This window comes from Fistularia commersonii, chromosome 17 (assembly GCF_037954325.1).
Source record: "Fistularia commersonii isolate RoL2024-O1a breed Wild chromosome 17, RoL_Fcom_v1.0, whole genome shotgun sequence".
Taxonomy (NCBI): Eukaryota; Metazoa; Chordata; class Actinopteri; order Syngnathiformes; family Fistulariidae; genus Fistularia; species Fistularia commersonii.
The window spans coordinates 12,462,432-12,719,469 of record NC_141300.1 but is presented as its reverse complement, the minus strand read 5'-3'; the positions used below and the strand labels follow the sequence as shown (position 1 = coordinate 12,719,469).

Genomic DNA, 257,038 nt, shown 5'->3' with positions numbered 1-257,038 from the left:
ACAACAACAGCGGCGGCGTTCGAGCGTTATTGTTGTGTTTAAGCACCCGGGGTGATGCATTTGAGTGTTTACAGATTCCATTCGACATCTGGCTGTGCAGTGACATGCGAGATACAAATCCCGAGCAGTAAAACTTTAAACAATGACTCTGGATGGTGTGTTTTAATTTACTGCTGTTTTCATTATAATAATTAACACTATCTTTATCATTATTATCATTATTGTAATTGTAATTGTAATTCCATAAATAGGTAGATGCGCTCACACGTGTGTGTGTGTATTTGTATGCATATAGGTGTACACCTGCCGACACACACACATCTATGTATGTTCAATTTATTATTCTTACATGCATATTCAATAGTGTCAATGTAGTGTGTGTTTAATATTTGGCACACTATATGAGCCTTGTTTCAATGTTTCCAGTCAAATGTTATATAAGATAATAGTTTGCTTTATTTCCCCTTTGAGGAAATTCAAAATGAATGTGTGTGTGTGTGTGTGTGTGTGTGTGTGTGTGTGCGTGTGTGCGTGTGTGTGTGTGTGTGTGTGTTTTCTTCAGCTTGTAGTTTAAAGGACCGTGTCGATGGTTATTAGCATTATTATGATAATAATAATAATAAAAAGAAGAATTAGAATTGAATAAAACAAACAAAGTAATAATCATGGCAATAATAATAATAATAATAATAATAATAATGATAAAATATGATAAGATTAGTAATCATTATTATTCTTCACATTATTATCACTGAAATATAATTTTTACATTTTCTTTAAATGTTAAATATCATTATTCATTTATTATTAATCACATTTTTATGATGATGATGATGAGGGGAGGGGAGGATGATCATTATTATTATTCTTTTAATAATTATCTCCATTTTTATAAAGATCAACAGCAGAGGAGGTCCAGCGTGTCAGAGCTGAATCTCATTGAGTAAATCATCAGATTTCTCTGACAGCCTGCTTGTATCTCAGTGTGGAGGCAGCAGAGTGAGTGATATCATCCAGTCTGCAGTGCACTATTTTTAGATGCAAGACACCTTACGGCCCCGGAGAGTGATTCACTTCTGAATGTATAAACCAGGTCCTCTGCGGCCGGGCAGGATCCACCGGGGGGCGCTGTTCGGGCACCAGTCGGGATCCTTCCCGACGCATGAAAACACCCCACGGTGGAGCGTCCGTCCGTCCGTCAGCGAGACCCTCATGTGAATATCACGTGAACGTACATCGTAAAATGACCTCGCAAAGTAAAAGGCTCTAAATATCGCCAGATATTGAAGCCTTGCTTTGTTTTCCGATCCATCCAAAATATCTGCTCCAAGCAGAATTTTAGATTTATCTCGATGTATTTACACCTAAAGGTGTTTGAGGTGTCTGTCTGGGTTCTTCGGTTTCCTTCCATGCAGGAGGTTCATTGGGGAACCCGATTTGGGATTCGAGGATTTTTATTGTCGTTCCACTCTGAGAGAATGGAACGATATGAGTTGTGTATGAGATATGCAAAGTTGATGGAAAACGAAAAAAAAAAAAGAATATGACGGAACTCTATGAGCAAATATGCAAATATAAAGGAAATACCCAGAGGTGGATAAGAGGGTGACTGTTTGTATGTCTCTATTTGGGACGGACAGGTCTAGAAAATAGAAAAGGTATCTTGAAAGAAAGAATGTCTGAATGATTGTATGTATGAAAGCTGTTGTGCGATACGGTTAAATAAAAAGGGATGGGCTGTGTCATGCTCTCTATGAATCCAACTATGTTGGTCTTAAAAACACCTTTTTGCCTTCTTGAGTTGCCGGAATAAAGACATGATTTGAAAACTCGTAACTTTATTTCTGCTGTTTAACCCTTTTGTTTTTCAGGTGATTCCCGTTCAAGGGTTTTTCTTCATTTGACCCCTGGATATCCGACACCAGTGGTCATCAGGTGAACTTTCAGTTCTAACGCTTTCCGTCTGACTGCAAGAAGGAAAAACATCCACGCTAGAATCCAATCCTTTTTAAGAGATCTTGCTTGATTAATTTAAGTAAACAAATGGAGGTATTGCAAAAGTATTCATCAAGTTACAACGTGACTCTGGGTTCTTCTCAATGCGCGAGTGTCCCGATATCGCCGTGGTGAAGTTGTAGCCAAGTGACGGACTGAAAAAGTATCCTAAACAAATTTGAGGGAAATAAATCCCCCATACAGATTTGTGGAGCGCAGAATGCTGCGGCCATTAAAACATGAAGTAAATCCATCGAGCTTGCTGACTTTGGCTGGAGTCCTTGTTGGCAAGTGATGCTCTGGACCAGGGGTCTCCAACGCGTCGCTCGCCAGCTAGCAGTAGCCAAAAGAGCCTCGACAACCTCCACCTTACTTCCAATCAGATCCACAGGTGTCCCTGCCTCGTCCTTATACAAAATACTATTGGCCAATTAGTTGTCACATTAGGGACAGCGCGTGTTAGATGTTCAAGAGATAAAGTCAGGCTGAGAAGGCTTAGACAGAGACAGAGGAAGGATGGCTGGAACTGCCAGACAGGAGATTTAGAAGAAGACCAGAGAGGAGGTTTATGGATGAAGGGAAAGAGGACAGGAAGTTAGTTGGTGTGAGAAAGAGTATGCACAACAGAGGGTTAGATGGAAGAAGGCGATTGGCTGCGGTGATCACTTAAGGGATTCTGGTACAAGGCCACCAGTGGTAACCAAGGTCACTAGTTTGACCTAAGGACACCAATCGGAGTCAAGGACACCAGTCTTAGCCGGAAACACTCGTCTGACAGAAGTACACCGGTGTGACTCAAGGATACCAGTCTGAGCGAAAGGACATCAGTCTTACCAGGGGACACTCGCCTGACAGAAGTACACTCATCTGACGCAGGGATACCAGTCCGGGGACACTTGTCTGACCCAAGGACTCCAGTGTGAGCGAAAGGACAACAGTCTGAACCCAGAACACTAGTCTTACAAGGGGGCACTAGTTTGACAGAAGTACACTAGTATGACGCAAGGATACCAGTCCAACAGAGGGACACTTGTCTGACCCAAGGACTCCAGTCTGAGTGAAAGGACACCAATATGAGCCCAGCACACCAGTCTTACCAGGAGACACTAGTCTGACATAAGTACACTAGTCTGACTCAAGTATGCTTGTCTCAACCAAGGACACTTGAATGACCCAAGGACACCTGTCTGGACCAAGGATATCAGTCTGACCCAAGATCACTAGTTTGAACCAAGGTCATTAATTTGACCCAAGGTCACCAGTCTGAGCCCAGAACACCAGTCTGACAAAGGGACAGTGATCCGACCCAAGAACACCGATCTGACCAAGGACGCCAGTCTTACCAGGGGACACAAGTCTGACAGAAGTACACTAGTGCGACCCAAGTACGCTTGTCTCAAACAAGGACACTTGTATGACCCAGGGACCCCCAGTCTGAGCCAAGGATACGAGTCCATTATTGGTCATACATGGGCCATCTACGGCTTCCTTAAAACTCTCGCGATGTGGCTCTGTAGCAGCTGTCACCAGAATGGCCACGGGGCTGCTTTGTGAGGCTCCCGGGGTCGGCGAAGAACGAAGGAGAACGGTCAGTGATGATTTTGCATCCTAAAAATGTATTTGTGCCAATAAACCTTTCTTGGCGTCGTTGCCAGTTCTGTCACGTCTCGGCGAATTAAGTCACCACGGGGCTCCTGGAAAGTTACCAGATCTAACCACAAAGACGAGTTGGCAACGGGAGCTGTGAAGAGAGCGAGGGGGGAATCGTGGGGGCTCGGTGGGAGACAAAAGAGGGAGGTGGGAAATGAAACAGAGGAGGAATCAGCACAGAGGTGAGAAAAAGAAAAGCGGGCTGCGAAAAGAGAGCAGAGGACAAATAGAAAGCTGGTCTTGAGGCAGTTGGAAACCACAGCTTATTTCAGACTGTCTGTCGGCCGGGCCAATGGAACATGAAATTGAATTATCTTCTCTATAACTTACAAAGTCAACGGAGCCGAGACGGGTTCAAGATGGGATGCGGGGAGACGGATGGGGGGGGAGCATCAGAGGAGAGGGGATGGTGTGAATTGAGGAAGCTCCTCTTCTTTCTCTGTCAGACAATATTGGCTAAATTCTGCCGCACAAGTTGAATCGGAGGAACGTGATCGCCACGAGTCGTACATCATGTGGACAGACCATCGGGCCTAACTCAGCTTGAAATTACATCATTACGACGGAGGCGAGCGAATGGACTGCATGAAGAGCCCAAAACGTGAAAACCCGACGCGCGGTGGAGGCTAAGTAGCCGCGGAAACCGGGGACCAACCGCTGGACGTTTAAGATCGCGCTTTGAGTTCTGGATCAACCTCGGTTTGGACCGGGTTGATCTAGAACCAGACCGGGAGAGCAGATTCCAAGCTCAGGGAAAGTAAAAAACAAAAAAAAAAAAAACAGAATCCAACAAATTAGCATTTTATCACTGCCGTTTCAGTTCAAAAACAGCAAAACAACCTCTGTTATCTGCCTTAGTCTCGCAGGAGCACAATTACCGATCCCAGTCCAAATGAGTAATACTCGTCATCCATCTCCATGACAGTGGGGCACTTTAAGGATGAAGTAATGACTCGAGTGGCGTGCTGGTTTTAATCAGTGCAGAAACCTGAACTGTATTTTTACAAACTTTTCTTTGTGAGGAGGATAATTAGCGCGGAATGTCGACCGCGTATTTTTGTGATCCAAATCTTTGCCGATAAATACATTGGTATGACGAGTACCACTCAGTATGCATACGCGCCACTATCTGTACAAACTAGAAGTGCCAACTACCATTTGAATATCAAAATGTGCAGCTCTATAAGCACATTCTTACCCGTGGTGTCATTCTATTGCGCTTTTGCTCATCAGCATTCTCGCTACTATGTCCAGCTTCTCACAACAGATAAACATACAGCGGCTATTTTGGATCCACAGGGAGGACGTGCTAGAGAGCTGAAGGCAACGGAGGATGCTCCAACTGTGGACGGTCCGACAGCGCGTTCGCTTTTGGATCTTATCGTTGACGCCTGACGCGTTTTTGCATAGGGTTTATCTTTCAAGGTGTACTCGGACTGAGCTCATTCATTCATTCATTCATTCATTCATTCATTCATTCTCTATGAGGCTTATCCTGCAATTGTGGGGTTGCTGGAGATTATCCCAGCTGTCATTGGGCGAGAGATTGGGTTCAACCCGGACTGGTCAATCGCATACAGAGACGTAAAACCATTCATCCTCTCATTCACAGGACATTTAGAGAAAACCATTCACACTTTCATAACTCTCTCTTTAAGTGTACATTATGTAGAGTCGAGATGCACAACCATTCACTCCCTCATAGTGAGGCCTACAACAATTCACCTGGTCATTCACAGGTTATATATAGACAACCATTCACCCTCTCATTCACACATTACATAGAGACATGCAACCAATCACATGTCATGTTTACACAATGATTCACCCTCTCATTCAGGCATCATATAAAGATATAAGACATTCATCCTCTCATCCTCACAACATTTAGACGCGACCACTTTGTCATCCACAAGTCATAAAGAGACATACAACCAGTGAGGTGCAGTCAGTAGAGGCAGGGGAGGCCGGGCCTCACCTGTCATCAGGGAAAGAAAAAATGCAAAATGAAAAAAATAAATTAAATGGTTATATCTATTCAGTGATTTGTACTATGAAGTTATTTTCCACGTAGCTACACCATTTTTTTTTTTTTCAAAATCGCTAAAAAATCACATTTATTGTTCGTACATGAAGAAGAGACGTGCAGTGACGCGGCAACCGGCTGAGCCCACTATGGATTGCGGAATGATACTGCTAACTGTGCTAGCATGCTACGCACTGAGACCATAGTGCTGTTTCTGTGGATGTCACTATTAAAAAAACACTTTTAATATATGATCTAAATTTCCATAGTTTAGCTGATTTGTCTAACGTCATTCGTCAAAAGATGCATCCTTTCATTCAGACGTTACATAGAGACATACAATCATTCACCCTGTCATTCACATGTCATATAAAGATATACGGCATTCACTCTCACATTTGTACGTCATATAGAGGTACTTATTCACTCTGCCATCCATGAATCACGAAGATATACAAGTATTCACACATTTAGAGAACAGTCATCCTCTCATCCATGCATCATATGGCGACATACAACCATTCACCCTCTCATTAACACATCGTATAAAAATGTCTCAGTCATCCACAGGTCATAAAGAGACGTACAAGCAGTCAAGTCATGGACGGGAGAAACACACAACCATTCATCCCCTCAATCACTCTCTCATTCGCATGTCACGCACAGACAACTATTCACCCTTTCATTCGCGCGTCATAAAGAGACATGCAACCATTCGCCTGTTATATAAAGGTATATCACATTCACTCTGTCATATACACACAAACACGGCCGTCCTCTGCAGTGACTAAATGTGTGGGAGAAAGAAGACCAACCCTGCCCTCTCCGAGCAAAATGTTTGAGATGAAAAAGGCAAAACAGAATGTTTCTCCGAGGAAAAGGGGTATCTTCCCGTCCGCCGTCCAGCCCTCCTGTTTTGGACAGGATGAGAATCCCATGGCGTGTGTTCCCTCAACTTAAGAGATTTCACATTGAACATTGGCCGGATTAAGCCGTTCTGGGGGAGCTGCTAAACCTAATACAGTCTTCAGCCACTTGTGGATTTAAGACTAATTTGCTGCCGGCCGGGCATCACTAAGTAAAGTCATGGTTCGGAGGCAGGGACAGCGGAGCGCACACTCACAAGGCACCGGAGGTATTTGTAAAGTTACGCTAAAATAGCTTAAAACTTAGCCGATGAGTTAACATTTCCTATCCGAGTCATAAACCCACACATATCGGTTAAGGGAACGCTTCCAGAATCTCCTCCCGCGCTCCGACGGCGGCATCGGGCACGGCTTGCCGTGACTCCGATGCCCTTCAGCCCGTCCGAAGAGGATTCATCGGTGGATTCGGTTCCCTGGCACTACTCGTGCACCGGCGAGGCGTCCTTGAACGAGACGCGCGACGCCTAATTGCCCCTGATCAGTGAGGCTGGCACCATGATGAATGTGTGTGCATGCATGCATGTATGTGTGTGTGTGTTCTGTGCTACGCTATGCTACGTAAACAGCAACAATAAATGAATGTAATAACCAGGCCAATACAGATGCCTCACATATTCATCCAGACTTTTGGCGTCTGCGTTGGTAGAACGGGCGTCCCTCTGATTTGGAGGTCGGCGGTTCGATCGCCGACCCGCGCGCACGTTTGCCGACGTGCCCTTGAAAGATGCACCGGATGCTCCAGTTGCCGCCGATGTTCTGGTTTGGCGTCCGCCGTTATCGGTACGGAGCGAATGGACGGAGGAGATCGGTGAAAGGTGATTAACAATTCATATTAATACCAGGCAATTGAGGGTCTCCTTTCCGGCTGTGAGGCTTCACCCTCTCATCTACACCAATCCAGAGGTCAAACGTGGATGAAATGTGAAGAGAGATGTCTTTTTTTCTCCCCAAACTCCCCGAAGTAAGCCCGATCATTATGGGATTATGGGACCATTTGCCCGAAGTCTCTGAATCCAATCTCATCTCCCTCTCCTCTTCTCACAGCGGTTCGCATCGCCGCAAATTCTTCTGCTTCTTTCACAATTTCAACCCCTCCCTCTTTCATTTTTTTGAAGAGGTGGCTGCAAAAGGAATGGAAAAAGAGCAAAAAAAAAAAAAAATGGATTTGTATCTCTGTCTATTTCCTTCTTAGTTTTGTTTGTTGGCTTATTTGTTTTGGTTCTGGCCCCGGATCATTTAGGTAATGTTGTGTTTAATCGAAGCGCTGGATATTGTTGTGCCTTCCCGTGTATCTGGGGAACCCTCGCTTCTTTAACTATTCATGAACTGTGCTGCGCCTGTGAACCTACAATCCCCCCCCAACACACACACACACACACACACACACACACACACACACACATATACGCTGGAGCTGTAAAAACAAAATCTCAAAGTCTTTTCCGCAAAGCATTAGATCCAGCTCGAAGCTCCTCCTCGTCTTAATCTCCCTAATTCCATGTTGAAATATGAGGGGATTATACGTACATTAGCACACCGCCATTCACGCGTTATTACCACGTCAAAGGTGTTCGCGTGTGTGACGTTACGACACACACACACACTCACACACACTTATGTAATTTCAACGCACCCTCATGGTCGGTTGATTGTCTCCCGAATGTGACACCCTATTCGGAAGGGTCTTTTAACCAACAGGCTCTTTGGGAGGCAGATCTTTGTGAAGGTTCCAGGTTCAGATTGAGGTTCCTCCTCCCTCTTTTTCCCATCTCCCCATGAAGCTGCTGCAGACGTGAGGTGTTTCCGGTGAACGTGTGAAAAGGCGGACTTATCTCCGCTCCCTCTGTGGCTCACTCAATTATATGTCGTTTCTTGTCCAGTCAATGAAAAACAAAGGAGCGCAGGAGTGTGATTTGTGTGTTTGTGTGTGTTTGGGGCGGGTGGGTTGTTATGTGCCAGACGATGCCCCGGCCGTCTCGTTGCCCGGCAACCTCAGAGTGATGTCAGTTTGCTGTATCAGTGTTGAGCAAGCCCGGCTGTTTCCTTTCAGATAGGAGTTCATTGTCACGAATCCAAACTGCAAAGAAGAAGAGGCCCTTTCCTCCCCGCTGGGGGGGGGGGGGGGGGGGAGTCAAGGCTGCGACAAACACTCGGAGATTCACACACGAGACAAAAAGACGGTGAAAAGGGGAGGAGTCAAATCGGTCGGGAGAAGTGAAGACCAATATTCATTGGTTCAACTTCTGTGCCGCTTCTCCTGCGGACATACAAGTACTCATCCTCTCATTCCAAAGGCTGGGAATGTGGGAGTTCCAACCAGACACCTTCTGGCTGGGAGAAGGTGTCTGGTATCTGTCTGGTATCTGCTGTTATTTCAACCTGTAACCTCCCCGCAGCTCGAACCTCGGCAAAGGTAAAAGTCAGGGCCGAGAAATCCTGTGAACCGGACCCAGAAGACCACATATCATCCTTCCTGCCGTCTGCTGGGTATCAGGCAAACATGATAAGCAATGTAAGACAGCGGTAAAAATGATAGAACAGTAACGCAGTGCTACTTCCACCCGCCATCAAGGAACGCAAACATAAAGTACGGTTCAAACCGCGGAGTGGAACCGGAGCAGGGAAGTCCTTGGTTGGATTCTTACAAAGTTACTTTTCTGCGCAGAGTTTCATGCAGGAGGTACATGAAAGATCCTAAATTGCCCAAAAGTGTGAATAAAAAGATGACTTGTATGTTTTACAGGAGCAGAAAGAGAGAACAGTGAACGGTTGTTGTTTCTATAATCATCTGAAAATGAGAGGGTGAATGGCTAAATTTCTATATGACATGAATGGAGTGAAAGGTTGAATTTCTTTATATGATGTGATTAAGGGTGTGAATATGATGTATATATTACCCCCCCTTCCTTTTCTGCATGTTTTTTTTTTTTTTTGCATCTTTGTATTTTTGTATTGTATATTTCTTCCTATAACTTATTTCTGCTTTCTTCAAAATGTCCTACCACAAGGAGCCTGACATACCACATCAAATTCCTGTGTACATTGCAAATTTGACAATTAAAGCAATTTCTGATTCTGATTTCTGATTCTGAATATATATATTTTATGTGTAAATGATTGAATGTCTCTGTGACATGTGACTAAAAGGGTGAATAATAGCATGCAATTGCAAAGGTCAGTCCTTCTCGAATAGGGGGGCGCTAGCAGTGGCGCTCATCGTCAGACACTGAGCAGGGAGTATTAGCTCTATGGTGTAGGGCTTTTTTTTGCACCGATACGAAACGCAGTAAACAAACCCTCAAGAGACGACATGAACATTTTTTTAACAGGGATGAAAAGAAAGGCGGAGAGAGACGAAGATAATGAGACAAAAGAAAGTCACCCGAAAGCAAAGACGCGGAAATATGACGAAGAGTTCGTAGCGCTCGGCTTCACTGTGACTACGGTGGGAGACGAGGAAACTTAACACTTAAAATCTTGTCTGTTACAGACTAAAAACAATGTTAATAAAGTTATTCTTTGTTGTAAGTTGAACTATACCTCTTTCTTTTTTGTTTTCTTTATTGTTAGTAAGGTTATAATTTTATGCAGAGGTGTACTTATAACAGTTTTATAGACAAATGATATTATTTATAGTCGCGGCAGAGAGACGGGGGGGTGCGAATTGTTTTCTTCTTGCTAGGTGGGAGCGTAACAGAAAATAATTGAGAAGCACTGGCAGAGGTGAATAATCGCGGCCCTGTTACTGATCCGGGGATGAACCCCACCTCTCAGCCAATGACAGCTGGAACTGGCTCAGGATGAATGGTGTAAATAATGAATGAATGAATTAAAAAGAAAATCTGCCTTTTGTCTCCAACCCTGTCAAGGTCTTGGTCTTGACATGTATATTAGTATGTATAGGAAATCTTAATATATTAATAGTTTGAAGCAGGAGTGTCAAACTCAAGTACACAGGGGGCCAAAATTCAAAACTGGGACAAAGTCACGGGCCAACATTGATATTTATTCAAAAAATTTTTCCTCCAGATATAACAATGTACCTTTTCATATGGACCCAAACAGCTTTTGCTTAAAAACAAAATATGGAACAAGCATAGCTTGATACTATACAATACATAACTTAATATTGCACACATGCAAAATCCTGTTTTCTGCCTCAGTAGCAGGGTGCCAGTATCAGCATAAGGTCGCTATGACTACTGTACGCAGAGGAGAGGGCGTTTATGGGTCCTGTTGTGATTTTCGTGCCAAAACACCAGCAGAAAATTCTGGGATTTGTAGAATTAGCGATACATGAACTGTAGACTACCGGCGGGCCAGAACTAATCGTCATTTGGTATGACTTTAAGGGCCAAATATTATTACAGTGCGGGCCAAATTTGGCCCGCGGGCCAGAGTTTGACACCTATGGTTTAAAGAAACCCACTTTGTGTTGAAATCTTCTTGTCGTGGCAACTGGACTTGAATTTCTTCCCTTGAAGAAGGTTCAGACCCTCATCCCAGAGGCTTCTTCAGTTCTATTGACCTGTGGGGGGGTTTGGACGGGAATAGCTTATGGTGGCTCATTCCGTAAATAGATGAGTTGATTGGCAGAAACTAGTTCTAAGGGGGTTGCTATGGGGGCTGTTGTTCGTTGGAGACAAAGGAGCACATTTTGGGGATTACCTGGATTGGAATGTGACAATGTAAAGCCAAACAAAGGAGAGAAACCTGTTGGATCTCATGGACGGAGGCTCAGGTGGAAGTTTCCAGAGGCTGGTTCTGGATCTTTCCTGGTTGTAGGGAGTGTGCGGATGGTCCCGCTCCTTGTGTGCAAACCCATCTTGGTATTGATCCCAGTAGGGAGTTATAGGTTTGTGAAAGGATGGAAACTCCCCAGGGGTCATCAGAACTAAAGAGGGCTTTGGGATGAGGGGTGAAACGTCTTCAAGTGAGGAAATTCAAGTCCAGTTGCCACGACCAGAAGATTTTGGCAAGAATTCACCGTGACCTGGATGACTGAGTTCCTCCGCAGACAAAGTCACTTCCTAATAGGCGAATGGGTTGCTCTGCAGGCTAACAGAAAAAGCTAAATCAGGTGTCAATTATGAACAAGCATGTAACAAAACAAACAAAAACAAGTGCTTTCACATCATTCAGCGGGTGTCTCCAGGGTGACGGATTTCTAATCAGCTTTAAAATTCACCTCCTCTGCACCCAAACGTCCTTTTCCACCCCAAACGCCCGGGATACAAAATGAGCATTCTGGCAATTCTAGGATAGAGTGCAGAGGTGGGATCAACGACTACCGCCGCTGATCCCCATGTAAAGCGGGCCTCGGAGCAGTACAAGGCGCGGGCGGGGGCAAGAGCAAAAAAGTAATCTCTTCGAAACTCATGCGTCGAGTACAGATAACCACTTCCAAGGCCTCATGACTGCCGATTTCTCATTTGGTGGGGCGGCGAACCGCTTGGTTTTCTTCATCCCGCAGATTCAGCTCCTTTTCGCGATGCATGATATCGTGGCCGAGCCGCTTTCTCACCGTAGGAACTGTTCGGCTATTTGTCGGTGCATTCGGACAGCAGAGGAACCAGTCGGGTCTCGATGAATCAGCTCCTACTTCGGCTCCTGCTTCCAGGCAGGGTCTTTTTCTGGTTCCGGAGGGACTCATGTGACGTAGGTGTTTAGTGGAAGTCATAAGCCAGATGTTCTCGCAGACTGCAGGGCGCGTTCTTAAAAACTATTGCAATCACCGGACAGATGTTTTTCTTGGATAAAATGGACAGGTGTAGCAAGAAATTGAGCCACAACGTCCATGCGCCCACATAGGGGTTTCCAGAGGAACGTCTACATTTTGGACCAGAATAAGTCCGGAGTTAGCTAACGGCCAATGGGGTTCTCCACACGGTGAAGCATCGCGGGGAGAAGATAAAAACACTCCAACAATCTGATCGTCAATGGTTGGGATGCTTGGGAATGCAAAACTGAAGGGTTCCCCTGGAGGAGGCAACATCCTGGAACCCAACTCCAGCTGGACACTTCCTAGAACTGAACTTTCCAAAAGTGGTTGTTGTTCCTGACATTGCAGTATGGTTTCTGAAGCAGCGGCTAAAACGAAGGCACCGATCCGAGGAGGCGATTTAGCTTTTGCTGTGGTGACGTGTTACTACCTGCAGCCGGTTCGAGTCGCACTTCGACGCATCGCAGGGGCTTATGGACGGAGAGGGGAGGCACCGACGCTAGTACGTCCTCAAACTTTGCACAAGCAAGGATGGAAAGTACAAGGTACTGCAGGTCCTTCTGAAGCTTTCTGTTGTGAGCGATTACAAGGTTCTGAATGGCCAAATGGAAAAGGAGGTTTATTCCGAGCTTTCTATAGAAACAATAAACAGTGGGTAATCGGTGCCTGCATGTAAGTGAGTTTATGGACTTTTATTAATGCCGTTACATTAAGGGATTTACTTCCTGAATATGTCACATGTGTATAAATATGCACATCATCATCATAATCTTACGAAATTATGACTGCAAAGCTTTGATTGTGTCATAAAGAACGAAAAAAAAAAAAAAAATCCATTTAAATACCGGAACAACAAGACAAAAAATAAAGAGAGAAACTCTTGACAGATGGCATTTAACGGCCCAGGTGATGGTTTTGTTATATGAGTCATTTTCCGACATTCCATTATTTCGTGCAGCTCATCTGTGCTTCGCAGTAAACCGCTGCGCATCGAAGTGCAATAAAGCGTTTGCGCTATCGTGCCTCGGCACAATTAAAAACCAGTCGCGTCTTGCTTATTAATCACTTGCTTAATAACGCGCCGCCGCCGGTTGCAGCCGTCAGAGGGGCCTCTGCAGGGGAAGGCCACAACAGGCTTATCAGGAGTCCCTGCCTTTGCAATAATGGCAAAGCGGGTGCGAACCTTCATCATTAGCGGGAACTGATTTCGAACAACAGATCAGCTGAGACCGCTGACCAGAAGGGCAGCGGACACAACAACGGGTCATTACACTGAGATGTTTTTTTTTTTTTTTTTTTTGCGCCACATACATAAATAAAACAGTCTTACCATAATTTTACGGACTATTAAATATAAGCTGCACTGGCTAAGAACTGAATGAATATATGTGTACATATATAGGCCACATTTTTTAATAAGCCGCAGGAGTCCATAATATGAGATATTTACACAGAATTTTTAAATTTTATCATTTATTTATTTTTTATTAAATACATTACGGCAACATCCACAAATACATACTGGAAATGCTTTTTTTCCGAACAGTGCCTGTACTATGGCTGATGAGAAAGATTGATAATAAATAACACAAGGAAAAGTTCATCCATTTTCTATATTATCTATCAACGTTTGTCCTACTCCAGCTGATCGCAATCTTTGTCTTCCTCCTGCGCACTAACACCGTTGAAGTCGTCTTTTTCCGTGTCGGAATTGAGCAGCCTCAGAATTTCACGGTCAATTCAGTGATCAGTGAAGTTCGTAAGCCCAAAAAAAAAAAAAAAATTCAAAAAATTAACCGCATCATTGTTTAAGCTGCAGTGTTCCAATCGTGTGAAAAAAGTAACGGCTTATAGTCTGGAAATTACGGTAATCATCATTTTATATTTGGCCTTCCAGTAATTTCACCTTGTGTTTCCACAGGTTAGAATAACATCTTATTTTGTGGGGCTCCTAGCGGATGCTGATAAAATGTCGTGGGGAACGTCATTCAAAAATGTCATTTACTCATTTCATCGACATACAGCTATTCACTCACTCATTCACACATTACGTGCGGACGAATTCAACCAGCAGGTTCTTCACGTGCACCTGTTCAAGGTGCCGATAAACACCGTCGTCATCGGCGTCGTGCACCTCAATATCCCGCGCCTTATTTTAAACAAGCGATTCCACATCCCACAAAGGCTGGTTTTGCAGCAGCTGCGAGGGGAAGCGCTTGATAAACATCGCTTGATTGCCATTTGACCTGAAGAGCACGACATGAAAGCTCCCCGCTCCCAAAAGTGAACAAACCCAGTCCACGCTTGTGACTCGTGCGCTCTGCAAGAATGCTGAAATAAGAATTGCGGCGGGGAGGCGGGGGAGGGCTATCAAGCTGTGTTTATTTTTTTTTTTGAACATTTATTAGAACAGGTTCCTTAACAGAGTTTTACACATTCTTACAAAACCTCATAAAAAGATATACATTATACAATAATCTTTATAGGTCACTTATTTCCTCAATAGCACGTGAAAAATAAAATAGAACTAAAAAAAAACAGAAAAAAAAAAAAACACAAAGAAAAGCATCTAACTCAGTCAAATAGAGATAATATCTTCAACTCTCCAAATATTTTTTAATGGGTGCCCATTTGTCAAGATATAGGTCTGTCTGAAGTCGTAAGTTTGCTGTTATGCGTTCCATGCAGTTTACATCCTTAAGCCTCTGACGCCACTAGTCCAGGGTAGGTGGGTGGGGTTTGAGCCAGTTTACTGTGCAATTAATAGAAGAACTCTAAGCGTAAACACCTGATTTTTCCTTAGGCCACTTGTTGATGCTGTACCCATAATAAATTGCTGTGGATCAATTGGTCTGTTTAATTTTAAAATCTCACTTTTTTTTTTTTTTTTTACCTCTTCCCAGAATTTCATCAGTTTAGGGCAGTCCCAAAAGATGTGGGAGAAGTCCCCCGTTATGCCACAGCCCCTCCAACACAGGGGAGAACAGTTATTATCATAAGAAGCTATTATCAAGGGAGTTTTAAAATACCTTATCAAGCTGTGTTTAAATGAGAAATCAATGCTGGAGTACATGTATGTGTAGGGCAGGGTGCATCGTCACACCTGAACATCCCCCGTATAGTTTAATACCGAACGCTCTCCAGCGAGAAGAGGGATCTCCGTCAGCTTCGGGTAAGAATCAGACGGATTTCCCGTTGCTTTGACATCATAATGTGTTCTCGAGCGGCTGACGTGAATCGATTCCACCTCCGTGGAAATCGCAGCGTCTTCTTGGGAATAGACGCGTTCTCGGAATTTCACGCGAAATCCGCAGCGGGAGGAGGCCTCCGGGAACGCTGAGAAAACCAGCCGTGGGTCGGATCGCAAGCTTTCCCCGGATGGACACGCAAGGCGTCGCTCTCTGTTTCTGCAGTTTCCCAGGACCCGTGGCTTGATCTCGCCGGGTGTCCACTGTTGCTATTTCTTCATGGCTATTAAAGCTATTCTTTTCAGCTGTTAGCATGTAACTGTTAGCACTACTATTATTATAAGTGAGAGATCACTGAGCCTCCGAGCTCTCAAACCTCACTTGGCCTTTTAACCGTCTTGCTCTCTGTGTCCGTCCTTCCTGCCCTGACCGGTCGAGGCAGAAGGTTGCCCACATTAAGCTGGAATTGTCCAAGGTTTCCGCACCGGTAAATGGTAGTGTTCCATCGCCAGGTGCTCATTAGGAGGATTGTGGGGTTTCTTTAAATCCTCTTAAAGAGCGTGGTCCAGACCTGCTCTACGTGGACACCCTCAGACAACTGTGTCGTGGTGTCATTTAAATAACATCTAACTGGGCTTGATGGATCCGGTGGAAATGTCCTCCAGTGCACATACAGTCTCTTCTTCTTTTCCGTCTCCTCAATCCGTCTCCTGCATCAAACACTCTTCTCTGTATCCTCTCTCTCATACTAACCTCATGTCCATCCATAAATCCGCTCTCTGGTCTTCCTTCAGATTTCCATCTCAGCCTTGGTTTTCTGACCTTCTCTCTTCCAAAACATCTAACATGTGCAGTCACTCTGATGGACTCATTCCCGATCCTTTTCATTCTCGTCACTCCCAAAGAAAACCTCAACGTCTTCATCTCTACGACCTCCAGCTGTGCTTCCTGTCTGGCCTCACCGCTGTCTTGTCCACCTTTCCTTTCCTTCTGGCTGATATTTTCTATCATCTCTGACCCTTTTCTCCACCCATTCAAACCTGCTTGATAACATTTCTCCACCTCTTCTCAACACTCTCCATTGCTCTGGACTGATGACCCTAAGTACTTAAAATCCTCCACCATCTGTATTTCCACTCCCTGGAGCCTCGCCACTCTACTTGAGCCCGTTTAATTGACCTCCATATATTCTGTCTTGCCACAGCTAACCTTCATCCCTCTCCTTTCCCGAGCATTCCTCCGTCTCTCTGGACGTTCCCCCACCTGCTCCCTGCTCCCCTATGATGTCATCTGCAAAAATCATGATCCACTGAGATGCCTCTTTAACCTGTCCATCGCCACTGTCCAAACAAGAAAGGGCTCAGAGCAGTTGACGTAGTCCCACCTCCACCCTAAACCTCTCAGTCCCACCTACAGCACAGCTCAGTGCTGCCTCACAGCGAGCATACATGTCCAGCACCAGTCTAACACACTCCTCTGCCACTCTATACTTCCACATGTAAAATACCCTAGTTATAGTCTGGTGGCTGAAAGCAATTTCCTGAACGCGTTGTCTGAGCGCAAAGGTTTACCCCCAATGTAGGAGGCGACCGAGTGATAGAAGCAGACGAAGTTCAGCCCACATTTCTTGTGGGCTGAACAAAATCTATCGATCTCCTGATATACAGACAAAAATGAATACATGAGAGAAAGAGTTGCGAGATAAAATCGATGTGTTGTTGGTCAATCTTGAATATTTAGCTGCACGTGGGGATCATTTAGTTACGAAACGACGCCCTGAATCTGCCTCGGCTTTCAGTTGGTACCCGGGCGAGGGGCGTTGCACTCCGAATCAATACCTATTACGCTGACTGATGAAACGCTCACCCTGCACTTCCCGCGCACCTGCGGTTTGTTCGGGGTATCTGCGCTGTCACCATCTCCGCTATATCCACACCGGCTGACGGCGAATCTACATCTGGTCGTCGGGGCTTTAAGGCGCGACATATGCAAGGGCAATAATAAACGCACTTATCCAAGGTTAATTTTTGTATTGACAGGTTAATCCCGAATAGCAAATAGCACATCTTTGGCAATTTGATGCGGTGATTTGAGCGGGATGTAGGACGGCAGCCGTTATATTAAGCTGTCGCGATCACAATAAAGTGATAATTGCACGGCCTAACCATAATGATACATCAAACCGAATACACTTCTCTGTGTCTAATAGAGATGCACAGTCATCTGTAAAGAACGAGGCTGACACTGATAACAACGGCATATCCCTGATTAATAGCCGGAGGCTACAAACAGGCATCGCCATGTACACAAACCCCCCTCGAAACACTCGTGAAAGTGTCACAGCGGCTCCGGAGGGGCTTTTTGCCAGGCTTGCTACACAGTTGGATGGATGTCAAACCAGCCATGAAATTTTCCTGGAGTGGTGTGGTCTATTGCCGAGGAGGAGGGGGTCTATTGCAGGGGGAGCTGAATACGGGTTAAAAGGGTCTGTAAACAGGTCGGATATACAACATCCCCCGGGGGAGAGGGACTCTCGCTCCGCGAATAAAGACACGAGTGCTCTGTTTCTTGTCCATTTCTAATGAGTGGCTGAGAGTTTTGCACAATTTCACATGAAGGAAATAACATATGTTTGATGTCTGCCATCAAAAGCTGACTACGTGGAGGGAAGGGTGCTCCTGCGAGAGCCGTCTGACCCGCTGAGCGGCAGCAGATGCAGCCGCCACGCGTCCTAGAGTGACGGCCGGTCGGCGTTTGTTTACCCGCCGGGTGTTTCCACCGTTATCTTTACTTCGCCTTTGGCATCCAGGGCACCGGCGCATCGACGCCTACGGCAAGAAAATAGATCCTCCGAAGGAAGAGCGAGACTCGGGGGTCCTCTTTCTCTGCGCAAGCACAAACACGGGGCGCAGAAGTTGACTTTTGGTCACGGAGCACATGCTTGGGTCAGTAAAACAAAACGGATCGGTTAACTCAAAAGATCCTTGAGAATAATCATTCATTCATAGAGACAAACAATCAGGATCGGAAATGACTTTTTCGCCAAGTAGTATTCACCTATTAGGATTTTGTGGGGTAGCGGTGCCTAGTGGACTAACTAGGAGGCAAAATAAAAGTAAGGATTGTAAAAAAAAGACAAACATGAATTAAAAATTAAAAACCCAACTATTCATCCTCTTATTCAACACAATTCAGGGTCTCCAAAGAATCTCCTGCATGTGACTTTCTTCCTGCGAGGCGGAAATGCTAACCAAAGCCTCACCCTGCCTCCTCTTTTAAACAACTTAAGGGATTTGAACCACGTCAAACACAGGACGGCATGTAGAAACGCTCTTATTATTAAATCATGTTCACGCTGCACGGCTCGCCGAGCCGCTTTTAGTGACACAACGTTTCCAGTTTATATTACACAGCTTCAAATGCCAGCCCTCGCGGGATTCGAACCTTTTTTTTTTCATTTTCACGAATCACGACTCGGTTGCTCTATCAACCCTGGTTCTAGATGAAGCTGTCGACTCCAGGGCAGAGATTAGCATCCCTGGGGCCGCTGTCTCAATCCGAACACAAACACACCGAGTCATGTTTACTCTGCAATTACGTACGAAGAGACCGAAATGTCAGATAGAAAAGGACAAACCTAATTCGGTTGATTGGACTACAATATTATTCGCCCGATTGACGACGTGTGCAGACGTACGAGGAAGACGAAACAAAAGCCCGTCACCTTTGTGAGCGATACCGGCGACACAAACTCCGGCCGTCGACGGACGGCGGGGAGAAGATCGAGGGTCGGGGAACGCTATTGTTCCCCGCTCGGAGTCGATGCTCCGTCTCGTCACACTTTGTGAAACATGAACCGTGTCAAGAAAATGTACGAGGGGGCGGTTTAAGTTGACAAATGCGATACGGGACGTTCTCGTTGCCCGGTGTTTACCGTGGGTGGCGTTTTGGCCGAAGAGGATTCGATACCGCAGACGCGTCAAACAGATTGAGTGTTTGTTGAAAGGGCGGTTTCCTGCGTTCTGATTAAAGTCCTCCCATCACCCTTCTCATCAGACAGCAAAGATGCGCTTTTGATGGAGGTTCCCTCCCCTTCTCATCGGACGTGGAGCTCCGAGCCGGGGACGGGGTCTCCTTAAAAAACCATCGGATTTCCTCCGAGCACAATGTGGACACAAACGGTTGACGGCGTCGGTGATCGATGGCTCACGATGTTCTGATAATCTCAAAAATAAGATTTAGACATCAAAGTCATTGATTTGTTCATAATCTATACCGATATATTCATAACACGGTAGGTAGGGCTGGAGCCAATACCATCCCTCAATGGGGAACAGGTGGGGTTCACCCTGGACCAATCACAGGGCCCCATATAGACACTTACAATTATTCACACTCTTATTCACACTTCATATTCAACCAATCACTGTCTCATTTACACATATTAATGTATTTAATATTCACTTACTCGCTCATTCACATGTCAAATAGAAATTCAGCCATTCACCCTCTCATTTTCAGATGATATACAGGACTGTCTCAGAAAATTAGAATATTGTGATGAAGTTATTTATCTTCTGTAATGCAATTAAAAAACAAAAATTACTTTTTCATCATATTCTATTATTTTGAGATAGGATTTTTGAGTTTTCTTAAGATGTAAGCCATAATCAGCAATATTAAAATAATAAAAGGCTTGCAAAATTTCAGTTGATTTGTAATGAATCCAGAATGTATGATATTTTTGTTTTTGTAATTGCATTACAGAAGATAAAAAACTTTATCACAATATTCTAATATTCTATTCTAATATTCTATTCCTGTAGAGGCGTATGACTCTTCACTCTCCCGTTCAAACCTCATACACAGACAAACAAACATTCACTCTCTCATTGAAAAACCTCGAACGCAGACGAACGCTGGAAAAATGCCGCGCTCCAGCTCAGAGCTGCGGTAGTTAGGGATCTTTCCTCCCAGCAACAAGGTTCCTGGTCTGGTTCCAGGTTGCCCTTCATCCTGGAGCTTGGATTGACTCCACGTCGTGCCTGCACAGATTCACCGGCGGTCCGCGTTTGCAGTCCAAGAAAAAAACACGACAATAGACGATTGAAAGACTGGATTGTGTGTCGAATAGGATGAGAAAGTGAGCAGTCGTCGTTCTCAAAACGCGGGCCGAGGATTCACCCGAAGCCTCGGTAGATACGAGCAGTAAAGATACTGAATGGATGTTCGGCGGCCGCTCTTGAACCCACAGCGTTTCCCAAAAAACTCCCAGCCACAACTAGCCCATCTTTATCATCTTCCGGAAAGATCAATGAGCTGTATCAGACGGCGCAGCGGGCATTCAAGGACAAAGAAATAGACTTTTCTTTTGTAACATTGTAAATACTGGTCCTTGGACTATTCCAGAGTTTATATTTTTGCAAGTGGGATGAGCGCGAATCAAACTTGAACTGTCCTGTAACTCGAGTCATTATCAGAACTAATTGGGGAGATGAGCCGGCGAGAACGCGTTAGCTCGCTGAGATGTACTGTAATTGTGTTTAAATATTCCCACGCTCCGTGGTTATTATCTCGTTTTTGAAGTGAGTGGTCGTTGCCGCCGGCCCCTCGCAAATGACCGCTCGCAAACAAAGATGGCAGTAAATCAGCCACTTTGTGGACTAAACGAGAGCTGGGAGAGCGGTGGTGGAGATGCGTGCTAAGCTGCAATGCTAACACAGGAAATGAGACGTGTCTTTGTTTTTTTCTCCAGAATTGTACAGTTGGGGATTTTGATCATGGAAATGAACGCTGTTCAGAGTCATTCATTCATTCATTCTTTTGTTCTGTAAATCGCTTACGCTGCAACCGGCAGGATTCAGATACAGACACACAACCATTCGTCCACTCATTCACACGATGTAGCGATACATGCAAACGTTAACCTTCTCATACGCAAGTCATCCAGAGATATATAACCATTCGCTCTTTCATTCACACGTCATATGGACGCACAGCAGAACCTCGGCTTTAAACGCCGGAATTCACGAACAAATTGGCCAACAAACGGCGTTTTCCATGAAATTTGCGATTGAGCTGTGAAAATGAACACACAAACAAACAAACTCACTGGTTTTCCGCTCTCTGGGCTTATAGCGTAGCGCAACCGTGCGTGATGCATAATTGTGCTATTATACCGTATAATTGTAATTCAACTGTTATAATGTGTTTTTGTGCTATTTCTAGTAAGCTCGCCATCAGAATGGCTCCAGAAAAAGTCAAAAATGCTCGTGATTGTGGTGTTGGGGAGAAGTTAAGAATTACAGTTGATCTGAAGAAGGAAATAATAGTGTGAGAGCGGTGTTGGTGTTACAGATTCTGCATATTGCTACCATCTGTACGATCCTGAGGAACAAAGATGCGTTAAAGAGACAAGACAAGGTTATTGTTCGTTTGGGTTAATGACAGACAGCTTGCTGAAGATAACATTAGCGTTAGCATTAGCATTTGGGGGGGTCTCATATGCCAGAAGGCTTCCCGTTTACTGATTTAGCGAAGGAAATGCAGATGTGCCGGCAAGAAGTGAAAAAACATGAGAAACAGAGCAGTATTAGCGTATCATGAATTTTAGCCCCAAATAAACCCATATAAAAGTTTCAAAAGAGTGCAGCATGTTTTTGATGCCGGCGAATGGATCATCGGGATTTACACCGATTTCAACGGGAAGCTGAGGCTCTACTGTACAGCTATTTGTTTGTCACTCATTCATTCAGAGAGACAAAGAAGTCATCCTTTCATGCAAGCGTCTGCAGGAGACATCACACTATTCATTCGTTCGCACTCCACATAGAGACATACATTCACCTTCTCATCCAAACAGAATGGCTTTCTGTCGGAATCCAACCAGGGACCTTGTTGCCGCACCATACCTCCCTCTCTCTCCTGAGTCATTTCCCTTTTTCCAAATCAAGACTGACGAGCGTCGCCTCTTTCCATTCCTGCCGTTAACATCTGCCCCGCGTTCGTCTGCAAACCCCCTCCGGCACCTCGCACCTCCGTCACGTTCTATCGCACCGTTTGGGCTCACGTGAGTTGCTGTTCTCTAAAAAACACGCCGGCTCGGCGTTGACAGAAGACATTTTTACTTTTGTAAGCAGCGAGGCTGTCACACACACACACACACACAAACAAACAAACACACACACACACTCAAAAGGCACACACAGCCACTTAATGCGCCCTGGAACAGGACTGTATTCTGGGAGCCAACTTGCCAGCCACAGACATCAATAACACTGGACAAGCAGTTCAATTATTCATGCAATGAATTATAGATTGCTCTATTGTGCATGTGTGTTTGTGTGTGTGTGTGTGTACGTGCACACTGGCGGTTGCATGTGCAGTGGAGTCCTTAAGAAGTCTGCATCTGAGGATCATGAGAATTCGGCGTTAATGAGTGACTGTGTGTTTATTTACAGAGGAAAGGCATTTGTGAAATAGAGGCTAACACTGCTAGCACGGTGATTTTGTTACATATTTATTAAAATTAATAATTGTGATTGATGCTTGTATATAGGATGTGGTTTGGGCAGGACTACCAGGGGATTTCTACATTCAGCATTGAATGCTCTTTAGCTAATGTGTACATTCACTGTTATGAATAGGTTGTCTAATAGGTTGTCTGTTATTTTGTAGGTTTTGTGAGAAATGCTTTGAAATGTATTGAATCCATACGTGTGATAAAGCACTATGATCACCGCATAGCAAACATGACAGACTGTCATGCACGCTTATTGTCTGATTGATTAGGGTCTCAATGATTGATTGCTAGCGACACTCACCGCGCCTAAAGTAGACGTTTCTTTCCTTCATTCTTTGCAAATTACACAGCTCAAAATTATGATTCGCACAAAATAAACGCATGTGAGGTAATGTTTTGTGATTTGTCTGGTGCCGAGCATCACCATTCTTCTTACTCATTTTGAACAAGTTAGTTTATGCTAACTCCGTGTGCTCCCGTAGCCACGTGTACGCAGGGACCCCTCGGTCTGCAGGAGCCTTGTTTGCGGCCGAGGCCCTCCATCTCGTCCCAGAAGGAGACAATTTCTGCCACTCCTCCTCATATATTCAGAGACCCGCACCGCGACTTTTCATTCACCCGGCTCTCACCTCGCTCCATTGCCGAACCCTCCGTGCCGCATACGTACGTATCAGTGGCGCCAAAAATCCCAGTGGTTTGAATGAAGATTACTTCCAATATGCACGGTCAAAACAATGCAGGGAGTTTACTGGAGGCCTTCAAGTTGCCCAGATGTGTGAATGAGAGGGTGAACGGTTGCATGTCTCCATACGTTGTGAGAAAGAGAGAGTGAATAGTCTGTGGAGGTTCTCAGTCATCCAGGTCATGGGGAATTCTTGTCCAAATCTTCTTGTCGTGGCAACCGGACTTGAATTTCTTCACTCGAAATTGCCTGTGGGGAGTTTCTGAGTAAACTTCCGAGAGGGTGAATGGCTGTACGTCTCAACCTCCACGTTCTCGCTCCTAAACCTGCGTCAGATACAGACGTGTTCGAACCCCTTATTCGTCATTCTTCGACAAACCCGGAGAAGTGTCTATTTTTTGAGTGCTGTGTCATGGAGGAACCTGATTTCTCATTTAGCACAGAAAGATGTGGAAGATACAAACTTTTATTGAGGTTAGGGTTTAGATACAGATATTGATTCAGACCTAACGCTCCGGGTTTGTCGGAGAAAAAAAAACAAGAAAGGGGTTGTACTTCATGAAGATGTGACGCTGAGGGAACTTTCCTCCTTTGTCAGGCTGCAGATGCATTGAGATTGAGAACATGTGGCCTCTATAATCAACCGAATTTTGTTATCGGTGCGATATTTTCCGCGTTTTATTTACACCGTTCGGGAAAAAAAATCCGCTGCCTCCACGCTCTGCAGAAGATCGTCCGAAAACTCTTTTCCCATCTGATCGTCTTCACTCAGCGGTTTACGATGGCGGTGCAATGACCCGGCGGTCTCGCGCAGATGCTACAAATGTATCGCCGAGACTCGAATTAGCAGAAGATCACGTTATCTTTAATTATCAAAGAAGCTGTTTTTTTTACTCCGCTTTGTGAAATAAACCAAACGTGCATAATTGAAACATTGATCCATGAAGCTTCCTTTGAAAGCCTCCTCCCACCCAGCGTGGCTTTCCTTGAACTACACAGTAAACATGCCCAGAGTTGTAACAGCTCTCTTGTTACAGTAGCAGTTAATTAGCTCGGTCAGAAGGGAGCGTTATTGATCGCCTCGGCTAATTGGTCATTTAACTGTCCGATCCCACGGGCCTTCCACCACGCGGCTATTGTTTCAGATTGTGTGTGTGCGAGTGTGTATTCTCGAAAAAAGTGCGAGAGCGGAAAAACCGCAGAGCCCCCGTGATGCATTGATGAACCAACACAGCGGTGCCTTTGAGCCGGAGCTATTGTATTTCACCACCGGGGAAATGAGTTGTGGGATCACATTAGCTTCCCCTCTCACAACATCATCAACACCTTCATTCCGGTGACTCGAAGGGAAAAAAAAACACGCCTTTTACGGATTCTCTGTTTTGGCAGTTGACAGGGAGGGAACGGCGCTGCTGTTCTGCCCCGGAGCAGGGCACGCAGTCGATTCGCCGCGGCCTGATCTCGCCCGGAGGAAGTGGAAGCCGGTACAACGCACGTGCTGCTCGGAATTAAAAACACAGGCGATAACAGCAGCTTGACATTTCGGGGGGAAAAAGAAACAGAATATATAGTAGGGCGGTTAGCCTTCCACCGGCTAACCGCCGTCCACTCCCACAGTGGGAGGTCCATATGGAGACCCAAGTGTCCCAAGACATGTGAACGAGAGGCTGAATGCTTGTTGAAATCTTCTTGTCGTGGCAACTGGACTTAAATTTCTTCACTTAAAGACATTTTACCCTTCATGCCAGAGGCTTCTTCAGTTCCGATGAAGATTTCAACAAGAATTCACCACGACCTGGATGACTGAGAACCTCCAAAGAGGCTGAAGTTTGTGTATGTCTTTGTTATGTTTGTGTATGTCTTTGTCAAAAAAAACAAAAAACAAAAAAAAAAAACTCATTAACCCAAGCTTACTGTTCTGTATATTTCCTGTGCATCTTGTATTTGCAAATGCTATTTGCAGTCCCTATGTCCTCTATTGTAAGTCGCTTTGGATAAAAGCGTCTGCCAAATGTAATGTAATGTAATGTAATGATGAATGGTTGTATGTCTACTTGTGACCGGTCCGGGGTGAACCCCACCTCTCGCCCAATGACGGCTGGGATCGGCTCCAGCCCTGACCCCCGAGTGCAGGATAAGCGATATAGATAATGAACGGATGAAGGGACGAATTGTTCGGTTGAGTTCGATGAAGGTAATTTAATTCCAGAAGGTCCTCGACTTACTCATTTATTCCCCGTGGCGTAATTTAATGCAATTTTCACAGTGAGTCGGAACTCAAATCCAGCACTAGACAGAAGAAGCTACGTCATTCACCTACGCTAACACAGCGGGGTCTTGTGAGGTGGATTGTACACGGGTACATCGCCCATGTTCCTCCAGACAGTCGTACGATTTAGGCCGAGCAACCGGTCGATGTTCATGTCCCTGTTTCGCCCTTTTTCCGAGCGTTGTATTATATCTCATTTCACTTCCAAGGGGACGGCTTTCCCTCTCTTCAAAGCGCTGCCATCAGAGGAGTCTGATTACGCTTTGGAGCCGTCATGAAGGGCAAAAAGTTTCCGAAAAGACAACACAAACGAAAGAAAAGTACAACCGGTGAATGTGAATGTGAACAAGGCCGACTTCCTCGCGTCGCGCAAAACTTGTCGCAAACGGCGTACGTCGGAACGATTGAAAACGACTTTCCCAATAAATTCATGGGAGATTGCGATGTCAGAGCTACTGTATCATTAAAACCTTGCGTTTTCGAAGCGCTTCACATTAGCAATGCTCGAATCATTCCAACGGGAGCAGCTTGGGGTTCAGCGTCCCGCCCAAGGACATTTTGAGCCGAGGATCGAAACGGCAATCCTACTGATGGGAAAGCCGCCCGACCTACAGAGCCATTTATTTGACAAGGTCCAACGAAAAAAACGAATATAATCACATCTGTAAAACCACCAGCGTGGCATGGATGACGGGTCATTTCGCAACCGAACCGGAAAGAGTTCACTGATTGGTCGCGAAATAATTTGGTGGATCTGCAGCTCAGACTCTCGGCGGGCGGCGAGTCCGTCATGAGACCAGACCTTTAACTGAAGCGTTTTTCAATCTCTGAATTCTGAGAGGGAGCTTTACCGCACAGCGAACACTCAGACCACTGCCGGCGACACAAAATCCAAGAGGCCCACATGCTGGGCCAATTCCCCGCATCACGTCACCGCCGCCCGCCAAACGTGCGCCTGCTGAAAAAGGACAGACAGGGTTGAAGAGGCGTCTCCTCGGGGGACCCGGTATCACCTGTATCGGGTTTTTAGCAAAACAAAAAATATGAAACCGGAGCGCCCGGCATGAAATCTGTGCCATGATTTGCGATGAGTGAATTATTTAGTAGTCTGAAAGCCCCTCCACCTACGGTAAGACCTATTACCAAGGGGCTCGGTGAGTCATACGAGCGAAACACTGCCCAACCCCGATCCCGATCACGATAACACAACCGTCCCCAATCACGTCGCCTTTTAATCCCTGCAACAATTCCGCCCATCGGCTGACGGGTGTACGGAGTGGTGTAAATATACACGTCCTATGAAACAGCCGCCCCACAAGTGTCACGGCGGCGGCGTCGGGACGCTTTCATGCCGCGGAACTCGGCGCCGCCAACGAACGATGACACATTAGATTAGCCGTAATTGATGAAAGAGTGGCGCTCTGTCTTGTAGCGCCACGGCAAGTAATTACATTAGATGTTTAACCAGGGCAGGGGGTGGGTGTCGGCGAGGACATTTTCAGCAGATTCGAGGAGGAGGAGATGTGCCGAAATATACCGACGAGGAACGTCGGAGGCAGTCTCGTGATTTTCTGTTTTAGGAAATAAGGGAAAGGACTTTTGATGCAGCGTGTGGATGAAGAAGCAACGTTCTCAACTGATCTGGGTTCTTTCATCAAAAAAAAAAAAAAAAATTGCATTTGCTTGGACGTTGATGGCGGTGTCCCACTGGGGTCGATTTCGGGCCCTCCTCTGTTCATTGTGTATATTACTTGTCTATGCAGATCATCAAAAATGTTTTTTAATGATTTAAATTAGTTTTATTTGGAGACAAAACAAATATCTTTTGTTCTCGGAGGTAATTTCAAGAAGTAATTAATGCTGCATTTGTGGGAATATACACATTGAAAAAGGCGGCTGGGTGTGAACAAATAGATAATGAATTAAAAGTAAAAATACTGTTTTTAAAAAATATTTTTCATTCGGAAACGGCGTCAAGAATGAGAAGTTGAATATATCGTGGTACCCACAAGACATTTCTTAACACTGAAGTAAACAATGAAGTGCACGGCAGAGAAGAACACGTACTTATACTAAAAGTAAACAGTAAAAAAATCTAAATATATATATAATAGTATACTTTGTACAGTGTATGTAGAAAAAATAGCTAAAGAGCAGATTTAATCATGAATGCAGGAAAAGCATGAATAAGGAAATAAATACAAAGATGGATGGCATGGACACTGACAATATGCAAAACTATTGTAATTATATATATACATATATATATATATGTATATATAGTCACCCCTTGCCATATTGCCTTTTTTAATATTGCCTTTTTTCCTCTGCATCATGGGTTTTTGCAGAATGACTTATTTATTCAATTCAACTTATGGTCAAATCTGCATTTCCAGAGGTAGTGACCAACCGGAGCATGTTTTTTTGGATCCTGGGCCGTGATTGGCTCAGCGACTGTGGCGTCATTCTCGGCATCTCCTGCACATAGCACGCGTTCAGCGTCCGGCCTCGTCCGTTTCACTTTCTCACCCTTCTGAGATAGAAAAAAATGAGACTCGGGACACGGTGGCGTGCGATGAGGCGCTGACTTTCTTTGGAACGATATTTAAAATTGTAAGAACTCGAAAGAGTTTCTAATTCCCGAGAGTCTCATCTAATTTTTTATAAAAACTGAAAACATTTTGTGTTTTTCTCTTTATTTCTTTCTGAAGTCCACACGCATCTACTTCTCCACAAAAGCTGTTACTTTGTTGTGAAATCCTCCAGTGTTTTGCTTTATCTATCTTATTTATTTTATCCTACATTGCTTTCAGAGCAACAACACCTGCCAACTCACAAGCGCCCCCTTCAGGTGAGGCACAGTATTGCCTGCCTCACCTCACGACTTTTCATTGCGGTATATTTTCCAATCAGTGAGAATGATTGTATCACTCACTTACGCTAAAGACATCGCGTAGCTTGTAAAAGGTTATTGTGTATATAATAACATTCTATTGGCGACATACTGAAAAAAAGATATTATCATGCAGCGGGAAATAAGAGAATTGGTCTTGAGAACAATTAAAACATAATTGAATAATACAGACATCAGAATCAGATAATCAGGAAAAAATTTCATATTTATCTTGCTTTATCATTGTTTTTTTTTTCATTATGACAGCCGCCCATCACTGCTGCAGTTCTTGGAACAAGAATGCAAAGAGGGCGCAAACGTCCAGCGAGGAGGCCAACACAAGGATGGAAGAAGGTGAATGAGAGAGTGCGGAGGGTCATAAAGCTTTAAAATATATATGAATTATCATTTTTAAAAATGCTCGCTACTTCCTGGGTATTCCTTTAGCGTTGTTTCTGGAACGCGACCCCCGTGATAAACGACGGACTACTAATTTCATCTTCCGGTGGCGGTGAGGGGAACGTACGGGTGCACTTGTAAACACGCCGTGTTCATTCATTTGCACGTAAATTTAAACCGTCAGGAGGCAAAACGATACTTGTGGATGGAAAGGGCGGGAACGGACGAGCCCACGTTTCTTCCCCGCCCTTAAATCGTCGCTATTTACGCCATTGTAAATATCTTGTTTTAAGCAGGGTTTGACAACAACATTACAGGGAGGAAAAACATACGGGAAAAATATCAAATAAATTCGCGAGGCCTGTCCCGGCACCTCGATGCCACCAATTACGTAATTATATATCCTCTGCCTTGTCAGTCGACTTAATCTCCCCGTCTTTCTCCCTTTCATCGCGCCGTCTCCCGGGAGCCTTGCATCAGCGACACACAATCTGCCGGCAAATCCTCCGACCACCTCACCGACACACACACACACACACACACACACACAAGGTAGGAAAATCGGGTAATAGATGAGAAGATAAATGAGGTGAATAGATTCGGCTGTGGGAGGGTGAGATAAAGAGTGCGGGGGAGGAAGGGGGGGGGGAAGACAAAGACAACTAATTAAGGATGAGTGACAGAAAAACAGAGTGCGGAGACAATGGAGCCGGGGAAACGTCTCCCAGCGCAGGTTTATTAGAAACGCTCGGTCGCTAACAAAGAGATCCCTGCAAAAAGAGAGCGAGACGTGGGATCTCTCCGAGTGGAGCTTCGCCGCCGGATTAAAGGAAAACATCCGAGAGCCGCGGCGTCCCGGCGCTCCCTTCACGGAAATTTGTCTTTCCGCAAGGGGGGGGGTCTAATTCCGATCCTCCCCTCCCCCCCCGGGATCAATAACGATTAAAGCTAGATTATCTGCCGCGCCGGCATTTCAAGGTTGAGTCGTACCGGCGTCCTGAAAGTCGCTGAACGGTGAGAACGTTTCGGGTTTGGGGGTTCCTCAGGATGATGTCAGTTCAATTCGGAAAGTCATTTATCCGCAGATGGAAGTCTTCGACCTCAAGCATGTTATTCGGTTCGCGCTTCCGCCTCACAGTTAGAATCTCGATGGTTGGATTCCCGCAGGAGGCCCTTGTTTATTGTTTAGAAGTTTATTAGGACAGTGTACAAATACATTAAGCACAGAGGCAGAGATGTTTGTACCAGATTATAGCTCATAGCTAATTTCCATCTGTAGTCCTGGACAATAGATATAGTAGTCCTGGACAATATTCCTTCTGTGTGGAATCTCCATGTGAAATCTCCACGTGTCTGCATGGGAATCCTCCGGGTTCTCCAGGTTCCTCCCACAGCCCAGACGCTCGTGAGAAGATGAATGGCTGGATGACTGTAGATGCCATGAATGAGCAACCTCCTCCGTCCAACCCTCTTCTCTGTATCCTCTTCTCTCACAGCCACAAACTTCATGTCCTCTCTCACTACATCCACGAATCTCCTCTCTGGCCTTCCTCCAGACCTGCTGCCCGGCAACTCCAAACTCAACATCCTTCTCAACATCCTAAAACATTCCCCCCACAACCACCTCAGTCTGATCGTCTCTCCAGAAGAATGTGCTCCTGATCCTCTCCGTCCAACATACTGATACCACCAAAGAGCTCCACTGAACGCCACAGGAGGTCTTTCCTACCTGAGGCTATCAGACTTTTTAATTCCTCTTCCCTCAGCCGCAGGGAATCTTCAATCTTTGCAGTTACTGCTAACAGTTAAGACAATTCATATTTCATCATATTTCTTAGTCTTCCTCCTTTCTACTATTATCTAGTACTGTTATGTTCTTTAAGTGGAACTCCGGCACAACAATTTCCCTCGGGATTAATAAAGTTGTTCTCATCTCATTCTCATCTCATCTCATGTTCATCTCTGCTACCTCCAGCTCTCCTTCCTGTCTTCTCTTCAATGCCGCTGCCTCCAAACCTCACAGCATGGCTGGTCTCACCGCCATCTTGTCCACCTTTCCTTTCCTTCCGGCTGATATTCTTCTATCACACATCACCCCGACCCTTTCCTCTACCCATCCCGACCTGCTCGAACCCATTTCTCCACCCTCTCCATTGCTCTGGACTGTTGACCCAAATTACTTGAAACGCCGCACCTTCCTTCATCTCCACTCCCCGTAGCCTCACCGTTCCACTCGGGTTCCTCTCATTAACGCGCATATTCTGTTTTGCAGCAGCTAACCTTCATCCCTCACCCTTTCAGAGCGGGAGAAGGTGGCGGGGCGGTCCAGGGTGAACCACCGCCTCTCGTCCGATGACGGCAAGGACAGGAACCCCCAAGCGTTAGAGATAATGAACGAATAAACATAGAGGAGGAACACGCACGAACACTACCCATCGAAAATGAAGAAAAATTTACATTACGTTGAAGATCCAAAGCTGTCGTCGTCAGTGAAGGTTAAAAATGTCGAACCCGATTGACCTCCGACCCTCCGCGGACACAACATCATGGAGCGTGGATGACATGTGAACGAGAGAGCGAATGGCTGTTTGTTGCTAAATGAGGTGAGAATGAAAGAGTGCATGGTGGCATGTCTTGATATGACTTGTGAATGACAGGGTGAAGGGTGACATTGCTCAAAATGATGTGTGAATGGCTGTACGTTGCTAAATTACTAAAACGAACGAGTGAATCGTTAGATTTAGTCCTCCCAGTCGAGGATGAACTCTCGCCCACTGACAGCTGGGAAAGACTCCACTACCCTGTCACTTATCCATAGGGGTGCACATAATGTATGAATGAATGAAGAATAATTACTTTGCGTCTTAACAATGTAATAATTAGCATTTATATCAATTATCACTGATTAGCATTTACCATTAATATCTTTCTTTGTCACGACATTAGCGTTCGCGTGATTCATGAGACGAACGTATCTCCGCATCGATCCACTCACGGCAACATCGGTCTAAGTCGAGTTTACGATTTCCAAATCTAAACCGCGCATAAACAGATGGATGGATAGGAAAACAAGCAAATGGCGCAAAGACGAAAATGTCACGTTGTAAATGTGATAATGGTGCATGAAGACAGCGTGCCTGTCCGACATCTCAGATTGGATGGTAACAAACCACCTGAAGCTCAACCCAGACAAGACTGAGCTGCTCTTTCTCCCGGGGAAAGGTTGTCTGCATAGAGACCCGGCCATCACCATCGATGACGCCTGGTAAGGCCAACCACAACTGTGAGAAACCTGGGTGTGGTCCTAGACAACCGACTGTCGTTCTCAGTGAACGTCGCAGCGGTCGCACCTTCCTGCAGATTCCTCCTTCACAACATCAGGAAGATTCGCAGACTCCTCATGGAGGATACGGAGCAGATACTCATCTGGACAACTGCAACTCCCTCCTTGCCGGTGCCCCAGCGGTGACCATCAGGCCTCTGGAGCTTCTTCAGAAAGCGGCAGCCCGCCTGGTGTTCAACCGTCCCAAATTCTCCCACACAACTCCCCTTCCTATGTCCCTTCACCGGCTCCCCGTAGCCGCCCGCATCAAGTTCAAGACCCTGGTGCTCGCCTACCGGGGGTTGAATGGGACGGCCCCGTCTTATCTCCAGAATATGGTCAAGCCACATGTCCCTACCCGTCCCCTCTGATCCTCCTCGCCACCTCTCGGCGACCTGTTCACCCCGTCGCTCTGAGCCCCCGGCTGCCGATCGAACCGTTCTCGGCTCTTCTCGGTCTCGGCTCCTCGGTGGTGGAACGAACTCCCGGAAAAGGTCAGAACAGCGGGGTAACGCTGCTCATCTTCCGCCGTGAGCTGAAAACGTACCTCTTCACCAAGCACTACCCCAATAAACTCACTTAGCCCCACCCCCAAAAAAAAAACAAAACAAAAAAAAAACATAACGAAGAAATGACTGTATGTATGTACTGTATACGGTTTTGAGATGGCTATTTGGTAGAGTGGTGACTTCTGAATAACAACTACCGGTACTTTGGAGCTTCGATTTTTGTAAGTCGCTTTGGATAAAAGCGTCTGCTCAATGACTGTAATGTAATGTTATGTAATGAAGAACGCAGTGATATGAGCGCTGGATCAGATCGGTAGAGACGATGTTAAACAGAGAAAAGGCGCGATTGGCTAAAGGGTGAGGTCTGCAAAGCAGGCAAGGTAAACGCTACACTGGAACACATTCACGTACTCTCAGCGTGCTGGTACAGCTGCCGTGCAAGGCGCTAACCAGGCCTTCGGGAGCAAATTGACATTCGGCGTCTTGCCAAAGGACACGTCGGTCTGCTCCCGGAGCTGAGTACCTTCAGGAAGGGGGGTCGGCTGTGTTTCCGGGGGTCGTCCTGTTGTGTCCATGATGCAATCGTGCCGCCGAATGTTCATCATTGTCAAAATCACGGGGGAAAAGTAGGCAGTTTCGAGCGAACGAGCGAAACCGCCCGCCCGCTACGCTAGCATTTTCATCAACGATCAACACCGTCCATCTCGAGGAGCAGCGTTGCGCTACCGCCTGCTGCCATGGTTACATACAAGCGACGGAGAGAGAGAAGGTCAAACACCGATCCATTAAGACGGAGGCTGCATTTCCACTTTGAGCATGTCTGCAGGTGGAAATAATCACAGCGGGCGTTATTGTCGTGCCGGTTTGTGGAAAAGATCCTCTGATGGAAAGACTCTCGTTGGGAATGTGCTCGCAGATATGGTAATACGTCATAATAACCTAACCTTTACTTCAGAAATTACACTGATTATTCCAAAAGTCGCAGCCCGTCTCCGCCTCCTCCCCATTTCCTGTTCCCGCCAGTGCCGCCATTATCGCGGCAACACGAATGTCAGGGAATCGAAGATAATGCGGGACCCGCACAATGGGGCCGGCTGGAAAGGACGGCGGGGTAATTGACGGCCAATTAGTTTCGCACGGCGTCCACGCATCCGCGCACACAGACGGCACTCCTCCGACACCCACGTACACACTAATTACGACCGACGGCTCGAACCAAGAGAAACATGTTGAACGTCTTGAGGAATCCATCCCGCCGGCAGCGGATCGGTCGGGGTGAACATGTGGATGTGTAGAATTAGGTTATATTATGCTGCCGCGGCGCGGTCCGAACAAGAGCGGCAGAGGTCGATTTGATCAGTGCTTGGAGAAACGATTAGAGATCAACTCCACGACGTGTAAGATGAGGGTTTGGAACGACACGGTGATGCGGCGATTGGAGCTTCAGTCTCACAACCAGAAGGTACCTGGTCGGATTCCCAAAAGAGGCTTTTCGGTAGATTCTCCATGTTCTGCACGTGTCACTATGGGGTTTCTTAGGGTCCAAACACATGCAGGAGGTGTCCAGATGTGCGGATGAATGACTGGATGTCTATGGATGCCATGAATGAGAGTTGGGAATGCTTCTCCACTGACGGTTCTCCTTCCTTCTTCTTCTCCCTTCTTCTTTTCCCTTCAGAGGTCTCCTCAGCGATTCAACCTCCTCCGTCTCCGACTTCATGCCCTTCTCGCTAAGTCCGTGAATCTCCTCTTTGGTCTTCCCCCAGACGTCTTTTCCTGCCAGCTCCAACCTCCGCATCCTTCTTCCAATATATTCCCCATATCCCTCCTCTGTACATGACCCAACCATCTCAGCCTGACTTTATCTCCAAAACATCTACCATGTGTTGGACTCCTTTCTGATCTTCTACGTCCTCGTCGCTCCCAAAGAGAACCTAAATATCTTCATCTCCGCTACCTTCAGCTCTGCTTCCTGTCTACTCTGCAATGTCCAAACACATGCAGGATGTTGCCAAATGTGAATGAGAGGGTGAATGGCTGAATGTCTCTTTCTGATTTTAGTATGAGAGGGTGAATGTTATTTTTCTCCATATGACTTATAAATGAGAGGGTGAGTGGCTGTGAGGTGTGAATGAAGGAGTGAGCGGTTGTACGTGACAGGGTGAATGAATGAACGTCTCCATGTAAGACAAGAGTGAGTGAATGTTTGCGTCAAAATGAATAATTGAGTGAGTGAATGCTTATATGTCTTTGACATGAGACTAAAAGATAAAAATGAAAGGGTGAATTATGGTATGTGTCTACATGAGTGAGTGAGTGAATGGTCTCAATATGTTCCCGGGATTTATGAGCGACTAGTTGGATGTTGCCACTCAACCAATGACAGCCGGGATGGGCTTTGTAACCCTGAGTGCCGGTGAAGCTAATAAACGAATGAATGAATGAATGCTAAGATGCATCCCTGGGTAGTGGAGGCATTCCCTCCTTTCAAAACATCTTGTATCAGCAAACCCGTTTGGTTGCAGGGCGAAGACGAGCAGCGGGGGAGATCTCAGGGAAAAAAGGGAGAAAAGGCTGATCTCGGGACGATTCCGCCCAAAACCCCCGAGGCGATGGAATCTTATGGCGGTCGTAATTAACCCAACCAACCCAAACATCTCGCTCCTCCGCTGATAAAAAAACACACCGACCTCTGGCGCTGGAATATGTTTGCACTGCAAGTTTGAGGTGAGGTTTACCATCATCTGAGCTCTACATTTTCTACTATGTGGAAATGCATGAGAGGGCGAATGGTTGCTTATTACTGTGAATAAAATACATGCCTGTGAATAAAAGGGTGAATGGCTGCAAATGACGAGTGAATGAAGGTCTCTGCCTTTTAATGATAGAGTGAATATTTGTGTCTCCATATGACGTGTGGATGAACAAGTGAATGCGTCTGTATTCGTGAAGGAGAAGGCGAATGTCTCTCAATGACACATAAATGAATGAGTGAATGTCTATACACGTGGATCTGTGATGGGTGAACCCCGTCTCTCGGCCAATCACGGCTGGGATAGGCTCCAGCCCTCCCGAGATAAGGGAGTTAAAAATGATGAATAAATGAATGCATTAAACCTCATTTGAACATTTCCCCTCCGCCTTCGTGGTAGACGTGGATTCACAGACGTCTCAGCAAGGAGAGCGGTGTCATATCATCCTCTCACACACTCTTGCAAAACACACACACACACACACACACTCCTGATGGTGCTCCCCGTGACCCTTCCGGATAGAGTTGCATGATAAACGCCGATCCGTTTGCCAGCCACGTGGTCACGGAGCGCCTCAACTGGCAGTTAAGGGACGGCTCAGGTTTGGTTTCATTAATATTTAAAGCAGGAGAATCAGGGCTGCCGATGGGATCCAGATCCTCGTCCGGATTTAGAGCCGTGCCTCCGCGTCTGCCGGACCAGATCTCCTCCTCGTCGTCCCAATGAAGAAATAGCAGAAATTGCGCGGGCCGCCCCGGAGCCAAGCCGTCCACTTCCGGCCGCCCACTCGTCCCTGATTGCACGGGCAGCGCTCGGCGGTGACGTCTCCAAGTAGCAGGTGTTGAAGGATGTCGCGGAGGATGGTTCTCACCTCGAGGAGAGCCAATCAGGTGCTTGTGAACGCTGATTATGTTTGATTGCATTCGGTGTGGATGCTTCGGAGCGGTTCTGCTGCGGCGCCTGAAACCGAACTGTGTCTTGAAACCCACAACTGGCTCTCGTTGTTTAGCGACGTGAAGAGCGAACCCCTTTCCGCTCCTCTTCATCCTCGTCCTCCCCCGAAGCCCAGAAGCAGAGCTCCTCATTGTGACTCGTCAGAGTCTTTGTGGATAATTGTCTCACGCATGCGCACACACACACACACACACACAGAAACACACACAAGCACACGCATGCACAGTCACAAGATGAAGGTGTTGTTTCCCCAATCAACTCCTGTAGGTAGCATTGACAGAACGGCTGCAATAATAAGTCTGCAGATACAAGCGCGCACACACACACACACACACACACATGCATAAGCACACACACACGCACGAACACACACACGCACGCACACACAGTCACAAGATGCAGGTGTCGTTTCCTACTCAACTCCTGAAGGTAGCATTAACAGAATGGCTGCAATAGTAAGTCTGCAGATGCAAGCGCGCACACACACACACACACACACACACACACACACACATACACATACACATGCACACACACGTGCGCGCACGCAAATGCACACATACACACACACACGTAAATACAGTCACAAGATGAAAGTGTCGTTTCCTACTCAACTCCTGAAGGTAGCATTGACAGAATGACTGCAAGAGTAAGTCTGTAGATGCAAGCGTTCACACACACACACACACACACACACACACACACACACACACACAGAAGCACATGCACATGTACACATACGCACACGCACGCACCCCCCCCACACACACACACGCACGAACAGTCACAAGATGAAGGTGTTTTTTCCCACTCAACTCCAAAAGGCAAAAGGTAGCATCAACAGAATGACTGGCTACAATAGTAAGTCTGCACGCACACGTTCACACACACACACACACACACACACACACACACACACGCACACACACACACACACACACGCACACACACACACACACACACACACACACACACACACACACACACACATATGCTTAGAGAATTGTGATGTTTTTCGACTTTTCTGCCAAAAAGCTTGTCTTTCACGAGTTAAAAACTGAATTTTAGGTTATAAAAATGTCTTCCTGGTCAGACGGGGTGTCACGAAAAAGACCTCCGGAACATCTTGGCCACCCTGAGAGTGATGTAGGCAAACACCTCCACCCCCGGCAGGGCCGCGGACATCTGGGGAAGGGTTGCGGGAAAAGTGACAAACGATTGAACTCCAACACAAGGAAAGGTGTGTTTGATGGAGAGCCGCCCGCCGCGGCGGTTTTGAGGTGAAGCATCAAGGAGATGAAGAAGACCTCTGGAGGGTTCTGTGTCACAATGTGAAAATAGAAGATAAAATACAGACGCTTTGGACAGACAGGCTGGTTTTCCCTCGACCGCTGCCATTAAAAAAACATGTCCATTTTAGGTATCAATTTTTGCCAACACTTTTCTTGAAATCATTCATTCATTCATCGGTTTATTATCTATTTTACTTATCTTGCTTTATTGGCTGTGATTCACTAGTTCATTTACAAGTCATAAAAAGAAAAAACATCTATCTGCTGTCTATTTATTTGTGGATTTTTTGTCTTGCTATCGCCTGTCCCCTGCTTTTCTATGTACACTCATATTTATATTCATATTTATTTCCTTTTTTTTGACATAAAATATACTGCTGTGACAAAGGAATCCCCCTTTAAGTTTATCTTAAAAAACTATTCACCCTTTCATTCACAAGTCATATAGAGATACACAACAATTCACGCATTCATTCACAAGCCATAAAGTGATACGCAAACGTTCATCCTCAGATTAAAACATCATATGGCGACACACAACCGTTCACTCATTCACTCACAAGTCATAAAAACACACACACCCATTCACCCTTTCATTCAGCGTTCATCCAGGAAGCTAAAACAGGCGTCAAACGGGAAAACAAGCCCAGGTATCGTCTGATTTAACTCCGGATTTGCATTGATTTACGCCGATAAAGACACAAACACAACATCTGAACTCCGTCGCGCCAGAATTAAGCCTGTGCCGATTTTATTGAGCCTGCGTGACAAGCCCTTTGATTTATTCTGTCATTTCTGGGGGAATGTGTGTTACACAGGTGCTTCAGGAGCTGTGCCGAAATCTGTAATCCAGCATTTTTTGAATAATATCCATTGGGGGGGGGACTTTGCTTTTGCAATAAATACATGGTTTAGGAAAAAGAAAAATAGAACTCAGTGTGTTATCCATGCAGCAATACATTCACAGCAGCAGAGCTCATGGCAAGGCTGGTGGTTCGGTGTTTTGCACGAGGCCAGTTGTGAGGAAAAGCCCGGAATCGAATCGCCAACCTGCAAGTCGGGAGTGAAGCCAGAATTCTGTTTCTTAATCAGATTAATTTACAGTTTGAATTTTACATACATGTTGATGCTGGTGCTAATATGCACGGACGCATGCACCCGCAGACAGGACTGCCAAGGTACCCACATTTTAAAGTTTTATTTTTACATTTATTTCATAATAAGGCCTTTCAAATTTACAAAATTAACTCTTTTATGCCCTTTTGATTTGACTGATCCATTTGCACCATTTACTACTTTTAAAGCAACTCGGTGGGTGCAAAAATAACATGACACATATTTTGCGCTATTTCCCTTGCGATAGCTTTATATTCCCAATATATTTAGAAATTCAACTTTGTCTTGTAGTGGGCTAGCGTGGTTAGCTTGTTGATTTTATTTTATTATTCCTAATAACCGCCTTTTTCTTATCTCTTTTTCAGAGTGTGTATTAATCCTTACAATAAACAGTTGTTGGATTTGCTTTGTTTGGTGTCAAGCTTCATGTCCTGCGAGGATTTTCAAAAAGATCTTCTCTTTGGCCCAGACCTGCTGATTCGATCAGTCCCCGATATTTGTGCTTTTTTATCTTGAATGAAAATCTTAATTTGGTTCTAATAGTATGTTGTTGAGTGTAATGTCGGTTAATGACGTCACTGGCGACGTGCCCTGCGGGCAGGGCTAATGCTAATGCAGGGCTAATGCTGTGAGCCCACTTCCAACCTGCGTTGGCTTAGGACCTCTGACATCTCCTTCCACTCTCCATCCCATAATATTCAGATGTCACTGTCATCTATGTCTGTAATACGTGAACTTCGTGTACTTCGGAGTAACTTATTAATATTATTCCGTATATATATATCTATATCTCTAGATATCTATATATCTATAGATATAGATATATAGATATCTAGAGATATCTAGATATATTTGGCAGAACCTCGGCTTATGGATTTTATTTGCTCTTTGAGTCCAATTCTTTTTTACTGGTTCATTTGGGGCTAAAAGACAGAAAGGAATTTAAGATACCCTTAATTATTGCTGTGTTTCTGTTCTTCTTGCCAGCACTTGTTACTCCGTGTTTGCTTCACTAAATCAACAAAAGTTAAGCCTTTCCTTGCTAACGCTAATGCTATCTCCAGCAAGTTGGCTTACATTCATCCAAACCAAACTAACATTCTCTTTCTACTTTTGAGACTTGAGACCTTTGCTTTGTCGACTTCAGCCACATCAGCCGTTTTTAGCCAATCTTTGTTCTTTGGTTGACTTATCCGTGTCATATATGTGACATCCTCGCTAACACTAATGCAAACGCTAACGCTAACATTATCTCTAGCAATCTGTGTCATTAAGGCCAAACTGATAATAACCTTGCATCGTTGACATAGTTGCCCCTTTAGCTATATCTGCCATCTTTAGCGCATTCTTGCTTTTAAGGATCGTATGGATGGTTGTTTTATCCGTGTCGTCGTGCTTGGTGAGATCTGTAGCATCAACCCCTCGCACGTTTAGCTCCTATTTCCTTTCCTCAATGTAATGCTGAACTTCTTCTTGACACCTCTGTCACACCCTTAACCTTTATGGGAGCCATAATGAGGCTAACTTACTGAAAAAAGAAGCAGAAAAGCACATTATAACAGTAGAACACAACAATTAACAATGTAAACCATGTGAAGTAGCATGCATGGCTATGCTACGCTACAACGCACAAAGCTTGTGAATCTGTCTGTTTATGAGGATTCAGATTTGATGGAAAACTCTGTTCTTGGGCCGATTTGTTTGTAACCAGGGACGTTATTAAGCCGAGGTTCTGCTGCATAAATATATACATTTTTTATTAATATTTTTATAATAATCCGCTAAAGACAGCCATTCACTGTGGCATCCAAACGTCATGTGGAAGCTCATTCTCACTGGGTCTCCAATAAACCTCCTGGGAGCGCTTGAAAAATATTTAACACTTGGATAAATCACTGAAAACGCTTTGGAACACAAATATACTGTCTCTCTCTCTCTCTCTCTCTCTCTCACACACACACACACACACACAAACACACACTTTTATCAGGATGAATTAGCTGTTGAATATTTCCCAGTGTGCTAAAGCGAGATAATCTGGAAACCCGGCGAAGATTCCTGCGAGGAGACATTACCGTTGTGTTTTCGGTGCTTTGAGGCCGTGGAGATAAATACCCCCGTTCTGGAGCCGCGGATCGGGTTGGGGACGTGTCTCTGATACACACCGGTTATCTAAACATTACTGCAGACCATGTACACCCCCCAACCCCCCACTGGTGGAGACGGCGTTCCCTCTTTCAGCAGGATAATGTGTCCTGCAGCGCCGCAATCTCAGTGGTAGAAGGGTCTGGCCGAGCACACACAACATTTCCCTTCGCTTTGTCCGCCGGTCCAGTTTTCCTTTTTTATTTACCTGGGGAATCATGTTTAAAGCCCCGCAAGTCCTCCACACACACACTCAGGGAGCGGCTTGGCTCCTGTGGAAGCCACCAGATTGCATCCTCGCGCCGCAGAAGATACAAAGCAAACACTTCTGTTGCAACGCTGTAACTCCTCATCCTGTTTGTTCTTTTCCTGGCAGCTCCATCTTTCAGTGGCACTTTGGGGGTGAACACATGAAAAACCCAGCGGATAGGAAACATCCATCCATCCATCCTCTGCCGATTATCCTACGCTCAGGGTCGCACTCACTCATTGGGTACGATTTTCCAATTTTTTTTTTTTCTAATTAACCTGCTGCATTTTTTTTTTTATGTGGGATGAAACTGCGGAAAACCAACATGCAAACTCCACATAGAAAGATCCCCTTGTCGGAATCGAATAACCGCGGGCGACACGGTCCTTCGTGCTGTGAGGCTGAAGCATTAATCACTGCGCCGCCGTTTCGCCTGCTGTTATATTAATGTTGATTCATTCATTCATTATCTACACCGCCTGGCTGCTAAGCTGTGATTGGACGAGAGGCGGGGTTCACCCTGGACCAATCACGGGGCCACATATAGAGACATTCATTCATTCACCCTATACTTATGCCTCGTATGTAGGCGTTCACCCTCTCATTCTGGTCATATAAAACATACCATTCACCCTTTCATTTACACAATTTAGGATCTCCCGTGTACCTTCTGCACAGGAAGGAATCCAGCCAGGGATCTTCTAGTTGTGACTCACAACAATAGCACTTTCAACTTGCAAAATACATATTTTATTGCCTGTTTATATATTGTATAGTTATTTTATTTCCTATCTGTATATCTTATATAGTGTCTATTTTGTAAAGTTTTATATTTGTATTGTCCAGGACTACAGATGGAAATTAGCTACGAGCTACAATCTGGTACAAACATCTCTGCCTCAGTGCTTAATGTAATTGTACACTGTCCTAATGAACTTCTAAACAAACAAAACAGAAGCGCCACGTACAAACGTACACGCCGTGTTGGTACTTTATGAAACACAAAGTCATTCATTCACTGATTCACACTTTATATAGAGACATAAACCGTTCACTCTCTCATTCAAGTCGTATAGAAACATCCAGAATTCAGTGTTATCTTATACGACCATTCAGTCTCTCGTTCATGCTAGAAATACAACAGCAAACATTCACTCTCTTCCAATCGTCATATTGAAACATACAACCATTCACTCGCTCATCCACACCTCATATCGAGACTTACAGTCTCTCATTCGAGTGTTCCACAGACATAAAATTATAAATTCTCTTCCACAAACTCAACCATTCACATATCTGGACAAGTCTGGGTCCCCGAGGAACCTCCAGCTTGTTTGTGGTCCATTGGAGGTACCTGAGGAACCCTGAGAAGACACAGGGGAGAACCTGGTAACTCCACCAAGCAGGGATCTTCTTGCTTGGAGTCAGAACCACTAACTGCTGCACATGGAGTTTAACTTCTACGCTCACCTACTTGTAGTTTTGTCATTGTAGACATGCTACGATAACAGCTTTAACCCTCTCAGGCTCAAATTAAGTTGTAGTTGCAGGAAAAATCTGATATTTGGCTGTCGCAAATCTGCAACATCTGCCTGGAGAAGGTTAAAATCTCCACCAGAGTAGATCCAGAGGTCTCGTCCGGGGGATTCAATCCCTCTAAACCGCCGGTGATCGGATTTTGGGCACTTGTTTGAGAACAACAGCGCAGAACCTTTGCAGTACAAGGGCCTTTCGAGGTGGGATCGCTTTTAAAATCGGGTGTTGGTGTGAGACGTTTAAATTCCTGACCCGTTGCCACGGCGGCGAGGACACGGCGTGAGAGCAGAGGAGAAACAACGTCCCGAGAGAGAGAGGGGAGAGGAAGGAGAGGGATGTCAATCATTTGTTTGTTTATAGGTAAGGGTCCTAAAATCGCTGGCCAACAAAAAGGCGAGCAGAAGACAGAAAAACACACACGATTCAAAGATGAAGTACTTTTTAATGAGTCTGAATCATACACAGCGCCGCTCTAGATTTCAATACATGTCAGGTATTTTTTTTTTTTTAATCCTTTTTTTTTTTTTTTTTTTTCAAAAAAAGTCAATATATAAGTTATCAAATTCTTCTAATAGACAGAGTTATAAATGATAGCATGGAAACAGATACACAACACTTTACCAAGAGAGAAAGAGAGGAAGCGTGTAGAAGATAAAGACTTATAATGTTATTACGTTATGATGTTTTAAACATATTCAGCTTACATACTTTTATGGGACACAGAAAAACACCAGGTGGAAAGAGGGGTCGGGGACGGGTCGGGGTCCACGTAGTACATGAGCGATTCACATTGAATAAATAGCATGGCAGAAAGAAGGACAGATCCCAGGTGAGTGTATCATAACCTTTGTTAAGAAAGAAACGAATCAAACCGGGCACGTACTGGAAACGCCGCCAGCGCCACCTATGCCCTGACCGGAAATGGACGCTTTGAAATCCCTTCCAGGAAGTTCTCCTGGTGCTCCGGGGGGGAAGGAGGAGGCGGGGATGAAGACTGAGAGCCAGAACGAGTTCCAAGTCTGCGGTAAACCACCCGTGTACATGTTAACTACCCCCGGCTGCAGAGGGCCAGGCCACCGTGGAAAACTGCGCGCCGATCGATAGACGGCGAGTACCCGGAGTTTCGCGAGAGGTCGATAGTACGATCGCGATGTGGAAAAAAAAAAAAGACGGTCTTACGAGCAACCGAGGACGCGGCTGCTTCCTGTTTTTGGAAGCAGGTTTATGTAATTCTTGTTTGTGGTGTTTCCTTCAGGGCTGAATATCCCTGCAGCTACAGAGATGGAGGACCAAAGCAGGCTGACAAGCTTCTTCCATCTATATCTATTCCACTTCCAAGAGTGTAACAAATTCCAATCCGGAGTTTTGGATGATTTATGCCGTTGAGAATTGAGAGGGAGGGCCGACACAGGAATCATCAGATATACAAGCGGGTTAGCAGGAGACGTGGTTTGTGGAATTTGAACCCGAGCTTGGCCGTGAACTCCCGGCACAAGTGCAACTCCTGCCGCTCCCTGAACGTAAACACCGTTAAATCTGAAGAAATCCTTCGGTTTGAGACACGAGGGAACCGAACCATCGGAGAAGCAGCGGCGTAACGGACCGACTGCTGCGTCAAACAGATGTTTCTCCTAGATCCTGGTGGAAGTTCAGCTTCTCAAACACGGCGTCAGACAGACATCTGCACCTTTTTGGTCGCTCTTGCTCACGTCCTGTGGCAGCCATGTTGGGTTACCAATGACTATTACCGGCACGTGGCCTGTTGAGCATCATGTAGGGTTTCTAAGACCTACGGTCAGCAGAAATCTACTTTCCGTAACCTAATGTTCTCAAGATTCTGACACAGTTTAGAATTAGGCGGGACAATGGCGTCGACCTGTGACTACTTATAAGTGACCCACTATCCCTCCAGAGCTTGTAGAGAACATCGTTCTCTCCACAGGCATTCCCCGGGCTCACAGAATCCCATCACCAATATCTGCATCTTCCTCAAAAATTCAGAGCGCGGCGTCACGACACGCAACACGCCTTGTTGTAAATTGAAAAAAAAAAAAAAAGAATTGGACCATCGACAGGGTCCGGAAAATGCTCTTCAATTGATAGGTAGATAATCGCCATCTTGTCCATGTCGTTTACTTCCTGTAGCTTCTCGCACCGAACCTATATGATCATCTAGTATGTTTACAGTAAAGCCTAACAGCCACTAATAGTCACAGAGGTGGTTACAAGGTAGTTTATCGGAAGGGCCGGGAGAGAGAGAGAGAGCCTGGAAGTCCAAAAGTCTGGGAGATATTTCACAAAAGCACCTTCACACCGAGATGTCTTTGGTCCTACTTGACCTGGAGAGCAATGGGATGTTGGTCCTGACCTCCTCTAGACGTCTCAGGAAGTGACCGAAAAAGCGGTGCTTTTGGGAAACGTGTTATTTGACGACAACATCAAATACATGACATCCAAATATTAGTACACTCAGTTATATGATGGTTGCTTATATATATGGCGCGGCTATAAGTTCTCGCTAACCTTCTGTCAAACCTTCCTCCTTTGGAATCATAATTACGTCCTAATCTTTAGATGGAAGTTCCTGCAATGTGGACGGGATATCGAAGGGTGTGGTCAGAAAAAAAAAAAAAAAAAAACGGAAAAAAAAAATGAGCAGGTGAACATTTATACATTGAGGTTCCTGTCCTGGTAAAGAAAATTCAAGAAAAAAAAAAAAAAGAAAAAAAAAAAAAGGGCGCTTTCCTGAACGTTCGCCCGATTCGGCTCCGACGACATCCAAACCAGACAGCGGTCTCCGAGAAGACAAGGTAACCGCACACTACGGACTGAACACAAGTGGCTCGTTCCGTTGGAAATCAGTAACTTTTGAGTGTTTGGCCTTTTCTGGGCCAAGACTTCCCCTTGACACGATTGTTGAGGTAGTCAACATCTATTTCTTCTACAGTATTCCACTAACGGGTGGAAGGTCCTCTTGCCTTCTGAGGCCTGCTGACAATCTGCTATCTAACACCTCACTACTACATAAACAGAATGAATTCATGTTTTTGTTTTTTTTTTTCCCCAAAAACAAACATCCAACTTCAGTAGCGGGAACACATTTGGAATGACATTTAAAATCAGAACTTTTTTTTTTTAAGCAAATAAAATAAAAATGACAGGAAATGACAGTAAATTATATTAAAATAAATTGATAAACAATCGAATAATCAATAATAAAAAATGATAATAAGAGTTCAGGCTAAATTCACTGGATCCAGTATTTGCATGACAGGCCGGTCGGTTATTTAAATACCACCCCGATGTGCTGATCTGACTTTCCGGTAAATCTGAATCGCAGGTCACCTGCAGAAGATCCGCGAGCGAGCAGCGGAAACAATAACGCAAGTGTTCTGTTTTTTTTTTTTTTGTTTGTTTTTTCCCTGGAAAAACAGTTGAAAACTTGGTGTTAAGAAAACTTTCCTCAGGAAACCGGAGTTTACTAATACTCTGACACACACGTCTCAGATAGAACCAGCCGTTCCTTTACGATCACCCGATCACACCTAGCCACAAACCTACATAATGGAAAAAAAAGAGATTATATGAGTAAGAAAATCAAATGTCCAAGAAATGGGAGAAAAATACCCAAATATCTATCGGCTCTGACTTAACCATATAACACCACGGATCGGGAGGCTAAAATAATAAACTTTGGGGAATGGGACAAAGTTAAAATACTTCAACGTGTATAGATTTACAGTATATACATTCTTTTTTATATATATTTTTATGAATCCGTCTTTTCTTGGTTTACCAGATTTCCCGTTGCCTTAAAGCTATTTCTGCCGGAATGAGTCGGCCCGAGTGGATCCTGTCCAATCGGACGTCACGAAAAAAAAGGGCTTCCTTTCCACCTCGGAGCCTGGGCCCACTCACAACCACTCCATGGCTTACGAGCACGAGGTTGTGTGTGTGTGTGTGTGTGTGTGTGTGTGTGTGGCGGTCTCGACTTGTGTAGCGCTTTTCATTGGATTACATTCACCCGTTCACACACACACACGCAAACACATTTACACACCGATGGCGTGTAAGGCGCTTTACAGACCATCGGGGTGTGTGTGTGTGTGTGTGTGTGTGTGTGTGTGTGTGCATGTGCATGTGTGTGTGTTACCTTGATTTACAAAAAGAACTTTTACTTTATTACGGGTAGAACATTCTTGTGGAGCTGTAAATTGTACAAAACCCTTTTTTTTTTTTTTTATATATATTTTTCCCCACCTTTTCTGTTTTTTTTTCATCTCTGGGTGTTTTTTATTTCTGTGTTGTCTGACGCACCGGGTCATTTGTAAGAAATAAGAGGGACATTTACAGCGTGTGTACAATTTTAACCAGGTAAATAAAATGCAAAAGTGCTCTTATTTTGAAATATATTCCTTTTTTTTTTTTTTTTCTTTCTTTTTTTTTTTTTTTTAGTTCCCAGTGTTTAGAAAGAAGTTGGAGGCACTTAGGTCCTTCTCTATGGCAACTGACCGTCATCCAGGCCGGACGTCTTAGGCCCTGGATTGGAAGGCCGGGTCAGGATCTTGCAAAAAAGTAAATGCCTGCCTTTCGGGAACCGAAACGGTGCTTCGGCTATGAGCTCGCGGACGGAGCTGAAACCTTTTCGGTTTCAAACAGAATTTTTGCGAGGCGGCGTCCCGTCTTTCGGGAACCCCCGTACTGTCCAAGTAGAAAAAAAAAAAAAAAAGAGGCGTTTATGTTTAGTACTGTGATAAACTGTATCGGCGATTGCACATTTCAACCCCAAAAGGGACATGAAACTCCCGAACAGCCGCAAGAACAGGTCTGATCTCGGGGGGGGGGTTTCACAATAAACACCATTCCCAGGTTAGGATCGAGTACTTTGAAAGCGGGTATATAGACAAATACATTCTTATAGGATAACATCGATATAACAATGGCCGCCGGTCGCGCTCGTGTCGGGTTGGCGTTTTTTTAAAATGCAACTGGTAGAAACATCAGCGGAAAACACTTTACGGGAACGTGCGGCGAACAGTTTCCGGGTGGTCGGGTGTGAGTGTGCGGGGCTCCGGCTAAAACACACTCACACACACACACACACACACACACACACACCGTGGTAAGCGATCAAACTGAAGTTGAATCCTACGGCACCATCTTGGTTAGCGGAATAGGTTAAAAACAAAACAAAAAAAAACATGTGTTTTGGCGGATGCAGGGTGGACACAGACGTGAAGGAGGATCACTGGTGGACTTCCTGGTGCCTCATCTGCTGTTATTTATGAAATTATTTCCCATTCCCGTGTCGATGAATAGACTTCCGGTCGAGTGTTTGGGCTTTTTCTGTCCAACCTCGCTCAAATGGCTCCGTCATCACCGACTGGAAAGGTATATATTTTGGTAATTTAGGTGGCGTTCCGTGTGGCGGCGGCCCAGATGGACCTGCAGTCCACGAGTCTAAACGTCCGCTGACGTACGATCGACACCCTGGATTTCAAGAGTAGGCTTGAGAAGGATCAAGGAGGCCCTCAAAAAAAAAAAAAAAAACCCGGATAATCTACGATGGCTAATCTGGAATAGCGATGAATCCAAAAGTAAAGGGGATAAAAACAGATGGAAGGGGCGGATCAATACAATCTAGAACAGGAAACCTGCGTACATCGGCGGGCTCGTGGCGATGCAGTCGCTAGGGGGCCCGATGGTACAGACCAATCCGGCCCCGGTTTGATCCGGTCCGCTTGCCACGTACATTTCATTGTCAAGATTAAAGAGTTAACTCGAGAGAGAGAGAGAGCGGGGCCAGAGCTTTCCCGCGATCACCATGCGATCCGGATCGGCTGATCCCGCTTACACGAGTCCGCGTTCGGCTCCTCTCCAGGCAAACAGATGAGCGGTACGGTCCCATCTATCCCAGGCCAATCCGGCTTTCCGTCCACTCCTCCCGGGCCCTTCCGCCTCTTCTGAAAGGATATCCTTACCACCGCCGCCACAACCTCCCTCCCTTTCCCCCCGCGCCCCGTCAAATCCGGTAAATTTCACTATCCCAGAATGTCCAGATACACTGGCGTGGCTTTCATCAGCGTAAAGAGCATCTTTTGAATGTCCTTAACATTGAGGCGCTGCTGCGGCTCCCTCTGCCAGCAGCCCAGCATCATATCATACACCTCCTTGGGGCAGAGCCTCGGACGCTCCAGGACCCTCCCCTGAGTTATACACTCTATAACCTGCAGAAACAGAGACACACATGACTCCACGGTCCGCGCACGTGCACGGAGGCCGGGCTTGTTGTTATTGGACGTAGCGGTTGCGTGATTTTAAGCACAAAGGCGTCGGATTGCGAAAGACATGCAGACGAGCACGTGCATGGGTGAGCAAACACACACACACACGATGCAAAACGAAATAAAAGCAAAGCTCCTTTCATCCTTTCATTCTCGCTATGTGTTGCCAAGCAACGTGAACTAAAATGCAACAATGACATAGAAATGACAAAGGACCAGCGCGGGTTTGCATTCACATTGTCCCGTGCTATGCTACAGCGATGCGGGTAATACCGCTAGTATGTGGCATTCAAGGGGAAGGAAAGAATATCAGCGTACAGGAAAACAGATGGTAGGAATTTACCCAAGAAACGTTTCTTTAAAATGACTTCTAATTGCAAAGTCTAAATTTAATACACACTCTCATGATGTACGAGAAGGATATCGATCTTTCGCGCACGGGCAGACGAGGACAAATGACGGGGATTCCTCAGTCCGCGTCCCAACCGACGCTTCACAAGAATTCAAATTCTTCGCTTTCCCGAAATAAACGAATACCAAACGGATGTAGAAGCAAAAAAAAAAAAGCCCCGTCTGCTGACTCGCTCACACAGTTCGGCGGGAGTCGAGTTCAATGCCTTTCAAAGGTGGCGCGTCGGTTCAGAAAAAACGCCGAGATGTGACGGGAGACGGCCGGCGGCGATTAAGACTTCGCCCGGAAAACAACGCACTCACGGGCAATTGGAGCCCTCCCGTCGCTTTTGTTGATACTGCTGTCGGTTTTAATTTTCATTTTTTTCCGGGTTTATTTTAATATCTGCCATGCTGACGCTGAGTTTTTCCTTCACACGGCTGACACATAAACTGCACGAAAACACAGGCGTGTAAGCGGACGGCGTGCACGAGCGAGCGTCGGCGTACCTCATTGTTAGCCAGCTGGAACCAAGGTTGCTTCCCGTAAGTGAAGATCTCCCACAGGATGACCCCGAAGCTCCACACGTCGCTCTCCGTGGTGAACTTCCTGTACATGATGCTCTCGGGAGGCATCCAGCGAATGGGCAGCATGGTGTGACCCCCCACCTGGAAGGGAGCGAAACCTTAATCACGCGTGTGAAGGGACGAGTAGGCGTGCAGGACGACCGTCCGCCGTCACAGCGATGGTCACGCGATGAGCTTCCACACTCCGTCTTCGTCTTCCTCCTCACCTTTTGCCGCCTTCCTTTACCATCGGTGAATAATTCATGTCTCCCACAGCTAAATAAGCCAGATTTGGATGTAATCGCCCACCAACGCGTTGTCCCGGCGTCCCCCCGGCGTGACCCTTCTGATCATTAACATGCAAAATCATGAATGCATTTAAAAATAGCTCCGGGCACTCGTGAATCAACAGAGGCTGCTTTTGGCAAAACAACAGGAAACCGATCGCACCCGTGTAGCTTGTTTAAGGCAACTCGCTCGCGCAAATAGCTGAAGAATGGCCGCTAGATTGCGACGGACACAAGGACGAAAACCTCAAATAATGTCCGCGCAATACTCGACTTTAAATCGTTGCCAGCGGCATTCTCTTCATGGCTGAGGCGTAGCCAAACGCAGCACCGCTGGAAGTGTTAGGGGGCCAACGTTGTATGCTCGAGTGGGACCGGCAAAAGGAACGGAGAAGAAGAGCGGTGTTGGTACCATCCATATGGTCGCCTCTTTCTTTGAACGTACATCATCAACCAGCTCCTCCATGCTTGTTACTGTCTGGGAGTCAGAAGTGAACTCCGTAGTGGACTCTCTAAAATCTTCGCAATGGACGTACCCGTTTACGTACGTCACCTGAGCGTAAATGTACCCAAGAGGAACTTATAAGCTGACGACTTCTTCTTTTTCAACAAATATGGCGGTCAATGTTTGGAGGTAGAGACGCTCAGCGGAAATGAAAATGTCAGCTGCTCTCTACATATGTTTGGATGACACTTGGAAAAAGTCACTCCGGCCTCTGGGAAATAAGAAGGGCGATAAGCGTAAACTCAACTGCAGCTGTCGGGTACTTTATTTTTTTTTTTTTTTCAAAAAAAAAAAAAAAAATTCGGGAAATCCTGAGGCAAACAGCCTTGAGCGTACAGGATGGGCCGGCACACCGTCTGACCCCCGAAATGCTGGATGATTTAGATAATTCACACAATCTTCTCAGTCTGAGCTGCAGAATTTTCCAGACTTCTGTGTGTGTGTGTGTGTGTGTGTGTGTGTGTGTGAGTGTGTGTGAGTGACTGATAGCAAACAGTCAGAACAGAGAGAATAACTGAGGGGAAAATCAAATACTCCATCAGTTTTGGCTGTTTGGGCTTGAACCGCAGACGGGACCTGCATGCCGATGAGCCCGTCAGTCTGAGATCTCCAGCGAGGCGAAGCCGGGAGGATGTGTTTGGACGGGGTCTTCTCAAGAGCGTGTGTTTCTATTAAGACACGAACATGTTGAAGTCGATCAGGCGCCTCGACAGCAGGGAGCCTCAGACGGGCTACGGTGTTTTTTTTTTTGTTGTTTTTAATGCAGATAACGTCAGCTGCTTTGGACCGAACGGATCCCAGAACTGTACAGCTCGAATTTGGCCCCAGGAAGTAGCCTCCTCCGCGGGTACCGCTTTTTTTGCATTTCCATGGGTTTTGCATTTCCAAAAGCAGTGAGCTACCACGGTCCGGACCTGTACGATGTGCAACTCAATCTCCACGCTCAAGAACAAACCATTGAAGAAGAAGAAAAGGACGAAAACATGGACGCCATGGAGGTGGAACCTGCCGTAGCGCCCATGGAATAATAACCGTGGACTACAAGATGGTTGGAGTGTTTTTATCTTCTCCCTGCGCTCCGTCGTCAGGTGAAGAACCCCGTTAGCCGTAATTTTTTTCTGGCTAAAATGGTGCTGTTCCTCTTCAAGCCCTGGAAACCTCTCCGAGGCGTAGTAGGACAGAAGAGCTTGGACCTCTTTATCGCTTAATTCCTCACTACTTCTGTCCATTTTAATGAAGAGAAAAGAGCTGGCCAGCGACCAACATCGTTTTTAAAATAGCACCACATAAGTATCTGCTGATGGGTGCCAATCGTCAACATCACTTGGTTCCTATGGAGCCATAAAAAGACCCCACCTTGGTGTCGGAGCTATAATGGCTCTCGGAGATGAGGTCCCGGGTCCCTGGTTCCTGCTGTCCTAGTTTCTGAAAAGCATCTAGAGACCGCTAAAGGTTCTGTGGACAAACGCCAGGGTAGAATGAACGCAACGCAGGAAATGTTGCTTTTGTGGAACAGCCAACAGGTTGCGGATGGCATGGCGAGGGTTAAAAGGAAAACCTGGTTTGTCAGCCTTTTCTGCGTGGTGTTTTTCACAGCGGCCCTGCTGGGACATCAGATGAGCCATTAAAAACCAAACAGTCCGCAGCAGCTACTTAGGAGGATGGGGCTCAATAGACTCATTGACATTTACTGCCAAATACATATGATTTCCCACAATGCCAATTACTGTGGTAAAAGCTTGCTCTGAGAATCCCTCCGAGCCGCTCCTGCCAGCGCTCGAAGACCAACTTTTTTTCTACGCGGACAAGAAAAGCCGAGCCGGGATTCATATCTTTGCCCATCTGGGACCCGGGTGAGAATCTTTACATTCTGTTATGGTTCCAACAAAAAAAAAAAAAACTTAGAAATTCTGAATAATTAAATCCTTGTGACACCCCAGATGGCTTTCTGTGCAGCTGGCTTGCTAGTGTAACATTGCTGCGCATAGCGGTTAGCTAAACAGGTGTTCTGTAATTAAAACTCTTCATATCCTTTTTTTTTTTTTTTTTTTTGTTAACATGGTGTGGGAAAGGCAGGGCACATAAATGAGAGGCTTGTGAATATGTTACATTTAATTATGTGGAAAAGGTACATTGCTATTGTGGTGCTAATGCTAATGCTAAAACACATCCTGTCAACAAGTTTTCAACAAGTGAATTCCCTTGAGATCCTGATGAGACGTACGGTCACACAACCTGAGAACATAATAGCTCCGGCGATGGCTGTTTCTGGCCGGACGCCACAAGGAGGGTATGTTTTTTATCGACCCTGCGGTTTGGGAGCTTCTCTGCCAAAAGGTACTTGGCGGATCGAGGCGTAAACACACCTTGTATCAGATTTACATTACCCCAGGAACGGAGGTCAGACTCGACGGGTATAAAGCGACCTATAACCTATGGCTCGCGTTTTTGCATCTCCGGAAAAGAGGATTCACATCGGCCCATGAAACAAAGACTCATACGTACCCTGTAATAATCTGTGCTGTAAATATCTCTTGACATGCCGAAGTCTCCTATCTTCACCAGCAGGCCGTTCCCCACCAGACAGTTCCTGGTCGCCAAGTCGCGGTGCACAAAGTGTTGGGATGCCAGGTAAATCATCCCGGCGGCGATCTGATTGGCTATGTGGAGCATCTGGGACAGACCCAGTTCCCCGTTGGTCTGGAGGGGCTGCCCGTCCACCAGGATCATGGCGTCTGGCCCGTGGGCTCTGCGGAGAGAGAGAGAGATTCCCAACAAGCTGATATTACCAAACACGAAAACAGCAAGTAGGACATTTCTCTGCACTGTTTCCAAGTCAACCAATTCAGCAGAAGACATCAGCAAAACCTATTTCTGTTTCTATTTCCAAAAAACGTTGATTCACTTGTGCGTTACTGGCTACACTGCGATGGTAGAGGAGGCTCTAGAGGTCTTGGCTTCGGAGGCACCAAAAGTGCAGATACATCGTTGCCACGGAGGCATCCTACGCTCTAACTGCTGCTAGCCAGAGCACCGATTCATGGTGAGAAGATTCCAGTTGCTCACTTCTTTTGCAGCACCGGAGGGCTGTTGCCGCAAAACAGACAAAAACAATTCTTCAGAATTGCATCCCATCATGCAAACTCCATGATGTGGTGGGTGTCCTCTGACCTTGTGGTGGGTGTGCCTCTGCACCCGAAGCCCCCTCCCCCCCCGGCAGTCGTCACTGGAGCGGTCCGAGGTCTCAACAGCGCTTTCACTCCTTGTAGCTCAAAGGGCTTCACACTGGGTCGCGTACACTCTTTCACTAAATTCCGCCAAACCCAACCACCGGGAGATAATTTGGGATTTGGTGTCTTGCCCGAGTGTACTTCAAGGAGGAGCCAGGAATCAAATTGGAAACCTTCTGATTGGAGGGACGCCCGTTCCACCAACTGATGGAGTGTGAAGTACACACGCTTTGTGATAGCTGTTGCTATAGGAGCATACAAGTGTACAAGTTTACCCAAACTGTGCAAGGAAGTGGTGAAAAGTCACGGCAGTCATTCTTGCTAACTAGTTAAATGGGTTCATGTTCTGATCTTTTTTCTCCTCAAGGGTGCGGCGTGAGCTGTGTGGCTTCATTTTGTGTGTTAGCCTCTCTGACTTTCATGTGTGTAATGGAGTAGGTGGCGGCGCGGTGTGGGCATCTTTTGGAGGAGCGCCTGCTAAATTACCATTGTGTCCTGTATGAATTGATTCCAGGACTTTAATGGAAACACAATTACCGGGCTAAATTTAGCAACCGAGGGATAGAAGCTCCCAGAACTGCTGTCCCGTAAGAGCGCGCACACAAACAGAAGCGCTGTCGGTGTTGTATTCTGCAGGCATCCTTGGACCGCATTACATCCTATTAGAGTCGGCATAACGCAGCTCATTAGCCCCCCAACCGGAGTTTAAAATGCAACCATTTAGCTCGTCTCTTCATCCAGAGCGAATGCAATGACGCAGGCAGACGAGTACCATTAAGCTGAACTTGGCACCTTTGTGGCAACATGTCACAATGTAGATCAGGGAATGCACAGCGCGTACCTCGGCAGGTCCTACGGTTCCGTGTCTCGCGGGTTTTGACTGTGTGCGCCACCAAGGCTGCTACTCTGAAAGGTTCGACGACCTCGGACCAATCCAAGGTCAAAAATGTTTGACGTTTACCTGAGACGCCTCGATAGAAAGAGACTCGTATCTTTGTTCTGTAGTTTTCAGTACAGCTGTATTTTCTCGAGTAAGGTTACGAAAGAGACCTCGTCGGACAAACGGACAAGTATTCCAGGATCTGACACTTACAGCGCAATAACAAAACAAATACAAACCTGCTGTTCCTCGACGATAATGTTTAAATTTCATAAATATGGCATTATCTGGTATTAATACGAGACGAGACGGCTGCGCTCTGATGCTCCGACAGGCGTGAGACTGAAACGTACGTTGGCTTGTGTCAGCCAGGGGCCGATATGAGAAACCAGCAGGGTCTTGTTTCATTTTCCTCTCATGTCTTTTCATTTCAGCTCTCGTCAATATTTCTGTCCCCCTGTTGTGTCCAGAGAATTGCATCTGATACCTGGAAAACAGCGCTAAAGAGAAGCGAGAGTTCTGAGCTCAGCCAGCGGAAGTCGCACAGGAGCTCCGCAGACGATCCCAGCTCTTGGGAAGAATAAAAGATAAACTGCTGCAAGTGTCATCGGTGCGAGTGTCTTTTAAATAATCCTTAAACTGATTTGGATCAGAGCGTGTGTGCCGTGTGGCGTTGCTTTAGTTTATCCGTTCGCTTTTCCTCTGGTTTGTGCATCGCAGTTAAAAGGATAATGGTGCGTAATTTGAACATTTTGATTCACAGAAGACACATCGGATGTTCTTTTCAAGGGTTGTAATTGTAAATGATCAAATCCATGAATCTCTTGGTTGGTAATTTTCTGAACGACAACTAGAACCCTGTATATTTCCTGAATTAATTGGGGATATACCATCCCATCTGGTAGGTACTGTGTCTCCAGAGGCCTGAGAGCTTGAGGGTTCTCTACAAGATGTTCAAGGATAGCGCTCCTCTGGACAGAGACCTTAGATGTTCTTCCTGCGATCTTCTGGAAGTGTTCTCCAAGTGACCCCATCACTACTAGGACCACCTTCAAGCCTGACATCTCCTAAAACTCCCCCTTGAGATCCCGGTATTTCTCCAGCTTCTCTTTCTCCCTGATGTTGCCATCATCTGGCACTGTTGCGTCCACGGCGATGGCTGTTTTCTGCTTCTTACCCACCGCTAGGTATGCTTGTTCCAAACCACCAGTTTGGGACTTCAAGTCCAACAGGACCCAGACTCAGTCATTCTGGATGACCACCTTGACTCTGGGACCTCCAGTCCATACTCAGTGCAAACGGTACAATGCCTTGTACATGTACCCTGCATATGATGGTAGCTGGTTTTTGGCACCCTATGTATGCCTAATTCTATCACCACTCTGCTGTTCTGTGCCGGATTATCTCAGGAGCTTCTTTGCTAAGCCTGTACCTGCCCTCTTTGTCTGGCAGTGTGGTAGATCCCAGCCTTGAGGCTTGCTATACAATAGCCTGCATGCTAATGAACATTGTTCCTAATCACGGTCATGTTGCAGACACACATTCTGAGCCCCGTCAGCTGAATGCTCCCTGAAGATTTCAAACCCTCCCTCCCTTTGTGAGTCCTGACATGCCTCATCAGAATAAAGTGCAGGTTCTGTTCCGAGGTAGGCACCGCCTGAGTCAACCATGATCCATCCGAAGGCACGATGCTGAGTGTTGACACCTATCCTTCAAGGCCCAGCTCCATGCTGAAAGAAAATAGTAATTTTAATTGAAAATGATTAATCCCTGTCGGTTGAATCAAAGGGTATTTCTATATTTCTCCATCACCCGTTGGTCTTCAGTCATCTACTCTGTTGATTCGAGCAACACGAGCACCCTCTGTGATGTCAAGGACTCCCTTTGAATGAACCCGCTGTTGCGATGCCCCTGTTGTATCACCTGTGCGAAGAGGAAGGATGAGGAAAAAGCAAGGGTGCCTTTAGGTGATCCACGGTATGCTTGAGATAGCACAGGAGGCCCGTCAGGCAGTCCTTATCCTCCTGAATCTACAGGGTATTATATTGGAACCAGTGTGGAGCCTGGAGTAACACACTTTGACAAATTGTACAAGACACAACGTCTTACTCAGTGTTTGGGAGAGATTGACATATACCCAAATAAAATGAGTTCATTCTTATCGCCCCTTTCCTTCCTCTTCACTTTCTGTAACTAAGCAACTGGCCACACAGGACTCTATTTCGGGCCCGGAATAAGAGGCCGACTGGGAGACAAGAGTATTATTGCTTGTTTGACCCGCCGCTCTGCTGTGGACATTTATTTCTGTATTTTTGTCCTATTGCCAAGGAAACAAAGACCGCTAATCCCAAACAGCTGGACGAGTTAATCTGAAACCGAAGTGCGTTTCAGGAAAACCCCCGATGTTACGCTGAACTTTGCTCATCTATAGTGTTTTAGCAGCATCGTTAAGGGGCACCTGCAAGTTCTGTTGGACCTCTTTTTATACCGGACTTCAGTCGATCTAAAGATCCCACAGATTAATTCATTAATTCATTCATCTATTATTTAGACCACTTATTGTGCAGTGAGGGATCTTTAGTCCATTGAAAGCCACCCGTACATCAGAAGACTTTGAAAAGACTCGTGGAAAACTATCATCTCAGCTTCTCACTACAATTTGAGTTTTTAGTCGCAGCCTCGAGATTTTTAGAAAGACTGTGAATCTCACAGGGTCGCTATTTACAAGAGTACAACCAGGTTCTTTCAGCAGTCCTTCCCCCCCACATGCAATGTTTTCCCGGGTATCTGCAGCGCCTCTGCTATTTCAGCCCATTGCTTTTCCTTCTCCACTCGGTGGAGATCCGTCAGAGAGTCCGAGCCGGGCTGTTCTGCCCGCAGTTCCAGCTCTTTCTGGACTCTCCACACCGATTGGGACGTCCCTCTCTGCTCCCGTTCATCCATACCTCTGACAGATGCCGTCTCGGTCGACAATACCGCTCCGGGAGTTGTTTATCTTTCTTTGTTAAAGCTCATCTATTGGTTGTTGATTGTGTTACATCACCATAACGACTGTAAGACTTGTGATCATTTCAAACACGTTTGATATTGCGGTAAAACCGAGATTCGAAAAAATTGATCGGATTACCAAACGATACCGAACAATCGAGGTGACAGGAGCTCACCGCGACTCCAGTAACACGCCAAACTTTCCTTCTGTTTTTAGTCTGCGTCACCAAAATATTTTAGTGAGAGCCCAGCATCGAGACCTCAGAGATATTTAAGCTGAGGTTGTGGTTGATTCTTTTGGTTCATTTATTTATTCATACATTCACTATGTACACGCATCTTGCAGTGAGTTGTAGTGCTGCTGGTTGCCAGGCGATCACAGGCACATACAGACCCTCCAGTTCTTACATCTGGATAATTTGAGGAACCTCCTGCATGTGTTTAGACTGTGGGAGGAACTGAAAGAACCTTGAGGAACCCCACGTGGACACGATGGAGGACATGGAGACTCCATAAAGAGAAGTCATGGTAAGGACTGACCGGCGTACCGCCCGATGATGCCATTTTTAAAACTAGAAATATACGGTTGAGGAATTTCCTGTCTCCGGCGGGGCTACACAGCGGTGTTTTTGTTGTCTGCCGCAAATTTACACAATTTTTGCCAACCGGTCATCACGTGATAACTTCTTTTATTTTGATTGAGATTAAATGGCATGGAAACTTGGATTTTTTTTTTTCGGAGAGGAAACCATTGTTGTGTAAATAATAGATTGATGCCCTGGGTGGGACAGCTCCCTGCACCCCTCTGTCAGACGGGCTTATTCATCAGTCACCGCCGAAGACGTTTGTCTGGCACTTGACGCGTCTCTAACAAGTCTCTCACGGCGCGGCGCGGCGCGTCTGCATTGACAATGCTCGACGCCGGAACACTTTCTGCCATCTCTATTTATAACTTTAAAATCAAGACAGCGCACACCTTCAATTTATTAGCTGCTTGCCAAAACATTTTTCTTGCACGGGCTGTCAGCCATTCACCTCTGCAGACGGAGCGTAAGGGCATAAAGGAAGGGAGAGCGGATCGTAAAATGTGAGTAGACGCATTCTGCTGACAAAATATATTAAAAGAAAAAAAAAAAAACAACAACAAAATAGAAATCCCTTCAGCCTTATATATTTTGCAAAGACAAGCTATTCCATCACTCAGCCGACAAGATAATGCATTTTTCCGTGTGTCGAGCTCCAGGCCCGGCCCTCGACCTCCAACCTCTTTTTTTTTAGCTAACGCCGTAATGAGGTCAACTTGAAACAGTTCGGGTTTCTGGACGGGGCGGACGAAGGGCCGCCGCGTCTCGGGACTATCTTGGAAATGTAAACACTGGACTCAAAGAATCTCCAGCTCCTCATTTCAAAGTGTCTCTCTTCATTTAAGATGCCCCCCCCCCCAAAAAAAAAAAAAAAAAAAAAGGGCCGAAGGGTTTAGCTGCCATGGCAGGAGCAGTTAAACACACACACATGCAGGAAAAAAAATTGCTCTTTACTTTACTGGCGCTCTGGACGTTTGACTGGAGAGCAGAGGATGACAGCTTGTTTGACCACAACATGCAAATCTGCCCTGAAGAAGAAGAACATCTAGAACGAGGATGAGCTCAGGACTGATGGGGTTGCTGGTAAAATCCCCAAAATGCACCAGCTACTCTATATTAGCTGCGATTCTATACAGATTATTTATGCACTTTTTGAAAAGCTGGGGTATCTCACTGGTCTGCAGCTTTAGCACAACGTCAGCTAACCTGCGTTTAGATGCTCTCCTGCTGATAACAAGGCATTGCAAAAATCACTTGAATCCATAACTGCCGTGTTCGAAAGGTTCCCCTTGAACCCCCCCCCCCCCCCAAAAAAAAAAAAAAAAAAAAGAAGAAATTATAGTATGTATGTACAGGACTGTCTCAGAAAATTGGAATATTGTAATAAAGTTCTTTATCTTCTGTAATGCAATTACAAAAACAGAAATGCCATACATTCTGGATTCATTACAAATCAGCTGAAATATTGCAAGACTTTTATTATTTTAATATTGCTGAATATGACTTACATCTTAAGAAAACTCAAAAATCCTATTTCAAAACATTAGAATATCACGAAAAAGTAATTTTTGTTTTCTTTAATTGCATCACAGAAGATAAAGAACTTTATCGCAATATTCTAATTTTCAGAGACAGCCCTGTATATAGATTTGAGATGGCTATTTGGTAGAGTTGTCACTTCTGACTTCCGACTACTTTGGCTCGTCTGTGACTAAAATTCTACTTTTTGTAAGTCGCTTTGGATAAAAGCATCTGCCAAATGACTGTAATGTAATGTAACGTCACATAACTCTCCACTCACCTGAGAAACTTATTGAGATCGCCGTGCTTCATGTACTCGAAGACCATGATGAGAGGGTCCCCGTCGACGCACACGCCGTAAAACTTAACAATGTGCTCGTGCTGGAGGTTAGTCAGCAGCTCGGCCTCTCGCTGGAAGTCCTTCCTGGCGGCGAGCGTGGGGTCCTTCAGCGTCTGGGGGGAAAGACGACAGGGTTCGTGAAAGCGGTGAGGATGCGAGGAAGCGAAAGGCAGCGGAAGCTTCGTCGGAGCCGACGAGAGCGCAAGGCCCGGCGACGCCTTTACTATCACGTGAAACAACACGTCGTCGGAACCGATTGCCCGCGAGTTTAAATATTTGTTTGTTTTTTTTTCTCCTCCTTTTCTTGAAAGACAATCGCTCTGAGACGATGAGGGAGGGGTCCCTGCTGGGTCGGTGGAAGGAGCAGCGAACGAAACGTTTAGGGACCGAGAATATGAGCAGTTTAGTTGTCTGCGCGTGATAATGAGGCCCCTAAACGCTGACATTACTGGTAATGGCTATAATAGCAGGACAGCTGTCATGGCTACTTCATTTCTCATTTCTCTCCAGAATCATTTCCCCCTTTGCATTTCTTCCTTTCCACCGCCGTTGTAGAGATGCAGGTCTTTCCGTGGTAGAACATTTATTTCCGAAGCTCCTCGAGGAAGAAGCCTTCCTACACTTGCACACTATTGGGGCTAATGTCACATTTACAACCACAGTAACCTTCAGCTGGCAGACTTTGTCCTTTCCTCTGCTTGGCATCTGCAAGACTGGCGTTGCAGCGACTGGTGAGACATCGGAGGCCGGGGACGTATCCTGACCATCAGGTCGTGGAACGGAAAATACAGGAAGTACGTCAAAAAAAAAACAAAAAAAAAAAACCATCACTCAGGGGAGTGTTAACCGGCAGAGTACAAAAGGATAAGTCACAGAAACAAAGGTAATGGAATGATCGAATTAAGAATGGCGTAAAAGAGAAAATGGAGGATTAAACAGAAAAAACACGCAAGGAAACGGAGCGCAGAAATTAAACAGGGAATCTGAGAATACGGCTTAAAGGTCCAAACATGGGAAACGGCTAATACGCGAAAAGCCGCATGAGCCGATTGGTACTTTGTATCCAGGACAGTGATAATGTATCGCTAACACACTCATTATGGAAAGAGACACTTATTTTATAACATTCAAGAATACTAGTCTCATACTTGAGCTGGACGGCGCAGAGGAGGACAACGTCACTTATCCGATGCGAGCCCGACGGGATTCGGAGCACGACCGCCAAACAATCCGCAGTCCATTTGTTGTTGAAAGGCGACGCGTGCCGTTCAATAACCGAACCTGCCAGAATCGTCCGTCGTCTGAAACCCGAGCGGTCCGAGGAGATGGCCTGCGGGCAGTGGCTACTCCGTGCACTACAGCGACAAAATATGCTAAAACGTCATTTGTTAGTGCAGTACGGCTGTTAGCGCTACTGGTATTAGCAAGAGCAGATCATTTGTGCCCGTTCCCTCCCCGATGCTAATATCACTATCTTTCTGCCGCTCTTTCTTTGTATCCCGACCGGTCGAGATTGAAGGACGCTCAAATTGAGCCGAGACCTTTCTGCATCGGGGGAGGCGGCGTTTCCTCACCACGGTCTCCGAGTGCTTACTCCTGGGGGGCAAAGTTGGGTCCACCGTGACTATTTCTTTGATGAATATAAAGCTGCTATTGTACCATGCCAGCTATTAGCATCTAACTGTTAGCGCTTCTGGTATTAGGAGTAAATCATTTGTTCCTGACCCTCCTGACCCTGACGCCCCCTCCGTCTCGAACGCACTCCTGGTCGAGGCAGAAGGCCGCCCGCATCCAGGTTGTGCAGCTGGTAAAAGGCCATGTTTCCTGGTTGGTCCCTTCAATAAACCTTGGCTTTCTGGAGCTCCGACACGGTCTAAAGAACCCGGAGAAGTATCTATTTTCCGGCTCCAGCGTCAGTGGAGGAACACAATTTTTCATTTAACCCTGCTTTTATTTACGTCGAGATTTATTTAGGTTATTTCGGCTCAGACATAGAAACAGATCCAGGTTTGTCGAAAATGACGATAAAGGGCTTCTAATGCGTGGGTGTGTGGTGCTAAAGGAACTTTCCAAATACGGCAGGTCGTCAAAAGTGAGAATGGGGGTCTGGACCACAGTTTTCAAGTGTATCTACGGGTCCTCTCCAATCCTGAAACTAATCCAGACCTGCTCGAAGTGGAAAATGTCATCCGACGCCTCGGCTGTGATTCGACGCCTCATGATTAAAATCTGACCGGAACAGTAACAAGGCCGCCGTCGCCGCTAATGTTTGCTGACATCTGTGGATGTGGGTGGTCCTAAAAGTCTGCAGATGATATCAGACGGAAGTCAATCTATAAAAATGCCACGACTATTCACAATTTATTATTTAGCTCTCACACTTAAGAAAAATACACTGCCTAGACGAAAATTTCCAATTATTGTGCACATGATAATGATATGTGACTAGATATAATTTATTGATCCCAGGATTGGGAAATTATTTGTCAAAGCGCAGACAAAGACAAGCTAAAATAAAGAAATAAAACGAAATGAAATAAAATAAAATATAATAAATAAATAAAATAAAGTTTGATAAAATAAAATAAAATTAACTAAAATAAAATAAAATAAAATTAAATTAAAATAAAATAAAGTTTGATAAAATAAAATAATATTAACTAAAATGAAATAAAATAAAATAAAATAGAATAAAATAAAATTAAATCAAAATTAAAATAAAATAAAATTAAAATAAAATGAAATATGAGGCTTTAAAAATAGTTTAGAGTATTATCTCAAAGTGTCTATGCATATTTACCTCATATACAGCAGGAAATAAGCCAATGCGGCAATGTAAAGTCACCCTGACGTGCCATGCAAGGTGCTAACAAGACCATCGGGGTCGGGGAATCGAACCCCCAACCCCAGACGCCTCATCATCGAGTCATACGGACGTGAGGTGCCTATTTATGTGCACGACCCTGCGGAAAGCTAATCCTGACGGGCACAGGAGACACAATCACACTGAGCATTATGTACCTCACATATGGCTGGTTATGGAGAAGAGAGAAAAAGAACCTGCAGAGCTGTGTAATTGAGCAAAAAGGTAACACATCCTGCGAGATTAAAATAGGCTGCATCTCTAATCCCTCTTCATCCGCGCTAAGACTAACACCTGTCTGCCGCAGATCAACATATCAGCCATGTTTCCATTAATAACTGCAGCTTTGCAGGGAATGTATCTTCGTGTCCCGCTAAAGACCCGGACTTGGAATACACAAGTAAGACGTATTAGCTCCTGGTCCAGGGAACCTCGTGATTCCCTTTGCAGCGATCGCAGTTTGTTTGCAGATGCCAGCAGACGGGTTGTGTGCAGTGAGACAGGTGACACTCTTAGGTGTGAATTCGCATCTGGAATCTCTGCTGCACTGGCGAGACGGGATTTTCTTCTCCACAGCTGCAGACACCCAGTGATGATGATTATTATCATTATTATTGATATTAATTCATTCATTGCGGCTTATCCTGCGATGATGGTCGGCGGTTGGGTGGAGGTCTGGAGCAAGAGGCGGGGTTTCCTCTGGACCAATCACAGGGCAACATATTGAGACGTCCAACCATTCGCTCTTTCATTAGCACGTCACATGGAGGCAAACAACCATTCACCCTCTTATTCACACATACGGACATTTCAGGGTCTCCGGTGAACCTCCTAAATGTTTTTGGACCGCAAGAGGAACCTGAAGAACATTAAGGAACCCCACGCAGACCAAGGACCTTCTTGCTGTGAGGACCTTCTTGCATGCCACATTATTAGAATTATTATTATTATTATTATTATTATTCATAGTAGTAGTAGAAATAGTAGTAGTGCACTCAGAATGGCAACATCATCATTGCTCCCTCCCCTGAAAGACCAGGAGATGGATCCTTTCCACGACTGTAGACCTTCTCGCTACTCTGCGTGGACGTTGATGTGCAGCTGCATCTTCTCCCGCTCAAGGATTACAAACCAATTTCGGGTGCGATCAATTCGAAAACAGAAATAAACAAGATACTTCAGGAACCGCTCTGCCGATACAACGCGTGCTTTCTCATCGGCGAGCCGCTCCGGTCGGCTGGACGCGAGGAGCGAGCCGCGGCTGCCGCGTCGCCTGCCAAACTCGGTCACGCCAAGCGAATCTCGGCCGCCAGCCTCGGCCTGCTCTGACCGCCATTTGGCAGACACTCTGACGGCGGAGTGAAGCGCTTCATCTCGCCGTCTCACTCTGCTTTTACAGTGTGTGTGTGTGTGTTAAACTGCTTCTTCCTCTTACCTTTACAGCAACCAGCATCTTGTCCTTGGTGGGGCTCAGATTATAACATTCGGCGAGGAAGACCTTGCCGAAGGCTCCCTCTCCGAGCTCCCTCTTCAGAATAATGTCCCTCCTCTTGATGTGCTGAACATCTGAGGGAAAGAAAGGGTGCGCGCTCATTACTAAAAAATTTTTTTAGAGTCGGACAAAACACACACACACACACACACACATACACAAAAGTGTCTTTGTTTGAAAGTGAGGGATGGATATGGCTCTCCTCTGGGGTGTACCTGACCCAGTATACATCTGTGTGTGTGTGTGTGTGTGTGTGTGTGTGTGTGTGTGTGTGTGTGTGTGTGTGTGTGTGTTGATACCGCTGACTGGAAGATGACCCCTCTTTCTCAGTGTTAATGACAACATTAACCCAAGCTATTTGTAACTGCATTAATTAGCGGGCACGGCACACAAACACAAGCGTGCACGCACACACACGCGCACACACACACACACACACACACGCACAAACACACTAGCATGCACATGCACATCCAGAGGCGCGCTTGAATGTATGTAAACACTCCACAATGTGAATAGTGTTTCCCCATAGGGCCAGCTGTGTTGTTTTAACACCAGTGTTGCCATGACAACCCTCCTCCAGGTCAGCTCATGCACGTATATTTTTGGCCAATGTTATGCAATTAATCTGCTGTCACTTCACGTCCTCCGATCGATACTCTGCTCCAGACTCGCAGGTCGCGCGCAAACGCCACCGATATTTACATGATCGCCGCCTCCACTGTGCTTTAAAAGGGTCTCGGCGCAATAAATAAGTCACAGATAGTGTGAAAGCGTGATATAAGTGTGTGTTGATACGAATTTTGAATGACCTCCACATCCCGCCGCTATGCTAACGGCAGACATTCATTCATTCATTATTGATACCGTTCATCCTTCACTCACACACACTCTTATGGAGGCGCTGGAGTGGATCAGTCAAACCAGCCGCAGGGCCTCGTATAGAGACGTGGAACAATTCACCCTCTCATCTTCAGCCATAAGAGCCCATACAACCATTCACCCTTTCAAACATCTTATAAATTATTCACTCTAAATCCCATATCATCAAAACTTTCTGATGTTGTTGTTGTTGTTGTCTATGTAACTGCTGTCTATTTATTTGACAGCAGATTATTTTTATTCATTTTTGTATTCATTTTTTTTAATCATTTTTATTAATTAATTAACCAATTAATTCATTAATTTATTTGTCTTGCTATACCCTGTCGTCTCCCTTTTATATATTTAAATTTTATATAGAGTATTTATATTCATAATTATATTCATATTTATTTATTTATTTTTTTTTTTACATTATAACTGTTACGCTGTTGTGACAAAGGAGTTTCCCCTATGGGGATCAATAAAGTTTATCTTATCTTATCTTATCTTATCTTATCTTATCTTATCTTATCTTAACTTATCATTCAAGTATTCATACATTACACAGACCATTCATTCACTCATTTACATGCTATATAGAGACAAATCATTCACCCTCCCATTTAAACATCATATAGAGATATATAACCATTAACCCTCTCATTTAAACATCATATTCCCTCTCTCAAACACCTGGACTATCCATTATTCATTCACACGCAACCGATAACGGTCCGCACAGAAAATCTTTCTTGGTACAAATGAGTTTTTTCATTAGACCTTCTAGATCTTTTTTTGAAAAACGACAGTTTCCACCTTCACCTTACTGTCACACTTAATATTGCAACTGACTAATATAAAGTGTAATCGCTGTATTCAGAATAAATACTTTGAACTGACAAAAGTTTCTATTATTTGAACCCCTACGCCTCTAACTGGTCCGTGGAAACATCTTCATGCATAAAACCGGTTTAAATCCGGTATAAAAAAGGTCGGGGGCCGCTGATATAGATCATTCATTCTCACAACAAACACGTCGTATAGAGACAAAAAAAAAACAACAACTTTTAATATAGACGCATCGAACCGTTTTAAATGTAATATTCGCACATCTAGATATCAAGTAGACACATAAATCCATTTAAATGTAAAAGATGATTCATTCACACGTTATATAGACCATTCACACAAGAAATAGGCCATTCATTCACTCATTCACCCATTTTATTGATATGAAACATTCACCCTCTCATTTAAATAATTCACTCTCTCATCAACACATCACATGGAGACAAACAGCCATTCACACTCTCACTCGCCGCTCAGTTTCGGGTCTCCGACTTACAAATCCGTCGTTTTGATGTCGGACGAGTTGATCTCCAAGCACGCGCGTGTTGGCGTCGCTCGCCGTTAACAAAGCCGCGTTCTCCAGACGGAGGTTCAGCCGAGTTCACTGTTTTTTTTCATGTCGACGGGTATAATTATTCCTCCGCCACTTCAATATACACCTTGCAGGCGGAGGTTAATTAGCGCTGATAGTGGTCCCCTCTGTGTTGAGTTTGCACGACCCAGAACTATTTTAATAAGACATTAGCATAACATAATGTTCAACCAAAGGTGAGGGGGCCGCGCTATCGCTGCGGTGTAGTTAGACGACGGATAGTTTTCGGGATGACCGAGGGAACTATTCTCAACTTATCGCCGGGCTTTCTTCGATGTATTAAAAAAAAAAAAACATATATTCCATATCGCGCTGGAAAATGAAGAGGACGACCTCTGCATCCTTGTCTCGTCGCGATCGGCGAAAAAACGCCGCGCGGCAAAACGAGCGCCGCTTAATGCGTTTTGTTGATGAAAGATTTCTATCGCGGAATTGGTTGCGGAGGAGAAACGAAGAGAGGCTGCGACAAAGAAACGAGCCGGACAAAAAAAAAGTTGCGGGGTTGTCGGAACAGCGGATATCGCATTGCGCACGTCTAGTCACACGTAATCATCATTATGGTCTGGTTTGCTGAATACTTGACCTGATTATATCCTTTTATGAATAAAAATGAAATAAAAGGGTAGCACCACCGGGGGGTTGTGATATAAAGAGAGGAACTGTGTGAAATGTTTGTTTTCTTGTCGAGCGAAAAAAAAAATATCCCCAAAATGATACTGTATTTATTCATAATTATCCACCATAATTTCCAGACTATAAGCCACTACTTTTTTCACACTTAAACAATAATGCGGCTAATTTATGGATTTATTTTTGGGCTCGCGAGCTTCATGCAGCCAAAACAATTAGCTTCATTGCATCAGTCCAATGAAATTTCCACGAAATTCTGAGGTTGTTCAATTCCGACAATGACGAAGACCAAGATAGCGATCAGCAAAAAGCGGGGATAAAAATCTGCAAGAAACTTCTTAGAATCACCAGAAATGATATTTGTTATGTTTGCAAACCGCTTTGCACCGAATCACATTCACACACACTAAAAGTACATTTTAAATCAAATTAATTACTTTTTTCCTTTTTTAATTTATTTGACATAAATAATTCCATAAATACTTTTTTTATCTGAAATGAAAATAAATGTATGTATATGTATAATGTATATATATATTCATATATATATATATATATGTGTGTATGGACCAAATAAAATTGATATATTTATTTTATTCTTTATGTTAAATAAAAAATAAAAAAAACAAAATAAAAAATAAAACGATTACTTTTAATTACATTTGAAACTGGATTTTCTATTAAAAAAAATGAATTAGAAAATGCATCATTATTGATATTTTTTACAAACTTGCAGGGGAAAATTAGAGAGACTGATTACCACAGAAGGCAACTTGTAGCAAATGGGCATCACCACTGGTAGTGGCTTCGACGTGTGTTTGCACGTCTGCCGAGAGGGGGAGGTTCGGGGGGGGTCGCTCGTGTTTGCACAAGCATGTCTGAGCGAACATTGTCTCCCACAGGATTCGCAGAGATTTATGTCGCCGTACTGGCAATAAGTGATTTTCCCTGCTGTCGCCTGTTCATTGCAGACAGGAAGCGGGCGGAGGGGCTGCTGGAAGAACAATCTCGGCCGAGGAGGAACATTCCTATTCCAAGAGGATTAGAAACAGAGGGAGGCGCTTCCAGCAGAGATACGTGGCGAATCTTTTTGTCTCTGGCTGCAGACAAAAGTTTCATTTTGGTCTTCCTCGCAAGGTCAATTTCTGTTTTGCGAGAGGTCGCGTGTCCGATTTAGACGCGTTCATTTGCACGTCCATGTCGGAGGAGGCTGAAGGGTTGGACGTCTCTAGATGACGTGCGAATGGCAGAGTGAATGGTTTAATGTCCATTTATGACATGTGAAGGAAAGAGGGAATGTTTGTATCACTTTATATGTCGTGTGAATGAGAGGGTGAATGGGTTATTTAAGTATCTACACAAGGGTGAATTCATATAACTTGTGAATGAAAGAGTGACTGGTTGTGTGTCTCTTGAGGAGTCCTTGTGAGGAACATCTGAGTCCAGGGTGAAACCCGCCTCTCGTCCAATCACAGCGGGGACAGGCTCCTCCGCAACCCCAAACGCCAGATAAGTGGACCGGCTATTTTATGATTTAATGAATTTAGTTATGAGAGAACATCTCTCCGCCGCCCGCCCTCATGGTCGTTTCCATCATCCGAATCCGCGGTGAATTCCAGGACCTCGGTGAAACCCGGGGTAACTGTTGATGGACATCAAACTCCGGACGGCGGCCTCCTTCGCGTGAAAAGCACTCCGCTTTTGGAAAACACTGGACGCGCTGCCTTTTCGGCGGGCGCGTCCGGTCAATGTAGACAGCGAGGCGAGAAAAAGCCCCCGGTCAGCTCAGTCATCGGGAAAATATCCAATATCAAAGTTTTTCACCCAAAAATATATTCCAGTCAGCCTCGTAGGCAGGCCGGGGTGATGGATAGGACCGTCTGGACGGCCTCGCTGCTGGAGCCCGGGATGTAATAGCGGTTTGACTTTTATGCAAACAGATGAGGAGCCTGTACCTGGCATCTAATCTCAGCTTGTGGACTTTTATCCCCTCTAAAAAAATTATTTTCTCGCTTTATTCTCGCGGCCCATTATCCATCATCACGTATTCTGTTTATCTGCTCCGATATATATACTTTCTTATTCAGCGCGTGGTTCCCGGTGCGCTCGCCATCGACCTCCGGAACCCAAACAATGGCGCCGGATTTGCGTTCACTTACAGGTGGCGGGTTTGTTGCAGTTGTGCCCGTGCCTGAAGTACTGCGGGTTCTCGATGATCGGGATCCTGGTCATGCCGATCACCACGGTGTCGGAACCCGTGTCCAGCGTGCAGGGGCTGATGATCCCGTGGTTGACGTGATGCAGGGGGCTGGCCGAGTCCTCCTCGCCGCTTATCACCGCCACCGGACCTGGAGAAGGAGAACAAGGACGGGATTTGTTTTTTCCGCTCCGAACCTGATGATTTTACAGCTATAAATACAGCCAGCTTCGGAGTCGGGCCTTAGTTTACGCCTCAGAATCGATCAACATTAACAGGATCTGTCAGGAAGCCGGCACCCAATCATTCAAACAGCCAGGGCCCCTCAGCTAGTAAATCACTATTTCACCACAGAAGTGAATTCTCCGGTAAGTGATTCAGCAAAGCCAGCAACTAATTAGTCATGCCATCAATCCATCAACTTAACATGACAATTGTGGATGTACTATTATGGATTATAATGACGCAACAACAAATGTAAAATGCGGATACACAGCGACGCACACAATAATTTATCACCCACTTCTAAAGGATTTATTCAGCATCAGAAACGAAAGGGAGTGCATGTGCGAATCCCAAATTATCACAGAAGTCGACAAGGCTACAGGCAGACGGCACTGCTCTGTTCGACCACCGCATTGATGCCGATCAAGACCGAGCGGATCGAGGCAGCGGTTCCTTCCCTTCCAATTCATCCGAAACCAAACGCATGGGTACGAATGTTGGATCCGCTCATCATCTGACCTCTTTGGGTGACCTTGTTTGAGTGTCTGGGTTTGTTCAGTGACGCGTACGACGCCATCGAGCAACCCTGTGTTGGGGAAGGTGTGGAGACCACTTACAACAAGGTTTTATATGGCTGCTGTGGAACCCCATCCTCAAGAGTAGCTCAGACTCATCAAGGAGTCAACAGCACTTGCGCCAGAGCAAGAAATCTTTTGGAGTAGCCCCCCGCCAAATTGTGTTCTTGACAGAATGCCGTCTGAAGTCATCAAAGTCATCTTCACAACATATGGAAACTTCTGGAAAGGTACCCTTGTGGTCACCAAAGACCCAGAGTAGTTTGTCCCATGGGTACCCTAAATTCCATGGGCAATACAGTGGCGCAGTAGTCGGCAGCAAGAAGGTACAAGTGAAGAAATTCAAGTCCAGTTGCCACGCCGAAAAGATTTTGACAAAAAGGTACAAGGTACGTTGGTTCCTCCCGCAGTCTAAAAGCAAGCAGATGGTTCAGTGAAGACTCCGAATGGCCCACAAGAGTGAGAAGGTCAATCACCAGCACTCATGGAACTCTGAGCGCAGGAGAAACGGTAAAAATACCCAACAAATGAATGAATCCATTCCATCAAGACCCCGATCTGTCTGATTCTGCCGTTTGTGGAAACAAGGGACGGTGCATTCTGGCGGAGAAACTATATCTGTTGTGCTTCAACATTCGGATGATGAGAGTGACGGAGAGCTGACGTGCCCAGAAGCCTCAAAGAATGACAAGGATTTTAGAGGGAATGTTAAGGAACAACATCATATGCAGCGCAGCAGAGATATTGACATAGACGGGAGAAAATTCATCCATCAAAGGGTATTAAGTGGAAATTACAGGCTTGGATGTGGGAGGACTTCAGTATTTCTGAATTATTTCACGTGCCCAACCAGATCTGTCAAAACAGTCGCAGAACTTACAGACTAACGCACCCGGAAACGGTACAACATTGTAGATCGTCTGGTCCTGAACGCATCTAGAAACCTTTACGTTGGCTCTCCTCCTTTTCCACGTGCCCTTCACCTTGATTCCAGTGCATGCTTTTCCATTTTGGTGATTATATAAGCTAATTAATTAAAGGATGACGGACCACATCGGATGCCCATGATGTGATACGAGGCCTCTGGAGGGATTTTAGACGGTATTGATACGAAGGCCAGCTGGTGGCTTTATCTTTCAACACCACCTACACACTTACGGTGGATAAGGCATACCGGACTAATAAACACCGGGCTGTATAAGTACACCTGTTCAGCTGGACTGATTTCAAGAAGGAGGACGGAGATGTGTGTTTTTAAAGTCGGCAGAAGGGCGTTAGCTCCAAGAGCCTTTAGATAATCACTTCATTTGATGAAGATCCGGTGTTTCATCTTCACATGATGACACTTTGAAGCCCAGATACATCCAGCAGGTTCGCTGAAGACCCTAAATTGGTAGACTAGCCTACCGTAGCCTAAACATCAACCTACTGTCTGAAAAGTTACAAGTTCGCTCAGCCTAATGTTGACAATAGAGTTGGTGTTATTACTATTGTCTTTTATGATACCATTATCTTCCAATTCAAACTGGTATACCTTTTCCTTTCTTATACCCGCAGTGTACTGGTTGCCGTTCTTTTTTCTGACATTTTCGGGGGATACGAAGTATCGAAATTACTGTAGAAAACTGGAGGTAACTAATTAAACTACAATACAGTAATGGTGACCGAGTTAGACTTGATGACTGAGGGAGAGAAGATGCTAGCTGTAGCTTAGCACTGGCAGTTGCCTAAGCCCAACTTCTTGTACCCAGCTATGTTTGGGTACACTTACACTCTCAACTGTGCTGCCACTGTACTCGGTGCATTCACATTGACGTCGCAACTTTGAGATATTTTCATTGAATGAATATTGGTCAAAGTCATAACGCCTGTCGTAACTCTGAGCTGACGCTAACCGAGGACGTCGTCAAGTGAGGGGTAACTATATTCACGATTCCTCCTCTGGACATCACCCAACCATCTCAGCCCCTGACCTTCCCTCAAAAACATCGAATAATGTGCGTCCCTCTGATGGACTCATTCCTGATCCCATCCGTCCTGGTCACTCCCAAAGAGAACCTCAATATCTTCATCTCTGCGACCTCCACTTCTGCCTCCTGTTTTTTCGTCATTGTCTCTGTTTCTAGAGCATACAGCATTGCTTGTCTCACCACTGTCTTGTACACCTTTCCTTTCCCCTCAGACTGATAGTCTTCTATCTCATAGTACCACCCCTGACACTTTTCTCCGCCCATTCCGACCTTCTTGAACCTGTCTTTACCTTTTCCACACTTTACCTTTTCCACACTGTCCATTGCTCGGGACTGTTTACCCTAAGTATTTAATATCCACCAACTTCTTTATCTCCAATCCCTGTAGCCTCACCGTTCCACCCAATTGACTCTCATTTACGTACATATATTCCGCCTTGCTGCGACTAACCTTCATCGCTCTCCTTTCAAGAGCATACCTCCTTCTGAAAAGCTCATTGTGTTTGTTGATTCTACAGATCTCCATCGCGTCTGTGAGACCAACTGTGTTTGAGAAGGCCCATTTCAATCATCGTTCACAGCAGTTTTCCGGTTTCGCCCCTTCGGTTCCAGGTCCCGTTCAATAAGACGCTCGATAAGGCCGCTTTGTGTTCAGTCCACTCCACTTCAGATTATATTTTCCCCATCGGACCGGATGTCAGGCTTTTAACACTAATTAAACCTGGGGAAGGAGCTGATCTGTTGCTTTTTTTTTTGTTATTTTCTCCATACAGTGCGTGGCAGTGGCTCCATTTGGGTTTTTCGGTTTCTAATGGGAGCAACTCTGGAGCTTATTTCGCAGCATATTTTTTAATGAGATAAATAAAACATCTGGCTTGACGCCTCGCCGGGTTCCGGCGAAGACACAGAAAAGTCGCTCCGGGAAGCAACGAGACATTACGATTCACTCAAATGTGAAATATAAAACCGATTCCAAAACAACATACTTGAAAGTAGAATGCAATGACTTGCAAGTACTTCTCTTATGGATTTACCACCGACTCATACATCGTATGGAAATCCGATCTACGGGACAAAGCACAGCAATTTCCATTTTTCAAGCTTCTGCCACCTCATTGTTCTGGTATGAAAACATATATTAGTACTTCTGTCAGTTTCCAACACTAAAAAGTTTTACATTGCAATGCATGGGAATGCTTAGATTTTTCTCAATATGTCTGGCACCTCTGGGGAAGCCTTGGCAGATACAGACGCAAGTCCTTCAAAACATCTGTGTGCAGAAGGTAGCCTTTAGGTGACCATGCGTTATGTACGATATGTACGTTAACCGCTGGTCAGTGACATATGTAAAGAATTCCGGAAGGAACGTCTGCTGCTGTTTGTACGTTTCCGTCTTTAAAAAACGGATTTTTACACATTCCTGGCTCAACACCTCCAATTAGTGTATAAGCTAAGAGGAAGCTAAAATATATATATACCGTATATATATATATATATGTGTGTATGTCAATGTGGGCGACCTTCTGCCTCGACCAGGATAGCCAGACAGAACGCGAGAGCGAATAAATCCATTCTGACGTTTATCATCATTTAGCAGTTGCGCACATTTTAACCCTCCGCATCACACCATCCGTGCACCAAATATATAAGTATATGCACTTAGTTTTTAACGCTCTTTCCCCACCAGTGAAGTGCGGCGAGGTTTGTGGCTGGTGGGGAACTGTTTTCTTTCGCCGAGGAGTCACAAGAAGAATGGCGAGCGGCCCCCCGCCATGCGCGCCCCGCTTAGTGGCTCTTAGCAGCCGTTCAGCACAAGAAACTAGTAACACACATACGGTTGTTGACAAAAAAACACTATACATTGGAAATGTAGTTGATGTAGCAAGAATGTTTAAACATTTTAACAGGGATATATTGAGACACAGGGGGCAGAGAATGCAAGCAGTCAGAAGTCATAGAACAATCTAAGTTAAATAAAAAACAATTACGTTGAATAAAAAACATGTAAAAGTGTAAAACAGAAAAGAAAAATACCTTTATAGTGCAAATCCCTGATAAATATAACCATTAAATTTTTTTTTTCATTTTACATGTTTTTCTTCTCAAGATTGACGGCCTCTCCCGCCTCCCCGCGACTGCACGTCGCTGCTCCCGACAGGTGATCGACTTGTCGATTAAAGTTTTGATTAAACATTCATTCCTGCCGTGGACACTCACTTGTGAGGTTTCCAAACACATCCTTGCAGCACGAATCCATAACCTGTTAAACGTGTAAAGTGCGTGGATTATCCCCCCCCCCCCCCCCCCCCCCCCCCCCCGAGAGCCAGGGCAGCTTCACTGCACAAGTTTTTATCTCAGCATTACTTATAAATTGCAGAGCGAGGGCCCTATTCAGTCACTTCCCCGGTTATAATCTGTTATCGTTTTTTTTTTTTTTTTTTCACCACGGTAATTGAATTCTCTCGGCGGGACCGAGCAGACGGCGTGCTGTGCACTTCCAGGCTGCCTCCAGGGTGAAGGAGATCATTAAGTGTCTATGCGCTTTGGAGATCGGGCACATTTGGGTTCTTCTACAACACACCTCGCGAAGACTTTGATTTCATGGGGCGGCAGGAGGTCCAGGGTGAAGCCCTCAAAACGCAAAACACATCTGCTGAAAGCAGCCTGTTCCATCTGACACCAACTGCTCTGTCACTTTTATTTATTCATTTATTTATCCATTTATTTATTTTATATTCGATCTTCTTTTTTTACTCTAACCACTTTGTCTCTTTTATTGTTTTTCTTCTCTACTCTTTGAAATCTATATATTGCGTTTATTTTGAATTATCATTATTATTATTAAGAGCAAAGAGGAGGTTTATGGAAGGACAGATTGTGAGTTGATGCAGGTTAGATAAAGGACTGTTTCAGAAAATTAGAATATTGTGATAAAGTTATCTATCTTCTGTAATGCAATTAAAAAAAAAAAAAAAAAAAAAAAACTTTTTCATGATATTCTAATATTTGGAGGATTTTTGAGTTTTCTTAAAATGTAAGCCATAATCAGCAATATTTACCCTCATATTATATTAAGGGTCAATTGACCCAATGGGTTAAGATAATAAAGATAATGAAGATAATAATAAGATAATAAGATGATAAAAGGCTTGCAATATTTCAGTTGATTTGTAATGAATCCAGAATGTTTGACATTTTTGTTTTTGTAATTGCATCACAGAAGATAAAGAACCTTATCACAATATTCTAATTTTCTGAGACAGTCCTGTAGAGGAAGACAAAGAAGAAAACCCCTCCCCGAATGATGACGTTGCCACAGCCGATCAACTTCCTCCATCTAACCATCCTCTCTGGTCTTCCTCCAGACCTCCAGCCCAGCAGCTCCACCTTCAGCATCCTTCCACCCAGATCTCCACCGTCCTTCCTCTGTCCATGTCCAAACCATCTCCGTCTGACTTCCATCTCCAGAAGATCTACCATGCACCGCCCCTCTGATGGACCCTGATCATCTCCGTCCTCCTCACTCCCAAAGAGCAACCTCAACATTTTCAAGGGAACCGCCATACATTAACACACATAGCTGCTAACCTCGATACGGAAAACACACACACATAGACAACACTGTCACGTAAGTCGATTATTTCAGCTTGATGAATGACGACTAAAAGCTTAATAACGGTATTTTGGAGGTAGCCTCAATGCAGGCCCGTGATTAATTCCGACGCGGTCGTCTGAATAATAGTTTCCTAATAACACCGGACAGTGATGAAGACGGTTGCGAGAAAAAACGAGGAAGCTGGGCAGGCTCTTCTGAGACGGCGCCGCCAGATGGATGTCTGAACATCCTGACGGCCAGGAACGGAAACACGGCTGAAAATGGCAGTGCGGGAAACACAGATGGCGGTAAGAATGTTTTCTTAGATGTCAGTCGAAAAAAAAAAAAAAAAAAAAAAAATCCTGGAAGGAGAAAGGAGAGGAAGAGGAGGTGGAAGAGTTCAAGGGTTCAGAGGGAATCTTTGGATTTCTGTTATTTATGGAATAATAGACAAATCGTGGCATGCAACTATTCACTCTCTCATTCACGCCTTATGTAAAGACACAGCCATTCACTTATTCCCCTGCCATGTAGAGGCGCACAACCATTCATATGTAATAAAGATCATTCACCCTCTCATGTCATATTCATTAAATCATCTGCAATTATCTATTCCACTTTTTCCGCACTTTGGATTGCTGGAGCCTATCCCCGCTGTGATTCAAACAACCCATCGCTAGGCAACCACAGAGCCACATACAGAGGGATGCAATCGTTCACCCTCTCATTTACATGTCATATAGAGACATGCAATTCAGCTTTATATACAGATTATATGTTTGTACAGTATACCCTTGTTTTTCGCGGGGGTTACGTTCCAAAAAGAACCCGTGACAGGCAAAATCCGTGAAGTAAAAACCTTTATTTTTTTTTATAATTAAATACTCTACTGTACATTGCTATGTTTTTTCCTTCCTTCTTTATGGAACGAACGGAAGATTCATTCATTCCGTAATGCCGACCTGCAGCCGCATTGCTTTTACCTTCCTTTAGCACGTCCATAAGTTTAACTTTATCTGCGATAGATAGCATCTTCCGCTGCCTTTTGGGCCCTGCCGCAAGTGCTTGTGTCGGTCCAGAGCGTTTTGTCAACATTATGGGTTTTAGAGAAACTCGAAATTGCAAGAGAATTTGCACGTACGTAATGTAAATTTGGCGAGCTGTTTTACGTACGTGTACATATTAAACTGCAACGTTATCGACGCACAGGTAGAGAAGAAGCGGAGTGACTTTTTAGCCAATCAGAATGCAGAACACAATGCACGATGCAAATCCGTGAAGTAGCGAAACCGTGAAAAGTAAACCGCGTTATAGCGAGGGATCACTGTAATACAGATATATACGTTCCCTCCTTCCTCCACATGTCATACAGAGACATTCACCCTCTCATTCGTGCATCACACACACACGTGACATATGAGGCTTCTCCGCCCTCCGGTGGGAATCCGAGGACCGACTTCCCTGCTGTGAGGCGGAAGCGCTAACCCGCTGCGCTAACCTTCTACATCGACCGAAACTACATCTTCGCTAAGCCGTCGATGATATATGTACTTGTAATTAATAAATTCATTACATTTCGGGGGCGGCGCCTCATTCAAAGCGAGAGAAATCTTCGCGCTCGGCAGAGAACCAGCACGCTTTAACGCCGCATCGATCCGAACAGCTGTGAGTTGTTTATTTATATATTTATTCATTTATGGTCTGAGCCGCGTTCTGGTTAATAATGGATACGGCCGAGAGCTGTTTATGGGGCGGCGGATCCGGACTTTAATTACCCACAATCCCATAACTAAACAGCGTTCATTAATTTAAAAAAAATACTTTTTCTCAGTTTAAAGGGCAATTAAGTTTCGGGAAGTCTGCGATCGTTTTTGGCTCGGCTCTCCGGTCTCGGCTCAGATGAGAATATGGGGGCGCAGCTAAAGGGCACCTGGAAAGGACACGCGAGTTATTAATGGAAACCCCCCCCCGACTGCCGCCAAGATCAAACCCGCGACCTTTTATTTTGAAAAGATCCAAAAACAACAACCGCAACGGAAAACGGCGGCAATGTTCGGGGGATCCGTCAGGAGGAGCCGTCGCGGAGGCCGGGCAAGTGACTGACAGCGAGGGGGGAGGAGGGTGACGGCCGCCGAAACAAGGTTACGGGGGAGGAAATAAGGAGGGCGGGCGTGAAGGACGGGGAGATAAAGTGTGCCAGAGGTCGTCGGGTCTGACGATCCTCTGGAAAGCGGAGGTCAGATGTTCGGGGATGTTTGCGGTTCCTGCAGATGCTTCCTTCACTGGGAGCTCCTGACCTGGTTCCACTTTAGACGGCGACTTGTTGCCGCCGCCGCTGCCGCTTCTGCCTTTCCTCTGGGCCGCTCAGCCAATCATCCGCCTCCAGAAAACCCTCTTGGCATCGCCGGCCTTCTGCTGTCCACGTTCAAACCCTGTCTGAGGAGCACAAACATCTGACCCCCTCCTTGCGCCATGGTTGTGATGGACCAAACAATTTAAATTGCGTAATTTTCCATCCCTTCTTCTTAGGAGCTGAAGTAACTCCCGAGTCCATTTCAGGGAAGCGATGAAACCGAAGGTGCTAATGAAAACATGCCGCCTGTTCAGGACGCGATTCCTGCGAGGCCGCCTTCTTTTATGTCACGTATTATTCTCTTTTGTCAAGTTGCGGTGAAAATATCCATCACCGTCTTGTTTTTATTTTCCCGTAAAGTATTGTATCTCCTCCAGAGTCCCTGAGCTCTCTAACGCCGCAGGTTCCCAGGGGGCGGAGCCTGATCCTGGCGTCCGCTATGACTATTTCCTCATGAATGTTAAAGCTGTTACAAGCTATTAGCGCTTCCCTGTCAGCGCTGCTGGTGTTCAGAGATAATTGGTTCGTGTCCCTTCCAGCCCTCATCCCGCCTCTGTCTTCATCACATTCCTGGTTGAGGCAGAATGACCTGCTGGTGGATCTTCACACCGGCCATCATATCTGAGAGAAGTGCCTCCACCAGCTGTCTTCTTGAGAACCAGCCAAGCCGATGAATGTGTTGTAAAAAGAGGTGCAGGTCTGGTGATAAAGTGCACGACACGGCAGTTTGACACTCACTCCCCAAACCATCATAACCAGTGGCCATAAGCATTCTGTTCCACAAGGAAGGGTCATTCATTCATTCATTCATTCATTCATTCATTCATTCATTCATTCATTTATAAATGAAACAACTTATCCCGCATTCAGGGTCCTGAAGATGCTGGTCACCAGTCCATCTTGTAAATACTTTTATGTATTATATTTTATTTATTTGTATATATTTATATTTTTATACTTTTATATATCTATAATTTTTATATTTTTATGCTTTTACATTTTTTGGTTTTTATCCATTTATGTTTTTACATTTTATATTTATACATTTTTTATATTCTCATATTGATTTTAATTTTTTTTTATATATATATTGATGCTTCACATTTTCTTATCTTGTACCATTTGAGCAATTTCCCTTTGCGGATCAATAAAGTCATTCTGATTCTGATCACAGCGCCACATACAGAAACAAACATTTACTCTCTAATTCACTGGGCAATTTAGTGTCTCCTGTGTGTTTTTGGACTGCGGGAGGAACCCGGTGAACACGAAAATCCCTCAGGGAAAAACCCCCACTGTTAGAATCCTCCTCACTGTGAGGCGGAAACACCCTAAATGAACACACCGTGTCAGAAAGCATCACACATGACGGCGCATTTTATTTCGAGAAGCTGATAAGTTCTTGTCAAATTCTTTTTGTGGTGGTGACCGGACCTGAATTTCTTCACTTGAGGAAGTTTTAGCCCTCAACCCAGACGCTTCTGCAGTCCTAATGACCTGTGGGGAGTTTCCAAATATAAGCGCTAGTGTTTTGGGCGGGCCTTATGGCGGGTTGTTATGGAAATGAAAGAGTTGATATGCAGAGACTACGTCTAAGGAGGTTGGTATGCTAATGGGAGTGTCTTTTGTTGGAGACAAAGAGCAACTTTGGGGATTACCTGGATTGGAACGTGAAAAGGTAAAGCCAGATAAAGGAGTGGACTGAGTGGACTCATGTACTGGGGCTCAGGTGGAAGTTACCGGGGTCTTTCCTGGTTGTTTGGAAGGTCCAAAAGGTCCCTCCGTAAGGTTTTCCGTATAGGCTACCGGACTCATTTCACAAGGTTAAATCCAGGTGTTTCTGTTTTGACACCTCTCCCGAACCATCTGTCTTCTCTGGCCAGAATATGCTGTCATCGAAAGAATGGCCTTTGTCCTTCAGGCGTAGGTGGACTGCGGAGTCCTGTCCTGAAGTGGTGTCGATCAACTCTTTCATTTACATTTCCTAGACCCGCCCAAAACCCTGGCAGTCACATTGAGAAAGTCCCCACAGGTCACTAAATCTGAAGACGCCTCTGGGACGAAACGTCTTCGATTAAAGAAATACAAGTCCAGTTGCCACGACTTTGACAAGACTCCACCGTGACCCGGATGACTGAAAACCTCCGCAGACATAATACTGGTAAATATTGCTTTAGAAGCCTGATGAATTCCACGGTCTTCAATTTGAAGTTCCAAAAGATAAAAAAACCTAACCGTCGTTCGGAAACCACTTAGGGTGCATTAAGATCCCGGACGAAGCTCATCGGGTCTGCCTTTCCGCTCAGACGCTCCCGGCAGCTAATGAGTTCATGGAACCGCCCGAGATTCACTCGCGGGTTAAAAACAAGAAAGCCTACGTGCTCCTGATTTATAATGCCGTTTAGGGTGACACCACCCCTCCATTTTCTTTAGTGCTCAATTGGCGCCACTGTCTTTCAATCACGCCGTATTACTCACATTAATCTAATAGGGCTGCGGTACCGGCGCTCGCTCCTGATTGGCTCCCGGAGCAATCGCTCAGCGTTTAATAGGCCGATAAATCCCCCGCCCAGGCTTTCTTGTGTCACTCCGCCAGCTGTGTCCCCGGGAGACCGCCGACATTCACCTGAGATGTCGGAAAGCGACTTAGGTTAGTTTAGGTCGGCTGCTTTGCCCTTCGGCCATTTCATAGTGTCGCCGCTATGGTTGCGTTGTTATGTATGCGTCGTCATGTTTATCACGTGGGCTAGAATCCGTTAGCGCTACTTATCGTGAGCATGTCACTCTTTCTACCCTGATCGGTCGAGGCAGAAGGCCTTTATAAGTAACTTTATAAATTACAAGTAATGGATTAAGATAATAAAAGAGCTTGTAAAGAAAGACATTGGTTTTAAGAAGATCGGACAGGGATGCTGGTGGCAGCAGAGGGTGGAGGAGGTCCTGAACTTCCAGGCTACACGCTAAATGCTACAATGTAACGTGCACACTTTATGTCTAAACTGCAATTATGGACGGAGTGAAACCTCTTTTTAAAACTGTCAAACCGTCCCCGACCGGCTTCGAACGACTCGTCCGACGCCTCGCCCGTCAACCTTCCCGCCGCCCGCCGCACCAAATCCCCGTAAATGTCTCCTGCCTTTTCACAGACGATGCTCAACAATTTCTCTATCTCTTCATGGACGAGTCCGAAACTTCACTCAGGTTTTTTCATGATTTTCTCTGGGCGAGCTAGTCCTGGCGTTTTTTTTTTAAAAGCCAATTTATAGACAGCGGCGGCCACGTGGGTGTAAAAACACTCATCTTACTCCTCCTAACTAACTCCTCCTAGCATCAACCGAGCGACGGCTCGGATCTTGGAAAAATTAGTAGCTATTGGGTTGGAGTGACCACATCAACAGAGGAAAAACATTCAATTGTTGATTTTAAGTAAAAAAAAACAGTCCAATGTGAGTATGGATTTCGTGTAAAGTCTTTTTTTTTTTTTTTTTTTTTTGCACATAAAATCCGTGTCTGGGTTTCGGGGACATATAATTGAAATTAGTTTCCCGAATCAAGCGGATAGGAAAGGGTGCAGAGGGGTTTGCAATTTCATCGTCACTTACGCGCCGCGGCGGTTTTGCACCGCGTGACTAAATGATGGTTTATAATTACTTCACCTTTAACACCTCCCAGACGCCCTCCAGCTGAGGAGCCCGAACTCCCAGCAGACCTGCCGCCTGCCTGGATGCACGTTCTCCTTCTAATCCCGCCTCCATCCCGTCGCTTGCACTCCAGCCCCCCCCCCTCGCCGCCGCCGCCGCCGCCATCCATCTCCTCTGTGATGTTAAACATAAGAGGCAGACACGGCGTTCTGATCCGAGAGCCACAAGCACCAACCTGTTCCTCTCCAACCTCCTCCTCCTCGTCTCTCTCTTTGTCCCGTCTCTCTTATAATTGGTTTGCAACCCAGAGCTTTGTGAGCGTGTGGAGGTTGGATGTTACGGGGAGGGGAGGGTTCGCCAGCGCAGAGGCAGACATGAGAAAACAAGCGCAAATATTAAAGTAAAAAAGGACACCGGCCGCGGCAATTGACGACTCCATCTTCTCCGAAACGGCTTCGCCGGGCATTTGGAATATCTAGAACAACCCCAGAGTCTACGGAGCCAGTAATGATGAGGACTTGGCTCCGCGCTTTAGTCCTGCTCCGTAATGGTCTCCGCTCCTACAGAGCTTCGCCTCGCCGTTTCAAAGCGCTTGGCACTTGATGGCATTCAGCCTTTCACTCAGGCAGACCCGCCAATCGAAGCGTTTACCAAGGGGCAGAGTAAGTCGCTCGAGGACACTTGCAGAGAGCCAGAAATATTTATCTTTGTTTATTTCCTTTTCTCTTTGCACTTTTCACTGACCACTTCACTCATGTGGAATACCACCTACTTACTTAGCTATATTGCGCTTTGCACTTTTTTACTGCGCATGGTGTGCCATTGTCCGGGCGCTGTTTACCTTCAACGGTTGTACAAGTGAAACCGAGAAGAGTCCAACTCTTTGTATGTCTTAATGGATAGGTTGGCTGCGTAACTACTTTGCGGACAGAAATGTTTGAAGTGTGAGGCTCGGGTTTGGTTCCGGGATGTAGCCTCCTCCCACGGGCGGTGAAGGACCACGTGCGCCTTGAGCTCCACACTCAAAAACAAACCACTGAAGAAGAAGAAGTGGAAGATGGAAGCTCCCGCGGGGTTCATGGAATAACAACCATGGACTATCAGATGGTTGAAGTGTTTCTATCTCCTCCCTGCCGTGTGAAGTACCCTGTTAGCGCTTAGCTAACTCTGCACAGGTCACTATGGCCAAAATGTTGACGTTCCTTTGCGAGCCCTCGAAACCCCTCTGAGGAGTAGAAGGCCAGAAGAGCTCAGAGCTCTTTGTATCCCCATTTCTCAACACTTCTGTCCATTTTGTCCGGGGAAAACACCTGACCAGTGACCGTCACAGTTTTTAAAAAGACGCTATGCAGTCCACAAGTACTCTCTGGTAGGGTCCGTAGCCTATGAGCTCCGCTAATCACCAAGCATCTATGGAACTGCAAAAAGACCCTGCCTAGGAGTTGGAGTTAAAATGGTAAGAGTTGCTGAACAAATGCTGCCATGTTCCTGATAAGGTTCTAGAAGATACCAAAAGTTCCTTCTGTGCAAAAGGTGCTATTATCAACAACAAGTCCAACCAACTGGGCTGGAGTGGTGAAACTTAAATACAACTAATCCAATACACCTCCAAGACCTTTGCCTAAACAAACTAAGGAATGAATCAGAGAGGACTTCCAGAAAGCCATGCTTGCATCTGGGAGGAGGTTTTCCGTAAAGGCTACCGGACTCATTTTCCACACCGACAATGTTTCACAAGGTTAAATCCAGCCTGTTTCCTGCTCCCCGCCAACCCTCCCTTCTTCCCCAACTCCACACACGATTCACTCCAGGCCCGGCCGGCACCGAGAGGAAGAGCCGTGAATGTTTGATGAGTGACACTTTAAATTTTTCAGCGCAGCACATGTAATCGTTGTGTAATCACAAGGCAAACTTTGAAATATTGATCCGAATATTCTGGGGGAAAGAGGAGGAGGAGGAGGATGAAGCCCGGAAAGAATTATCGGGGAAAAATATCCCGGTTGTTACAAGAGTCTACGCCACATTTATCGAAAATACAGAGTTGGCTGTGTCTTCACAGATGCCCCGCAAACTTCGGGGTTCATGATGTTATGGGGTGAGTTGTTCCGAATGGAGTAGTTGCGTGTCATTGTTTGTAGCATGCCGGCTAGGACAATGTAAATATTAGCGCTACTGCTACTATTAGTGTGAGATCGCCTCCAAACCCTGTCCACCACTGTCTCGCGTTCTACCTGTCAAGGCAGAAGGCCGCCGGCATCGTGCCGGGATCTGTCCGAGGTCACTGCCAATGTAAAAGGCTGTGTTTCCTCGCCACCGTTGCCAAATGCTTGCTTCTGGAGGAGTGTTGGGTTTCTGTAGATCACCTTAGAGACAGTGGCTCGGGCCTGGTCTACATGGAAGGTGCCAGGAGACAACTGGGTTCAGACTGTACGCCGTTTAAATAACATCTGACTACACTTGACACCTTTGGGGAACAAAGGTGGCAATTTGGATCCGAAGCATACATGTACACGTACCCTAACGTGTAGACAAGCTCGTGCAACGAGGACGCGTGTTGCCAGGCTTCACTTGGGCCGAGGCGCCGACGGAATTCGGTCTGGTTTGGGTCGATGACCTCCAGGGGGAGGTGTAGGTTCCTGATGGGTCTGCGGTTGTACTCAAGTTTAGTGGTAAGGATAAAATCTCACAACGCAAGTTTGGACTTTTTCCATTTCATTGGAGTATCGTCCTCCTGCAGAGCCGTACCCAATGTGGCGCCCTGGGCCGGATTTTTTTGGCTGACGTAAAAAAATAAATAAAAAAGTAATATTCCTGTAACACAAGTGAATAAATAATAGCAGAAATAGATTCTAAATACAACTAGGGGTCAAAAACTGAAGGTGAAATGTTTTGGTGGCACCCTTAGCATCCGCTTACAGTGCCAGCTCTGTCCTCCTTCCAACTGTCGTAATAGCGGGACGTCGCCTGTATTGACGGAGGACGAATCCAGACGGTTCCAGACGGAGGCGGCGGTTCAAACGCGCCGCCGTCTCGGGACAATATTAAAAATTTCAAGCGGCCCTGTGACTGTGTAATCTGTTAACACGCAGAGTCGTTTCCGCGGCCCACATTTCACGGGACAAATCTGTTTCGGTTTTGTTTCGAAGCGGGCGCCGCTCCCCGCGGGCTCCCCCTCCGCCGATCCGGGCCAAGAAATGTTTCTCTCCGACAATCCCGCTCTTTGCCTCCTTTCATTTTCAGAAGTTATTAGCCGACGTCTGATATCAAAGGGACGGAGACCTTGTGGGACTCGTGGAATTCGCCGGAGTCGGACGGAAAGATGGAGCGAGTCCAGCTTCCCCCATCTCTGAACCCGGGCAAGGACGATAACCATTTCTTATAATTGTAATGAGCCAGTCTTTTTTCCCACAGACTTCTGCGCTGTTTAACCCACCCAACACCGGCTGGTGAGATCCAGGACGTGTGTGTGTGTGTGTGTGTGTGTGTGTGTGTGTGTGTGTGTGTGTGCTGCCATGGCGCAACAAAGCAATATTTGAAACCACGTCAGAGAAGGAAAGCAGCAATGAGCGTAATTATGTGTATGTTTGATGGAGCCATTTAAATGGTAATGAACAGCGAGCCGGGGAAAGTCTTCCTGCAGGGAGCGTAAACACACTCCATCACGGGACCGGCGCAGAAGAAGCTCCGCGTTCATATCTGTCGGTTCCCCCCGCCCTCCTCCCCGTATCGATTTCAACCTCTTTAATTACCAGCTCTCCTTCTAGTCGAGCAAAAATGGCGTGGGATCCGGGCTCGGGTACAAACGCCGCCGCCGAGCGTGAATCCGACCGACAGGGAAATCGTTCACCACGGTTCGGGGTTGTTATAGGAGGAAGAGGCGGGGACAATAGATACACGACAGGGTTCTTTAGTTTTTCTTTTTTCAGTTTTTTTTTTTTTTATCTTTCTATTTTAGATCAACACACACACACACATACACAGTGTTCAGTACTGTTCAACTGAGGTCTGTGTGTGTGTGTGCCCTGAGGAGACTCTCTCTCTTTTTTTTTAAATAAATCACCAGAGCAGATGGTGGTATGATCTGGGACACGGAGTGAAACTGAGAAGAGACGCAGAAGCACCAGAGCTCCAGAGCTCTCGCCCTCCTTCCGCCTCCTGTACTTTCAAATATTGGGCTGACAACGTTCAGAGATTCATCCATTCATTAGCTGAAGCCGCTGGCCGACGGCTGGTGTTCAGCCTGTCAGGAGTCGATAGCAGGCCCGGGAGGACACATTAACCCTCTGAATTCACATGTCAAATAGACAAACAATGATTCACCCTGTCATTCACGCAGAGTATCGCCTCGTGCGTGGGGCTGCGGTCGGGCCGTCTCCCCGCGAACCGAACATCCCTGGTTCTACTGCCGCGCTCCTCCGAGCCAAAGTGTTGTTGAGCAAGACACTGAAGCCCTGAGTGCTCCCGCGGCGCCGCTCATTAGCTGCCTTCTGCTCAGGTTCATCCATGATGGGTTTAGAGCGGTGGTCAAATTTCGCTGATGTTGTGCTCTTTGCGTAACTGAATGTGACAATAGAGGTATTTTTTCTCTGTTCTTAAAGTTACGAATACATTAACGCGTGAGAAAGAAACAAAAACAAACCCTCCGCTGTGTCATATCAGTCACGTTATACCTCATAGTTTAATGTTTACTGTTTAAAGTAACAGTGCACTTTACTGCTAATTTGCGCACTATTATTATTATTTTGTTAATTTCATGTCACCGTGGGATTGCACCAGTACATGCGGAGAAACTGACCATAAAGCGTTTGACTTTTACATGCAACCATTCACCCTCTCATCCACAAGACATGAGGAGAACATGCAAACCCCCTAAGCTGGGGCTCCTGTCGGACACACAAATCAAAAAATTCACCTTCGGATTTCAGGTTTTTCAGATTAGATCTTGCTTTCAGGGTTTTAAATCTAATATGTTTTTTTTTTTTCTCTTTTTCTTTTTAAACTTCCCTCCGGCCGTCCTTGATCCGCCTCGGCTTGGATCTATATGACTGACGTGATAACAAGCGAGGCCGAGCTGCTTCCTCAGCCCTTTCGCCTGGAGGAAGGTACGGCCACCGCCAGCAGCACGACTCTTTCCGTTTTCCACCATTTGTTTGGCGCAGGAAGCACTGGCAACAAACTCACGCGTCATATTTGTAATCGGTCCGAGCCTGAATTAATTATCAGCGGCCACAAATCCAAATCAGTGGACCAGATTTTGCAGCCTCCTGTATCACCTCCTGGCGCCAGTGGTAGGTCAGGAGCGCTCGCTGCTTTTTAAACGTCTCCACTCGTGTAGCACTTTGGATTTCAAAGCGCTTTACATTAGTTCACGTATGTAGCACGTTCAAATCAAAGCATATCATCTGCTTCTCTTTTGCACTGGTTAGATGCTAAAGTGCCTTTGGTTGCCCGGTACTTGTACATTCACCCATTCGCACACGCCGAGTGCGCCGGAACAGCCGTGCTAGGCGCTAACCGGACTATCCGGAGCAACATGTGGTTCAGTGTCCGGGAGGAGCGCCGACCCTACAACTGGAGGGACGCCCGTTTTGCCACCTCGCAACGGCTACCGGTGAAAAAAAGGTCTTAAAACTTGAAAGTAATTGATCAAAGTTGGCCGTATTCTCAAGTAAAGTTAGCGAGCTAGCTAACCGGTTTCCATGGGAAGTGGTTTGGCAAGACGTCGTAGTTGCTCCTCCGATCTTGTCAGCGACCTTGCATGCCGCTACCAGCGCGTGAACGGGAGAACGCGCCCCACCGTGAGCCGCTTTGAAACCCGACCTGTGAGAGCGCCATCCAAGCGGAGACCTTTTCCTACCAGGTGACCTCGTGACCAGCTTGTATCAACACCGAATGCCGGTCCGCTGTACGTGGATGTGAGCAGATGGAAGGCCGCGTGTACGCAAACAGATGAAATACTTGTTTGAACCGCGGCCGGTTAATCCAGGTCGAGATAACCACGCGGTAGAATGACAATGTATATTAATGTTCCCGTCATTTAGCGCGAGCTCCGTGTTTGAATTATGGTGTGCCTGCTGGATACATGTGAGCCCATCTAATGCCCCCTTTAATGCTGTGCAGAGGCTGCTTAATCACTCTAAATCTCCCTGACCTGCTGTTTCTTGGAGATGGAGCTAATTAAAGGGTTGTGTTTGAAAATCGATACTTAGGACGCTACGAACCCGGGCCTGGTTGCGGAATTGAGCCTTTATTTTTATTTTCTCTCTGGATGCATCTCCACCTTGCCCCGTTCCTGTTGTCCCGTTGTGTACTTGTGTTTCTCCCGGTTGAAATTTACCCTTGGGCGATACCCTCGGCAAGCATCTTTCTCTTCCGGGCCTGCCTCTCACGTGGGAGAACGGCGAGGAGAATGAAAGGAACAGTTGAAGCGTTCGCCGGGAAAATACGGAGCCTCTAAAACCTCCTCTCAGCGAGGGCATACCAAAATATTTAACCGACGCCACTGCAGCAGCTTTGGCTGGCTTTGGACGTATGAAAGCGCAGAGATTAAAACATAAAAAAAGACAGAAACAGATTGCCCGGACAACCATATCATTCCTCGACAATCCCCGAACCCTTCATCTTTCTCCACATGTCTCTTATGTAATGTCTCTCTTCTGTCCGCCACTGCAATCCGCCTGTCGCCGCTCGATTTCAGCGAGGCTGCAGCAGCACAACGTTTCTATTCGGTTCAAAACTGTCGGACGATCCCGAGCCCCTTCAACGGGGGTCTGCTTGAAGCTCGAAGATCTCGGTTCTAAGATCTATGCAGGTCAATTTGGGCGTGTGTGTGTAGCCTCCTCCAGGGGAACCTTTTAGTTTTGCATATATTGCAATTATCAACAATCTCCAAGCAACAGTTTGACATGATTTGTGTCCCAAGTATATACAGCGCATCTTCGCTGTCGCATCAAGAATCAGAAGAACAATGTGGGATGTTCCAAGATGAACATGCTATACTCAATATCGCGTTTGTTCCAGGAACGAGCCTCCTCCAGGGGAATCGCTTGGTTTCGCATTCCCACGGTAAGGGATCATGTTAGCGCCCGGTGTGATGCTAGCATCTACGACATGCGGCGTGAGCTCCACACTGCAAAACAAACCACCAAACAAGAAGAAGATGAAGACGTGACAGACTGCATGGGGGTGGAAGCTACCACAGCTTTTATGGAATAACCATGGACTATCAGATGGTCGGGGTGTTTTTATCCTCTCCCTGCACTGCTTCACCGTTTGAAGAACCCCACTAGCCTTTAGCTAACCCCACAAGTACTCTGGCTAAAATGTACACATTTCTCTGCAAACCTCAGAAACCCCCCGCGAGGCCTGGCAGGACAGAAGAGCTCGGAAGTCATCGCTCCATTTCTCGCCTCTCCCGTCCATTTTATCCAAGAAAACATCTGAGCGGTGACCGCGACATTTTTTAAAAAACGCACTGCGCAGTACGCCAGAGTATCTCGTAACGGGCAAAGCTTATGAGCTCCACCAGTCACAGAGCACCTACATCACATGGCGCCTATGGAAGCATAAAAACACCCTGCCTCAGAGTAGGAGCTCAGATCTGGGGCCTGATGTCTTAGCCGCTATGCTGTCCCCACGCATGACCAAACAGCCTTGTTCCTGAAATGTGCAGGCCGTTGGGTCGCTACTGATCGTGTGAGTTGATGTGTTTATCCGCTAAGGTGTTGCTGTTTCGAGGGAGGTTGATTAATTGAGGCGCTGAAGATCGTGAAGGTTCCCGGAGACCCCTCTCGCCCCTTTCAAAGAGGATAACCTTCTAGTTTTTCCTGCCGAAACATGTCAGACTAACAGATCAGGGGCTGCGGACATCCCGGCTTATTTTAGGGCCTTTTTTTCAGATCCGATGAAAAATTCCGAACCTGTCAGGGTGGCATGAACCTAGACCCCCCCCTCCCCGCCCCCCTCGCGCACCCCCCCTGCTGTTTCACATCAGTGGACAGACACGGCAGCATTAGCTCTCTGACAGCCCTGTGACCGCTACAAGACGTTTATATCAATATATCACCGCCGATGGAGTAAAAAGAGCAAAGGGAGATTTGTGTGTCTTGACGGAAGTCAGCATCGCCTCGCCATCTTTTTTCCTCTTGACAAGAGCGGCAAAGAAAGGGGGGAGCAGAACAATCGTGCATAGTAGCACTAGCATATTAGCACTAGCATATTAGCCAAATAGCATACTATAAGATAAACTGAGTTGATCCCCATAGGTGGAATTCTTTTGTCACAGCAGCCTAACGGATATAGTGTCAAAAATAAATATGAATATAAATAGACAGTTAGAAGACAGAAAATAGCAAAGACATTCATGAATAAATAGACAGCAGGGAGAGCAACAACAAAAACAACAGGGATGAGAACGGACAACAGTATGGAACAGTAAGGGTGAAAAATAGACGACCCAAACTGAACGACAATATAAAGCGTGACGATAACGATGACAAGAATAAAGTAAATAAACAAAAATAGGCAGTGCGCGCTGGGATCAAGGATAAAAAAGACAGCAGAGTTAAGGCATGACGTCAATGGGTGTGGCAGTGAATGGGGTGAGGTAGTGAGGGTGTGGTAGCAAAGATGCAAAGGAGCGTCCAAAATGTTCAGTCCTGCACCGGGGTGGGATGAACCGTCGGCTGAAAAAGCAGCACGTGGTAGCATTGAGCAATTCACGCCGCGCTGCAGGCGTGCATCAAAAATACATGGTAAGAATAAATGCAAGAATAGCTAATGTAACTAGGTGCAGGTGCAGACAACAGGCCCGGAGGTAGACGAGCCATCACCACTCAGCAATCAGACACTTGTCTCCCGCATAAAAAGCATGAAAGTTAGTCAAGCAACAGATGGAACCTGGGAGACATCCGCTAACACACACACACATACACACACACACTCATCGGAAATTACTGTAAATCATCTGCATGTGACGTCTCCCTGTTCGAGCGCTCGCAGATGATACTTTTTCTTCTCCTACGTCATTTCCAGATTTTATCATTTCAATGAAGGCTTAAAAACAGCCAGAGACACAGACATCTTTCAGTTGTCTTTGGAGAATTGGATGTAAAAGCAGATCGCAGCACGATAAAGACGACAATATTCCCTCCGAAGTAAAAACAGAGATGTAATTTCCTCCTCAAGCAAGTAAACTGAGCGTACGGGGAGAGGGATTGATGGGGTCTTAATGGAATCAGTTTGGTTGCTGGGCTTCTTGTTCTTTAAAAAGCATCCATTTGTGTCTGAAAGTCTATATCAACACACTCCATCTGTGTGTGTGTGTGTGTGTGTGCGCCTTAAGTCAAACGCAGGCGGAATGTGCACGTGTTTGTGTGTGTGTTGTGTGTAAGTGAAGTGTGTGTGTAAGTGCACAATTGCCCCGCGGGCAGCGAACTGGCCTCGGAGCGAGGCAGCGCTGAGGGAGTGTATTGCTGTAATGAAGGGACGCTTGTTATTGTGTTTACGTGTTTGTGTGTGTGTGTGTGTGTGTGTGTGTGTGAGTGTGTGTGTGTGACCTTCGGGTCAAACATGTTAGGCCTGCTACCACACACTACCTGTGAAAGCCCACTTTCCCACACAATAACCTTGAAAACTAATAGCCTTGAAAATACATGAGTCTATTTTGCTATAGCCTTACAAATCTCCGATACGTACTTGTAGTGTTTTCTTCACATTCATCTTACTAATAACACTTTGAATGCCTCACGAGCCAAAGTGAACAAATTTGAAATCCTTTTTCAAATCTTAAACTTTATTAAGCTTTATTTATTTTATTTTATTTTATTTATTATTAAGCTTTAAACTTGTTACTATCGCCATTTCCAGCCAATAATAAAATAAAATAAAATAAAATAAAATAAAATAAAATAAAATAAAATAAAATAAAATAAAGTAAAATAAAATAAAATAAAGATAAAGATAAAATAAAATGAAATAAAATAAAATAAAATAAAATATTTTGGATACTCTGCTTTGTCAATGTTTTTTTTAACATTCCATCATGTTAATTATCGCCATATCTTTATGCACTGTGTTCATTAATTCAGTCGCCTTGAGTGTTTGCTTTGCTAACCATGTAACCGGCAGCGTTGCCAGTATTATTAGTAAGAGATCATCTGTGCTTGTCCCTCCAATCCCTCATCCTCCCAACCGGCGGTCTTTCTTTTTACCTGTTGAGGCAGAAGGCTGCCCATGATAAAATTGACATCGCTGCAGTGCCCCGCTATGCTTCCAGCAGGTATCTCCTCCACATCACAGATACATAGCAAATAACTTCCTCTATTGATGCCGAGTCTGAATTCAAGGCATCCGGGATTAACCGAGGATCCCTCTAAGCCGCCTCGTACGCCCACATCAGATCGCTTTTTTTGTTTTGCTGCCGAGATATGAATGTTTCATGGACGACAAAAACGCCTTCCAACAACTACGACAACAACAGTGTCTTCAAATCTCCTGAATTTGCCTGTTTCAATTAGTGATGTCGGATCGCGTCGGAGTGCGAGAGTCAAATTCAAACGCGTTGAGTAATTCAGTTTAACCAAACACTGTCAAACATAGTTAGATAGTTCGTCGTGTCTCTATTGTGGCTCTGTGATTGGTCCAGGGTGAACCCGCCTCTCGTCCAATCACAGCTGGAATAGGCTCCACCATACGACCCCGAGCACGGGATCGGCGCTACAGATAACTAAAGGAAAGGGATCGGAAAATGACGAATGGTACCAGGAGACGACTTCTGCTCGTGACGGTCGGACGCTCTCCTTCCATATCGTCCTCCGTGACCCGTAGCCCGATCGATCGTTCACATTGAACAGCATCGGGTCGCAATGAAAAGGCCCCGTGAAGCGTATTTGCGGCCGGGGAGTCGGATAATTGAATTTTTAAACAATATTACCGGGGGAAGAATAATGTTACATCATAACCAAATGCCGATAGTGCAGTGTGTCCTCGTGGATCAGACCCGAGTCCCTGGAGATCGATCAACCTCAGTGGCCTTCACGTGTCCGAAGCCGCGCTCAGGACATATGTGCCAACGAAAGCGGGGAAAAGCAATAAAAGGTGTCATTTCAGGCGATGCCATCACGGCTGTGGACTCCAAACATCCCACAGGCCTGGACGAGGACCTCGGACCGTAAACTAAATCGCGCCGCTGCGCGTGTTAGTGCCATCGCCATGTTCGTCGCTTCCACTGATCTGATGAAAATTGTCGTGTAAACAACTTTGGGGTGAATATATTTGCCTGTTTTTTTTACCCTTTTCACCTCGGGAATGCCGAAAGGGCCCATTTACGCAACAAAATTGGACAATATGTAACCTGAATGTGGTATTTTTATGCTAATTCATCAAATAAAGGGAACCGTGCTGAGACGGCTTGAGACGGCCCAAAGTCAACCTGACCTGGAGCAGAAAACTCACAAACCTAGAGAATCATTGCGATTCAGAATTATGGAGCAAGTGAAATAAATAAATAAATACATAAATTAATAAATGAATGACTAAAAGAATGAATAAATGAATATATACAAAAACACACATAAAATGAAATAAACAACTAAAATAAGTAAATAAATAAAAAACTGACAATTGAAAGTAATCCAAAAAAAAAAAGAAAATCAATAAATTTGATGATAAAACAACAATCATCATAATAATAATCATGATTATAATCATACTGATAATGATAATAATCATAACAATAATAGTTATCATTATGTATATAATAACAATCATAAAAACAACAATTATTATTTTTAAAAACAACAACAACACTAATAATAATAATAATTCTACTACTACTACTAATAGTAATAATAATTCTACTACTACTACTATTAATAATAATAACACGAACGATAATAGTGCGCTGTTATAACGATTGCTTTCAAAGTGAAAATGAATCAATAAAATGTTTGCTCTAGATTAGATTTGATCTGCTCTCACCTCCTCCAGACTCTCAAAGTACAGCATATCAGATACATAGTAGAAGACCTTGATGATGCCTGCACGACGAGTACGCCGGGACAGGTGAGATTCTCAGCACTGCTGTTTTCTTCTCAACAGATTCCACTGGAATCGAAGCATGATTGAAATTCATTTTGACTCTGCAGCCCCGGAGCAGACCTGAGCGCTTGTCCCTAATAGGCGGACAAATAAATTCTGCTCTGGCTGCAGACACAATGTCTTCCAGTTGGACTTGCATTTTGAAAAGAGCTCTATTCTTTCTGTTTCTGGGCTGCATCCCTGACCGGGGTGACAACGCTGAGTCCGTGCAGGGTAGACCAGGAGAGAGTTCGTATTTTTGGTAGCGAACAAAACAAACCGGTCCCCGAATGGAGACACAAGCGTCTTCTGATACGCAATAAAAAATGGGGACCGTGAATGAATACCTCTCAAATGTAATTGATAGTCTAAGAGAGCTAAAAATAACCCGCAGTGCTGTAAAAAGCAAATTATGCAACAAGCAACGTGGTCTCCAGATGAACGGAGCCTCAATGTGCACCCTGGCAACCGGTCACGGCAACCGACGGGACGCAGAAGTTTAGAGAGCCGAAACGGGGAAGACAAAACCGTGACTCAGGCAGCAGATAGGAAGGGGGGCTTCTCTGAATTTTCATGTTCTCATAGTTGAAACATGCAACACCATGCTGTGCAAAATCAATCAATCAATCAATTCATTCATTTATCAACAATTAAAAAATAAAATAAGTAAAAATAAAAATATGAATGTATTACGATGCAGCAAATTAATCGATGGATTAATTGATTAATCAGATGAAATGAATTATTATATGAACTAATGAACATTTGGATGGATATTCACAATGCATTCAGAACCCTGTTTGTATTAGAATTGGATTCGATTCCATCCAAACCTCACCAGAGGCAAGAAACGTTTGGAAAGCAAAGAAAAAAACAGAGGTGTAGAATTTTACCTTTCATGCCGAACTTTGAGCGGCGGCCATATTTGTTGATGACGAGGAAGAGGACCACCAGCATCACGCTGGCGAAGCCGGCCAACCCGACGGCGATGGAGACCTGGGGATGAAGAAGGAAAAATCGACTCAAACACACACTGATAAACGTGTCTCCTGCTAGTTTGCCTTGCGGTGGCTGTGTGTGTCTCCATGTAACATCTGTCACCGAAACATTTTCACAGGCGCAGACTCAAATGGAAATTTTGGGAGTTTTACTTGGGTCTCCCAACCTTCCAGCCAATGACCCTGCAGCATCCCGCGCTCAGGATTAGTGTTATTCATAATGAATGAATGATTGTTTTTTTCTGTTGCTCCTGTTAAATAGAATGATGACACTTGTACAGTTGCGGGAAACGCATGTGTTATATGCCTTTTATACTCGTGTTCAATGTTCCCTCTAAGCTGCGCAGCTGCGCACTGCCTGCACACTCTCAGCGCACAAGAAAACCAATCCAGCGGAGTGAGTGCACTGCCAGTGAATTAGATATGTAACATGTTTTCTGCTATCATTCTGCTGTGTAACTCTGTGAGTGACAGGTGTCCATCCAATCATACGATACGATGCAATTACGCTACGCAGCCAATAACAGCATTGACAGTACTTCCGCACGTGCTCTGCCCTTACATGCTATATAACAATAATAACAGTGTATCGGAGTTAAGTGACGCTAATGCTAACATGCTAACTCCTTATCATGGCGAAACGAGCGGGCAGTGAATGTGATACGTCCACTCGCCAAACCAAAGTAAAAAACAAATGCGGTACTTTTAAGTTGGAACGGCTGTCGGAGTGAGAAAGGTCTGCCCTGCAAAACATGCAGCCAAGTCAAAGTAGTCAGCGAGTTTTCTGATGGAAAAATATGGACTAAATGGAAGCTATGATGCCAGGTGTGATACTGGTGTGTGGCCGCAGCGTGCACATCTAATGCTGCTCGCGGTGGTCGTCGGCGTGCTCAGGGAGGTTGTCCGTATGCACAGACGTATGAAAAATTAGAGGGAACATTGCTGGCGTTTACGCCTCCCTCGGCTCCTTCCAGATCTGCAGGCAGGTGTTAGCGTTAGCGTTAGCGTTCTTCTGCATCAGCTGTGCGAAACCAAACCCCAATGCAAAGGTGAAACGTGTCCGCCTACGACGGATGCGGCTGCAACCGCAAACCCCCCTCCGGCCCGTGGCGGCCGTCCTGAGCCCCCTCTCTCTCTCTCTCCCCGCCCCTTCGCCTGCACTCCGTGATGGCTTTCTTCAGGAGGCAGACCACGTCCCCTCTCTCCACCCTACTTGAAGCCTCTGGTCCATGGCAGAAAGCAATTTAATGGCACTGACTTGAGACTCGTGCGATTCTCATTTTGTGACTAAATGAGCTACATCTGTGTCATAACTAACCCCGAGATCGCCTTTTAACCACTTCCTGACCTCGTCCAATCAGGGCTGTGGCCACGGGGAGGAGGGCGGCTGCAGCCCTTTGTCTTTCATTTCCACTTTATCAAGGATATTCTAAGACGGTTAGCGCGGCGCGCTACAAGACGGGAGATAGCAATTTAGCTAAAATGAAGAGTGTGTGCCTGGGGTTGATGTATTTACTTTAGAAAACACGAGCTGCATGTAGAAATGGAAAGATGGCAACCGAGGAGATTTTTTTCTTTTACTATTTAAATATGCAGTATATTGTTATGTGTGCAAATAAATAACCTGCAACCACGTAATGGGTGCCACGGTATATGAGTGTTGTCGCCGTGCCATCTCCAAACTACAGACATTTGTACTTGGCTCCAAATATATCCATTTACAACACACTTAGAGTTCCTGTTACAGCTCCTATCAATCAGACCGCAGCTCCACAATGTCAATGGATACGTTTGTGCACTCGGGTTTTATTTAATTTCATAACTCAAGTCGTTGATGATGCCGCAGATGCTGCGGCGCAGAGACAAAGCAGAGCCCTTTTACCGCCGCTAGAAAAGAGAAGCCTGTGCGAACGGGGGTTCGGAGGCACTTGGAAATGTCAGAGGGAGACGGATGTCAAAGAAGTGAGAGGAGCAGCCAGAGACAGGCGGCGGGAGCGTCCCACTGTTCAGCCCAGTCACCATTAAAATATATTTTTTTTCATTCATTCATTCATTCATCCATTATATATAATGCTTTTGTATTCCCACTATAGAGACACCATTCGCCCTCTCATTCACAAGTCATTTAGTAACAAACGACAACCCATATGACAACAGATGTCATATGGGAGACGCACAATGCTTCACTCGTTCATTCACAAATAATAAAGAGCCATACAACCATTCACCCTCTCATTCACACGCCGTATAGACTTTTAGCCATTTAACCTGTCATTCACACGTCATACAGGCGAACACGCTTTCTCTCTCGTCCACATGTCATATGGAGATGACATTCATCCTTCCATGCAGTATAAATACAGTGGAATTTCATATAGTGGGACCTGAATATATATTCATAAAAGATAAATGGGAACACTGGAGGGGTGGGCCATGTAGGGTCTCCGGTGAACCTCCTGCATGTGTTTGTACTATGGGAGGAACCCGGAGAACCCCGAGGAACATGGAAACTCCACACAGAAATGTGGAAATCCAAACGGGGACCTTCTAGCCGTTCATTCATTCATCTAATTATTCCTATCTGTAATGACTGTGGACGGGTCTGAAGGAACGCGCAGGTCCTCACCCCGAACGTGTCCTCCTCCGGCTGATGAGTCTCCGCAGTCGGCGTGCCTGAAAGGGGAAATGAGAAAACGCAATTAGAAAGTTTTTGTGAATAACTCAAGGAAAAGCCAAATGTTTCAGCAAAAGTTTTGCTCAACAAATGAACCTCCAGCTGCGGACCTTTGAAAGAGAGAAAGAGTGAAATGGATGCGTGAAAGAACTCAATTAAAATCATCAACATCCATTAAATATGTATCTCACAATCAAACCTCGGCCCCAAAGTGCTGCAATTACTCCTATATATGTATAAAAAATTCAAATAAGTCCGGCAACAGCTGCTTCCTCAGCAGCTCCGGCACCTTCAGCGCTGACAGATGCACCAAATCGTCTGATTGAGTGTTTTAATGTGTTTTCAAGGTTGCGCCCCCTTGCAGCTTTTATGCTTTTTTTGCGACACAGGTCCCTCCACCTCAGGTCTGCATGGTGGTATGTTGTTAGAAAATAAAAAAATAAAATTAAGCGGCATCTAAAAGGCTCCTTCCTTTCCAAGGTCGCCGCCGCATCCCCGGTTTTTGGATGACAGAGACGGATCGCCGCCACGTTCCGGTTCAAGCGCAGCTTCTCGCGGCCAGTGCGTCGGCCTTCGCCGGCTCTGGCTCTTCAGCGGCCCCGCGGTGGCTATTTTTCATTTGATGGCAAATGTAACCACCTGAAACTCCGGGCGTCTCGGACAAACCGCGGTGATCATCAAAACGCTAACGCGGGTGACGGCGGCGGGCCGGCGGAGGTCAGGGTGGGAGGCTCATGGCCGTGGCTGGTTTCTGGGATGTAACCGGTTTCGTGGTCTCTGGCCTTTTCACGTCCTCCGTGACACCCATTCCTCTGCCCGTGTACGAAATGCGAAATGCGAAATTGTTTGTAACACACGGGTTCTTCGTCTTCGACCGTATCCGTCTTGAACTTCAAGTGGGTACAGTGGGATTAAAGTATAACATTTTCTCAATTTATTTATTTGTGTGTATTTATTATTTAAATGCTATTTATTTAATTTATTAATTAATGTGTGTATTTGAATTTTATTGCTGATGCTTGTTTGCTTATTTATCAATTGCTTTTATTCATGTGTTGGTTTGTTTAGCGATTTATCTCTTGATCTGTCTATCAGTGTTTGTTTATTTCATGTTTGTCTGTTTATTTATCCATTGCTTATGTGTTTATTTATGTGCATATCTGTTCATCCATTCATCGATTTTAGAATTGTGTTTATTTGTGTATTTCTTTATACATTTTTTTTTCTATGAGCTTGTCTGTTTACTTATTTTATTGTATCTATTATTTGGGGATTTTATCTATTTATGTGTTCTTTCGGTTATTTATTATTTATGTATTTATTTTCTAACTTTTTTTTTTATCCTCGGGAGGGACAAGCAAATCACCGCCGTCGTTTCCTTCGGATCCGCTTTGATGGATTTCCGGCAGCTCATTAACCGCCGGCTCCTCTTCTTCGCGTCGGCTGATGGATACGCCGCGGCCGCTCCATGGCAACGGGCACCGCGACAAATCAAACGCGAGGCAGGGTAAACGACACCGGGGCCTTTTAACGTATGTAGAGGGTGTCGTAGATAAGAGATCAGTCACACAGATGGGGAGGTAAAAAAAAAAATAAAAAAAACATCTGTACATTATCATGACATTCTTCCGTAGAGGCACTTACCATACTCATAATCCAAGTCCGTACCTGGAGGGGCGAGAGAGAAAGGAATGATGTAATACATGCTGTACGGACAAGATAAACACAAGCACGCATAATATCTGTGGAGGTTCTTAGTCATCCAGGTCATGGTGAATTCTGGTTGAAACCTTCTTGTCGTGCCGACCGGACTTGAATTTCATGACTTGAAGACATTACATTACATTACATTACATTACAGTCATTTAGCAGACGCTTTTATCCAAAGCGACTTACAAAAATTGCAATTCAATAACCGAAGATCCAAAGCACCAGTAGTCGTTATTCGGAGGTCACCACTCTACCAAATAGCCATCTCAAAAGCATATAAATACCTACATTCATTTTTTGTTTTATTTTTTATTTTTTTGGGGGGGCTAAGTGCGATTAGTGGGGTAGTGCTTGGTGAAGAGGTACGTTACATTTTACCCCTCATCGCGGAGGCTTTGGATGACCTGTGGAGAGTTCATGAATGTACCTACCAGGGTGCTGGGTGGTCTAGGTTACCGTGGCTTGTTGATCGGCAGAAACTTGGTTAAAGGAGGTTGCTATGCTCATGGGGTGTCATTTGTTGGGGACAAAAGGAGCACTTTTTGGGGATTACCTAGGTTGGACAGTGAAAAGGTAAAACAAGACACTCCTTGTCTATCTTTACCTTTACATATTCCCCAACGTTGTCCCCAATGAAAGGCACCCCCATGAGCTTAACAGCTCCTTTAGACCAAGTTTGTACCGATCAACTCTACCCGGACCCGCCCAAAACCCCGGCAGTAATGTTGGGAAAGTCCCAACGGGTCAATGGAACTGAAGAAGCCTCTGGGATGAGGGCTGGAACGTCTTCAAGGGAAGAAATTCAAGCCCAGTTACCACAACAAGAAGATTTCGACAATAAGCTCCCATCCTTTGAGCGTCTGCAGCGGCACGAGGATCTCGCTGGGTTACCAAAATAGAGCGGGTGCGAGGACAGGACGTGAATGGCGAGAGGAACGTCTGACAAGGCCATCTGCTCCTTTCTGCAGTTCATTTACGCGGAGGTAACCGGAGGCTACACGTCCCGTCACCTCACTGTCTAACGCACCGGCGTTCAACGACGCTAACGAGAATCTAAAAGTCGACCTTAACACATAACTCTTGATTATTCAGGGAATTATTCATTATTCCCTTTCTGAAATGCTTTTGAAAATAACGCTGCTTTTCCTTTTGGTCTCTAAACATTCCCCACGCTTCTGGAACAAAGGAGAAACATGAGAGGGGACGTTTAACATGAAACCTCTGAGGAGTGGGTTCGCCAAAAATTTGGAAATAAATATATATATATATTTGGAGAAGTAGAACGAGGTAAACTCTCGTATCTCTACAACTGCATTTGAATGTTTTACCAATCCATGAACCGTCTGTTTTGTCGTTATTTTTGCAACATGCGCCACCCAAAGCTTCCCGTACCTCCGAACGGGGTGTCCAGGAAGTGGCCGTGCACGGTGCTCTGCGCCTCCCCAAGGTAGTTGGTGGCTTTCAGCGTGTAGTTGCCGTTGTTGTGGTGCGTGGGGTTTTTGAACGTCAGGCATCCTTCGATGTAGTCCTGGTACACGTCCATGTCGGGCCGGACATACTCGGTGTGGGAGATCTCCTGCACGAAGAACCGAGGAAAAAGGTCGGTCCGCCGCGAGATACAACGGGGTTAAGACTTTGGAGGACCGATAGAAGCACCTTGTCTTTGTAGAACCAACTCAAGGTTGGGTGGGGCGATCCCCGGACCGTGAACTCGATGCAGGTGTCGTGGCGGCGCTCTGGCTCCTTGAGCTTTACAATGGAAGGAGGGACTGGAACAGGAAACAGGAAAAGAGGGGACGGTGTGAGTCTGCTCCGAGGAGGTCTCTAAGTCAAGCCAAAACCAGTGAATAACCGGAAAGATTTCAGCGATAAATCAATAACGGCTGCGGACGCCTGATTTATCCGAGCATTCATCAACAGGAGCAGTCAGGGGCAGCAGAGTGTCGATACGGTCAACAAATGGATACGTATCTAGGCTGAAAGCACCAGAAAGCACCCTTCACGCACGGCTCGGTTACGAGTCGTCTACGGTTTTTCACGTAACCCCGCTATTCCTGTTCCTTCTCTTTGCATTGATCCACATTATTTTTGTCTTTACGACTTTATCCTGTGGGGATAAACAGTCTTTAGATGGCCTCCTCGTGGATCAGTGGCAGCTCATTCCTCTGACTGCCACTGATACCACGCAGGGGGGGCAGCAGTTGTATGGCTTGTGGATGAGAGGGTGAATCCTTATATCTCTAGATGCAACAAGAATGACAGGGTGAATGGTATATGCTTCAATGAGAGGGTGAAGGGATACACGTCTCTATATGACATTTAAATGACAGGGTGAATGGCTGTCTACATGACATGGATGAGAGGGTGAATAGAATATCTCTATATACAATGTGAACGAGAGAGTAAATGGATGCACGCCTCTCTGAGAGGGGGAGTGTTTCATATATCTATGAGAGGATGAATGGTTGCATTTGTCTATGAGAGGGTGAATGGTTGCATGTCTCAATGAGAGGGTGAATGGTTGTATATCTCTATGAGAGGGTAAATGGTTGCATATATCGATGAGAGGGTTAATGGTTGCATGTCTCAATGAGAGGGTGAATGGGTGCATTTGTCTATGAGAGGGTGAATGGTTGCATATATCGATGAGAGGGTGAATGGTTGCATGTCTCTATAAGAGGGTAAATGGTTGCATGTCTCAATGAGAGGGTGAATAGTTGCATATCTCTATGAGAGGGTGAATGGTTGCATATTATGATGAGAGGGTGAATGATTTCATATATTGATGAGAGGGTGAATGGTTGCATGTCTCAATGAGAGGGTGAATGGTTGCATATCTCTATGAGAGGGTGAATGGCTTCACATTTCAATGAGAGGGTGAATGATTTCATATATCGATGAGAGGGTGAATGGTTGTAGGTCTCTACGACAGGGTGAATGGTTTCATATATCGATGAGAGGGTGAATGGTTGTGGGTCTCTACGACAGGGTGAATGGTCGTTGAGGGGTCCAGGTTGAACCGGCCCCCCCTCACCCCTGACTACAGGATCATCTGGATAGACGATGAATGGATGAATGAGTGCATCTCCAGAGGGCAGAGCAGGAAGCGGCTCAGAACCTCCCCTTCCTTCCCTGCAGCCGCAGAAAGCCAACTCTCCTTTTGAAGTGACTCCTCATAAAACCGAGCGCTGCTCAATAGCGGATCAATGCGCCGTTACCACACTTGAATAATGGACTTTCGCCACAGCAAGTCGCAGGTTGAGTGGTAACTACAAATCCACGGTTGGTGTTTCACCGGGTTGATATACGGGGAGGCCTGTCGCCTCGTGCGTCTGCTCTCTGAGGCTCCTTTGTGTTGGGATGAAGATGAAATACAACAGGAACCATGGCTGGAGCAGCGGCGTCCGGTCAGATCCGCATCAAATGTGAGCAAGAAAGGAATATACGAATGCGAGGTTGAGTTTTCTAAGCAGGATTAAATGTGCGCCCCAATAAAAACTAACTTGTAGAACCAACAGCTGCGTTCCTGGAGATAAATTCAAATGGAAACTCGGTGAGAAGATAAACAAAAGGAAACAAGCGCAAAGAGAGGAAATGTAATTACACACGGTAAGATTAAAAAAAAAACAACTTGTGGTTGGTGAAGGCTGAACGGAAACAACACACAGCCTTCAGACTTCACAGGGGCAGATATCAGAAGGTCCCGTTGTTTCAAACGTCCAGAGCCGGATGGGAATCCAAATGTTTCCTCAGAAAACCGTCTGAAACCATGAGGTACGAAACCGACACGGTTCCACCGAGTCAAACCAAGAGGTTTGATGACCTTCACTCAGCTGTGCATGTATATAAAGTCATTAATTCATTCATTCATGGATTATCTACGCCACTTATTCCGCACTCAGGGTTGCCGGAGCCTATCCCTGCTGTGATTGGACGAGAGACGGGGTTTATCGGTTGCCGGGCAACCTCCGGGCTGTTTATACAACAATTCACTCATTCATTCACACACCATATATAGGCAAACAAACATTCACACAGGGTAATTTGAAGTCTTTAATTAAAATCCTGTGTTTTTTATGTGCGTATATATATATAAAAATAAATGAAATAAAATTCTGAAACCAAAGCATTTAAAAAATCATTTATAGTATTTAGTATTTATATACTAGTATTTATATATTGTAGTATTTATATATTCATATATATATTCATATATATATATATATTCATATGAATATATATGTATTTTATTTCATTTTTTCTCTGAAACACGTATAACTATTTGTATATATAAAGATTTTTTTTTTTTTTCCTCTGAAACCCCGTAGCTTTTAAAAGAGTCAATTCTCATAATATCACCAATTTAAAAATCATTGCAGAGAATCGTGTCTCATATTTTGGACCCAGTTGAATGATTGATAAACCCCTTTTATTTCCAATAATAAAAGGGTGGGAGCTTCAAATTCCCTCCCGCCGCAGATACACCCAATCAATTAGGTTAAAAAAACAGGAGATCCACTCTTTGCAACCCCCGGTCGGCTTTCCCTCGAGACTGTCAGGTTCTATCAGGGTTCGTCAGAACCCGTGGTATTATTGTACTGCATGCTGCTATGGGATGTCACAGGATGTGAACCGCAATATCCTTGGCAGTTTGACAGGCACACACTGTACAACCTGATATGCAATAGCCTGTTCACATAATAGAAGGAAAGGCGCGCCCTTCCAACGGGACGGATAAACACCAAACCAATTTCAGTTCGGATCGGGAAAACAAAGCGCGGCGAGGGCCACCGAGAAAAAAGGAACACGGGGAAAAAAAAAAGACCCAGCAACACAAAACAGGAAGTCAAGGTGAGACATGTTTTTCCTACTAAAACCGTAAAAACTGGGTACACTCCGGCACCCTGGAGCCGACGCAGAGCCCCTTCCCCGTCGCTGCCGCATGATGTTGTTATCCATCACGTGTCCTCAAACGGCGATGATAACTCTGGGGTACCAGAATTAACCTTTACGAAACCTTGCGGCTTCATGAGCCGTCACTCGTCTGTCAGCCTGGTAACAGTTGTGCGTCCCGTCTGAGCGGTGAATATTCATTTGCTGCACCTGTGAGACGGGACCCATCGCTCCCCACCTGTGTGCGCTGTGATGACAACTTGGAGGTTTTATAACTCCGACGCAAGGCCAGCAATGGTAGAGGATATATATATATACATGCATATACATGTCAGGGCTCAAAATTAAGGCTTTAATCCAGATTAATTAGATAATCCCTGATTATCTAGATTCATTATTTTGACGCGATTGATGTGTGCAATTTACTCTGACGATCGGCGCTCCGATGCTAAGATGGCCGAACGAACCCAAAACGGGAGGAGGGAGCTAAAGGAAGTAGCTGTCTTTTCACAGAAGCACTTCCTGCTTGAAGTTTCAATTTCTTTTGTTATTAAATGAAAAGAAAATGAATATACTGGAAGGCAAATATGGTTTGGTTTGGTTGCAAGACATCTGAACACCAAATCCGCTGCTCAGTGAAAAATAAAGTCTTTCTACAACCAAAAAATGAAAAAAATCTATATTTGAATATATAATATATTATATATAAATATATTATTTCTATCTAAAAATATATATCAGACTAAAATTTACGTTCAATAGACGTTTCACCTTTATATTTTTAGATAAACATAGAAGGCCTATCAAATGTTTACAATTTTAGTCTGGTTGATTAATTGAGATTAATCATAATTAACTTAGTCTGAGTTAATGAATCAATTTCTTATATATATCTGTAGAAATTAAAACATTTTATCAGTGTCTTTATATCCATCCATCCATCCTTCTTCAGCCCTCAGGGTCCCGTGGGATGCTGAAGCCTATCCCAGCTGTCATCGTGCGAGATGCGCGGTTCACCTCGGACATGTAGACAAACAGCCATTCATCCACTCCAATTAACCTGCTGCATGTTTTTGTAATGTGGGAGGAAACTGGAAAATTTGTTTCTTCAAATTTTAACGCCATATTTCTTCAAATTGTAACACACTATTTGTTCGAGGAGAATATATATATATATATATATATATATATATATATATACACTGTTAAAATTTGTTTCTTCAAATTGTAACACCATATTTGTTTGAGAGTATTGTCTAGATTGATAAATGAAAATAAGGTGCATAAAAATGTACCAACCGTTTTTTTCCTCTCTTATTCGTGAACTCTAGACGGAGTGGGTTCCGCTAGGCTAGCAGGAGGCATCGGAGCACCAATCTGCTCCAGTGAGTGGAATTATGGGATTTGGAGTCATTGTACATTGTGTGTCAGTTAATCGCCTAAATCAAATTAATCATGCAAATTAATTAAACTGCGTGAATGCGTTCATTTTTGACAGCCCAGTTACTCTGTGCTTTAACTTTACTTCATAACTCAATCAAAAGCCTTGAACGTCGCTGAATCTAAACCAGTGTGATGTTAAAAGGTCCCGTCTGACGGTGATGTAACAACCAGCAATATCTGGTCCGGCGTTCAAAGGGCGATTCATCACCGCCGCTCCGCATCGCATAATTAAAGCGAAATGAAACAATCGTCCGGGAGAAAAAAAAAACAAACCAAAGATCAGGTGTTTAACAAGTGATCAGGACGGGTTTCAAAAGGCCACTCACATTTTATTTAACGAGAATTAACCGCGGATCCAACAACTGCAGCAGGACGTTCGGCGTGATTTGCAGGGGGTGAGGCCGTCGCTGGCCTCCGTAATTGCCGGCTGACAGGGTAATTTATGAGCCTTTTCCCGTGTGATAAAACATTTAAGCAAACTACCTCCTTTTGTAGGTCATCTAAGTGTAAGGAGACAGCACGCACACACACACACACACACACACACACATGCACGGAGGTGTATGGGTTGTAATGATGATGGATGGGCCTGTTTAGGATGATGAAACAACTAATAAGTGCTTCCATAGAGTGACTGTTTAACGGGAAATGTAAGTCATTTAATAGAGGCACTTCATATGCATCTGTGTGTGTGTGTGTGTGTGTGTGTGTGTGGACTCACAGTGAACGGTGAGCTGGATGGAAGCGTTGGTCATGCCCACGATGTTCATGGCCGTGCAAGTCAGCAGGAAGTTGTTGTCGTCCCTGCTCACGTTGATCAGCGTGATGTTGATGGAATGGATGGTGTTGTTGCCGTAGACTTTGGCCTGCAGGGAAAGCGAGAGCGTCAGGTTCCTACAGGTTCCTGATCCGGACCCAGATCTTCTCCCGAACCGCCGCCGATCATCAAATCCCCAAGAATTTGCCCGTCTTTTCTCAAACGGCGGGACTTCTTCTCATTTTCAAACCTTCCCCGGCTATCAGAGGTGATAAAATACACAGCGGCCGTTTTTTCTTGAGAGTTCAGCCTAAACCGAGATAAGATCCTGGACGTGGGACTGCAGCTCCTGTCTGGAAACGATACGTTTTTAGCATGCGTGCGCGCGTTCACCTACGTCTTGAGAATCGAAGGTGCGCAGGCCATTCACGGGCCAGTCCACTTCGGGAAGCGGCGAGCCAGAGCCGTTGCACGTGGCCGTGACCCGGCCCCCCTCCCGCACCGTCAGGTTGCTGTGGCTGACGCTGATGTCTGGTAGGTCTGGGAGGCGGAAACAGGGGGATAGAGGGACGGATAGAGGGAGACGGTTGGGACAAATTGCTTCTCCCTGCATGCATAACAAATGTAAAGCTCTCAAAACCGATGTTTTTCTTTTCTTCGGATTCACATCAGATTTATATTCCTGTTCCAATTTCCAGCCTCCTGGACGATACGGCACGTGGAATATGCTGTGTAGTGAATATGATATGTATGCACTGATAAGTATATTTCAGATTTTCCATTGCCTCCCGGGTCCCCTTTATTTCCACCATGAATGAACCTGTTCATGATTGCTGCGATAGAGTAACTCCGTTACTGGTCAACCATGCATTCAATTCCCACATATTTAACATTTGTTGGAACCCTTGTGTCGTGTTTGCCGGTATTGTTTACCTGTTTTCTATATTTTTTTAAAAATTTTATGCATTTCTTTACCTCGAGAAACACCTGTATTATCTTAATTTGTATTTATTTATTTAGTATTCATTTATTTATTTTACTTTCACCATTTAATCACTTTTATCATTTTTATTTTTTCCTTGTTTATTTTGAATCTGTAGTTTATGTCTATGTTTATGTCTTGTCATTGCCCTCTGGCATACAAGAAGGACGGTTTAAATAAAATGAATTATTATTGTTATTATTATTATTATTATTATCATTATCTGTGTCTGACTGCTGGACCTGACAAGCTCTGATGGGTTTTATTAATTCCTGTATATTTCTCCCATTTCCCTGATCTAAAAAAAAAAGCTGTTATTTTAATTGAGGATGAGATGATTATTATGATTTATGATGTTTTTTTTTTCTCTCTGTTCATGTGTAAAGTAAACATAAAACAAATGCTAGACACATTTGGAAAAGGTGTTGGAAAACTTAATAAAAATCAATGCTTTCTGACAATCCGATCCATAAATCCATTCGAACACCGGGTACGTTGAGGAATGACACCTTCCTCAAGGATGTGGCGACACATGCATCCCTCAGTCTCACCACACTTGCTGATGTTCATTTCCTGCAGCAGGATGGTCTTGTTGCCGTCGCTGCACTGTAGCTGCTGACTGCTCAGCCCCGCCTCTCCCCTCTGCTGCCACAGCTGCAGCCAGCGGATCTCACAGCCGCAGTTGAACACCACTTCCTCCAGGTGACTGCGGGATGACAGCGGGCCCAGGCGTTAGCACCGCGCTAAATGGCAACGTCATGGAAACAGCCGGAAACGCGCACTCCGTGTAGAAGCTCGACGAGGTTCGTATACATTTTTGCTTGACGGCGACATCACCGTCGCTGAACCTCAGATGCACTCGGGGGACGGTTTGGACCATCTTTCTAAACATCTAGTTAGCTGGTAACTAGCATCCCTTCCGGCAGCGGATGGGACACGTTCCGCTCCACGGTGAACGCCACGACTGTCGAACGGCCGCATCGTTTCTGTCCCCGGATCGAGCAGTCGCTTCTTCTCACCGGACATGTTTGAGTGTTTATTTTTGAATCCTTTTTTTAAAGGACCGGAGCTCATTTTCTTATTCATGAGAAGAACCTTTGAAAGTGCTGAATGCAACACGGGAGGGTTTCTCCTCAACCGATAGCGTCGGCTGGTTCTCACACTCGGTCTGTATATTGTCCCCTTATCCGGGACTCGGAGTGAATGGGAAGGATCTGTCGGATCTGCAAAGGGGTGAAAACGGAATCTGGACTCGTGGATTAATCTGATCGTAAATGTCACTAGCTTTAGAGGAAAGTCTCCAAAAATAAAACGTTAAATATTCATGTGAAATGTGGCTGAAAGTTCAAATCCTGAAGGCAACACCTGCCCGGGGTCGTCCCTGAATGAATTCAGCCGATATTAATTTGAATTTTACCGGGTCTCATGAGATGTCGTCGAACCGCTCGCCTGAAAAGAAGGTCCCTGCTTGGATTCCCTTATTAGGGGGAGCTTCCATGTTCTCCCCGTGTCTGCGTGAGGTTCCTCAGGGTTCCTCACACGGTCCAAACACATGCAGGAGCTTCACCAGAGACCCTACATTGTCCAAATGTATGCTATGAGTGACATATGAATGAGTGAATGCTAGTTTTATGTCTCTAGAAGTGGTCCTGTGACGGATCCAGGTGGAACCTCTCGATGGACTCCAGCACCCCTGTGACCCAGAATGCAAAATAGTGGCATAGAATGTGAATGAATGAATGAATGAATGAATGAATTCCCAAATCCGCCTCCCCTTCATTATCAGACAAGTCATCATCGCCCGGCCATTTACATTTTAGTTTGTCCCCATAAAACCGCTGCGTGAACACATTTATGTCCCAGTAGCATGAGGAATACCTGCAACACAAACACACACACACACACATGCGCACACACACACACACACACACTGAGTGGAGATAAAGTAGTTTCTCGCCGCCCTGCAGGCCCGCTGTGATGAATGTAAGCTATCTTGTGTGTGTTGCTGTGTTTGCGAAGGGGAAAGGGCTGGGAGTAATGAACATTTGCTGAACTGAAACCCAAACTGATACACATCCATAATATACACACATACACAAACACACGCACACACACACACACACACACACACACACACACACATTATCACCTGCTTATATCCAACTCCACGATCAATAGTTGCTATATTACAGCACAGGTTTGATAAATAGAACAAAGTGGATTTGTCTCGGGAAAAGAGCCGCAGGACAAAAGCGCTGTCTGCCTGAGACGGAGCAGAATGAGAGGAATCTTTTTTTTTTTTTTTTTTTTACTTTAAAAAAGATGAAAACTTTAGTTTTGTAATGAAACCGGGAAAAAAAAAAAAAGTACTTTACACGTATGAACCGCTGCTGTATTTTCCCAGATGAGGAGGGAGTTCTGTGACAGCACCTGAGCTAGCATCAGCCAGGAGCTGTCACACTGTTTTTTTTTCTCTCCGTCACACACACACACACACACACACACACAAACACACACTTGGCGTCGGAACTTTGAGGTGCTGCTGCTGATTAAAATAGAGAAATAAATAAAGAAATGGGAATGTAGCCCAGGATCAGAGTGCACTGACTCTCTCCAGTCACTTGGCAGCTCCTCATTAGCATGTCTGCGGCGCGTGGAACGACCGCAGATGAAGAGGAGCCCGGCGACGAAACGACGGGAGGGGATGAAGACACCTCTCCCGCGACCAGAAGATCTCCGACCAGAAGATTTAGCACATGTAAACAGAGTCGGCGGTTGTGCAAAATTCGTAGAAACACAAATGAGATTCTAATCTCACTTTGAGTGAGGGAACTGGATGAATGAGTGAATAGATCATGTTGGAATGAAAGGGTGAACGGTTGTCTGACTGAATGACGAATGAATGAATGATAACATGTCTTGATGTGCGCTGTGAATGACAGGGTGAACTATTGCGTGTCTCAAATTTGACGTGCAAATGACATGCATGAACGAGTGAATAATTGTCGTGTATCTCGATGTCAGGTGTAAATGAGAGGGTGAATGGTTACACGTCTCTAGTTGAGGTGAATGAGAGGGTGGATTATTGCATGTCTCTGACATACGGATGGTTTAATGCATGAACGAGTGAATAATTGTCATATATCTCTATGTGAGGTGTGATTGAGTGAATGGATGGTTTTATCTCTCTACACGACATGCAAATGACAGTGGATGGTTTTGTCCCTGTCACCATATTGGCAAAAAAATCAGGATAATGAATGACTGAATGCATAAATGAACGGATGAATGAATGACTTAATTACAGGTTTGAAAGACACAAATCTCCTTAAACGAAAGGCAAAGAAAACCCCCTCGCGAAATGAACAATAATTCTTCTAATTTCTGATATGAAGAAGCTTCGCAGGCCAAATTAAGCTTCTTCATCTCGGCGAGAAGATGCTCATCCCGAATTCCTCAGTCTGATGCACGACGCCTCCGCCGGTCTAATATCCAGATATGAGCTCGTCTACGAACCAACTTTAGATTTGGAAGTAAAAACAATTTTTAGTTTCACCGATGTATTCATCCCCGACTTTGTTGGAGGAACGAGGCACTTTTATCTGTAATTTGGCGACACCCTGCAATGCAGGTGTGCAAAAACACAGTTCAGGTCTGGTTCAGCGAGCGCGTCACACACACCGTCCCGTCTCCCGGAAACGTCTTTGAACGCTCCGTCAATGTCACGGCATTTATGAAATATTCACTCATTATTCAAGCCGCTTATCCCGCACGAAGGATGCGAGAGGGGAAATCCCGGCGGACGCCGGGCGAGGGGGAAGGAAGGGGGTCGTGTTCTGGTCAGCTGTCGATCACAGAGCCGCGTTCAACCGTTCACCTTCTCCTTCACACCTGAGGACGATTGTGAGTTCTCGCACGCAGGCGAGGGCGGGAAATGCGACGCAGAAAGCGCCGAACGCACAACGCCGGCTTAGTAAAACACTGCGCCGATACCGATTCATACGTTCATTATCTATTCCAACCTTTTTGGAGACGTATAACCCTTCATCTCGCGTCACACAGAGACACAAAATTCACTCTCTCGTTCACAGGTCACACTATTCGGTCGTTCATTCACACATCCGTCAGGATCAGAACCAGGGAAACAAGGGGCGATCGGAGGGCGAGAGAAGGTTGCATAGCAACCTGGGGCAGATAGCCAATATAGATAAATATATGAATAAAAATAAATATGTAGAATAAAAGGTCAAATAAAAATAAGATCAGAAGAAAGTGAAAAATGCGGCATAATGTAAAAACCATTCACATATCTGGACGATGGATCCATCACGGGACCGCTTACGGAGACAGACAACCATTCTCACAGCAAAACATTCAATCCATCATCTAAACGTCCGGGAGAAACGACGACCGTGTCATATAGAGACATAAAACTGGGCAACGTGGGGTCTCCCCGTTGAAAGTCCTGCATGGAGAACATGGAGACTCCACACAGAAGGAGCCTCCGGTGGGAATCCAACCAGGGGCCTCCTTGGTGTGGAGCAGAAGCGCTGCAACGCTGAGCAGAACCTACTGAACTTCTGAGGAAACCTTGGAGACCCATCCTTGGGTGATAACCCTGGTAAGGAACCCCTGACATTTCTAATTTGGCTCAAACTTCCTTTCAAGCCTCAGATAAAGACGTCGTAACAACCGTCTCGTTTTGGGCCGATCGCCCGGAAGCTGAACGATCCCATCCTGTCCCGTCTCGATAACTGTCCTTGAAAATCCACGGCGGCGGGAGGAACCCGGAGAACCCTGAGGAACCCCGTGTAGAAACTCCCCCGCCGTGGGAAAATCCGACCCGTTCGGCGTGAGGCCGAAGCCTCCCCCGATCCAAAGGTCCATTTAAAACCACCTATTTCTTGGCCGGCTGGCGCAGACACCTTGAGCGGCGTCTGTCACCTTCAACGACGGACCTGTGGACTTTACCTGCCCGCCTTGTTTTTGCCATCTGTTATTCAGAAGGAGGCCAAAACGGTGAGTCACTGCGAGTAGGAGGAGGAGGAGGAGGAGGAGGAGGAAGCCGGTGGCCGAGTGACTCCGGCCGATCCTTAGCGGCGCATTAATATCGCTTAATGGCCGCGTTCGATCACGATTCACCGAAAATGTCCCGAATAACGCGGCGATCTCAGAGTCCTTTCAAATCTGCAACCCCACCAGCGCCCGCCACCACCCGCCCCCTAGTTGACTGGAGTTTATCTGATGACACGCGGCGAATGCAATCTCGTATCCTCTGACATTAACTTAATTACGTTTACTCGTCTACCTGGCCGAGGGAGCCGACGAGTTGTTCCACCGCGCCGCAGATAACCTCTCTCTGTCTCATTAATGCGGCGCAGATAACCTCCAGCTTTCATTAAAAGTGCGTTCGCAAATGGACTGGATGTTAGACATTATCGGGGGGCCGACGGGAGGGGGAAGAAAAGAAAAAAAAAAAAAAAAAAAAAAAACAACTGCAAAAAAGAAAAACAAAAACAAAAACATGAGAGCTAATTGGCGATGAGGTTTTATGCCGCTTCTGCTCTGCGGAAAGCGTGGAAAGGATTCAAAAATACTCGGGTTTATTTTTAAATGCGCGTTTGCTGCAACGTCCCAATGAATGAATGAATGATAGCCTGTATTGATCGACGGGTAATTGATCACGTGGACTTCGGGGCCCGGAACAGATACCACACACACTCCTTCGGCGTTGTATGTGAGTGTGTGTGTGTGTGTTTTTCCACAACTCTGTTCAAGTTTCATTCTAAATCGTGGCAGTTACCATTGAAATCAAATTCGATGAAATAACGTTTTGATCAAAATAGAATATTTCATCATCGAGCAATTATTTTTAGACGAACACATGAACGCATGTTTGGGCCTTAGAGTTTCTTCATGCATTCAGCCATTCATGCACGACTGCATCCCGCCCGACCCGTCATGGCACATAGCATTTTTGTTGTAAATCAACAGTCGGTGCAGCTGATGCTAATGCTAACCAACACATCTGGCTGGGACGCAATAAATTTATCTGGAATGGCGTGATTTGTAGTGAAATTACAGCAACAAGCAAAACCGCTTGGTTATACGTCTCTGTGTGAACGAGAGGGTGAACGCTTGCATTTGAATGAGTGAGTGAATTGACGTTTGTTTTTAAATGACATGTGAACGAGTGGATGGTTGTGTGTCTATATGAGGTGTGAATGAACGAGTGAATATCGTATTTCTTTAGGTGAGGTCGTCTGTCGCTATCTGACGTGATCTTCTGTTCCAGGGTGAATCCCCGTGGCTCCGGCCCTCCTTCCACCCTGATTGAAGGATAAGCGTTGCAATTAATGAGCGAAAGCCTGCATGATATACAGTCAAAGGGTCCCATTAACATGAAGGTAATGGTTCAATAAATACAGCCGTCACTTTAGCAGGCAGGCTTCGACTGTGAGATGGTTAATCATGTGAAACGGCTCACTGAGATTACACAGGTCGGAGGGATTAAAGTATTTAAAATAACTGACGGACGGATTCGAAATGTCTTTTTGGGGAAAGAGAGTCAAAGTGATGCATTTGGGTGAGGCCTTGTTTGTAAATGCAACAGGAAGGCTTCATATTTGATGTTAAAATAGTTACTGACAACCACAAAATCTAGTTACTTACAGGAGTCATATTAAGTAACAATAGTAACTTGGAATGGTGATACTAAGTATTAACAGTTACGAACAATAGTGATATTAGGTAATACTAGTTTCTTACAATGGTGTTATTTAGGAATAACAGTTACCTTCAGTAGTGTTATTTGCTAACAGTACTGACTTAAAATGGTGATATTAGCCACCAGTAGTTACTTACTGTCATGAAATCAAATAATAGTAACATAAAAAGTTACAATAGTGATATAAAGTAACAACAGTAACTTGGAAGAGATACATTAGGTAACCATATTTACATATAATTGTGATTTTACAGTAAGTAAGAGTACTTGGAAAAGTCATCAAGAAACACCAGTAAATAACAATTTAACTAACATAGTAACATTAAATTGTGAAATTAAGTTACATTATTTACTTGCAATGCTATATTAGGTCAGCATAATTAATTGCAATAGTGATATTAAGTCATAATAATTACTTTTAGTAACAGTAGTTGGCAATGTAGTTAATTAATGTAGTTACATTAATGAACTGAACCACCAATTTTGACTCATGACAGTTAAATTAAGCAGCATTACTTACTTTGCAAAATCTAAATTACAAAAAGTAACAATACGCAATGTTTTTTGTTGTTTACTCTTTACCACTGACCCTTTGATTGTTTTAATTTTTTGTGTGTGTATATTATATATCCTCACAGTGTCCTTGAAATTTGCCCTCGATAACATGTATCGTTATTATTATTATTGTTATCATTATTTACAGTGCTGATATTGAGTAACAGTAGCTATTTACGATAGTGAAATTGAGTTACGATAGTAGATGTGGATATTATAAAAATAATAAACATTAACAAGAGTCACATCCGAGAACGCCATCATTTCAAAGACAAGTCTCTTCTTTCTCAGGAAAACACTTTCTCGCTCCTATTGAGGTCACCGAAAACATGGGCGCGCCGACGGGATGCTCCATCAAAGAGGCTCGGCGACAGCCCCGTTTCTCTGGAAGCATGAAAAGGTTGAGAAGAAGCAGAGAACGACGATCCGCTGCGTCACGATTCACATCTTCACGAGGAGCGCGACACGGCCCAGAAAGCATTTCTGCGGACGGAGAATAAATGTAGGATTACAGCGAAAGGGCTGCTGAATCACAGGTCGTTTTCACTTTGGAGGGGGGAGATGCACGCACACACACACACACACACGCACGCACGCACGCACGCGCGCAGTCCCACACACACAGCACTCCATCAGCTGAGCTCATACTGTGAAGTGCAGGCCTATTTTGAGGATGAATACCTCCGTGATGAAATGAAACAAACTTCTGCGAGACCCTGCAGGCTCACAAAGGCATCGCTATCTGACCTTTTTTTTTTCTTTTTAAATGGAAGTTTGACGCTTGAGAGGAACGGGGCCCGGCTCGCTGGTCCGACACCCCCAGAAGGTGTGGTCCGACAACATAAACCCGGAGTGGTGTTTTACATTTGCGCATGACGCCATGAATCCATGTTAAGGAGGAACCTCAGGACGCTGGACTCTTTGAGCAATATCTGAAACTTCATGTATTCATGGTCCCAAAACACAAAATGTTCATCCATTCATCATCTGTACTGCTCATCCTGGAATCTTTCCCAGCCATCACTGGGCGAGAGGCGCGGTTCACCCATTCACATATAGAACCGTGCAACATTCACCCTTTCATTCATGTAAATTAGACAGAAATAACCATTCACCCTCTCATTCAAGTCATTCTGACAAAGACCCATTCACCCTCTCATGCACATCCTATCAAAACATGAAACCGTTCACTCCTTGATTTGCACAACATATAGAGATCTACAACATCCACTCATTCATTCCCATGCAACCGTTCACTCACTCATTCATTCCCGGGTATGGGCAATTTAGGATCGCCAATGAACCACCTGCATGTCTTTTATTGTCATGCAAACCCCCGTCTGAACTGCTGAGATCTTCCACGATTCCACGCGTTTCTCCTTTCTCGATGGAGAAGACTTCGCGGAGACTTCCATTGGTTCACTCTTTCCGTTGCGGACAGACAGGCGGGTAGGAGTCGGCGTCGTTCGATTTAAAAAACGTGAAATACCCAGGAGGATGCGAGGAGGTCCTTGAAGAACTGCAATTAAACGTCTCAGGAAGGAAAAATGTTCTTAAAAGACACTTCCAATCACCTCCGGCCTTGTGTTTAATTGTGTTTGAGCGCCGGCAGACACTCCTTCCCCCTCCTTCTGGTCGGGGGGTCATAAAAGAAGCAACGGCATCGTCTTCTGAAGTCTGGAGAATGCAGCTCGGGGTCGCTCAATCCCCCCCCCTCCACTTACACTCTCATGTGATTGGTTGCATGACGCCGATTGAGGAGACAGCGGACGCCACAAAGACGAATATAATTTTGTATTAAAGCCGATTTTATAAGGAAAGATCAGCACCGTGTCCACAGAATGGCCTTCAGGAAAACTGGAAAAATTCAGCTTTGGAAAGGCAGACAGCGCTTTAGCTCAAGCTAGTCTTTAGCCGCTAAAGGTTGAAGTAAAGTAGCGTGCAAATAAATAAAGAAATACAGACTCTGCAAATAGCGGCACCTCCGTGCTGGAATTACTGGCCACTCAGCACCCTGGCCGGACGCGCCCCGGCCTGCAGCCCCCTCGCCGGAGCCCCGTTCGGCCAGATGGAGCTCCGCATCTGGATGGATGACTCTGCAGCGCGTGGCGCCGGGGTCGCCTCCGATCCGCTGGCGGCGCTGAGATGGAAGGCCATTTTTGCCCGTGCTCCGGCTGAAGCTATCAGCTTCACAATGTCACCGGCTCCCTCTCGGCACATTCAAGGCCATTTTGGCCAAATAGCCGTCTTTCAAATCATACGGCATCTAGCTTGAATTATTTATGACTAAAAGAAACGTTTTGGACAATGGTTCCCCTCATGCTGTCATGCAAAGCCTGTCTGACCTGCTGCCTCATTTCACCAAATTAGGAGAGAATGGGAACGAGAATATCATTTTTTTCCTCACGGCACGCGACTGCAGCGTGGCGACCTCTGGAGGTCAAAGGTTACCTCAGGGGAAACTCGGTGAGACGGACCCCACGTGTTAGCGCCCGCTTTGAGCGATTTCCTAAGGTGTAGAAAAATCACCGTGCAGAAAGATCTTAAAGTCACTTAGAAACAAAGTCGCTATTTTCATGAACGCGACTTCATTCATCTCATCATCTACACGGCTTGAAATGAAGCTGGAGCCCAGCCCGGCTCTGATTGGCCGAAAAGCGTGGTTAGTCCGAGACTATCTGGAGCGGACGACCCTTCACCCACTCATTCACATGTCATATAGAGACAATCATTCACCTTCCTATTCACATGTCTGGACAATGTAGGGTCTCCACCGAACCTCCTGCATGGGTTTGGACTTTGGGAAGAACCCGGAGAACCGTGAGGAACCCCACAAATACGGGGAGAACATGGAGACTCCACACAGGAAGTGGGAATCCAACCAGGGCCCTTCTTGACAGCGTCACTACGGAGGAGGACGGGTTCACTTACAGTTCCACGAGTTGCAGCTGTTCAAAGATCTGCCATGAGAAGGTGGTCAGCATGGGGTTCTTGGAGAGGTTGCTGTTGAAGAGAGAAAAACATAACAGTAGTTATAAATCACGGTTTGCCACTGTTACTTCTAACAATAAATCTCTAAAAAAATAGAAAAGAAAAATAGCCGGCTGAAGTCTTGATGTCTCCTCGTGGCATCTTTTCATGGCTGCGGAAAAAGAAAACAAAACGTTTTTTCCGAGGTCGGAGATCGGTGACCGCGTTTCCTTCACGAGGTGCCTCGGATCTATGCGGCGCAGTAAAAGGACGAGTGATGAAAAGAAAAGCCAATCGTTATAAAAGAAGAAGGTTGCCTGCAAAGTTTCGCTCGAAGAAAGTGGGACTCCTGATAGATATCGAGCCCCGACCAAGATTCCTCTTGTCCGCGGGTCAAAGCTCGAAGCCGCAGTGACCATGTTGATGTTGATGTCGATGCCGGGCGCGCGTCGGTACAACTTGCCGTAAAACAATTCTATTGTTCCGGGAGGAGTCAACCTTGCTGGGGTGGTGAGGAAATAAAACCCACTTTTCAAGACTTAAGGACCTCAGTAATGGAGCGGTGCTTTTCCACAATCAATGGATGCAACCTTGCGCTGACGCGGCTGTTCTTTTCTTCGCTTTCCGACGAACCAGAACCGAGACCTCAACCCGGAGCTCCCGCGCAGAGTTTGACTCAAAGTTCGAACGCGCTACGAGCCGTTTGCTCGTCAGGCTCTGGCTTTGCGACGATGATTTGCGTTTTTAAATGAGGGATGTGATATTTTTTTTTGTGCACATTTCACGTTAATACAGTGGAGCCTTGATACACGAGTGAATCTTTTAAGGAGTTTTCCAAGATCCGTGCCGTTGCTCAGAGGATTTTTTGAGTAAGGAGCAGCGGGATGACTTAACGTGGCCCCCGCTGTCCGTAAAGTGGCGTTTAAAGACCGCGGGACGGCCACCTGCCGCTAGCTAACCCAGAGATAAGAAAAACACAAGCGAGGTGGTGAAGAAATCCATCCATGAAGAAACGGAGAAGTTGTTGAGATAAGCTGATGAGAGCATCATCTGTGGGAAGGCAGGAGATATTTACGGGAATATCTACGGACGAGACATTGGAAAAGTCGCTCAAAGCCAGTTGGGGACGGTTTGATGTTTGAAAAAGAGGAGCGGAATCATTCCGTCCATAAATGGAATTTAGACAAAGTGCAGCTAAGTTCTTTTTAGCAGCACGTTGCAGCATTAAGAGCCTAGCCAGTAAGCTAAGTTAAGGATAGAGCAACAATGAAAGACGCCAACTTCTACATCCCATTTTCAAGGTAAATACATGTGTTTACATTCTCTTTTATGATATATTATTGTTTTTTACAAAGTGAAATTTGAAAACATGACAAAAGTGGGGAGCTGGAATGGATACATAACAGTATAGCTTTCTATTCATTTTAATAAGGAAATTTAATTTGATAATGAGCCAGTGAGTCATGAGCTCACTCACAGAACCAAACTCGTGAGTCAAGGTATAAATGTATCACGCATCGGGCGATGTAGCATTACATCTCAGATAAACAGCAGCCGAGTCTTATACCAACGGCGCCGTCAGGCCAGGAGATCTGATACTTAACAAACCAGAAAACCCCATAACCGTCTGGACTCGAGCGAGGTCGTGACCCTCCGCACCCCCCCATCCCACCCCCCGACCTCCTTCACCGCCATTCGCAGGTGTTTGCTTTCACGGCGACGTGAGGCAGATTGCGGGGAGGAGCTCGACAGCAGGGCCGAGGTGCCCCGAGGAATCCCCGTCTCCTCATTATAATTAGAAATGTGGCGAAGAAAGTGCGTTGATAAGTTGAGCTGGGGCACAGCAGGGGGGCGGCTGTTGTCGTGGAGATTGCCAGCTCCTCCTGTCCTTATTTGGAGTCCATAATGGTACACAAATATTAAGAATCTGTAAGCAATAGTTTGACATGATTGTGTTCCGGGTATATCAAAGCTGTTACATCAAGAATCCGAAGAAGAATGCGGCGTCTACCGAGAATAACAGGCTATTCTCGATGCCAGGTTTGTTCCAGGAACTCCTCTTGGTTTTGCATTCCCACGGTAAGGGATCACCTTCGCGCCTGGTGCCATGCTAGCGTCTACAACGTGCACCTTGAGCTCAAACCAGCAAAGAAGAAGAAGAGGAAGACGGAGTACATGGAGGTGGAAGCTGCCACAGCGTTCAGGGAATAATAGCCATGGACCATCAGATAGTTGAGGTGTTTTTATCTTCTCCCTGCACTGCTTCGCCGTGTGAAGAACCCCGTTAGCTGTTAGCTCTACATTTATTCTGGTTAAAATGTAGAAGTTCCTCTGTGAGCCCTGAACACCCCCTCTGAGGGATAGTAGGACAGAAAAATTTGGAGCTCTTCATCGCTCCATTTCTCACTACTTCTGTCTGCTTTGTCCCAGGAAAAAAAACCTGATTGGTGACCGCCATAGTTTTTTAAACCGGTGGTATCTGGTGATGGACATGGCTTATGAGTTCCACCAAGCACCAACATCACATCAGATGACGGGGTCATCGGCAGGAGCTACGATGGTTCTAGGACCTGAGGTCCACGGCTCCTGGTTCTTCTGCTCTCCCAATGCACCAAGAAACAGCCTCGTATCTGAAGAAGTTGTCAGAACTGCACAAAGTTCCTCCAGTGTGAAAGGTTCCCAACCGTCATGATGTTCGTTTGTGGAAGTTTGACTTTTAAAAACTTGGAAAATCCAGTTTAATCTGCAACGTTTGTAACATGGATTTGGTTTTCCAAATGTAAGTAAACTGTGATTTTCTGGATGGTGAAACAAAACAGGGCAATGATCGAATTAAGAAAGGTTAGCAAACCAAAACAGCAATTAAACCAGGAACCAAGAAGATGGAAGACCGTAACTTTTGCTTTGGATTTGATTAACATTTCCCTAAAGAGTAAATAAATTAATCTACCCTCCAGTCTGGAGTTTGTACGTGGTAATGAAATTTCACTAGAAAATGAAAGGGAGTGCAGAAACGGTATTTTATGACTGGACCGGAAGTTGCCGTGTTTGCTCCTCGTCCTGGCTCACGTCAGGCGTCGCATGGTCGAGTACCGTGCAAACGGGCTCCGGGCCAGAGGGGGAAGGCAAACAGAGGAGACGGAGCCACACGGCCGGCCCGGGCGAGACAGGAGGCTCCTCCTCTGAAACTGCAACAGTGCTGAGAGGCCCGCAAAGAACCAATCCAAACACCGGGGTAAGCTCTCATTAATGCTGTGGAGTTAATCCGGAATCCCCCCCCCCGACCTCGGGGGAGCCGAATGTGAGAACTATCAAATCAGTCGGGGGCCAGTTTGACATTTACTCTGGCAGAGCCCGCTGACAGGTTATTGATGCCGAGATGAAGCGAGGGGCGCGTTGACGTCTGAAAAACTGAAGTTGGTCGCGTTCCACGTACACAAATGCGTCCCGAACCCAAACCGACCTGCTCGGCACGAGAGGACGCACGAAAGCGGCGCATATTGGCCTCATCCAAAGTCTGTTTTGTTATTTTTTTGTTTTTCTTTGCAGTGCTTTCCTCAAGCCAAAAGGATTAAAAGCTGCGTCTCACGGAATACAAATTTGTATCCAAATATCCCTCATATTTTGGTGCCGTCCTGATTGGGAAACCCAATCGCAGGGGATTCCTGCTTCACGAGGAAATGTCTGACCGAGGTAATCCTTTGTTTACCACTTACGCTGCACCTCAATGACAAACACCACTGACTAGTGTAACATCCCGGTAAATGATAATATGAATCTAATCCCAAGCAGCCTGGATAGCACCAACATGCTAATGTAGCCGGCGTCCGTTCGACTCTTTGTCTAGCTTGGCTGCTGGCTGCTAAGCAACAATTCCCCTGCCTTGACAAGATTATTTCTTCCAGGGTCACCTTCAAACTTGGTCAACAGGCGATGAGTACATTATAGAAAAACTGTGTCACAACATCAGAGCGTCTCAGAGACACGGGAGTAAGTGAATGCACCGCCTTTGTCTGGACGTTCAACGTAATCCTTCTGATTAAATTTGACTGGAATCATTTGCAAAGACCTGAAACAATGCTGTGCACCGGCTAAATGCCTGTCAAACCGTGTAATCTGCGGTGTAAGTGTTGCAACCCTAACCCAAAATAAAGGGCATGACACATCATATACTTGGAATCCAAACCCAAACTGAACTTGAGGAAATTACCAACTCGGACGACCAACATATTTGGCGGGGGACAATTCAGTTCATGCTCAATGTTTAATCGACGTACAAACGGCTGCTTCTCTTTGTCCTCTGCGGTCATTTCCTATGTTCACTGGGAGCTCTTAGATACGTAGCCTAATGCAACCAGAGTGGTACCAGCGGAGGTCGTGGGTAGCAGTGTTGCATAGTTTGTGCGCGTGAGACCAGGGAAGGGGACATAGAAGAAAAAGACAATGTGGCGTCGATATAAGCAGGGTAAAGAATTATCTGTCCACATGCAGCCATGTTTGTGCTCGTCTGACCTAGGTACTGCCCTCTAGTGGACGAATTGATTAACAACCATGGCAACGTAAGACGTGTGGGAAGTGTGTCAGCAGTGATGTTTGACCATGATTGAAATGAACATACCTGTTCATGTAACCTGAGCATACCCTAAGGTCTTAGGCTGAATTATAAAGTGCTAGGATGTCAACGACAGAGCTTATTGTTAAACTCAAAAAAGGTAATAATAGCAATCATTCGAGAAATAAAATGTTATTTCAGAAAATGGACAGCACTCAAGCCATGAGGGGAATCGAGGTGGATTTGTGGACCATGTTTGTGAACACATGGAAAAAGGCTCAATCCTCATCAGTTGAATGAGCATCTCCAAAAAAGCATACAAGTCTTTTGACTTGTATGCTTGCCGGACGTAATAAGTGGTCTCAACTTAAGGTGGCTGAGGTGCCATGCAAGGTGCTTGCAAACAATGACACTTTGGCATGCGGAACAGGAGGAGCCTGGAACTTAGCGGCTAACCCTCCAAGTCTAGCTCTACCAGCTGAGACGCCGCTGCCCTCTGGATCGATGACAAGAGGACGGCCGTTCACCGTGAAGGGTAGGCCCCGCGTTCAAGCTGACCCGGCACGAAATGACTTGGAAATCACCCAAATACAATTTATCTTCATCATGACACCTCCTCTGGCCGTCTCCAACCATCTCTTATGTCAAGTTATAGATAATTTAGGCACATTTTTATGCAAATGTGAGGCGAGAGGTTCAAGGGAGAAACTCTGTATCATCCATATCTTACCGTCTTGCTATAGACCATCCATGCATGCGCGGATAATGCAACCGCAAGCTGTGTAATTCCCCCAAAATACGCATTTATTTCTTCACAATACACTACACTTTTTCACACTGATTTTATTTCTGCTTTATATGCCACGCAAACACAATCTTTTGTAAAAAAAAAAAAAAAAACAGGCCGGTGGATTTGAGGTACGGCAGGAGGCTTCATTCAGTGAATGAGAGACTTCATTTTTGTTTGCCCTCCGAGAGTTATTGTTGATAATTATGTGTCAGATGAGATTGCGTTGAACAAGGGAGCGCCACAGGGGACAATTCCATCACCACTGTTTTTCTCTGTTTACACAAATGAGTTGAAAATCGATAGTGGTGATTTCAGTTTATTTAAGTGAGGCTGTGACAGCCTAACTGCTGAGGAGGGGGTTCGGGGGGGGCCGTCCGTACGTTATTCATGTTTAAACTTTACAAAATTTGTCCTTACTCATGAATGTCGTGGAGACAAAAACAGTTCACAACACAAAGCATTCACATTTAAAGAAGAAAAGGTCATGTTGAAATAGCCTTCACTACCTTCAAGCATCTAAAGCAGGCTTTACTTGACCGCGGGAACCCCTGGAGAGCACGTTTTAGCTGTCGCAACGCTAACGTTTGCATGCTTTCCATGCAGCTCTTCTGCAACCACTTCCACCAGAATGTGTAGACTTACTTGGCATAGATGGACAGATGGGTAGATAGGTACTTAATGTATGAATATTCAACGGGTCCTAGACCCAGGTCGTACCTGACTTGCACCATTTGGACTAAATGACAAGAATCTAAAAAAATTAGACCGGTGAAAGAAGACGTTGCTGCACTACATTTGATTCGGGCGCGGCGTCTGTTCTGTCACTTTTGTGTTTTTGTTTGTGATGTCTTACCACATCAATATGGCTCCCAAAACATAAGGAAGGCTCTTCCAACGGTAGCTCATCCCAGAAAAAGAAAAATTGCAGATTTAATACGCCTGCAGAGCGGGATAGTTAAGTTACATTACATTACATTAAGAAACAGGTAAAAACTTTTCTTTTTCAGGACTATTTACTGCGCTGATGCTTGAGCTGCCCTAGATCAGGTTAGGCACCAAGTCAGACTATGCAGCATGTGTGTGTGTGTGTACGTTTGTGTACGTCTTTGTCCAAAAAACAAACAAACAAACAAAAAAAAAAAACACAACAACTAACCCCAGCTTACTGTTCTGTATATTTCCTGTGCATCTTGTATTTGCAAGTGTTATTTGCAGTGCTTACGTCCTCTATTGTAAGTCGCTTTGGATAAAAGCGTCTGCCAAATGTAATGTAATGATAGTTAAGTTACTACATATAATGGGATGGTTCCCTTACGAGCATGAGGAACCTACATGCCAGTGATTGCTGAGTATGCTAGCATGGTGTGCTGGAGATGCTGGAGGTCGGTGCGGTTCTCTCCCGTCACGTTCCCCGTACTGTTCCTTCACATGTCAACATTGCGAGAGCGCAAAGCTCCTCTTGAGGCCGTCTTGTCTCGTTCTGCTTTGCTCTTGCAAAGATACGACGCGTCACATAGCAAAACCAAAAGTTGCATTTCCACGACATGCACGGTAAAGATGTTATTCAGGCTTGCTGTTTGATGAGAACTGGGAACAGCGGCGCCACAAACCCCGCCCCCATCAAGAGGGACATGCACGTGATGTTAATTCATGAGCCCGAGAGAGCTTGGGATGCACCAGACACAAGCTGCTGCTGCTGCTGCTGATGATGATGATGATGATGATGCCTACTACACAATTGATACTGATACATGTTTGCTCTCACACACATTCACCCCCGGGTGGCGGTGGGGACTCGGCGCTGATGATTGTGTTTGATCTGCGTCCGTGTTATTTGCTCATGAATTTAATCCCGCCGTCAATATGCACGCCGGCACTTAACTCTGACACTCGGAAATTTGCATGATAATAGCGAGTCACTCTGCATACGTCGTCCCCGGGTCGTACCGATGAGCCGATGCCCACCGCCGCGCCTCCCCTCCCTTAATCCGCCACCCGCCATGAAATGCAAAGTGGGGGGCGATCGTAAACTATTTTCTTTGCTTTTACGAAGACGTCTGAGAAGGCGCCGGTCAATAGCGAATGGGGTTTTAGAAGAAATCCTTCAAAGAAGAAGCTCTGGCAAGGTTGTGACTGTGCAAGGAAAAGGGCCATCATTGCTATAAATGTACAAGCTATGGCACTGGAAGGCACTCTGAATAAAGAGCCTCACTAAATAGCACGAGTAGTGTGGTGCATGTGTGTGTGTGTGTGTGTGTGTGTGAGTGCGCAAAGTCCCTGAGCAGAGCTTCATGCCTTCTCCCTCACACATCTTGGTCTTCTCTGCATGCAAGAGGTGTCCTTTCTGAAAGGTCAAAGCGACTACAACAAAGAGGAGACGCAGCGCCTAATAATCAAAACACACACACACACACTCGAACACACACACCCACACACCAAAATGTGATGGGTGTGTTTGCGTCTTGTTTGCGGACATATAGAGTGTGTGCAGGGCAGAGCCGTGGATGCAGGCGTGTGTGTCGGAGCCCCACGGAGCGTCACGTGAAGGTCGGCATGGTTAAACCCGAAGTCCGTTTTCCGCGCCAAGACTCTCGGAGGACGTTCAGAGGCGTCGCCGTCACCGAAAAGCAAATCACACGGACGCGGGAACACCAAAGACTCCAATTCCGCTTCGCTCTCGGAGAAAGCTCTCGGCCCCGCGTTCCACAGCTTGATTAATTAGGTTTTCAATCTTAGTGACATCCACGTCTTGGTTCAAAGGGATGCACGCCTCTTTTTGTCCTTTAGCCGAGAAGCTAGGTGAATGGGAACAGAGGACTCCCACTGTCATTGGGTTGGAAATGCCTTTCAAAAATCGAACGGCGAAACACCAGAAGTGTTAAGTACGTATTCTGCAACATTGCTTTGGGAGGTGCAGTGGTTGGTGCTTCTACCCCACGGCAAGACGGTCCCTGGATGGATTCCCACAGAGGGACCTTTCGCTATGGAGTCTCCATGTTCTCCCCGTGTCTGAAAGTCCAAACACATGTTGATTGGAGATCCCGAATCGTTCAGTGTGAACGGTTGTGTATCTACAGGACCGTCTCAGAAAATTAGACCATTGTGATGAAGTCTTTATCTTCTGTAATGCAATTACAAAAACAAAAATGTCATACATTCTGGATTCATTCCAAATCAACTGAAATATTGCAAGCCTTTTATTATTTTAAAATCGCTGATTATGGCTTACATCTTAAGAAAACTCAAAAATCCTATCTCAAAAAATGAGAATATCATGAAAAAGTAACTTGTTTTTTTCATTGCATTACAGAAGATAAAGAACTTTATCACGATATTATAATTTTCTGAGACAAAATCAGTGAGTGAATGGTTGTTTGTCTACATGATGTGTGAATGAGTGGTTCAATAGTTGTGTCTTGCAAATGAGAGGGTGAATTGTTGAATGTCTATATTATGTGCGAATGAAAGGGTGAATTGTTGAGTCTCTAAATGTCGTTTGAATGAGTGAGTAAATCGTGTATTTGACGCATAAATGAAAGGGTAAATGGTTGAGACCCCACATGAATGCGAAGGCGAGGGCATCCCAAACCCTCTGCACAAACTCCGCTATTTCAATTTGGGACCAAATTGCGCTTTCTCCAATCACAGCGAGTCTTCCTTAAGCCGAAAACTATCGATCCCCATGACGACACCCATGCAGGAGAAGACGCTGAATGCTTCTAATTTAAGGTGTGGAAATCAATATGCAAGCATGAGCGCACGTGTTCTTGGAGCTTATCCCATCGCTTTAGTAGCATCAAGCCTGTTAAATGGTCTGCATGAATACAAGTGTGAGGCTGTACATAATTCTTTTGAAACAAAAGTCATGAATTTTAATGTGCTCATCCTCATTTTTTTTTTTTTCCTCTTCTGTCAGTCAGTCTGAGTTGTTATAAAAATGATGTGTGTGTTGTATATTAAGCAGCAGTTGCAGGAACCCCGCCGAGAGCCAGATTCGGAATAAGAGGCGGCGAGCAGGCAGAGAGCGGCGATAACGGCTCCCTTTTGTTGTTTTTCTTATGAGGAACTTTAAACTTTAATTTATGGAGTGAAAATTGCAATTTTAGTCTTTGAGTTGCTCACGTCCAATCAGTATTCTGAGTGCAGAGCCCTGTTCCCTTATTTGTCTCAATATGAGCTGCTTTAGGATAAGAGGAAATACAATTTAAACGAGCACTTCTTCGCCTTCGTGTAAAAAAAAAAAAAAAAGGTCAGTTTGCGTCGGGCCAGATCTGATTAATGAGACCAGATTACAACAGACGTGATCAACCGGTAGTTCAGTAGCTTTTCGCTTTACGGTTTCCCGACAGAGAACATCTGGTCTGATTTCGCTCTTTGGCAGGAAATTTAAATTCCTAACAATTAAAGATCATTTCCCCTGCAAAGTATTTATTCATGAATTATCTGCGGCGCTTGTGCTGCAGTCAGAGCTGCACTCTGGACAAACCGTCGCATATGAAGAAACGACCATCTCAATCCGCGGCCCGGTTGACCCGACGACGAACAACGTTCCGAGGCGACGTGCGTTTATTCATCCTTCTACATGGAGGCCTCCGGCGTTCATTCATCTCAGGCACGGCCATCTTCTCCGTCGCGGAGAACAGATCAAGCTTCTCCGGCAGCAAAGAGAAACATTTATTCACGTCAAGTTTGTCTTGCAGCTCCCGACGCCCGGGTTCTAAAGCGAGCTGAGCGGCGTCGACATCATGTTTAATATCCTCCCGTTCCCCTGCCGCCGCGTCCTCCCTGTCACTCGCATTCTTCGTTCCGACGCTGACGAACCCTCAGCGTCGTTCCCAAAACACAATTAACCGCTTTTGCACGGCTAATCCCAAACCAGACTCCAAGAGCTCAGGTTTATTCACACATCTGGACAATGTAGGGTCTCCACTGAACCTCCTGCATGGAGACTCCACGCAGGAAGACCTCCTGTGGGAGTCCAACATGAGAAGATCCTACAAACCTTTTGAGGAAACCTGGTTAAGTCACTGGAGACCCATCCTTGGGTGATCACCATAGATAGACACCCCTGACATTTCTAATTTTCCTCAAAGTTCCTTTCAAGCCTCAGAAAACGATGTTGTCACGACCGTCTCGTTTTGGAGTTGAAGCCGAACGTTTCCACGACGATCAAGATGTTCCTCACCAGGTATCTCCGATGCTCCTGCACCGGTCTCGTGACGGTGCTCCCGACACTTCCCATCAGAAGTCGCAGAAGCAGGGAAAAGTGAACGGAGTTTTCGGATAACGGAGAGATGAAGCGGCAGGGAAATTATTCTGATGGCGGCGGCTCAGATTTTTTTTTTCTTCCGAGAATCCGCAAACTGCCGAGGTGTTTATCTGATCCGTGAATGACAAACGTTGGTAATTTAAAAATATATATACATTATAATAATGTACCGTTTTTCAAATCTTCTTCTCCAGCCGAGGAGCTGCTGAGCCGCCTGAGGTGTCTGATTTATTCAGCAAAGACCTTCCGACTAAGAGGGTGTGGATTCGGCACTTCAGAGATTAAGATCCGCCGCTGAATTAACTGCGAAACATTTCTGTTGAGAAAATAGTTTGAGGTTTGTTTGTTTTGGTTGTTTTTTTTGTACACTGCTACTTGCTCTGATAATTCGGATGCAAATCTAGTTTGGAGCTTTACGGAGGAGCCTTGTCGGTCGCTTCGCTGAATGGCATTCGCCCATTCACGTGACGACGGCGCAAGGAGCTCACCGGACCAACGGGGGCGACGGGAGGTTCGGTATCTTGCGGGTCGAGAAGTAAACACAAGAGTGGATCTCTCCGGGAAATAGGTAGTTTAGGCAGCGAGGTATGGGGGTTGGTGTTCCCATTAAAGAACACTAGGTATAGAGATGCTCCCTTTCAGATTGATTTATTGCTCCGGTCTGAAATAGCAATACAGCGGAACCATCAGTAGAATCCTTTACGTTATACACAAACAGAGGATCATAAAGGACGGTTTGCCACTAAACAATGACCTTATATGAATCATATGACAAACAAATCCATCACAAGGGCCTCATGGACAGCATGCGGTCTGCTGATTAGCTTAACACAACAGTGTAGCTTGTATCAGCCCTTACGAGAAAACGTAATGTTAGCGTTCAACTTCGACATTAAGCATAATTGGACTCGTGGAAAAAACCAAGGAAACCAGCTGAACATGAAGGAAGGTGAAAAACCTAACTAGCCTCTGCTGCACCAAAAGGGAAAAAAAATAGCTTCTACCGTGTCGTACACAGGTGTGATGCTTTCAGGAGCGGAGGATCTATGACAACCAACTGACGAACACGAACTGAACGGTATCATTTCAACAGCAGTTCAAAACAGTGAAACAAAGTAGGCTTTCTGACAGGAAGGTTGACGGTTCAACTTCTGCCCAATGTTAAATGTTCTCCACTTGAATAGCGCTTTAGCGTATTGCGATTTCAAAGCGCTTTGAAGCGAGATGCTATGCGAGGTGCTAACGGTACCATCGGTAGCAATGAGGGACTTGCTAGTAGTAGACCGGTGGCACGGGGGATCCAACCACCAACCCTCCATGTTGAACCCCCAGTAGCCCGAGTGGTCGCAGTTCCACCGCAATCGGCGCGTGGAATAGGTGAATGCAGTCCGGCTTAAAGCACTTTGACATTGCAACACGCTAAAGCGTGATATAATGTTTAGCAAGGCATCGGGAATGGAACCATCGACCTTCCGATTGGTTGGAAGTGTGCTACAAGCCTATCAATTCATGAACAAAACTGAATGACGATAAAGAAAAATGGTTGCAAAAATAAAATTCACATTTAAGGAATTTATTACAGCGTAATTAGCTGCTTTCACAACATAGTCAAGTGACGTTATCGTGTAACAGCAAGTGATCGCCTCAAAATTCAACTTGTTTAATTGATTCCATGCCTGCCCCGATCATTTCATGTATTTTCCGCAGAGGTCAGGTTAAGCGCTATCCCCGGGACAAATGAGTCTTGCTCAAGGACGCTTACGCAATGGGAGGATATTGCAGACGAGCCGTACAAAAAAGGTAGGCGGGATATGAGGGATTGTTCTGCTAATGATTCGGTTAACCTGCAGCCGAAACGGGTGCTTGGAATTACATTTCCTTTGTGTTTCCCCGCCGTTCGGATTTATGTTCCCCCGGCTTTTCTCCACCGCGGACCGGGGTAACATTTGTCAGCGCCGCTCATGTGTGGAAGCGAGTAAGCCGTCTTCAAGGTGAGGTGGCCCATAAAGCAGGGCTCCGTCTCTTTTACCGCGGTGAACGAGCCCGGGCCGACCATAAAGCCAGCGCGGAGCGCGGATCGACGGCGGCGCCCGTCAATGTTAAATTCATACGTCAAAGTGGAGAATGATGATTCAATGATTCCCTCCAGCGAGATTTATTTTTCTAAGATTCACTATGGAAAATGGATGGGAAAAGTTCGGAATGCCGATTCGCGTCTCAAGTGGCGGAGCCGGTGCGGAAGCCGCTCCAGAGGCACACAACCGCCCGTTATAGATATCTCTGCACTTTTTATTTTACACTTCATTTCACGGCTTTGTCTTCATCTTTGAGGCCCTTCCGTTTTCCGAAGAGAGTGAGCATTGGGCAGCCAGAGGGTTGGCATTTCAATTCCCGCCTTTTTCTGTAAGCATACCTAAGTCCACTCGGGCAAAGACCAAAATTCGGTACATTTATCACGCCCGGCTGGCACCTTGCATGATCCGCCACAAGAATTGTATGCCTTTTCCGAAGAGAGTGGGCAGCCAGAGGGTTAGCATTTCAATTCCCGCCTTTTTCCGTAAGCATACCGAAGTGCACTCGGGCAAAGACCAAAATTCGGTACATTCCCAAATATGCTCCCTCTGGCCCGGCTGGCACCTTGCATGATCTGCCACAAGAATTGTATACTTTCCCGAAGAGAGCGTGCACTGGGCAGCCAGAGGGTTGGCGGTTCAATTCCTACCTTTTTTTTTGGTAAGCATACCGAAGTGCACTCGGGCAAAGACCAAAATTCGGACCATTCCCATTGCATGATCCGCCACCAGAATTGTACGCTTTTTGATGAGCAGGGCCAACGCTCTTTGCCGATAGAATGAGGGGTGAATTACAGTTTTTTCTTAGATGGACACTTCGGGTCACATTCACCCACCGGTGGCCGGGCAAAACATCAAGGACCGTTCGGCACGTGGACGAGAGAAGCAACGAATCGAAGCAGCAACCTTCCAAAGTTGGTAGAGTGGATGCGTTTAGAAAACAATGAACTACTTGGTCATCTATCCCTATGGATTGGCAGCACAACGTGAGCTGATGCGATGGGAAAGCGCACACAAAACACCCACACACTAAAATCCTTGAAAGTCAGCATTTACATCACAGACTTCTTCTAGAGAAGGTTGAGGACATTTGTCAGGGCAGCTAAAATGCTCGATCCTGAGCTCCCCCCCCGCCTCTTCTGTTGCAGCCTGGTCGGAGGGGAACGGGGATCTCCGGCCCGTCGCGTCTCCCGAGCAGCACTTCCTGTCAGAGCAGGACATTTATCACACCGGGGTCATCGGGAGAGCGACATCATCAGGTACACCGGGGAGAGTGAGGTCCAAGACGAGGAAGCAGCTGATAAAAGTTCTCGTCCTTTACAATTTCATTCGTTCAGTCATTCTCTCTGCCACTTATCCAGGTCTAAAGGTCGTGGGGGTGCCGGAGGCCTCTCATCCGTCCGTCATACGGAGACACGAAACCATTCACTCCCGCATTCTGGACAGTTCATGGTCTCCAATGAACCCCACGCAGAAAGGGGTCCTTTCCGAATTCTGAGCTGGGCTGTGGTTTCAGTCCCGGGCACAGAAGCTCCACACAAGTTCGCTGTCGGTTTTTTGTTTGGTGTTTGAGGGAATAAAGTTTGAACTCCGGCATCTTTCCTCATTGCATCCCAATATGTAGTTTTACAGCTAAGGAGAGGTTTTCACCCGAGTGTATGCACAGCAACTCCACAATGGTGAGTTTTACTTCCTCATTTTTGAAGTATAAAGGGCTGTAGTCGTGCATTGTGCTGAATCATAACTCCCAGCGGAGATGCTGTGCATGGTAGCGAGATAAAGATAATCCTTAAGATGCAACCGCAGCTTCACCGGAGGCCGTCTCTGCCACGCCGAGCTCCTCGATTCTGATCGGGGAAGATACACCCTGTCAATTTAGTCGGCGGTGAAAAGCCGTGAGGTCAAGAACCTGACCGAGCCAATCACTCCGGAGAAGTTTGTGACGGCAAAAGAGCGAGAACATCCATCGCTCCTCTGAGCCGCGACCGAGGCTCACCAGAGGAACCAGAAAGTTCCCGGGTCGGACAGGCGGCCGTGAACACAACGTCATCGAAATGTTTATTGTGACGATAGTCGAGTATTAGTCAAGTCAGCTATTAGCATGTTACCATTAGCGCTACTGTTATAAGCATGAGAACATCTTCTCTGTCTCTATCTGAATCCATCTTTTTCTTCTCTAACCTGTCGAGGCAGAAGGCCGCCCGCGTTGAGCTGCTATCGGTCCCAGGTTTCTGTCCGTTAAAGGGCAGCGCTTCCTCGCCAATATTGGGTTTCTGTAGATTCTTCTGAAGGGCGTGGTCAAGACCTGCTTTACGGAAGCTCTATGGGATGATTCTGTTGTGATTCAACGCCAAATAAATAAAATCGGACTAATTGTGTATGATCTCAAAACCTAAAGGAACTTTTCAGCCATTTATTGGATTTTCTGGTTTAGTACTTCGGTTTATCGTTTATGCTCCACATACATCAGAACACTTTGCAAAGATTTGGGAAAGAATTGTGGAAAACTATTGTTTCACACCTGCTCACATCGTAAGATGGGTTTTTAGTCTCAGCTTGAGGTTTTACAAAAACTGTGTCACTTTTACAAACACATTCTTCCAGCAGCCCCCCCCCCCCCCTTACAATTTTTTTCCCCAGGTATCTGCAGAGCTTCTGCCATTTCATCCCATCGCTTTCCTTCCCCAGTAGAGCCGGGCTGTTCTGCACACCGATCAGAATGTTACCTTCTCCGTTACTGTTCAGACCGACAACAAATACTGTCTCTGCTGCCAACACCGCTCTGGGGATTGTTTGTCTACCAGGTTTCAGGTTTTGTTGGAGCTCGTCTATTGTTTGATTGTGTTGCGTCACTGAGCTAATCTTAAGACCTAGACTAGGAACAGACTGATCAGATCACTGAATACTAAACCATCGAGATGACGGGAGCACGCCGCAACTCCATTAAGACTAACATTTCTGATTCTTCAGTCTGGACCTTGAAAATACACTGCTCCAAAAAATAAAGGGAACACTTAAAAAACACATCCTAGATCTAAATGAATGAAATATTCTTATGAAATACTTTGCTCTTTACACAGTTGAATGTGCTGACAACAAAACCACACAAAAATGATCAATGGAAATCAATTGTATCAACCCATGGAGGTCTGGATTAGGAATCACACTCAAAATTAAAGTGTAAAAACAAACTCCAGGCTGATCCAACTTTGATGTAATGTCCTTAAAACAAGTCAAAATGAATCTGTGTTGCTTCCTGAGTGGACACAATGATTTCACACAAGTGTGATTGACTTGGAGTTACATTGTGTTATTCAAGTGTTCCCTTTATTTTTTTGAGCAGTATATTTTTGTGTGAGCCCAGAATCACCGTAGCTTCCGGAATATAAGCCGCTATTTTTTTCACACGCTTTGAACACAGCGGCTTAAACAATCATGCGGCTAATTTATGGACTTTGTTGGGCTAAGAGTTTCATGCCGCCAAAACATTTAGCCCCGTCACATCCGACCGATGATATTTCCGTGAAATTCTGAGGCTGTTCAATTCCAACACCGAAGAAGACGACTGTAATGGATTTAGTGCGCAGGAGGAAGACGAAGATAGCAATCAGCTGGTGTAGGACAAAGCGGGGGTAGAAAATGGATGGAGGGATGGACTTTTCCTTGCGCTATTTATTACTAATCTTTTTCCATCGGCCGCGTTCCAGGCAGCGTTCGGAAAAAAGCATTTTCCGGTACGTATTTGTGGATGTTACCAATATGTATGTAATTCAAAGTTTCTGTAAAAAAAAGTTTCTATGTAACATCTTTCTGATGTTGCAGTGTGGACATCCATGTGTAGCCTATATATGTGCACATGTATTTATGTCTAGGTGGTGTGGTTTATATTCAGGTGTGCTTAATAGCCTAGAAATTATGGTACTCAGAAAAGCGCCCTAAAAGCGCCGCGTGTTACCCGAGCGACGGCCGGGTTACATAAACGGGTCAGGTATAAGCTGCTTGAAGCAAATGCTGCAGGTGATAATGGCGTGGTGGTATAGATGTATTTCTATATCGTCTTCTCTTACTAAAAGCAGTTTTTCCTTTTTTTTTTTAATATCGACTGTTGCCTGGCGCTGGAGGCCTGCCCGAAAAACATTGGCAGGCGAGCCGGCGGTCCCCGCCCGCTCCCGGGCGTCCATCTGTGTCTGAATTGTGTCTTATTGTGTTCAAATAGTAGCGCTCAAAGTGCTCAGGTTTCACTGAAACAAGATGTGAAAAGCTTCTAAAGAACCTCCTTTTTGTACTCGGAACGGTTAAGATATCACAAAACATGCGGTTTTAGACGCGATGACTATCAGGGTGCTTTAACAGCGGAGAATGTCAGACGATTTTATATAAAAATCCAAAAGATTTAATCAAAAACAAATGAACGCTCGCGCCTGAATACGCGCCGCTTGTTTTCACACGGAGCGAATCCCAGCCACGCTCGCCTGCAGAGGGTCCGACCCCGCAGGTTTTCAACGCTCCGCCGCAGATGTCATCTCAACTTTATCCTGTTTCCCCTCAGCGGCGAAATATTTGGAATTCTCATCAGAGAAGCATTTAGTCTGGCGAATGCCGCGCTCGAGAAGCACCGGTGCTTCGTAGCTGCGCATCCGCGGCGCTGAAAGACTTAACAAAATGAACAAATGACCCGGAGGGTGATCTTTCCAGACGATATTGTGACATGTAGCGAGAAGACGGAGCGGGTGGAGGAACATCTAGAGAGGTAGAGGCGGGAACTGGAGAGGCCAGGGGCGAAGGTCGGCCGGGACGAGACGAAATATTTGCGTGCGGATGAGAGAAACCAGAGAGGAACGGTGAGGCTACAAGGAGCGGAGATGAAGAAGGTGGAGGGGTCAAGGATGGAGGATCTGGAGAAGATGTGGAGAAACAACCAGGGTGGAGAAAAGGGTAGCAGAGATGACGATAATGAGGTGGCTTTTCGGGATCGAGGAGGACGGAGAGGATCGGGAACGATGTTCTGGAGACAAAGTCAGAAGATCCGGGTTGGAGGACGCCGACGTTGGAGCTGCCAGGCAGGAGGTCGAGAGGAAGACCAAACAGGAGGTTTATGGATGGAGAGAAGGAGGACAGGAAGCTAGCTGGCATGAGAGAAAAGGATGCAGGGGAGAGGCTCAGATGGAAGAAGATGATTGGCTGTGGGTTAGATGGCGGCAGATGATTGGCTATCCAGACCCCAAAGGGGAGCAGCCCAGAGGAGAAGAAGGAGAAGACGATCAGCACATAGTACATGCAAGAGCCATTCTGATTTGTCTCTTTTCATTTTGTCCCGCTACTGTCACACACACACACGCACACACACACACACACACACACACACGGTGACATTATTAATCATTCAGTACCCTGTGACATCAAACATTCACCACCACTCTGTACCACTTTAGAATCTGCATTAAAGCTGGGATTTGCATATCTGCGTGTGGGGTAAGGAGGTGATTATGGTATGTCGATACGTCCTTGTTTAGCAGATGGGATATTAATGTCCCATGAATGGCTGCTGCCGTCGAACAAAACATGGGAAGGGTTGTCGACGCGGAGATGTTTACAACCGAGAGTGATTGTGGCCTCGATGCGGCTTCGCAAGGTTTTCGTAGTGATACGATGACAATATCCCCTTTAATAATTTACTTTTCCTTCCGATGTGAGGCTACCATCAACTAAAAGTGTTTTTTTGTTGTTGTTTTAAACCAAACATGCACCACATCTAGTCCGCTTGGCCTCTCAGCTGCAGGTTCATCTGCGGTCCGTTATTTTAAAATTATGTCACCGGATCGGTTACAACTCCATCATGCAGTCATTATCCGTTAAGCTATTCGTGCGCTCGGCAGGGAGCCGGAGCCGTGCGGGAGGCACAGTTCACCCATTCACACAGATACATATATAGATGTATGATCATTCACCCTCTCATCAACACCTCATATAGATACACAACAACTCACCCTCTCAGTCACAGGTCATATAGACGCAAGGATTCACCCTGTCGTTGTGAAAAATAACAATTTACTGCTTTCATTCACAAGTCATATAGAAAAATGCAGTTATTTACCCACTCATTTGCATGTCACATAGACACATCCATTCACATATAGTGAAAAACTATTCATCCTCTCATTCACAAGTCATGCAGAATTGCAATTATTCACTATGACCCACGTCCAAATACGTACAACCAGTATCTCTTTCATTCGCATATAGAGACGTAAAACCATTCACCCTCTCATTCTCATATGCGGAAAAACAATAGTTCACCCATTCTGTCGCACCTCGCCAAGAGAAATACAATTATTCACCCTCTCATTCAGTTATAGAAAAAAAAAAACTTTCACGATTTCTTTCACATATAGAGACATACAATCATTTACTCCCTCATTCCTGCTAACCAAGTGAACCTCCTGCATGCGTTTGGATGGTTTGAGGAACCTGGAGAACCCTGAGGAACCCGACGCAGACACGGCGAGAACATGGAGACGCCACACAGAAAGGCCTCCTGTGAGAATCCAACCAGGAAGCGCTAACCGCCGCTAACTCCTGCTAACCCCTGCTAACCCCTGCAAACCGCTGCTAACTGCTGCTAACCTGCCCTCATTGCGTTTAACAATGAATCTGCTTCATAATCCGCCGTTCACATTGTTTTTGTTTTTTTTTTTTGGTTGACAATTTTTCCCGAATGCAACCAAGCCTTGAATGGCTTCAATGAATGTGACGAAGAACACTCGCGCGCACAAAAGATGGAAATAAATAAAACAGCAACATCCAGCTGTTCCAACATCCAGCGAGCGACCCTCTCCGGAGAGGACGCGGGGCAATCAAGGCTTCTGCCGGCTCAACGCTGAGACCTCTTGAGCTGCTGTAGCCGGGCAGATGGCGGCGAGTCCCCCCGGTGTGTCGAGATCTTTTTCGGCTTGGCATAAAACTTCACTCGGCGCTCCCCTCCGAAAAAAAAATTAGGTTTCAGAAAACTAAAAGTTCCTTCGATCGTGAGGAACCGGCTGGTTCTATGTGCGCCAAACAAACGCGTATTCATGTATTCACTTTGAAACGGCGCCGTTGATAACGAGGCTTTAAAATGTATAATTCAAATTCAAAAAGGACGTCAATCGCTATCGGCTTTGGTTGATTCCAGCTCCGCTCTGTTCCATCTCGCTTTCACAGAAACAGTTGCTCCTTTCACACCGCAGGAACGGAGTTGTTCCTCGGCGCGTTGGACCGCCATTAGCTCCGACTCTTGAGGCGGGTTCTTTTTACGGTTCCCCGGGAACTCTTGCGACGTCAGCGCTTGGTGATCGGTGGACCTCATAAGCCTCGTCCATAAACAAATACTACTTGTGGACGGTGTCATTTTTAAATTTATGGCAGTCGCTGGTCAGATAGAGCAACGTAATGTAGAGCAACATCTACATTTGGGCCAAAATAAGTGCGGCGTTTGCTAACAGCTAACGGGGTTCTTCACCTTTTCGGTTCCTGGATCGCTAACCCTTCTTAATTCTATTCATGAGCTGTTTTGTTTCACAATCCAGAAAATCAGGATTTATCTTAATTTGGCCATGAAATTGGTAAAACCACTTGCATATCATACGTTTTTTGAGGATTAAACTGGATTTTCCCAAGTTTTGTCTTCAAACTTTAATCCACAAACATGACAGTTGGGAACTTTTTACACTGCAGGAACTTTCAGCGGTTCCTCGATCCTTTTCGGGCTATTTCTTGGAAGCAGAAAAATCAGGGACGGTGGACCTCGGCATCGCTCCTAAAAAGCAGGGGCTTTTTACGATTCCATAGGAACTCGTCGGTACTCGTGAGACTAATCCATTATCAGGTTCTTCTCGCAGAGCACCATTTTTTAAAGCTACGGTGGCCTCCGCTCAGATGTTTTCTCGGGACAAAATGGACAGAAGTGGCAAGAATTGAGGCTACAAAGAGATCCGAGCTCTTCCAGCCCGCCACGTCTCAGAGAGCTTTCCAGCGCTCGCAGAGGAACGTCAACATTTTGGCCAGAATAAGAGTTTGCTCACAGCTAACGGGGTTCTTAGCAGCGCAGGGACACAAAACTCCAACCATCTGATAGTCCGCGGTTATTATTTCCGCCTCGCAGGACGTGAGCGCCGTGGCAGCTTTGAATGCAAAAATAAAAAGTTCCCCTGGGGGAGGCTAGTTCCTGGAATGAAATCCGAGCAGGACATCCTTGGAACTTTTCTCTCAGAAAGCGTCTCTAGCGCGACCCTTCCTCGGGCGCGGAACAAACACCAGTGCGCGACACCCAAGTCTCTGAGGGTTTATCTTTTAAGCTCGAATAAGGGTCCGTATTATCTATCCCCCAGAAACACTTACGTTTTATCTCAACCAAAAAATTCCCTCTCATTTAAAGACGGAGGGATTGGAACGCATTTTTCTGACACTGCGTTGTTATCAAAGTATAATTTGGCAATTTAGGGTGAAAATATTGAAAGTAATTACGCTAAAAGCCATTACAGTCAGTCTGTTGTCACCTGCTCTGACTTTGGTTTGAGATGGTTTTTCGCTTGCGGTTGGTTTATTATCTTATCGGCGCTTATCCTGAGCGTTGGATCCCACGCCGGGTGAGCGGCGGGTTATAGACACGCTAGCGGCCATTTTTACAGCTGCTGGCAATTTGGGAGTCCTCAATTAACCCGACGCGTATTTTTGGATCGCGAGGAGGAAGACGGATAACCTGCGGAGGACCTACGGCGGCGGAGGAAAGTGCGAACGCCGCATGGTGAGGCTTCCAGAAAATAAAAAAGAAATAAAAAAGGAAGTGAACTCGGGGAGGCTATCAGCTATCTAGCCGCGCTAGCCTCAGCAGAGCCAGCGGTTTGATTCCCCTCCTACATGGAAGATACATGGAAGCACGGACAAAAACCCTCCCACGTCAAAAGTTTTTTTTTTTTTTTCCCAAACAAATGCATGATTAAAATATGATCTGGAACCCAAATTTCTCCTGACGTGCCGGATGACTAAGGAAAAGACAAATCTCCCGTCATTTGACTGACAGGAGACACGCAGGCCGGCCCGGCGTCATTCCCACGCAGACACTTCTAATTACCACGGCAACACCAATCACAGCCCCCGTTGCTTGTCTTGAAAATAGCCCACTCTAATCAAGTGTGTGTGTGTGTGTGTGAGTGTGTGTGTGTGCACGCAGCGGCGTCCCAAGTGAAGTTTCATCCGTCACAATGGCTGCGGATAATGGGTCCGGACAGCCGCAGCACCGAGAGAGACGAAAATAAAAAGAGCTGACGTGAGAGCCATCGCCACGGTGACGGGGAAAACACTAATGATCACTCTTCCTCCGCTTAATTGACACTTCAGACAATAACTCTCAAAAGCATTTAAAATAGGAAAACTCCTTGGGAAATGAAGGAATGGAGTCAGTTGTAATGTTTTTATTGGTCAGCGTTAGATCTCGATACAAATGGAGTCACTCCTACAAAGTCTCTGCTTCCTCTGGCAGCTTTACAGAACCGGCTCTGTTTTCATATGCGCTCCTCATTCATTCATTCATTCATTCATTCATTCATTCATGCATCGTCGTTTACTTTTCTTATCATGCACTCAAGATGGGCCTGTCAATCACAGGGCCACATGTGGAGACACGTAAGCCATTCACCCTCTCATTCATACCTCATTTAGAGACATAAAACATTCACTCTCTCACCAGCATATCATTGAGAGACAAACAATAATTCACTCTAATAATTCACAATAATTCACCCTGTCACACATTATATAGCGACAAAACCATTCACCCTCTCATTCATTCTTCATACAAGACATAAAACATTCATATAAGACGTTGTTGCTGTTGTTGCTGCTGTCTATTTATTCGTGGATGTTTTACTATCTTCTGTCTCTATTTATATACATATACAGTGATCCCTCGCTATAACGCAGTTTACTTTTCAGGGTTTCACTTCTTCACGGATTTGCATCGTGCATTGTGTTCTGAATCCTGATTGGCTAAAAAGTCACTCCGCTTCTTCTCTACCTGTGCGTCAATAACGTTGCAGTTTAATATGTACACGTACGTTAAACAGCTTGCCAAATTTACATTACGTACGTGCAAATTCTCTTGCAATTTCGAGTTTCTCTAAAACCCATAATGTTGACGAAACGATAAAAGCACCTGCGGCAGGGCCCAAAAGGCAGCGGAAGATGCTATCTATCGCAGAAAGTTAAAGTTAAACTTCTGGACATGCTAAGGGAAGGTTAAAGCTATGCGGCTGTAGGTCGGCATTACGGAATTAATGAATCTTCCGTTCATTCCATAAAGAAGGAAGAAAAAAACATAAGGACGACAGCAGCAATGTATAATACAGTATTTAATTGTATAATAATTGTAAAAAAAAATAAAGGTTTCTACTTCACGGATTTTGCCTATCACAGGTTCTTTTTGGAACGTAACCCACGCGAAAAAACAAGGGTATACTGTATTCACATTTGTTTTTTGTTTTTTGACATTATAACTATTACGCTGCTATGACAAAGGAATCCCCCGATGGGGATGGATAAAGTTTATCTTAAAACCATTCACCCTCTTATCCAAACTCCATAAAACCATTCACCCTCTCATTCACACATCATATTACCCTCTCATTCACGTCACACGGAGACAAACGATCTCCCGTTATCATATCATATATAACAATTCACCCTGTCATTTTTGGGTCTCACAGCGACACGCAATCATTCACCCTCTCATCCACAGGAGGGCAGTTTATGGTCACCAGTTAACCCTAAGCATGTTTTTTTTTTTTTTTTTATGTGACGCAGGAGATGCGGCGGCGTCTCCCAGGCGGTCCCAGTGGAACAGGGGTTCTCCGAGTCGGGAGCCCTGAGGTCCTCCAGTGGGTGCTCATTAAAAACAGGGCTAATTAGTTATCACTTTGAATAAAAATGCCTTTAAACCGGAGGATAATCACTTAATCCTTTAATGGGCTCTTTTGTGTCGAACGTCGTGGGTAGGGGATACATAGATCCTTGATCTGATATTTACATATAAAAGTTGGAATAATTACAAACGCGGGCTAATTTTGATAATGACAAATCGTCCTCGCCATTTTCCGGAGATGATTAGGTTTGAGAACTTTAAAACAGGGGCGAAGCCAAGCTTTCAAAATAAGTTACAGAAATATGCCGGCTTCATAATCATGACCTATTTTCATTGTGTATTTTCCTCATGTTTTTTTTTCCTTTTTTTTTTTTTTTCCTCCTCCCCCTCCCGAGTGGCAGTTTCGGTTCGGCAACGAAATGTTTTAAGAGTCGGCGACGGAAAAAGACGGCTGAATTATTCAGAGACGAGGCGAGGACGCGGAGCGAGCCCAGACGGCAAGGTGTACAAGAGGATCACGAAGGTCATCCGGTTATCCGAAGCATTTTGAGGCTACGCTAGCTAAACATTGGCTCTCCATACACGGCGATCGGCTGCTATTCACCCGTTCACGCACACGGCCTCGCTCCATGTCAGGGCTGGGATCTCAGGATCTCACTTGAGGACATTTCGGCACGCAGACAGAGGGAGACGGGGAATCGGACCGACAACCCGCCGACCAATCGGTACAACCGTCAGGCTGGATCCAGATGGGGATCTAACGTAGCGGTCCACAATCCCCGGTACCGGTCCATTGGCCGTTAGGTAACGAAAGAAAGAATAAATAACTTGCATTATTTCCGTTTTTATTATCCAAGTCTGAACGATGTTTTAATTTGAAAAATCACTCGCTCTTGATGCACGTCAAGATGTTTGTCTGGGTCACGTGTTACATTAACGTTAATATTCAACCCACGAGCCGGCAAAATGAGTGAAAACAGACGTTTTTGGAAAGTTTCATTGCAAAGGGGAAAGAGCCGATGACCACGAAGAAAAAGAAAGCTGAATTTAACAGAAAATACATGGAGACCTGCATAAAATATGGATCTATCCAACGGGAGATTGGGTAATGTCGTCATAATATGCTGCGAGCGTCTCTCCAATGAGGCATTGAAGCCTTCAAAACGGCGGCTTGGACACGAAAAGAAAAACGCAAGAAAATTTATATATTAATATGTATTTATCTGCCGGTCTGCGAAAATATGGTTGAAATTGTCATTGAAAATATTTGCAACCAGAAATGATCTGATGGTTTTAAAAAGCCGAGCAGCTTCACTCCGTCCATAAATGGAGTTTAGACATAAAGTGTAGCAAAATTGAATTTTGCAACAAATTGTAGCATTAGGTGTGCAGCCAGTGAGTTAAGTAACTCCAACAACTTCTGTGTCCCATCTTCTAGGTCAATACACTTAATAAAATGACTTAATTTCTTCACATTCTCCCTTATTATGCATTATTAGCTTTTTGAGATTTTTTTTGTATTTAGAAAATGTTAGTACATTTATTTGTTTGTATTTATTTGAAAACACGTAACAAAACTTAGGGCTGGAGCGGATTAACAGCATTTAGACTCATTAAAAAAGGGACATTTAATTTGATAAATGAGCAAACTGAGTTACGAACTCTGTGACAGAACCAATTAAACTCCTCAGTAATGCTGGGGTTTAAAAAAAAATGATTTGACTAATTTATGGATTTTTTACAGGCTAGAATATTTATCCCGGTTCCATCAGGCCAACGTCACATAGACGTTGCAGAACACACGCGTGTAGTTTACACAACAAAAGTGTGTCGGCGGAATTCTGTTTAATCGCGACAACGAAGAAAACGCCTTTAGCGGTTTTAGCGCAGAATAAAGATGACGCCAGCGATTGATGACTTCTCTTGGCAGGCTACTGTATTTTTTACATTTTTTTTTTTTAACCGGACATTTCACATGCACTGTTCGGAAAGAAGCATCTATGAATTTAATTTAAAGTAAAAACAAAAACTTTGTGTAAGTATCTCATGTTGCAAATAGACACTTGCAGCTCATAAATGTACATTTGTTACATACATATTTTTTTTTTCTTTTCAAACCGCGGCTTATATTCAGGTACGTTCCATCATCTTAAAATTACGGCGTTAGAATAAACCCTTCCACCAGGACCCGCCCCCCCCGTCACCTCCTCCAATCCGCATGCTGAAGCGTCTTCAGGCAAAACTCCGAATTCCCCCCCGGTTGCTCCCGACAATCCGTAATCCGCCGAAGGAGCGCCTCGTAAAGCGGGAGGTGATGAAAGGGTTATGTAAGCCGAGTACAAACGCTGGCAGCGACGGGGTCAAGCTGGATGTGGGACAAATTACCGGAACATTAACAAAAGACAAGAAATTCGTGTGCGATTGTCGCAGCGCCGCTTTCGTTTTTCGCGGCGACGGTTAAAGAGAAGCGAAGCCATCCTCGCGCATCTCGGCTTCACGTCAAATAAGCGTGTGTGCGTTCAGGCGACGGTCTGGCCGGATGAGAAGGTTCCAGATCTCGTATCAACAAGCATTATAACCGTGAAGTTTGGACTTCTCGCGCGGCACCGAGGGCTAATCAGAAGGACGGAAATAGAAAGGGAAATATATATGAAACGCGTGTCTTTCATTCTCTCGCCTCTCTCCGCCACTGTCCTGAGAGGAATACTGATGAGGGCCGTAATCTCAGCAGCTATGAATAATAAACATTGTTACATCACCGGCCGACGGGAGCCCGGGGACGCAGATGGAGCCCGAATCAAAGGAGGGCGTTTGACCGCGGCGGTGGCGGCGCGACGAACACGGAGGACACGTTTCATTTTCCGTTATTTCACTGATGGCGGGTCATTACCGGGAAACTACCTGATCAACACGTGTCCGAGAAGAACGCTGCACCCGCTAGGGTTTCTCTTCCAAACCGCCTCCAGGTAAAACCAGGGCCCTGGAGCCGCATCTAAGGGTCCCACGCAGCGTAAGCATAGGTTAGCTACCGCGCGGTCGCGTCCAACTTTGATACAAAACTGATGAAACAGGAGATCTGTGAGGGACTGACCTTTGGAAGTTGAAAAACAGAAATATTCACTTCATTTCCCACATATAGTGACATACAACTGTTCTCCCTCTCATTCAGAATTATTCTTCCAAAATCGGACCATTGGGAGGAACCCGGAGAACCCGAGCAGATACAGGTGGACCATGGAAGCTGAGCCGAAGCCGCCAAGAACCTCTTCAAATGTGCTGCGATACCCTCGGGGTTCCAGAAGTTCGGAGAACCTCCGACCGTGTCCTCCTGCGGTCGCCGACATGGACCCAATGGTCGTTTGACTTTCCAACAATATCTTCTGACGCACTCAATTATCTCGTCCTTCCCGTCGCGCAAAGTTTGGACGAAACCCACCGATATTCCGAGATCCCGCTTTGAATTTCTGAAAGATAAAGCCGTTGTTTGAGAAGCTCGCTCGCTGCCAACATCACCATCTTTTGAAACGTCTAATCAAAAACGGCGCATTCTGCCAACAGCGTCCGGAAGGCCGTCGCTTTCACGAATTGATGCTCTTAACACTATTCCAGATAATTCAGACCAAGTTTCTCGGGATGGCGGTTTGATAAATAACCCCGCCCACGGCTGCTGCCGCCCCGAAGAAAATGATGGAAACGTGCACGTTTTCACAAGGGTTTTTTATCATTTCGCTTTTGTCACTTTTATGAGACCGCGGATAAGCGGAGAGTGATGGGGGTGGTGGGTGGTGAGGTTGAAAAGGGGATTTCAAAATTGAGCGTTTGGCGCAGATCTGCAGATGAAAAACATTTTTTTTTTTTTTTTTTTTTCAGAAAAAGCTAAAAGACACTCAGGTATTAAATGTGGCACTTTTTTTTTCGTCAGCAGGGCTTTTAGCAAAGCACTTACTCCGTATGTACACGAGACACGCCAATGTTTGGAACACGAAGGATCCGGATGACAAGTGAGGTTGTCAACCCTTGATGCAAGCAGAGGATTTGCAAACAAACCTGATCGTAAAGACAAACTCGGGACGGAATTAGAAGTATTTATAAAAATTAACTGACAACAATGCGAAAAATGGAGGCCATCAAAGAGGCATACAAGTTAAGGTCCATCAGTTTTGGTCCATTCAAAGTTCACTGTTTGAATGAAAGCTGATGGACCTTGCTCCTAGGAGCATACAAGTTCAAGGTCCATCAGTTTCATCCATTCAAAGTTCACCTTTGTATGAAAGCTGATGGACCTTGTTCCAAGAAGCATACAAGTTCAAGGTCCATCGGTTTCGTCCATTCAAAGTTCACCATTTTGTATGAAAGCTGATGGACCTTGCTCCTAGGAGCATACAAGTTCAAGGTCCATCAGTATGGTTCACTCAAAGTTCACAATTTTGTATGAAAGCTGATGGACCTTGTTCTTAGAAGTATACAAGTTCAAGTTGCATGAGTTTGGATGAAAGCTGCTCCAAGGTTGTCAGCAAATGTATGTTCTCTTGCCATCCCAGAGGTTCTGGCCTTGAGTTCCTTAAGTAAATTAATGGGTTGTTCAGCAGATGTTGTGTTGTCATGTTAATGTATGCGTTGCTATGGGAACACAATCTGAATTTTAGCATGTCAATTTGAACTCCGGTTGGTCCTCAGAGGTTGTACCTTTGTTCTCCCTCACGACATCACCAAAACAACAACCCTTTTCAACCTAGTTTCTGCAAAACAACACTCTTATTAGCATAACAATGCATCAACATAGACCGGCCCCTCCCTCCACCCCGCGAGTCCACTGGAACTAAAGAAACCTCTGAGATGAGAGGTGAAACATCTTCAAGGGAAAAAATAAAGTCCCGTTGCCACGAAAAGATTGCGACAAGAATTGGGGAACGAAGGTACAAATTCCATGGGACAGGTAATTGAGGCTGGGGAGATCAGAGCTGATTTGGGTTGCGGACCTCTCCAGGTGGTCTGCAAGGTGCGGATGAAGCTGGTCTGTGTGCACTGATCAGTCTTGGGATGGATCTCGACAAAATGGTGTGTCCGAGACTCCGTTCGACTGATGAACAGCTTCTTTCCCATCACCCTCTCAGCTTGGATAGCAGTAAGATAGCAGAAGCTCGCCACAGTCTGGTAGATCTGAGGATGCCTGAGAGATGAACAAGGTGGCACAACAAGCTCTGACAACCATTTACCAGGACCTGGAGGACTGAGAACCTGCATAGATGATTAAGCTGCCCATAAAACTAGCTTTCAGGAGATATTCCCCGTCCACGTAACTGGAGAATAACTAGCCAACATCTGGCCATAGAAGTTCTGGTCCGTGCACTGGCTAATCTTCCACGTGCACCTGCATGCAAGACCTGAAACGGACCTCAGGAGGAGAGCGCGTTCTCGATCAGCCTCGCAATTTCACAAAACCTCGTTGAAAATCTATGAGGGACGCACTTCTGAGGGACGGAGAACTCCTTGATCCAAATAGTTCCACCAGCTCCTGCACCAACTTCAGGATACCCCAGATATTCTTTGCAAAAGAATATTCTTCAGATGCAGTAAACATTCTCCCCTGTACTTCCTGTTTACACCAGGCTTACAGAAAGTGTCGGTCCTGGCCTCCAGTCAGGAGATACCACTCCACGGCTTGAACGCATAAGAGACAGATGTAGTCTTCATGCCTTGCATCGCATGAATGCATGTGTGTGTGTGTGTGTGTGTGTGTGTGGGAGGATGGGTCCACTCACATGTAGCGCAGCTGGGGGTTTTTGGAGAAAACGCGAGGCTGGATGGCGCGCAGGCTGCTCCTGGTGATGGTTCTGGAAGGCACAAGGATGGCAGCGATGTCAAGCATGTGTCAATCATTATTGGAATATTGATAAGGAATTGAAAAGAGGCTCAATCAGTCGGATGAAAAACGTACCGCCATGAAATGAAATATCCAAAATGGCTTCCCTCCGACTACGAAGTGGAAAAAACTTTGTCGCGATGATGTCACCGGTTCACGGGTCGCCATGATTTGCGTCTCCGTGGGGGTTAACGTCGTAGGTTCACCTCCCGGCCGCGCACATCACCATGGTTACCTCACCCGGGCATCTTTTTTTTTTTTTCGTAAAAATGGTGACATCACCGCGGATCGTGGGTTTTCAGTGAACGGAAACACGGACAAAAAAAAAAAAAAGGTCTTCACGGGAAAAACGAAAAAGGGAAAGAAATGCATATTTTCTTTAAGATAAGCAGCCATGATCGTGGCCATGACACGGGTGGGTGGGTGGGCGTTAGAGCAAAAAAAGAAGATGGATAATTGGACCTGAAACACAATTTTGGACGGTGATGAACACGGAGGAAGAGGATGGGGGGGCGACTCCAAGGTGGCGGTGGCGCATATCTACGGATGCCAACCGCTGTTTAAAAAAAAAAAAAAAAAAAAAAGGAGCTCGTGGAAATGAAAGGAGTTATTTCAAAGCCACGTCTTTGTCCCGCTGTCCTTTGAAAATCAATTTAATCCCCAGACTAATTGATCAGTGAAATTAAGCGCGGCGCCGAAGAAACCCATTAATTTAATGGAATCACCCGCTGCGATTGTGGGCAAATCTACCTGGGGCTCAATAATGAGCCGCAGCTTGAAAACAGCGGCCTTTCATATTTGGCGCGGAACGATTCAAAGAGCGGAAAACGTGCGTCGAGTTAAACCCGACTAGAACGCGGGGACCCGCCACCCGTCGTACCGGCCGGCTTCCGTACCGGTCGGCGAGACGCGACCGACAGGTAGAGGAACAACTCGGTACTCACAGCCTCTGCAGGCCGGTGTAGAGCTCCATCTCAACGTCCGTCAGCGTCTGCAGGCCCGTCCAGTTCTCGATGTGTCTGCGGAGAAAGCGAAATGCCTCGTCAATCACCGGCGGCTCGCGGAGCTGAACGACGAACCATGGGAGCAACATGCACGTGCGCACATATAGGAGGCAGCAGGACCTCAGTCCAATGTAATGCTAGCATGAATATGTGAGGCATGCAGTTTTTGTCCTCATTATGCAGCAATAAAATCCATTTACACTCACACACACACACTATGCCATGGCCGAGTGCACTGTATGTACAGTAAATCACGCATCTTTTCAGAACATCTGGAAAAACATAGAATTACTCTGAATCCCGAAGGAAAAATTTTATTATCCGCTTGTCAAAATCTTCTTGTCTTGGACATCAGTTTTTTAAATTGAAGATGAGGTCTTTCCTGGTTTTTCAGAGGGTGCAGATGGTCTTGATCTGTGTGTGCGAATCCGTCTTGGTATTGATCCCAGTATGTGTGAAAAGTTGTATCTGTTCAGAGATGGTTTTTCCACAACCTTGACCCACCCAAACCCTGGCAAACTCCTCGCAGGTCATTAGAACTGAAGAACTCAGGGATGAGAACGTCTTCAAGTGAAGAAATCCAAGTCCAGTGGCCAAAACAGGAAGATTTTGACAAGAATTCACCAGGACCTGGATGACTAAGAACCCCCACAGACGCGTATGATTGGCTAATCATCTATTTATTCATCATCTACAGCGCTTGCAGTGACGCAGGGGGCGGAGCTTATCCAAGCTGTCAATCACAGGGTCACCTATAGAAACAGCCGTCAGACCGTTCACCCTCTCATTCACTCGTCTCGGCGGTTTAGGAATCCGCCCGACCGCGTTGAGGTGAAGAGGTAATGACAAGGAGAACCTCTTTGTCGGTGTCGTATTTCACGGACGGCGTTCCGCGTTCACCGACGCGACATGTTTTCACAAAACAAAGGCGACGGGCGTGTACGGCGCGTGCACCGGACGGCTTCTCGAATTGCTCCGCTCGCATTAGCGCTCGCGCCTGTCGCTATCAGATTTCCCGCCCGCGGCTTGGTTATTTGATGGCCGGCGTCGCTCGATAACAGACACGGGATGGGCCTTTGCAGAACGGCTGCTGCAAACGATGCTAAAGCTTGTACGGATCGCATTCGCTCGGTTCGAACCAACGACGATTGTCTTTATAAGGGTTTTTTTTTTTTTTTTTCCCCCCCACAGCTCTCCCGTTCGGCGGACGTGGGCTTATCCGTGCGTCGGCCCGGAGGGTGGAACGTTGACGGCAGGTAATAAAACCTGACGTCAAAAAAAGGGGAAAAGACCGCAACTCACAAACCAATTCAGCAAATAGAAAGGAAAGGTAAGGAAAGGAAAGGAAAGGAAAGGAAAGGAAATATACACATTAAAAGAGCACCAGGTAAGCCTGATTTTTTTTTGTTTTAAAGGAAAATCTCCATGTTCTCCCAGTGTCTGCGTGGGGTTCCTCAGGGTTCTCCGGGTTCCTCCCACAGTCCAAACACATGCAGGAGGTTCACTGGAGACCCGACAGTGACTGTTTTATGGCTCTATATGACGTGAATGAACGGGCGAATGGTCTTTCTGTCTCCAGGACGTTCGAACGATGGAGTGAATGTTTGTTGTTTCTCTGAACGAAAGGGGGAATGGGCTTCACACGCCAAGGCGAACCCTCGTCCAATACGAGCTGAGACGGGCCGCAGCCCTCCCGACTGAAAAAACTGGAAGGCAAATGCATGAATGAATGAGTGAACTTGAAAAATGCAAAAAATAACAAGTGAATAACCGAGCGATACATCGACTTATTGGAGAAATGGCCCGAGCAGGACCACATGTGAGCTTCCTTTTGCAGGGGTTCCACTTCCAAGGAATAGAAGATGGCCGAACAGAAAGCCTTTCCCCGGCAGGAGAAAACACTTGTGTATCTTTGAGGCGACGGCCCGGACACGTCTGCGCGATCATGCCGTCGTCAACGAAAGTTCGCTGACTCGTCGGCACCGAGAGCTCCGCCTCGCGTCTTCAAATAAGCTTCATCTGAAAACGGTTCAAAACCAGGAAGCGACTTTCCGTCACGCAAAAAGTGTCTGCGTTTCAGAACCATTCGGAGCTGCTTTTCTGAGCCCGGCGCCGCCACCTGACAAACATCTGCCCCCTCGAGGCCCTGCTGATGAGCCTCGCTGAATGGCAGATCAATTATCCAATTCACAGTCTAAATATTCGGTAACAAGCCAGATATTGGTCCCGCTGGAACCGCTTCCACTTCCACCGAGCTCCACGGAGGCATCTCTTTGACATAATTATTCGACAGATACACTCGCGAAAAACAGGATTTTTAAAAAGATCCCAGTTTTGGCACTTTTTCTCGCGCGCTCGCTCAGGCAGCTTTTTTTTTTTTTTTCTCATCCTGGAAGTCTGAAAACCAGCCGATCGTAGATGTGAAAGCTGAGCCGCGAATGCGCGGAGAGCTTCAACCGCAACAATGAAACCTCGCTGTTCCATCCCTTGTTCTCCACTGCAGTGGAGTTTGGCTGTTTGAGGAGCTTCTGTCTCAGACCTTATGGTCCCCTGAGGAGGAGCAACATGTGAAGTCAGAATGTCAGTGAGATGTCCAGTGGGAAGCATCTCCATGAACACTGCGCACCCAGGATGAACGCAAGGCCATGAAGCTCGGGGAGCAAAGCTGACCGAGAGCACAGACACCCGGGCTTCGGATGATAAACGCGTCATAATATTTCAAGTATCTTCCCAGATTTCGACGGCGGGGCGCAAACTCTCGAACTGGTAACCGGGCCGCTGGTCGCCGTTTTTCCCCGGGACGGATCCAACGGAGAGGTCCTGCCGGTATCTCATGTCTGAATCGACTTGCGTCACATCCTCCGGTGAGGGTCCGCACTTCAAATTATCACACAAAGACGGCCAGCTGGCCGCCCGCCGCACCCTGGAACGCCGATTTATCGCCGGACGGCTTTAAAAGCGTTCACGTGAGCGCACGTTCTACAAAAGCGGCGCGACCTGCAAGACTGAACAACTCCTGCTCGCGATAGTCTTTTGCACCGTTCCGCCTCCGCGGGCTTTTGTACAGATGGCGAGGCGCAACAGCGGCGTAATATTACTGGCTGGAAAGCGCCATGCAAAAGGGGCTTGTGTCTAACCTCCTCCTCCCCTCCTCTGCCCCCCTCCCTTCTCCTGCCTTTCCTTCCTGAGCTTGGCAGTGTGTGAAGAGTCAGACCTCTCACCCACACAAACCATCAATGTTTGCCTGCCAGGACAGAAGGAACTGCAACATTACGGCAGCCTCCTACGCTCCCTGCCTCCAAAATGTACGCGAGAGAGAGAGAGTAAGAGAGAGAAAGGGATGGAGGGAGGGAGGGAGGGAGGGAGAGGACGAAGCCCAGAGCAAATAGCGTGGAGACGCTCATGAGTATTTATTTCAATGCGTGTGTTTGCATCCATGCATCGACGACGTGGAAGCGATGACGCGCCGGATCGTCGCCGTGTTCGTCGATGTGTTTTTTCATGGATATGATAAAACGTTTCAAGGTTGGAAAAGGACGGGTGTTGTTATATGCATCAGCCCTGATTGGGAATTATTCAAAGATACATAAACTGCTGTTTAGGGTGTGTTGTAAACATGCATACATTAGACAACATTCCCGGAGAGCAAATAGAGGAGGCAGGAACCGATGCTGTAATTAGGGCGAGAGGCGGAGCCTGAGTTAGACCTGTCAATCACATCAGCGTATATCCATATATAGGCGTACGACCATTATCTCTCTGATTGGCACCTACGGATGATTTAAATGCAGAAGCCGGAGAACTTGCTCAGGAGCGCGGAGAGCGTCGTATCCGGGATGTGTGTGACCATTTGTTGTCATAGTTACGGTAAACAAGCATGAGTACGGCACTTATTACGGCAGCACCTGCTGCAGACAATCCCCCTCCTCCCCCTCCTCCCCGAGACTCTTAGAGATGTGTGTGTGTGTGCGCATGCGAGTGTGTGTCGCTGCTGTTAGCCCGCACCAACCCGGAGTTCTTATTAGAGAAAGGGACTAAACTTAGAACCAGACTCCTCCTGTGCATGTCACAGGGCGGACACGCAGGCGCCTTATTCTTCTGAAGCCCCATTAGGACGTAATAATCCGTTCACTAATGCCGGCCGCGTGGAGGTTGAGATAAATTGCGGCGAACACAGAGTGAAAATAATTCAAGTAAATGAAGTCTTGCTCGGCGCCCCCGGCCCGATAACATACGCTCCCTCCCTGGAGGCGGCGGGTCGAACTGGGCTCGGCGCCTGGAGAGCATCATTATAGGACAATATGCTTCCACTCTGACCTCCAAACACCAGGCATATAGACGGAGGCTTGTTATGCACGGGATTCATTCATTCATTCATTATCGATTCCACTTATCCGCTCATCCCCAAGCTTGTCCCGGCCGGCGTTGGGCGCCAGGTTTCGCACTGGACCGTCACAAATAGACATGCAACCCTTTACCATATGCGATATTAAGATAAACCGTTCCCATATAGACATAAAAATATTCTCTGGCTCATTCTTCATGTTATATACAGACAAATCCTTCACCCTCTCATTCACGCGTCACATGGAGGGGTCATTTTTTTTTTAATTTAATTCAATTTTTTTAATTCAAATTTATTATTCCCTTGCGTGAAATTCATTCCATGCATTTAACCCATTGTGGATAAAACACGAGCGGTTGGCATGTTGTCTAGCAGCGCCGAGGGAGCAGTTTAGGGTTCATCGTCTTCGGGAATTGAAGCAGGAATGTTCGGTTCTCCCGCGCCACGCCCAAAACCGCTCATTCTGAACAATTTTAATTTCTCCAGTGAAGCTCCTGCATGTGTTTGGAACCCCACGCAGGAGAACATGGAGACTCCACTCAGGAATGTGGGGACATTCACGCTAACCACCACGTGCCCTTCACATTTTCCACAAAAGCACAAAGAATCACATATAAAAACACCGCCTCCCACAGCGGGTGCACATGTAAGATAACAAGATAATAGTTTATTGATTCCCAAAGGGCAAATTCATTTGTCACAGCATTGCAACAATAACAATTAATCTGAATAAAAATATAAATAGAGGAGAGAAATAAAGGGACAAAGACAACAACACGGATAAAAATAGATAACGCAACGGCAACGTGACGTGTCATTACAATCCGTGCCGTAAAATCCATCCGCGCACGAATTCAAACGGCCTCCGAATCAGAGTCATTCTCCAAGAGTGACACTTAAAGCAAATGTCACGTCAAAAAAGGAAGAAATGACGATGATATTCAAACAAATGAAGACACTCGGGCCGGTCTCCTGCTCAGCCTTCTCCAACGCCTCCGCTCCGGCAAACACACACACACACACACACACACACACACACACACACCTTTTCCTCGAGAGTGAACGATCATGAAGCGCAAGACGGGGCCGCCGGGGGCCGACTACCGACGGTTAGCATGCGCTATTTACATCCAGTCACGTCGCAGCGCCATATAAATAAACAAATCGAACATGGAGAGCGAGAGGGAGATAAAGTGAAGGCGAAGAGGGCCGAAGCTACGAAATTGATTTGTGTTCTGGTTTTCCGTGCATTAAGCATTCATGAAGCTCCATTTAATAAGCGGAGGACGCAAACGAGTATCTCTGTGTGTGTGTGTGTGTGTGTGTGTGTGTGTATGTGTGTGTGTGTGCATCAAGAGGACAAGTCTTTAAAAAGAAAAAGGTAAAACCAGTGCTCTCCAGATGTAGGAGGTCCACAAAGGTCAAATCAGTGGGGCTTGTATTTACTGCCCAGACCCGGTGTGTTTTAATCAGCACGCACACACACACACACACACACACACACGCAGACAGCGATTACAGCTGCAGATTAAATGAGAGGGAGCTGAAAACTTCGTTATAGCTATTTATATATAAGCCAATTTGAAGTGTGTAATGACTGAGAGATATAGTGATTAGAGCGGGGGAAAAAAAAAAAAAAACGCCTCGTCTCCGTCTCGAGGCTTCCGTCACGTCGAACGGTGAAATGATTAATTCCTATTCCACACATTTGAGGGGAAGTCTGCTATTTTTGTTTCTTTCTACGAGCGCTACGGCTCTTCTTCCATCCAGCAAGCAGGAAATCCTGGCGGCGCGGCGGTCAGAGCGAAAAGGTCCCTGGTTGGATTCCAACACGAGGTCTGGGTCAACATTGTCTCATCGCGGACGCGGATGTGTGAGCGAGAGGGTGAACGCTTCTGTTTCTCTACATGACCCGTGAATATTTGAGGAGTGTTTTATGTCTCCGTAATGTGTGAATGAGTGAATTTTTTGTTAATAATTTATGTCTATGTAATGAGCGTTTCTAAATGACATGTGAATGAGAGGGTGAATGGGTGTACGGATCCTTTTTTAAATTTTAATATGATGTGAATGAGAGGGTGAATAGCTTCATGTCTATATTATGTGTAAATGAGGGGGTGAATGTTGTATGCATCATTTTTTTATTTGAATATGAATTGTGGTGAATGAGAGGGTGAATATTGCATGTCTCTGCCCATTGATAGCATAAAATGTAAGTATCAGATGTTTTAATCATACAAAAAGCTTTGCATGTGTTTTTCCTTCCCTGTCCGTTGGTCCATCTCGTAACGTTTTTCTTCTCATTTGTTTCTGGATTCAAGCTCAGCAAGGTGCTGAGATGTTTGAACCCCGGGGTCGGCAACGTCTTTTCAAACGGTACAAACGAAAAAAAAAAGACAAATGAAATCAAGCCGCTCTGCTCGTTAACATGAGAGTTTTATGGAAATGACTCCCGAATGGCTAAAGGATTAAAAAGGTGGAGAAAAGACGGGTGTGAACTAGGTCCGGTCCGACCGGCAGGCCAGAAGGTAAGCATGGAAACCTCCGTGTGAGCGTTCCATCAGCTGTCCTCTGCAGCTACTTTGTATTCAGCAGCGGGAGATGCACTCGGGGGAGCTGTCCAGTGCTGAATCCCTGCCTCCGCTGCTGAAGAGGAGGAGGAGGAAGCGGGGAGTTCCTGGACATCGGTGGCGTATTTTTAAAAATGGAATAAACACCACGCCACTATAAACCAGGCGGAAAAGGGTTTCCTGACCGTGTACCGGTAACTATGGATACCTCGTCCGAAGCTGCGCCGCATCTCCGTTTCCACTGAAAGGAACGACAGGGGCCAGTGAGCTAAGGATCGGAACAATTAGCGATAGCGGTAACTTGTTACTGTGATACACACACACAAGCAGAGAGTTGTCGGTTTGACCACCGGCTCATGCCCGAGTGTCCTAGAGCAAGGCCCCGAGCCCCCCCGCTGCTCCTGATGGCCTTATTAGCCGTTAGCATCAGTTAGCATCGGTTAGCAGCTCTGCCACTATTGAGTTGCAAATGTGCATGAACGTAGAGAGAAAACGGCAAGATGATTTAAGCAGTAGACAAGTGCAGTCCATCTTCCACTTACTCACACACACACACACACACACTAAAGGCCCTGCTCCACCTGCCTTGCATGCCGAAGTGTCTTTGGCCAAGGCACTGAACCCACCCCAGTTTCCAGTTTCTCCTAATGGTCTGGCTAGCAGCTTCCAAGCTAACACTGTGGTGTGTGCATGTGTGTGAGTGTAATCTAGTAAAAACTACAAGGTGATACAAACACACACACACACACACACAAGCGTGCACGGACATGCATTCAGGAAATGTCTGATGTAAAAAAAGGGTTATCGGTGAAGTTCTCAGCGGCGCAGCGTTAACTTGGGTACTGTTGGGTTGTCTGGCCAGAACCAGCGCCACGGTTTCACCGGAAGGAAACATTCCCACTCAAATTATTCAGCGCTGATCTTGAACCCTTCAGGGTGAGAGATTCATGCAGGTCTTCCTGTGGAAAACACACACTGCTACCCACTCACACCCCACTCTGCTAAACACTACTGCAGGAACACTGCTTCCAAATTTAGTTGCCAAACACCGACCGCTAGCTTGCCCGCATTATGAAGCACATACGTAAAGATTTATTTATTTCGTCCATTGCTATTCTAAGAATAATTAAAATGTGCGTAGGAGAACTGCAACAAGGGCTTCGTGGCTGGAGAGTGAGTTCTGATTAAACAAAATAATAATAACTTTTTATGATCTCCTTTATTGCCAGGTTGTGTAAGCCGCAACGGCCCAAAAGTAAATGCGGACATTAGCAGTCAGAAACATTTTCTTTGAGCCTTCACACACCGGCGGTGATCATACTGCTGGTGTAAACACACGCAGGCATTTACCGGCCTATTTCTGCAGCCTCAAAGACAATGGATGGAGCTGCGGCTGATTCCAAAACGCGTTTTGAAGAATCTTTATCACGCCGGGCAAATATGCGCTACGCTTTACCCGACAAGGGGTCGCGGTTCTTTTCCTCGCCGAAGGTTGCGCCACACGTGACCTTTTTAACATCGATTAACTGAATTTCCGATATCATCGCAGCTTCCGATATGTCACCGGAAAATATTTGCAAAAGTTTTTTTTTTTTTTTTTGGAACTTCCAGATCGGAGAGTTAGAGTGCAAAGCCTCGGAGCAGGTCAGGATCTCTGGAGGCCGTTCGCCGAGAGAGTTATCGGGAATACCGACCGGCGGGCGAACTGGGTACCTGCCACCCCATAATTAACATTCCAGAACACTCCGGGCGTTCAATCCGCAGCGCCGACGCGGCACCAAGACCTCCCCGGTTGTCGGCGGTGTGCAGCCACGACGGCGGGCTGCTCGGCGGCTGCGCTATAATCACTCCTGCTCAAAAACATAATTACCACAGTCTTCAGTGAGACGGTGGCGGGTTTCCATTCGGGAGCTTTCCACATTCAAATCAGCAATTTAAAGTTACAATCCAATTTAAGGGCTCACTTGCTCTGCTCTCCTTCTGGGTCACCTTTATCTCCCCCCTCTCCTCCTCCTCCTCCTCCTATACCGCCTCACCTTAACTCTGATTTTCCCTCCATCCATTCTTATCTTTACTGCTTCAACAACTTCCTTCCTTTCCTCTGTCCTCGCAACACGTTCTGACCAAATGTAAAATCTTAAAAGTAATAAAACCTCTTTTGTGTCTTTATTAAACGTCAGGTGTGTTAGCATGAAATCTAATAACGGGGATAAAAACGGGTTTAATAGTCCTGGGCCATGAAGACGGAGTCTGAAAACAGTAATCCCATTAATGATACAATAAAGAGTCTAAGATGTGATGAGAAGTTCAATCTCGGCCGAGGAGAGAAGTCATAAGCTCTATTATTTTCTTTAAGATCTGATGGAGAGCGTTGGGAACGGTTTTCACTGGTGCATTTATTCATTCATTCATTTATTCATTATCTACGCGGCTAATCCTGCCGCAAGAGGCCCGACTCAACCGCGGACACATAAAGCGACATGAAACCATTCATCGTCTCATTCTGGTCAAATAGACGTACAGCCGCTCACTCATTCATTCACAGGATGTAGAGATATAAACATCACCCTCTCATTCAAACATCAAAAATATCTGCAACCGTTCACCCGCTTAATAATGTCACCATTCACCCTCTCATTTGCACATCATATAGAGACATGCAGGCGTTCACTCATTCATTCACACGTATCGGGGGTTTGTTTATATTGCGACTATGATAATAATAATAAACGTGGATCTGCTGTGTACTCGTATGCTACATTATTAGCGGCTTCCTCGTAACATTGCGTCAACAACATAACAGGAGTGTAATGAAAGCTTCATTGCCTCATATTATGCGGAGCGGCTTTGTCTGTGGGAATCACCTGTTACCATAAATCCACATTTCAAGTAGAACTCCTGGTATTGTCAGTTAAAATACGTCTGACGTCTGTTTTTTTTACTCATTTTGTTAGCTTACAGGTTACATTTTTGGCGCTCTAGTGACCGAGATGTAACCGAGAGATTGCGGTCATTTTTCAAAACAAAGACTGCTCAGTCTCAGATAATAAATCCAACGGAAATAATTGATTACTTTCTAGGCGGTCCGGCACCAAATGATCCACCGACCCGTACCGGTCCGCGACTCGGGGACCACCAATTTAGAGAAATGGTGAAATGATGAATTCGTCATCATTCGTCATCTCGAAATGTGCAGCCATTCACCCTCTCATCCACACATCATATAGAGATCTAACCAGTCACCCTCTCATTTAAACCTCAGAGAAATATGCTACTGTTCAGAGCTGGACAGCCTTCGGAACAGCCACTGGAACAGCCCGCTGCTATGATGTGTTTAATTTAGAAAAAAAAAGAAATTCTGCAGCTATAGATGCATAAATTGATATGAATTGGAAAAAAAAAAAAACAATGAATGATTTAAAAATGATTTAAAAGGATGTTAATTATAAATCACTGAACAGCACAGGCCCGACTGAACATTTAACAAATAGGTGTTACATTTTGACTTTAAAAAAAAAAAAAAAAAGATCTGTCAAATTAACTCCCGTTTTCTTTTCTTTTTTTTTTTTTGTTTGTTTGTTTTTTATCATATTTCATGATTCAGATAAATCATAAGTCGGCGTTGAGTTTGTTTCTCTGTGTCGGCTCCGTTTTACGGATTCCGCTCCGCTCATTATTCATGGATTCAAAAATAAAACAAAAATGATTAAGTGTCTAGACATTTCATTTTAGACTAATGACCAACCTCAGAGTGGGGCACTTTTTGCACATAGATATATATATATATATATACACACACAAATATATATATATACAAATATATTGATATATATATATAGAGAGAGAGAGAGCAGGTAGAACATCTAGAGAGGTAAATGAGAGGAACCCTCGTGGAACGATGAGGAGGCTCCAGGGAGTGGAAGAGAAGAAGGATTTTAAGTCGTCAAGGTCCAGAATCCAGAGCGATGGAGAGGATGGAGACCAGGTGGAGAAGAAGAAGTGCAGCCATGGCGTCTAGTTTGGAGATGCTGAGGAGAAGACAGGAAGAAGAGCTGGAGACGGCAGGGATGAAGATGTTGGAGGTTCCTCTTTGGGAGAGACGTGGATGGAGGGGATCAGGAATGAGTCCATCAGAGATGATCTGGAGATTAAGTCAGACTGAGATGGTTCGGACATGAGGGATGCTGAGGTTGGAGCTGCCATGAGTAGTTTGTTCTTTGGAATATTGTCCACAGGCCTCCAGTTCTAAACACGTGGTCTTCCACCTCTTCTGGCTGAAGAAGAACCAGGTGGAGGTCAGAACAGGGCCTGAATGGACTCACCAGAAAACCCAGCCAGGAAAAGAAGTGTTAAGTCAGGCTAACAGGGTTAGCATCAGCTAAATATGACCCGGATGACCCCAGCCTAAGGGAGGCCGGCGTTCTCGGCCGCATGAGGAGGCGCCTCGCATTTAAGAGAAGACCAACGCGTCTGTCGGGAGGTCTCTCATCGACGCTCTTGATGCCAAATTCCCCGATACAAGCGATATTAATTGGCGAGCCGGCACATATAATCTAAGAGACGAACGCGGCTCGGCGCTCTCACTCGACGCGTCGGAATCGAAGCAGAAGGAGTCGAAGAGGCGGTTTGATTGCAGGGGGTGACGAGGTAAAGTGCAGCCACTTGTGCTAAAGTTGTGTAGAAGCATCGTTGGAGTAGCAGCATCGGAAAAAAAAAAAAAAAAAAATGGGCGTTTGCATTTTCACGGCTTGGATATCGGATTCGGTGAATTATTACTTCTGCGTTCTCCTGCAGACAGGGGGCGGGGCTTCAGACAAACTCTGCTGTCATTTGGTGAGAGGCGGGGTCACCCTAGAACGCTCACGGGGCACGTAGTCGTGCAACCATTGACCCTCTCATTCACATATCATATGGGAACATAGTGCTCTTTACACCTCATCCAGACACGCCATTCATGCATTCATGCAGGCGTTATATAATAGCGTTCAACCATTCACTCATTTATGAGGACACACTCATTTACACTTCATACAGACAAGGATTCACACTCTCATTCACATTTTACACAAAGACACAAGCATTCGCCCTCTTATTCACAAAGCATAGATGCATCCATTCACTCCATATTCACGCCTTATAATTCTTGTCCAAATCTTCTTCTGGGAGCAACTGGACTTGATTTTCTTCCACTTTCTTCAGGCTTTTATCCGAGAAAATAATGTCCAGTTGCGATGAGAAGAAGTAACGTTGACCGAGGAGGTCCGTAGAGGCAAAACCCCACGCGAAAACATTAAAACTCTCCTTCCGGCCTGTGTCACCTCCTAGTTTGACGGCCGACGCGGAGACAGACGTAAAAGGGTGACCTTGCTGTCGTCTGCAGACAATAACTGCAGAAGAAGAGCGAAGAAATCCTGTTAGACTGTGGGAGCGGGATGATTTAGATAATGCACACACACGCACACACACACACACACACGCAGAGATACAGTCCTGTCTTAGTAGTTATATAGCACAACTATGAACTGGAACGTTTCATCGAGAGACAGTTTTGGATATGAACGTCTCCTGATTTGATGTTCTTGCTCGTGAAGGAGACGGAGGCGTGGAGCAGCCGCGGTGTCTGGTTTGAAGACGCCGTGGAGGTGAGGGGATCAGGAAGGGGTCCATCAGAGGGACGGCACATGCGGATATGGATGGAAGGTCCGGAGGAAGACCGGAGAGGAGGTTTGTGGATGGAAGGAGGAAATCAAGCGTGGTTATCGCGCGTGATGGATTTGAGAAAGCGGCATCCTGCGGACCTGAGAGTCGGCTAACCGCTTCACCTCCATGTTCTAGCGAAGGCCCCGCCGTGGTGCAGAATGGAAGAGCGGATTATTAGCCGGTGAAGTCGCGGCTGATAAAAATCAGCTCATCTCATTAATGAGAAGACGCGTGTGGCTGCATGGCTGCTGGCGGGGCGTCTTCACCGATAATTCTGGAGCTCCGCAGGAGCCACAATGAACGGATACTTTATTTCTGTTCCGTACACCAAGTGGGGTCCACATCCCGCTTGAATTACCCAGCTTTATTTAAGAACATCACATATCATTCAGCAGGATGGCAACACGCGTCATTGCGTCTGCCTACAGTCATTGAATCCATTCATTCATTCATTCATTCATTCTTCCTAAATACTGCTTGTCCTGCAGCCCAGCCCAGCTGTGATTGGCCGAGAGGCGGGGTTCGCCCTGGACTGGGCGATCACAGGGAATAAAAGGCATATAGACAACAACCATTCACCCATTTATGCATCATTTAGAGCCATTCATCCATTCACGCTCTGGTTTATTCATCGTATAGAAATATACAACCGTTCGCTCATTCATCATATAGACATCGAGATGGTTATTCGCTCAATCACATGTAATATAGAAGTGTTCATCCGTTCACTCTTTCATTCAAATGGAATAAAGAGACAAGCAACGATTCACCCTCTCACTCACACGCAACCATTCACCCTTTCATTCACACAACATATAAACACTCAATTATTCTCTCGTTCTCATCATATAGAAATGTGCAGCCGTTCACCGTCTCATTTAAACATCACAACCGTTCAGAACAGAATCGCCTTTTATCGTCATTGCATTTCAAACATAACAAAATTCAACCTCTCATCCACACGTCACAGTGACACCGTTCACACCTTATACACCGACAAAACCGTTCACCCTCTCATATAGGGCATTCGCCCTTTTTGGACAACGTGGGGTCTCCGATGAACCTCGTGCATGTGTTTTGACACGCCAAGAACATGGAGACTCAACACAGACAGACGCCCCTGTGGGAATCCAATCGGGGACCTTCTAGCTGCGAGATGCATGCTAACCGTTGCGCCGCTTTTGTCTGTTATATTCCATAAAAAGACAAAAATCAGGCTTAGCCCAGGACCAGTCATCCTGCCCGATCCTCCTGCAAGTCATGTTTAAGGTGAAAATGAACCCTTCTGCACTCAAGTGTCCAAGTAATAATAAATTTGTATTTTTGTGGCCTCTAATGTTGCGTTTTAGAGAAACATCCCGGTAGCAGGGATGTAGCGCCACAGCTCTGGGTCCCCCCTCCCCCCCCCCCGGATAGCGCCGCCTCAGCGCTGGAGATTGTCAATTTCATAATGGCAGGAGCGCGCCAGCGAGGCTGCCGCAGCCAAACTACTTAATGCAGGTATAAAGCGCCGTGTGTTTTTAACTACAGTCCATTTGTACTTTTTCCCTAACTGATTCGGAAGGCTGCATTTACTTAATCATATTAGCGGGATAAAAAGAGCTTACGCAGGAGCTCCGTCCGGCTCTCATTTAGACGGCACTGATGGGCACTCGCCACCGAGCAGAGCGCCAGGTGAGCGGTTCCAAAATCGCTAACGGACGGGCGTTCGCATCCGCTCGGATGCAGAAACCGAAGGAGTGTTTAGGAAGGTTTTAGATATTTAGCTAACACGCTCGAATGATTAGAATGCTCATTAATTAATTCCCGAGCTTTTACCGTAGACAAGTTTGATCAAATCCGGGCTCATTTGAATATTGGAAGGAACCCAAGCAGCAGATTCTCTGAGGGAGGGCGGAGAGGGCGGTTCCTACGGAAAGGCTCGAGGACGGTTTCGGGCCGCGGACTGATTTTTTTTTTTTGGCTAGCTCAGCTGTTTTGCGTCCAGGTCCAGGCTTGGATCGGAGGACGCCCGGAGCCGAGATGGCCCGCGGCCAGATCCACAGAGAGAGGGGGAGCTGGTAGCAGACAGCGGTTTGTGTGACCAGCTTATCAACACAACGGGGGCTCCAGCTGAACAAATTGACTTCTCTGTTCACTGTGATTAGGCTGCAAGTAACAGACACACACACACACACACACACACGTTCTTACACACAACCGCGCAGGCGCAATTAAGATGATCTGTTGGCAATTGCAGTAAAGATTTCCATTGAGAAAGGTCCTTCAAGGACACTGGGTGTGTGTGTATGTGTGTGTGTGTGTGTGTGTGTGTGTGTGTGCATGCAAAGGTGTTTTAACCCCGTCCGGTCTTCGAGGACGCCCTAATGAAAGGAGTGGAACCGGATTGTGAGTGGGTTTATTCCGATTGCGCCGTTTTTTGTTTGTTTTTTTTTCCCTAAAAAGCGCCGGCTGCCATGTTGAATCTCCGCACGCGAAATAAAATCAAATTTCAAAAAATTCAAACGAAATAAACCACCGTCCAAGCGTGAGAACATTGTCTCTGCTCAGAACTGGCCACCAACATCATCTCCCAGCACAATGAAGGTGTTTAACCGCAGAACTCTGGGCACAAAAGCCAGTCTGTTAAAGATCTTAATCCCATTACTTCACAGTTGGATTAATTTGTAATCGATCGGTCGTTGAATTCCACTATTTGGTTAAATCGGACTACGTCGAACTGATGAATCGAACCGCGGCGCATCGGGACGGAGGGCAAACCCGACCGGGCGTCTTCACCCAGAAGTGTGTGATATTGCTCGCAGGCCGGTGAGCGCGTTGAAATGTTTTTATTCCTGCGTGTAAATGCGCGTACGTGCGGAGGAAGACCACGTCGGGGTTTATAAAAAGCCGCGCGTTGATGCGGGTTTTGCGTCCAAAACACACCCATTAACACGAGATGGTACCTCGTATCTTTTTATATTTTCAGTCGTATTATTTTAAATGTCGACTTACGACGGCCGCTAGGAAAATAGACGGCGGTTAATTTAAAAGTTGCTTTTCCCCCTCAGATGTGTTCAGCGGGACTTGACTGACGACCGGGACGCGTTGCCCGAGTGTGTAAACATATCAGCGCCTGTGAGTGTGTGATGTGTGGCCGTATAGAAACTGCACAGATGTGTGGCGATTGTGTGTTGACTTTATAAATATTGCATCTGCTATCCCCAGCGGGGCCCCGTAAGCAGTATCCCGCCTTCATGTTGGGATTTTATAGGGGTTTCAAGTCATGGGAAGAACAAACTCCATTCCTCCGGAGGAATCAGCAAAACTAGCATCCTGTTGCGTGTCGGGATTCTTTATGACAAAAGAATTATTGTTATTGTTCATATGCTACAGATATAAATATTCTTCTGGTTCTACCATGCACAAATATAGTGTCATTTGCACTTTATTTCAATTGCATTTACAGTTTATTTATTTTATTTAAAAAACATTATTTTGAATGTATTTATTTTATCACCACCTTTTTATTGATTGATTTATATGTATATATACTATTTATTTTTATCCTGAGTCCTTCCTTTTTTATTTAAGTAAAATCTAATTATTGGTCTTTTTTCATTAATAAGCCTGAATTGATTGATTTGTGCCATAAATCAAAGCCTGATGTGCACACACATTAGGCTTTGATTTATGACATGTTAAACCTTGACGTTAACATTGACATGTTCAATAAAAGTCTTTGTGATGATCATATTTTGTGATGTCATTTTATTTGACAAGGTTTTTGCTTGGTAAACTGTAAGTGGATTTGGTTTATTGAATTGAATACAAATCAAACCAAGATTGAGATAATTATAAACCTATACAGTGTATATATATTAAATAATACATATCAAATAATATATAATATAATTAATAATGATAAATAACATATATTAAAATCATATTTAATGGGCCCTGGGCCACTCTGTACTGAAAAAAATGGGCCTCAGGGTCAGAAAGGTTAAGAACCCCTGCTTTATGTCGTTCATTCATCATCTATGATGCTTATCCTCCTCTCAGGGCGACAGTGGGTTCTGAGCCGATCCCAGCTGTGATTGGCCGACAAGCGGGGTTCACCCTGGACCAATCACAGGGCTGCATATAGAAGCGTCCGACCGTTCACCCGATTGGCCGCACGTCAAATGGAAATGTACAACTGTTCATCCTCTCATTCCCAAAACTGGCCAATTTAGGGTCTCCAATGAACCTCCGGCATGTTTTTGGACTGTGTGAGGAACCCGAACCAATCAGTTACCGCCGTCTGTTGATTAGAAAGTACATCACCAGCTCCTTGCCAGCCGCCAACCCCCAGGAAAAAAAAAAAAGGATAAAATTAGCGTATGTATGCATATGGTTCTGAGATGGCTATTCGGTAAAGTGACTTCCGATCTTTGGTGACTGAATTGCACTTTGTAAGTCTCTTTGGATAAAAGCATCTGCCAAATGACTGTAACGTAATGTAAAGCGCGCGGCCAATGAAGTTATGGAGCCTTGCGGGCTTCTTTTTTTTTTTTGCCACTTTACCACAAGGATTCGCACACACACCATACAGACTGCATCAGAAAAAATTAATATGCCGAAGAAAAACCAAACCCCAACCTTATCACCCTTCGCATCGTCACTAACAGATGAGATCCGTTCTCCAAAAAAAACGCCAGCGTCGTAAGCGTCCAGGAGGAGCAGACAAAAAGCCGGCATTCTGATGAGCCTAGATCCAGTTAAAGCTAAAAAAAATAAAAAATAAAATAAACTCTCTGTTCACCCTGACCTGTTTGTAAACTACGATCCCCGATATCGACGCGCATTACGAGGAAGGGCGGGAAAGGGGTAATCAATTCCATCATTTTCATAAAACACATGAGGAACAACTGACAGTGTTTGAGTATTGACGTCAGCCATTGATGTTCTGTCATAATGTGTTTCATAAACAGCTTTGTTAGCCGCGCCATGACAAACGGGGACAGGGCCATTTGCGTAATGGCCCCGTCGGCCTCGTTTCGGCGCCGCTCCGCCAGTACGACGACAAGCTTTGTTCGAAATATCGTCGCGGAGAAAGCCGAGTTGACTTGTTTATTTTCGTCGGTCGAGCCGGGAGACGGCGTGGGAGCGAACGGGAGCGAAACCCTTTGGTTTTCTGTCTTTCTAGATTCACCGGGGTTTATTTTCCTGGAACTTGATTTGTTTTTTTGTTTTTTTTTTTTCCCCGCGCTAATCTGCTCCATCGGGTGAACTGCGCCGCGGGTCAGGCTACGACGTGAAATGTAATTTACTGTAAACGATTTTTAATTAGGCCGGACGCGGGGGCCCCTGCGATTATGGCTCGGTCCGGGGCCCCCGACGCGCACCCAGCCCTGATTAGGGATCTTAGTCTCCAATCACTTTAAAGTCCTTTCTCGTTACTAAACGCGGCCGTGATTCGAAAATGTTTCTTCTGCACGCGCGGGTGCACGGATTGGATTATTCTGATAAACAAGATTCGGCCCCGTGTGTTAAATGAGGCAACCTTAACCGGGGAAACATCCTAGCTCGCCATAGAGGAAGTGGGAGGTCAGGTTTAGTTACATGAAGCAGAGCTTCTAGCCGCTATTTATTACAAATCAGGGCTATCAAAATGGATGCATTAATCCAGATTAATTAATTTGCATGGTTAATCTGATTGAAATGTTGAATGCAATTCATTTGTACGGGATAAATGACTCATATTCCCACAATTCCACTGTCTGGAGCGGACGCCTGCGCTAACGCTACCCGGTAGCGGACTTGAAACGACACATCGCCCTCTGGGTGGGAAGTTCAAGTCCAAAACATACCCGAGACAGCACAACGGAGCGACGGGAAGTCGTCCTCACACTCCGCAGGAAGTAGTTATCCTTTCACCCAAAAGCACTTCCTCCCTGACAGCTCCCACACAGAAAAACAAAAAAAAAAAAGCCCGACTCCTGCTGTCACCATGATGTTCTGCACCTGTTATCATGCAGGATCATTCTTGGCTGATCACTCTCTTTCACTCTCACTCTCCCACACACACACACACACAGTCTGTTGAGTGTGAATGTGCAAGTTGATGATCTTATTTCATTACATTTAAATATGATGAGACAAAGCGCTGCATGGAGTATTTTGAGGGAATAAGGTCAAAGAAAGGGAAATATCCGGAAGATGCAGCAGTTAGCTTAGCAAGAAGCTCCCTGGTTGGATTGCCTTTCTCTGTGGAGTCTCCATGTTCTCCCCATGTCTGCGTGGGGTTCCTCCCGCCATCCAAAAACATGCAAGATGTTCATTGGAGACCCTCCAGGAGGCATGTGATGTTTAATTAAAAAAAAAAAAAAAAAAAAACAATAAAAGTAATCAGCTCAGCATCAACGCATTCACTCACTCATTTCATCCATTAACGTCCCACGTTCGCTCCCTGACCCCGACCAGGGAGGATTTTATCTCATGCTTATGTAGGACAGAGGGTAATCGATGGGTTATTGATCAGGTATTGTAAAGGGTAAAAAGGTGTGAAGCTACTCTTTCAATCCGCCCGGCCGCTCGGCGATAACGGCCGCCATCTGTGCGCAGCGTGGGCTGATTTACGCCGCGCCTGATTCCGCTTCCGCGGTCACAATCAATACATATTCTCATTAAGAGCAGCTTCACCCGTGAAAATGACCCATTTCACATGCTAATCATGGCAAAATGTGACGGGGACGCTTGTTTACAAACACTTCAAAAAAAAAAACACCTCAAAACTTTGGTAGCGCCGGCTCCGACGACTGCCTGGCCGCCCACTCCGATGCCTCCTGGTGGTAATTAGTATAAACGCGATGACCCGCCGACACCGCGGCGGCAACACCTGCTATCATTTGCCATCTACGAAACAGGGAGGTTTAGCAACTCATTTGCGCCGCGGCTCGCCGCTGTTAATCCCGTTTTAGGGTCCGCGGTCGGGAAGCTTGTCCCGGCACGCATCTGGTTGCAGAGGTCACACATGCACGCAAAATACATTTTATCCAATTAGCGCGTTTTAATCTTGCGATTAATGAAGCGATCGATCGGGAGCGGCTATGACGAGGCGTTCCGTCACGTAAGGGTGTGACGATTGATCATTTATTGATAATGATTAATATTTTCCCCCATTGGCGAAGGGAAACAGGGTACGTTCAAGTGCGTTGCAATGCAACGCCAACCTCGTGGGTCTTCAGATGAGAGCAGTTGAATGGGATTAAAAATAACAGAATAATTTGGGGCCTAATTGAATAACAATACATTTTATTTAAGTCGCCTCACGTACAGACAGCAGAACCTCGGCTTACGAATTTAATTTGTTCTTTGACTCCGTCCTCGAACCCAAACGTTCGCAAACCGAATCGGCTTTCGCCGGTGAAATCAACAGAAATCCCACTGATCCGTTCTCCAGCGGCAAAAAACAAACTGCATTCTTCTGAAACTTTTTGATGGATTTATTTGTGGCAAAAATACAGAAAGGAATTAAAGATAACCTTAATTATTGCTGTGTTTCTGCTGTTCTTTCTCTTCTTGCCAGCACTTGTACTTGCCATTTCCTTCGCTAAATTGACAAAAGTTAAGCCTTTTGGCGTACCAGACCCTCGGTGACACAGTTTGTTATTAATCCAAACGAACAATAACTTTTCTACTTTCTACTAGATCCAAAACACAAACGCCGCTCTCATCTTTAGCCAATATTTCCTTCTTCAAACCTTTAATGCCACGAGCACGAGCACTTTTGACCTTTTATGGAAGCCATAATGAGAGCTAGCCTACTGTGAAACAAATACAACATAAAAAACGCACTATAAAAGTAGAACACAATGTAAACAACGCAGAGTAGCACGCGTGAGTTCCGAGGCTCGATTCAAAATTTGATCGAAAACTCGATTTTTTTTTACGATCGGGGGCATCCGTCAGCGGAGATTGTGCCGGATTTATAAAAGAAACAATAAAAGTCCAAAAAAAAAAAAGAAGCTAAAAATGAATCTAAAAAAAAAGTTGAAATAACCAAAGCAATGTGACGGAGCAGTCGGCATCAAACAGGACGCTTTCGACAAATGTGTTTGGAAATTGTGATTTGAAGCGGGGGAGTGAATAGATGTGTCTGAAGCGAAGAAGTTCATCATCCCGAGCTGGAAGACCAAGACCGAATATCGTCGGTATTTACAACACGGAAGTGATTCCTCTCCGCGGCGGGAGGATGGGTGGGCCTGTTAATTACACCGGAGAAGGTATTTGGCTATATTTCAAGCGGGAGGGGGGCTGATATTTCTCAATATAAATTAGTGTGCAGTTCATCGGAGAACATAATTATAGCAAATCACTACGGTGTGAAGCAGAAGCTGCGACTGAAATGGATGCCGTGTGACGGGGAGGCTGCGAACGGCTATCGTGCGCAAGCAGGTCGGAACGGGCGGAGGAAGGTCAGGGGTGATGGAGGGGGGAATCGAGCGAGACGCCGAGAAGGAGAGGTGAGGCGGCAGAAATGAAGATGCGCATCATCAGAGGTGATTTTTCGGAGATAAAAAGTCGGACGGAGATGGTGGATCTGGGTGGAAGGATGCTGGGGTTGGAGCGTCCAGGTAGAGGAAGACCGGAGAGGATATGGAGTTGGTTGGTGTGAGAGAGGAGAGAAGAAAATGGACGTCGAATTTACATCAGTGCCTGATAGAGCGGAAACCGATTTTTCTGTATTTTTCTATGAATGTCAGCTCGAAGCTTCAAAAGCAGCTTAACATTTTATCAAATATGGGGGAAAAAAATGGATTTTGTCGTGTAATTATTGGGGGGGGGGGGGGGGGGGGAGAATCCAAAAACACTTAGGTTAGTGCAGGGGTGTCGAACTCAAATACGCAGTGGGCCAAAATTCAAAACTGGGACAAAGTCGGGGCCCAATATTGATATTTATTGAAAAAAATCTTCCTCCAGATATAACAATGAACCTTTTCATATGGACCCAAACAAGTTTTGCTTAAAAAACAAATACGGAACAAGCATAGCTTAATACAATGTATATACACTGCTCAAAAAAATAAAGGGAACACTTAAAAAAACACATCCTAGATCTAAATGAATGAAATATTCTTATGAAATACTTTGCTCTTTACACAGTTGAATGTGCTGACAACAAAATCACACAAAAATGATCAATGGAAATCAATTGTATCAACCCATGGAGGTCTGGATAAGAATCACACTCAAAATTAAAGTGTAAAAACAAACTCCAGGCTGATCCAACTTTGATGTAATGTCCATAAAACAAGTCAAAAGGAATCTGTGTTGCTTCCTGAGTGGACACTATGATTTCACAGAAGTGTGATTGCCTTGGAGTTACATTGTGTTGTTCAAGTGTTCCCTTTATTTTTTGGAACAGTATATATATATATATATATATATATATAGCAACAATATATAGCAATATTAAGTTATACAATATATAACTTAATATTGCACACATGCAAAATCCTGTTTTCTGCCTCAGTAGCAAGGTGCCAGTATTAGCATGAGGTTGCTATGACTACTGTACACGAAGGAGAGGGCGTTTATGGTTCCTGTTGTGATTTTCGTGCCAAAACACCAGCAGAAAATTCTGGCATTTGTAGAATTAGCGATACGTGCACTTTAGACTATACCAGCGGGCCAGCTCTAATAGTCATTTGGTATGGCCCGCGGGCCAAATATAATTACAGTGGGGGCCAAATTTGGCCCGGGGGCCAGAGTTTGACACCTCTGTGTTTAGTGAATACTTTGGATTATCACCGAATCGAAAGTTTGAAATCAAAGTGACGTTTTCTATCAGCGGAATGACAGCCGGCTGAGTGAGTGACCCGGGTTTCCATCAAGATCATGGAACCAAAAAAGGCCTGATCTCACATCAGACTCGGATTGTTGATGCTCATCAAGCCGGGCGAAGGTGACAAAAACCATCTCTGACGGAGTTTGGACTCCACCAATCCCGAGGCCGACGGATCGTGTCTGGACCGTTGCTACCCTATCCAGAAAGGAGACGGACCGACCAACGGCTCCACGAGCACCGAGCGAGGTCACGGAGGACCTCGGGGGTTCAGGGGCGGATGTCCGTGCCAGGAATGTCTTAGAAAAAGGTACGATTCGGTCAGGATGTGGGCAGTGTGTTGGATTACCTGCAACTTAAAGGTCGGCGGTTGGATTTCTCCAATCCAGGTCTCTGAGGAGGAGGAGGTTCATTAAACCACCCACAACTCGGCGGGTCTTTGTCCCATAAATGTACTCTTAACAACATGTACTTTACTGCACTGCCGCAACACGGAAATGTTTTGTGATGTTTTTTTTGTTGTTTTCTTTTCTTTAAACACACACACAGACACACGCATGCACGCACTCGAGCTTGTTAATAATAGGAAGTAAAATCGCGAGCCTTTCGAGGGGGAAACAAGGTCTAATGGCACAGTTAGCTGTGAAAACATGGCCCTGAAATTATGCGGCTGTTTGTTCCAGGTAGTTTTTTTTCCCCCCGGCCTCACGCCGCACTGATTGCATCCGAAGCTGAACCCTTGCCTGATTCGCGCAAACACAAACGCTCGGAAAATAGTCGGCGGTTCGTTGGAAAAAAAAAAAAAAAATTACTATTGAAGATCATTTCAAAGCAGATGCAGCCGAGCAAAACATCTCATTTTTAAAAGGAGGTTGGTGGAGGACGTCGCCTCGCCTCCGATACCCTGGAGGTGACAACTGAGATTGGACGACTTCTTCTTGGCCTCCTTGGCAAAGAACTGCATAACAATAATAATAATAATAATAATAATAATAATAAAACCCGGACCAATCTAGCTCTGGGATAGACTCCCCGAATATGGCCTTCAATTTTAATTTCCGGGAAGCTGATTAAAACCGAATCGCTCTGATTCACTCAGTGGCCGGCATTTTGCATTTCATGGAGGAGAGCTTGACAGAGTCGCCGCCTCTCAATTGTGCGTTTTCGGACGCTTCTGGAGCTTTTCGCAGCTCCTAGAAGCTTTTCTGGACTTTCTTGGTGCACTGGGACAGCAGAAGAACCAGGGACCGTGGAACTTCAACTACGAGAACCGTACGGTGCGGTTCCATAGGAACTCTTGCGATGTAGGTGGACGTCATAAGCCACGCCCATGACCAGATGCCGGGGTTGGAGCTGCCAGGCAGGAGATCCAGAAGAAGACCAAAGATGGGGTTTATGGATGGAGTGAAAAGGAATGTGAAGTTATTCGTCGTGAGAGAGGAGGGTGCAGAAAGTAGGGCGGTTGTTCGCTGTGGGGAGCCTTGAAGGGACAAGAAGACGAAGAGGATGATCCTGGTCACCGCTCAGATCTTTTCTCAGGACCAAAACGGACCAGAGCAGCGAGAAATGAAGCAACTAAGAGACCAAGGCTCTTCTGTCCAGGTACGTCTCAGAGGGGTCTCAACCATCTGGTAGTCCATGGTTATTATTCCATGAACGCCGCGGCAGCTCCCGACTCCACGTTGTCCACATCGCCTTCTTCTTCTTCTTCGCAGCGGTTCCTACCGTGGCCCCTCGCTGCCTTAGGGAACATAAAACTAAAAGGTTTACCCGGAACAGACTACTTCCTGGAACTCACTTTGGAGCCGGACCCCTCGTAGAAGTACATTCTTGGAACGTCGCTATCCGATAGCAGCTCCACATGCCGACCGGAGCCGTATCAACATCGGCAAAGCTACAGTCGGATGGAGACGCCACTTGTTTCCAGCAGCTATTAGAGGGTGTTCTCTGATGAGAGATCATGAAGAACACTGTAAGAGCACTGCAAAACTCCAGCTTCACTGGGTGAGGGAACCTTAACACCAGATAGCGGCGCAATTAATGTGACATGATGTAGAAACGGCCCGTCTGATAGTCGCTGCCCCGCCGACTCGCGGGTTCCAGGAGAGATACTGTATCTGATGGAAACCCCTGCTATCTCCTCGGGCCCAAATGCCATCTCCTAACTCCTGGAGGCGGTTTGATCTGTGGAGACGTTCCGACAGCGGTATCACCACACAGTGGGAAGCCCACTGGTCGTGTGAGAGACGCGCGCACACACACACACACACACACTCAAGATCCACCTGGCAGAGAAAGTAAAAAGTCTGACCACAGAATACTACTACATTTTTTCATTCATGAACTTCATATACAGACACTCTACCATTCACCCTCCCATTTATACTTTATATAACGACACATAACCACTCACAGTTCGTTTAGGCGCAGAACAATTCACCCTTTCATTCACGCCTCATATACAGACATACAACCATTAACCCTCTTATTAATACACCATATAGATACACATCATCATTCACACCTCATATAGTGATACACAACCATTCACGGTTCATAAAGACAGAACAATTCACCCTTTCATTCATGCCTCATATACAGAAACAACCATTCACCCTCTCATTTATTGTTATATAGAGACACACAAGCGTTCAGTTCATTTAGAAACAAGAAAATAAATGAAATTACCCTCTCATTGACTCCTCATATACAAACATACACTCATTCACACACCGTTTGGAGATACACAACCATTCACTCCTTCATTCACCCTCTTATTCGCACATCATATAGAGGCAAAAAAAGCATTCACACTCTCATTCATGTACCATATAAAGAAAAATTCACATGTCATGTAAAGACACACAACAATTCACCCTCTCATCCACACATCATACAGATACATGTAGAGATGGAAGATGAAATAATTCACTCTCCTATGCCATTTATATCTGCATACACACATCTACATATGTATGTATGTGGTTTCCTTGTGTGTGTGTGTGTGTGTGTGTGTGTTCTGGAGGTGTTCATGGACGAGGTGCTGGTGGCTCGATCTCATTTGCACTCCATCCCTCCTTAATCTTTCATCTCTACATCCTCACTTGTACCACCTCCGCTCACTCTCTCTCACCCACACGTTCACACTCTTTTTAACCCTTGCACGCCATGTGTGCATGTGTGTGTGTGAGTGTGTGTGTGTGTTTGTGCGTACGAGGCCCACCGCCGCTTCTTCTTCCCTACACTGAATAACTGCAGCCTTCTTTATCAGAGCAGCTCTCATTTTCTGGGTCTTCCGCTCATTTTCGCTAAATTTCCCGTGACCGGCGTGGAGACGGCGTGGAAGCGTCCCCGCTCTCCTACGCACAGCAGTGGGCGGAATGCACAAGCCGAGAAGCGCTGCCTCTTCCCCCTCCGAAAAAGAAAAAATAATATATTTCCCGCAGCTACAACGGATCGATACCGGAGAGAGGGTTTGTTCTGGGAAAATATCTGCCACATGAAAGACCTCCTCCTTCTGCTTTTCACCCCGATCTTCTAATCCCCTCCTTCATTTGGCAGTTTCACACTTACATCTGCAATTCTTTGGTTCTCCAGCCACGTGATCCGAAGCTCCACACGTTGTCAGAGAGAAGGACGAGGGAGCTTCACAGGACCGCATTGTAGCTCCTCTCTCACCGTCTGAACTTTTTGCAGGTCCAACAACCTTCTCGGGAACGAGGCTATTTCTTCAGAGGAACTAGGAGGCGTGGACCTCAGCTCCAGGAACTGCTGTAGCTCCTTCTCCAAGGCGAGGTCTTCGTACTGTTCCATAGGAACTCATAAATGCTTGGTGATTGGTGGAATTCATAAGCCACGCCCATTAACAGATACTCAAAAACTATCGCTCAGAGGTGTTCTTGAGGCCAAATGAACAGAAGCAGCCAGAAATTAAGCAACCAGGAAGTCCAAGCACTTCTGGTCAGCTACATCTCAGATTGGTTTCCAGGGCTTGCAGGTGAACATCTACAATTTTGGAAGTGCAGAGTTAGCTAACGGCTAACGGGGTTCTTCTCAGTGCAGGGAGAAGATAAAACGCTTCAAGACGTCGCCCGTGGTTATTATTCCATGGACGCTGAGGCAGCCTCCACCTCCATGGTGCCCGTGCCATCTGCCTTTTCTTCTTCTTCTGTGGTTAGTTTTTTGGCGTGCCGAGCTTCAGGTACGCTTCTGTCCCTAGCGTGGTCCCTCAGGCTCGTCCTGGAATGAAACTTGAGCTGGACAGTTCTTAGAATGTTTCTCACTGAAAGTGAGTTTTCTTCTTCATCCTCATTCCATAAACCAGATCAGCTTCCGTCTCGGATCCCGTGGACCTTCCTGTCCAGTCCCTCGCACTTCAAACTTCACCGGATTCGGTTCACGTCAATGTCTTTCCTTTCCTGTCTTTCCCCCGCTCACTGGTTTATTTAGGGTAATTCTATTTCACTCGATTTCCACTCCTCTTACAGAAAAAAAAAAAAAAAAAAGAAAAAAAAAAACCTCACCGATAGCGCGAAAGCACCAAATTATTTAATGACCACGGAAGCTGAATTTAATTTCTTGTCTTTGGACAGTTTCAAAGGCGTCTTAATTACATCCTCTTGAGTAAAATTACTCGGTGGTGTCTTAAGGCTAAGGGCAGTCGACTCTGGGTGGAGGGAAGGGGGGGGGGGCGGAGGGGGTCAAGAACATGAAAGAGATCTTCTCCACCTTATCTGACAAATCAGTTAAAGGAAAGTCCAAAAGCCAAATATGACGTTTAAACCAACCGCCAATCGAATACTTCAATCTGAGCTGATCTTCCAAGTGGGGACAAGATGTAGGCTTATAACATCAGCTTGATTACTCAAAATGGAGATACCGAGCAGACAGACGGTCCAACGGAAACAGAGCCGCTCCATTGAGCGGAGGTCTTCCTGTTGAGAGAACTTTAGCTCCAAAATAACACCAGAGCTTAGCGTCACACACAAACAGACCGGTTGCAGCAGAAGTGAAGAAGCAACGCCTGAGTGTAGTAGAGCACTACTGGGGTAGAAGGTCAGTACAACGTCTAGTCAACAGGGAATGACAGAGGTGAGAAGTCAATTCCAGATAAAATAACAGTTAAGATTGATTTCTTAGAGTCGGACGCCCGTGTCATCTATCGCCCGTGGCCGTCGTCTCTGCTCCCGCTTCCTGCTCGACACCTTCAAACCCCGGGAGTTGGCGGGGTGAAACAGCTGTGAAACAGGAGGAAAGATGGAGGAGAGAGCGAGAGGACCAAGCAAAACAGCTCTTCTCAGAAGATCTACCAAGACGTACGGTCAAATGCGAAGTGCACATATTGTGGATATTGTATAACATTGTACTGCTGGCTAGCATTGGCGACTCCTTGGTCTCCTCTCTGGTTGTCTTAGCTGTACTTGGACCTTCGATAGGAGCAGAAGCTATTCGTCATCCTTCGAATCGACCACGGGATCAGAAGGAGACCGCGGTTATGGTCGCCGACCGACACACTGCAACCTGGGAATGCTTTCGCCGCCTCTCGACTCGAGGTGAAACAAACTTGGAGCGTCAGAACTGAATTTACGGCCGCCGACTGAGCATCGACGGCGGTACTTCCAACATCCACATTAACGGGACCTGCTGAGAAACCTGCCGGGGTTTCAGCAGTCAGCGGGCACTGGGTAATTCACGCCAGGAGTGGTTTGCGTCCGTCAGATGAACTCGCTCGTGACCGACTTATTTACCAGAGTAAGCACCGATGATTCTAAGAGATTAGCACTTGTCATCTCCTTCTTCACCCCTGGGCTGCTCCCTGCAGGGGTCTCCACAGCCAATCACCTGCCTCCATCTAACCCTCCCGTCTGCATCCTTTCTATTAGACTTTAATGGCATGAACAGGCTCTTCATATAAAACAGTCATTTGCTGCTGCTCCTTCTTCTTCTTCTTCTTCTTCTTCTTCTTGTCCTCTGGGCTGCTCCCTCCAGGGGTCTCCACAGCCAATCATCTCCCTCCATCTAACCCTCTCCTCTGCATCTTTGTCTCTCACATCAACTAACTCCAGGCCTCCTGCCTGGCACTTCCAACCTCAGCATCCTTCTACCCAGATCTTCATGATCCTTCTCTGTCCACGTCCAGAACATCTTACGTGTTTTGTCCACCCGTTCCAGCCTGCTTATACCCTTGATACCTCAACTCCTCCATCTTCTTCATCTCCACTCCCTGTAGCTTCACCGCTCCACTCGGGTCCATCTCACTTGCACTCCTTCTTTCCTCTCAACTTGGTTTCTCCACAGCTTAATGACTCGCAGTAACTGAAAAGATACCAAGGCTCACTCTGCTGGTCACCCACTGGGTAACTTCTGGTCCCGGAGCTCCAGCGTCAGGCTACGAGGAGCACCAGAGCGGCTGGGAAAATCCCAAGGTTTAAAACTCGTGACACCAAATTAGTATCTTGAAAAATTTGTACTTGAAGCCAAAACTATTTCACACCTTTATTATGAACGTCACCAAGAGCAGAAGCCGTGGTTTTATCTTTCGGGTGCCGGCCTTGGGTAGCATGTAAGCTTTGCACGGTGCAAGGTGCTAACAAGGGTGTCTGGATTAACCATGGCGGGGGTTCGGTGGACACTTTGACTACATGAGGAGCGACCAATCTCCTGACTGGAGGAAGGCCAGCTCTACAACCAGAGCCTCAGCCACCCCATAGTGACGTTGCCAAACAAAGAAGGTACTGATGATGGGTCTGACCCCTGGGTTGAGGTTGTATGACATGTCCTCCGCAACCTCCGTATCCATTTCAAGCTATGGATCAAAGTTCATGTATTATCTATACCGCTTATCCCGCACTCAAGGTCGCAGGGAGGCGGAGTCTATCTCCACTGTCATTGGCCCAGAAGTGGGGTTCGCCCTGGACCCCAGTGGAGCACAGGGTCACATCAAGAGACATACAACTATTCACTTTGACATTCATATATCTGGTGTGAACCTCCTGCCTGTTTTTGGACTGTGGGAGGAACCCGGAGGAACCCAACCAGACACAGGGAGAACATGGAGACGCCATACGAAATTGAACCCGCGACCCTATTTCTTGCAAGGCAAGAGTGCTAACCGCTACGCTACTGTGCCACTGTTAACTATGTATACACATTTGCAGGAGTGCTGCAGGAGACCGCTACGTCTTATCTCAGTTCAGGGTGATTTTTCCAGCAAGTACAAGCGTTCCTTTGCTTAACACACACACACACACACTCACGCACACAGATACGTTTGTCATGTTAAAAGGACCATAGGAAACAGCTAAGTCTTCCGGAAAATTGAAAGAAAAAAAAGATCAATAATCGCTCGCTTTAACCCAAACATGTGCAGCAGACCGGTTTTTGTTCGTGACATAATGGACTGGGCCTTCGCGAGCAGGTGCAACCACGAGCTCCGGGGCGAAAAAAAAAAAAAGTCTCACGTCAAGAGGCAGAGGAGGGGCAGCGCTCCAGGAAGACGCATCACTCCGACAAACCGGCACGAGATGAGCTCTCCGCTGTAAATACCCACAACTGCAGGGAAACACAAATTTCTAGCGCTTTCTGACAAATGCAAACAGACGAGCATCACCGAAAACAGGTATCGTCACCTGCAGATGAGAAGCATTTCAAAAACAGCGAGAGGAGAAGGTCAATCCATTAAAAACAGAACGAGAGAAATATTTTAATAGCTTTCTCAAGATGCTGGTTCTGTTAAGTGACGGTAGAGGGTCGGCCGGAGAGCTGCCTGGTGATCCAAAGGCAGACGACATACTGTATTTACACATTTTGATAAAATTCGTCCAAAACGCTTCCGGACCGACGCGACATCCTCTAACAGGCAGTTCAGATCAGATTTCATCTACGACACCGTTTCCATGTAGGGGTTAAGCGACGGGAAACACACCCTTTTGCGAGTGCGGAGAAAGCAATCCAGCCGTTTGGGCACGCTTGAAGAAGAGCGCTTCCACTCGGAGACACGGGTGTTACAAATGCTATAAAATGCAACTTTTTTTGCAAAGGGAAAATTAAAATCTGAGCTCAAACTGAACACACGACTGACTTGTATGCCTTGTTTGTCAGATAAGGACAGAAATCAAACCTTCTCGTTGCTCCATAACCTTCTACAGCAGGCAGATCTGATCACACTGTCATCGGCGTAGAAGGAAACCTTGGTTTGACATTCCCTTTTCCCGTCTTCCAATAACTTAAGAAAGGCTGCTATTTTATTTTCGAACGCAGGAATCCAGGGAGACGATCCAAAGTCAAAGGAGATGCCGTTGTGTGGATTTGCACATCACAGATCTCGGGTCGCCCGTCTAATCAACCGCGCCGCGGCAGAACAACGTCCGCGTCCATCTGACGACGAGCGGAAAGCAAAGTCACATTCACAGCCGCGGAGGGAAGAAAGTAGCTGACGGAGGCTGCGGCTGAGATACGGAGGGGATTTTTTGCTTCCCGGCGCGGCGCTCAGAGCTCACATCTAAAGCCCGCCGGTGCTGATGAGATGCAGAATATGATGGGAGAGGGTAAACTGAGGCGCTGAGGCAGCCTTTGTCTGCAGGTTCGCGCGCATGTATTTGTAGACTAAACAACAGGATGTCGAGCGGGGAGTCGGGTCGGATCCGATGGACGACAGTTAGCGTGGGTTAGCGTGGGTTAGCGCAGGTTAGCGCGGCCTGAAGGAGGTCCATCGGAGGAGAAGCCGAGCATAATCTGCTTCGCCGCAAACAGATTGGAAGTACCTTTATGATGGCGCCGCGCCGCTGTCATCGGAGCTCACGGGTCACTTGAATGCTAAGATCTCTCTGCTAAAGCAGAACGCCTGGGAACAAACAGGTTGTACGTCTCTATGACGTGTGAATGTTTCTATATGATATGAACACAGGGGTGACTGGTTGCTCTTCTATGATGTGCGAATGAAAGGGTGAATGAAGTCGGGAACTGGAGAAGCCTCTCAGATGAGAGCTGGGAGGTCGTCAAGGGAAGAAAATCAAGTCCAGTTGCCACAAGAAGATTTTAATGAGAATTAACCTCCACAGACGTGAGAGAGTGAATGGTTGTGTTTCTCTACAGGACGTGAAAATTGTTGTATCTCTGGATGCAGCCCTGTGATTGGCCCGGTTTGAGTCCCGCCTCTTGCCCAATGACAGCCAGGATAGGCTCCGCCCCCCCCCCGACACCCTCCACTGCAGGACAGCCGGCACAGATTATGAATAAATGAAAGGTAAACTCCAAAAACACAACATTATTATCACGGTTTCTTATTAAATCTTCCACCTGACAAGAACTGCTTCTTCATTCCCACCATGCAAACTGACATGTCGCATCGAATGTCACTGTGTGTATGAGTGTGTGTGTGTGTGTGTGTGTGTGTGTGTGTGTGTGTGAGGAGGATTTTTTTTTTCCTTTTTGCAAAACATTCAGCCGTGTCTGCCCTGCTGAAGATAACAAGTGAACATGAGGGCCTTGGCTCTCTGGTGTTCGCCTCCAGCGCCCACCCGGGGAATATCGGGCAGGTCCTTGCCAAGGAAAGTGACATTTAGATTTAGACGTGCGCTTACGAGCAACCGAGTCATGAATAGCTTTTTTTTTTTATCATCCCATGAAAAAGCCAATGAAGATATTGGCTTTTGAACCTCCCCGATGGAGCCGCTCAAGTCGTATAAAAACCAGCGAGACGTCTCTAGGCGATAAGAGAGAGCGATGATATTGACGGGGACGGGGACATGAGGATGGCAACACTTACTCCTTTTTAAACTTTTTAAAGCAGCCGTCGGGGGATCGCGTGACGAAACCTCAATCCGAGTCCTGGATTCCATCCGGACCCGAGTCACCCCCGAGAGCGGCGTTAATCCGATCGTCGAGAAGCGACGACATCCACGTCCGCTGACCTTCTCGCGGGTGGATTTGGTGCAACTCGAGGGGAATAAAACCCGCCCTGAGACACGTATAGCTTTTTTACGCGAATTTTGACGTTCTCTCATTCATCTAAAGCAGACAATCCCGACGGTGGGGATCAAAATGGACCAATCACAGAGCCGCATATAGAAACGTACAACCATTCTCGTTCACGCATACAGACGATTGAAAATTCACTCTCATTACATCATGTAGAGATAAACAACCATCCTCTCATTCTCACATCTGGACAACGCGGGGTCTCCAGTGAACCTCCTGCATGTGTTTGGACTGTGCGAGGAACCCGGAGAACCCTGAGGAACCCCACGCAGACACGGCGAGAACATGGAGACGCCACACGGAAAAGGCCCTCCTGTGGGAATCCAATCTCGGGACCTTTCAGCCATGAGGAGGAAGCGCTAATCGCTATGGTTTTACTCGTCATTGGACGGATTAGAGGATCGGCGTTGTTTCTGGAGCCGCGAGCGCAGAAGCAGCTCTTCCAGGTCTCTCCGGTTCGCGCTGTCTGAACCACCACCCGCGTTGCCATTTTGTCATCTCCCACCTGCCGTTTACCGTGGGAAGATCTGCCCGCATCAACAGGTTCTTAATCTTGTTTCAGGCTGGGAGGAAGGGGTTCGGGTTTCCCTGCGTTTCAGCCGTGGCTACGGTACGGAGGCTACGTTCGCCCCGAAGCAAACCGTCCAGCAGCTCTCCGACGGTGCGAGGCCGCGGGAAGGAAAAAAAAAAAAAAAAAAAAAATCAATGCCGCAACACACTAGATTTCACACATAAATCATTTCTTCCAGTGAGGGGAAGGAGGGGAGGCTGCTGTGACCTGCAGGAGCTTCTTTTAAATGTGCAAACCATGAATAGGAGGGGGGGTTGGTTTCAATCGCAGGTGAAAGTTCAAAACCTGGATTAGGAGACTTTTAACATTTTTATTCTATTTTTTTTTTTTTTTTTTTTTTTTTTTGCATATATCCTAAGATGGGTCAGGTAGATGCTCATTTTTTTCAGTGCGGATTTCAACTGCAATCATTTTGCGGAGATGTAACAGGTTGAGAGCAGAGGTTTCAACAGGACAGCAAACGGACCTTCCATCCTGAACGGAGATACTTTTTTTTTTTTTTTTTTTTTTTGGGGGGGGGGGGGGGGGGGGGGGGCATTCACGGGTTCTGATGTGAAGTCCCTCCAGAAGTCTGCACACGAAGGCTGCGTTGCAGGCCGGGGGGAGGCGGGGGATGGGGGGGTAGCGACACTTACATGGAGGTGATGTTCTGCAGAAGGTCCTCCATGCTGCCGCTGCTGTTCCCGGCGCCGCCGGCGCCCAGCAGCGGGAAGAACTTGCTGGTGTCGGATTTGTTGCAGTAGATCTCCATAGGCGAGCAGGTGCAGGTGGGCGGGCAGTCCAGCAGAGAGCTCAGGTAGCAGTGGCAGAGGATGCTGAGGAGGAAGAGGATCCTCCAGGGGCGGCGGGTCCTCCGGGAGCCGCCGAATGCGCCAAAGAACGCGCCGGACGCATCCATGCTGCCGCCGGTCTGCTCCCCAGCTTCCTGACCCTCCCTGCGCCGCAGGAGGTGGAGGTGGAAAAAGAAAAAAGGAAAAAAAAAATAAACGGACAACACTCCTTTTCTGCCCGAGGATCTCACCCCCAGTCTCTCTCTCTCTCTCTCTCTCTCTTGTTCTCTCTTGTCAGCGGCGTCCGGGATGCGCAACGAAGCGGCGGGAGAATCCCATCGTCTCGACGACAACGACGCCTGCGCGGCGTCCCGCGCTTCGTCAAGCCCGTGAACGCACCGCGGCGGAGGGGAGGCGAAGGACACGGCGCGCAAATCCCGAGATTATTCCAGGTACGTGACACGGAGGGGTCTGCGTGTACAGCCCGGGTCTCCTTCTCTTTACCTCCTCCCTCTCCATCCCTTTATTCCCCCTCCCTCTCTCTCTCTCTCTCTCTCTCTCTCTCTCTATCTCTCTCTCTCTCTCTGTGTCTCGCTGTTACCAAGTGGTGGGAACGGGAGGAGTGACAGATTCAGAGAGAGAGAGATGAAGACTCCATCCTCCGAGCTTCAAGTCCCACCTACCGGGCAGACAGGAGAGAGGGCTCCATCAGACCACCAGGGTCTGATCTCCATCCTCCTCCTCCAACAACAACAACAACAACAACAACCTCCTCACTCCATTTTCCAGCAAACACCTGAATCCACGTTGGAGCAAAGAAGGAGGTTCCTCGTCCAGCAAGACGTGAACCCCCTGGAGGTCCAAACCCCCCCGTCTTCCTCCTCCTGAACCCCCGGCTGAAGGTCCGTTTCCATCTGGCCTCCCCCAACCTGAGGGAACACCACCGAAACATCCCAGAAAACCGACTCCGGGTATCTGAAGTTCTTCCGATATCTGATGACGATGGAAACGGGTAGCTGACATCGACGCAGGTGGGTCGAATTAAAAAACACATCCATCGACTGACTCTTGTTTAAAATAAAACCCGGAGCTCTTTTTAGATCTGATTTGTGCTGCGGAAAAGCCATTTATTTTGTCTGCATTAATCAGATAACTCTTTGACAGTCATATAAACACTTTTCAGGATTTTTTTTTTTTTTTTTTTTTTTTGGAATAGTATCTGATTTTCTGTGGGGGAAAAAAAAAAAAAAACATTTTCATCGAAGATAAATTCTACTCTTCAAAGGAAGAACATCTATTCTGTTATTGTTAAAAAAAAAAAAAAAAAAGAGCGGAGCGGCTTCTCCTTTGACTTTTAATGATAATAAATGAATAAATGATCAAGTTGAGATTTCACAGATGTAAAGTCGTGTCACCGTGTCAGTCAATGAAAGGAAATTGGCGGCGCGGTGAGAGTTTCAGCAAGAAGATCCCTGGTTGGATTCTGAGCTCGGTCCGAAAACACGCAGGAGGTTTACTGGACACTGAATTATCCAAACACGTGACAGAGGGTGAATAGTTGCGTTTCTCTAAATGGCTCCATGTATGAACTGAAGAAGCCTCTCACTTAAGAGACGGAACGTCTAAAAGGAAAAAAAATGAAGTCCGGTTGAGGAAGATTTTGACGCGACCTGGATGACTGAGAACCTCCACGGACACGTCCCTATATGAGGCCCTGTGATTGGTCCAGGATGAACCCCGACTCGCCCAATGACAGCCCGAACCCTTGTCCTCCTCCGTTCGCAGGTCGGACAGCTTCACGCGCACCGGTTTCCCCGTCAGCGCCCCCGAAGCGTAGAAATGGGTCAGCGCATTCCCAGTTTGCCTCCCGTGTCTCCCTACAGGAAGTTCCGGGAGGATCCCAGAAGGTCCTGACTCCTCCCTGCGGTTCCGGACGATCCGGGCCTCGGATCCTGCGGATTGAAGTGACGGAAAAAAAGCCTGATGCAAAGATCCTGCTCAGCTGGCTGCCTGTTGCGGTTCCGGTCTTAAACCTATTTTCAGCCGAGGAACTAAATAACTCGGGGCTTTCAGATGTTTAATTTGCTCCCTCAATCAACGCGGCAGAACATATTGCTTAGCTGCTACCGGCCACTAAAACCCCGGTAGCTTTTAGCGCGCTGTTCTCCACCTGGCAAACGAGGCCTCGGGCTGGGTGTCAGAGAGACGTAAACTCCGGAGTCGCAAAATGAAAATGTTAATGCCGAGATCTAATGTTTCAACGAAGCAGGCTCCAGTTCCGGACGAGAAACCGTGAAAACGTGGTCATCCGCGGTCATACAACAAATGAATTTTAATCGCGGCGATTCTTGGACGATGTTTGATTTCGGTCAATAACAGCCTAGCTTAAAACGGGGATGTTTTTACGGAAGGGTCACTATGATTCTCTGGGAGTCCGCAGGCGACGCCATGAAAGGACGCCGGGACGAAAACCCGATATCGGTATCGGCGGGTTGCCTTTGTATGGCGTGACCCAATTCGGGCGGTGAAAGTCAACTCGCAGGACTGAAGAACCGTGATCGGGGCAGAAATACCAAGAGCACGATAGTTTAAAAATAGTCCTTTCTGCTAAAGGCCACTGAAAGACCTACCTTCCCAACATAAATGGGGCAGAAGGGATAACCCACTGCAGAGACTCTGCAGCAGCTCACAAGCCTTCTCACACATTCAATGACCGAGCTAAGCTAACAATACCCGATGAAAATTGAATGAGCCCTCCTGCATTCTGCAAAAGTACGGCCCGCTCAAACGCAGACACGCCGAATGCCACGGCACTGACAGAAATCCTCGGACAGCCTTAGGTGTCTCGCTAGTAAGGTGCTCACCTTCCACTGGCTAACGGGGCGAAGCCGGAGACCTTTGGATGGCCATTGTGGATGAAAGGAGCCGCCATGTTTCTAAGACTCATTCCCAATTTACCCAGCTCAAGTAAATAACATGTTCAGCTAGATAATTAGCAAACTGCTCATTTTTTTTTTTTTTTGTTAGACCCCGCATATCGCTTACACCTGTACACAGTGTTAGCATTTGTGCATGAGGTAGCTTTTCTTCAGGGCTCATCGTCATGCTACATTCTTTATATTGAACAGGAGTGAGTTGAATTATTCATCAATCGTATTAATCATATAGATTAGCAAAGACCGACGGCAGCAGACGGTTACTAGCACGGCTCTCTGGGTGCCGCCCTGCGGGAGTTTTTATGTCGAGTCACATCGTCAAATAGACGAGTCGATCTGGCGTGGTTGTAACCAGTTTAGGCAGGTTGCCTAGAATCCCCCGGCTCGGTCGGCCTGGAAGTTGCTGACAGCGTTTAGACTGACAAGAAAACAGGGAAGAGCCTGCCAGTCAATGCTTGGAAAGCCCGGGTACGGGTGTAAACCAGGGCCGCCCTTTCACATCCGGTATGCAAGGCAGTCTGCTTGTTGATCTGGAGACGTTGGTCTCACGCAACAATCGGTGACAACCATCTGATGACACTAGCGCCGAACAAATCCCGTCCGAGCGACATACGTCTGCTTGACAGACGCATGACACAACACGAGTCGACGAATGACCTCTCAATGCTAGTTTACGATGACGTTGTCGCCTTCCCGACGCGGTTCCGTTAGATGTTTTCAAAAGTTACGGTAAACCGTCCCCACTTACATGGCGCTAACCGGCCCGCCGGGACTCTTCGGCATGCATACGGCAGAAGCTGGGCAACCGGCAATCTCTACCAAGTGAGCCGCTAACCTGCAAGCAATTATATATTCAAGCTGTTGTTTGTCATGCAGGAGGTAAAACTTGAATTCATGTATGCAGGGATACATAGCAATGAAAGTTGAGGGGGTGGAGGCCACAAAAAATCCTAAATGTACTTCCATTTCTACTAATGGCTTCAACTAATTACCTCCTACGTATCCATACACACACATATATATATATATATCAATATATGCATATATATATATATATATCCCACCGCCATGGGGTGATGTGAACAATTTGTTTGCTTCTTTGTCAGCGAGCAGAATTACGTAACCGGACGTTTCAATCACAGTTGGCGAACAGCTGAAGCGCAGGGCGCATTTAATGGCTTTTTCTTGTCAGTGTTCTAGACGTATTACGGCATTATCCCCTTGTGCTGGGTTGTTAATATAAATGGATGTATTTTGCGTCGTGAATTTCATATCGGTCGAACGAGACAGGATGACCCGGAACTCCTTAATCACACAATGATACACAAAAAAAGGACAATATCAGTGAATTAGGAGGTTGGGTTCTGCTGGTGGTTGGCACCATCCAGACTCCACTGCAAGAGACATGATTTGATTTGCGTTTTATTCTAATGTATTCTCCAGAGTTCTCCAAACGTTCAACAATCGGTTTAGTTCTTCATTGCATAAACACGAGTAAATGTAGTTCGGAGAAGTTTCTCACATCCGTGTTACTTTGCCAGTCGCTCTGGATCGGCAGTATTCGGATCTCCTCCAAACGCAGAGAGGATCTACTGTTTGTAGCTTTAACCTGCCGCATTGTTCCTCCGTCTGGTGTCATAAACAACAGTTGGTTTTAATCAGTGGCAACTAATCCTCGGTTTAACATCGCGATGGCTTTTATTTAAAGTACTATTGGAAAATGGTGATATTGAAAACGGATGGGCAGCTCAGCGGCGCAAAGGCTAGCTCTTTCAAGAAGGTTAAATTCCGATGGAGGGGCCTTCCTGTGTGGAGTCTCCATGGCCTCCGTGTGACTGCATCGGGTCGCCTACGGCGTCTCCGGTTTTCTCCCGCGGTCCAGAGATGCAGGAGGCTCGCATCCAGACAGGTGAATGGGAGCGTGAATAGTTGTATGTTTCTAGAAGCGGCCCTGTGATTGGCCGGTCCGGGGTGAGCTCCACCTCTCGCCCAATGACGGTCCTCAGTGCAGGACAAGCGGTACAGATTAGCAAAGCGTATCAATGTTTCCAACCACTGTGATTGTCAGGAGATTATAAAAGTGAGAGCTTGTGATGAAGCGGTGGAACAAACCGTGTTAAAAGTACATGAGACAACACAAAAACATTGTCGGTGTAAATCACTGTTTCTTTGTTTTGGGGTGTCAGACACACAACCCGCCTTGTTCGCCTTCGTCATGGGATGAGCAGGGGTTACTCTGCGCGTGTCTCACAGGCAGGCTCTGGTTGTGGTCGCTACCAGAAACAGAAGACAGGAGTCCTGTTCAAGTCCAACAACATCCCTTTACTATTGGCAATTATTTATTTTAGCTTTCTGGTGATTATTTCCAAAGAGTTTCTCTAATGGAAGAAAGAAACCTCCTCCTTCTGGATAACCAGAAGCTCTCTACTGCGCACCGTTCCGGGTCCCGCACAGAACCTTTTTTCCTTCCAATGCACTTGCTCAAGTGCCTGAATGAGTATCCCATGGCTACGAAGAACGCTGAGAACAGCACGAGCGGTCAGTAAATAGAACCCGCCACCAATTCATCTTCTCCTGAAATGATAGGGCGCATGGAGTCAACAGCGAGCTGCGACTTCAAAAGGAGGGATGAAAGAAGAGGCTGCGTCCTGCTGTGGCCCCCGACAAACATCGGCAGACGGAATCCATCGCAGGATAAATAGTTCCTTCACCTCTGCACGTGAGCAAACAGCAAAACCATCTGATAGCATCATCGGGCGTCAAACAAAAGGCGTGCGACGCGGGGCGAGAGTGGAAAAACGCCAAAAGGATGTCGTCCGGGTTATTTTTGCGAGCGCTAACACGCTACGGCGTCAAAACGCAGCGATGTCATCGTGTTTCGGATCCATCGAGCTTCACGCGTATCGTGGAGCTTCGCGAACGCAAAAATTTTCCCGTGCTGCGGCAGACTACGGCTTCAGAATACGTGCCGGGTTATTTTTCTAAGTGATATGCGCAGCTCAGGGCGTCCGCAGCGTGATGAGCTGCAGCCCCGTATTCGTACAAAAAGCGCAGTAGGATCTTCAGCGAGACTCTTTAAAAATAGAATATTAAGTGGAAACGGGGATGCCTCCTTTCGCGTAGCACCTGTGAGCATCTCCGTCGGAGGTTTTTTTCCACCAGGAGAACAGCGCGGACGCGCTCCGTCTCACTGAGACTTTCATTTCCTTTTAATTTAAAAAAAAAAACAAAGATGAAAGTTTTCCCCTGTCATGCCACCTCAAACTCACTTCTGTTTCTTCTCCCCCCCGCAAGCTTCACGCATCAAAACACTCATTCAGTGCAATGAGAACGGGCCCGTTAGTTTTTTTTTCCATGATTCTGCCAACTGACAAAGAAACAAACAAGTCTGTCACAGAAGTTTCCTCGGCGGATGTTTTTATGTCTGATCTGGGTCACTGGTAATAGAAAGGCCCTTGTAATACATTTTCCATGGAAGGTAATAAGGCCCCATAAGCGTCGGTGAAAGCGGGCTGAAGCTTCTTGTATCCCTGAACGTTCACTTATTGACATCTCTGCAAACTTTCAAGCTCTACATTAGGAAGAAGTGGCTCCGAAAAGCAACCGTACAGAAAGACTCCCATCCAATTTTTTATGTACAACTGGAATGTAACAACCGTACCCTAGATTACCATCTTGTGTTCCCTCTGGCTGCTCCCTTCTGGGGGTCACCCAAGTGAATCATCTGCTCTTCTCTCACACCAACTAACTTCCTGTGCTCCCTCCCTCCATCCATAAATTTCCTCTCTGGTTCACCTCTAGGCCTCCTCTCCCGGTGGTTCTTCCCTCCACATCGTTCTGCCTTTACTGTCCCTCCTTCAAACCATCTCAATCTAAATTGCCCTCCAGGACATCTAACCTGTGCTGTTCCTCTGATGGACTCACTCCTGAGCCTCTCCAGCCTCGTGCATAGTACAGATCGCCAAAAATATAGACCCATCAAAATAGAGATACAAGTCTTGACCCAACCCCTGTTACCGACAACAACACAAAAAGTGTCACAATTATCTCGGCCTTTTATTTTTTAATACCACATTTTCGATTTGCATACATTTGCTTTCTGTCCAGCGGACAATAACCACATCCAGAGTGACTATGTTGTTTCTAAATATAGGACAAAGCAACCACAGTGCGTGGTCTGGTCGGTGCCAGTGGGCATTCGCCTGAGGACATGGAACCTTCCTTGCATTTTCAGCAGGCAACTGCCGTCAAGTCATGCCCAGCTCTGAATGATTTATCGGTAGCCTGGCTGAATTCAACCTGGATGCGACCGATGTCTTGATATCCTCCCGTTTTTGCCAGCTTTTGTGTCCAACTGGCTTCCCTCTCTTCATACCAGTTGAGCCAAGGTTGCGGAAATAACATTTATTATTTCTGAGAATCTCACAAACGTGGGCAAAGACCCCAGCAGATGGCTAGCAGATGTGCTCCAAAACCAAAGTCTGAGGATCTACCAGAAGAAGGATGGTCTTCGTGGCAAATGCTGCGTGTTCCGCAGTGGACCTCCGAGGTCCTCCATAAAAGGGAAAGCTGGAACAGGCTTGACCTGAAGCTGACAAGGATGGGCGAGACGTAAACCGAGGAGGCAACGTCAAATGAAGGAGTCACCAAATAACAACTCCCCTTACGTATACCTCCCCTTCTTCTCACCACAGCCAATCACCTGCCTCCATCTAACCCCCCTGCATCTTCCTCTCTCTCAACATCTAACTTCATGTCGTCTTTCCCTTCGTCCGTCAACCTCCTCTCTGGTCTTCCCTCCTGGCTGGTAGTTCCAACCTCTGCATCCTTCCACCCAGATCTTCACCTTCTCTTCTGTGCACCTCAAAACCACCTTGAACATCTCTGCTGGACTCATCCCTGATCCTCTCCGTCCTTCTCACTCCCACAGAGCAACCTCCACATCTCTGCTACCTCCAACTGTGCCGCCACTACCTTTCCCAATCTTCTGGCTGCCCAGAAACTTTTTCCCTTCCTATCCAAGATTCTCGCACACCTTCCTCCACCTCTTCTCCACGGACCGTTAACTTGTTCAGTGTCCTACAACGTCCGCCTCCTTCTCAACGTCCGTTAGTCGCCTTCGTTCTTCTCACGGTTCACTTCTACGTTTCAGCCGAGGTCCTGGGGAAGGTCCCGGAGGAGGACTGGCTCAGAATCAGCCACGTAACAAAATCTGGAGTCTCATATCGGAGACAACCAGACCTGCGTCGCCGTGGCAAATGTGGTTACCAAGCGCACAATGTCTGGGATGTCATGTATATGCACTTATGTAGGGGTGTGTGTGTGTGTGTGTGTGTGCGCTGAAACAGCGACATAGTCCATCCTCTAGAAGCAGCTGTTGATAGAACACACGCTTGCCTTCTTGTTCACGTTCAAATTCTTGCTCTTGTGCTTCTTATTAATGTTCATATTCTTGCCTTCCTTCTTGTCCATCCTCATATCCTTGTTCTTCTTGACGACCATGTTAACGCTCCTCTCGCTTACGCTCATATTCTGGTTCATGTTCACCTTCTTGTTCTTCTAATTATTATTATTTATGCTCATATTCTTTCTCTTCTTGCTCGAATTTTGGTTCTTGTTCATTTTTCACTTCCTTGCTCTTCCCGTTCACGCTCACATTCTTATTTTTCATATTCTTCCTGTCGTCCTTGCGCTGATTCCCAATCATAGCTTTATTCCCGTTCGTATTCCGGTTCCCGTCCTCGCTCTTGCTCTTTCGGAACCCGTCAATCACTTTTATTGTGACAGTAGACGAGTTTGCGGCAGCAGTTCAGCCACTTTCCATTAATGTCCGTCCGTATTTGGCCAGAGTGCCGCTCATTGCCCTGAAAGTCTGAACCAAGGTTTCTGTCTACCTGCATCCGCGGGGTCGAGCTGCGCTGTTGTCCTCTGGGTTGAACCGGCGGCTATATTTAGTCCGTTCCCGTTTTTGACTAAAAGGTTTTCGGGCCCACGCGTCCAGATGACATCAGCTAGATGTTAATGTCACAACTTCTTAATATACCTTTGACCGTAATGCTTTATGGATGAGCCATTGATTCGTGATGGCGAGTTAATGTACTGCATGTGACCGGTCTGCGGTTTCATGATAGATGGACGCTAATAAGCCTCTTTTCTCTTTGTCTCTTTCCACTGTAGGTGTGTGTGTGTGTGTGTGTGTGTGTGTGTGTGTGCGCGCGTGTCTGTTTTGGATCACATCGGAGGACATTACTCGGTTTGAAATTAGGGCACAAAATCACACAATTTTCGTTCCCCTTCCACGCAGACAAAAAAAGCACCACCGTTTTTTTTTTTGTTTGTTTGTTTGTTTATGATGCTGCCATAGATGTTGAAAAAAAAAAAAAAAAAAAAAAAAACAAGGGAGAATCGCTGAAAATACGTGTGAAATGAAAACGCAATATTCTCAAAATGAGTCCATAAAATGCAGAGGCAGTGTTCAGGAAGATCGCAGAGGGGGAAAGGCTCATTGGGTAATTGCTAAATCGGTAAAAGGATATACAAAAACCAGCTCTCCGGCGGTCCCGAGCCTGGACGGCGTGGTACCAAGACACCGGAGAGTGTTGGACACGCGTTGCCGAACAGATATTAACTGTCCCGCGACATCCCGAGGATGATAACCGCCCCTCCGGCAAAGCAAAGCCGGCGTTCTCTAACCTGTGGAGGCTTTTTCACGTGTGGACGCCGCTCACTCGCTGACAACCTGTCAAGATGACTGACGGGGAAACAGTGGGAGAAACAAGACCATCTCTGGGGGAGGACGGCAGGGCTGACAACTCACTTTTAGCCATCAGGATAAAAATGGAATAGAATGGCTTTCCCGGAGACAATGACTTGACAGGAAGACAAAACAACGGGACTTTAAGAAGATTGGGGACAATGCGGGTTTCAAACACGTTATGATGGAACAGTTGAATTCACAATGTCGTTTACAGCTGGAAAGACGGGACCGGTTGCCGTGACACGCTACAAGTATCGGAGTAGCCGGTTCGATCTGCAGGTTTGTGCGTCTTCCTGGTTTACTTTCCAAAAAAAAAAAAAAAAACCTGATCCGGGAAACCCGGATTGAGATTTGAGGACCGGCTGAAGAAGCGCGCTAGCGGCTAGCGTTGATCACATTGCTGTTTGCTACCGGCTAAATTTAACTAATCGCAGGATTACGTAAAACTTGAAAATGTAGATTTTCCCCTGCGAGGCTTTGAAATCCCTCTCTGACACGCCAGAAGAGGCCGGACCTCTTCGTAGGTCCATCTCTTGTTCGGGGCACTTTTTGTCACAAACCAGAATGAAAACACGGACACCACGGAGGTGGCAGCTGCCACAGAGTTTATGGAATGACAACCATGGACTACCAGATGGTTGGAGTATTTCTATCTTCTCCCTGCGCTGTGAAGAGCCCCCGCTAACTCCGCATGTATTCTGGCTGAATAAATGTAGATGTTTCTCTGCGAGCCCCGGAAACCCATCTGAGGTGTAACAGGCCAGAAGCGCCCGGACCTCTTAGTCACTCCATAGCTTTCAAAAATGGTGCTCCACAGTCCCAGACAGATATCTGGAAACGGGCGTGGCTTATGAAGTCCACCGATCACAAACACCGAGAGATATCTGGAACTGTGAAAAGACTGCGTTGGAACCGAAGCTGAAGGTCCCAAAGCACCAAGAAACGTCCCTAAAAGGTTCTAGGAACTGCAAAAAGAGCTTTGGATGCCTTGATATCGATAATCCTAAATCCACCAGCAGAGAAACGATTTACACTTCCCATCTTACAATTCCTCAAAATGGCAGAATTATAAAATCACATGCGCCGAACCGGCTCTCTGAAAGGAGCGTTTGTGAATTCCACGTGTTTTTCGGGACTACCTGCGATGGCGTGATCAAACGTGCACGAGATTTCACCAGGAACGAGGGCGGGGGTGGGGAGGGTGGGCAAACGTGCAAGTGCAGTCGGCCGGGGTTCTAACTGAAGACTCACGCGGATGATATGTGGCCTGACCGCACAATTATCGAGCCGCCGCCAGCCGAAGACTTAGCTCGATCTTGCCTCTCCACTCACACACACACACACACACACACACAAAAATGGAAACCTCAAAACAATCTGGGTCCATGGTGAAGTAGTTAATAGCCATCAATTTCCTTTGAAAGGGGGCAGTAAACATGAATTTCCTGCCTACATGGGGCCTCCCATCTGTCCTCTGAGACCCTCCCCGCCCCTTCCACCCCGGCTCCGATGGACTGTGGCCTCCTAACAAGGCCCAAAAAAAAAAAAAAACCACATGCATCTAAAGCCTCCACCGGTGGCCCGGGAGCATTACGGTGTTAATGCACCGCGGCTCACGGTGTAAACACGCCTTCGGCCCAGATGCGCAAAGGATCCTCTCCCATCTCCTTATCGAATTACCGCGAATGCTCATTCCCTCCGTAGCTCGCAGGCTCCGTATCACATTAGCCCACGGCATTGATGAGTTTGCAGCTCCGAGTGTTTGCAACCAAACACTTGCATCGAGTTCCATCGGATTTAACCTTTGACTGTTTCTCCGAGACGCCGTCTTGATGTTTTTCGTCACCGGCGGGTCGGGCGGCGGTGCGGATAGCGTTCTGGACGCGGCCCATGTCTTCACCATCTGCAGCCTGCAGGGTTGGCATGCTCCCCGGTTGCAGGGGGAGCGGTCGACCATCGCAGCCCTCTGCTGATACAGCCACGGAAGTGTCGCACACGCGAGATTATTTGTAGGATTTTTTTTTTTTTTTTTTTTTTGCAAAGGCTGTGGTTGTGAGGTCCTGCAGGAACCCAGGAATTCACAAACCCACACTATTATCTGGCTAGTGGCCGTTTTTGCATTCACCCATCCATTATCTGTATTATCACCCTGGATCGGACGCAACATCCTACAGCTCACCCTCTTGTTTAAATATCCGGATAATGTTGGGGTTTGGACCTGGAGAACCCCGAAGAACCCCAAGCAGACACGGGGGAGATCATGGAAGGCCTCCTTTCAGAATCCAACCAGGGACCTTCTGGCTGTGAGGGGGATGAATCTTCACCGGGCCGTTGGAACCATCAGTACAGACTCCCGTCAGACAGGGCGTGGCGGTTTTTGGCCCATATTTTATTCATGAGATGGGAGAAAACAAAAAACAAAACGGATGGACCGAAGCGACCCGGACGCTTTCGTCTGCTGGGTTTGTCGGTTCTTCACACACGTGGACCTTCAAGACGAGACAGACGCCCAAATAATACACATGGAAACGTAGGGTTTGCCACAATGAGTCAGTGTAAGGGATATGTAGAGAATCGCTTCGGACTCGATGTGCTGCGGGTAAAATATTACAAGCGAGGCTATCAGGACACAAAGTCTGCTGCTAGCCTGAATAGAGGTCCTTGGACACTTTTACAGGAGGATATCCTGTGGGCATCGAACCTCGTGTCTGTTTCTGAAGACTCCACAAGCCAGGACAAGACCGCTAGAGGAGCTTCACGGGATGGAAGTTAGAAGATAAATCCATCCTCCCCCTCCAAATGTGTTGGAAAAATATAAAGATGGGGTCACATGAAGCACTCAGCATCTCCAACTTGCAACCAGGAGATCCCTGGTTGGGGCCTTTCTTCATGTGGGGTTTGCATGTTCTCCTGTGGGGTTCCTCCAGGTTCTCCTGGAGGACTTTGCCGCCCCCCCCCCCCCAAAGTCCGACAACATGCAGGAGGTTCACAGGTCCATAGTGAACCCCACCTTTCACCCCATGACAGCTGGATGAGCCGTAGATAGAGTGATGTGCTAATCACTGCAATACAATCTGACACTTTGCTAAACCTCATCTCATCTGATACTGTGATATTAAAATTCATCATTTAAGCTTCTGTGCATTGTTAAACGTGTGCAGGCAGGGGGGGGTTGTTTTCATACGCAATCACTTCCATGACACCGATATCGGGCAAGATTATTATTTTACACATCGTCCGGGACGGAGGGGGAAATTTAATCCGCAGTCACTCAACCAGCGTCTTAATCTAGATGAGCAGAGCTGCTCCCACTGAATCTTACCAAGGTGCACAATGCGGGGAAATATGTTTATGCCTCCAGGCTCAGAGCAAAGTATCAGGGATCTGCTCACACACACACACACACACACACTTGCCAAGAGACTAATCCAGGAAATTGACACGTGCACTCTTAATCAGGAAAATTGGCAAATGAAATGGCAAAACTAGTATTCTTGAAAAATAATTACCAGCCGGGAACAAAAGCGCGGGCAGGTACGATCCAAATCCGCGCGTCGCGTATCTAACGATCGTCGAGAGATAATCCGTCACGACGCGGATTTCAAACACTGCATTAGAGCTGTGAGGAGGGATATGAATAATGCATTTAAATGCACTGTTGGTACAATATGTGATGTACATAACTTAAATCAGAGCCCGCCGGCACACCTCGGCCGAGCTTTCCCTCCCGTTTCGGATCCCGACTCGTTCTCATATGAACCAACAAGACACTTCGAAAGCTAAAGCAGTCGTTTTTTTTTTGTTTTTTTTTTTTAAATGAAGAGAGCAATTTGAATTCTGCTCCAGGAAGCAGCCTCCTCCGAAAACCTTTCCGTTTTGCATGACCAAAGGCAAGAAGGGGCCGAGGTCGGGAACGATAGGAGAACAACCGCACCTGAAGCTTTACGCTCAGAAACAAACCGCCGAAGAAGAAGAAGAAAAAGACAACACGGACTCCACGGAGGCGGAGCTGCCACGGCGTTCATGGAATAACAACCAGATGGTTGGAGCGTTTTTACCTTCTCCCTTCGAAGGATCCCGTTCGCTAACCTCGCGCTTATTCTGGCTGAAATGTAGATGTTCCTTCACGAGCCTTGGAAACCTCTTTGAAAGAGGCTTGATAGTTTTTTAAAATGGCCCAGCGAGAAATATCTGCTCATGCAAAATGGTTCTAGGAGATGAGGTCCGGGTTCCGAGGCACCAAAATATGGCCTAGTTCCAGAAAAGCTTCTTGGAGCTGCAAAAAGTTCCTCCAGTAAAAAGGTACTAATGCAGGGGTGTGCAAATTTTCTGCCAAGAGGGCCATATTTTGGTGAGGTGAAAAATGTGCCAAGGTCAACCATTCAGCATGACATCCTTTGAATCAGTAACAAATTCAAATAAACTATTTCATGATTTTTTTTTTTCCCAATTTCAAATGGCATACTTTTCATGTCTTCACACAGATCTGAAGTTTTTACAAAAACTACTCTGTCGTTCGTATTTGAAGACCACATAAAATGAGGAAAAAAAAAAATTTTAAAAGATGAATAAAACCTATCTCAGTTCATTTGAAACATTACATATTATTCACTATTAAATGCTCACTATGAACTTCTAAATTCAAAACATGCAAACAGGAAAATAACTAACAGTGATGTTATTCAGAAGCGCAAAACATGGCCATATGAATCCATGCATTACGTGTTATCAAAAAGGATAAATGCAGTACTTTCTCATTATTTCAATTTTAGACTCAGATCAAAAACATGAAATAGAAAAAAACGGGCTGCCGGACCGAATTAGATTTTATTATTGATTTTATGACAGAGGCCGCAGGCCGGTGTAAATTTGAACACGGACCGCATTTGGCCCGCGGGTCGGACTTTGGACCCGCCTGTGCTAATGAAACTGCCAAAGACCATCGGTACGATGAGACATTTAAAAAAGGAGCTGACGAAAGAGGTATGCAGGGCGGTTCCCGGCTTGCCGCACAAACACCTCAAACACGATGACAAAACCAGCGATAATGAGCCGGCAGGTGTTTAACACGCTGACAAAGAGCTTAGTAGCCGCGTGGCAGCCTCTCGCCCGCCCCGGACCATCGTATCTCCGCCGGGAGGCTCAACCCGTCGGGTCGGGGTCACCCACCCGGAAGTCAGAGTAACCGGAAAACCACGCCAATCCGCCTTTAAAATTCTGTTTTCAAAGCCGGGGCTTTTAATCCTCCGGCTCGGCGTGAACCCAAACACCTCGCGGATGCGAGGTCTGTCTAATCCTCTGCCAAGATCCCCCAACCTCACGGCCGGCCGCCGTCCCGAGTGGCAAAGGCTTCATGTAGAAAGTTATATCTGCGATCAAAGTTCTTTAATGGGACACCAGAGCAAATAAAATGAAAAGAAAGAGGAGGAGATGAGCCGAACGAGGGGGAAGAAAAACACCGATTCACCACGGAAACCGCATTCATTCCTTATTTACGGGGTTTATCCTGGGCTCGGATGGATATCATTGGCCGAGATTGGCCCAACCTGGACCAATCACAGGGCCACATGTAGAAAGTCTTCTATTCATGCATCGTATATACATAAGTATTGAGAAACAAACCGGAGAAGCTTCTGGATGTGACGCCGAAGATCGCTGCCGCACAAAGACCGTCAAAAGCGAGAGAGCCAGTCAGAGGAAATCGAATTACCGAGCAAACCTAGATGGAAATATGCGTCGAGGTAAGGAGGGCGCAGGTATCGGCGGTGGAATCGTGCTTTTTTTGGAATAAAAGCTGGTATAACGACACCCGACTCTGGGTCGGATGTTCTCCAACCGGGACTTCATGCGTTGTGAACTGAGCTGGAGAATGATGAGATCCAGTTGAGGCCCCAACATTTGTTGTTTTTTTTCCCTTATTGAATTTCCTCCATCTGGCGTAATTACATCATGGAAGCGATTCCACGCCGCACGTCGTACGGATGTTTTCACCGAGAGATCGGAGCTTCCTTCCGCGGCGGTCGGCGCTGTCGCCCCGCGGCTAGAAGTTTCGTGTTTTGAGCGCGTAGCCAAAACAAGGCCTTTCCGTACGGGTCGTCCGGGGTTCCTCCAAACACCACATATCTGTGAAACGTGAAAGGTCCGTATGCACGGTTGAGTTCGACGCCGCGACGCGAAAAATAAAATGGAACGGCTTCCGGCAGGCCTCACACTTTGGAAAAATCAGTCACGGGTCAAAAAGAGTCGCCTCGGGGGAGGTTGGGAAAGAGAGAGAGAGGGAACGGGCAGGGGGGGAAATATATCAATTTAATGTTGCTGAATCCTCTCGAGGCTAATGTGATGGACTAAAAGCTAATAACCGTGCTCTCAGGTGATGGTCCAAGAGAAAAAAAGGATGACAAATATAATAGGATGTTGAATTAGTTTTGCCTTCCGTTATTTGTACTGTGACTTAAAAGCTTGTTACGGCAGCTTCGGGGAATACAAGGGCTTTAAGCACAACTGAACACACTCTCGAATGTTATTATATAATTACAAAACAATTATATCGCTAGAGAGATAACCATTCATCCGCTCATAGACGTACAAACATTCACTCTCTTCACATATAAATACACGCAACTGTAAATGCTACATATAGAGCGTTGACCATTCACTACATGACGTTACACTCATTTGGCAGACGCTTTTATCCAAAGCGACTTACAAGAAGTGCAATTCAGTCACCGAAGATCCGAAGAACCAGTAGTCGGAAGTCAGAAGTGACCATTCGACCAAACAGCCATCTCAGAATCATATACATACATTCATTTCACGTTTTTTTTTTTTTTTGTTTTTTTTTTCTCCGGGGGGCTTGGAGGCTAAGTGCGATTAGTGGGGTAGTACTGGGTAAAGAGGTATGTTTTCAGCTCACGGCAAAAGATGGGCAGCGACTCTGCTGACTGACTTTGTTCGGGAGTTTGTTCCACCGGGACCGAGAAGAGCAGAGATCGGTTCGATCGGCAGCCAGGGGCTCTGAGCGACGGGGTGGATGGGCGCCCAGAGGTGGCAGATCGGAGGGGACGGGTCGGGACATGTGGCTTGACCATAACCTGGAGATAAGACGGGGCCGTCCCATTCACCACCTGGTAGGCGAGCACCGGGGTCTTGAATTTGATGCGGGCGGCTACCGGGAGCCGGTGAAGGGACACAAGAAGGGGAATTGTGTGGGAGAATTTGGGTCGGTTGAACACCAGGCGGGCTGTCGCTTTCTGAATAAGCTCCTGAGGCCTGATGGTCACCGCTGGGTCACCAATAAGGAGGGAGTTGCAGTAGTCCAGACGAGAGATGACTGAATGAGTAGCTGCGCCGTATCCTCTGTGAGGAATCTGAAAGAGGAATCTGCAGGAACGTGCTCCCGATGCGACTTTCGCTGAGAACGACAGTTGGTCGTCTAGGACCAGCCAGGTTTCTCGCAGTTGGGGTTGTCGATGGTGATTGCCAGGTCTCTGTGCAGACAACCTTTCCCCGGGAGAAAGAGCAGCTCAGTCTTGTCTGGGTTGAGCTTCAGGTGGTTAGTTGCCATCAAATCTGAGATGTTGGCCAGGCAAGCTGTAATTTCTTCATTCACGCCCTATGGAGACGTACAACCATTCACCTGCTTCTGGCTGTGAGAAACACTGAACCGCCAGTATATATATATATATATGTATGATCCCATTATTGGTTCTATTTCACAAGATAAATGGTAAACGGTTCGCCGCTAGAAGCCAAAGGCGACACAAACCAATGTTCGAGTTTGTCCGAAAAAATAAGAGATCGGCCGATGAGGCGAAGCGTAAATATGGCCGTGAACGAGAAGGTGAGTCGCCATTAGTCCATGTCCTGCAAACAATAGCAGCAACGGAGGAAAGAGAAAAGTGCTTGTGGAAAAGCCAATTAGGGTGGAAAGGAGAAAGCGCTAAATCCTGCAAACGACGACAACCGAATGAATGTTGTGTGTTAGATTCAAATCAATAGGTGTCTGACTGTCCCCCGTCATTAAAGTAATGCATTTCAAGTAATAAGTAAACACTGTTTACTTTAGAGATTAAGAGACAAAAAAAAAAAAATTCATTAATTTCCTAAATCTCTCACTGCTCGGCAGAGATTTTTTTGTTTTGTCTTTTTTTTTTTTTTTATTCTGCATCGCATCCCGACGTCCTCGAGGAAAATATAATTAAACAAGTTGAACTAACGGCGGTTGTTAAATCGATAGAAATGAGGAAATCGTCCAAGTGTGTGTGTGCAGAATTACATGTTTGGTTTCCGAACTTTTAAGACGGAAAAGCCAGAAAGCGTCCGTTTCCTCGGCTTATTTCTGTTTTTCTTAAACTGTTTTGAAAAATAAAAATAAAAAAATCGCAGATAACACTCAGGATCCGGCCTCCGGACACAAGAAGCCAATTCCCCCGCTCGGAAACCTCACTTATTCCTCTGAGATAATATTCCATTGTATTAACGGGAGGAAATGAAAGCAGAAGCCCACACACAAACACAAACACACACACACACACACACACACAAAGCTGTGATTTTATCACCTAAGTTCCACCATTAATACAATGTGATGCTGACATAGCGATGAGCAGGTCATTGCTACTGGAAGTCTAGAACATCAGGCCATGGTTTGGACCAGGTATCCAGATGTCCAGATCTCCAAAGCTCTGGTTGTGGAGCGCAGCGAGCGCTGCAGAGAACATGCAAAATTCAAAACCTCTTCGGGTGGCAGCGCGTCTTCTCCCTTCCCCGTGATTCACTCCCCGCTGCACCCGACAGTGGGTTACTTAGCAGGCTGCACGGTGGACACACCAGGCTAAATATAAACCTGACAAAACACACACACACACACGCTTGCATCAGCAAGGATGGTTACAGTAAAGCGTTTTTATTTTGTTTCTTTGCACCCCCTCAGGCATTGTAAATATATAAGGAGAATGCACCATAATAACGTCTATGTAAAATCAATTAGCAGCAAGATCAGCTAAACATACACACACACACACAACTCAAACAAACACACAGAGCCACAAAAAGACACCCGTTCTCCCACACACACACACACACACACACACACACGAATGCATGTGCATCCGAGCAGAAGCACAGTCCAATTCAAGGCGGTGGGAGCAGGCACGGGGACGCAGCATGCAACAACACACACACACACACACACACCTGTACTAGGGCAGTGGCACAAACCTGAAGCAGCACGGCAGGATTAGTGCTCGATACTACAAAGTGCACTTTTCTATCTCCGTGTGTGGGTTCTAACAATCGGGCGTCCTGGTGCTGGCAGATCTCCTCTGCATAGCACCGCGGCCTCCTCCGCGGCCAATCATGGACCTGAAGGAGAGAGAGTGTGTTTCCCTCCAGCTCAGAGCGACGGAGAATGATCGGCTCCACATATTGATGTATGATTACGGCTGGCAGAAACATACATTTCTGCAAAACCTGAAGAACAATGTGCATTTACTTTTATGTAACACCATTCCAGATCGTAACGTGCTTTTAAACCACTCTTTCCAAGAACACGACATCTAATGCCATTAAATGAATCATTCATTCATTCATTACTCAGGGTCACGCGGGGTGCAGCCTATCCCGGCTGTCATTGGACGAAAGGTGGGGATTCACTCTGGACCAATCACAGGGCCACATATAGAGACATACAACCATTCACCTGCTCATAGTCACATTATATAGAAATGCTCAACCATATGCACATCATATTGAGACAACATTCACCCTCACATTCACGTCATATAGAGACACAACTGTTAACCCTCTCATTCACGTGTCATAATATTCAACCCTTCATTCGCCAGTCTGGACAATGTAGGGTCTCCAACAGACCTCAATCCGCCTCAACTCCTCCACAAACCACAGCATTGTGTGCGTTGATGGAAATAACCAGACAGCTTACGGCTACCTTTGTGAAACCGTCCATTCATTCTTAATCAGCGTCACTCTCTGCTGTCATTGGTTGAGAGGTGGGGTTCACTCCGGACCAATCACAGGGTCGCATATAGAGCCAAACAACCAACCGAGGAACTTCTGGTTGTGAAGCAGAAGCTCGAATCGCTGCTAAATCTAGCATTACAAGTGGATATATTTGAAAGTTGAAGACCCCTCCACTGAATAAGAAGAACCTCGTGTGCTTCCTTGCACCTCACTGCATCCGTGTCAGAGTGAATCTTCTCCAGAAAGTAGCGTGCAGCTCATCTGTATGCAACCATTAAACTCTTGTTTACCAAAAAAAAAAAAAGAACCCCCCCCTCCCGCCACCACTGCTGAAATGTGTTTACAGATTAGGTTAATTCTGCCGAGCGCTCAGATATCTCAGACGCCAAAGGAACCAGCGTGGCATCCACTTGCTGCAATTCTACATTCTCCTACAATAATAGGATTATATTTAAAAAAATAAATAAATTAAAAAAACAGCACCATCAAAATTAGAAATTGACGCTCGTTCAAAACAGGAAAACATGAGCTTGTACAACCTCGAAAATTCGTAAGTTATCTAGTCCTTTTACAGAGATGGAGTCTCTTTTTCGGCTAAAGGTCCATGAGGGCGGCCTTCTGCCTCCACCAGCCGGGAAACAGAGAAGGAAAGAAGGAGTGTGATGGAGACGGCAGGGTGTCATAATAATAAAACAATAAAATAAAAGCGCCACGAATAGGCGCTTGTGACCCGCGGCATCATAAGTCTTATGGATTAATAGCTCACCCTGGCTAAGCTAAGCAAGCCTCTGGCTTTGCACAATGGTATAAAAAAAAAAAAAAAAAATTAAATGATACAATCTCCTCGCCTGACAATGAAAAATCCATCAATGGGCCAAAAAAAAAAAAAAAGGCGGCGGATCAAAAAGGCGGCAGATACGGCGGCCATCTCTGTTACTTTTAGCCGTAAAAAAAAAAAAAAAAAAAAAAAGAAGTTAGCGCAGCTGGCTGCCAGATTCGGCCGGAGTCGCCGCATTATCTGCTTTGCTTTCTTCATACTTTTATGCCCAAAATATGTTTACGTCCATCTGATTGGATTATTCCGTCCTCTATCAGAGACCCCAAAGAGCCAGTGGGACAGAGGAGTCCATTTAGGATGTAATGGACTTGTGCTTTCTGTGATAAGTTCTATCAGGGAAAAACACACACACACGCACACACACACAGTTGTATAATGGTGTGATATAAGAACACCATTACGGCCTGTGTTGTGCCCGTGGCGGTCAGAGCCACAGGCCTTGAGTCATTAACGGGGTTTTTATGGACCAGACCACCATCCGGAGATCTCTATTGACAACAACACACTCACAATACACTGCGCGCGTGTGTGTGTGTGTGTGTGTGTGTGTGTGTGTGTGTGTGTGTGTGTGTGTGTGTGTGTGTGTTTTTTCCCCTCCCTCCCTCCTGAAGGTTGTCATCTTTTAATGCCACTCGCTTCCTTTCTTCACAGACCTCATCCATCCTTGTAATGTTTTTTTTAAATCGACACAAACCTACCCCCCCCCCCACACCGTTACTGTTGCCCCTCCTCGGGGCTATTTTATGTCTATAACCCCCCAAAAAACAAAGACGTAAATCACGTCGTGATTGATGAAAGGGCCGGGGACTCATGGCAGACAAACGCCTCTCTGATGAGTGGTTCAGTATTGAAAACGCACCATTAGGACCAACGTGCTTTTCCTTTTTTCATGCAAAAAAAAAAAAAACCCTCTCCTTTTCCAACGGAGCTACAAAACAGGGCGGCTGTCACACACTCTCTGTCTCCAACGCGAGTCGCCTCCACCATCAACAGACGCTCTAATAATCGACTTATGGGTCCCATCGCGCTGTTGCATGGAAGCACCACCGCCCTCCTTCTGGAGGAAGGTCATATTTATCTCCGTGGACCGTGATGCCTCCTGAGAAATAGCTACTTGCCGCATTTGTTTATTATCTATAGCGCTTATCCTGCACTCAGGAGTTGCAAACTGTCATTGAGTATTATTAGAGATTTATTTATTCAGTCAGACTGACAATCATTCCCGCTTCAGATAAACATGCATTTTCAAACTCAAATGCAGAAGCCTCTCAGATGATGAGGGGGTGAGACGTCTTCGAGAAGAAATCACGTCCAGCGGCCGCCATAAGATGTGACTCCCACGACAACAAAACCGACACAGTGGGGAGGTACATCTGGAATATGATGCAAATCAGGATGCATTTAATATAAACTTTCAGACTTTGCTACTTTTAGCACATTTTGTGTGTGTTCATGGAAATAAGCCGACAATGGGAAACCATTGATCGAGAGTTCCCCCTGGACCAATCACAGGGTCGCATATAGAAACATACAACCGTGTGTATTTTATGCAAATGTGCCTGTCATGGAGTGTCAAGTACCTGAAATAAAATGTTTCTTATTTATTTTTCTAAATAATCATAGCTTAGCATGGACATTAAATGAAAAACATTTTATGGACATCTACAAAATCAGATACTGGCATAAATATACACAGCTAGTGCCGGTTCAGCAGCAGGTTTTCCAATCTGCACCCTCCCTGCCTGAGCAGCAGAGGGGGATTTGAAGTGGAGGACGGTGCAAAGGAGCCATATTGTCAACAGTATTGCTTTATAAGTGTGAGCACTTAAACATGAGGCACCTGTAGCACATGCGGGGATTGGGCTTTCAGGTGTGTGTGTGTGTGTGTGTGTGTGTTGAGCTAGTGCTGGTTAAAGTTAGCCAGAGGCTCTCTGGCCTGCATAGAAAATATAGCACATTAGCATATTCTGAAATCCTTAGTAAAGAGGAAATACCTTTGCAGGATGTGTCACCCGTCTTCAAAGCGCCTCCCGTCACGGCCTGCAGACTCCGGAAAAAGGCGTTTCTTGACTGCCTCGGCCTCCTCGCTGTCTCGCCCGCTGCACGCACCTGCGGACAATCACATCGGCCAATCGCGCTCACCTGATCCAGATCGGACCGGAACGAGGCCGCAGACCGGCGGCGTGCAGAGGAAGACGACACTTGGGGGTCGAAACAAAGCAGGAAGTGAGATGGTCATTTTAAAATTTCAGCGGCGATGAATCCGTTTGCGGTATTTGATGAAATGTTTCCGCTTTTCAATCCCGGGTGCAAGCCTTGAAGCCATTTTTAGAATTAAAATTAAAATAAACACGTGTGAGGTTTTCTATGTCACGCTTTAAAAAGCATTGAAAAAAGAATTTCTCCCAGCTTGTGACAAAAGTTCAGATGTATTGCGACAAGAGGGGAAAATAATACAAATAATAATATATTTTTAATAATAAATAATTTAATTTAATTTTAATTTAATCTAAAAATAAATAAATTTGATTTACTTAAATCTGAATAAAGCATTTTATCATGTTTCATATTTCAGGATATTTTCCTTTCTGATAATTTGAAGAATTTGGGGCATATCGCCAAGATTTGCCCCGGGCCTCAGATGACCCCGGGCTCACCCATTCGCCAGATCGTCCGACCGATCTCCGTCTGCGTGGTTCCCCTCGTCTTCCTCCTCACTTGGGCAGCACCGACGTTCTCCTGTCAGCTTCTGGCATCCACCGGGACGGACTAAAGAAGAAAGATCCGGTGTTGGTTCCTGCTGCGGCTCCGAAGGCCCCCCATCCCGTTGGACCTTCAGGTCAAAATGAGACCAGAGTAAGTACAGCATAAGTCCAGAGGACAAACATCACTTGCTACCATGGTAACGGAGCCTCCCGGCGTGCCTCCATCTGCAAATCCCTATGTGTTTTTTCGGCAGCCCTCTCATTACAGCTGTTTTAACCAGCCTCTTCCCTCGCTCGCTCCTCTGAACACTTTGAAATTGCTTTTTTTTTTTCCCCAATTCGACAAAACCAGACGCGACATCTCGAAAAATAATGATCGTCATTTATATTCCTGGTTTTATCAATGATGAAGCAAACTTACATTTAGCATTTAAGCTTACATTTAATAAGGAAAACTTATTCTTTGTCATAGGATGAGCTATGGGAAGTGTTAGCAACCCCTGAAGGTCTAGAACCTTTTCAGGACCACGTTGGCGCCTGCATGGAACAGATCCATTGGAATTCATGTGATGTACGTGATTGGTGCAACTCTTAAGCCGGCCCGTTACCGGATACTTCTCGGTCACGGTGGAGACAGCGGTGAGGCGTGATGGAGAAGTTCAAGGTGGTGTTGGGACTACATCAGGGATCTGCTCTGAGACTCTACCTGTTTGCACTGGTGATGGACAGGCTGGCAGATGGGGTGGGAAAGGAAGAAACATGATGTTCGCAGATGACATTGGGATCTGTCGTAAGAGCGAGGAGGGGGTGGAGGAACATCTAGAGAGGTGGAGGTATGCTTTGGAAAGGAGACTCAATATGTGTGTGGATGAGAGGGACCCAAGTGGAACGCTGAGGCTACAGGGAGTAGAGATACAGAAGGTGGGGGATTTCAAGTACTTGGTGTCAATGTCCAGAGGTGGAGGTATGCTCTGGAAGGGAGAGGAATGACAGTTAGTCGCAGCAAGACAGAATGTATGCGTGTGAATGAGAGGAACTCGGGTGGAACGGTGAGGCTACAGGGAGTGGAGATCAAGAAGCTGGAGGATTTCAGGTACTTAGGGTCAACAGTCCAGAGCAACGGAGAGTGTGGAAAAGAGGTGGAGAGACGGGTCCAAGCAGGTTGGAATGGGTGGAGAAAAGTGTCAGGGGTACTGTGTGATAGAAGACTTTCAGCCAGAATAAAAGGAAAGGTGTACAAGACAGTGGTGAGACCAGCGATGCTGTATGGACTAGAAACTGTTACATTGACCAAAAGACAGCAGGCAGAACTAGAGGTTGCAGAGATGAAGATGTTACGGTTCTCTTTGGGAGTGACCAGGATGGAGAGGATCAGGAATGAGTCTATCAGAGGGACGGCTCATGTTCGATGTTTTGGAGAGAAGGTCCGAGAAGCCAGACCGAGATAGTTGGGTCATGTATAGAGGAGGGATAGAGAATATATCGGTAGACGGATGCTGGAATTGGAGCTGCCAAGCAAGAGGTCTGGAGGAAGACCAAAGAGAAGATTTATGGACGTAGTGAGAGAGGATATGAAGGTAGTTGGTGTGAGAGAGGAGGATACAGAGAATAGGGTTAGATGGAAAGTTGAATCGCTGTGGCGACCACTCAAGGGAAAAGCCGAAAGAAGAAGAAGGAGTCAATCGTCCAGAGCAATGGAGAATGTGACAAAGAGGTGGAGAAACGGGTTCAAGCAGGTTGGAACAAGTGGTGAAAAGGGTCAGGATGAGGTGTGATGGAAGAATATCAGCCGGAAGGAAAGGAAAGGTGGACAAGACAGTTGTGAGACCAGCAATGCTGTATGGTTTGGAGAAGCGGCACTGAAGAGAAGACAAGAAACAGAGATGAAAATATTGAGGTTCCTCTTTGGGAGCGAGGAGGACGGAGAGGATCAGGAATCCATCAGAGGGACGGCGCATGCTAGATGTTTTGGAGAGAAGGTCAGAGAAGGCTGAGGTTGGAGTTGCTTGGCAGGAGGTCTGGAGGAAGACCGGAGGAGATACATGGATGTCAGGAGCAGCCGCCGATTCAGGAAGAAGATAAAAACACTTCAACCGTCTGATAGTCTACGGTTATCATTCCACTAATGCTGTGGCAGCTTCCGCCTCCGCGTTGTCCATGTCGTCTCCCTGGTCTTCTGTGGTTTGTTTTGAGTGTGAAGCTTGAGGTGCATCACGGAGGTCCCTACCGAGGTCCCTCACTTCCTGTGGGAACGCAAAACTAAAAGGTTCCCCTTGGAGGAGGCTACTTCCTGGAACCACATTAAGACGGACACTTTTGTCGTTTTAAATCCTCATCTGTCCATCACCTACCTTCCATTCTTCAGGGTTGTGAGACAAACGCAGCCCGATCCAGTAGGAATCCTCACGTTTTAGACATAAAATCATTTTCCGATCATGCGTTTGCGCCAACGTAGCAGATGGCGCACCCCGCTCCTCCAGCACCATTCAGTGAACCCCGAAAGGTACTTGGACTCCAAACCGGAAAGATTAAAAATAACTTACCCGGGCCGAAAAAGCCGGAGCTAATCGAATATCCGTCAACAGGGCGGCTCCGCATCCGAGTCAAGGCGGCGATTTTTTTTTTGTTTTTTTAACTTTCTCGGCCCAAAGTGAAGCTTTCGGTATTACCCCCCTCGCACATAACCACCGCGGCACCGGAGGGAAGAGGCCGACGCACTCAGAGACCCGGGGAGGGCGGCAGATGGTAGATGGCCTATTACGCTGCCAGGAGTGCTTTAGTGGCGGTTTGCGATGCGAAAGGTGCGGCGAGACTTAGAGTCTTACAGGGTGGCTGTGGAATTCCACTGCGGTGCCATGAAGTCAGAGCAACCTGCCGGTAAGAGGCTCTAATGCCACTTAATGGGCCATAGCGGCCGCCGTGTGGGTGTGTGTGGGTGTGTGTGTGTGTGTGTTTGGGGAAGGGCCTGTTGAGGGTTGCTGACTCCTGGGTTTTTGTGGTGACGGAGCATTAGTAAATTGGGGGAAGCATTAGTGAACAGTTAGAGCTTAACTGCGGGGTTTGAGACGGCGCTGGGGCCTGCGGTCGTCTTCCATTAACATGGCTGAATAAGAGGAGAAGTTATAAAGATGGGTTATACCGGGGAGGGGAGGGTTGAGGCGCAATTTATGCGTGTTTTGGAGGAGGGTGGAGGGCGGAGGGGGGCCGCAGGCATGATAATAACAAGACATCCTGTTGTCCTCCGAGCCGTAACAGCCGGGATAAAACGCTTCATATTGACGAGAAGATAAAGTGACCAGAGATAATCGGGTTCTCCGGGGTTGTTTTACACTCTCTCTGCACTTTGGTCAACGCCGCCTGGAAAAGGCTATTTTTTTTGTTTGTTTGTTTTTTTTGAAGGGAGGAAAAGGGAAAAAAAAAATAGCTACAAGCCGTTAGGTTTGAATGCACGTGGAAGTCAGATAGCAACAGATGTGTGAAGGCGTTAAAACCAAAAAAGGGATTGAAAAAAGGAGCTTTATCTCTGTTTGGAAAGAAAAAATCGTATTATTTTTCTCTTTCTTTCCTCCCGGCCTCGCTGCGCCCAGCCTCCGCCCTCCTCCTCCTCCTCCTCCTCCTACCTCAGGAGACCATCCAGCATGGTGGTACTCCTATTATTCTGCTGTTCTTGATGTTGTTGTTGTAGAATTGCACGTGCCGCTTCCTCCCGATGACTCATTCAGCCGCTTTGAATCGATAAAAGCAAGAAAGGTCACTCACTTCCTCCTCAGTTCTAATTCTAAACGGTAAGACCAAGAAACGGTCAGATTGGATTGAAATCAGAGCGGATTTGAAGCTTTTGGGGCGATTCATTCATTCATTTGTTGCCCCCTTATCCTGCGATCGGGGTCACGAGGGGGAGGGGGCGGAGCCTATCCCGGAGAGGCGGTCGGGGATGGAGGGGAAGAGGACAGGAAGTTAGATAGATGGAGGCAGGTGATTGGCTGTGGCCCCTGAACAGAGCAGCGCAAAGCAGTTAGTATTAATATTGGATGTACCTCCGGCGTCTCTCGGCGTGTATCCTGCACACCCATCTTTGCTCCTCCGGTCAGAAGCCAGGATGCATCTGGGCTTCGCGTACTTTCACAAGTGTCGCGACGATAAAGACGAATCTGATCTGGATCCCCGGGCTCGTTCTCCCTTCCCTTCTTCCATCCTCTGTATCGCTTCTTAACCGGCCTAAATTATTCATCCGCCGAACCCCTCGGATCCCTGGCTCTCCGCGGTGGCACCTCGGCGAGGAGCTGGACGCCGCAGGCCGCTCCCAGGCCGCGGGGGAGGAAGAGGAGCACCGACACCCCAATATTCATCAGAAAACGAGACGTGACGAGTTGGAGACACGGCGGTGCCTCCGTGTTCTCCACGTTTCTCCCAAAGTCCAAACATGTGCGGGAGGTTCACCTGCATCGCCCAGATGTGTGAATGAGAGGGTGAAAGGCTGCATCTTTTTCCATCTAAGTCTGACTTCAGAACATCTCTGATGGATTCACTCTCCATCCTCCTCGCTCCCAAGGAGAAACCTTCACATCTTCATCTCCGATCCTCCCCTCGGCGTCTCGCCGAGCTGATGGGAAGGTCCGCGTGTCCTCGGGCGAGGCACCAAAATGGGTCACGGTATTTAGATGTGAAAGGTATAGTAGACGGATGTTTCTGCTAAGTTGTCTCCACCTGACCCCCGACACAGGCGTCTCAGGCCACGTCCTGTGACACAATAAAACCCACAAATTTAATTTTGTGAAATGAGCGGCTGCAGGCTTTCCGACCAGCAGACGCCGTGTGGATAATGGCGCCGCGAGTCACAATTTCAAAGAAACAGAAACTGGGAACGATATTCTCAACCCTGCTACATCCGCTAACCGGGAGACATGGCGTGTAATAACAAAATAAACGTTTAAAACCAAAAAAAGACAAACAATAGCGCATAAGATGTGTGACTCCCGCAGCATTGCACGCTTTCCATTGTAATTCGCACTGTTTAGATAAATCTTCATTTTAAAAAGATTTCCCGTCTCCCCTGGTTACGGTATTGAGATTTAGTTGATTGCTTGCAGGAGCGGACCAGGATCGAGCTCGTACTTACTGCTTTTAATAAAAACCATTTATTTACTAACTGTCACGATGAACTCCAATGAAAAAAGGGAAGATTGTACAGAAATACTTATGAAGGTACAGCTTTACTGTATCGCCGATTTTTAACTTTTTTAATCTAATTTACATTATTTATTTTTATAATTCTCTTCTTGTGGTAACACAAGTTTTTCCAGGATTTTTTTTTTTTTTTTGTGTGTGTATTTATTATTTCAATTATTTTCATGGTAATCTCCGCATTTTCTAGGGTGGCGACTAACAGTATTCTGTATCCTTGGCTCTGATTAGCTTTTAGCGACTTAGCATCATTCTCTTCCTAGCGTCCATACGTGGCATCCATTCAGCATCCAGCCCCGTCTGTTTCACACGGACGAATGGTGGCTATTTGTAGTGTTACCCTGCGTTCGTGTGAATCATCAATTTTTGATTTATTTCAAACGTTCTGCACCTTCAAAGATACCCAGCACTGCTGCTAAGATGCTAACCGTTGTGGAAAGAGTGCAACTTCTAAAGTAAGAGTAGTTTCCGCGTAACCTACATCAATTTTCGCGACTTCACCCGCAAAAAAAAAGGGACCGCCGTACTTCCGTTTTGTGATTGGTGTGTCGGAGCTGTCAAAACAGCTGAGGTCAGGCGGTCGCCGCCCGCCGTTCGTGTTGTTCACTTTGTTCGGCGCGTTCGCGGTTTTGCACGCTTGACGCTCGAGCGCGGGGTAGATAAATGAAATAGCGGCGGAGAGCAGACAGAAAGGCTATCAAATAATGCATCATTTCTCGTGTGTGTGTGTGTGTGTGTGTGTGTGTCTGTGCACGTGTGTGTGTGTGTGTCGTCTGGCGTCTTAATGAGATAGATGCTGACCCAGCCTCCAGGAAAAGCTCCCGCAGGAAATTCATCATGGTGGGAATGGAAGATTGTTTTACAGCAGGAATATATTCTTGATAATGGCGCTAACGCAGTCAAAGTCCTACCCTATCAATCACCGCCGGCGGAGATCTATTGACACTCCTCCGGAGCCATTAGACAGAAAGCAGGGCTTAGATCACCATGTCAGGAAACGTGCCCATCAGAGACGCTGCTTTCGGTGGTTTCCGGGAAATATTTTCTCATTTGCTTCCGTACAATAAGGATCCGTATTTGTAGGTCATCCTTCTAAATCTCCTTGGCGCGAGGCGCGCGCAAGAGTTCGATCTTGAGGGGGAATTTTAAAATCTTCAATTGATCAGAGGAGTCTTTTGGATCCGTGGGTGGAAAACGTGGAGGAACCCGCGCCCAGAGAAGCCCACCTGCTGGAATGGAACTGGGAGCCTTGTGAGGCAAAGCTGATCCGGTGTGTAGCTGCTGGATTCAGTCTCAAAAGCTTACGTGAAAACTATCCTCTAAATCCTTGGTAGACACTAAAAGGTTGTTTGTGCCCCGACGCGGAGGAACACCGGGGTGAAGATACTGCAAAAAAAACAACAGCGTAAAGAAAGAAGCAGCTGCCATCAGCTCAAACTCACAATGTCATCCCAAAATGAACCCCAGGGGTGGGTGTGTGTGTGTGTGTGTGTGTGTGTGTGTGCGTGTGTGTGTGCTCACGTGCCAACCAATCGTGCGTTTCACACAGGTAGTTTCCTTCCCTCATATTACGGCGCCTTAATGCTACAATTGAAAACAAGCACCTTTTATGAAGACATTTATTGAAAGAAGAGAGCGTCACCTTCAGCGACATGCACACAGTGTGTGTGTGTGTGTGTGTGTGTGTGTGTGTGTGTGGTATCCATTTCCTTCAATAATCAAGATTGCAATGAGAAATCAATGCCCTGTTACATATCATAAACCGTATGCTCTCACGGAATTGCATGTTATGCCTCAGTTCACAACATACAGTGCGTGTGTGTGTGTGTGTGTGTGTGTGTGTGTGTGTGCACGTGTGTGTGTGATCACCTTGCGTGAGGCTGCAATTAGATATCCATTATTTCACGCACATCGGAAATTATCTGCTGCATTTGGGGGTTTTGTATCTTCAGGAGAATCGTCCTGTATCTTCTCACCTTGACTGTTAGCATGGTTTCCGCCAAACTCTCCTTTCGGCTCAGGAGGAAGGAAGGTGGTTACTAACAGGGGTTTCAACACCAGCGCGAAAACCAATTTTATTTCATTCAACTATTTATCCAGTTTTGCACAGTCATGATGTTTCATTGGGTGAGACTAGACTTACTCTCACAGATTAACAAGAAGAAGACAGGAGTCAGCGATGAAGGTGCTGAAAGGTTCCTCTTTGGGAGCGGGAAGGAGGAATCTATCAGAAAGAAAGCATGTGGTAGATGTTCTAGAGATGGTTTGGACATTGAAGATCCCCTGGGTGGAGAGATGCTGAGGTTGGAGGTCTGGAGGAAAACTTGGGATTCTGCATGCTTGAGATGAGATGATGAAATGTACTTTATTGACCCCGGGATTGGGAAATTATTTGGTGGCAGCAGCATAACATACCAAGAAGAGACAATGAAAAAATTATTAAAAAAATAATAATAATAATAAAATCTGAGGGTATAAAAGTACAGAGAATCATCTAAAAGCGTGTTTACATATTTACCTCATATACATAAAATAAAAACATTGCAAATTTATCTGACTTGTGAATAGTTGTATGTCTCTACATGAGACACTGTGATTGGCTTTTCCAGGGTGACCCTGCAGGATAGGCAGCATAGATGATGAATGAATGAATGAATGAATGAATGAATGAATGAATGAATGAATGAATGAATGCATTCCTGTTTTTTCGCTTTGTTTTTCTGTTCCGTCTCGTGATCCGTCCCAGGTCGGCGGCCCGGAGCGCAGAGCGGAGGCGTCGGCCTCTGAAGGATGATTCAAGGGGGAAAAGCAGATGTTTGGGTCCTCGGAGAACATCTGCTGATGTCTGTCAGGCCGTCCAATCGGCGCAGATACAGCGCCAGATTTATGAAGAGAACACACAAGTTTGGCTCGTTCGAACGAACGGCGAACGGAATTCAGAAGCGAAGCAGGCGGGGGAATAAGAGCAGCGACGGGGTGACTGATGGAGGAACCGGAAGGCGGAGGGATTAAGGAGGTGGAGATATAAATAAGAGGGGGGGAGATTTGAGATAAATTATCGCAGTAAAGGCCACCATCCCCTGCACAAACACCACATCTGGTGAGTGTGTGTGTGTGTTAATGGATAGGCCACAGGGCTTTGTCCCTTATTAAAGTCAGTACAAGGACATCCAAGGCAACACACACACACACACACGCACACAGCCATCTTTCTTTTAACAAATTGCAGCAAAGAGTGAGTGATGGTGATTTCATAAAAAGAGGTGACTCGCCACACAGAAGCCGCCGGCTCTTGCGCTACAACACACACACACCTCATCGCCCAGAGACGTGGGAGGCCTTTTCTGAGTTCTTAAAAATCCCAGAGAAGACGAGTGAGATAAGGGGCTTAGGGTAACACCTCTCGGAGGCCCAAACATCTGCCTGTGGAACCAAAGTTCTGTTTGTAAGATCCTCTGTCTCTGAGGACCTGCGTTGAGACACTTTGGCTGCAAATTGTGATTTCTGTAGTTCGACAGTCGAGGGCCTCCAATGGATTGCAGTTATGATACAGGCAGTTAGCGCTAAGCTAGCCTCTGGTACTTGCCGAGCGCTATCCCGTCAAGCAACACTCTGCCCTCTCATACCTTCATCGGTGCATGATGGTGGACTCACATCTTCTCCAGGAGTCCTTGGGTTCTCATGTCCCAGGTTCCCACTGGGCACGGCTTTTATGAATATTATAACTATAGTGGCATCATTTAGGCTACTAGTCTATGATAGTGCGGTCAGCACTACCGATATTAGTTGTAATAAATCTGTGGAGGGCTGTCAAGGCCTGCAAGGCCTTCTCTGCTGGCCTAAAAAAATATGTGAATCACAGATTGATTTTAATTATATATTTTATCCATGAATACTTGGTCTGTCAGCTTCCTGTCATAGCTTTTTACCTGGCTCTGCTGCTTCCAGACATGTATGCTCATATTAAAACATTTAACCAATCACATTTCAGCCATTATTTGTTGCCAGACAGGGTCAAAGTGAAAGAAATCTGTCTGGAGGCCTGCATACTCTTAGGCGCTCTCGCAAAAAATAAGTGTAGATGAAAGTGTTGCTTCAACCAATCAGATTTTGAGTTGCAACACCGAGGCCTTCTAGAAGAGTAGAGTAACGTCAGTGTGTCACACACCCTTTGATTGAATAGTCAGAGTGCACTAGCAAGAGCTAGCATGCTACACCTGTAGCAAGCTGCACAAACCCGAATTTGTCGACCCATGATGGCTGAAGGAAGACAAGAAATTGATGTGGTTGCATATTTATTGTCAAACCCCTTTTCGAGACAGACTTTTCAAGAAAAGCTTGACATCATATAGAAAGGTCAGACAATTCCGAAGCTAGCAAGCCTGTTACAGTAAGAAGGAGCACCCCTGAAGGCCTAGGGGTGAAATGCACAGCCCGCCACTGTAATAATCACAATCACACTCCCGGTCGAGGCTGAAAGCCTCCCCCATTGTGCTGAGATCTGGCAGAGGTTTCTTCGGTGTTTCCTCTCCGCTGTTGTCAATTGCTCGCTCCTGGTAGGTTGGAGGTTGGGCTTCTGAGATCTTAAAGAGAGCGGCCCAGACCTGCTCTTCATGTGAATGTTGTCGCGGTCGTTGCTGCTGTGGAGTCACTTCGCTGTTTGAACACTAAGCGTCTCAGCTGTTGACACCCGCTTGTATCTCACTGAAACCTGATGAGACCAACAGCTTCACTGGAATGGTCTTTGTTGCTTCACTCCAACAAGTCCCACCCTACCTGAAGATGTAGCTACTCTGGATGTTGTCACTTTGGCATGCATATTTAAAGGACTACCTTCTTTCACTTGCATAATATTGCAAAAATATCATTTCTGGAGATCATCTTATAGTCCTCCACGCGGAAAGGGTCATTAGACAACTGTCCTGATTTGACTTCAACTCTCAAGAGACTTCTTTCCACTCTTTAGATCGTCAGTTTGGAGGGTAATAGTCAATTGAGTGATGAATAGATATGACCCAACTGTAGGTGTTGTAGCTTTGATAGTCCTCCGGCACCGGGCCTCGGGTCGGGATACGTGGATCCGGTGTTTCGACTTGAAACTGGGTGATGGAGTCGGGCGGAGGGATTCGTGCGGAGGCGAGAGCTGAAAAGGTAAAGGGAAGGAAGATGAGACGGGAAACGGGTGGGAGGAACAATCCTCAAAAGTACCAAGAGTGACACGAGACTGCCAAAGTGCAGGTGGAGGAAAAGGAAGCGGTGTTGGTTTTGAGTCTTCTCTCTCTCTCGTTTGTTACACCAAACGCTTCGGTATCAAATGCGCGGCGCCGCAGACGAGGGAATACGAGGTCCCGTTTCTCAAAAAGGAAATGAGAAGTGGATCCTCTGGTAACCGGTAACTCCCGTGGAACGGTTCAACTCTGCCTCACCTACACGCACAGAAGCTTCATGATTTATTCCTCTGAAGTCCGACGCCGTTCTTCTGTCGTCACCTCCAGCAGAGCGGGATGGGCTTCACGCACTCGCGCGGCTAACGCCTCATGCCAAAGCAGTGCTGCATTTTCAAATTATGTGATTCAGATGAAACGTCACAGCCGCCCGGTGTAGTATAACATCCTACCGCTTCACCGACAGCTGGAGTGACTTCCAGAGGATCTTCTCTCGTTTGCCAGATCTGAGAAGCCGGACCGTTGCCCGCTACATATCAAGTGTGTTTGTGCATGTCTGTTCGAATTCAAGGCTGCTTTGAGGAGAGTGAGGATCCAGTTGCATCAGCCAGTAGTTCTTGCCATTCTACTGTTCTCCAAAAATAGAAAATTAATTAAAATTTAATTAAATTGGATTCATTTTATTTTATTTAAATTAAATTAAATTAAATTAAATTAAATTAAATTAAATTAAATTAAATTAAATTAAATTTTGAAAGTATAAAAAGGATTGATAAGGAAAAAAATCTATGCCGCTATCCTTCATTCTGATGTATGGCGTCTGTGCAGTGAAGGCATATTTCAGCTTTGTCAACTTCCACCATTTGTACTTTCCTGTCCTTTTGTGTTGTTCCTGCATAGGTTGCACAGTAGAAACGGAAGACCAAGTACGTCAAGGACCTCCTATGTGAGCTGAGACCCTTTTCCACCTTTCCTGAGTCCGTGACTTCTTGGAAATAAGTGCTTTTTTTTTTTCTTTTTGCAGTTCCAAATACAGTCATGTTGGAGGGATTTCTGCCATTCCAAAAAACAAAGGGACACATGGAGACATTTCAGATGGTGTCTGACCATAATCACATCCAACTGGGATCTTCAGCTGATATTTGGCCCGAGCTTTTTGTGGACACCGTGACCCGCAGCATCTGCCTCCGCCGCTGCCGCGAGCAGCGAGACACCGATACCCCGGGCGGCTTTCGCACGGGAACCCGCAGCCCTTGACCTTCATCATCTGTCGGGGATTTCTAGGTTTCAGCTATCGTGTTTCAAAAATTAGATCTACAAGCGAGGGGGCGGGGGCGTGGACCACACCGAAGCCGCAGGGCTGGGGCGAGAAGAAAGCGGAGGGTGGAAACCGAGCCGTTCGGCTAATGCTATCATTAATAGCTGGCCGACTGTGTGTGTCTTATTAAGGTTTGTTTCGTCGCCGCTATTACGCTGGCGTGTCATAATATTGAAGCTAAGAGGTTAACGGTGTAACCTGCTGCTCCCTGTGTGTCACCCATGATATTAGTCGCGGCTAAAACCCTTTTCCTGGGTTTAGTTTTATTTAGTTTACAGCGGAAGAATTTTTGAAGAAATTACCTGTGGGCAACTGCGTTTCGAGGACGCAAGAGCGGATGATAATTAATCGCTGGAAGGGATATAATTTAATGATTGCAACAACTTCATTTTCACACTATATAATTAACTGATTCATGTTCAAGCTGTATAAATAGAATTCTAAGTACCCGGTGCTTTCCATGAAGGTAACAGGGCAGCAGGGCTGAAACAAAGAAGATAATGCAGCGCCTTTGCAAGCCTGAGGGGAAGCATATGGTAAAACCCTGACTTACGAGTTTAATCCGTCTTTAAATTCCCGTTGAAATGAATTTATCCATTCCAACCCCCCTTGGTTTTGTTACTGCTTTTTAAATACAAAATAAAAAAAGTACTTTAAAATATATTATAAAATTGAATGTTAAGAGAAAATGGTTTTAGTGTGGAGGAGATGGGCGGAGGAGTTTTTCATTGGTGCTGTATCATTAGCTTAACTCGCTGGCTACACACTTAATGCTACAATTTGTTGCTAAATGTAACTTTGCCATACATGTACTTTATGTCTAAAGTTCATTTATGGGCGGATTGAAGCCGCACCTCCTTTTAAAACCATCAAACCAGCCCCAGCCGGCTTTGAACGCGTCTTTCGGCGCTTCGTCCGCCGATGTTCCCGCCGTAGCGAATCCGTGTAAACGTCTCCTGCCTTCTAACGGAGGATGCTGTCCGTCACAACAACGTATCTAAGCAGCTTCTGCATCTCTTGATGGACGGGTCCAAAACCTTGCTTGTGTTTTTACTTGATTTTCTCCGGGCTACCTAGGCGTCTTTACACGCCACTTCACGGAGAGCGGCGGCCACGCGGGTGTCGGACGCTCATCCCGCTGGCTCCATCTTTTAGCGACAGCTAAAAACTCCCAAACTGATGCACTAGTGAGTGAAGGTTTCACCGTGTTATAATGTTTTCTTTCTTCATATTGGTGATATTGCATGTCGCGCCACTGTCCCGTCCTGCGGCCGGCCTGAAAAGGATTCCACCCAGGGTCGGCGACCCCATGCCTGGCAGCAGGTCACACGTCCCGGGGTTCGATTCACTTAGTCCACTTAGACAGACATACAATCCTGACCCCTCACCTCTGCCCCTTGCCCACCGCAACTCGGCTGCACCGTCTCTGTCTGCCCGCCGCCACCAAGCCGCGGTTCAGTTACCAACCTCCTCCTGGCTGTAGTCAATAGGCCAGGATCAGGTCCATTGACTGTAGAAACACACACACACACACACACACACACACACACATACAGCTGCTCTAGCACCAAATGAGGTCTTTGAACTATGTTATTGATTAATTTCGGCTCCCTCTATCCACACACACACACACACACACACACACACACTCACACACACACACACACACACACACGTGCGAGTAGAGTAACTAATGAAATATAGCTTAACCTCAGTTCATAAATCCTGCATATGAATAATTAAGCAGCAACATGTAGCTGTCTCATGCAGAAGCCTTGCATTGCGACTCTGTGTGTGTGTGCGTGTGTGTGTGTGTGTGTGTGTGTGTGTGTGTGTGTGTGTGTGCGCGCGCGCACACACGCCTTTCAGTGTAATGTATGTGTTGTTGCCCCGAGGCCTTGTCGGGGTAATGCTTTTGTGATTACAAGAGCAGTGCTGTGTATATGTGTGTGTGTGTGTGTGTGTGTGTGTGTGTGTGTCTGTGTGTGTGTAATATCCCAGAAGGAGAACAGCTGGTGTTAAACATCCACAGTGGAGGAGACCTGACAGGAGGACAGGTGTTTCCACGTGGTTCACCAGCACCTTTTTCAGAGGAACCCACCAGCTTCCACCTTCTCGAAAGAAGACGAAAGAAGAAGAGAAGGACATGCCTGGAACACGCCCGGAACACGCCTGGAACACGCCTGGAGGAACGAGCGAGTCCCTCTTCTGTAGATGCTCTGAATCACCTTCTCAAATGATGAGTGATCGAGGTCAACGTCCAAATGAGCCACAACTAACTACAACACCCTGCTACGATATGTTCTGCGTATCCTCCATCTTTAGAGATGATGGCTTATGATTCACAGATCGGCCCGCTAAAAGACAAATGTGCGACATTTTAATTATCGCCATTAGCTTTATTATCACAAACAGCAATAACTGTAAACATCAGCGATCATCAGATTTATCTGACTGTTTTGGTGGCTGCTTTGGCTCCTGCAGTACCGTGTTTTTCCACAGGATGACAGCAGAACACAGAGTTACAGGTTGAAGAATCCCAACGTTGGTTCTTCAATTCCAAATCTAGGAGACAAACCTTCTGCTTGAAGTTTATTAATTGATGGCGAACTCAGTGCAAAGTAATGACCGGGGTCAGTATTTTGCAAGTGTAAAGCAGAGAACGTGCGTTAAGAAACTCATTTAATGCCAAAGCAACCGGTTCTAATGGTTGCAGAGCGATTGTTTGGAGAATTATAAACGGCAAAGAGGCATTCGGAAGATAAATGCAGCGGTATATTACACAGCGGGGCCTATAAAACTGCACAAAGATGACGTAATTCCCCGTATATTGCTTCCTGTGGTGGAAAGACACAATAATATATTGTGTCAAAGAATGGAAATCTGACCTCATTGCTTATTTGAATTTGAATTTTTGAAGAACCTCTTTTTTTCACACAATCAAAATACGGTCAAGGAGTTCTCTGATTCTCTGGTTTATTCATAGTGAGCAACATAGTAGCTAAAAAAAGGCAGCTTTCCCACAGAGAACTTTGCTTTCAAAAGAAAGAGAAATGATAAAACATGCATGCTGCATGTGGCAAAAACCAGGTTATTCACGACAACAGAATAAATACACAAACTTTTTTTGAACGGCATTGATGCAGCTTGCAGGCATCACAAAAAATATATTTTTAGCACTACCTACATCTCTACCAACCACTCTCATCCATACAATATTCATATTTATATTTATATTCATATTTATATTTATATTTATATCAATATTTATATTTATATTTATATTTATACATTCACAGGAACACCTTACTTATTACCACATCACTTTTACAAGCAACATTCTGTAACCATTCTTTGCACCAGGCATTTCTTCCTTTTTTGGTACGCTATGGATACTTTGTACATCATCTTTTGTTTATTTGTATCTATATCCTTATTTTAATAATAAAATTAGTAATTAGAATATATTACATTTAAGGCCCCTCATTTGACACTCAAGAACATCATATAAATATGTTTACCAAAAAATAGAGATTTAAAAGACACAATGAAAACAATACAAGTGATAAAGTGGTAAACAAGAATAGTATATATATATATTGCATATTGTTGCATAATATTGCATATTATTGCATATTGTTTTCTGCCCTGTTATGCTGGGTAAGAAACAAGAAAGTCTATTTTATTTTATTTAGTTTTAACAGATGCGGTTTGATGTTTATTATATCATTTATTTTTCTTTTTATTGTTTATTGTTATTTGTCTTGTAGCACACACCCTCACCTCAAGGGCAGCTGACCTCTGGATCCAAGCAGAGCAGGAAAGGACTTGCACGGACCTGATGGAGACCAGACCATCTTCCACACCCACGCCGCCTGCCAGTGACCTCCACGGCCAACAGATGTCGCCAGAGAACAACATGTAGGACATGAGGATCTAAGAGTTGGACCTGTGGAGCTGATGGATCCCTGAAGAGAGAAGATAAACATACACTCATCACAGCATTTCACTCTGTTTTTTGCATGTCATGTATAGAAAGCCATTCATTTGCAGTTACCATCGAAACATACAAATGTACACCCGCTCATTCCCTCGCCTGGGCGATTTAGAGGTGAAAAAAAATGTCATCTTTTATTTTATCAATCGCATTGTAACTTCCAATCACAGCAGAAACACACAAACACACTCTACACAAACTGGTAGCTATGTATGTATGTATACATTTACATATATGTGTATTATATACATACATATATATATACACATACACATTATACACATTATATATATATATATATATGTATATATATATATATATATTTATGGGGGTTGGAGATAGGATACATATGATACATGACATATGATACATGACTTTATTAATCCCTATTGGGAATATGATAATCTAAATTATCATATCAGCCAGGTGTATCAAAAAAAACAATTAAGTAAGAACAATTTAAACCTAAAAAAAAAAAAAAAAAAAAGCTGTAGAGTGATGGATCTTTCTGGTTTACTTCAGGACATAATCCTGTCTAGATAACCTCATCCCTCCAGGCACGGTCAAACATAGTTGTTCTGGTTTGAGCAGTTCCTGCCCCCCCCACCACACACACACACACACACACACACACACACACACACACACACACACACACACGCACGCACACACGTCCTCCTCTTGTTCCTCTGGATTCTTTAACCCCCCCCCCCTCCTCGGCCCAACATGGCCTTCCACTTACAAGAAAACAAAACTCTTACCTGGGGCCTATTTGCTGAAAAAGCGGTCAGTATAAATGCATACAAGTGTATTTACATGCCGGCATTGGTTTTGAAATATACTGGGTGAGATCAATATTCAAAACATCCTCGGAAGCAGGGGATTTCTCACAGATCGGAACGGTTTCTATCAAATTCAGATTGGTGCCAAGTTGCCATGGATGCAAAAAACCTGGACCCATGAGACAAATGGACCAAGGTGGCACGGTGAGTCTCGTGGTGGACAAAGTGGAAAATCAAAGATATCCGTCTGCAGGACTGTGCAGCCGTGCCCTCTCTCCCTCTGTGCACGGCGCATGGCGTCTCTGTTGTTATGGTTTGTGGCCCTGTTAAGAGCCGGTCGGTCGGGGTGCGGCGGGCCGGAGACACGCTCGCCAACATTCCAGACGCCTCTGGAATGTCCGCTGGGTCACATGACCAGACCTGAGCTCAGGTGTAGCTCCGAACCCCTTCCTTCAGGTTTCTGTTCCGAGTCTTTCCACCTTTTTACGCTCATAGAAATTCTACTGAATTTTAGTGAAAACTGAATTTTGGGTCCTCCAGCTGGAGACTACATGGTGTTTAGTGACGCCAATAAATCCCCATTGAGTCTCAAAGGAGGTTTTATGGATCATATAAGTTTAAATCATTGATTTACCAGTGCAGCAGAGTGCAACTGAAGTGAAGCCCCGACCCAATGGGGCGCCCTGGGCCAGATTTAAATGTGAATGAATGAATGAATGAATGAATTTTATTTAAGGACAGACAGTACAGTGCCATTAAACATTTCAGCATAAAATGCGATATGAGAAGATGGATGTACCAGACAGGCTTAGCAGAGTTGCTATCTTGCACCCGGCTGTCCGTGGGTGGAGTAAATGTACTCCAGTGGGGAATAAAAACAATTAGAAGTAGCTAAAACAGGTTGAAGACAGGTTAAAACAGGTTAAAACCGGAAAACAAGTTAAAACATGTTAAAATCAGTTAAAACCGCTAGCTTGTGGTTAGGGCCGTGATAAGAGGTTCATATCATTCTTTTTTTTTTTTTTTTTTTTTTTTTTATTATATGCAAAAGCAAGGCGGAAGCATCAAGGAGGCTGGCGGGGCAGGCCGCTAGACAATTTGGCTCGAGACGGAGACGGTTCTGGCTTAGTGTTGGCATATTTGTTTTCTTAGCAGGAGCTGTTTGGTGGCTTCAATGAAGCTCCGAAGACTCAAAGTTTTAGCTCCTAGGGGCAGATTGTTCCAGAGTTTTGGGCCGATGAAAGAGAGCGAGTTCTGACCGAAAGATGTTTTTTTGTTTGGAATGGAGCAGTTTCCCTGGGTGCCACTTCTTAGGTTGTTGTGGGATTTGTCGAAGAATTTGTCTAGGGGGCCGGGGGCTGCACCGCATAGTATTTTGTGGACTAGGGTGAGGTTTGCTAATTCGCAGATGTGTGGGAGGGCAAGAAGATTATGTTTTTCGAGAATTCTACAGTGGTGATGTGTGAGATTTTTTTGATCTAGAATTTTTAGTGCTCTTTTGTGCACAGCTGTAATTTTGAAAATCGCATTACTAGTGGCGAAACCCCAGGTAGTGCTGCAGTATGTTATTCGGGAAATGATGAGGGCGTTATATATATATATCTATATAGAATGTGGCCCCTCCCTCTATCTGCAGTTAAAAAATACTTATAAAATAAATCAAATGGCATTTTTTGCTGTTGTTGTTAATTAGTTACATGCTTAAACAAATTCCCAATAAATACAAAAAAAAAAAAAAATCTGGAATACAATATAAATACCCTTATCAGAAAATAGAAATCATTTAAATGAGAGAATAAATAATAATAACAGTATTAAATTATCCAAATTCTTTCCTCACCAAGTAGTTTACAAGTCCGAGGCTTTTCCTGTGACTCAGCCGTGTGTAGCGGACTACATTGAATAATAATAAAAAGAACATTTCTGTTTAAAAAAAATAAATAAAACAATGGGGTCACACCAGTAAACCCGGCCCAACCCCCACATCATTTGATGAAAAATTAATTGGAATTGATATGAGCTTTTCTCATTTTTTTTCCCAGAATTAAGAGTAACAACTAGTTTTAATATGGTTATATTGAAGGTGATTTTTTTCCCCATTTTGTGGCGCCCCCTGGAGGCCCTGGCAGCCTTAGCATTAGCCTCTATTGCCTAACGGTCACACCGGCATGTAGGCACATTCTCCCCACGCCTCCGCAAGGTTACCGGCAAGTTCTTGAGTTTCTTCCCACGGTCCGAAAGCACGCGTGGGCCTATTTCTAGGTGATCGTAGGTGTGAATAAGCGGGACGGACGCTTACATCTCCCCACAGGCGCGTCTCCCTGAGATGGACTTGCGAACGGCCGGGTCAAACCCCTCGCCACGCGTCGGCTGTCTGACCTCAGCGCCAACACAACGCTGCGCAAGATACACGCCGTTGGGACGAAGAACAACGACGCTCTTGTGCGTTATCTACTGCAGATTAGCGTGCATGCCTTTGGGAAGAGGATGCTGGTTAACACCCTGATAATCATGTAGAAACATCTCAGTTACGTGGAGCGCCGTTGTTGTTGTTGTTGTGTGTGACGATAATGGCTGAATAGACAGTCGCAGTCACTAGACCGATAAACATTACTTCACTCAGGTATGCACAGAGATGATTTCAGGACTCATACGCTTCAGACGCTCCTTTGTGCCCCCGGCCATCAGACTGTACGACAGCAGTCTGGACGGCACGCAACTCTGGCCGGCTCGAGTGCACCTGGGCTGCCGAGTCCACAATTCCACAATGTCACTACCCTTCCCCGTTCACTACCTCGTCACGGCCAAACTCTGTTGTCTCTCTTATCCTTGCTTGTCCCAGCCCGCACACATCCTGCCTATTCTTATTTATTTCATCCATTGCTATTTATTTTTGTCACTCTATTAATATTACCATTTAGTTTTAGTTGTGTATTTTTCACCCTCCCTGTTCCTTGATGTTGCTCATTGTTATCTCTGACGTCTGCTGTCTATTTATCTGCTATTCTATTTATTCGTGGAAAAAAGTGTTTGTCTTATGATCTTCTGTCTTCTGCTTTCCTATTTATATTTACATTCTTTTCTTTTTTTTTTTTGACATTATAACTGATACGCTGCTGTGACAAAGGAATTTCCCCCATGGGGATCAATAAAGTTTATCTTATCTTATCTTATCTTATCTTATCTTATCTTATCTTATCTTATCTTATCTTATCTTATCTTATCTTATCTTATCTTATCTTACTTTTTTCTGCCAAACAGGAATTACTATCCAGACTGTGGACAGGAAGGAATCCACTATGCAAGGAGTTTGATTCGACTTCTCAAAAGACTTTCTGAATTAACTCATTCATTCATTCATTCATTCACTATCTGTTCTGCCAGATAAAGAACGCTCTCTTATTCACACGTTATATAAATACAAATATTCACAGCTCATGTAGAGAAAAATAGCCATCCACTCCTTCATTCAGATTTGATATAAACATACAGTCACTCGCTCGTTCCCACATCATAGAGACAAAAAATAGAATCGAAAAGAACTTTCACCTACATTCACTGGAAACGTGACATTGATTTTATTGCTGTCAAGTTTCCTTCTTGCAAAAAGGGGAGGAGTTGCATAGTTTGATGGCCACAGGTGAGAAAGACCTTCTGTTCTGTGGTGCCCCTCGCTGGTCTCAGTCTACGGCCGAAAGTGCTCTGGTAGGACTTCAGTACAGCTTGCGAGGGGTGAGAGACGCCGCCCCTGATACTGAGCAGCTTTTTCAGCATCCTCCTCTCTCAGACACCTCCACTAACAAGTCCAATTCAACTATTCAACTATTTAGCCTGTTAGCATTGGCTGCCTTCAGCCTACTGCTACAGTGTAGAAGATGATGCCGAGATATTTGTACTCGTCTGCAATGTCAACATCTGTCCCATTGATGGAGATGGACAGGTCCTCCATTGCCCAAAGTACTAGTGAACCAGGTAACCAAGTAAACCATCCACTCTTTCGTTCATAGGTTATATAGACATACAGTCACTCTCTCGTTCCCACGTCATACAGAGCCAAAAAAAAAAATCACTCCTTCATTAGCATGTTTTATATAGAGACATACAAACATTCGACCATCAGATAAAGATGTATAAAAATTTGGACAATTTATGGTCTCGAAACAACCTCCTGCGTGTTTTTGGACTGTGGGAGAACATGGAGACTCCGCACAGAAAGTGCTCCACACCTCCTTGCTGTTGAGGTGCGAGCGCCGAGCACCGCGTCACCCGCTAAACTCCCAATATCTAAAATAAATTCAGGTTGAAAGGAAGATAACATTTCAAACCGTGTGATTGCATTGATAAGAATTAGATACGAAGGTGATTTTACAGTGACCGGATACAATAGCGGTATCGTCATTGGAGCGAGCGGAGAAAGATTCAACGACGCGTCAGATCTTGATTTAGATTCAGAGCGTCACATCTGAAACCTTGTTTTGACTAGTCGTTTCTAGCCTGCAAAGCAATCGCTCAATCACTTGCAGGGGGGAGACGGGGGAGTTTGCGGCTCCGGCTGCGCCCGGCTGACAACGGACCCGCTCCTGCCGGCCATTGTGTGTCGCTCGGCGTGTGTGTTTGTACGCCGCATAGCGATAGAGAGCGAGCCTTTTGTCACCGGGCCCTAAAGCCGGCCACCTGATACAGATAAAAACCTGTCCTTCGGCCTCGGCACCTGTCACGCAGCGCAAACCCAGCCCGACCGGAGGCCGGGGCATGCCTCGCATAGCACGCATTCATACTGTGACGCACCTCGCTGTGAGGGCGGCGTGACTCACGGCACTAAATAAAGTTCTGGTAAAGGCTCAGGGAGGCCCCGGAAAAGCACTCGTAATTGAATTGTTTTTTTTTTTTTGTCGTTGCAGCGACGGGGGCTTTTAAAACTCACATCGTCCACGCGACGGCTCGAATTCGCGAGGCAAATTAAAACGGAAGAAAATAAGGAGCGGGGAAAGAAGAGAGATGAATGAATATGAGGCTGTGGAGGAAGGGAGGTAGAGGTGTTTGTGGAATGAGAGTGACGGGACTTCTTGTCCTGTTACTCACGCGAAAGAAATACAAAAAAAAGTGGATGATATGAGGAGGCCGACTGGCCAACTCTGCCAGTCCGCATTGTTGGCATTCCTGCTGTCACACACCACTCCGTCTCTCTGCCTCTGAAGACGAAGAAGGACGTTCGCTATGTTTGGAAAGGCATTTTTCTCGGCGTGTGTTTATTTTAAGCCGAAGTTGAAATAATGGAGAGGCGTCGAATTGTTCTTTTCATTTCGGGGACAAAATGGGAGGGTCGATTAACAGAGACAAAAAAACAAATTTGTAGTTTTTCTATAGTAGATTTGCACGACGTGAGGCCGTGCACATGCAAACATCTAGCGCACCAGTCCATGCGCGTACCGCTTATTGTGTAGAGGTCCGGGGATGTACATATGAAACAATTACAAAAACCAATTTCCTGTGTCTGAATGAGAGCAACGGGCCTACTTACACTTTATTCATCAGCATGCAAACCCTTAAAATCTGGTGGATTTTAAACTGGCAAAAATAATGTGCGTATATGTGTTCCAGAAGGTGCTCCAGATCCGAGCCAGGAAAGATGAACTGAGGGGGATTTGCATGTTTGCGTAAACAACGGCAGCAACATATGTAAAACAGCATCGGATAAAGGAGGCGATCTGTGGAATCATTTTGAAAAACAAATTAAAAAAAAAGTCTACTAAATGCTCTTTATTTTTTATTTTTCTAAGATGGATCAATGTGGCATGGCCGACAACTTTTTGTCACGGATCAAATTGCTTTTTCTGGGAGAATTTTTAAATGAACTCTCTTGTTTATCTAAATGTATCACTACACGCGGAGGAGGGAGCGGTCGGAACGCGGGTGTAAACGGGACGCCGACGCTCCGAGAATCAGGAAAATGCAGGCAGACGACCGGACGCCTCTGAATGACACGTGAATTAACACCTTTTTTAGGAAGTTTAGGAAGTGCGGAAGTTTTTTACTGAAAACCCAGAGACGTTGGATGGAATTAGTCCCGGCAGTTCGTCCGGCGGCCGGGCAAGATGACGCCGGGCCCAGGTGTCAGTTTCGTTTGGCGGCACAAAACGCAGCGTGGAAAATAATGCAAATGGATTCCTCCCTTTTGAGCTTTGTAATGGGGTGTGAAAAAGGCAGAGGCCTCTTTCCACCTGTTTTGAACTCGACCTCCATTCTTGTTGTTTGTCAGCCCTTCTGAGAGGCCACTCGCCGCCATCTCCTGTTTTCTCAACAAATGAATTTGTTTGGTTTCACTTTGTGAGGAATCCCCGCGGGGTTAATTGCAAGGCGCCTAATTATCGGCTTAAGGCTTTGCATCGAAGCCTGAATAACAACAATTTAGCAAGATGATGAGCCTGGAGTGAGCAAAGAGGGACCGGATATTAGAGAGAAAGATTACATTAAGAACTTATTATTGATTGTGGTTTGTTTGGGCCAACGGATCCAGGAGGATCCCTGAGCTCAGACTTTCTACTCTCCGTCCCATAAAGCAATTTAAGACATGCACATCAAGTCATCGGGTTATATTTCTTTATACGCCGGTGCGTTGATGTCCGTTGTTTTTTACCGTGATGAACGCAGATTGGAAAATACCTTTGGAAATTAAATCAACTCCAGATGTTCCCACTGCAGGCATTTGCCCACCATACACACATCTGTTGTTACAAGTAGATGCGTCATGAACTGAACACACTCTGCTAACACTGCGTGACAGTCGTACTGTCCCCTCTCAGCAGAAGACCTCTCTGTGTATTTTAAACTCGAGGAAAATGTTCTCAGTCAATCGATCACTGTCATAGAAGGATGCAGAAAGTTTTATGGGGTTCTTCAGGAAACACCAGGCATGGCCGCAGGTGTCCAAACACATGCAGGCTTTCCAGACGCCTGGATTAGAGGGTGAATGCTTGCATGTCTCTCTATGGCATGAATGACAGTGAATGATTGTTTTCCTCTGTATGATGTGAAATGAGAATGAAGGGTTGAATGCCTCTGTTTGACCTGTGAATGAGAGGGTGAGTGATTGTACATCCCTGTGACCTGTGCACGAAAAAGTGAATGGTTCTGTCTATATGATGCATGAATGAGAGGGCAAATGTTTAATGTTTCTCAATCCCGTATTAACGATTGGGTGTCAGGTTGTGTTTCTCTATACGATGTGAATGAGAGAATGAATGTCTCTTCTCTATAGGAGAACAAAATCATGTGAATGAGAGGGTGAATGGTTGAATATCTTTAAATGATGTGAATGAACGAGTGAATTGTGCTATCTCTATATGAGAATAAAAAGGTGATGGTGTCTCTATGTGACTGTTGTATGAGAGGGTGAATGGTTGAATATCTCTATATGACATGTGAATGAATGAGTGAATTGTGCTTTTTCTATATGATGTGTGGCTGAAAGGGTGAGTGGTTGCATATCTCTACATGTGGCCCCGCGATCTACCGACCCCGGGTGAACCCCACCTCTCGCCCGATGGTAGCTGGGATAGGCTCCAGCGACCCCACGACCCTGACCGACCGCAGGATAAGCGATACAGTTAGTGAACAGAGAAAGTCACCAGGTGAGCGGTGAATGAACCAATGTCAACATGAGCAGACTCACACACACATACACACACATGCGAAACCCACGCACTGACAGCTCCGTACGAGGGCACACCGTCAGTTCACGTCCTCCCTTTTCCGCCTCTCCGCACATTCCAGCATTCCATCACCGCTGAGGAGGAGAGAGAGAAGGGGGAGGAGATGGAGATGGGAGAGGAGCGGTAAGGTAAGCGGGGGATAGTTCAACGTGCGAACGGGACAGACGAAGACAGAGGCGGAAAATGAGAGAACGAAAGACGGAGAGAAATGTAGCTCAGGATGAAAAAAAACGCTTTTCTCATCTGCTGCTCTCCGTCTGGAAGAATTGACGTTATGAGTGGAGGCTCTTGTGTAACCGCGAAGGGGTCCTTCCACGGTGCGCACACAGAAAAACACAGGCCTGAGCACCGGCTGGTACTGAGATACGATTAGGAAGTTTAGCAAAGGGCATAAATCTGGAGGAGGAGGAGGGGGAGGGAGGAGGGGGAACCCAAGCGAGATGAAGAAAACAGAGATATGAGGAGCTCAAATGAAACAAACAAAAAAAAAGGCACATTGTGGAGCCACGAAATCCTTGGATACTTAAAGACCACAGTTATTCTACTTACTGCAACGATACTTGTGCACAACACACATTGCACAATGTGTAGTCTATGCACCCACTGTGTGAGTGCACAAAAGAGCTGCTGCATCAAAACAAATGGATTTACACTCATGCAAAGACACACACACACACACACACACACACACACACACACACACACACACACACACACACACACACACACTCATACAACACACCCGCTAAGTCCACAGGTAGAAGACAATAGAATAAAGGGAGAAATTCAAAGGGGGCAGTCCAGGGGGGGTAGTTAGGTTATAAATATTACGAGTTAAAAACAGTAGCGTACAAGTATCTGAAAACATCAAAAGTAATAAATAAAGAATAAAAACATTTGTGCAAGAAATGTGGAAAAAGCTGGCGGCACAGAGCAGTGTATGGACGAGTAGATGAATAAATTAGTAAAAGAAAAAATCAAGTCTATGGTGTATGGATAGGAATATATGGATAATGTGCCATTCAAGATCTCAAGGGGGTCATAAATGTGAGTATCATTTTGTCTCGTTGAAGGTTTTAAATCAAACTTGCGTTGCAGGTGAGATGTCAATAAGATTGTCTGTGGAGCTTCTCAATCATCAAGGTCGTGTTGAATTCTTGTCGAAATCTTCTTGTCATGGCAACTGGACTTTAATTTCTTAACTTGAAGACATTTCACCCCTCATCCAGAGGCATCTTCATTTCTAATGACCTGTTGAGAGTTTCCGAATAAACGGGATGAAACGCCTTCAACTGAATAAATTCAAATCCAGCAGCCACGACAAGAAGATTTGGACAGGAATGTAAATAAGAATGCATTCATTCATTCACCAATCTCACCTAAAACGATAGTCAATACATATATGTATTTTTTTAGCTTCTGTCATCTATAGAATCGACTGACACGTATGACATTTACATGTGATTTCTTTGATTTATTTATTTTTGATTCAAATCCAGCAGCCACGAAAAGAAAATTTCCACAAGAATGTAAATAAGAATGCATTCATTCATTCACCAATCTCACCTAAAACGATAGTCAATCAATTTTTTTTTGTAGCTTCTGTCATATGTATATATATACATATATATATATATATATATATATATATATATATATATATATATATATATATATATATATATAATCGACTGACACGTATGACATTTACAAGTGATTTCTTTGATTTATTTTTTTTAATAATTACTTTTCATTTATTTTATTATTTCCTTCACTACCCGGAAGTGGCTGATTGACTCCCTCGCGCGTCCCGAGGACAGCGCGCGGGCTACCCGCGGAGTCACGGCTCCGACGTCCCGCCCCCCCTGCGGTCGGTCGCTCCGTCCGCTCCGTCCGTCAGTCAGTCAGTCAGATTGGAGGAGGAGGAGGTGAAAGAGAAGAGAGAAAGAGGAGGAAGAGGAGGCGGAGGAGGACGGAGCTCGACCGGCGCCTCCCGTTCCGCAGCCCCGCCGCCGTTGACGGACTCCACCTGTCTCGAGCGCAGCGCAGCGCCGCGCCCGCGTGAGCCCGGGAGCCGCTTCACACCCCTCAACCGCCCCCGGAGCGCTTCCGCCGAGCAAAGCAAACCCCCGCTTCCCTCCACCTCCTCTCCCGTCTCCCCTCTTCGCCGGGAGTCGCGATCCCGTCGGATGTTTTTTCCTTTATCCGCAGTGAGCCCAGAGAGCAGGATGTCACGGCAGCAGCAGCAGCAACAACAACACCACCACCACCAGCAACAGCAGCAGCAGCAGCAGCAGCAGCAGCACCGGACGCCGCTGAGACGCTCCGACGCCGTGGTGGAGGTCAAGAGCAAAGTGAGTGCGGCGCTAACGGGCTCCACATCCGGGTGTCGACGGAGGCTAACGAGGGGTTCGCTCCGATACCGCCGTTCGGACGTGATACAAATGTCTTCCCAGTGCGTCTAACAGGCAAACACACACACACACACACACACACACACACACACACACACTTACACACATACGCGCGGTTCCGTCGTTTGCCGCAGGTCGCTCAGGTAAATTGTTGCTAGGGGTCGTCGCCGCGGAGCTCGGGTGTTCCGTCGTCCCGCCGCCGCGGCATCTCTACCTTCTTCTTCTTCTTTTTCATAACCTCTTCATCTTCTTCTTCTTCTTCTTCTTTTTCTTCCCCTCCGTGTGCCATTCCGTTCCGCTCGGTCGTCGGCGTTTGTCCGTCCGTTCGTCCGAATCGCCCCAGAAACGCAGTGCTCCGTTATTGTTGGCCCGAGTTGTTGTTTATGTTTTCATTCAGGCCCCGGATGTTGCTGTTTACCACGACAGGAAAGTTGTTGGTGCCTTAACGGTCACTGGGTCTCAACCTGCCAGCATGGGTTAACTAGTATTACCTGCAACTTACTGGTGGTCAAAAACACCCCCAAATCCCCTCAGATCTGATGCATTTTCTCAATGAATCACTGTTTTACATCCAAATTGGATGAGCACGACTGGATGAGCTGTTTTAATCTTAATTCGATCATGTATATCTATCTATCTATCTATCGATCTATCGATCTATCTATCTATACGTATGTGTAAATATGTATGTCAGTTGGCAAGACATTGCAAGAGAAACAGCAAAGCAAAATATGTCCAAGTAACTGATATGTTAAAAATGGGCACTTTACTATTTTTATGATTAAATATCTCTCTGTTTTATTATTTAATATTTTGATACAATCCGTCAGTATCTTTGAACAAACCGAATGGTATTTTCAGTGTCAGCGGGTGGTAGGTGAGCTGTGACACTGGAGTACAGCAACTTGTACTTTTATTTTGTCGAGTTTGAAGAAGTTACCCAATTTATAAAAGCAAAATTAGCTTAAATGTCAAAGGAAGGAACCTCAAAGTCGGAAAAGGCAGGTTGACATACAGCAAGCCCCACCAAGAAGGTTTCGATAAAGTACATCTTCTTTATCATTTCAAAGGCAACATTCGGTCAACAGTTGCATGCAAATGTGTCCTGACAGCAAAATTCCGTGTTATGTTTTTAGGAGGAACACTTTAAATTAGTATGGGCATTTTAACAAATTCGGAAATGATAAACTGAAGTTTGGCATCTTTTGAAACAATTCATGAGAAAATTGGTGATTTTTATTTTTCTCTATTTGATACTCATTGTTAACTGTTATGATATATTTTTTTTGAATACTGTCTAGAAGTTCAGTAAGAAAGGTTGACATAATTACCTGCAACTAAACACCAGGTACAGTTTCCAGCAGCGGTTCACTAACTATGGCACCGGTGGCTCTGGTGTTACTTGAGTACCCTCTGGTGGTTTGTAGAGGAATCTTTCAGTTTTGTTTTGTTTGTTTGCTTGTTTTGTGTAAATGAATGATGTGAGAATGCGTTGTGATATCAACACGGCCAAAACAATTGGAAGTGATTTAACAAGAGATGGTGCAATTGTTTTTCTGCATTTCTGTAATGTTGGTTTTTCTAAAAAGATGTATGACGTGCTACAACACTAGCCGTAGAAGTTTTGCATTGAAACACCCCTGAAGCTAAACTTGTGTAACAAGATAATGGGGGAGGTAGTTTCAGTGACACAACCTCTAGCTGAGAAACTATTAGGCAGAAAGGTGACAACAAGAGGGAGGCTCCTTCTAGTAGCGTTGTTGGATTTAAAAGTGGATGTCAGGCAACTATATATAATGTTGTTTTTTATGATGACCGGCTCCCTAGGTGAATATTGCTGACTAAAATATGGCAAACTAATGCCAGCCTGTTTTTAATTTGGGTCCAAATGTAATTTGTCTGTTGTGGCAGGACTCAGAGGCAAATATTTCCTAAGGTGGTTCTGATAAGCTCACAGGGGACTGATGTCATTCATTTTGTTGCTTTATCAATACACTCTAACCAGCATAACAGATGGGATGGTTGGTTTGTTATGTTTAGGACTTAACCCTAATTCCTTGGCCCACTCCCATTGTTACCCACGTTCTGTCAGGTACCTTTAATGCAGTTCAGTGGTACAAGAAAAGTTTAGCACAAGTTATTTCACTAAGCTTCTGGCCAAACTGAAAATTAAATTATCACTGACTTATTATGGGATGAGTGCTCTGACTCCTATCTAGTTATCGTTCTTAAAAGTCTAACTAAACGGCGCAAACAGCCAGATACAATAAAAATCATGGCGATTTTCGGTTAGAAAACTATGGGAAATAAAAACATGCTTATACATCATTACCTTGGAATTCATGATAGAAGAAGTTGAAATCTATTTCACTACTGCACCTGTATTTAGATTTCCCAGCTATTCCCCTGCGACCCCAAGCTATCCCCCACAGAACTGTAAAATTCATTGTTGTTGATGATTTGAAGTCCTTGCCAACTGAAGGCAGCACCGTGACACGTTCATTCCTGCGTCTCGGGCAGGCTGCGGTCGCTGCTTCAGTATCATCAAGCTTACATCGACTTGACAGTGAGAGTAAGTCAACCCTCTTCCCGTAAGCTACAAGAGGGAATTAGCATGTAACTGCAAAGGCACATCCCTAGCACTGTGTTACATAAGTCTTCAATTTGCTTGCGGTGAAGCCTGCTGTTAAAGACTCTGCATTAGTTTATCCAAGAATTTATAGAAACACACACAATTTTAAAGTGTTGGAGTAATAAATTGAGACCTCATGTGATGTAAATGTTATGAGAGATTTCATAAAAAGGAGAAAATCAAGAATGTACTAATGTATTACAAACTAGCAGGTAATTTTATCTTTGATTTTGCCTCACTAATTAAAGAAAACAATTTGCAAATTGAAGTCCCTCCGAATTAAGATCAGGTTGTTTTGGAGGAACTACTAAGATTATCCCCTTCAGTAATCTCAACTGAGTCATGCTTCTCAATGACAGTTTCACTGTCACTATTTTACCGCAGTATCTAGCAAGAATGTGTGTGACTAACAGAAAGCCAGGGTATATTTGTGTGTATCTGCAAGTCTTTTTGTGGAGTCCAGGATGATAACACTGACACTACTGATCCACCCTCCTTAATGGTGTTCAGTATTCTCAGCTGGACTGTAAACGCGCCATTGCTCCCTGCCTGTAACTCGACACGGTCTGCATTTGAGTGTTGCCTTAGTTGATGGCTGAAATAAGGTTGGGTTGTGCGCCGACAACGCAGCCGCTGATGATTGTGCAAAGAGTGGGAATCAGCTCTCAGGCAATCTTGAACTGGATGCAAGAGATTATATGTAACAGCGGGGCTGCGAATACAAGCTCGCGTCCCAGCAGCTGCACGTCCCAGCAGGATGCACGGATGTAAACAGCAATTGAGACTCTCCGATACACTTCATTTTACGGGTCGATGGAAGGAGCTCGACAGATTACATTATACTTCACCATTCCCTTGTTGTACGATGTGTTGACTCAGCTCCCCAAGTTTGTCGTATTTACTCCCTTTCAGACTACCGCTGCTCTGGTGAGAAATGTAAAGTTCATTTGCTATTCTACCTGAGTCTTGGAAATCAGCGAGTTAAGCCGGATGCCAGCTTTAATTTTGCACTTGAACATGATTGTTTATTATAAACCAAACAGATCCGATTGCGATGCACCCCTCCAAAATACAGTGATCTGAATGATTTGACCACCCAAGCCAGGTTTCCACGCGTTTTCTCGTCTTCTCCGTTCTCACTGAAGTCTTCCAAGCATTCGTCTTTGTGAGACTCTCTTCCTGCTTCTCCACATTGTTGCTTGACCGTGGGGTTTCACAGGATTCCTTGCAGGAAAATCCAGAGTCACCGGTATCAGAAAACCAAAAGAGTTACCTGCTAAATACCGCTCATCCTGTTTTGAACAGATCCTATTGCAATTTTATTCAAGAACACTTTCAGAATAAAGTTCAATGTGCTGTGGGATCCTGACTACAAAGGTGGTCCTTGAAAACGCCCTCCTTTGCATCATAATTGGTGTTTTATCCCCAAAATGAGTCACAGACACCGAAGTTCCTTTTGGATTTGGAATGAAACAATCCTGCAGTCATACGAAGATGATAGCGGGTGGTGGAAAAAACAAAGCGGCAAGTGTAGCCTCCCCCGAGCACAGCCTTGGTCAGCAAACACATTTGCTGACCGAAGCACCCCACGGGCCGGACCGATTTATGTGTTTAACGAGCTCAGTCTTTACATTTCGTCATAATTTTTTTTACGTGCTGTGGAGACGGTGAAGTTTTGACCTGTGTAATGTTGCACGTCCTACAGCAGGCTGACTGGGCTCACATTCACTTTGGATGTAAAAATTCTAGCGGCTACTGAAGAGAAAGTTACAGAGGATTATTTAGCTCAGGTTCTAATTTTCAGCTACTGTCCGACAACATGTAGCTACATTTTCGGCAGGTTTAAGGCGCTTCTTCACTTCAGGGCATACATTGTCCTCCACCAGACTGCTGCCGGTCACATCAGATCATTGGTCCTTTATATTGTGACGATTTTCCAAATATTAGAAGGTCACGGCCCAGCCCCTGTATGGGTTTAATATTTAATTATGACTCATAAACTATATCTTTTTGTGGATCAGTGCGCCTCTACTTAGATATTAGTGGTTGTGGCAGTCAAATACAAATAAATCGTCACCTAGATTAAAACGGTTTATGTGGGAATATTGACAAACCGGATTTTTGGATTTAGCAAATTTAATATTTGCATTTTTTTTTTTTTTTTTAGTTTGATGCGGAGTACCGTCGCTTTGCCCTGAAGAGGCAGTGTCCAGGTGGCTTTCTGGAGTTCTACAGCCTCCTTCAGAATGTCCACCATATCCCAGATGTGGACATGCTGCTTGGATACGCCGATGACCACGGAGACCTCCTCCCAATCAACAATGATGACAATTTCCTCAAAGCCATCTCCTCAGCAAATCCCCTGCTCCGGATTATCATCAGCAAGAAAGGTAGGAGGTTTTTATCGGCGTTGATCATCAAGACGGTCGTGTAGCTTTGGCACAGCAACCGTCCCATGTTGGTTTGTGTTTTGCCCTTTTCCCAGCGTTTATTATATCTAATGTCACTTCAATGGAGACGGCTTTCCTTCTCCTGCCATCAGACCAGTCTGGCTAATGCCTGGAAGCAATAAAGAGGCAAAACGTTTTGAAATAAAACAAGACAAACAAAAACGAAAGTACAATGGGGGAGTCAAAACAAAGCCGTCTTCTTCGTTTAGCGCCAAATGACGCTTTGCTCGCCAGCTTGTTCCCGCATGAAATTTATTTTAACATTGCAAACGCAGTTTGTCGGAACAACGGAACAAGACTTTCTTAATACATTTATGGGAGATGGCGACATACCCACAAATCGCTGTAGGCAGAGAACATTTTAAGGACTTCGTATAGTTTCAAAACATTTTCAAAAACGCATACAAAGCTTTTTCCATCGTGTGTTTCCGGTGATTAGCTCGTCACCTTTTCTCTCTCTCCAGTTAGCTGCAGGTCCAGCCCGCCGCGGTCGATGTTAATGCCCCGTGGAAATCTAAAATGAGCCGAGGATGACTATTTGCTCGGCTAATGTCAATCTACTCCATTTCAGTTGCCTCTGCAGGCAAAGTCATGTGGAACACAAATCCATCACTTCACGGGGTGTTAAATCTCTGGATTTATTTTCCATATAACATAGGCTAGTTGATACCTTCTTCATTAACCCTGGAAATTTCTCTGCTGATCAAGACACAGGATTACATGAACAGTAATTGGATTATTTAGAAAAATCCAGCTAATGTTTTTTCTTTAATTAAAAGTCAAGTTACTAAATGACACCGCTATCAAAAAGGCTCTACCTTTAATACTGGTAAGATTTGGTTCGAGTTTTCATTCCTGTGTAATGAGTTTTATTCATTATTTTTATTTATAATGTGTTAAAATGATCCATTTTCACCGGTGATTGTGACTGTATAATTAGGTTTATCTTATTAACTAAAGAGTGATTGCTCTATTTGAGGGAAAAAAAACATCATTAAGCTCTCAAGATATTACACGCAGTACTCTAATAAAACTTCTCACTTTGTAGGGGCCAGTTTTAAATTTAGGAGATTCTACTTTACGCCGCATTTTGCTTCTGATCATTCCCATCATCCCTGCAGGTCACAACCCTGCTCAAGATTGTGCTTTTGCAGAAAGCTCTTGCCTCAAATCTACATTTTTACATTCTGTCCTTGTATGTCTCTGCAGCAGAATTACTGGTTGAGGTAAAAAGCGGAGCTGCACAGCAAACCTCATGAACGGATCAGATTTATATCTGCTCTATTTTAGCCGACACTGATCCCTTCAAATATGCACAGATCAGCCTCGATACGGATCCGTAGGATCAGCCGCAACATATTCTGTCACGTACAAGAAAAAAGGACTGAGATCGCGGAACAAGGTAGTTGTTCCAAAACGATACATCTACATGAGGATAAAGATAAGTATCTAATTTCAATGTGGGCTTTGAGAGTTAAAAACAAGTGTAATTTATGGGAGCTGCAACGTCGCGTCCACAAGTTTTCAGCTTCCGATCGGAACCGCATAGAATTCTGGTTTGAATGTATAAATAGTAAACATCTGGAAGTCTCATTGCAGTTACAGGAGCTCACACTGCATCACATTTGTGATGCTAGTGGGACTCAGGCTAGCTTCACATAACCTCCATATCTGGCTGTGTCTGCGCTGAGCCGATGAGCACGTTGAGGAGATTTGGGAGTAAACTTATTCGGAAATGAACTCTCCTTTCAATGTTTCCATCTTTTATCGGTCATCAGAAAATAGGGATATCGTGAAATTGTGTTTTTTATCTATGATCCACAAACGCTTGGCAGCAACACACACACTCTGGCTGTGTTTGCCATCCTGATTGTGATTGTATAGTCATGAGACAATCTGCATGAGTTTAGCAATTAAACTCAGCTCTTGTTTGGATTTCTTATAAGGACCACACAGCGCTCTCAGGGCTCGAGTTGAGAATTTGATGCAAAATGTTCGTCTCTAAATTAACATAATGGGTCGCGCATTGGCTGTGACCGTGAATTTGTATCACATCAGGATTTAATTTAGTCATGGCTAGATGTGCCTTCGCTTTGTCGCCTTGTTACTTATTTCACATCCAGGAAGCAACTTGCCTCCCACTGGTTTGTCAAAAACTATATGAAGGTAGAAAAATTTTTTTCCCCTTTCCCTGGAGATTATTCTTTCTTCTTTTTAAGTTTAAGTTCCAAAAGTTTAGCAGGAAATAGGCTGCAGGGACTATATTGCACATTTGCAGCTGCTCCACCCTTTTAATGTGAATCAATTAAAAAAAAAAGGATACAGCAAGCTGTGTGCAGAAATACACATGGCGCTTGTGAATAATGATTTCCGATCTGAGTCACAGGGTTGGAGGACCGATATCGATATTTTCAAATTCAAGAATGCACCATCACGCAGTGCATCTCCTGAGTCACAAAGATATCTGAAGATTAGTCGGTGTAATTGACATTGTTGAGGAGAAAAGATGCATATTTTGAAGATATTAAAAAAGCAGTGTGACAGTAGTTAGCGCTACCGTCCCTGCAACACTGTGTGCAAGATAAGCCGTACACTTAATGAATGAATGAATGTATGAATTTAAAGTCTAAAAAATGTGGAAAAAAAAGCTTTCCATAAATAGCGTGTGAATGGCTGGAATGCGCTTTTAATTGTCCCAAAGTGGAGCACAGCAGAAAGTGGACAGTGCAGCAGAGGTACTTAAGTTATAAATACTCAAAGTTATCAAAACAGCACCATGCAAAGGATTGGAAAATATAGACAATAAAGAGATACATAAATAAACATTATTGAGCAAAAAAATGGAAGCCAGTAGCAGACAACAGCTGCTCATATCAGAAACACGGCCGAGTGTATGGATGAGCAGAAGTGTGAGTGAGTGAGTGAATGTATGAATGAAATGAATTGTATCGGGTGCAAAGTTGGTGTTAAGAGTAGCCAAACAGCAGCTGAGAGGAAGGAGCCGAGAAATCTCTCCTACTTGGAAGAACTACTTCATTATCACACTGCTTGATCCAGATATTTATAAATTATTTATTGTTGTGTTGACAAAGTACAATCAAGCCCTGCAGCAGATTTTCAAAGATGTTGTTTCGTCTGGTCTGACAGTGAAGTAGCAAACTACTCCATCCTGCTGTGTTTACATCTGTCCAGCACTTTTTCAGCCCCTCGTGGATTCTGTGAAAGTGATTCCTTTCTGTACACTGATGCCTTGTCAAGTCTTTGGGCAGGCCTGTGTTTCTGGTGTTCCTTGCATAATTCATGACGTGCTAATCCGCTGTTTAGCGCTCTGCTATTGTTGTTATGAATCACAGACAGCTGCTAGCCTAATAAGATTAACTTAGTGATCTGGACGAAGAAAGGAGAAGGGGAGCGCCGTGAATGGAATATGGGCAAGACAACCAAATGATGCCTTCAGGGTCTCTTGTCCAGCTTGGAAAGGCCATCGATCCCCCCAGCCAGGACAGAGCTGTTTCTGGAGTTTACCAACCACTCTTTTGTCAACATATATTTCACTCGGAATAATGATGTGATATAAACGGGTACCGCTAATCTTGCAGCTAATGGGGGAAATCTCCATCGTGCTGCACGATTAGCAAGGATCAGACTGAGTTAGCCAACTAGAAATCCATTCACCCGCCCGGGGTTATAATCCCTTCTTAGACCCCGCATCCACGTGATTCAGAAACTTCCGACAATATTGAAAGTTTGGGAAATTTTCTAGACATTTGCCTCGTGGACGAACCAAACTCTAAAGCTCTGAAAAGGCATCTGGGCTTGTTTACGTGACATCGTGGCAACTCACCACTGGATGGCCGACCCCAGCATTTTCATCAGGGTTGAAATATACATTCAGTATGTACACTGCTCAAAAAAATAAAGGGAACACTTAAAAAACACATCCTAGATCTAAATGAATGAAATATTCTTATGAAATACTTTGCTCTTTACGCAGTTGAATGTGCTGACAACAAAATCACACAAATATGATCAATGGAAATCAATTTTATCAACCCATGGAGGTATGGATTAGGAATCACATCAAAATTAAAGTGTAAAAACACACTCCAGGCTGATCCAACTTTGATGTAATGTCCTTAAAACAAGTCAAAATGAATCTGTGTTGCTTCCTGAGTGGACACTATGATTTCACAGAAGTGTGATTGACTTGGAGTTACATTGTGTTGTTCAAGTGTTCCCTTTATTTTTTTGAGCAGTATATTTTCAAATGCATGATTCCACAGCAGGACTGTCATAATTCTCCAAAAATGGCATTAAAATATGCCTTCAGGTGTTCCATCACGTATTGTGTATTGTGGCAGAATCAGGCTTCCCTTTCCTCCCCGTTCTTGCCAAAATCTAAAGCTGTTCCCAAGCAGGGGTTTGAGATCATGCCTCATTTAAATCACCTCGTATTTCTCCGCATCCTCCGATATATCATTCGGCGGTGTGAGGTTCCTGTCAGAGGGCTTGTTTAGCTCCTGCTCGTGCAGAATTCAGCCAAGCAACCCAGGCCTCTGCACGAAGCAAGGCAGTTGCATGGTTATGGTGTTCCTTTTAGTATTTGTACAACTAATCACAGTATTTCATTGGATTTCTTTTCTGTCATTTTGTACTGGTATTTATTTATTCATTTTTTTCAACGTGACAAATATCCATTTAAATTCACTATTCACTCTTGTTTTTTTTTTTTCCTCCGGTTTTCCACGGTACACTCTGTCTTTGCCTTTAGAAAAAAACCCATGACGTCTTTTTTGTAGTTAACCAAATCAAGAATGCTTGATCCTGCAGTTATATGCGGTGACTGGCTGGAGCCGCACTCTCGTTATCACCTATATTGAAACAGTCGAAGCGCCTTGCAGAGATTTCTGCCCGTCTCCATCCAAGCAGAGCTTCAGAATTATTCAGTCGCCTTGAGTTCAAACGCAGGGCTGGAAAGATAAACCATTTTCCCCGGCCTCCTCCGTGGCTTTTGCTGTCCTACTTGCTCGTGCATCAAAAAGCAATAGCAGGAATATCTTAATGTACTACTAATTTTAGGGAAGTAAGTCACCTACTCTTTTCACCTCACCTATGCAAATACATTTTGTGTAACATACGTTAATCAGAAATATGTTCTGAAACAAGTAAATCCTACAGAACATCCTTAAACTCTGTCTCAAAGTCAAGGCTTTCTGCCTCCTATTCTCTCAACCCCCCATATTTTAATGTGTGTTCGTGTGTGTGTGTGCGTGTGTGTGTGCATGCGCACTTGAGAGAGGGCAGGACGAGAGAGAGATTGAGAGAGGTTGAAAGAGAGCGTGATAGTAGCCCATCTGGTGTTGTAAGCCATTAGCCACTGAGTGGGATTATCTTACTCTAAAAGACTTCATCAATCATATCAGCTCGCTGCCATTACTTTGTGTCAAGTGTGTGTACGTGTGTGTCTGCGCGCGCGCGCATGTCTGTGTGTGTGTGTGTGAGAGTGTGTGCGTGTTTGATTTGCTCAATGTAAAAAGGCCTGAAAGGATTACATGGGGGGGGTCCCAAGTCTAATATGTGAATTATGTTTGTGTGCATCCAGACTTCGCTGGTTGCAGGAAACCAATCTAAATTGTAATTTACTAAAGCGGTAGTCATGGCAACAGTCCTGAAGGACAACAGCAATACTTCTAATGAGTCTCATATCTGCGTTTCATACGAGTGTCGAATATATTGAAATGATGAGGTGCTGATGTTTCATTTGCAAGGTCAGCGGTCACCTTCTGCACGCCACCATAACGCCGCCATTACTCAATCAGCTCCATTTATCCGAAAAGGACACTTTTCTTAAGTGAATGGCAGTGTGCGGCAAATAATAAGGAAAAAGCAGCTTACAATGGCAGCATGAAGCAAAGCACCGCTTTTAGGCCTTTACGAGCGTTTGGAAGCGGGCTAGCTGAGCCGACAACCTGTGGCCGGTTTACTGCAGGAGGAGCGGAGGTAAGGCTATTCTAAGCGCTTTCATCCGTGCTGTCATTTTTGGTTCATATTATCTGTTCAAGATTAAACTTTTATACCATTTTAATGCCCAAGAGGTTTATAAATCATACCCCATTTATTGCATTTGGAGCAAAATCTGTGATGTTTTGCCCAGGTTTTGTTCATCTGAGGTCTTGGTCCAGTTTCAACACGTTATGGGTTTTTATTTTGGAATTTGGAGTCGTTACCCTGTGAAGTTGTTGCTTTGTCCTATACTTTATCCATCACTGCCCCCCGCGCTTTTTCTGATTTTTTTTTTTCTATCTCAGTACAAAACACATTCCACTGTTAGCTTGTTCCGTGTCACGTTCCTTTTGTCTGACTGAACGTGGGTCTACCCTCTTGGCGCACACAACATTATTTGCCCTGTTGCTAATGTTAACGCTAGAATTTTGAACTCAATTGAGGAAGACCAAGTCAATTCTTCTTTGCCGCTGCAATTGCACCCCCTGACACCTTTGTGCTGACGGGAAATTACAATCAATTTGTTGTTGTATGCCCTCTGCAGGCAAGCCAATTTAGAGGCGGGGAGGAAGATATAGAGTTTTATGATAGAGAAATAAGAAAAGCTTTTTCACGGCCAAAAGAGTATGGGTGTAAATATGGAATGGGAGAGATTTGAAAGACAGCTAATGGAGAAATATATGGAAAAACATGAGGGCAAGGCAGAAAGGGAATGGATGCCTCACCACGAGGCACCTCAGAAACGACAAATCTCAAGTGAGGTACACACAAATCAATACGCGCAGTTTGACAGTTCCGTCTCCCGTCACTCTCCCGCCACCGCCCCGCTCAAATCATGGCAAGGGATGGTGGATCCCACAGTTTGTTTGAAAATATCGGTGCGCCGCATGATGAGGGGGAGGACATATGAAATATTTACACGCCAGCAGTGACACTGAGGGGTGGCAGAAGCAGAGAGAGAGCAAGAGAGAGAAACTCTGCCCACACTTGGCTTCGGTTTCATCTGACACGAAGGCGAACTGTCAAATGGGGCGAAAACAGCTTACTGGAAGGAACCGATATTCCGAGACTTGTTGCAGAGCCACCGCAATTCATGTTAATTGTGCGTGCAATAGAAGTGCGATACAGAGGGCATGTGTGTGTGTGTGTGTGTGTGTGTTTGCATGTGCGTCTGTAGTCACCACATTCGGCAATCGAGGGCAAGAAGAGGTTACAGCACATGGACAGAAGCCTAGAAGTGGTTTCGATTCTTCGGGCCAAGTGGGAGCGAGATGTTTATGCGTATGAACAATTCAAATGCGATGGATATTTATGGTTTTGAATCGCTGGAAAGGATTGAAAGTATTAGGTGTTTAAAAACCAAGCGAAGTTGCATCACGGTTGAAGATCATGTCGATGAGAGAATGAGACGATTTATTCTAAACGTGGAACGGCAAATCTTGATTTCCAAACACGATAACATCCAAAGAAATCACATTTTGTCTCGCCTCAATGTCTGACACTGTGTGAGCACGGGAGACTGGACTTTTACGCAAAAGAATCTGGATCCCAGTCGGCATTGTGACGTCAGCGTAAGAATATCAGAGCTGCGTTACTACATAAGACCTTTTGACTTGATCCAAAGCTCGGCGGCACAATTCCTTATTTGTAATTGGTTCGGAGAGACACTTCGTGCAAAATGGAGATAAATAAACATGTCTGTCGGTACCTGAGTCAGATCCGGACTCAAATAAAACTGTGTTTTGCAGTTTTTCTCAGCTTGTTAGAGCCACACAAACAACGACCATCGCTTAGTTGTTAATGCGTCCACACTTAAAATAAATCCAGCCCTCCCTCTGCTGTCACACCGAATTTCATTTTTGGGATAGAGCACAAGGCCTGTGACACAATTACAACACCCGATGTTTTTTGAGGTCAGAGTCGAAGCGCTTTTCTCAACAATGCGTTTTTCACACATAAAGAGGCTTAATTAAAATCTGTATTTTATTCATTTTTCTTTTTTTTTTGCTCTAAGTAGGTAGCCAGGTTTTTAAAAGGCAGCCCTCTCAGCATGGTGCTCTTTGTTTCACGCCATGCCCTGTCTGCTTGCCCGTCACACACCGGCCCGCTGCAGAGCTGCTCCGGGTGCGGCCATATGGCGGCCCCCCGGGGCTCCAGATGGTGGGCACTACGGAGTGAGGTCACTATTAGACACACACACTTTATGGCAGAAGAAGATGACACACACACCCACACACACACACACATTGAACAGATATGGACCACATCTATATGCACACATATCGGCGACTCATTTGTAGATCTTTCAAGGTTGATTGCCGTCGTTCTGCTGCTGTTAATTATTAAATCAATTAATGACATGACGCGTTTAGTCCCACAGAAAAGGGGAATCCTTGTGCCGGAGGGTAAACAAGTGATTGAAATATTAACGCTGTGATAAATTATAGTTTATTTTAGAACTTAATTTCGATCGCAACTTGAGTTTCCATTGGCCGGTGGTGATTTTATTGTTTTGGATCGAGGCCCATAGTAAGATATGTATGCACAAGGAAAGGAGTGTAAAATCAAGAGGTCCTATGTCTCAAATCATACATTTCCAGCGGGCTAACGTGTGATTTTAGAAATAAAAAGCGCGTGTCTGTGTGTGGTTGTTTTCATATCTGGTGTCTGCATTGGAAGAATAAATCTTCTTATCAATAAGCGGAGCCCAACCACTCATCATGTTTACTTTCAAATTGTTTGGCCATGATTAATTCATTTTATGAAGCTCAGATAGAATTCCGCGCCATTGAAAATAACCATCGGCAGACTTGGGTGTTTAAATATACAATCTAATGCGATGAAACACATCTGTCTCCTCGTCGCAGCACCCGATAGCTTTCAGCATTTAGCCCCATCCATGGACTCTATCTATAACTTTTGCCACACTTTCCATTGTAGCATTGCCAACAAAGCCAACAGATCAGAGGTGTTCACTTCTCCCGCTCCCGAGCCCTTTGATTATTATCCCGAAAGATAGAATTACAGGAATCCACAATGGCACATACAATTTGACCTAATTGGATTTTCACTATAAACACAAATGATCAAGGTACGTGCCCGAGCCGGGATCCAGTGTGTCTGCCGGCAGAGCCACATATACCTCAGTGCCAATCCGGCAATCTCTATTTTGTACATATTTACTTGATTTTTAAAGAACTATTATTGTATTCTCTCACATCATCTCACCGTGAGATTGTTGTCGTATCGACAGTGTAGCGCTTCCACTGATGTCACCGTCAGATGCAAAAATTTGCAGGTCTGTAGATGGCTTCCTTTTTGTGTTGATGCCCTTTTCTTATTATGGATTTGTAAATAATGAATCAGGCAGCGCGTTCTCCACGTTCCTCGGGGTTCTCCCGGTTCCCTCGGCAGTCCAAAACCTTGAATGACCGTACCTAATGAACTTAACCGAATGAATGAATGAATGAATTTATGATCCATGCCCTCCAGGTCGTTTCACTCACTGCCTGTTCATTTTCGTCCCCTGCCGGTGAGTCGGGCCTCCGATCAGCCATACAGGCTGTATCCCTGCCCTGTGTCGTGCATTCAGCAGAGGCTGTATTTCAGATCTGTTTTCATGTTCTACCCTTTGTTGGTTCCTTAGTTGTGGTCCGTGTGTTTTTGTTTGCCAGTTTCAATATTGTCTACCGATCAGCAGCATTTGTTTTTGGTTAAGAAGCCTATTTTAAATCAATCGCAGCCTGCATATAGGACTTTGATAATCGTTCCGCTTTCACGACAGCAAAAAGAAGCCCTGAAATATCTCGATTCCATGGCTAAACTCTACATTGCCGTCTCCAAATCCCTGCAGTTCGTTGTCTGGGTTTGCTTTCATGAGGTCATAAGCCCACTATAATTACGGCAAATATTTGAGAGCATACCAGTTGAACAATATTGTATTACTTAGATTGCATTATAATATGAATCAGATTTTAGGAAATTGCTGTTTCATGAGTTTAGCAGTGTAGGTGCCTCCAGGGCTTTTGGACCGTCCTTTCAGACGACACATCCAGACATAAGAAATCCCTTTTTCAGGACTTCATACTGACTTCCATTCATTATGGATTGCATCGACCCCTAACTTTAGCAGATACATGCGTAACCTTCACTGGGGCCTCAATAATTAAACATTTCCTGGTTTGGACCGGCTCACCGTGACGTCTGTGTATCCGCAAGGTTTTAAGATTTTAACAACGGTTATTTTTACAACCAGAGCCACTATCATTGTTGATGTACTTGTAGAATATACAATTTCAAAATAACATTCAGACTTAAATGCTACCATTGTTCCCCTCAAAATAAGAGTAGAATGTCAGAATCGATGCCGCTGAAACTGCTTCAGTGAAAAATAAGTGAGGAGTGTTTATCCAGGGAAATGGCCTTCATTTATATGGTGCTTTCATCACCTTCAAAGCACTTTACACTGGATTGCATTCATCCATTCACACACACTCTCACACACCAAAGGCGGCAGGGCTGCAAAGCGAGGCAGCTAAGCAGGCCGTTGGGAGCAGCCGGGGGGACCAGTTGCATAAGCATTCATTTTCTTTACTCGGCAGTTCTCAACTGGTCTACCCTGACTGCCCCCTCAGGTAACGGCCAGGCCACTCCGGATCGGTCTGTTAGCTTAACTTCTCCTGCGTGTAACCTACACGTAGCACCGTAGCAGGAATCTATGCAGTGATTGAGAAGCTGGATTCTAACATGAATGTAGACATATTGATGTCCTCCTGACAGCTACATCCAATCACACTGTCCATGTGAACACTGATGAAACTGGTCCAAATGTAGACCTCTCAGCAGAAGGTTCTGCACCTTCAACATCCACTGAGCTTAGAGACGATTTTGGAGCCCTGTTCGACACTTAGCAATATCGCTCAAAGAAGCTTACGCTACAAATGACGAGAAGAGAAGGAAGATGTGTGCAGAAACATGGAAACATACAGCTACGCTAGTGCAGTATCCAGACTGGAGTGTAAGTTCAGAAATGTGTTCCGGACCTTGCGCAACTGAGCTGTCCTACAGAAGAAAGTTGCCTGCTGTCTTGAACTTCCAGTCCGTCGCCCTGCTTTAAACATCCGATCCAAGCATTTTCATCACTGTCTGCTCACCGTGCTCTCAGATGTTGGCCCTAATGGCCGTGAGTTAAATAGAGCTACTGCTAATCCAGTGCCTGGATTCAAAAGGGAATCATCTGGTGCCGGACTAGATTGAGATTAAATCAGTTTTTTTTAATCTTCTTCAGTGTCTCAACCATCAATCCTGATCCTCCACAGTTGGCTTAAAGAAATCTTCTCCAATCCTTTGATATTGAGCTACACTTAAGCTGGCAAGCACTGCTATCTTAGTTATAGCGGAGACGAGCAGATGGTTGGCAGGGCTGGTGAGAGACAGAGAGATAAAAGACAGAGAACGTGATCATCTCTTTGAAAGAAACTGCCTTTTTATTCTCAATTGCTTTGGTTTTAATGAGCTGTAGAAATAAATTCTTTATACAGTGTCTTGTGGAATTGATTTCATTAGAATAACATTTAGCATGCAGGTATAAACAAGCTCTCTGATCAGTTATTTAAAAAAAAAAAAATGTTGTGATTGACCAAATCGTTATTTCTCTTCAATGTCTTTTTTTTATTAACTTTTAGTTATTTGGCCTGTGAATTAATTTATAGGAGTTGTACCCTCGAACCCCTCGCAGACATGTGGAGAACATGTCATATCGTTTTAATTTAAAATACATGAAAGGACATTGCTGGTAACCAACCGCGTTCAATTCCGTGTATGCGCCCAGAAATAGTACGGACTGCATAAGATACAACCTAAAGCTCATTTTGCAGGGCTCAGAATTAGAAAATGGAAACTCCCTTTCCCAAAATATGCAGATCCATCAGGAGGATTGCGGAAAAAAGGGTGTGTTGGGTGTGAGTATACGGGACGGAGCATACAAGTCCAGATCGATTGTCTTTCTTGTAAGCTCTAGCTGATCATTTCTAAATGTGTGAAGGGAGCGTGTGAGACAGGCAGACGAGCAATCACGAGGATGTCGGCGAGACAACACCGTAAACATCACCACTGTCATGAATCCCGCTGTCCAAGATCGGAAACCACCCTCACTTTTCAGCAGCTCCCTGCTGCTACCGGGTAGTGATGCTAGCCTGTAGCACAGTATCCAATTGAGGTTCCACAGTAAAAGATCTGTTAGTCCTCCACAGGAAAGGTGGTTATCATACAAAATCATCAGTCATTTCCTTTACAGCAATTTGTCGAAGATTCGAAACCGTAATCGTTTGGAGGCAATTGTGATTTGGCTGTAAAAAGTCTTGACGCTGGTCATCAAGCAGTCCCATGCACAATGTGATCACGCAAATGGACCAAATATCTAATGTACTGGAACCGGGGGTCTAAATGCCGACTGGCCACAGTCCCATATCCTTGCACAGCCTTGAATTACCAGACCACAAATGGCTCTTCAGAGTAGACCCGATGGACTAATCTTCATCAGTAAATTAAAACAAGCGTGACATAATCCAGTGTCGGCGCAGAACCTCATTTCAGCAGCTTCTCCTCCAGATCTACGAGAGGCGCGAAAAACACCCAGGTGCTTTTTCCAATCCCCTTTTGTTTTAATCCACTTGTTTCGGTCTAATTGTTGGCCCCGACACAACAACAGTGGTCATCCACTTTCAGGACCGGCTTTGCAGGATTTTTGGGGGAAAATCTAAAAACAGGCAGAGGCTGACAGACCCTCTCAGCCTTTGGCGTGGGCCTGAGTGCCGTCAAGTCGGATTGCATTTGCACAGGAATCCAAATGTGGACAGAAAATACAGAATTTTAAGAGTTTTCAGACTGTACATTTGACGAATAAACTCTTTGGATCTAATAGCTGGTACGCTACAATAATAACTTTTAATATTCATGAAATAAAAAATAACGGTGAGAGCCCAGGGACTGTTGTCAATGTATGCATGATATTGATCTTTGTCGGTCTTCATTGAGTTTTATTTATTTTCTAATTATCATTCGGAGATGGCTTTGACCTGCAGCGCGGCAATAAATTAAAAGAAATAGACGGGGTGGGAGGAGTTCTGTTTTAAAAGTTGACATCAATTACATTTGTTTCTTGCATCAGTGTGTGTCTTTACACTGTTTCAAAATTAACAGGGTCAGTTGTTATCATAACTGCCGGGTCCTATTTGGGTTTTTCCCCGTGTTGGGCGCCGACCACGTCTGATAGCAGCCGTGATAGACACGCTGAATGAAAAATTTAAAACCCCGGCTGGAACTGAACTCTTGAACTCGGTTGTGATTTCAGGACAAACGAAATCTTCTTCCGTTTCGCCGAATAAAACGCACCAGGTAGATTGAATTAATGACGTCTGCGATTTTTAACATTATCTTACCCCCCAGATCAGCACGAGTCTCCTGTGACATTGCAAGATAAACAACGGCCATGAGTTTTCTTTAAGCGTGCTCTCGCAAAAATACAGTTAATATTTTTGTAACTTGGATTTCAGTTCCACGGGGGACAGATAGACAAGGAAGGAGCTTATGAGAGAAACAGAAAGTTGAATGAGGGTGCGGTTGAACGCTGAGCAAATCCGATCCCGGAGTGTAGTATTTTTGGACCCGGGTTTGTTACGGTCATATGAGGAAAAACAACGAAGAGAAAATGATTAGCAACTTCTGCTAGGTTGCAGAAATAAACGTTGGCCGCTAACTCCCACCCCCAGGTCTCCCACTGCGGCGTGGAAGAGGTGGAGGTTCCCCCAAGCTCCTGTTGAAGTCAAAGTGTTGTATATTTGTTTTCGTCATTGGTCAAATAGTGTATTATAGGCTGACAGGCAGATGGAGAACCTGACCTCCTAGTATCAACGGGGCTCTCGGGGTTCTAAATCTACACATTTACAATATATACACCATGGATTTCTAGAATATTCCGTTCTCTTACCTGCTCCTGTCTCAAAATAAAGGAGGATAATGACGTTTTTCTCATTCAGAATCAGTATGACTTGATAAATTTAGCATACAGTCACTAAAAAGAATCCGTGAACATGTTGATCATAATCATACAGCTGTGGCTCAGATTGTGGAGCGTCCCTCCAATTGAAAAGTTGACGGTTCAATCCCTCCTGTCTTCATGCCAAAGCGTCCTCGAGCGAACACTGAACCCCTTCAGTTGCCCCCGATGCTCTGCTTTTTTGATATTTCTTTTAAACAAAATGACACTTCCTCAGCAATGGTTTTAACTATGTGAACGGGAGTCGGAAGCCCAAAGAAGTACCAACTCTTGGTTCATCTTTGTAAAATGATGCTCCGTGCTCCGAGTCACTGCCTCAACTATCATATTTAACTGAATCAAATGGTATTTTTACTTCAAATCTGGGATCATTTAGAACTAGTTTCATGTCGGAGTAACCGGGGAACGTTGACATCTACTGTCCGAACCACAGAGAAAGCCTGTCATGAGGTCAAACAGACGTCCAACCTTCTTCCAAACCATTGAGGTGTTACCGTCTGTACTACAATTCCATAAAGCGTGGATTATTGATGGCTGGGTCTGCTGTGCTCTGGTCTCCTTTCAGAGGATGAACCCGTGGTTTTCGCTACCAACTCCCTCCAGAGGCGTAAAAAAGGCCTGGGCCTCTCCGGCCTCCGTACCACCGGCTCGGGCTCCACCCACTCCAAGAACAAGCTGGGCCTGATGATCGGCCTCCCGCAGAACTTCAGGCAGATCTCCTCAATCATCGACGTGGACATCCTGCCCGAAACGCACCGGCGTGTTCGCCTCCACAAGCACGGCACCAACAAGCCGCTGGGCTTCTACATCCGCGACGGTGTCAGTGTGAGGGTGACTCCGCAGGGTGTGGAGAAGGTGAGTGTGACCATTAGATGTCTGCAAACTTCACTAAGAGAGCACTAATTCAGGGAGCATTGCACGAGGAACAGAATCCAGTGGAAATATGATGCATGAGCGTATCAATTTAGGAGTTTTTGAGGTTTGAGCCGTCGCTCGGTGGATGTTTTGTGATATGTGCCAAGATCTGAGTTAGGAGCGAGTGGAAGGAGGGTTTGACACCCAGTGGCTGCCGGTGTGTGTGCAAAGTGTCTTTTACAGACCGCCTGCCGCCAAGTAGCCCAAAGAAAATCGTGGAAAAACACGAACGAGATGTGCGTGCCATGGACACGTTGAAGTTATTGTCGCTGAGATACGGTGACAAAGAGCATCGTCCGTGAGAAAGCAGGAGACATTTACGGGGATTTGGTGCGACGGATGGCGGGAACAAGGCGTCAGGAGAGCCGTTCAAAGCCAGTCGGGGACAGTTTGATGGTTTCGAAGAAGAGGAGCGGCGCTCGCTCCGTTCATGAATGGAGTTTAGACATAAAGTACATGTACAGGAAAGTGTAGAAAAGTGTGCACGTTACATTTAGCAGCACATTGTAGCATTAAGTGTGTAGCCAGTGAGGTAAGGATAGAGCATCTATAAAAAACTCCCATCTCCTCCACAGCCACCGGCATCTTTGTCCGATCTTTATAAAACCACTTTATTTCTTTACACCCTCTTTTATTAGGTGTTTTTTTTCATACAGTATTTGTTATCCATAGAGTACATTTTTCTCACTTAAACACATCACAAAAGCAGGATTTAATAGCGTTTCAACTCATTCAATGGGGAAATTTAATTTTATATACATGCAGGACTGAGTTTCGAGCTCGAACACGGGACCAATCCTACCCCTAAATCAAGGTGTTTCTCGATAACATGCTCTCACATGCGGAGGGGATTCCTCTTTATGAATAAAATTACAAACTTAATCATGGTGTCGGTTTCCGTCAAGCTGAGAGGGGGAAAAAAAAAACGCATGAGCGACATGTTTAAACAAAACTCCGAGTGAGCAAACAAGCCTGGCGCAGTGAAACCCTTCCTCCTTCTGGGCCCGCACTGCCGCTCTGCTGTCCGCAGTCGTCCTCTCGGCTGGAGATGGTCAGAAAGTCAACCGAGTCAGCGGAAATCTGCAAAAAAGATAGAACCTCGAAAAGGCTTCCACATTTGTTTTTGACCTCTCAAATCAGCTCTGTGGAAATACTGGAGCCCTTGCAGAGGAGAAGCCCGATGTCTTCAGTGTGATGTTTTGTCATCTTCATTCAGTGCACGGCTCCACCTTCAGATCTCCTTTAATAGGGTGATGGATGTCTCACAGGTGTGAGTCTTCACACTGGGAGACCTGTGCAGGTGTTGCTGCTAAACATAGATGTACACCAGCAGCCTCCTCACTAACGCCCAACAAAATGTATCAGAAAGCATCGGATTTAATTTTCTCCTCCCCGGCGGCGAACAGGTCCCGGGGGTGTTTATATCTCGCCTGGTGCGCGGCGGGCTGGCAGAGAGCACCGGGCTGCTCGGGGTCAACGATGAGATTCTGGAGGTCAACGGCATTGACGTGGCGGGGAAATCCTTGGATCAGGTAAGCGCATCTCCGAAACCGCTTCGGTGGGAAATCTGTTGTAAATCCGATCGGCTGCGATTCAACCTCCTGCCCGTCCATCTCCCCCCTCAGGTGACGGACATGATGGTAGCCAACAGCCACAACCTCATTGTGACGGTGAAACCCGCCAACCAGAGGAACAACGTGGTGCATCGTGGCAGCAAAAACTCAGTGGGGAACTCCAGCTCCGTGGGCTCAGCCGGATCCACGGGCTCGGCGCCGTCACATGACTCTCCGAGCCCCGCCTCCCAGAGCAACCCCATCACCGCCAGGTTAGACAAGAGACCGATGCGCCGCTTCCCATCCCACGCAATATACGGCGTGTCTGCCGAGCAGCTAGCCTCCTAGCTTCCCAGTTAGCACGGCTCATTGACCGTGGCGTGTGCACCGGGGCGAACCAATGCAACTGAGAGACTTGGAAACAACGTCGGATGAAAAGGTTCACGGCGGAAACCGAATGCGGATCGTGGTGAACGCCAGTGTGGTTGAGTGTAAAAGGGAAGTCAGAGCTGGGCTGGCGGAGCAGGGCCTGAGCTGGCCTGAGAAAACCTTCACGCTGCTATCACGCTCTATACCATTATGGTACTACTTATAGACGTTTTGCACTAAACTGCTGCTCGTCAAATATCAGTTTGTATCTGCGTGCACTTTATACTTCATAGTTTCATGTAACAGTGCCATTTACTGTTAATTTGCACTCTCATTCTCATGATTTTATTTTGATCATTTCATGTCACCGTGGTATTGTGAGAAACGTCTCCTCCATTCCTCTTTATGTCCAGTACATACTGAGAATTTGACAATGAAGCTGAGTTTGACTTCTGTCACGGGCATGCAGAGGTCTGCTGGGGCCCGGGGCAAATCTTAACTGGAAGTGTTTGGCCAAGTGTAAGGCCCAATATTCTGAGAAAGTAAAACAATTGAATACATAAACAGATGAAACATGAAATAGACAATGTATTTGATTTTAGTATAACTCAATCTATGTGGCTCTTTACCCCAAATGATACCGAAATTCACATCAGCTGGCAGAAATTCTTTTTCATTAAAGTCGGATTGCTCAGTGGCTCCTATGACATAGAAGACCTCACACATGTTCATTTAAAAATCAGTTGTCACAGCATGCGACTGAAAATGCAATTATAAGCGGTCATCTGTGCGAAATGCAAAAGTCAGAAAGATCCTGCGTAAATATTTCACGAGATATCGCCAAAAAAACATAGTCGCAGCCTTTCTAGAGCCGCTCACTGCTCGGAGAAGGTAGAAGAAGTCATTTAGATGAAAAGCTGAAGAAAAAACGAGTTATGAGTCGAGCAAACGCAGGAACTAGCGGCGACGTTCGTCATTCAGCGCGTGTAAGGAAGGGGAGAAGCACCGTCTTCTTCAGCCAGAAAGGGAACACAACGTTAAACGAAAAGTCAAACAGGAGGTGAGCCTCCAAACACAAATGTAGCACCGCTGAAATTTTAAAATGACCATTTCTCCCTCTCCTTGTGATCCGTTGCCACGACAGCAACAGCATCGCCGAGGGCGACAGCAATGAGGAGGACGACGACGGCGACATCATCCTGGAGAACGACTGCCTGATGCCCTACGAATCGCACCGGCTGGCCAACAGCAATAACACGAACCTTGACAGGGACTCGCCGAGCAACAGACTGCACAACCCCGCCGGCGCTCGGCCGCTCAGTCAGAGCGTCTCCATGCCCAACAGCGTGGCGGCCTCGCTGGAGAGGTCCCTGGTGATGACCAATCACAACGGAAATCCGACCTGTAGCAGTCAGGAGAACATGAGAGAGGACGGCAATATAATAACGTTGTAAACGTCACCACGGAAACAGTGCGGACTATGGGACGTTACGGCCGGAATGTGATTGCGAACTTGGCTCGTCTCTCTGATTCACCGAGTGTCGCCGGACGTCCCGACATCCCACCTCATCGACAAAAAAAACTGACACGAAGTGGCGTTTCCTTCTGTGCCTGCCTGGTGCATCATGGACTCCATCCACAGAACTCGCCTAAAAGCAGCATTTTATATGCACCTGTAAAAAAACAAGGTTGTGGTAATGTACAGATCTCATCTTTTCAGGGGTTTTCAAGCAAAGATATCATTTATAGTCTCCCAAAAAGGGAAATAATTTAAATGCCATAATGTATTAAAAGATCGGCGCGTACTTCCACAGGGCAACAAACGAAGAGAATGCATATGTCCTGTAAAAGCCATAAGTCTGTCTGATGTCACGATAATGAGCAAGGCATCTTTTATTTCCAAATGATTCTTTTTTTGTTTTGTTTTTCTGTGAAATGTATGAAAAGAATTACACAGTGGCACCAAAGTTTATACCACAACCAATTTTAGCATTTGTGCAATGACCTGTTGTAAGTAGCGCGACAGCGACGGAGCAGGTTGGAGCTTCATTGTCATGAATAAAATCCAGAATAAAGTCTTTTATTAAAACACTGTCAGGCCGGAAGGAGTGTCTCCGTCTAGGGGAAAAAAATCAGATCAAACCCAGCATCGTTCAGCTAAACCTGCACGCACCGACGAGTAAATGAGTGATTCCCGTGTTTCCAGACAAAGTAGGAAGTAGACACCTCCTCCCTTCCTCTACATCTGACCCCAGACATTTTTTCAATTGTCCGTTAAAAAAAAAGTGTTAAAAACACGCACTACAGCACCTACTCTTTTTAAATTACTCCAAAAATGAACATTCAAGACGAGCTCACAAATTGTGGGTCCTCATTCTGAGTGAAACCGACGCTGTTGTGTGTGCCACTGAAATCCATCTAAAAACACGCTGATGTCACTGCCTGAGCCCAAAGGTCTCCTGATGATTTGCGCATTGTTTTCATCGGCAAGGGATGAAATTCAGGACTACGTCCTGGAAATGTGTGTTCTTAATGGATCTGTTTGAACTCTACCTGTTACCCGTCACTGTCGTGAGGTCGAGATCCGACATTTCGCTATGGAAACATGTATTAACGGCAGATATCTCCACCGGGGTATTAAGATAAGCCCTGTTTAATTCCAAAGGTAGACGAGCAGAGACGTCTTTTTTTGGGGGGGGGGGGCTTTTGAGCAGGTGATGTTTG

General features: G+C 45.7%; 2 protein-coding genes and 2 long non-coding RNA genes across 4 annotated transcripts; 2 read left to right on the top strand and 2 right to left on the bottom strand.

Moving 5' to 3' along the window:
• Positions 1 to 43,571: 43,571 nt before the first annotated feature.
• On the bottom strand, positions 43,572 to 183,133 carry LOC147225219 (NT-3 growth factor receptor-like). The gene is made up of 18 exons (XM_086163718.1): positions 182,413 to 183,133; positions 148,743 to 148,817; positions 147,698 to 147,769; positions 118,320 to 118,391; positions 108,658 to 108,812; positions 107,522 to 107,664; positions 107,089 to 107,233; positions 101,688 to 101,800; positions 101,424 to 101,607; positions 99,966 to 99,989; positions 98,274 to 98,320; positions 95,543 to 95,645; positions 70,175 to 70,363; positions 65,024 to 65,154; positions 60,666 to 60,838; positions 53,688 to 53,931; positions 50,334 to 50,492; positions 43,572 to 49,376 (listed from the first exon to the last, which is right to left on the bottom strand). Exons 1-18 carry the CDS (start codon positions 182,673 to 182,675, stop codon positions 49,191 to 49,193), a joined length of 2,478 nt encoding a protein of 825 aa, XP_086019844.1. The 5' UTR covers positions 182,676 to 183,133; the 3' UTR covers positions 43,572 to 49,190.
• On the top strand, positions 182,601 to 183,952 carry LOC147225218 (uncharacterized). The gene is made up of 3 exons (XR_015107404.1): positions 182,601 to 182,732; positions 182,846 to 182,999; positions 183,153 to 183,952. It is a non-coding gene; the product is annotated as an uncharacterized LOC147225218 (long non-coding RNA).
• Positions 183,953 to 215,240: 31,288 nt separating this feature from the next.
• LOC147225217 (uncharacterized) lies at positions 215,241 to 232,700 on the bottom strand. Its single transcript, XR_015107377.1, has 3 exons — positions 232,439 to 232,700; positions 221,215 to 221,399; positions 215,241 to 216,091 (listed from the first exon to the last, which is right to left on the bottom strand). It is a non-coding gene; the product is annotated as an uncharacterized LOC147225217 (long non-coding RNA).
• pard6a (par-6 family cell polarity regulator alpha) lies at positions 231,761 to 256,406 on the top strand. Its single transcript, XM_086163319.1, has 6 exons — positions 231,761 to 232,276; positions 237,136 to 237,358; positions 252,043 to 252,332; positions 253,799 to 253,924; positions 254,018 to 254,217; positions 255,459 to 256,406. Exons 1-6 carry the CDS (start codon positions 232,112 to 232,114, stop codon positions 255,766 to 255,768), a joined length of 1,314 nt encoding a protein of 437 aa, XP_086019445.1. The 5' UTR covers positions 231,761 to 232,111; the 3' UTR covers positions 255,769 to 256,406.
• Positions 256,407 to 257,038: the final 632 nt, after the last annotated feature.

Coding starts and splice junctions, on each gene's coding strand:
- LOC147225219 (XM_086163718.1), bottom strand. CDS start 182,675: ATGGATGCGTCCGGCGCGTTCTTTGGCGCATTCGGCGGCTCCCGGAGG. Junction 108,813..118,319: donor CAGCTGCAACTCGTGGAACT/GTAAGTGAACCC, acceptor GTCATCCCGCAG/TCACCTGGAGGAAGTGGTGT. Junction 49,377..50,333: donor TCCAGCTGGCTAACAATGAG/GTACGCCGACGC, acceptor CTGTTTCTGCAG/GTTATAGAGTGTATAACTCA.
- pard6a (XM_086163319.1), top strand. CDS start 232,112: ATGTTTTTTCCTTTATCCGCAGTGAGCCCAGAGAGCAGGATGTCACGG. Junction 252,333..253,798: donor CTCCGCAGGGTGTGGAGAAG/GTGAGTGTGACC, acceptor GGCGGCGAACAG/GTCCCGGGGGTGTTTATATC. Junction 253,925..254,017: donor CGGGGAAATCCTTGGATCAG/GTAAGCGCATCT, acceptor CTCCCCCCTCAG/GTGACGGACATGATGGTAGC.